Source organism: Pinus tabuliformis, chromosome 8, assembly GCF_031772625.1.
Source record: "Pinus tabuliformis cultivar Carrire ecotype Pingquan chromosome 8, CPIR1, whole genome shotgun sequence".
Taxonomy (NCBI): Eukaryota; Viridiplantae; Streptophyta; class Pinopsida; order Pinales; family Pinaceae; genus Pinus; species Pinus tabuliformis.
This window is the reverse complement of record NC_142294.1, coordinates 2,078,116,200-2,078,379,299: the sequence shown is the minus strand read 5'-3', so window position 1 is coordinate 2,078,379,299 and position 263,100 is coordinate 2,078,116,200. Positions and strand designations below refer to the sequence as shown.

General features: G+C 38.6%; 1 protein-coding gene across 1 annotated transcript; it reads right to left on the bottom strand.

Annotated features, from left to right (window-relative positions):
- Positions 1 to 104,737: 104,737 nt before the first annotated feature.
- On the bottom strand, positions 104,738 to 232,257 carry LOC149244822 (uncharacterized). The gene is made up of 3 exons (XM_089375028.1): positions 231,347 to 232,257; positions 106,229 to 106,534; positions 104,738 to 106,100 (listed from the first exon to the last, which is right to left on the bottom strand). The coding sequence occupies exons 1-3, from the start codon at positions 232,247 to 232,249 to the stop codon at positions 105,156 to 105,158; spliced, it is 2,154 nt and encodes a 717-aa protein (XP_089231154.1). The 5' UTR covers positions 232,250 to 232,257; the 3' UTR covers positions 104,738 to 105,155.
- Between the last annotated feature and the right edge of the window lie 30,843 nt (positions 232,258 to 263,100).

Here is a 263,100-nt window from a genome sequence, read left to right as displayed (position 1 = left end):
CCGCAATACTCTTATATTTTATCATTAATTGAAGTGCATTGTTTCTAACACAAGTCAAAGATCGCAGATAAGTTATATGCCTTGTTGGGAACGAGCGGCCGTTGCTGAAACAGCTGACTCCGTTGCTGAAACAGCTGACTCCGTTGCTGAAACAGCTGACTCAGTTGCTGAAACAGCCGTCAAGCACGCAAATCCCGTTATGCGTAATTTGCGATTTTGGAGGAACTTTCTGTGGAATAGTAGCAGCAGCACGAAGATACGGTTACCTGGATTATCCTGAAGATAGCACTTTTGTTGTCTCGGTTGTAACAGCATCTCTTTTTGAAAGAACAGAACAGTCCTGTTTTGGAAAAGAAAACAGAATCGAGATGATGAAGATTCGCTCTCATGTAAATTGTAAAAGATGTCTCCTCTTTAAAAAGAGGAGACATCATCATTAGAGGGGGGTTGAATTGTAAGTTACGGGAGAGTATTGTGTGAGAACTGGAGCTAGTCTCCTTCTGTAATGTATCAGTTACTTTGACAGATGAATAAAATCTTCTTTTGAGCGTTTCAATTTAATTCTTTCTCCTGGGGAATCTTGTGAGAAGGAAAGGGCCCGCCTTCCTCACAAGATTCACCCTTTTGGTTCCTGTAGTTTGTTTATTTCTTTATGTGTTTGCACTTCCCTTAATTCTGTTGTTGAAACACTAGTTACACAGTTTTGTAATACTCTGTTTCTTAGCGCTACATGTATCGAATGCACGAATGAATGATGTTGAGAGCATGTGCTGAAGATTCCTGCATAAAGGAATAGGGTCTTGCTCCCATTGATTGCTTTCCTTTGCCTGCAGTGTGATTAGAAACAAGAGGACAAGTGCTGAAGGTTCCTGTTCCTGGGAATAAGGTCTTGATCTCTTGAAGTTACTTTTCTTACAGTGTGATTAAGTGCCAGGCAGCAGGTGCTGAAGTTCCTCACCAAGGAATAGGGTCCTGTTCCTGATATGATTGAATGATTTCTTTCTTTGTAGATTGATTTTCCTTTGCTGTAACAGAGAAATCGTTTCTACTATAATTTAATTAACTTCAGCTTTGATTAAGTAGAGTGTGAATTAGTAGATTGCTGAATTTAACAGGTGTGTATCTTTCTTTTACTACAACATCGATTCCGCTTTTGAAATTGAGCATATCCAGTGCGTTATTATCTTTGAAATAAAAAGACCTCCTCGGGTTGACAATTTATGTGGAGCTCGAATTGTGAAAACAATTAGAGCGACCAACATTTTGGCGCCGTTGCCGGGGAAGGTAATTATAGATTTCAAAAGCATTCATCTTTTCTTTTTAATGTGCAGATTGTATGAGAGGACGAGGAAACCAGAAGAAAAATAACCGCACAGGTGGCAAGGGCTGGGGAGGACGAAAAACTTTTATTGACGAGATTGTATCGAAGGCTGAATCATCACAAAGATTAAGTTCTCGGAAATCAAAATTCCAGCGTTCCCCTCAGTCAGATTACAGAACAGAGGAAGTTGTGGGTCCTGAAAATACAGAAGAACCAGCAGTCAGTGCTGAAGAGTCAGAGGAAAGTATTAGCAGATCAGTAGAACACATTGAGGAAATAGTAGAAAGCGTTGGACGACCGGTAGAGAATATTGAAGAACCAATAGAGGATTCTGACGATCGAGAAAGTGCAGTAGGAGGGCCAACAATGGAAGATAACAATGATGCCTTCCTCTTTGGAGGAGGACGTGCAGGTCCTGAAGAAGAAAGAAAGGATGAAAATTCCCTCTCTACCTTGGGATTTCCCATCAGTGATCTCCCTGCAGGAACAATGAAAAATATTCCATTGTCTGCTCTACCTAACTTTCATGGTTTATCCACTGAAGATCCTGACGAATTTCTTTTTGAATTTGATATATTATGCAGAAGTTATGATTATGTTACTAATGCTCAAAAGTTGAAGCTGTTTCCAGCCACCTTAAAAGGGAATGCTTTAAGATGGTTCATGAGCCTTGGAAGTCAGGTAATCACAACATGGGAGCAGATGAAACAAAAATTTCTGCTTAAATATCAAGACTACTGCCGGACGAGAGAGAAGAAGGATGAACTGTTCAATATGGCACAAAAGTCGGATGAAAGTCTGGAGGACTACATAGAAAGACTGCAGTACAACATACAGAGGTCTGATCATCCGAATATAAGTAAGGAAATTCGTAAAACAATATTACTTAGAGGTTTAAGGGATGATTGTCTAAATATGTTAAATATGCTTGCTAAGGGAGATATATCTAAAGAATCATATGATGAGATTTGTGAACTTGCTAAAAGGTGCTCTAGGGGAGCTGCAAGAAACAGAATAAGAGATTCCACCTATTCAAGGGTGCAGAAATCAGCCAATGGAGGAGCAACAAGAGCAGAGATAGGTAATTTACTTGAAGAATTTAAAACCGAAATGTTAAGTTCTTTTGCTTCGCAGATTGACACTTTGCAGGTTAAGAAGAAGCAGGCCGAAGCAGAAGCAACTCTGGCTGTCTTTTGCCCGAAATGTAGAGACAAACATCCACTAAGGGAATGCCCAAGAGATAAAGTACCAATTTGCACCCTTTGTGAGAAAGATCATGAGACAGAACAGTGTCCATCTCTACCAGGAATAAAAGCAGCGTTGCAGCCAATGGAAGAAGAAGCTGAAGCGGTTTACCTGCTAACTCAAAGAAGACAATGGCAACCAAAAGGGCAAGGTACGAACTCTGGTATGCCATTTAATCGTTGGAACAATTATTCTGCTTTTGGCCAAACAAGTTACCCCCCCTTCAACCAAATGCAATACCCACTTTTCAATCAAATGAATTTCCCACCCATGCAAATGCAAAACCCTCCCTTTGTTGACCCTTCAATGTGGACTCCTTGGCCTCCACAGCAGCCACCTCCTTTTAATCCTTGGAACCCAAATTGGAATAGTCAATCACTCCCGTACCCAAATCAATTGCCTCAATTCCAACAATCACTCCCTCTGCCATCAAATGCTCCGCCAAACAACCAAATGAGACCCCAACTACCTGTGCAACCAAATCCTAACCCCAACAATAAAGTTGTGCAAGTCATTGATATTCAGAATCAGTCTATATTTCCTACTATGCAATGTAATGATATTCATTTGAGATCTGGAAGAATAGTAGAGCCTATTATTGATGACATAACTGATTCAGATAAAAATGAAACCGAGAAAGAAAAAGAAGCTCAACCACCTCTTAACAAAAATGTTGAAATAACAGAACCACCATTCCCCAAGCGTTTGGTTTTAACCAAAACAACTGAAACACCTGCTTTTAATTTTATGGGGGAATTGCAAAATTTGTATATTAAAATTCCACTTTTACAAGCATTAAGAGATGTACCAATTTATGCCAGAACATTAAGGGATATTTGTGTTAAGAAACCTGGTAGGAAAACCAAGGATCCCCTTATAGTGCATGTGATGGGAGACTTGTCTGCATTAATGACCGGAAAAACCCCTCCTGTAAAATATGGTGATCCTAGCCATCCTACTGTCACAGTTCAGATTGGTAAAACAATGATTCCCCGAGTTCTGGTAGACTTAGGTGCAGCAATTAATATAATGACTCTGGAAACTTCACAATTGTTACAGCTGAATAACAAAATCAGAGATACACCCACCATCTTAGAGTTAGCTGACCGTTCCACAATTAAACCAGAAGGAATTGTTGAAGACCTACTCATTTCAGTCGAATCCTGGAAATATCCAGCTGATTTTGTAGTATTGCAGACTAAAACAAAGTTGGGGGGACATCCCTTAATTCTAGGAAGGCCATGGTTGGCCACAGCTGATGCATTTATTAGTTGCAGATATGGTTCAATGACAATTTCTAATGGTTATGAAACAAAACAATTAACTCTTTATCCTCACGCTACGCCAGTAGTCAATAATGAAGATTCTATATGGATGGATTATGATGATAATGCTGTTCAGCCTATTCTAACCATAGGACAAGCTTTAACTCTTAAAGACAATACAGAGGATGAGATAATCAATAATTTTATTTGTGAACCTTCTTCTGTCATTGCTGAAACACACAATCAATTAACTGCAATTTTTGAAACTGATGCACAAGAAAAGATTGAACCTGAAGATTCATCCCAAACTTTAACCACGATCTCATCTAAAAGCATAACAGTTGAAATTGAACCCGGCAAGACATTAAACATAAATCCTGATCTAACAGATGCTGAAACACAGCAACTAATGAAGTTATTGCACGAATATAAGGAGGCATTTGCCTGGGATTACACGGACATGAAAGGTATTTCTTCTGAATTATGTACTCACCGAATTTACATTAAAGAGGGATGCCGACCTGTGTGTCAACCCCAAAGACGAATGAATCCTAATTTACGAGAAATTGTTAAAGAAGAACTTCAAAAATTTCTTAACGCAGGATTTATATACCCCATATCTGACAGTGAATGGGTTTCCCCGTTAGTAATTGTTCCTAAAAAAAACGGGAAATGGAGGGTATGCGTCGACTATAGAGCTTTAAACAAAGCTACTCAAAAGGATCACTTTCCCTTACCTTTCATTGATCAGGTGTTGGACAGCCTTGCAGGGAAGAAATTCTTTTCTTTTCTAGATGGATTCAGTGGGTATAATCAGATAAGAATTGCACCCCAAGACCAAGACAAGACCACTTTTACCAGCCCCTGGGGAACTTTCGCCTATAGAGTTCTTCCATTTGGGTTGTGCAATGCACCAGCAACTTTTCAAAGAGCTGTTATAGGAATTTTTTCCGATATGCTGAATGATTGTATGGAAATATTTATGGATGATTTCACCCCTTATGGTGTGTCTTTCGAAGAGGCATTACAAAACCTTGAGAAAGTACTTAAAAGATGTATACAAGCTCACCTCTCCTTAAGTACCGAAAAGTGCCATATGATGATGAGTGAGGGAATAGTGCTTGAACATTTTATTTCATCTCAAGGTATTCAGGTAGATCCATCTAAAATATTGGTCATTCAGAATCTTTCTGTTCCTAAAACTCAAACTGATGTGAGAAGTTTTCTGGGACATGCTGGTTATTACAGGAGATTCATTAAAGATTTCTCTAAAATAGCTTCTCCATTATTTGTATTGCTTATGAAAAATGCTGAATTCAAGTGGACTAATTCTTGTCAGAAAGCTTTTGAAGAGCTGAAGCATCAGTTGTCTACTGCTCCTATTTTGAGGGGGCCTGACTGGAATCTTCCGTTTCACATATCTTCTGATGCTTCAGACATTGCTATTGGAGCGGTTTTGGGACAAGAGGAAAATCATCTTCCTTATGCTATATACTTTATCAGTAAGAATATGACCCCTGCTGAGCTTAACTATACAGTTACCGAGAAAGAGTTCCTTGCAGTAATCTATGCCATTAATAAATTCCGACACTATATCACTGGTTATCCTACTTTTGTGCACACTGATCATTCAGCTATTAAATACTTAATGAACAAATCTGTCACAAATGCTAGAGTTACCAGATGGCTATTATTATTGCAGGAATTTGATATTACAATTGTAGATCGGCCTGGTAAAGAAAATGTGGTGGCTGATTTTCTTTCACAGTTAAAAACTGACAATGATATTCCAGTAGATGATAGTTTTCCTGACGAATATTTGTTTGCAGTTTCTGCTCACTCTCCATGGTATGCAGATATTGCTAATTATTTGGTTGCAGGAAAACTACCAGCACACCTGTCATATAGAGAAAAGAGAAGAATTGTTCAACAAAGTGCCAGGTACAGTTGGATAAGCGGGTGTCTCTTCTATACTGGGCTTGATCAGGAGATCCGAAGATGTATTAGAGAAGATGAAGTGTATGACATATTGAAAGCTTGTCATGATGGCCCTTGTGGAGGCCATTTTGCTGATAAAAGAACAGCACATAAAATTCTGAGGATGGGTTACTATTGGCCCTCATTATTCAAGGATGCAAAGAAGTATGTAAGGGCTTGTGACAGCTGCCAGAGAATGGGTCAACCCAATCATAGAGACCAAATGCCATTAAACCCCCAGGTAGTTTCCGAACCATTTGAAAGATGGGCCTTGGACTTCATAGGACCCATTAACCCTCCATCCAATCAAAGAACCTATATATTAGTCTGCACAGACTATATGACTAAGTGGGTGGAGGCCAAAGCACTTATTAGAGCCAATGAAGAGGCTGTTCTAGCCTTCTTATTTGAAGAGATTTTCACTAGATTTGGAACTCCTAGAGAGCTAGTTACTGATGGAGGACCTCCATTCAATTCTCATGGTTTTAAATCTACCCTTCACAAATATCATATTCAACATAGAATGACTACACCATACCACCCCCAGGCAAATGGACAGGTGGAAAGCACAAACAAAGTTTTGGAGGCCATTCTAACTAAAACAGTGAAGGACAACCGAAAGGATTGGTCCCAAAGGCTCCCTGAGGCATTATGGGCTTACAGGACTACTTGGAGAAACACTACAGGTTCTTCTCCCTATGAATTGGTTTATGGTAAAAATGCTGTTTTTCCTGTGGAATTTGAAATTAAAACTTTAAGGACTGCTTTAGCTGTTAATCTTGATTTGAATGATGTGCAGACAGCTAGATTGCAGCAGCTTTTGGAGTTGGATGAAAAGAGATTAGATACCATTCATCAAACAAACATGATACAGCAACAAAGGATGAAGTGGCATGACAAAATTATCAAACACAAGCAGTTCCAAAAAGGTAATTGGGCCTTGTTGTATGACTCTCGGTTTGAAAATTTTCAGGGAAAGCTACGTACACGTTGGCTTGGACCATATGAAGTAGATGATGTCTTTCCAAACGGAACGGTAAGACTTGTAACAATTGATGATGCTAAAACACCTCTACTAGTCAATGGTCATAGGCTCCGTCTATATAAGCGCCCTGTTTCTAAAGAGGATTTCAAGACTGCTTGCATGACTGATATTCATTATCTTTTTCTAGGGGAGTCTTCTGCTCCTCACAACACTTAATCTTCTGCACTATATTTTTAGTATTAGATTAAATTTAGCACTAATAATCCCTGTCAAGGATTGGCATATTACAATTGAATTTTGCAGATTCTGGAAAAAGCAATAAGGAGGACAGATTCATCATGAGAAGATCTGAGGCTTTAAATCAAGAATCTTCTTCCCATCATTTTACCCTTTTTCCTAAAGCAATATCCCTCCATACCCACATTATTTCTATTATTCCCACTCCCACCATCCCTGAAATATCCTCCTTTAGTCAGTATTTCCCACCCCTTACTGCTGAAATGATCCCTTATCAAATATTTTCTCCATTCACAGACCTAAGTCATTTATCCCATTTCTCTGATTTTTCCCGTTGCTGAAACACCTGTTTCAGCAACGTATTATTGATTTCTCCCGTTGCTGAAACACCTGTTTCAGCAACGTATCGTTCATTTTCCAGTTGCTCAAACACCAGTTTCAGCAACTTGTTATCATCAAAACAGTATCCCTCTTTGATGTTATATGAGCTTTCTGGTTCTCCACGATTATACTTCAGATCCTTTTGGTGGAAATTATTCAGCACGTACCAGATTCAATTACACTCCCGTTCAAAAAAAATCTACAGATTCTTCCATGTACATTAAAGCTATTTTGAAGCAACCGACACTTCGAATTATTAAATCAAAGGTAAAATGTAAGGTATAAGGTTTTAATGTAATTCGGTTAAATCATATTAAAGAGAGTATTTCATTTATAATGATTGCATATCTTTACACGTCCAATCATTATTACACCATACGTAAGGGGGGGAATTCCAAAAATAGAATAATCATTTCGCATGAACCAAGCTGCCGCCCGTTGTCATATCTATTTCTGCCGTCATTTAGACTATGCAGCCTCTATTGCAACAACTAGCGCGATCAGGGTCTGTGTTTACTGTGTCTGTGCCTCTGCGGAAAACTCAAAGCTACAGCCATGGGAGGGTCGGCCGTTAGACATGAGCCCGGCTCCATAAGTCTTCTTCAATTGTTTCCTGAAGTCTATCAGATCTTCCAACAAGCGGGATGGACAGTATATTTTGAAAGGTTGGGGGAATTTAACGAGGAACAAGTCTTAGAATTTGCACAAAACCTTGAAGACAATTTTTCAGTGGTCCAAGGGGTTCGCATTTCAGTGACAGAGGATGACATAGTTCAGGTATCAGGGTCGCCAGCTGAGGGTACTCGCTGGTTTAGCAGGAAGCAGGTCGTTCTTAACGCGCAGCAAGAATTTCTGCACCCGGATGAGCAAGTGGAACCCAGAGGCCGCGGGGTTAGTCTGCATTCACTTCCTCAACCATGGCCATCAGTGGCAGAGTTCATCAAACACTACTTAACATGTGAGGGGCGTTATCAGGTAGTGTACAATCATGATTTTGTTTTGATGAATCACTTGAGGAATGGACGACTGATTAATATCCCCTATTATCTGCTTGGTTGTATTAAAAACATGTCTTATTATTGTAAACGAGCTAAATCTCCAATGTCATCCCTTACCCATCACCGTTTATTTCAGTTGCTGATACAGAGGGGTTTTGCTCAGCAAAATCCCCCTCTGCACGCCCCACCTGAAATTCCCCAGCCGCCCGAAATCCCTCTGCACGCCCCACCTGAAATTCCCCAGCTGCCCGAAATTCCTCAACAAGCCCCAACATCCCAATCACCCGAAAATTCTCAGGATATTCCGGAAATTCCTCAGCAGGACCAAACAGCCCAACCATCTGAAAGTCCTCATGACATTCCAGAAATTCCTCATGAAGAACAACAGGAAGAAATTCCGCATTCTCCAGTTGGCCCAACCCCGAGCTCGCCTCATCTAGCAGAACCAACTGCCTCCACTATTTCGGTCCCTAGTGACGACTCTCTAACACCCCCTTCCTCACCCGTTAAGAAAAAGAAGAAAACCTCAACAGTCGCAAGCTCCAGACCACGGACAAGGTCCACATCTCAAATTCTTACCCCTCCGGAAAACCCTGTCCCCAGAAAGAAACCCTCCCTTTCAAAGAAAAGGAAAGGCAGTAATTTTGCTGCCTTCCTACCAAAAAGAAAAAGGAAAACGACTGTTGAGACAAAATCCACCTCCATTTTCCCTGACCTTGCCACTATTCTACTAAAATCTTTATCCCCATTCCAAACTTCCCAACCCGTCTCGTCCGAAGGCACTGCCACACAAGAACCAGCGCCCCGGGATAATATGACATTGTTTATGGGCCAAGAAGTGACTGCTCCACAAGAACCAGTCACTTGCCCAGTGACTGAAACACAAGAACCAGTCACTGAGGCACAAAAATACACCAAGCAGGACGATAGTGGGAAATCACCAGTGACTGAAACACAAGAACCAGCCACTGGAGCACAAGAATCCATTTCTCGCCCAGTGGATGAAACACAAGAACCACCCACTGTGGTACAAGAACCAGCTACGACTGTGCATCAACAAAATATTCCAACAGAGCCAATCAGCACACAGGGTTCACATACTATGACATCTCTACTGGAGGAAAATGAGTTCCTGAAGTCTGAATTAGAAGCTTACAAAACTGAACTAACCATGGCTCGAGAGGCTTTTGAAAGAGAACTGAATCTCCATACATTAGCACACGTAGCCTCAATGCAAAATAAGGAGCCATGTATGGAATATATGTGCAAGGAGTGTGGCAGCATTTACCAGGATGCAGGCTACAAATTAGTTAAAATTCAGCTCCCTAAAACATCTACGACAGGTGGAATAAAAGAGGAATGCCCTACTGCTCCACAAGAACCAGTAGGACCCTCTATAAAGCAAGAAGAAGAAATCAAACCACAGATATCCCATCCTTTGCAGGTGGATGCAGCCATCCAGACAGAGGAAACAATGCCCCAACACATTATTTCTGATGCAGCCATTCAGACAGAGGAAACAATGTCTCAACCCATTACTTCTGATGCAGCCATCCAGACAGAGGAAACAATGTCTCAACCTATTACTTCTGATGCAGCCATCCAGACAGAGGAAACAATGTCCCAACCCACTACTTCTGATGCCAAGACACAGACTCTGCCATGGAATCAATTGGAACAGATGAACAAATGGAAGAAGCAATATGTTGAAGAACAAGATATAATATTACGACAGCATAAGTTACAATGGCAGAACCATGTATATGCCCACTGGGACAGCTGGGACCAAATAATGCAAGAGCACAGGGAGTATAAAAAGGAAGCCAGAGAGTCTAAGGCAAAGATAGCCTTGATGTTTTCATTAGTGCGGAAATTGATGGTTACGCGCAAACCCTCTGTAAACTACTCTCTCTTTCTTTCTGAACGATTAGTTTATTTCCAATTAAAAGCAATAGCAAATGGCAGACCATGTGAATTAATGACTTCAGAGAAATTTGTTGAGACCTTTAAGGAGGCCCCTGAAAGTGACCAGCATCTCCTGTGCGAACTCTACCTTCATAATGAGGCCATTCCTGAAGATAGGAGAGTTAATCTTATTCCAATTGCAGGAGATATACAAATCAGAGCATTTGCCTCGTTTTTGTCTAACCAGCTCACGTGGCAGACTGCGTTCACTGCAAGCAATCATAATGAGGAGAATAAACTCCTGTGGATTAGACCAGAGCCTGTAGGCCCAGCCACGTTTATAGCACAATATTATGAATTCTTGCAGAAGCCAGGAATGAACGAGTACATGCAGCAATTACAGGCTTCAATACTTTTTAAGTGTCAACAGCACATTAGAATGAAGGGTACTGCTGCATTGAAGGCCAATGATATCTTTTGGCAGCAGTCATGTAAGGAAAGACAGGATTATCATCCTTTTAACCCTCTCAATCTTCAAGCTGCATTATCCAGGGTCCCTAAGTACATTGATTGCATTCAACATTATGGAGTAAACTGGATCGGGTATCATTTCCGTTTTCCAATTTTATGGCTGCCTTCAGACGAATATCAATGTCATTACCAGTTGACTGACAGAGAGGAAGCCTTGGCATGGCAACATTTGCAGACCAACAGCGGATTCCGAGCTCCTACAGATGCCACCTTCTCCAGCTACTGCTTGAGTAATTTGCATGCTCAGTCCCAGTACTCAGACTCTGATTCAGACTAGGGGTTGCCTGAGGACATGCAACATTTTTAGCTGGGGAGGATGTTAGGACTCCACTATGTATCATTTTTGCTATATATTTTGACACCACTCTACTCTTAAACCATGAACTTCATTGTCTTTTTCATCCACTTTATCCCAAGGTATATAGAAACCTCTTCTTTATTATATGATTAATCTGTCTTACATTTAATTCCGCAATACTCTTATATTTTATCATTAATTGAAGTGCATTGTTGCTAACACAAGTCAAAGATCGCAGATAAGTTATATGCCTTGTTGGGAACGAGCGGCCGTTGCTGAAACAGCTGACTCCGTTGCTGAAACAGCTGACTCCGTTGCTGAAACAGCTGACTCAGTTGCTGAAACAGCCGTCAAGCACGCAAATCCCGTTATGCGTAATTTGCGATTTTGGAGGAACTTTCTGTGGAATAGTAGCAGCAGCACGAAGATACGGTTACCTGGATTATCCTGAAGATAGCACTTTTGTTGTCTCGGTTGTAACAGCATCTCTTTTTGAAAGAACAGAACAGTCCTGTTTTGGAAAAGAAAACAGAATCGAGATGATGAAGATTCGCTCTCATGTAAATTGTAAAAGATGTCTCCTCTTTAAAAAGAGGAGACATCATCATTAGAGGGGGGTTGAATTGTAAGTTACGGGAGAGTATTGTGTGAGAACTGGAGCTAGTCTCCTTCTGTAATGTATCAGTTACTTTGACAGATGAATAAAATCTTCTTTTGAGCGTTTCAATTTAATTCTTTCTCCTGGGGAATCTTGTGAGAAGGAAAGGGCCCACCTTCCTCACAAGATTCACCCTTTTGGTTCCTGTAGTTTGTTTATTTCTTTATGTGTTTGCACTTCCCTTAATTATGTTGTTGAAACACTAGTTACACAGTTTTGTAATACTCTGTTTCTTAGCGCTACATGTATCGAATGCACAAATGAATGATGTTGAGAGCATGTGCTGAAGATTCCTGCATAAAGGAATAGGGTCTTGCTCCCATTGATTGCTTTCCTTTGCCTGCAGTGTGATTAGAAACAAGAGGACAAGTGCTGAAGGTTCCTGTTCCTGGGAATAGGGTCTTGATCTCTTGAAGTTACTTTTCTTACAGTGTGATTAAGTGCCAGGCAGCAGGTGCTGAAGTTCCTCACCAAGGAATAGGGTCATGTTCCTGATATGATTTAATGATTTCTTTCTTTGTAGATTGATTTTCCTTTGCTGTAACAGAGAAATCGTTTCTACTATAATTTAATTAACTTCAGCTTTGATTAAGTAGAGTGTGAATTAGTAGATTGCTGAATTTAACAGGTGTGTATCTTTCTTTTACTACAACATCGATTCCGCTTTTGAAATTGAGCATATCCAGTGCGTTATTATCTTTGAAATAAAAAGACCTCCTCGGGTTGACAATTTATGTGGAGCTCGAATTGTGAAAACAATTAGAGCGACCAACATCACCCACGTGGGTTGTCGGTGTCGTATTATGATCGGAGCGTATGATGGTACCAGGCCTGGAATTTGACGTCCCACAGGACGTATTTGGCGTTCCAGAACGTATTTGACTGCCAGCAGAAATTTTCTCCCGTCAAATTTGACGTGTGTTAGACATTGATAACCTGTCAAAATGACGGCCCATTTCAAATTGAACCTGTCAAAATCTATAATACCTGTCTTTACCTACAAGTGCCTCTAGTGTTTAATACACCTTAAGACAGTACCCTATCAGTACCAGGCTATCCTGACAGTATCCAGCCTATGCGTATGGTTATTCTTAAAACATGGTCATCCTGCCATCATATGTTCATAACTACTGGTGAGTCACTTGACCTTCCAATGCGTCTTACCCAAATTCGTTAACTCACAGTGATGGTATCGTGATTCCAAGGTAAGTTGCCTTTGTCGTGGACAATAGAATTTAACTGAAGTTGGTGAATTCAAAATTTGAAAATTCAAATGAGGAAAAGATATTCGCGCATAAATAATCTAAACTTTAAAGTGGCAAACATGGTCCTTCCGAAGTAGGAAGCATGATTGTAGGGTTAGTCCAACATTGTGCAGGAGTGGGTGGAACTATTTGAGCATCGCAATCCCAAACTCTCCCAGAATTCAAATTAATCGAGGAGCTTGCTGTTTCAGAGCAGGTATCGAGAGAATGGTTTAGTATCTAGATTGCGCGCTGCAAGTCCACGTACAAAAGGCAATTGAGATTCGTTATTGTTTTAACAAGGAACACAGACCGCACAAGCTTGCAAAGTATAACATCCTGGTGGTTTTTGATACCTCGCAGGACATGTCATGGATAGAGTGCGATTACAGCAATGGTTTCTCCTCTTACCAAGGGAATTCTTCTATTGGGCTACTGGCGTTTGGTAGAGGCTCCCTTTCATATCCTTCTTGGGCCAAAAGCAAAAGCTTCTCTTACTAACTAAGCAACTTCTTTGAACCCTTGAAACTGAGTCTCGACTCTTACTAACTACGCAACTTCTTTGAACCCCAAAGCTAAAGCAAAACTGAGTCTCGGCCAGAATGTGTCCATTCCCTCTAACTCCTAGTTCACCGCTTCAGTGTCGAATTGTAAAGCTACATCGCTTTGATATTTTGTTGGACATAAGGTTATTACCGTGGGAGACACCATCCTCAATATCTCCTCCAACGCTTTCCCGTTCACTTCAACTAGAGGAGGGACGATGTTGGACACCGGAACCGTTATCCGCCAACTAGTGAAACTGGCCTACGATGGTTTAAAAGTAGTTTTTGTGAGTCAATTCCATCAAGCTCTTCCTGTGCAGAAGTTAAAATTCCCCTTAGACACTTGTTTTAACTTTCAGGTATTCCGAAGACCTTTCGAAGCTAAAACCTCCATCTATAACATACAATTTTCAGGATGGCTTCGATTTGCCTATCTGTAAAGAGGCAATTTTAGCATCATAGGAAGTCTTCAGCAACAAGGTTACGCTGTTTCTGTCGAACTAAACAGCAAAAATATCGGTTTTGCTCCAGGTACTAGCTGCTTCTCTTAGCCTAACCTTCTGCGTATTACTTTATTTCTGCTCTCTTTGTTTATTGGCTCGAGAGGTAGACATTTTTGATATATAATTTTAATATACTCGAAACAAGTGAATTCACATGAGATAAAGATAAATATTATTTCGACATTGTTGTTAAATCTTGATTTGTGTTGTTTAAATTGGGTTTTGACTATTTATGTGGATTCAACACATCTAAATATTCTTAGGGCATTTCAATTGTGAAGAGTAAACTCGTCAAACTTGTGATTTCAATACAGGATTATAGACAAATTAGATAAGAAAATAAACAGGGAAAATTTTCAAAAATTGGAACTTAAAACTAGTGGTATATTCATCCAAGTATGAAAGATTATAAAAAAAAATTGAACTTCTATTAAAAAGTGTATGTTAAATAAATTCTTCATTAAAAAAATGTCAAAATAAAAATGATAAGAAAAAGTTGACACTCACAAATTTGAATAAAACGTAAAATGAAAGGCATGAAAAATACAAAAACGTCATCAAATTTTCATTTGACAGGTAGAAAAAATTTGAAATTCCAGGCCTGGATGGTACGATGCACTGCTGACCACTGTTCGTTTCCTTTGGGCTTAATCTTCCGGAATCAAGTGGGCATTTCCACCACACTCGTTCATTGCCTACCAACATCTTCATTGTGGAAATTCACATCTTACATCTGTCTTTCACCGATGGTGGCTCTTCCACGATGTGTGGACTTAGTGCACGAGGAAGGCTTATTCGCTACTACTGAACATTTTCTAGGTTTAATGGAACATGATTTTGTTCTATCACTATTTTCTAAGAAGTGAATCTCCAAAGCTTGGGTACGGATAAAGGTTATGACGGATGACCCAGAGTCACTAGCATGGTGTTAATTATGTTATTTAGGTATAGGTAGGAGTTTTTGATAAAATGTATAATGTAAATGTATATATTTACACAACATTATGTATAAGATATAGTTATTATAGTATTTAAAAGTGTATTTATTATAAACAATTTTATGGCTAAATAATTATTTATTAAGATGTGAGACTCATTCTATAGCATAGTATGATGTGTAATCCTCTCCGTGGGTCATGAAAGTTGAATTTTTGCTCATGTCAACCAAAATAAAAAAATAGAAAACATTTAAATAACATATGCTCATAAAAAAATTTACACATGAAATTGGATCCTTCTAGGCTCATGTTAGATATGTATTTAAAATTGATCTATGCTAGTGAGTATAACAAGGGTGGAGGAGATTGCTCTCAAGCCATCTTCTATCGTTGAAAGCATGGAAGAAATTTCACCAAACCCCGCAAAGAATGCCCTCCTAAGAAGTACAACTAACGGTGGCCAACATCTTCCATGGTTTCTACTCCAAAAATATTTTCTAAAAAGAAGTGTAGGTGTTTTATACTTGATGTTTCTTATCAAAGGCAATTGTTTAAAAGCCATTACACTGTCCTTGAATCATTTTTTTAGCACTTAGCAATTATATGTTTATATATTGTTAAACACTCTTTTAGTCTATATTTTTCATAAATTTGCATTCACATTTCCACAACCTAGTAATTGCACTCTTCCTATATCAAGTCGTTTTCACTTTCATGTGGGTTGTTGAATAAGTTTAATTCACTTTCCATCCTACACGACTTTGTCCCACTTGACACACACAAATATGCTCATACTTAGCTACTTCACTTGTATGCAAATTCACTATATCCTATAATACCTTATATTCCCCCATGAGTCTCTCTTGCATGCCTCTCCTGCATAACCCTACACTCAATCATTTTAACATATGTTTTCTTTTCATATCCAAATGAGGGAGTCATTGACTCATTTCTCAGCAATATCTTGTCTCGCCTCCTACAACCTACATTGAACATCTTTTATTCATTATTCCTTTTGTCCTTTCAAGTTGCATTAATCACTAAAGCCAACGCATCCCTCGCACAACTAAAATTCTATCTTGTATTAAATAAGGTGCATTTCTCATTGAAATTTTATTATCTTTTCGAGATAATGTAGTACTTGTTCTTTTTGAGCCACGTATTTCACACAAAACCACAAAACAAGAGTTAATAATACACTTAAATCTATCAAAGCTCTTAGTTTAGCTACTCATTGATTCATTCAATTTGTTTCATAGGTGTTCATAAGTAATAAATAAACATGTCAAATAGAGTACCACCCTTAACACACTTGAATGATAGGATCACAACTTTTAGTGGTCCATGTCGTACATATGGTATTCAATGGTTAACTTAGAAGAAAAGAACACTAACAAAGATTGGACTTCCTGTATTGTGCATGTTGGATGCATACCTAAAGTCTTTGAGTTTTTTGAATTAATCTTATAGTGCACAAATAAATTTAACACTAAGGAAGGGCATATGTAGTTTGTCGACTCTTCCAACACTCCCATTCCTTTGACCGCTAATGTGTTTAACAAAATTCTTTAGCTTTTAGAATCCAACTAAGTTTTTAGAGTAACTGAGGCCAACAATTTTCTGTTGAACTACAATGGAGGGAAGAATCATCTAAAGAAGTGATCCGAATTTATGAAGGGAATGAAATGAAATACAAATTTATAACCAAAACACAGACATACAATGACAATGGACTTGATTTAATAAATGGAAAATATTGAAAGTTTATACATGTAGTGTTAGGGTCCAACCCTAACCCCTTTATTTATGTAATAAACCAAATAGGGTTGAGTCACAATCATAGTTAGTTAAGGAGTCAATAAATTTCGTATTAATAATTGTAATTGGTTGACCTGCATTTAAGAAAGGGACCATAGTTAGTTGCAACGGGCCATAATTAATAAATAAAGTGGTTAACCCTTGTTATGCAAAGGACCACTAGTCATTAGGTTGTTGAAGGTCATTTAGCTATAAAACAGTCGTAGTTAGAAGGGAAAGATCATTGAGTCTTATTTTCTAATCGAGATTTTCTCTCCTGGAGGTTGCCCCCTCGAAGAGGCAAGTGAACATTGCTTTGATCTCTGAATAATAAAATACTTGTTGTTTTTCTTATTCTATTATGTGTTCTGGGTTGTATTTCTTCGCATATTTGGTATTCTGGAATTTCTTGCAGGTCAAAATCATTACAAGTGGTATCAGAGCACTTTCCGAGGTCGGTGGTACCTCCATTTTTGGTAGATTATTTTTTAGGCTAGAGACATGTTCTGACATCTTTAAACCACAGGATTTGTCGTTGAGCGCATAAACCTGCGGATTTGGGGAGGCATGCATGCAGGAAATACAAGAGGTGGTCACGCTTGTTGGACTCCCTTGTAACCCCTGTGGGTAACCCTTCGTTAAGTAGCGCATTAGACAGACCCGCGCACGAACTGCCTTCCACATACCCTCTGGGTATATTGGAAGCCCCCTAGGCTCACCTGAAACCTCACCTTAAATAAGTTGTCGGTCATCTTGCTGCTACAGTACACTGAGAAAGCACTCAAGGAGATTACTCGCGCATACGATAGGGTAGTCGAGTAATACGACTAAGGGTATGGTTGATCCTCCTTAGTTAGTGCCCTGAAAAATTGGGCCAAGTACTATTGTTAGACCCTTATGTATATTGCGATTTGTAATACCTGACACTCCTTTGTGACCATAGTCCCTCGAATCTCTGAAGATCACCCATTATCCTATTTACAAGATCAAATCCAGAAGTTGGGGTTCTACCGCCGCAGTATGATTCAGATCTAACAGTCGGGGTTCTGTTGCCGCCGCCACAATCAGATCCACCAGTTGGGGTTCTACCACCATAGTACCATTCATATTTAGCAGTTGGGCTTTTGTCACCACCACACCAATCCGATCCACCAGCTGTGGTTCTTCTGCCATAGGTAGATCTAGCCCTCTGCGCAGTATGGCTTGTGGCTGTTATAGCCTAGGCCTGATTTTCGCAGGACATTAGGCAGGATCAAGTTTTCTGGAAATTGGCCACTACATTATTGATCTGCGGGGAGTAAAACTCCATTCAGAGTTAAAATAAATAAATAAATAAATAAATAAATTTGAGGCCTTCTCGGGACTCTTACAAGAGACTTAGCCCATAAGATTCAGGACGATGAGTTGATCGCAGTGGTACCATTCACTTGTCAGCTTCAATTTTCGGGCAGTCCCAAATTTTTTCAAAGTGACGTCAAGTGACCGAGATCTGTGTATGGTAGAAACCAAAGCTCAAGTCATGGCCAACGAGAAGATCAAGCACCTTGAACAAAAGTTGGATTCTTTCCAGGAAGAGATGAAGAAATTCATGGCACAATTCAATATGAGCATGTCAGGGTTGCATCCGGAGGCACATGGTATTAATGAAGACCTTGAAAGAGAATCTAGTCATCATATTCACTTCCATGGAAATCACCAACATTCGCACCCTTGGCCACCCAAGTTGGACATGTATAAATTTGATGGCTCTGGAAGATCTGGGACTTCCTCTTTCATATGTGATGGGGGTTTTAGAGGGAGATCCTTCCCCTTTGACAGTGGGTGAATCTTCAATTATAATAGGCACTATTGAAGATGGCTGTGGTTTTCCTGTTTTTATCCTTGTGTTTTTCCGAGCCCTGAAGTACATTGATGTATGCCTCTTCCTCTTTTGCTTTGGTTTAATTGGAGTGCTGAGGGCAGTGAGGGCAGTTGCTGCCTCTCTTTCTAGGGTCTCAAGGGATACTTCTGTCTTTTCTACCCCTTTTTCCTCTCCTTTTGTCTTTTTCTCTGTCTCTGCTGGTTTTTTTTCCTTTTGTTCTATTTTGGTTTCTTTCTCCCCTGTCTTGGTGTCTTCCTTCTCTGTTTTGGTGTCTTCCTCCTTCCCTTCTTGTTCCTTAGTTTCCTCCCCTTCTCCCCCTTGCTGCTCTTCCTCCTCACTATCAGAAGGACTGAGATCATATGTGAGGGCCTTTATATCATCTTCTTCTGTCATGTTTCTAAAGATTTCCCATGCTATGGGGATTCTGAAGGTATGGAGGGCTTCTTCCACTAACATTTTAATTAACCCATGGTGAGCCAACTGATCTAGACCTCTTGCCTTCAACTTAATGCTGGAGTCTGTGAGGGACTACAGGAGAAAATAGGGGATGCTGAGTTTCTGGGGCGTTGGAGTGTCCATGCCATGTCTCAGCTCACGGGGAAGTCTAAAATGGTAGCCATAAACTATGTTATACCTCCCTTCATAGGAAATATATTTGATAATTTGGTAACTGACCTCATCCCAAGGGTAAGGTATGCTTGTCCTTCTAATGCCATTTTTGTCTTCTACAGGATGTTCATTGGGTTGGAAGAAGGTTTTCTTGGCAGATTGTCCAATTGGCTTTTCATCTTTGCTCCAAGGTATTCCAAGAGGAAGGGTGGTAACCCTACTGATAAATTCTGGGGTAATTTCCATGGAGAGACCTCTAAAAGTAACAGTGGCATGGGTCCTTGAGTGAGGGGCTAAAGAATGGGCAAACTCCTGAGCCACTTCTTCATCAAACCCTAAAAATTTTTCAAAAAATGGCATCCAATTTGCTCTGTGAAAATGGCTACTACTTCGGGATGTTCATGGATCCTGACTGAATTTGTGGGCTCCTTCCTCATCAATCCCCCTGTCATTGTGCTTATACCCCTTTGGAACACCCAAGGTAAAGATGAAGACAAGAATTTTGAAGAAACATGGAAACAGAGAAAAACTGTGTTTCTTTAAAGAAAACAGGAAAAAAAATTTTATGGAATTCCTCTTCTTCTACAAACTCAATTCCTCCTTAAAATTGTATCATTCCTTGCACATATTGATAATCAAGGTGGCTATGCACAAAACCTACCTCTTCAAGCCAGAATTCGAGCAAAAACCCCATGTTTCCTCCTTAAAAACTGCTTACTACCCCTCTTATAGAACTGGTTGTAGGTGCTCCTGTAGAACCTGTTACTGCTCCTGTAGAACGCCGATAGCAGGAGGATGGATGAAATCAATGGAGAACGATGGTTTCGAGGCTATGGTGGTGACAGAGAGCTTGCTGTAGTTAAGTGGACGAGGGTGAAATGAGAGAAAAGGTGGTGAAGGAGTTTCGAGGAGGAATACTTATTTCTTCTTTTAGATATTTCCGGTGATGGGGTGAGCTGGCAAAAATGTACATTGCCATATTTGGACCATTGTTTCCCACTACCTTGTCATCATGGCTCTTTCCCACAATCACTTCCCATCATTGCATCGGAGTTTGCATACCCTCCAGTACCTGTCCTTTAGATTTTCCTGTGAGTTGACTAGGCACACATGTGGTGGCATCTCCGGATGAGCGCAGTCAACTGGATGAGGATGGCTAGTTAACTGGCCACCTTTTCTCGTTCAACCCTAACCATTGCATTCTCTTATGCATATTTTTAAATTACACAGATGCAACAGAGGAGAGGTTTAGTCACTTACTTGAGAGTCGAATGTATGAGTTGTGAGGCATTTTGGTTCCTTTTGCTGCTGCATGCTTGTATTTCAATTGCTGCATGCCTATATTTCCTTTGATGCATGCTTTCTGTTGTCTGATGTGTGGCTTGTTTACTTTGTGCATGTATCCTCTGGCTAGATATGGCTTCAGACATCCCCTTAAACCCCATGGTTGAACTTCTTTTGCTGTTGTGGCTTGAGTTTAAGGGGATCAGCCGCTACTAGAAATCCTACAGGAGCTCCTGTAGCTGCTTCTCCCTTTAAAATTTTTAGTTGATTTTTGTGTTGGGCGTTGTGAGGATGACACCAGAGATGCTAATGGAGATGGATAGGTACTTGGTAAGCTTCAGGTGAGATTTGGAGGTGCTGCTCCCTTTATATTTTTTGTTTTTTTTCTAAAAACTGGTTTCTGTGTTTTTCGATAGGAGGGAAAAAAAATGATGATGATGAGGTGGTGCAGGTGTGGGATGGATGGACAGGAGGGTGGATAGTTGTAGGAGGGTCTACATGCTCTTCATGAAACTTCCCAGCCCCTCAAACTGCTTTTTGGAACCATTTCTGGCTCTCTGTGATTTCTACAGGAGCCTCCTGTAGAACACACAGGGCCTCCTGTAGAACACACAGTCTTCGGAATAAAAACACAGTGAGGTGGAAGAAAGGTCAGAAATGATGGAGAAGAGTGTGGAGGAGATGAAATAGGCTTTGTGGCATCTTCTCTTGCTCCTTGTGGTCCACCTGTAACCTGCAATGCACATTAAAAGTCAATTTTCTTTTCCTTCTTTTCTCTGTTTTTTCTTTTTTTTTGAAAGACAACTAGGGCGCCTCAAGGAGGTTTTCACCCTAATTGCCTGCCCTAGGTGCCTCCAAGGGAGGTTTTCACCCAGGGATATTATTCTATCTCTTTTTTGTTTTTGACATCACTAGTCCGCCTCAAAAGAGGTTTTCAACCCAATGATGCGACTCAAGCGCCTCATGGAGGTTTTCACTTGAGTCCTTATTATTTATTTATTTTCTCTGCTTCTTCAGTGAGTGGGTGAAGTGGAGGCTAAGACCTGCTCCACTACCAACACTGTCTTATTCAGATCTTCAATGAACTCTCGCTTGGAGAGGGGCTTCTTGTAAATTTTCAACCTATGTCCATTGACAAGCATGGGGATGGCTTCCTCATCAATGGTTCTGATCAGAACTGAACCATTGTCATTGCATTTTTCCATAGTGTAGGGTCCCAGCCATCTTGTCCTCGGCTTGCCTTTGAAGTCTTTATACCTTGAGTCATAGAGCAGTGCCCAATCTCCCTCTTGGAATTGCTTCTCCTTGATATTTTTGTCATGTCATATCTTCCTCTGAAGCTGAACTACCTCTGTGTGGAGAAGGGCCTGCAATCTTTGTTCATCCAATCCATTGAGCTAGAGTAGTCTTTCCCTCTATGCATGGTTGAGGTCTAGGTCTAGCTGAGCTGCCATCCTTAATGTATTGTATTCAAATTCTATTGACATCAAAGCCTAATTCTTCCCGTAGACCAGTTCATAGGGTGTGAACCCTGTGGTGGTCTTCCATGTTGTGTTGTAGGCCCAAGTGGCCTCAACTAGTCTATCTGCCCAATCTTTTCTATTGTTGCTCACTACCTTAGTCAAAATTCCTTCCAAAGCTCTGTTAGTGACTTCCACCTGCCCATTGGGCTACGGATGGTAAGGCGTGGAAGTCCTGTGCTTGATTTTATGATGCGTGAGCAGGTCTTCAATCAAATTGGAAGTGAACTCACTGCCTTGATCTGTGACCAGTTCTCTTGGATACCCGAACTTATAGAATGTGTTTTCTCTTAAAAACTCAGCTACTTTTTCCTTTGTTTCTACCTTGATTGCTTTTATCTCTGCCCATTTTTTCAGATAATCGATGCACGCAATGATGTATTGCTTCTATTTTGAAGGAGGGTTGATAGGACCCACAAAGTCCATGCCCCACTTCTCAAATGGCTCAAAGGTCACTTTAGGTTGCATGGGCATCTCATCCTTTGGAGTAGGTTTCCCCATCCTTTGGCACCGATCACATTGGTTGGTATATCTCTTCACATCTTGATGAAGAGTGGGCCAATAGTAGCTTGCCTGCAATATTTTGAAGGCAGTCCTCTTTGCTGCAAAATGGCCTCCACAAGGCCCGTCATGACAGGTCAGGAGAATGTCAAAAACTTCCTCGTCCCTGACACATCTTCTCTATATCTGATCCGAGCCAAGTTTGAAGAGATTGCCCCCAATCCAGGTGAAAGGGGCACTTTTCCTCACGATCTTGCTCTTCTCTTTTGAGGATAGGTGTGGTGGGAACTGTGTTGAGACCAAGTAATTTGCTATATCAGCAAACCACGGAGAGAGTACTGAGATAGAAAATAGGTGTTCATCTGGCATTTGATCATTCACCATTCATTCTTCACCTGCAGGCAAATTCACTCTAGACAAAAAGTCAGCAACAACATTTTCTTTACCAGGCTTATCAACAATGGTCAAATCAAACTGCTGTAGTAAAAGAAACCATCTAATAATGCGAGCATTTACATCTGGTTTGTTCATTAGATATCTAATTGTAGCATGATCAGTGTGTAGAAAGGTTTGATAGCCTGTGATGTTATGTCTGAATTTGTTTAAGGAATGCACTACAGTAGGAGTTCCTTCTCGGTTACCGTGTAGTTTAACTCTGCCTTTGACAAATTTTTACTTATAAAGTATATGGCATAAGGTAACTTTTCATCAATTTGTCCTAAGGCTGCTCCTATTGCTTTGTTCGAGGCATCTGTGTGAATGTGGAAAGGTAGGGCCCAGTTTGGGCCTCTCAAAATTGGGGCAGTCACAAGTTTGCTTTTCAAGGTATCTAGGGCTTCTTGACAGTTTTCAGTCCATATGAACTCGACATCTTTTCCTAAAAGACCAAACAATGGAGAGGCTAACTTACTGAAATCTTTAATGAATCTTCTGTAATATCCAGCTAAGCCTAGGAAACTTTGGACATCTCTCACCTTTTGAGGAGGTGGGACCCTTTGGATGATGGCAACTTTGTTGGGGTCCACCTGCAATCCTTGTTGAGATATTGCATGACCTAGCATGGTCCCTTTAGTCATAAAAAATTCACATTTTTCCGGACTGAGGGACAGGTTCATTTCAATACACTTGTCCAAAACTTTTCCCAAATTACATAAAGCTTCCTGAAAGTTAGAACCATAAGGAGTAAAATCATCCATATATATTTCCACTACATCATGAACCAGTTCAGAAAATATACTAAATACTGCTCTCTGGAAAGTGGTTGGAGCGTTGCACAAACCAAAAGGAAGGACCCGATATGCAAAGGTACCCCAAAGACAAGTGAAAGTGGTCTTATCTTGGTCTTCTATGCTGATTTGAATCTGATTGTACCCGCTAAACCAAACTAGGAAGGAGAAAAACTTTTTCCCCGCCAGACCATCTAACACTTGATCTATGAAAGGCAAAGGAAAATGGTCCTTTTTAGTGGCTTTGTTCAGTTCTCGATAATTGACACAGATTCTCCACTTACCATTTTTCTTTGGCACTAGCACCTAAGGAGAGACCCATTCGCTGTCAGAGATGGGGTAGATGAATCCTGCATCAAGTGATTTTTGCAATTCTTCCTTAACAATGTCTTTAAGGGTTGGATTCATCCTCCTTTGAGGCTGCCTGACTGGTTTGTAATCTTCCTTAATGTATATATGATGAGTACAAACTGAAGGGTGCACTCCATCTCCTTATAACTCCAGGCGAAGGAAACTAAATGTTTTCTCACTAAGTTGTACAGTTCCTTCTCCTAGGAAGTGGATAGGGATGAATTGACTTTCAAGGTTCTTTCTGGGCCGAACTCTATATTCTTAACACAGAGAGAGGTTGGGTCGGCCACACAGAGATTAGTCAAGGGATTGTCTTGGGTTTCTTTCACTAGATCTTCTAATGGCAAAATACTAGGGGGTGGATTTTGAATTAAATTTTCAAGGATATCATCCTCATTTTGTGGTTTCCCCCCTATGACAGTTTCTACTGCGCATAGTGGTGCAAAATAGACTTCATCCTCATCCTCCTCCAACTAGAGAGGTAGATCATGTTCTAGCAAGGTTTGAGCATGAGGGTATAGGATTAACTGCTTGGACATATGCCCGTTCTTGATGGTTATGTTCACAGCCTGAAAACTGATGTAGGCATCGGTAGTGGCCAACCAGGGTCTTCCCAGGATGAGAGGATACCGAGTGAGCTTTGCCTTCAGCTGGAGAACTAAGAAATAAATAGGGTACTCCCAAGAATCAATGGAGACCATCACATCCCCCACAATCCCTTCAGGGGTAACGGTGGAGCGGTCTGCTAGCTACAGTACTGTCGTGGTCTTCCTCAAGGAGCCCTAGAGGTTGAGTTTGAGCATGGTGTCCTTTGTCATCACATTAATGGCAGCTCCCAAATCAATCAAGGTATGTGGGATCATGGTGCCATTGATGTGGATATCAACTACTAGGCTTCCAGGGTCTAGATATTTCAGACAGATTACCTGCCCCAACATTAGGTTAGACAGTTTTCCTATGACATTGATGGTTGGGGCATCTCTCTTGCACCTACCTAGATGCCTAAAGCACTTCTCCTTGATCATATTATTGTATATAGGCACATCATTTATGGCTTGGAGAAGTGGTATCTTTACACATAACTGTTTCAATTCTCCCAGAAGTTCAGTTTCTTCTAGGGTGGGTTGTGTTGTCCCGGATAGTTTCTCAAGAAAGGGTGGAATTGCTTTAGGTTAACTTTCCTCTTTATCTTCCTCAACCTCCTTAGGGGGAGGCTGGCTATCTGGGAGAACCTTCCCAGATCACAGGTTAATCTCCTAAATCTCCACAGCATAGGTTGGGCATGATGGTTCCCCACTATATACTTGTTGGGCTATCTGTTGTTCAGGTTTGGGATCGGTTGGGTAGGCATTTGGGGTTGCCTTGGTGGAGGAGGTAATGGTTGTGGTTGAGCAGGTGGTGGAGACAAAAGAGCGAGAGGAGAGTTGTACTGGGGCCTCCACCCCTGATGAGTTGCATTCCATTGAGGTTGTGGCTGAGGATAGGATTGAAATGAATGAGTGGCTGGTTTGGCATGATATTGAGATGGATAGGACCAAGGAGGAGGCGTGGACCAGGAAGGATGAGTAGGAGGGCCCCAAGAAGGTATGGAAGTGGCTTGGTTGGGGTTGTAGTATGCCTGGGATGTCCCTTGCATCCCCTGCTAGTATGGTCTAGGTCCATGCGGTCTCCTTTAGTTCATGAAATAGAGTGGTTTAGTGGCTCCTTCGACCCCCTGGTATACAACTTTAAGTCTGGGCAAGGAAGGGCACTTATCTATAGAATGATCTTCTTCACAGACTAAACAAACCTCTATAGATTTCAATGGACACTCATTCCTAGGATGCCTCCTGGTGCACCTAGGACAAAAAATGGCCAAAGCCCTCTCTGCTTCCTCTTGTTTCCTTTTGATATGCAAGGTATCCATTTGCATGGCAAGAGTCTGCAGCATCTCACTCTTAAAGTCTTCCAGCATGTTTCCAAGTTCATCTTTGAGGGATGAACTAGATGAGGAGGTACTGGCTATGGGTTGACTCCCCCTACCTCTCTTTCTAGCTGCCCTATAATGGTTTCTAAAAACAGACTTTATGTCTTCATAAGGTATTTGGTAGATGTCTCCCCCGGCCAATAGATGGAGGGTGTCTAGAAGGTCTTCCGGAATTCCTCTGAGCAGGACCAACTTCAGAGATTCGGGGTCAAGTGTGCACCTGGCCCTTTTATAACTGAGCTGGAACCTCTCTTCATAATCTTCCAAGGATTCATCACTTCCCATGGTCATTCAGAAGATTTCTTCCTTGGTGTCTTTTGACCTACAGTAGTCTTGATATTTGTTATTAAAGGCCTGCTGCATCTGAGCCCAAGTTGTGATGCTATTGTCAGGTAACCCCGTGAACCAGCGCAATGCTGCATCCTTAAGAGTAGAAGGAAATAGTTTCAACTTTTGCTCATCTGCTACAAAGTCATAGGTTCGACAGATAATAGAAAACTCAAACAAAAAGGTGTCAGGATCTTGTGTAGTCAAACCATGGAAGTGAGGTATGGCTGAAGGGCTTATGTTCTTCATTTTGGTGTCCCCATTGGTCTCTCGGATGGGAAAGGTACCCTCTACTCTTTCTCCATTCCCCCTAGCATTCCTGTTTTCAGCCATTTTCTTAGGAAGGATGTTTTCTTCCTCTTCTTCCCCTATAGGTTCTTCAAATATCTCTCATTGTCACCTAAAAGTTCTTCTTGATCACTGCCACCGAAGAAGAGAGAAGGGTGGCTATGTGATGTGGTGGGGGCGTTGGGCAAGAATTTTCCTAAATTATCTCTGTTCCTACGAGGCATGAAAAGAAATCTTTGGTTGGTTTTTTTTTCTTCTTCTTGTACCTGCAAAACTGAAATTGATTGAACAAAAAAATTTCATCTAACTGAAATGAACTTGCTGAAATGAAATTGCAGAACTGAAAAGGAAAGCAAATGAAATGCAGGACTGAAAGCAAGGAAATGACTAATCTACTTTTGCTGAAATGGAAATTGCATAATTGAAAGGAAAGCAAGGAAATGACTAATCTACTTTTGCTGAAATGGAAATTGCAGAATTGAAAGGAAAGCAAGGAAATGACTAATCTACTTTTGCTGAAATGGAAATTGCAGAGTTGAAGAGGAAACGCAGAAACTGAAAGAAACAACTGCTCTACTTTTGTTGAAATAAACTACTAAGCATAATGTTGTGATAGAAAATAGAAGAAAGCAATAATCACAAAATACTCTAACGCTTCCCCGGAAACGGCGCTAAAAAGTGGCAAGCACCAGTACTGCAGCAATAATGCTGCAACTCCTGGGCTACCTACTTTACTCTTATCAACCCGGTAGTTCGTAACAAAATTGGAAGCGACGGTGTTGTATGCACAAGTACTAGTTCTTACTGCAAGCTATCACTTGGTCAGTTGGCGCAAGATTACTAGGAGCTCAAGCCAACTTCTATGGATTCCAGAAGAAGCTCTATATGTGATGGAAGAAAGGAAATCTTACTCTACAAAAGCTACTCTACTTGCAGAAAGGAAAAGGATTGAAATGTAAAGTAAACCTAGCAAACCCTACTTAACCAACTAATCCTACTTTTGCAGAAAGAGAGATGAAAAACCATGAAATGAATGCCATTACCTACTCAGGAAGTAAACAACATCTACTCAAGCTATTTCTAGAAGCAAACGAGAAAAAAACATCTTTTTGGATTTTTATGTTTTTTTAGGTGAAATTGTCTTGCATGTAATTTATTTGTTTGTGTGTGTGGCAGTGATTAGGTGGCGATGGAGGATGACTTTGGAATTTGCAGTGGTGTAGGAAGGTTTGGATGGGTCCTAGGAGGTCTCAGCTGACCTTCTGGAGGTTTTTCCTGCAATCAGACTTCAAAAAGACACCTACAGGAAAATCTACAGGAGGCTGCACGGGATCTACAAGAGGTCTACAGGAGGTCTACGGGAGGATGCCAAGAGCAGTTTTGGAGGTTTTGAAGGTGGAAAAGTAGGTGGAAAGGGTAGTTGAAGGCTAGGATGATGTGTTAAGGTGTCTAGGGTTCATCAAGAAGGATTCGGAAAGAGAAACATGGTTGGACTTGTTCAAGGAGAGAGAGGAAAGTTTATGAGAAACGTGCAAAAAACTAAGGTAGATTTGTGAGGGACTTTGGGTGACCTGTGGAACATAGATCAAAGAGAGATGGTGATGGCTGATTGGCTGACTTATTGTGAGAAGAGAATTGCTGCAAGAGAACTGAAAATCAAACAATGAGATTAAGCAAGCAAGGAAACTAGATACATAAAAAAAAACAAAACTTTGCATCAAGCTAATCTAAACTTTGATATAGGAAAGTAAATGTTGAAAAATGCTACATGGAAAGAAAGCATGAAGGATATTTATTGCAAAGACGGAAATGAACATGGTGAAAGAGATCTACAGCAAAGCATTAACCTTCTAACAAACTGCAACACTAGAAATCCTATGGAAAAGGCAAATCTGTGTTTTGTGGCAGCAAGACGGACTTGGCCTTAGTTCATGGTCCCAAAGGGAGGAAAGGAGGCCAAGGCTCTATTGATGGCATTTTTGTATCTTTTTCCTATCACTGTTAAACCTGCTACAGAAAACTGAAATGGAAACAACCTTCTAAATCACCAAAAGCAACCTATTCTTAACCAAGAAATAAATTTATCTAACAACAACTAATTCATAAACTGAAACAAAATATATAAATACAAAACAAGAGGTGCTTAGCTGCTTGGATTGGGACCTAAACCAAGAGCTTCAACCCTCTGAGGTAACTCAGTGTTAGCTCAAAAAAGATCTCATCTTCATTATCAAAATAACAATAGGATTACATGAAACTGTCAACAAAAGTAAGCTCGAAGTTGAGCAGAGCAAAGCTGCAACAAAAGTTCAAAAATTTGACTAACTTCCTAATGAGGCCCTAGGCCTCTCTACTTATACAACTGAAGCTTCCAACAGCTTCCTTAAAATCAGGGAGGCTTGGCTCCCAAAACTTGAGATAAACAGAAGTTATCCTCCACTTGCTCGGCTGCCTCCTAGTGCATTGATTTGGTTGTTTGTGCTCCGAGCTTCATGAAGGAGAATTCGAAGTGGGGAGTCATAAATGAGGGGGACACCCTCCTATAAATCCTCTCCCTTGTCTTCTTCGAATATTTGCTGCCAATTGTCCATTAAATCTTTGACTTTGTCTCCAAAATTCAACAAAAATCTGCATTAAACACACATTAGACTCCATGGCATAATAACCAACCCAACTCACTCTAGAAGCATAAATATAATTAAAAAACATGCAATAAGCTAAGAGAATGGTGGATTAAGCTAAGTTAGGAGGAAAAATGAGCCCATATAATTACCCATTTATGGGGTTTGTTAGCTCTGCTACGTACTTCAGCATTTGGAGGACCACATACTAGCTTGGCCATGTGTTTATGCAAAAAGGGAGCTCGCAGCAGTCTGTTTCCTTCTTCTCCTTCATTTTCCTTATACTCCCACAGCCTCGCTATCTCTGTTTTCTTCCTAAAACCTCTCCATTCCCTAAATAAAACCTTTGAAATCTGACAAAGCCCCTTTTTAGCCCCAGTCCTAAGTGCAAAGTTCAAACCTTCCATAAGACCTGACCATATAACTTGGCGCTTTCATATCTCATCGCAATCGCAATTGCAGCGTTCAGGAGGTCTTTTATAAGTCATGTCTATAACATCGTCGATCACCGATTACCGATTGCCCCTATTGGATGCGATATGATTATAAATTGTTGTTGATGACTCCGTCGGGTCCATAGCTCCATCGCAATCGGCGGATTTAACATGTCATCCCTTTCTGAGCTTTTGCCATTCAATCAGATGCGATGACAGGTTAAGTCATATTGTAATGAAGCGGCGGGTCTGCATACGTTCATCGCACATCGCCCTACGTAACATCCTCCCTTCATCAGTCTTAAATATGGTTAATTCCTTTATCAGGTCCGGGATCTAATCGCTATCGCAAATCGCATGTGTATAAAGGCTACGTCCCTTGACTTCAGCCGATGCGATATTGCGATGCGATCTAATTGCTATCGCAAATCGCCCTGCGTAAAGGCCCAAAATTATCAAAGGAAAAAGCCGATCTGATCACTCCTCCGCCATCCGATCAGTCCCGACAAGACCTAATGGCCCATGCCCATTTCGCTCTCATATCTCCCCGCAAACCAATCTCCACTGTCCGATCGTTCCCACCGCGATCGGATGGCATTCGCTCCTCCCGCTCTCACAAACTAACCAAATGATAGCGCGCGATCAAAGCGGTTTCTGTCCTATCCCATCCGCCACGTTTCGCGCGGTGATTGTGATCGCTTGCCTATGTACGATTACCGCCCGACCTCCGAAAGCGGTGCGATACATACCGCTTACCGCCCATTTTACCGTCCCCACGCGTTATCTCCCGTGCTACTCTTCCGCCCGATGGCCGTCGGATCTATCCGCCCGCGATCTGACGGCTCACATTTGTTTGCCCCCACTTCCACCCGATTCTGCTCCTGCTTCCACTCGATTCTTCTCGCCAATAGATCTTTGCCCTCCATTCGCTTGATCCAATGGCTGATATTTGTTCTGCCATGCAGTCAGCTCGTCCATAGCCTGCCCTGTGCATCTGAAGGAAGAAGGTGGCCAGTATTCAGCACTCTGCGCAGTTAATATTCAACCACCACATTTAACAAACAAGATGGCCGAGAAGGGAAAGGATCAGCCTCGAGCAGATCACAACATTTATCAGTTATGGAGTTTCTTTCATACAACACTCCACCTGCCCGAGAAGGACAACAGAGCACCAGAGAACGTCAAGTTCATTCGCAGACACAGTCAGATTGCAGCAGAGACTCTTTCAGCCAATTAAAGTGGTTGGTGGTCAATTATGACCCCTCCACGCCTAGTAGTAGACCATTTTTGTAAACAAACTCTATATATACCTAGAAAACAGATGTAATCAAGGTGGATGGTTGTTTTTTTGATGTAAGGTTCAAATTCTGGAGACTGTAACTGCTTTGATACCTGCAGCGTCTCGTCTTCATTTTCAGCTAATACAAGCTTCTTTTGTTGTTAATTGCTCACTTTCCACTTCTATTCTGTTCTAGGCTATGCTTGTTATGCAGTTTCATGTGCTCTTGATCTTTAGCATTAGAGGAGCTGTCATCCTACCTCTGTGTTAAAGTCTAGTATGTATCATTGAATGTGTTATTCAGGTTTCTGTTTACTTAATGCCAGAGAGCTGTCATCCTGTATATGTATTAGTGTCAGGCCAGGGTAACTCCAGAATGGGCAAAAGAAAACTGATTGATTATTTCATTAGATAACTATCATTTATATACATAAATGGGACGGATCAGTTCATCTTCTTGATGACTGTTCACGTTCCAGTTTACCCAACCGTTGAAGATTAGGTGTGAACATTCCCCCCCTTAATCTGAAGGGATGTTGGTGAGTCCAATCATCGTTCTGAATCTTTCAAGCTTTTCTCTTCCAAGCGCTTTGGTGAAGATGTCTACAATTTGCTCATTTGTGGAACAATGACGGAGATGGATTGTTTTGGCCTCAACATGATGTCGGATCAGATGATATTTAGTATTGGTGTGCTTAGTACGATCATGGAACTTTGGGTTCTTGGCCAACTTTATTGCAGAGGTGTTATCAATCATGAGTGGAGTTGATTGTACTTGTTTTACCTGCAAATCTTCAAGAATTTTCCTGAACCACACAATTTCTTTCGTTGCTTCAGCTGCTGCCACGTATTCTGCTTCTGTTGTGGAATCTGCTGGAACTGATTGTTTGCGTGATCTCCAGGAGACAGCTCCTGATCCAAGACTCATAGCATATCCTGAAGTAGATACTTTGTGTTCATGTCCTTTCACAGCAAATCCTTCAGGCTGGGACATAAAAACATTCTCTTTTAGATCTCCATTCAAGAATGCAGTTTTTACATCCATTTGATGGACTTTCCAACCGTTCTGAGCAGCTAGTGCAAAGAGTGTCCGGATGGTGACCCATTTTGATGTGGGGGCAAAAGTTTCCTCATAATCGACCCCTTCATTTTGTGCAAAACCTTTTGCCACAAGCTTAGCTTTGTGCTTGTCAAGTGATCCATCAGCTTTGTACTTGTTCTTGTAGACCCACTTGCAGCCAATTGGTTTGGTTCCAAATGGAGGATCAACCAACTTCCAAGTGCCATTCTTTATGAGGGCATCATACTCCTTCTGCATCGATTCTTTCCATTCATCATGAGAAGAAGCTTCTTTGAAGGAAGTTGGTTCAAAATCTGTAGACAAGTTCAATTCACAGTCATAAGTAACATCCATATCAACAGGTTGAATTAGAGTTATCTACATCACCTCCATCTTGTCGGTTTTTATTTCTGGTTCCTGTTTTTCCAATTTCATCAGGATGAACACTTTCAAGTGTCTTTGTCAGCCACTTTGGGGGACCTTTCTGAGATGGTCCAGGTTGCTCTGTTGATTGATTTGGGATTGAATCAAGATTAAGTCTCCCAATTCTATCAATTACATCACTTAAAGGACCATCCGGTGTTGGAGTTTCATGCAAGGGAGATTGTTCTTCAGAAGAAGATTCCACATGTTGATCTAGTATAGGAATCCCCCCTTCAAGATGTGGAATCTGATTATCAAACTCTTGAAATGATTTCGTTTTTGTGAATCTATCCAAGAGATCAAGTTGCCGCTCAACAACACTGTAAGATTTGGATGATTCAAGAAAAATGACATCTCTAGATACAACAAACTTTTTATTTACTTCATCATAGAGATGGTATGCTTTAGAGGTGTTTGAATACCCCAGGAAGATACACTTACGACTTCTAGCACCAAGTTTGTTTCTATGTACCTTTGGTATTAAAGCATAATAGGTGGAACCAAAAATCCTGAGATGTTTTACCGAAGGAACATGTCCATACCACAATTCATAAGGAGTCTTGTTTCTTATAGCACTAGATGGACATCTATTCTTTATATATGCAGCACATAGAACAGCATCAGCCCAAAACATTATCTTTACATTTTTGAAGAAAAGCATGGATCGTACCATATTCAAGATTGTTCTATTCATTCTTTCTGCTACACCATTCTGTTGGGGATTATAAGGTACAATTGTTTGATGTTTGATCCCATGTTGGCGAAGATAGTTTTCAAATTCATTTGACGTATATTCTTTTCCATTATCAGTGCGAATAGACCCAATATGAGATTGTGCATCATTTTCAATCCACTTATGAAAATTCTCGAATGTTTGAAAAGCATCAAATTTGTTCTTCAATAAATAAACCCAACACATTCTGGTGTAATCATCAATAAATGTCATGATATATTTATTTCCATTTGCAGAAGCAACAGGCATTGGACCACATAAATCTGAATGAATGAGTTCAAGCTTCCTATGTGCTCTTGAATGTGAATCATGAAAAGACTGTTTTCTATGCTTTCCTAGAATGCAATCATCACATTGCTTATGTTTTATAGGAATTGTAGGCAAACCAGCAACACCATTTTTCTTTAATAAGCGAAGACTTTCATAGTTTAAATGTCCAAATCTAGCATGCCGTAATAAACTTGATGGAAGTGTACCTTCTTCATGATGAGAAATATATGAGAAATGTTGTGCATGAGCAGAGGTTCCTTGCAGTTTAAGAAGTATTTCTTCTTCTATTCCCCTCATGACAAGTGAGTGGTCAGATGCCTTTCTTACCTCAAGCTTTCCATCAAACATATGAATGGAGTGACCTTGTTGGCGGATGTGGACCAAGGACGCAAGTTTCTCTTGAGTTGTGGGAGATATAGAACATGATCCAGAAGAAAGTCTGGAAGACCAGGCAGTTTAAGCCTGATTGTGCCAAGCCCTGATGGCTTGATTTTTGACTGATCTGCAAAGTATACTGCTCCATCAACATTGTTAGTTAAATCTTCAAAAAAATCTTTCCTATGAGTCATATGACAGGTTGCTCCTGAATCAAGCAACCAATCATTTTTCGAAGAAGCAAGTGAAGCATTAAACAAATCTTCATTTACTCCAATGTTACATTGTGCCTCAATATAGTGAGCGGATTCAGGTGCTTTACCTTTGTCAGTGTCATCAGTTTTACCTTTCTGCTGGTTTCTTCTCTGCTCAATTTTGTCCCATGGTAGCTTGCATGTAGAAGCATCATGTGATTCATTTCGTTTGCAGCGATTGCAATGCAGATCTGCTTTTTCTCCTTGAGAATGTCTGCCCCCCCTGCCTCTGAAGTATCTTCCTCTTCCTCTTCGTCCACCTCTTCCTCTTGTAGAATCTTGAGTAGGATGCTTTTCTTTATGAGCAAGGAAAACAGTCTCTTCAGAAGATTCAGGGACTGTCTTCTTTCCAAAGGCTTTCTCTCTTTCAGCAAACTTTTTCACAAGAGAGTCAAAGGTTATATCTTTAAGATTTCCATTTGCTTGTAATGACTCAAGATAATTGGAGTAGGTAGGATAGAGAGCTTTGAGAAAGGCAATAAGAGGGATATCCAGCTCAACCTTAGTGGATTTAATATCATGCATTATAGACTTTACTTCAGATGCAAGAGCAAGAGGATCATTATTTTTCAGTTCAAGAGTGAAGAGTTTAATCATGAGCTGAACAACTTCAAGTGCAGAATGTGAGTCATAGAGTTCTTTCAGCTTTTGTAAAGCTTCAAAGGCAGTGGAATAAGATGAAATATGATGACTTACTTCTTCATTTACAGATGCTGCGATCAATGCATAGGCTTTGCTGTTCTTGTTTTCCCAAATGTCAAGTTCTTTATCTGATGTAGGCTGCACAGGGTCTTTGTCTTCTTCTCCGACACACACTCCTTTCCATAACTCATTGTAGATGAGAGTGTGTTTTACCATCCGAGACCATTCAGAATAGTTCTCCTTGCCAGTGAGAACTATTCCTACCATAGAGACGATTGAATGCATTCTGTAAAAAATTACTTCTGCTAAAAAATCCTTACGTTACAGCCTTCAAATCCCTCTAATATTTGCTAAAAGCATCAGCATTTCATTGTACATATTACTGCAATACTACTATGTTTTGAAAAAATGCACAAGGGATCACTTCAAAATATTACTTCATTGTATTAATATATCACTTCAATATATCAATATATCATGAAATGCTACAAATGCTTTGGTATATAAAACATTCTGGAAACACCGCAATATTTTGAATGATATACAAACGCTTTGAATTATTTAAACTGTGTAATATCATGAATTCAACAAACTGCTCAACGCTATACCAAAACTGCTATCATAAATATACACTGAAGAACTGCTCAACACTATACCAAAACTGCTATACACTGAAGTTAAAATCATCTGCGCAACACTATACCAGAACCGCCATACTGAAGTTAAAAACATCTCTCTTGTCATATATCGGCATTCTCAAACTTAAGGGACACGTTATACCTCCTCGCAGAAGACAAATGCAAAGCCTTTTCATGTGGAGTCTCTGCCTTGTCGAGTGCTAAAGTCCAGGCGAAATTGGTATGGCATCGGTCTCACATCTCAGTCTTGGGATACCACAGTTCAGCAACGCACCACAGTCTCACATCTCAGTCGTATGCGGAGTCGCCAGCGTTCTTGGGATACCACGAGTTTAGTTTCAAAGTCTCAAAAACTATACTCAGTTCACAAATCCGAGTGTAAATTCACCTTAACTCCAGAAAATCTATCAAAAAATTTTGCAATTAAAGGTAAGAGCCGATACCAATGTCATTGCTCAGAGAGGATCGCTTGAAAAGGATTATGGATGTCGTCGAGCTCGCAGTCGAATACAACGTCAATACTTACGCATCTCTCTTGCAGCTCTGTGCAGATAGAAAAACATTAACGCAAATCCATGCCCATATATTTATTCAGGGGTTGGATCGAAACATTTTCTTAGCAACCAAACTGGTGACCAAGTATGCAATGTGCTGCCGTTTGGAGGTGGAGGCGGAGAGGACAACAAAGCCCTCAGTTGCCGGCGCTTCTTCGCCCTTTGTAGACAAAACTCCAAAGAAACAACAGCTAGCGAACCGTCTACCTCCTCGGACGAAGACTGGTAGGCTATGGCGGAAGACTATTGTGCCTCAATGAGCATTGGGTCCAACGCATCTCTGGGCAGCGACAGAGGTAGTGCAGTGCACCATCATTTCTGGGCAGGCAAACGTTCAGGCAGAGGCGCCAGGCAAACGTTCAGGCAGAGGCGCCAGGCAAACGTTCAGGCAGAGGCGTTATGGCCAGAGGAGTTACAAGGAATCTGGGACCTGCGCTCTGATACCATGTCAGGCCAGGGTAACTCCAGAATGGGCAGAAGAAAACTGATTGATTATTTCATTAGATAACTATCATGTATATACATAAATGGGGCGGATCAGTTCATCTTCTTGATGACTGTTCACGTTCCAGTTTACCCAACCGTTGAATATTAGGTGTGCACAATTAGGAAATAGATTTGCAGACCTTTTTACTGGTTGCAGCTAGCCATCACATGGTCTTGTGCATCTGCTGGTGTGGTCAGTATTCTCCATATTCACTTAATCCTTAAACTATGAGTAATTGGTGGTCTAAAGCCTTGTAGTCTGGGGGTGTTCATGCATGTCTGGGGTTAAGCATAGTAGAAGTGGTTATCTGGCTTGAACAAGCATCATTCCTTCCATTCATCCATTTACAACATTTTGTTGAGTTTGTAATGTTCCCGAGCATCTCTGAGATACAACCTAGGAGAGTTTCTTGGGGTGATAACAGGGCTCATCACAAGACATGCTGCTAAGGATGGTTGGTAGGGAGGCTCCAAAACGAAGCTAAGGAAAATTTTTGGAGGGTGGTTGTAGCCGCTACAACAAGTTTGTATCTTGTACTAGTGGATGTATGAGGGCCATTATCACTAGTATGGGAGCCCTATTCAATTTTATTATATTAATTGGATTAATATAACGAAGTTAGGTTAAAAATTGTAAAAAGTTGTTTATATTTTGTGCATGTGTGATTTACTACTATTTATATTCGATTGTGCAAAGCAGTTCTGGTTGAGATTCTTGGTTTGATAGCATTAGAGATTTTAAGATTTTAACCTAGACCCAAGAATGTGGAAATTCAACAAAGCCCACGCTTGCTAACCAGGATTACTTTTCTGTCTTAACCAATGCTAAGAAGTGTTGGAAATAATACTGAGAGGGGGGGTGAATCAGTATTATCAAGTTCTTTTAATAAATCTCCCTTATTTATTCTTTGAATTATTTTTGCATGTCAGGACCATAAAATAATGAGCATGAACAAAGAAAACAGATAGTCACACCAAAGAACACAAGATGTAAGGTGGAAACCCAATGTGGGTGAAAACCACCTGCTGTAATATGTCTCTATCTTCTTTCAAATTAGAAACTCCTTTTACAATGGTTTTGTACTGGTGCAGTCCTTTACCAGTACGCAGGCTGCAACATGCAGAGAGCTACAACTCTCTCTCGTTTTCCAGTCTCTCCTGGAAGGGAGCTACAACCCCCTACTTCTTTTCTTTCAAGGACCACTTTTCATAAATTTTCAAACTGCGCCTTCTGTGGCGCTGTGACCACCGCACCTGCGTATTCTGTGGCACCTCCGCACTGCGCCTTCTGTGGTGCCTCCGCACTGCGCCTTCTGTGGCGCCTCTGTGGCGTCTCCGCACTGCACCTTCTGTGGCGCCTCCGCACTACGCCTTCTGTGGCGCCTCCGCACTGCGCCTTCTGTGGCGCCTCTGTGGCGTCTCCGCACTGCGCCTTCTGTGGCGCCTCCGCACTGCGCCTTCTATGACGCCTCTGTGGCGTCTCCGCACTACGCCTTCTATGACGCCTCTGTGGCGTCTCCGCACTGCGCCTTCTGTGGCGCCTCTGTACTGCGCCTTCTGTGGTGCCTCCGCACTGCGCCTTCTGTGGCGCCTCCGCACTGCGCCTTCTGTGACGCCTCTGTGGCGTCTCCGCACTGCGCCTTCTGTGACGCCTCTGTGGCGTCTCCGCACTGCGCCTTCTGTGACGCCTCTGTGGCGTCTCCGCACTGCGCCTTCTGTGGCGCCTCTGTACTGCGCCTTCTGTGGCGCCTCCGCACTGCGCCTTCTGTGGCGCCTCTGTACTGCGCCTTCTGTGGCGCCTCCGCACTTCCGCAGCTGCAGCGCTCGAGAGATCACCCTTCACAGATTCGCTTTCAACTTCCCTTTCATAGATCAAACTTTTAAAACAATAACCCAATATTTCAGATCTTAAGATATTCGATTTGCAAGAATGAATTAGCCAAGTGATCTCCTTTGCTTTATATAGGCTTAGGCCTTTCACAATACCACGGGCCAAAACCATAGGATCAAAAAAACTGTTGGACTAATACCATGAACCAACCATGAAAGTACGTGAGATCAACACTTTTGATGAAGTACCATGGTCCAAAACCATAGGTTCAAATACCAAGGACTAACTACCATGGACCAAAGGTAAGTTCTCCAACATATACGCGCTTTTCCTCATAGGTTCAAATACCAAGGACTAACTACCATGGACCAAAGGTAAGTTCTCCAACATATACGCGCTTTTCCTTGCATGAAAGTGCGTGAACTTTTTCTCTACATGAAATAAACTTTTCTCTGTATAAAAGTGCGTGAAATTTTCTCTACATGAAATAAAATTTTCTCTGCATAAAAGTGCGTGAATGTTTCTCTACATGAAATAAACTTTTCTCTGCATATAATTGCGTGAACTTTTCTCTACACTATAATTTATTATCTGAGATGAGTGGGTTTCCATCAAGTACAACATATGTATCATAATGCCAACAATCTCCCCCTTTGGACTTGATGGCAACAACAACCAATCACTCTCCCCCTTTGACATCAAGGGCAAAGGGTTATGCTCCCCCTAAGAACATGCTCCCCCTGACTATAAACCAGATCTACAAAGAAGAACCATAATCCATGACCATGAAAGAGATAGAGACGTATTGCAGCAATATTCAGACCAGCATCCATGATCTCATTCTGTACTTCCTCCATAATGCCAACAATGCATGATATGCTCCCCCTGAACCTGTGCCATTCGATCTTTGACCAATCCGCAACCCAGCACATGTACGCATATACTTCAGATGAACCTTGCGTACAACCAACAATCAGAAGAGATTCAATAACAAGATGATGCATCAACAACCCCCAGCTTTTGCCTGAGGTATTCAAAGGTCTCCCTAGGCAATGGTTTGGTGAGTATATCAGCAACCTGTTCCTTAGAAGGAACATACTACAACTTGACCTTTTGTTCAAGCACTTGTTCTCAGAGAAAGTGATACTTAATTGGTATGTGCTTGGTTTTTGAATGCATGACTGGGTTCTTTGAAATGCTGATTGCACTTGTATTATCACATAAGATGGAGATGGGTGGTGTACAAGTGATTTGAAAATCCTGCAAGGTCTGCATCATCCAAAGGAGTTGAGTGCAGCAAGATGCAGCAGCAACATATTCTGCTCCAGCTATAGACAAGGCAATCGAACTCTGTTTCTTGTTGAACCAAGATACTAATCTGGAACCCATAAAGAATGCACCACCACTTGTGCTTTTCCTGTCATCCACGCTTCCGGCCCAATCTGCATCTGTATAAGCATGAAGTGTGAGATCTGTATCTCTAGGATACCATAAGCCATAGTTTTGAGTCCCTTGAAGATATTTGAAGATTCTCTTTACTGCCTGAAGATGAGTTTCCTTTGGATTTGCCTGAAATCTTCCAACTATTCCGACTGCATGCATGATATCCGGTCGGGTACCTGTCAAATAAAGTAAACTTCCAATCATAGATCTATAGGTTGGTTGATGCACTGCTACAGATTCATCATTTTCACTGAGGCTACATCCTGTGACCATAGGTGTACATACTGGTTTTGCATCTTCCATGCCATATTTCTTCAAAATCTGTTTGAGATACTTGGTTTGAGACAAAAAGATCCCTCCTTCCTTTTGTTGGATTTGCAAACCAAGAAAATATGTCAATTCTCCCAGCAAGGACATTTCGAATTCTTTCTGCATCACCAAGGCAAAGCTTTGACTCATAGCTTCTTCATTGCTGCCAAAGATAATGTCATCTACATACATAACAAGTATTAGCAATTTGTTATTTTCAACTTTTATATAAATATTGCTATCTGCTGATCCTTTTAAAAAGCCTTGTTGATGAAGATATTTGTCCAAACGATAGTACCAAGCCCTTGGAGCTTGTTTGAGACCATAGAGAGCCTTTTTCAATTTGCATACAAGATTTTGATCATTTCCAAGAATGAACCCATCTGGCTGCTCGATGTATACTTCTTCTTCCAAGTCTCCATTCAGAAAGGCTGATTTCACGTCCATTTGAAATACTTTGAAGTTTTGAAAGCTTGAGAGAGCAAGGAACATTCGGATGGCCTCAATTCTTACAACCGGAGCAAAGGTTTCTTCAAAGTCTATTCCTTCTTGCTGCGCATACCCTTTACAAACAAGTCTAGCCTTGTTTCTAATTACTTCTCCATTTTCATTCAATTTATTTTTGAAGACCCATTTTTTTCCGATAACATTCTTATCCTTTGGTCTAGGAACCAGCTCCCAAGTGTTGTTCTTTTCGATCTGCTCAAGTTCTTCATCCATTGCTTTCACCCAACATTCATCTTTGCATGCCTCTTTCACATTTTGTGGTTCAGTGGAGGAGAGTAATGCCAAATAGCTTGAAGCTTCTGCAACTATTCTTCTTGTTTGTACACCTGCTTCTTTCTGTCCCACAATCTGAGATTCTGGATGATTCTTCTGAACATATCTGGATGGAGTCCTTTCTTCTATTCTTGTCTGCTCCTCTGGTTCTTCTTGAGGTTCTTCTTCTTCATCATTCTGTCTTTGAGGGTAGCCTTCATCTTCTTCGATGTCTTCATGATGTACTTGCCTAGGAATGTATCCCTTCTCATCAACCACTACATCAATGCTGTCAACAATTCTGCCAAGTATTTTATTGTAGCACTTGTATGCTTTGCTATGTGGAGAGTAACCAAGAAGAATGCCTTCATCTGCTCTAGGTTCAAGTTTGCCAAGTTGCTCATCAGTGTTCTTAATATAACCTTTGCTCCCAAAGATTTTGAAGTGCTTTACCGAAGGAGTCTCACCACACCAGAGTTCATGAGGGGTTTGAGTGTTGTTCACCCGGACATTTGTTTTGTTGAGAATAACAACCGCAGCATGTGCAGCTTCACCCCAAAAAGTTGCGGGAGTTCCCGACTCATCAAGCATAGCACGAGCCATTTGTTGGAATGTTTTGTTCATTCTTTCCACAACTCCATTTTGCTGAGGAGTTCTAGCTGTAGAGAATTCTCTTCTTATCCCATGTTCTTCACAGAAATCGAAAAATTCATTTGAGGTAAACTCCCCACCTCTGTCGGATTTGAGGCACTTAATTTTGTATCGTGATTCATTTTCAACCAAGGCTTTGAAGGATTTGAATTTTTCGAATGCTTCATCTTTGTGCTTCATAAGTCCTAACCAGACAAACCTGGAGAAATCATCAATGAATAATATCAAGTATTATTATCCTCGAGGTGTCCTTTTCCTGAATGGACCACATGTATCTGTATGTACTAGCTCAAGAGGCATGCTAGCTGATCCTTCCTTCTCTGGAAAGTTAGTTCTGGTTTGCTTTCCAAACTGACATGATTTGCATATGGTGTTGTCTGGAATTTTGATATCTGGAAGATCGCGAACTTCTTGATATTTGCATGCTTTCCTTATTTGTGAAAAGCTTAGATGCCCCAACCTCCGATGCCATAACCAGTGTTCATCATCCTTGCTTAGATAGCATTGTTGTTGTCCTTCTTCAAATATGTATAGATTATTTGGAGTTCTTCTACCTTTGATCACTGTTTCACCTGTATCAAGATCACGAACACGACATCCGTTTGATCTAAATATCACCTCGGTTCCTTGATCACACATCTGGCTGACACTTAGAAGATTATGTTTCAATCCATCAACATACAAAACATTTCTAGCCTTGACCTTTTCTTTTAACTGAGCAATGCATTTTCCTTTTATAGTTGCAGGAGTATCATTTCCAAAAGAAACTTTCTTTCCTTTTTCAAGAGCAGAAAATGACTCAAGTTTTTCTTTATCACCTATCATATGCTTCAAACATCCACTGTCAATGTACCATAGATTTTCCTGTCCCTCTGCATAAAATGCTATCCCACATCTTTCTGTTTGTGGTTCCTTTATTCTCCATGTTTTGGCGCTTGATGCTTGTTCCTTTGTCTGCTGAAACCTGCTCCTGCATTCAGAATCTTCATGACCAAAATTATTGCAAATAGAACATTCAACTTCATTTTCAAGAACCGAAAAGTTGTTATAGGTCCTTTTTGTAATCCCGGTCATACTTCTTTGTTTTTGAGCTTCTCTAGTCATGATTGTTTTATATGCAACACATTGAGCTGCCTTGTGACCAAAGTTATGGCAAGAAAAGCATTGTCCATTGAAGAAACTTCTGCGGTTATCAAATCTTCTGGCCAAATGATTGTAATTTCTATTGTCATCCATTCTTGAACCAAATTGAGAAGATTTTACTAGTGGCTAGTTGTAGCTTTTGTTCATCCTTAAGATGGATTGCCCCTGATAGTCTCTGTTTGCAATTCGTCCCTGCTTTACCTGTTGGTCTTCATTGTGCTTTTGCTCATTCCTTCTTACTGCATCAAGATAAATTTTTGAGGTGGATGCTTGAGAAGTTCCTTCATTATAGCCCAGACCTGTCTTGTTTAGTGGAGAACGCTGTGCATCGATAATCTCATCCAAAGTTTCAGATCCTTTGAAAAACTTAAGATTAATAGCTTTTTTTTTCTTAATTTCTTTTCTAAGACCAACAATTTCACCTTCTAATTTTTCAAGATGTTTTTCCTTTTCATCAATTTGAAATTGTAGAGTATCAATGATCATATTCTTTTCTTCTACACATCTCTTGAGTCTAGTAATTTCTTCATAAAGGCTATCCACATCTATAGCATCCATATAATCATCATCTTCAAATGCCATTAACAGTTTAGAGTCATTACCTCGTTCATCTTCATCACTATTTGATAGACCATCACTATCTTCATGAGTGTAGTAACTTTTCTTATTTGCCCTTTGTTTCTTGTTCCATCTAGCAGGTTCCTTTCCTTTATCCTTATAAGGACATTTTGCAGCATAATGACCTACTCTTCCACAAGCAAAGCATTTAAAAGGTAACTTACCTCTGAATCTTCCAGAACCCCTTTGAAGATTTCTGACAAAATTTGATTCTTCTTCTTCTTCTTCTGGCACGTGACTTGCTTCATAATAATCTTCTTTGCCTCACGCCTTGAAAGCAACTTCTCTTCTGTCTGATGGACCCCCCTTCAAATAATTGAAGTTTTTCCCATCAAAAATTGGTGGCCTGATTGATGCTTCCCTCTCGTAGTTGCTCATGATGAATGATCTTCCTTCAAGCGATCAAGCTTCTCTGAAGGACCTGCTCTGATACCAATTGTTGGAAATAATACTGAGAAGGGGGGTGAATCAGTATTATCAAGTTCTTTTAATAAATCTCCCTTATTTATTCTTTGAATTATTTTTGCATGTCAGTACCATAAAACAATGAGCATGAACAAAGAAAACAGATAGTCACACCAAAGAACACAAGATGTAAGGTGGAAACCCAATGTGGGTGAAAACCACCTGCTGCAATATGTCTCTATCTTCTTTCAAATTAGAAACTCCTTTTACAATGGTTTTGTACTGGTGCAGTCCTTTACCAGTACGCAGGCTGCAACCTGCAAAGAGCTACAACTCTCTCTCGTTTTCCAGTCTCTCCTGGAAGGGAGCTACAACCCCCTACTTCTTTTCTTTCAAGGACCACTTTTCATAAATTTTCAAACTGCGCCTTTTGTGGCGCCGCGACCACCGCACCTGCGTCTTCTGTGGCGCCTCCGCACTGCGCCTTCTGTGGCGCCTCCACACTGCGCCTTATGTGACGCCTCCACACTGCGCCTTCTATGGCGCCTCCGCACTGCGCCTTCTGTGGCGCCTCTGTGGCGTCTCCGCACTGCGCCTTCTGTGGCGCCTCCGCACTATGCCTTCTGTGGCGCCTCCGCATTGCGCCTTCTGTGGCGCTTCTGTGGCGTCTCCGCACTGCGCCTTTTGTGGCGCCTCCGCACTGCGCCTTCTGTGACGCCTCTGTGGCGTCTCCGCACTGCACCTTCTGTGACGCCTCTGTGGCGTCTCCGCACTGCGCCTTCTGTGGCGCCTCTATACTGCGCCTTCTGTGGTGCCTCCGCACTGCGCCTTCTATGGCGCCTCCGCACTGCGCCTTCTGTGGCGCCTCCGCACTGCGCCTTCTGTGACGCCTTTGTAGCGTCTCCGCACTGCGCCTTCTGTGATGCCTCTGTGGCGTCTCCGTACTGCGCCTTTTGTGACGCCTCTGTGGCATCTCCGCACTGCGCCTTCTGTGGCGCCTCTGTACTGCGCCTTCTGTGGCGCCTCCGTACTGCGCTTTCTATGGCGCCTCTGCACTGCACCTTCTGTGGCGCCTCCGCACTTCCGCAGCTGCAGCACTCGAGAGATCACCCTTCACAGATTCGCTTTCAACTTCCCTTTCATAGATCAAACTTTTAAACCAATAACCCAATATTTCAGATCTTAAGATATTCGATTTGCAAGAATGAATTAGCCAAGTGATCTCCTTTGCTTTATATAGGCTTAGGCCTTTCACAATACCACGGGCCAAAACCATAGGATCAAAAACACTGTTGGACTAATATCATGAACCAACCATGAAAGTACGTGAGATCAACACTTTTGACTATGTACCGTGGTCCAAAACCATAGGTTCAAATACCAAGAACAAACTACCATGGACCAAAGGTAAGTTCTCCAACATATACACGCTTTTCCTCATAGGTTCAAATACCAAGGACTAACTACCATGGACCAAAGGTAAGTTCTCCAACATATACGCGCTTTTCCTCATAGGTTCAAATACCAAGGACTAACTACCATGGACCAAAGGTAAGTTCTCCAACATATACGCGCTTTTCCTCATAGGTTCAAATACCAAGGACTAACTACCATGGACCAAAGGTAAGTTCTCCAACATATACGCGTTTTTCCTTGCATGAAAGTGCGTGAACTTTTTCTCTACATGAAATAAACTTTTCTCTGCATAAAAGTGCGTGAACTTTTCTCTACATGAAATAAACTTTTCTCTGCATAAAAGTGCGTGAACTTTTCTCTACATGAAATAAAATTTTCTCTGCATATAAGTGCGTGAACTTTTCTCTACACTATAATTTATTATCTGAGATGAGTGGGTTGCCATCAAGTACAACATATGTATCATAATGCCAACAAGAAGAGAATGAATATTGCAAGGATTAGAACTAATTCTCATGATCTTTGGAGTGAAACCAAGCATTGGTCTATTTCTAAGAAACCTTGTGACTACAGAATATGCCTCCTTTGCGATACTAAGAGAGTCGAAGATGAAAAGCACCTTCTCTTGGATTGTTGGGCCCTTACACACATTTGCTTTCATTTCCAAAACATTTTCCCCATGACCAACCTCCGCGACTTGTTCAGTCAGCAAAACTACAATGACCTTAGAACACTTCTTTCCCTCCTTTTGGATCACATAAATAAAATTTTAAATAATCTCAATTAACTGTTTTTTTCTTAAGGTTTCGTCGCAGCCATCGTCGTCGTCACCGCTGCCACCGTCGTCATCGTCGTCGTCATCATCATCATCATTGATTGTTATATATAAAAATATTATTAAACTTCTATAATTTACATATATATATATAATTTATATAAAATATTAAACAACTTCACAAACACCAAAAAAATATATAGTAAAATTAAAAGATGAACAAACCTACATCATAATTGAGCATTGAAAATGCAAAATTTAGGATCATCATCATCATCATCATCAATTGTTATATATAAAAATATTATTAAACTTCTATAATTTACTTATATATATAATTTATATAAAATATTAAACAACTTCACAAATACCAAAAAAAAATATAGTGAAATTAAAAGATAAACAAACCTACATCATAATTGAGCATTGAAAATGCAAAATTTAAAATCATCATCATCATTTATATATAAAAATATTATTAAGCTTCTATAATTTATTTATAGATATAATTTATATAAAATATGAAACAACTTCACAAACACCAAAACAATATATACAGTAAAATTAAAAGATGAACAAACCTACATCATAATTTTGCATTTCAATGCAAAATTTAAGAAAATTCACAACCCTAAAAAAGAGTAGATAAATGAACATAGATCGACAATAATTGAGCTGTATTTTTTTATCAATTAGTTTAACCCTTATTAAAATGAAAAGATACCAAAGTCATATACTAAAGATAAATCAATACGTTAAACAAAAGGTTTTACGTAATGTTTCATTTGACATGAATAATTTAATGTTTTATTATAAATTGATGACTAAGATTTAAATACTAATAAATAAATTAAATAAAATTATATATATATATAAAATAAATGAAATTGTTAAATAAATTATTTATATATTTTAAAATTATATATTTTTATAATTAATATTATAATTATTAAAATAATTTAGATATTATTTTTCCAACCTCAAAAATATGTTAATTATACATTGTAATTAAAAAAACAAAATAGCAAAGAGGAAAATAAAAAAATTCCTAAATATAAACCATAATAAAAAGACAACCCAGAAAAAAAAATAAAAAAAAAATTTGAAAGATACCAAAGTCATATACTAAAGTTAAAATCAAATATGTTAAACAAAAAGTTTTATTTCATTTGACATGAATAATTTAATGTTTTATTATAAATTGATGACTAAGATTTAGATACTAATACATAAATTAAATAAAATAAAATAGTTATATATATATATAATTGTTAAATAAATTATTTATATATTTTAAAATTATATATTTTTATAATTAATATTATAATTATTAAAATAATTTAGATACTATTTTGCCAACCTCAAAAATATGTTAGTTATAGACTGTAAATGGAGAAAAAAATAACAAAGAGGAAAATAAAAAAATTCATAAATATAAACCATAATAAAAAGACAACCCAGGAAAAAAAATGTGCAGTTAGTTTTTTAAATGCATCCTATCTATTAAAAAGTTAAAAACTAATTCTACCATTTTACTATTCAACCCGCTAACGATGTTGACTTAATAAGCACACATGAACGTGCAGGAAGCATGTGACATCTTCGTGTTTTGCGGAATTTGACTTAACCAAAACCACGAATTGGCTTTGACTTGCCTCAACCAAAACCGGGTTGTTGTTTTGTTAACTTGGTCTCCTTCAATTAATAAACACGTTGTATTCGCGACTCAAGCTTCCACTCAATTTTAGAAAGAGTACGCTCAAAGGAAGCACTGGTCACAGGTGATGCATCATTAGTGGGGCCTTCACCTCCGAGTTTTGTCAAATTTAATCTTTTTTTTGTTCAAATTGATGATGCGCTGACTCAATCTTTTAACAATTTTCCAATTTCAAGAAATTGATGTTAACATATTCCCATAACTTTCTCTGATATCTTTGAATGCATCACATTCCAAAATGAAATGTTTTTATGATTACACTGCCCCTAGATGTGCAAAATGTACACACCCGTTCTTCCCAAGCTTCTTTAGGTTTTTTTCACCGTCCTCTTTTACACCAAAGTTGATGCGAGTTGGTTCTTAATTGAGAAATAAGCACTCTTGCCCTCCACGGAATGCTAGCTCCAATAAACTCTTTTTGTTGTAGATGACATGTAGGGTTGAATTCCTCAATGTAGTACTTCTTCTTTCTACCCAAATCTTTTCCACATACCCGTTTAAGAAACTTCTCCATAACAAAATTATTTAGCTCCTCGCTATTTGGGGATAGGCATTGAGGTAGATATTCCATTTTTGCATCCATATGTAGTTTTGTTTCATCCATGTTTTCTTTCTTTCACTCATGGCTTCGTTGAAGATAAAATTAGGCCATCTACCTACTCCCATTTTCTCAATTCTTGTTAGATATCTTATGAGCCACATCATAACAATTGCTTTGATGGGAGTTGATCATGTTTCACTCAACATTATCTCATAAAATACTTATTTTGAACTTGCTCATGATCAAGGGTTCTTGGATTTTCTCAATTTGTAACAATTGCTTTGATGGGAGTTGATCATGTTTCACTCGACATTATCTCATAAGATACTTTTTTTGAACTTGCTCATGATCAAGGGTTCTTGGATTTTCCCAATTTGTTTCCATTTTGAGATGGGGTGCCTGCTAGCCCACAATTCACACCCATATAACATCAATGGACAAATTATGAGTCCAAAAAACATTTTAGTTGTTTTAGATAAACATACTATTTGTTGAGCTTGAGTTCTACAAAACCATATGAATTTTCGCAAGACATACAAATATTAAAAAAAATATATTAGAATGAATTTCAATAGCAATAGATGAAAAATATATCTTTTCACATGGATTATGTTTTAAATGCTTATTTATAACCATCTTGACTGTTTGTAGTCCGGACAGTTTGTAGCACCTTTCTGCGAATCTAGACCATACCTTAATTTTTATTTTTATTTTTTAATATATTTTTACTTTTAAAAAATTATTTGTAAATTTTATAAAAAATTTCATGTCAATTTTTTTTTCTAATCAAAAGACAGTAATAATATTTTTAGAAAATATACAATTTTCTGCTAATAAAATAACAATAATAATAATTTTAGAAAATATAAAAAATTGTCATGTTAATTTTTATAGCCAATAAAAAATTATTGTCTCAATAACATAAGAGACCATAGACTTTCTAAGATAGCTTTAAATTCCAAGCAAAACCACCTAAGGCTCAAACGAGGTTGATATAAAGACACCAAGGCTGGTTAAACCATTGGGAGATCGAGGAGAATGTTGCATTGCAAAACATTAATAACATTAAAAATATTGTTAATTCTAAGTTCAAAGAAAAAATGTGGTGTGAGAAAGGTTTAGCAGCTAAAAGAAAATTAAGATATTATAAGGAGGTCATCAACCCTACCCTAGAAGATCAAAAATATCTCTCTATTTTAACTAGCTCAAAGAAGAAAATTAATATAGCCAAGATTAGAACGAACTCTCTTGAGCTCCATAGTGAAACGGGTCGTTGGGCAGTTCCTAAAACACCATGGATGGAAAGGTTCTCTATTTTAACTAGCTCAAAAAAGAAAATTAATATAGCCAAGATTAGAACGAACTCTCATGAGCTCCATAGTGAAACGGGTTTACTAAAACACCATGGATGGAAAGATTCTACCATCTCTGTGAGAATACGAACATCGAGGATGAAAATCACTTCCTCTTAGAGTGCCTCGGGTACAACCACATTAGATCTCAGTTTCAAAATCTTTGTTGCAACACTGACCTTCCTAGCCTTTTACGTTGTCAAAATTACAGTGAGCTCGGGAGGCTTCTCTCCAAGATTTTTGAGCATAGGAATAAAATCTTAAATCAAACTAAATAATTTTTTTCTTTAGGTCGGATAGACCAAAGTTTGGTCTGTTAACCATCATCATCATTAGTAATAAAAATTTTAGAAAATAAAATATATTTCTTATGATTATTAAATATTTAATTTAATTATATAGATAGGCTTTCTTCTTTAATCATTTTACTAATTAATTATTTTGATTTAATGATCTAAATTAAAAGATGTCAATATATTTTATATACCTAGCCACTGCATTAACAAATGAAATTATAATTCATAACTTTTTTACATATCTAAATCAAATATTTAAACCTTGTTTAAAATAATGTTTTAAACAAAATATGATTAAAAAAACATTACCACTTATGAAAATTAAGAAAGAAAAAAAACACTGAAAATTTAGAAAAAAAATAGAATTAAAAATAAAATAAAAAATACTTGAAACGTAGTTGGTTGTTAATATATGTATTAACTTAGATTGAAATTATCACATTGAGGTATCATCATTGGAGCTGTTTGTGCGCCAAATGGCTTTTGTCACGCCACTACACCTGCGGTGATCTTCCAACCGCTTGTAGTGAGGTGCGGCACCACCGAGCGCTTTCTTTTTAACAATACTAACACCCATGGACTACGCCTACTTCAACATGAACATACTTAGCTTTATGTTTTTATGACCGAATAAAGCATTATCCTTTATACTTTAGTGAAGACCATTCTCAATTATTAACCATGTACAATAAACCGAGAACATCAACAATAATCAAGTACAAAGGGAGGGGCAACTCCCAGAAAGTCTGCCCGACAATTTTATTATATCAAGAATATCAGTTTACAACAGACTAGTGTGCCTTGCCAAACCAAGTCTACACTTAGTCAAATTTTACAAAAGACAGGCCACCTGCCTTTTACAACATCTTGTGCACCCTTGCACGAAGGGAGGTGCTCACCCGAGCCACCCAAGATCCCTTAGCCAAGTCCTACACAAAACTGCTCCTTAGAATTCACCCCGGACACGTTTGCCAACCTTCGACCTGTTCACTTTCCAAGTGTGCAACACCTTAAGAGATGAGCGCATGAGATATGCGCATCTCTCTTCTAATTCTGCGCACTTTTTAGAACTCCACGAAGTTGTGAGGAGTGAATGTGATGCTCCAAAATGACTCCATCGCATGCTTATATATACGCATGTCTTGTTGGTGATACGTGGGGTGTGCAGCCTTAAGGCCGACCCCCAAAAGTCATAACAATGCGCTCTCCAAACATCTTGCAAGTCGGCTTGCAAGCCTTCGTTCCAACGCATATAAGCTTCGGTTCATACTCCAAGTGTTGTCGCAAGTGTTTGTTCTTCGTCACATTTTCGTCGCACTTGTGCCAGCCGTTTCTGCGCACTTGTCGCACTAACGTACGCCCGCCGTGCCCGCGCACCGGTCGCCCAACCGTGCCAAGTTAGCGAAGGCCTTACAGCGTTGGCCATAGTTGTTGGCCATAGTTGTTGTAAGCAATATTATTAATAACTCCATGCCCTAATCAACCGTATTAATAAAAAAAGTTGAAACGTGTGCGTTACATTTCAAGAAGCATTTTTTTCAAAAATCCTAATCGCCCAAATATCAATTTGATTAATCATTCATTAACAGTTTGATTCATTGGCCTGCAGTCTCTCTTGAGGTTGAGCAAGTCAGTAGGTTACAAACATCATGGCCTTGAAAGCACCTAGCAGAAATGAATGCCAAGGCGCTGGACGGAAATCATAAATCAATGTGGTTTCGCCGACTTCCCTCTCAATGAATTGGAATAAAATAATTGTTTACATATCTGAATCTTTGTTGCGTGCTACTCCTCCAAGGTAATTCCATTACTGAAACTGTTTTTGAGGCCTTTATATTTTATGTACAAAAACTTGCTGATGGTACATTTTCCTAAATTGCTCTCTGTTTGTTGATGTGATCCAACTTGAGAGATACCAGTTATTTGAAGAAACTCGAATATATGGGAGCAAATGAAAACACAGAGATTAAGGTGTCAAGTGATGTACTGTTTATATTGGTTATAACACACACGAAAATGGAGCAGTGAAAAAATATTTAAATACGACATCATTAGATTCAGGGAAAATGGACGAGGAACAAATTAATTTAGGGCATTTCATTCCAAGGGAATTGGCATTGTTTAATATTTAATAAGTTGTCCCTGAGAATAAGTCCCTTACAATATTTATTTAATAGTTTTGGTTGAGGATACTTAATATGTTGTCGTAGAGGGTTTAGGATATCTATTTATTTATTTTTTTTTATTTTTTTTTTATGTTTATATAATATTGGTTTTTTTAAATTAAGTTAATTAAAGTTTATTTGATATTAATATTAAATAGAAAACTAAATTTTAGGTAGAAAGTTTTATATTTTGGAGGTAAATAATATATTTTTTATTTGTATAAAGTTGTGTTACAATTATTTCCATATGATGGATTGTAGTGGAGGTCTTCTACCAAAAGCAATGATTTTGCACCAAAAAGTCTTTTACCAATGAATTTTAGATCTACTAACAAGCTTAACAAGACTCTCTTCTATATATGAGCTGCAACATATGTACATATTCATCCATATTATTATGTTAGGTCTTTTTTTTTTCTCGGTGGAGATGAGAATACGAGGGATTTTAAGCTAGACATTCATAAAAATAATAACAATATTTAGCTAAGAAACCACTATTTTGAAAATGGTTTTAGAGTTTAAGTTTTTACAACGATCGTTTTAGATTTTTAGAAGAATTTTTTAAGGCGCTAGGTTTAGCTTTATGATTGAGAGTAGTATGTTTAAGATTTAGGTTAGGTTTAAGATTTTTAATATTGATATTAAATGGTTAATATATTATTAAAATTGAAATAATTGATATTAAATTGTTATTATAAGAATGCTCCACCATATTTATCATCTCAAAATTTTAAATTAAATATGCAGCTATGATCTTGAATGGATCAATTACTTATACACATTCTTTTCATTCTTATACAACTAAACTTAATCTTAATTATTATATAGTAATTTTTTTTGCTTCCTCAATCTTCCTTCAACATACCATTGATAGACTCTATATGGAATTAGCTAATAAAAATATAACGCATACAGTACCTTCTGCCAAAATTGCTAAATTAGTTATAGAAACGCTAAAACCATTTATACAAAACAATCTTCAAAATTGTTAAGTCTCCATGTAAACAATACAAATAATGAAACGATGAATAAAATGATCTTCCATAAATCTTTCTTTTCCAACCACTTATTTATTGTTCAAATATTTATTCGTTATTGAAGCGAACTATATCGATCTAATATAGTTTCCATATTTTTAAATTAGAAGATTCAGAAAATTAGATGCTTTATAAGAAGCCAATGAACATATAATGGATTAATAACTTGGACTTTTCTATAAATTTATTGTTGCTTTGATTTTATTTTAATTGAAAATGAATATGTAAACTTGAAGCGAACTATATCGATGTAATATAGTTTCCATATTTTTAAATTAGAAAATTTAGAAAATTAGATGCTTTATAAGCAGCCAATGAACATATAGTGAATTAATAACTTGGACCTTTTTATAAATTTATTGGTGTTTTGATTTCATTTTAATTGAAAATGAATATGTAAATTAATCTAAACCAAAAACAATGAAAATAATCGTTTTAAGTTTATACTAATATATTTTAATTTATTGATTTATGAAAATTTAGAAATATATAAACTTAATTGTAAAAGAGAGAAAACACACACACACACAACAAAAAAAAGTCTGCCACATGTTAAATACATTAAAATGATGAAAACTAATCATTATAAACTAATTTACAACTTTCAAATACAAAATTATGTTTAAAAACATACTGAAACAATCACAAAACTAAACCATTAATAAAAAAAATAAAAATATGTTAAAATGATTCCCATTTTCATGAAGTCGTGTTTGAATTTTTTGAAAGAAGATCCCTTTCAAATTCACAATTGCCCGTCGATCTTTGTTTTATTTATAGTAATCTGGTTAATAATATAAACAAGGGGGGATGCGCGACAGCTAGTCCCTGCCCTAAGCTATTTTTGGTTCAAGCTACACATGTTGAACCAGTAGCATATGCTAGATGTTGATACTATCCAACTGCAAGAAAACAAATCTAGACTCAAAATGTTTATTTCGGAAGAAAGCAGTGGACAAAGGAAACCTTTGAACCATCTAAAACTTAGGATTTCAAGGAGATGACATCAGAAGCTCTAGCAATCAATCAAGAGCATATACAATAGTTTGAAATCGCATTGCATGAACTTGAACAACTTGGAGACTATCGGCCTAAGCTGAAGCCATAAGAAAAAAACTCTTAAGTGGAAGCATCAGAGAAACAAACTTGTTTCAGTTGCAAGTAAAGGAGCATGTATCTCTAATCTTGAAGAGGAACTTTTACACTTAAAACAAGAAAATTCAGTCTGAGATTAACTTAAGGATTTCAAAGAGATGATTTGAAAGAGATGACATTAGAAGCTCTAGAAATCAATCAAGAGCATATACAACAGTTTGAAATCGCATTGCAGGAACTTGAACAGCTTGGAGACTATTAGCATAAGCTGAAGCCACAAGAACAGAACTTTTAAGTGGTAACATCAGAGAAACAAACTTGTTTCAGTTGCAAGTAAAGGAGCGTGTATCTCTAATCTTGAAGAGGAACTTTTACACTTAAAACAAGAAAATTCAGTCAGAGATTGGTGAGTTTGACGATGTCGGGAAGCTGCAAGAAGCACTTAGTAACTTGAAAACAGAAAACAAGAACTTGAAGGTAGAATCTAAAAATGTGGTCAAAGAATATCATTCCATGCAAAATGGAGTGAAAGACCATGAAGAGGAGAAAATAGCCTCAGAACAGAAACTGTAGTTATCAATTCCAAGGTTGAATCCTGAACGTGTCAAATTAAAAACCTGCAGTTATTGTTCTATGAATTGAACAAATGCAAAGAGAGCTGGATAAACTAGGTGGGATTGAAATAATGTGAGAGGACTGCAAGAAGCATATGGTAGCATAAAATCAAAGAATAAAAACTCAAGGCAGAGTGTCAACCTCTGATGGATGATTGCCTTTCTTGGCAGGAAAAACTGAAAGATATACAAGTGGAGAATTTGTTAGGATATTCCGACACATAGGAAATAGTTAAGTTCAACTTGGTCTAGTATAGAGTTAGGTATAGAGTTAGGTAAAGTGTGTTTCTTTACCGTTGTACATTTTGTAACTTACAATCCGACAGTCACGATATGTAGTGATCCGACGGTTCATTCTCTCCTCGGTATTAACGACACTTGATCCGTGGCTTGACACCCGATTGGTCCATGAGTTCTATTTAAAGCGCATGGAGGGTCATTGTTCGGGTAATCCGTGCATGAGAGAAGCTTATGTAAATTTTCATTCTTTGATTAATAAATTTCCTGTAGTACCCACGTTGGGACAGGCCGTGGACTGTTTCCCTCTTTGAGGGTTTTAACCACGTCAAAAATACTGGTGTATTGATCTGTGATCTGGTTGTGAGTGGTGTCCTTTTGGTATTCTTTCTAAGGAACTTACCCTGTAAATTCCTACATGGTATCAGAGCTATTTGAGGGTCGCGTCCGTTGGTGATCCAAATCTGAAGCCGGTAGAACTGCATGCGGCTGTCGTTTCCTAGATCTGATGTTTCTGACTGCTTTCGGGCCGAGAGGACTGCTCTGTTGCGTTCGGAGCATCTGTTCCAGTGAGGAACCCCTTTCATTTCACGCGAAAAGGTTTCCGATAGCCCTAGCTGCGTCATTTTTCAGATCGGGAGGTATACAGTGTTTTTTGCAGTTTACTGTTATTTTTCTCTCTGCTTATTTCGGTTTCGGTTTATTTAGCCCTTTTTTTTAACCGGATCTATACCTTTCATTTCTGCGTATGCTCTTTGCCCTGCGACTCTGTGCGATCTGGGCAAATCAGAAACAGAAAGGAAGGATTTTTCTCATGCGTATGCTCTTTTCCCTGCACCTTAGTGTGATCTCGGAAAATTAGAAACATTGAGAAAAATTTCTAGTTTTTTGGCTAAAGCTAACTTCGAGCCGCAAGGTTCGTTTTTCTTTGCATATTCGTGTTGGGTTTTGTGTTTTTTAGGGAAAAAAGAGCTTTCTCAAGGCAAGCACGCAAACCAAGGCCCCCCCTCTCTCTCTCTCTCTCTCTCTCTCTCTCTCTCTCTCTCAAATTTTTTGTATAGATCAATTGGTTCAAAGCTATTTTAAAGAGGTCTTGGGTTCAAGTCTCCATTTTGTTGGGGCGGATTTTTTTCATTCCCGCACATTCGCGCACTTTGCCGGCAACGTCAACAATTTTTTTTCAAAAAGCCATAACTTCTTCATCCGGAAGCCTTTTTCAGAGCCGTTTTTTTTTAAACCGCCTATTTTTTCGAGATCTATCCATTGGAACACTTACTTTCAGCATCTTCAGCTTCAGTTTTTTAAAAAATGGAAATTCCCTGCCAAGTCATTCTTGACAGCACTAACTACTTCCAATGGGTAGCCTACATGGAAGATTTACTTAGAAGTAAAGGTCTCTTCAGAATAGCCACAGACCAAGAGAAAAAACCAAAATATGAAGACAAGGCTGCAAAATGGGAAAATAGACAAGATCAAGCACGCGGTTTGATAGGGATGTCTATTTCTCTTGATCTTAGATTCCACATTGCAGAACTTGAGACTCCTCATGAAGCATTAGAAAAACTCGCTAAAGTTTTTGGGATTAAAAATTAAATTAGAGAGCATCAACTTAAAAATGAGTTGCTTACTTTGGATCCTAATATTTTTTCTTGCATTGAAGATTTCTTGTCCAAAGTCAAGACCCTTAGATATCTCTTGGAAGGTGTTAAAGTTAAGAAAGAAGATGGTAACCTTATTTATTCCATCCTTACTAAGTTGGGACCAGCCTACTCTGTATTTGTTTCCACTTTCCATTCTACAAGGGAAGCTTTCATTTGTCAAGGAAAAGACTACAAGGCCCCTTCCTTTGACTCCTTTTGTGATTCCTTAATAAGAGAACAAGAAAAACTCTTACACCTTGGTCTTCTTAATCTTGGAAACTCTTCCACGAAAGCGTTAGCCGCCCAGCAGCAACCAAATTCAAAGAATCCTAAGAAGTCATATCCTCAAAAGAATGGTCCTAAACCAACTCAGCCTCAAAATGAAAGATCATTTCAGCAAAATGATAAGACCAATAAAAACAAATGGAAGAAGACTGATAGACATTGTAACTTTTGTAATCGAGATGGCCACTTAGAATCTAAATGCCTTAAGAAGATGGAAGCCTTGGAAGCCGCAATGAAGAAACATAACATCCATGTGGAGCCTACTTCAACTTCAACTTCCGGAATGGCACTTTCTGCATGTCGTTGTCAATCATCTCAGTCTGGTTAGCATTAAATGTATCTTCTTCTTCTTCACATTCTCATGAGTGGCTCATTGATTCTGGAGCCTCTTATCACATGGCCAAAAACCAAGCCATGGTTTCTTCTTTAAATGATTGTAACACCAAAAATATATATGTTGTTGATGATAGATCTCTTAATGTTGTAGGGACTGGAACTGTTCATCTAGACAATGGTCAGTTTAATGATGTATTATGTGTTCCAACCTTATCCTGCAACCTTCTATCTATCTATCAGATAACTCATTCAGGTGAAGGTAAAATTGTTGAATTTTCACCTCATGATGTTGTAATCAAGGATCTAAAAGATCCTAAACAGATTCTAGCTACTAGTCTTGCTGATGATTCCACAAGGTTGTATAAGTTTCACAACTTTGGGTCATCAAATCTTCCCTCAGTATTTGTTTCTCATAATGATGAAGTGAGAAAACTTTGGCATGAGCGATTTGGTCACTTAAACTATCGCTCCCTTCAGCATCTATGTAAAGAAAATATGGTGACAGGTCTTCCTATGGTATCTTGCAGAGATGGTGTTTGTTCCGGATGTGTACTCGGAAAACATCATCAGGACAATTTTGACAAACGTGCCTCTTGGCACGCCTCAGCCCCTTTACAGCTTGTGCACAGTGATTTATGTGGTCCTCTTCCTGTTGCTTCATTCTCTGGCTGCAAGTACTTCTTAACTTTCATTGATGATTTCTCCAGACGCACTTGGGTATACTTCTTAAAACTCAAGAGCGAAGTATTTAACACATTTTTGGCCTTCAAAGCCTTTGTTGAAAAACAATCTGGACATCAAATTCTTAAGCTAAGAACTGATAATGGTGGAGAATATGTTAAAAACAAATTCATCAACTTTTGCACCGAAAATGGAATTCAAATGCAACATACTGTTCCATACACTCCACAACAAAATGGTGTAGCTGAAAGGAAAAATCGCACCTTAAAGGAAATGGCTAATTGTATGCTGCAATCTAAAGGACTCAGTCTTAGTTTTTGGGCCGAAGCAATTAATTGTGCAAATTATATAATCAATCGCACTCCTTCTAAGGTTCTAGAGAATATCACTCCAGAAGAAGCTTCGAGTTCCATTCAACCAGATGTAAGTCACTTTCGTGTGTTTGGAAGTGAAGCATGGGCCCATATTCCAGATGAAAATCATAAAGCTTTAGAACCTAAGAGTGAGAAATGTACTTTTGTTGGATATTCTGAAGATGTAAAAGGTTATAGACTTATTCCATTTAAGTCCAAAAATGTTATCATTAGAAGAGATGTAAAATTTGATGAAAATAAATCGGCCTGCGAGCCTAATCCGACGGATATGCCACCTCTTCCTATCTCTTCTACCTTTGAAAACATTTCTTCTTCAGATGATGAAAGCGAGGATGATAATCCTTCCCCACCTTCTCAGGATCCTCAACTTCCAAGATGGGTCCGTGCTACTCGGGATGCAGCAGGTGATCTTGCCGGTGATCCTACAGATCAGCGACGTACACGTTCTCAGTTTGAAAGAGCCTCTTCTTTACTGGCTCAAGCTCCAGTAAATCATGATCCTGACACTTTTGTAGAAGCTTCAGGCCATCCACATTGGGAAGTAGCTATGAATGAAGAATATCATTCATTGATGACAAATGATACATGGGATATTGTTCCTCTACCAAAGGGACGCAAACTTGTTAGATGTAAATGGGTTTACAGAACCAAGTATGGACTAGATGGGAAAGTTGATAAACATAAAGCTCGTCTTGTTGCTAAGGGCTCTTCACAGGTTGAAGGCATTGACTACACTGAAACCTTCTCCCCTGTTGCCAAAATGAACTCTATCTGCCTTGTTCTTTCCCTTGCTGCCTCTTTAAAATGGGAAGTCCATCAGATGGATGTTAAATCTGCCTTCTTGCATGGGGACTTGCAGGAAGAAATCTATATGGAACAACCCATTGGCTTCATACAAACAGACTCCAGCCTTGTTTGTCGAATTAAGAAATCCCTTTATGGCCTCAAGCAAGCTCCTCAGGCTTGGTATGCCAAAATGGATAGCTTTCTTTTAGAATCTGGCTTTTCTAGGTGTCATTTTGACAATACTGTCTACACCAAGAAAGTGGGCAACTCTCTTATCATCCTTGTTCTTTATGTTGATGATCTTATTCTTACTGGTGGTGATCCCAACCTTATAAACCATGTGAAGTCCAGCCTTAAAAGGAAATTTGAAATGACAGACTTAGGACACTTACACTATTTTCTCGCTCTTCAAGTCTTGCAATCAAAGGAGGGTATTTTCCTTTCCCAGTCCAAGTATGCTTGTGATATTCTTCATCATTTTCACATGGAAGACTGTAAGCCAGCCCCTTCTCCCTTTCAGTCTGGAGTCAAACTTTCAGTCTCTTGTACTTCTCCTGAAGTTGATGCTACCTTATACCATCAACTTGTAGGAAAACTCTTGTATTTAACCCATACTCGTCCTGATCTTTCCTTTGCTGTTGGCCTTGTTGCTCGTTTTATGAAAAACCCCCGTGAAAGTCATTGGAAAGCAGCTAAAAGAATACTTCGTTATGTTCGAGGTATAGTACAGTTTGGGATTCATTACAGTGCCAAAGCAGCTCCTCTGTTAGTTGGTTTCATTGATTCTGATTGGGCTGGTGACCCTGATGATCGGAAGTCTACTGCCGGTTATGTCTTCACTCTTGGTTCAGGACCTATTACATGGGCTTGTAAGAAACAGGCTGCCATTTCTCTTTCTTCAGCAGAAGCAGAGTATCGTGGTGCCGTGGAAGCTAGTAAGGAAGCCTTGTGGCTTCGTCAAATCCTATCAGAGTTTGGCTTTGAGCAGCAGCATCCAACCACACTTTGGTGTGATAATCAAAGTGCCATTCAGCTATGCAAAGATCCAGTCTAGCATCAGCGCAACAAACACATTGAACTACACATGCACTTCATCAGAAAGCTCATTCATGACCGTGTTCTTGAAGTGCAATATTGTTCAACAGATGATCAGGTTGCAGACATCTTCACAAAGGCTCTCACAGAGGCGAAGTTCACTAAACTTCGATATATGCTTGGAGTTCAGGAAGTTGTCACTAAGGGGGGATAAGCTCTAGTGCCTCCTTCCTTCTCCTATTGTGTCATATTTGTAAATCCTTCAATCCTATCCCAAGTTGTTCTTAAGGGGGGATGTTAGGATATTCCGACACATAGGAAATAGTTAAGTTCAACTTGGTCTAGTATAGAGTTAGGTATAGAGTTAGGTAAAGTGTGTTTCTTTACCGTTGTGCATTTTGTAACTTACAATCCGACGGTCACGATATGTAGTGATCCGACGGTTCATTCTCTCCTCGGTATTACCGACACTTGATCCGTGACTTGACACCCGATTGGTCCATGAGTTCTATTTAAAGCGCATGGAGGGTCATTGTTCGGGTAATCCGTGCATGAGAGAAGCTTATGTAAATTTTCATTCTTTGATTAATAAATTGCCTGTAGTACCCACGTTGGGACAGGCCGTGGACTGTTTCCCTCTTTGAGGGTTTTAACCACGTCAAAAATACTGGTGTATTGATCTGTGATCTGGTTGTGAGCGGTGTCCTTTTGGTATTCTTTCTGAGGAACTTACCCTGTAAATTCCTACAGAATTAAACACTTGAAGAGAATTTCCAACTACTTCTAGACGATTTTGGCAGCATTGAGGATAACTTGACCCTGCCTTAAGGGGTTGGAACAGGGGAACTAGAGATAATTGAGTTAATCTCCAAATCTCCAAAATGCGAGTTGTGGGTTGGTCTCATGAAAGAAATGTAATCATTATGTCTACTAAAATATCAAAACTTGTATTTCGTTAAGGAATTGAGGCTCTAGATCAAAACCTACATTTAAAGAATAGGAACAAAAGTTGCCAGGATCAAAAACTTACATAATAATGTAATGCCAACATACATAATAACGTAATTCCAGAGGTTTCCATAGTTCCACTTATTCACCAAGAAAATCCGCCTTTTATCCTAAAACTTTAAGGACAACTTGTCATTTTAAGTCATATGTTTGGTGTAAAAATATTGTCATAGATTCCATCCTAGTTAAATAGAATTATTATATGAAACTTAAAGGAAACGTAGTTAATGGCAGCCATTATCGTTAGAGCCATCATCATCACATGCCTCACATAATTTGAGAAAAGAAAAGAAAAACCAACACGAACCATCACAGTACACAAACAAGCCCCGAGTTACAGTTCAATTACTTGAAACGGAAATGCCTAAAAAGCCAGCAATATATTCATTAAAATCCAAAAAAAAACCTGTGAGAAACAAAAGAGATTAATCTTGTAACAGGCCAAGAGCAACACTTCTCGAGGGGCTTTAGTTCATTGTAGAAGACGAGGGTCAGGCAATAATTCGAGTCTCCCTCTATCCACAGTCAGACTCCCTCATTCATCTAAGAAAGCTTATCTAAGAAGGAAGGCTTAAGAAGGGAAGGTCAATTGCAAAAACCATGGCATTAGCACAGGAAATGGTAAGGGAGTTATACAGGGATGTGTGTGTTATAGACATTTTTGTGCCTTACAGCTCTAAGAATGAAATGTCCATAAACCAAGGGATCATAAGTCCCTAAAAGTGTTGTTCCAGCTCCTAAAGAAATAAGGTCAACAAATTACAGCTTCTCCCAGAAGTTCTCCACTAGAAACTGCTCAGAACTAGTCAAATCAGGATCATTTCAGCTGCTCCACTAGCTAGCTGCGTTGCAAAGCACCCAAATACACTAGCTAGGTGCATTGCAACGCACCTAAATGCACTACCAGGGTGCGTTGAGCGGGAAATGACAAGTGGCAGAGTCATTCCACGAGGTGGAGAGACAATGGAAGCTTCCAGAATCTTCCCCAATGACACTTGCCTCACTGAATTCGACCAGTGATGAGTAAGAGGCTCTCAGTGTCCAAGTGGAAGCAAGAACTGACAGAGAGAAGCCACTAATCAATTCATGAGCTGACTCATCCTCTTTGCATACATCTATATATGGATCCCTCACCAAGAGATCAGGGGGTTGGAATTTTGTACATTGCAGAGAATTGCTGTTGGTTTTGAGATAGATATCAGAGTATTGGGTGATTTATGCTTTGTTGGAGGTGAAGAGGGGATTCTATGATGGGAGGTTGATGCTGGATCAGGAATCATCGGTTGTAATTCCTCCTGGATCTTCTTATTTTATCAATAAAACTATTTGAGTTTCTCCTACATGCTTGTATATCATTGATGTTGTTTACATTTGTATGTTTAGCTTAAATCTGATCCTAAGCAATTTATGAATATAAATCCATGTCTTTGTGTAGTTTCCTTCTTCTGTGATCTTATAGGAACTTGGTGAAGCTGGGCAAGTAAGGGAGCAGGTAGTTGGAAGCTATCAAAGAGGAGAGAGATTGGATCAAAGGACTAGCGCAAGACACATGCTGGTTCATCCTATTCCTCTTCGTTTATAGTTCATAAAGGAGAATACTAAAGTAGTTTCCCTGTTTGTTTCTGAGGTCACTGTCACACCTCAGTGGGATAGGGTCGTTCTGAATAGACACTTTTCCCGTTAACAAAATGGCGACTCCGCTGGGGATCGTGTCTAGTTAGCTTGTTTGTGTTTCTCTTGTTGTTTGTTTCATAAACTTAGAAGTAGCGAATCGAACTGCATTTGCCATTAACAAATGCAAAGTAGACATCTGCTACTTCAATCCATTCACTGGATCTGTTTCTGATTTGAACAGCTGATTCACAAATGATTTGATTACCCTTTGTGATAGCTCTTAAACCTCTTTTAAATCTACCCTCTGATTGTGCATTACTGATTGCTTTTACTCGACCAAAAACCATAGATTAAACTGCAAACCGTGACCCAGTACTCAGATAGAATTCTCGTTTCTGCCCCAGCGCAGGTGCTGTGAAGAGTTCCTGCATTTCAGCGCAGTTCCCGAGAGGGCAACTTGCGTTGCAATCTAGTTTCTCTGTGTAGCATGTGCGTTGATCAGCCTAGCCTTGTGCAGCTGAGGTTCTTTGCTCAATTTTTTCAGTTTTGTCTCTAATTTTTGCAGCCTGTGATCAGTGTGTGTGTCTTTTTAAAAGCCCCTTTTCTTTGCCTTAATTCCGCCTCAGTTTTATAAAAGAAATTGTATGTGTTTTTTGTGTGTTTGTTGCGTCATTTACAGTTTCCCATTGCAAAAGTAGAATAGTCATACTGTCGTCCTTTGATTTAGATCTGTCGTAAGTGTCGATTTTGATCTTAGGAGAAACTTTATTTGCTGTTGACAGTTGATTATGCTTTTACTTTTGCCTTTGGCTTGAATTTGTGAATTTCTAGTGTCGAAACAAGTGTTTATTTCAAAATCATAAAGTGTCATAATCGTCTCTACCTTTTGATTTCGAAAAGAAGCTTGTTTGTGTTTTTCACTTGAAAACGAATTCAAATTTGTACAACAACTTTCTTTTTAGGCATCGATATTAAGAAAGTGAAAAACAAATACATGCACGTGTGCATTTGCATATTGACAGTCTGTTTGGCTTGATTTAGGAAAAGTGCATTTACAGTGTGCTCTTTGCTCTTTGAGAAAAGATTGTGTCTTTCTTTTCCCCTTATAGCTAAGATTTTCATTGCTAAAAAGAGATAAAAGCTTGTTTATCATCTTTAGATTGCATTTTAGGAATTACATCTACATCTCGTGGTGAACCCAAAAGGAAAACTTCATAAGAAATATCAACCTAAAATAAATTCAATGAACTTAACAACGCTTTGTAACTTAACGCACAACATTTAGAGGTCTAGGCTAGAGACGTATTTCAGCGTCGTAAAGCCTGGTAACTGTTGTCCTCACTGATGGTTGGGTGATTCCTCCACTTTGAGACGATAAGTGCCAGTACGGACTTGTGCTCCCACGTACCGTCGAGTATATATTGGGAGACCCCTATAGGCATAAAACCTTTATCCATAGGAAGCCGTGTCGGCCGCCCTACTGATCACAATGCACCGAACACAGCATTCGGGAAGATTGACTACCGTACCATAAAAAGCATTCTGCAGTTTTGCGATTGGTTTGGTACTCCCTCTACCTAGACCTCCAGAGCAGTGCCTTTCGTTCCTTTTCAGCCTCCTTAACGGAAAAGGTCCATCTAAGCACTTGTCACTTCAGGCTCATTAAAAATCGAAGGAGACTAGAGTCATATTTTGTTTTTTCTCGACTCTTAAAAACTAAAAAAACAAGTTGTGTCAAAGCATGTTAAAATTTATTTTAAACGGAATATTCATCCCCTTTTCCTACGTTGATCTTTGGATTGAGAAAAGGGAGCCTACCAACCAAGGAATTCCCCTTGGTGGAAATCCTAGTCCCTTCTCCTCTTGGGGAGATGTTGGTGTGCCCCATATGGCCACATTGTCGCTTCCAGGACTGAAAATTGGCTTGCCAGTATGGCTCTTCTCAACCAATGTCGTTCAGAACACCACTATTCCTGAACAATCGAATCAGCAATTAGACGAGTCCAGAGTTACCCACCAGCCTTCTACTTCCTCTAATTCTTCCTCTCCTCCTTCCTCTTCGCTTGAAGGGACTGGTAAAGCTAAAATCCAAGTTCCTAAGGAGAAGAAGGAAAAGAAGAAGAAAGAGAAAAAGAAGAAGGAGCCAAAGGTGAATGGGGGAAAACGAGTGTCGTCTAACGAAAATCCACACACAGCACCGACCAGGCCTAAATCGCCATGTGTCATTTGCAGAGGAGACCACTTTCAGAGAGATTGTCCTTGCATCCCCCGGATACTAAGGGACTGGTCTCCTCATTTGCACAATCCGGTGTCATCAACCTCTGGAGATCATGTTGAAAGCACACCGTCAACTAGTGAAAGTGAAGCCCCAGGATGAAAAGGGAAAGTTAGATTTCCTTGTAAACTGTGTGAAGGCAGCCATGCCCTCCACCATTGTCGCTTCTTAGATGAGACTAAAAGAGTTTTGGATGATCGTTCGGTTTCACCGTTACGGCTTCCTCCTAGATATAAAAAACTCTTGCCGAGTCCGTCACTAGTTGAGAACCCAGCTGGCCCGCTCAGGTGGTCGGCTGAAGCGCCTATCATTGAAGATAAACCAACTGAATCCATACCAGACGAAAGTCAAAAGGTCGAGGCGGCAGTTGACCCGGTCTTGCCTTCAGAAGTTTTATCTTCGGATGATACAGTCACTAAAGAGAACAAGGATGACACCGTCCAAATTCTCTTCATCAACACAGACTCCGATGAACATGGGGGCAATCCACCCATTCCTTTACTGTAGGAAGGAAGTTCGTCAGAGCCATACCCGGCCGTCTACTAGGTCCCACCTCCAAGCAACCTAGTTGTATCCTTTGACTGGAATCAACTAGGCAGACCTTGTTTGCCAGCAAGCATACCATTCCGAATTATCGTTCAAATATATAGAATGGCCATGGATGGTACCATCATAGATGAGGGGGCTTCTTTGAGTATCCTTTCCTCTATTGCTTGGAAATCGCTTGGTTCGCCATCGCTGTTGCCTAAAATGAGAAATCTGACAGGCTTTGATAAAGGAACCAGTCGACCTTTAGGGATCCTTCCCGATGTGCCCATAACATTGAGAGGGAAGACAGTTCACATGAACATCATCCTCGTTCAAGTACCCTTGGATTATAACCTACTCCTTGGACGAGACTATATTTATTGCATGGGAGCCATCGTCTCCTCACTCTTTAGAGTAATGTGTTTTCCGCACGAAGGAAGAGTGGTCAAGCTCGTGGACCAGCTTTCATTTCCCGGATCACGCATAGCAAATAGTCATATACCGTCCCTAAATGGTCTCTTCACGCAAGAAATGTCTCAATTCCCAGTCCGTCCTCCCGATGAGCGCGAGTAATTCGGAGGGATATGACTGAAACCCAGGGGGCATGCGTCCTGGTCTGCTTCGGCAAGAAAACTTCGGGTATAGGGTAGGTTTCCGCGGGAGAATATGACTAGTCTGTACCCCGTCCGTGATTGGAAGAGGGGTTATTCTAGAATAAGATTCTCTTGTCAAAGTTATGTGAGTTGGCGGGCATCGTCACTCACCTTTGTTTATTTCGAGCAACATCGCCGAAGAAGTGTTTTGTTTACACCGTAAATAGAACAATCTTTGGGTAACCTGTAAGAGGTAGGCCTCTCCTGATAGAACAAATGTTTTGTCTGCAAATTGAGGGGTAACCTTGAAACTCTGTTTTATACCTGGGGGCATGCAAACCTTTTGGAATGCAAGCGAAGAGCGACTATTTATTTTTTTAAATTTATAGGACCTCTAACCCTTTAAACTCGTAGGATTGGTCGTTTCCTAACTTGCATAAAGAAAGGATGTGGGGCAACACTCGAAAGATTGCCGTTTTTATATGAGACATTCTTATCATATGACTGGATTAATCGAGCAGTTTTAGCACATAGTTCAAGCTCATTAAAAAATAAACATAAGACCGAGCAAATGTTTCCACCCGCGTTTAAGCTCGTTAAAAAATGAACTATCCCCCCATAAATAACCACCGTGAATGAAGCATTTTCAGCCATTAAAGCCTTGGTCGTGTTTGCACCATCACCTCCACTTTTCCATTGGCCGATCATTCACCTCCATTTGATTGTTTACCCATTTTGAGGAACAGCTGCGAAGAGTGATTTCATTAGCCATCCTTGTGACACTGCCGTGATTGGAAAATTCCAAACCTTACCTGGAATCAGCTGCTACCCATTTTATCACTCGTTCCTCAAAAGACGAGTCTTCTTTAAGCTCTTTTCAATTGACTCATAAAATATGAAAAGATTGCCGAGTTTTGGCCTTCCATCTCGTTAAAGCGACAGGAAGTGCTATCCCTTCTTTAGATTTTAATATTTTTGGACCTAAGGGATTATTGCACAAAAATATCGAGCGCTTGTTTTGTTCGGCTCGTTAAAGCTAATCAAAAATTCATCCCTTCTGTATTGTTTTATACTTTTTCGGACTTAAGGGATTAGATGAAGAAAATGGAACTTCGGAGTTACCTTTACATACCTTTTCAGACTCTCTAAAAATGAAAAGGACCGAGTTATCTTTGTCGTTAGACTCGTTAAAAAGATTAATATCGACAAACTTGTCTTTAGGCGAGAACGAGTTTCACTATCGCTAGGCTCGTTAAAACATAGCGATGGGTTTGCCCGAAGGGAAAATTATAGAACAAGCATATGTTATCCTCCTCAAGCTTGACAAAAATAAAGAGGTACTGGTCAGCAATGACTGGGAAAAAATTGGGAAGAAAACTCAAAGAAACTTTATTGGTAGCAAGTCTCTCTTGAACATGACACTTCCACTCCATGCCTGAGTCGGGTTGGGTTGTTTCATTCACCGGTCACATCACCATGGTCATGCCATACCATTCACATTTGGGGTAAATGCTACCAATCCATCACATAAGTGTCGCCGACATGTTCAAGAGAAGTCATCCAGAGAAGTCACCCGTGTCCCATCCACTACCATACATTATACCTCATTCTTTCATGACCGCCACCCTGAACCATATATCATCAGATCGTTTTCACCTCCATCAAAATCATTTGCTCCGTTCCATGTCATTGATGTGGGATTCATTAAGGCCCTCCTTTGACGGATCGCTTCTTGTCAACATCAGCTCATTATCCAAGAAGTTGATCTAGGAACAACCCCTTCAGTACTTTGAAGCTTGCATGCCTCAATGGCAAGTTTCTCACTTCCGACGACAGGTATACATCAATGACCTTCGACCGAAATATTTTGTGTGGTGTTCGACGCCAAGTCCTTTATTCACACCACGTGAATTGTACTGCAGTACCTTGAGGGTCATTTTCATTATCGTTGATTCCTCTCGCCCTTGTTAACAATTTACATCATTGACTGGTAATCAAGCTATTTATTTCCATGTTCGACTTCAAAACATTTCTCACATGGATCGACTTGTACTTCGAGTGAAGATTGGACGAGATTGAAGACCCCGGATCTAGTTTCATCCATCCGGGCTGCGATATATATTCAAGAAAAATAAAGACTGAGCATGGGAATGCCCGCCTCAACTAGATCATGAAAACAGTATGAAGATAATGTATTGTATTGTATCTTATTACATGACTCCTCCCAGCATTGGAAGAACTTCGGATCCTCCTAATAAAGCATTTCACCCGATAAACGGCCTCATACTTTAGGGGCCAACTGTTATAGACATTTTTGTACCTTACAGCTCTAAGCATGAAATGTCCATAAACCAAGGGATCCTAAGTCCCTAAAAGTGTTGTTCCAGCTCCTAAAGAAACAAGGTCAACAAATTACAGCTTCTCCCAGAAGTTCTCCTCCAGAAACTGCTCAGAACTAATCAAATCAGGATCATTTCAGCTGCTCCACTAGCTAGCTGCGTTGCAAAGCACCCAAATACACTAGCTAGGTGCGTTGCAACGCACCTAAATGCACTACCAGGGTGCGTTGAGTGGGAAATGACAAGTGGCAGAGTCATTCCACGAGGTGGAGAGACAATGGAAGCTTCCAGAATCTTCCCCAATGACACTTGCCTCACTGAATTCAACCAGTGATGAGTAAGAGGCTCTCAGTCTCCAAGTGGAAGCAAGAACTGACATAGAGAAGCCACTAATCAATTCATGAGCTGACTCATCCTCTTTGCATACATCTATATATGGATCCCTCACCAAGAGATCAGGGGGCTGGAATTTTGTACATTGCAGAGAATTGTTATTGGTTTTGAGATAGATATCAGAGTATTGGGTGATTTATGCTTTGTTGGAGGTGAAGAGGGGATTCTATGCTCGGAGGTTGATGCTGGATCAGGAATCACCGGTTGTAATTCCTCCTGGATCTTCTTGTTTTATCAATAAAACTATTTGAGTTTCTCCTACATGCTTGTATATCATTGATGTTGTTTACATTTGTATGTTTAGCTTAAATCTGATCCTAAGCTATTTATGAATATAAATCCATGTCTTTGTGTAGTTTCCTTCTTCTGTGATCTTACAGGAACTTGGTGAAGCTGGTCAAGTAAGGCAGCAGGTAGCTGGAAGCTGTAAAAAAGAGGAGAGATATTGGATCAAAGGACTAGCACAAGACACAGGTTGGGTCATCCTATTCCTCTTCGTTTATAGTTCATAAAGGAGAATACGAAAGTAGTTTCCCTGTTTGTTTCTGAGGTCACTGTCACACCTCAGTGGGATAGGGTCGTTCTGAATAGACACTTTTCCTGTTAACAGTGTGGGGTAGCAATGTTTTGCTAAAGCTGGATATGGCTAAAGCCTATGATAGGCTGGAATGGCATTTTTTATTAAAATATTTCCAAGACAGAGCACTCACCATATGTTCAAAATGGATTACTATCCTAAAAAACAGAGAACAACATTCTACAATCATCGCTAGTGCGAAATCGTGCATGTGTTAATTATAAAAAGGACCTGTAATTCTTAGAATTGTTTACAACGAAACCCTAGTCTACGTCGGCATTTTATATGAATATTTAAGTAATGAATGTATCTTGATATCTCGAGGAACTCTTAGCATCTTGCGTCTTGTTGGTATCAGACCCAAACCTGGAATTGACATCAATTTTCCATAAGTTACTGGATCCTTAGTGCCTCCAAATGTAATTGAAGTTATTGGATCCTTAGTGCCTCCAAATGTAATTGCTACCGACTGCACCATCACATACTGCCATACTGTGCATAGTCCTGCATATGAGGGAAGGTATTTCGCAATATGGTATGTGGAACCATGAGGTTGTTATGAGCCAAATGCATCATTAACATATACATCAGCTAGGGCAAAGAGCTGAATTACAAATTTGTTAAGCTTCTCTCCTTTGTCTTCCTCCCCCTGTTTCATGGAAGAGCTAAAACTATTATCAAGAAAAGATGATTGGCTATAGAAGTTATAAAGGAAATGACTATATTCAATCATATTCAGTTGATCCTTTGTCTTCCTCTCATGTTTCATGGAAGAGCTAAAATTATTATCAGCAAGAGATATTTGGCTTCAGAAGTTATAAAGGAAATGGCTATATTCAATCATATTCAGTTGATCTTTGATACCAGACACATTGGTTTGCTTAATAGAGCTAGATGAAACATAGAGGTCCACTCAATATAAGTTTCAAGGCCCCCAAGTTCTTGTTCCTCCAAGGTACATCATATGCCCCAGATTTTTGAAGAATTTGTTTTCAGGAGACCAGCTATTAGTAAAACCCAGAATGCTAGTCATATGAGTAAACAGCGCATTGAATAAAAATAGTGGACTGGGCACATTGAAAATGGACACTAGAAGAAATCCAACTAAGACTAGGTCTAATGCTCCTGGACATTTGGAAGCTCAAGTATATGCACACACAGATACACATTAGCTATAGCATGAATCTGAAAGACAATTCTATAGAGCTTTACTCCTATCTTCATTACCATGTTTCATGTAAGGGAAAAGAATTTCCCATTCTTAATTCAATTTCAGGAAGATGTATTCAACTTGTAAATTATAAAGAGATGCCTATATTCAATCATTAAGTCTAGGTCGCTGGTCAATGCTACCAACCTCGTTATATTTGACTAACTTCCTAATGAGGCCCTAGGCCTCTCTACTTATACAACTGAAGTTTCCAACAGCTTCCTTAAAATCAGGGAGGCTTGGATCCAAAAACTTGAGATAAACAGAAGTTATCCTCCACTTGCTCGGTTGCCTCCTAGTGCATTGATTTCGCTGTTTGTGCTCCGAGCTTCATGAAGGAGAATTCGAAGTGGGGAGTCATAAATGAGGGGGACACCCTCCTATAAATCCTCTCCCTTGTCTTCTTCGAATATTTGTTGCAAATTGTTCATTAAATCTTTGACTTTGTCTCCAAAATTCAATAACAATCTGCATTAAACACACATTAGACTCCATGGCATAGTAACCAACCCAACTCACTCTAGAAGCATAAATATAATAAAAATACATGCAATAAGCTAAGAGAATGGTGGATTAAGCTAAGTTAGGAGGCAAAATGAGCCCATATAATTACCCATTTATGGGGCTCATCACAAGACATGCTACTAAGGATGGTTGGTAGGGAGGCTCCAAAACGAAGCTAAGGAAAATTTTTGGAGGGTGGTTGTAGCCGCTACAACAAGTTTGTATCTTGTACTAGTTGATGTATGAGGGCCATTATCCCTAGTACGGGAGCCCTATTCAATTTTATTATATTAATTGGATTAATATAATGAAGTTAGGTTAAAAATTGTAAAAAGTTGTTTATATTTTGTGCATGTGTGATTTACTACTATTTATATTCCATTGTGCAAAGTAGTTCTGGTTGAGATTCTTGGTTTGATAGCATTAGAGATTTTAAGATTTTAGCCTATACCCAAGAATGTGGAAATTCAACAAAGCCCACGCTTGCTAACCAGGATTACCTTTCTGTCTTAACCAATGCTAAGAAGAGAATGAATATTGCAAGGATTAGAACTAATTCTCATGATCTCTGGAGTGAAACCAAGCGTTGGTCTATTTCCAAGAAACCTTGTGACTAGAGAATATGCCTCCTTTGCTATACTAAGAGAGTCGAAGTTGAAAAGCACCTTCTCTTGGATTGTTGGGCCCTTACTCACATCCGCTTTCATTTCCAAAACATTTTCCCCATGACCAACCTTCGCGACTTGTTTAGAACACTTCTTCCCCTCCTTTTGGATCCTTCCCCTCCTTTTGGATCACATAAATAAAATTTTAAATAATCTCAATTAATTGTTTTTTTCTTAAGGTTCCGTTGCCACCACTGCCGTCGTCGTCATCGTCGTCGTCATCATCATCATCATCAATTGTTATATATAAAAATATTATTAAACTTCTATAATTTACTTATATATATATATATATAATTTATATAGAATATTAAACAACTTCACAAACACCAAAAAAATTATATAGCAAAATTAAAAGATGAACAAACCTACATCATAATTAAGCATTGAAAATGCAAAATTCATCATTAAAATTCATCATCATCATCATCATCATCATCATCATCATCATCATCATCATCATCATCATCATCATCATCATCATCATCATCATCATCATCATCATCATCATCATCATCATCATCATCATCATCATCAATTGTTATATATAAAAATATTTACTTCTATAATTTATTATCATCAATGATTATATATAAAAATATTATTAAACTTCTATTATTTACTCTTATATATATATAATATTAAACAACTTCACAAACACCAAAAAAATATATATAATACTAAACAACTTCATAAACACCCCAAAAAAAATACATATAGTAAAATTAAGAGATGAACAAACCTACATCATAATTTAGCATTGAAAATGCAAAATTTAGGAAAATTCACAACCCTAAAAACGAGTAGATAAATGAACATAGATCGACAATAATTGAGCTATATTTTTATCAATTAGTTTAACTCTTATTAAAATAAAAAGATAACAAAGTCATATACTAAAGTTAAATCAAATATGTTAAACAAAAGGTTTTATGTAATGTTTCATTTGACATAAATAATTTAATGTTTTATTATAAATTGATGACTAAGATTTACATATTAATAAATAAATAAAATAAAATAAAATAGTATTATATATATATATATATATATAATTGTTAAATAAATTATTTATATATTTTAAAGTTATATATTTTTATAATTAATATTATAATTATTAAAATAATTAAAATATTATTTTTCCAATCTCAAAAATATATTAATTATACACTTTAATTAAAAAAACAAAATAACAAAGAGAAAAATAAAATAAAAAATTCGTAAATATAAACCATAATAAAAAGGCAACCCAAAAAAATATTGAAAGATACCAAAGTCATATACTAAAGTTAAATCAAATACGTTAAACAAACCATAATAAAAAGGCAACCCAAAAAAAAAGATACCAAAGTCATATACTAAAGTTAAATCAAATACGTTAAACAAAAGGTTTTACATAATGTTAAAATAAAAAATTCATAAATATAAACCATAATAAAAAGGCAACCCAAAAAAATATTGAAAGATACCAAAGTCATATACTAAAGTTAAATCAAATACGTTAAACAAAAGGTTTTACTTAATGTTTCATTTGACATGAAAATTTATGTTTTATTATAAATGGATGACTAAGATTTAGATACTAATAAATAAATTAAATAAAATAAAATATATATATATATATATGTGTTAAATAAATTATTTATATATTTTAAAATTATATATTTTTATAATTAATATTATAATCCTCAAAAATAAGTTAATTATACATTGTAATTAAAAAAAACAAAATAACAAAGAAGAAAATAAAAAAAAATCATAAATATAAACCATACTAAAAAGACAACCCAAAAAAAATAAATGAAAAGATACCAAAGTCATATATCAAAGTTAAATCAAATATGTTAAACAAAAGGTTTTAAGTAATGTTTCATTTGACATGAATAATTTAATGTTTTATTATAAATTGATGAGTAAGATTTAAATACTAATACATAAATAAAATAGAATAGTTATATATATAAATAATTTTAAATAAAATTATTAAATAAATTATTTATATGTTTTAAAATTATATATTTTTATAATTAATATTGTAATTATTAAAATAACTTAGATACTATTTTGGCAACCTCAAAAATATGTTAATTATACACTGTAATTAAAAAAACAAAATAACGAAGAGGAAAATAAAAAAATTCATAAATATAAACCATAATAAAAAGACAACCAGAAGAAAAAATGTGCAGAAGTTAGTTTTTTAAATGCATCCTATCTATTAAAAAGTTAAAAACTAATTCTACCATTTTACTATTCAACCCGCTAATGATGTTGACTTAATAAGCACACATGAACGTGCAGGAAGCATGTGACATCTTCGTCTTTTGCGGAATTTGACTTAATCAAAACCACGCATTGGCGTTGACTTGCCTCAACCAAAACCGGGTTGTTGTTTTGTTAACTTGGTCTGCTTCAATTAATAAACACGTATGAGTCACTCAAGCTTCACTCGATTTTAGAAAGAGTGCGCCCAAAGGAAGGCACTGGTGGTCACAGGTGATGCATCATTAGTGGGCCCTTCACCTCCGAGTTTTGTGAAATTCTATACTCTCAAATCCGACGGCATGATAGCAACTTCTATGTACTATGGACAGTCTGTCTAGGATATGTTATTTCCCTTGCATGTTAGGATATGTTATTTGCCTTGTATGTTAGAAGCATTTAGAAGCATTTATGTTTCAATAGGGTCTGAAATAAGACTCGCTAGATACTACTCGCATTCAGGGTTGGAATTTTACTGGCAAATCCCACAGCGGTCCTCCCACGCTCTGGCAGGCTCCAACCCTGCGATGTTAGAAGCATTTATGTTTCAATAGGGTCTGAAATAAGACTCGCCAGATACTACTCGCATTCAGGGTTGGAATTTTACTGGCAAATCCCACAGCGGTCCTCCCACGCTCTGGCAGGCTCCAACCCTGCGATGTGATTAATGAGATCTACGAATTTACATTGAATTCCATTGGTCAGGAGTCCGTAGCGATCCAAGTCGGTCACTGTGTTGTGTTGTATTTAATGAATTAATTAGATAGGCCATCGTAACATTTGAGATATTGGATTTCAACAGAGTCAGACTATTTTTTGGGTTATTACATGTGGATTTATTACCAAATCTCAACTACTCAAACCATTATTGATTGGTCATTTAACAGAAAAATTAACCAATAAAATATGGAAATTTGGTAATAATAAAAACTAAATCAAAACGAGCGAATTAAATAAATCGAAAAGAGGAACTCGCAAAGATGGTTTGTGTTTAGGTTAGGAAATTTTATAAAGGGCAAATTATACCTTTATACAAACTTAACTTTTGGGTTGGGTTTACGTTAGGAAATTTTCTAAGGGGCGAATTATACCTTTATATAAATGTTTGTGTATTTTGGCCGGCAATATCTTGTGTCTTTTGGCCCGCAATATCTTGTGTATTTTTACTTTTGCTGTTGTGTATTTTTATTAGTTTTTTTGTGTTTTTGGCCCGAAATATTTTATTTTTTATTTTTTTGTGATGTGTATTTTTATTATAAATATTTTGTAAATTATTATTTATTTTATTATTAAAAATAAAAAATAAATTTTATAAGTTACATTTAATTGTAAAATGGTGTTTATTCATTATAGATTGACTAATTATTTCATTTTCTAATACTACAACGAAATCTATTTATTTATTTTTATTTTTTCATTCTTTTTCCTTAAATTATATTTTTAAAGGTTAAAATTTTTAACGTCTTTTTAATTGTGTTTACATGAAAAGAAAATATGATTTATTATAACATGTCTTGAGGTGTCAATTATGAAGTAAAGTACATTTTTTTTATTTGTGTTGAAATGAAGTGTGGTTTATTATAATGTTGTCCAGAAGTGCCAATTATGAGGAGATAATTAACTTAGTCTGATTTATTATAATGTTGTGATTAAATCCCAATTGAAGTGATAAGTTTCACTAGCCTTTGGTTTTTATTTTTATGTTAATTGTTTAATTTAGAATCTAGTAAACATTTCATAATAATCTTTGGAAAAAAATAAAAATAATTTTAGTTTTAATTAATATTGCTTTGCCAAGAAATTCTCAATTAAATTTAGTCTCAATTTGATATGAGTTGTAATTATGACTAAGAAAGAACTAAATGAAGAAAGGAGTTGAAAGTGTTATTCAAATGTAAGAGAAGCAAAAGGAGTGAAAATGTGTTTGAGGAATAGAGTATAAAGTGTATATTATGCATTTTATGAGATATAATTTTACATAAAAATAACTAGGAAAAAATAATTCCAACCTCCCAAATATGTTAAGAATTTACGATGTAAAATGAGATAAATTTACATAAGTTGCATTTTAGAGGAAGTATATCAATCTGTGCTCTAAAACTATGAGAATTCCAACATCCCAAATATGTTAAAAAATTACTATGTAAAATGAGATAAATTAATCAATTTTGCCTTAGACCAGCATTTTAGGGTTGATTTCACTAGACTAGTTTTTGCTACAAGTTAATGATGTATGAATCATTTGGAATTGCATATCCATGTTAATAGTTTCACTAGCTTCAGTTTGGAAAGTGGTATAATGACATAGAACTTATTTTCAAAAGGGTTGTGTAATAGGATAAAACTTTATTTTCAAAAGGCCTTGCTTTCTTTAGTTGGGTGGAGCTCTCATACTAGCCCTCATGAGGGTTGGGATTTGACAACTTAGGTAAATAATGATATGCAATTGAGTCTAATTGGAATTAATAATAACAATTGTGTACAAATAATAATATGGTTATGTACAAAAATAAAAATAATATGGTGGCCTATAAATTAAATAAAAAATAAATGGTTGTCTAAAAATGTCCAAAATATAAAAAATTCGCTCATGAAGAACTATATACTTTTGTGTATAAGACTTACTATGAAGTACTTTTATTTTAATTTTTAACAATTAATTTGATTTTCAATTTGGTTATTGAGAAGTTTTGATATGAAAAGATATTTTAAAATAGAAAATATGTTATCATTATTAATTATATGGAAATAATCATTCAATAACTCCTTTGTGTTATGATCATTTTGTATTTTTTATGATAAATATGTGAAATTTTTAACATAATTGTGTTATAGAAGGGTAATATTTTACTCAAAACCTTTTTGGTAAATGGTTAATTTATTATTAAAGCATTACTCGTGAAGGGTAACATTTTAAACATAATGTTCTTTGACAGATAGTATGAAGATCTAAAACGCCAAAAACAATTGTTTGGCGAATAAAGGGGAATCCAAATTCCAACCCTGGTCGCATTATACAATATTCCACTACACCGCAATAATACAAGTTGTACAGCAAGGTGGATAGTAGCGACATTGAATGTGGGTAGCCTTCTACATCATGCTCTACAACATTTAATGCCGTAGTTTATGATATAGAGGGTGTAGAATTTGAAATGGTTACCAACCCAAAAATATATGTATCAACTACCATAACATTAAGTAATTATATGGAGGTATAATCAACACTATCGTTATGTTGAATCATTTATTAAATTTTAGTTTTTAGATGTATTGATATGGAAAGTAGGGGTAAATTTTAGATTAATTAATATATTTATGAAAAAAAATGATGAGATAAAATTATTTATATTAATGATTTTATTTTGATAGTGAAATGAAATGATATTTTAACGTTCACGAGACTACAAACAGTGTATGGGGCTATTAGTTCTGTTTTTGAAATTCAATCTTTTTTTTGTTCAAATTGATGATGAGCTGACTCAACTTTCCAACAATTCAACTTTCCAACAATTCCCCAATTCCAAGAAACTGATGTTAACATATTCCCATAACTTTCTCTCATATCTTTTAATGCATCACATTCCAAAATGAAATGTTTGTTTGATTCTACTGCCACTAGACGTGCAAAATGTACACACCCGTTCTTCCCAAGCTTCTTTAGGCTTTTTTCACCGTCCTCTTTCACACCAAAGTTGATGCGAGTTGGTTCTTTACTGAGCGATAAGAACTTTTGCCCTCCACTGAATGCTAGCTCTAATGAACTCTTTTTGTTGTAGATCACATGTAGGGTTGAATTCCTCAATGCAGTACTTCTTCTTTCTACCCAACTCTTTTCCACATACCCGTTTAAGAAACTTCTCCATAACAAAATTATTTAGCTCCTTGCTATTTGTGGGATAGGCATTGAGGTAGATATTCCATTTTTGCATCCATATGTAGTTTTGTTTCATCCATATTTTCTTTCTTTCACTCATGGCTTAGTTGAAGATAACATTAGGCCATCTACCTACTCCCATTTGCTCAATTCTTGTTAGATATCTTATGAGTCGCATCATAACAATTGCATTGATGGGAGTTGATCATGTTTAACTCAACATTATCTCATAAGATACTCATTTTGAACTTGCTCATGATCAAGGGTTCTTGGATTTTCTCAATTTGTAACAATTGCTTTGATGGGAGTTGATCATGTTTCACTCAACATTATCTCATAAGATACTTTTTTTGAACTTGCTCATGATCAAGGGTTCTTGGATTTTCTCAATTTGTTTCTATTTTGAGATGGGCTGCCTGCTAGCCCACAATTCACACCCATATAACATCACTGGACAAATTAGGAGTCCAAAAAACATTTTAGTTGTTTTATATAAACATACTATTTGTTGAGCTTGACTTTTATGAAACCATGTGAATTTTCAGAAGACATACAAATATTAAAAAATATATATTAGAATGAATTTCAATAGCCATAGATGAAAAATATATCTTTTCACATGGATTATGTTTTAAATGCTTATTTATAACCATCTTGACGGTTTGTAGTCGGGACAGTTTGTAGCACCTTTGTGCGAATCTGGACCATACCTTAATTTTTTATTTTTATTTTTTAATATATTTTTACTTTTAAAAAGTTATTTGTAAATTCTATAAAAAATTTCATGTCATTTTTTTTTTTCTAATCAAAAGATAGTAATAATATTTTTAGAAAATATACATTTTTTTGCTAATAAAATAATAATAATAATATTTTTAGAAAATATAAAGAAATTGTCTTGTTAATTTTTTAGCCAATCAAAAATTATGGTCTCAATAACATAAGAGACCATAGACTTTCTAAGCTAGCTTTAAATTCCAACCAAAACCACCTAAGGCTCAAATGAGGTTGGTATAAAGACACCAAATCTGGTTAAACCATTGGGAGATTGAGGAGAATGTTGAACATTAAAAATATTGTTACTTCTAAGTTCAAAGAAAAAATGTGGTGTGAGAAAGATTTAGCAGCGAAAAGAAAATTAAGATATTATAAGGAGGTCATCAACCCCACCCTAGAAGATCAAAAATATCTCTCTATTTTAACTAGCTCAAAGAAGAAAATTAATATAGCCAAGATTATAACGAACTCTCTTGAGCTCCATAGTGAAACGGGTCGTTGGGCAGTTCCTAAAACACCATGGATGGAAAGGTTCTCTATTTTAACTAGCTCAAAAAAGAAAATTAATATAGCCAAGATTAGAACGAACTCTCATGAGCTCCATAGTGAAACGAGTTTACTAAAACACCATGGATGGAAAGGTTCTACCATCTCTATGAGAATACGAACATCGAGGATGAAAATTACTTCCTCTTAGAGTGCCCCGCGTACAACCACATTAGATCTTAGTTTCAAAATCTTTGTTGCAATACTGACCTTCCTAGCTTTTTATGTTGTCAAAATTACAGTGAGCTCATGAGGCTTCTCTTCAAGCTTTTTGAGGCAATACTGACCTTCCTAGCCTTTTATGTTGTCAAAATTACAGTAGCTCGTGAGGCTTCTCTTCAAGCTTTTTGAGCTTAGGAATAAAATCTTAAATCAAACTAAATAATTCTTTTCTTTAGGTCCGATAGACCAAAGTTTGGTCTGTAGTGATAAATTTTTTAGAAAATAAAAATATATTTTTTTATAATTATTAAATATTTAATTTAATTATATGGATAGTCTTTCCTCTTTAATCATTTTACTAATTAATTATTTTAATTTAATAATCTAAATTGAAAGATATCAATATATTTTATATATCTGGCCACAAAATTATAACTCATAACTTCTTCACATATCTAAATTAGATCACATTGAGGTATCATCATTGGAGCTGTTTGTGCCCCAAATGTCTTTGGCCATAGTTGTTGTAACCAAAATTATTAATAACTCCATGCCCTAATCAACCTTATTAATAAAAAAGTTGAAACGTGTGCGTTACATTTCAAGAAGCATTTTTTTCAAAAATCCTAATCGCCCAAATATCAATTTGATTAATCATTCATTACCAGTTTGATTCATTGGCCTGCAGTCTCTCTTGAGGTTGAGCAAGTCAGTAGGTTACAAACATCATGGCCTTGAAAGCACGTAGCAGAAATGAATGCCAAGGCGCTGGACGGAAATCATAAATGAATGTGGCTTCGCCGACTTCCCTCTCATTGAATTGGAATAAAATAATTGTTTACATATCTGAATCTTTGTTGCGTGCTACTCCTCCAAGGTAATTGCAACTTTAAAAGAATTCCATTATGAAACTGTTTTTGAAGCCTTTATATTTTATGTACAAAAACTTCTGATGGTACATTTTCCTAAATTGCTCTCTCTTTGTTGATGTGAGCCAACTTGAAAGATACCAATTATTTTCCAGGGGAATTGGCATTGTTTAATGTTTAATATGTTGTCTTTGAGAATAAGTCCCCTGCAATATTTAATAGTCTTGGTTGAGGATACTTAATATGGTTTAATATGTTGTAGTAAAGGTTTTTATATATATATATTTTATTGTTTTTTAAATTAAGTAAATTAAAATTTATTTGATATTAATATTAGATAGAAAACTAAATTTTAGGTGGAAAGTTTTATATTTTGGAGACAAATAATGTATTCTTTATTTGCATAAAGTTGTGTTACAATTATTTCCATATGATGGATTGCAGAGAAGGTCTTCCACCAAAAGCAGATGATTTTGGACCAAAAAGGCTTCACCAGTTAAGTCTAAACTTATTAACAAGTTTAACAAGACTCTTTTCTATAATATGAGCTGCAACATATGTACATGTTCATCCAAATTATTATGCAACCTTTTCTTTCTTTCTATGTGGAGATAAGAATAAGAGGGATTTTAAACTAGACATTCATAAAAGTAATAACAATATTTAGTTAAGAAGTTACTCTTTTGAAAAAGGTTTTAGATATTAAGTTTTTACAGCGATAGTGTTGGAAATACTAAGAGGGGGCCGAATCAGTATTTTTTTTTCCAACTATTGTTTTACCAGTTAAAATATTTATATTTAGAACACAAGATGAACAATAATAATAAATGTTTTTATTAATGTAATCTTTGCAGTAAAATAGATACAATATATAGATGGTTGCAATCAGTTGCCAAGCACCAACTTGGATTTTTGTGAGGCTCCAACCTCCAGAGCTCCAACTCTATTTCGCCAAGACACCAATCTTGGACTTAGGAGCACCAACTTCCAAGTGTTGTGTGTGGAGCATGATTGTTCAGAGGTCTTTGTTTCAGCCGGATGTATACCCTAGGAAGTTTGTATACCCCTCCACGCGGGGGGGTGCGTGGGGGACTTGTCCCCCCCGTGGGGGTCCGGGGGGGCCGATTGCCCCCGGCTAGGGGGTCTGGGGGCCAGCGGTCCCCTGGCGGGGGCTTGGGGGCAGCGCCCTCGAAGCCAAAAATAGATGTAAAATTGCCTTGTAAAAGTATAGTAATTTCTAGTCAATCTGGGCTGTTCATTAGGTGGATGATCTGACGGTAGAACTTATATTTAGTTTAGGGTTTTTTGCCCTAGAAGGCAACCCCTCTCTTTGTGTGAGAGCATTGTATTTGAGGCTGAGATATAGATGTGTATTCTCTGAGCGAGAAACAGAGAGGTGAGACTGTGAGAGAAAACAGAAGATATTATAGCGGATTTGCTGTAGGTTGTGTCTCTTCATTTTGCTAGATAATAGAAAGGAAGGACTGGCTGTTCGGAGTGGACGTAGCTCAAACTAGGTGAACCACGTATATCTGTGTCTCTCTTGTTTTATGCGTTCTCTGTGTTTATATTTCTGCAATATTTTATGTGTTCCATTGCTCCGTAATATATAATTTTCTAACAACTGGTATCAGAGCCAAAGGTCTATTTGGCTGATAAACTCGCAGGAAAGAAGGTTTCCTCGTTCAAGTGAGAGCAATGGCAGAAGATGGTAAGTTTAGGGTCGAGAAATTTAATGGCCAAAACTTCTCGCTATGGAAGATGCAGATGGAAGATTATCTGTATCAGAAAGATTTGTACCTACCATTGAGCGGAAAAACAAAGAAGCCAACGGCTATGACAGATGAAGAATGGAACCTTCTTGATAGAAAGGCACTCGGAACAATACGGTTGTGCCTCATTGCATCAGTCGCCTTCAACATTTCGAAGGAAACAACGACAGAGGGTTTCATTCAGGCGTTGTCGAAACTATATGAAAAACCCTTGGCCTCAAACAAGGTATTTTTTATGAAACGGTCATTTAATATGAAGATGTCGGAAGGTAGATCTGTTGCAGATCATTTAAATGATTTTAATACAGTTACAAGTCAGTTAAGTTCTGTAGGGGTAAACTTTGAAGATGAAGTTAGAGCTCTGTTATTCTTGTGCTCATTGCCAGAAAGTTGGAATGGTTTAGTAATGGCCATTAGTAACTCTGTCTCGGGATCTAGTACTTTAAAGTTTGATGATGTTGTCGGTGCTATCCTTAGTGAGGAAATGCGACGGAAAATCTCTGGTGAGACATCGGGTAATGCTTTGAGTGCAGAGTCTAGGGGAAGAAAAATGGAAAGAGGAAAGAGCTCAGGATATCGCAGTAAATCAAGGAAAGGCAGATCCAAGTCCATATTAGGGATAGTGTGCTGGAAATGCAGAAAGAAAGGACACCTAAAGAAAGACTGTAGATCTCGGAAGGGAAAAGAAGGAGATGCACAGCAAGAAAACAATCATTAAGAAAATGTGACAGGTGATGTGTTACAAGATGCTTTGATTCTTTCTTTCAAAAATATTACTGATTCCTGGGTGGTAGATTCAGGGGCCTCATTCCATGCCACACCTGATAACAAATACTTTCATCACTATGTTCAAGGAGATTTTGGACAAGTTCGTTTGGGTGATGATAAACCCTGTAAAATTGTTGGAATGGGTAAGGTTCTTGTAAAACAGCAGAATGGAAACCAATGGCTACTAAAGGAGGTAAGGCATGTTCCAGATCTGAAGAAAAATCTGATTTCAACAGGGTAGTTAGGCGGTGAAGGTTGTGTGACAACTTTCATAGATAAAGCTTGGAAGGTCACCAAAGGAGCCCTGCTAATAGCAAAAGGCGAAAAGGTTGGTAATTGTATTTATGCAATGGTATTTCTAACTTTGTTAATGCTTTAACTTCCAAAGGATCAGATGTAGCATTATGGCATCATAGGCTCGGACACATGAGTGGAAAGGGGATGAAGATTCTTCACTCAAGGAATTTGTTGCTGGGTTTGAAGAATGTTGATTTGGGCTTCTGTGAGAATTGCATTTATGGAAAACAGAAGAGAGTCAGATTTCTCAGAGTTGGGAAAGAAAAGAAGAGCGAAAAATTAGAGCTTGTGCATATAGATGTATGGGGACCTGCTCAGGTATCATCTCTCGGTGGCTCTCATTATTATGTTACTTTCATTGATGATGCAACTAGAAAAACTTGGATTTATTGTATTAAGAATAAATCTGATGTATTTGATACTTCCAAGAAATGGAAAGCTTTGGTTGAGATTGAGACAGGAAAGAAATTGAAGTGTCTTAGATCAGACAGTGGAGGTGAATATTGCAGCAAAGAGTTTGATAGGTACTGTTCAGAGCATGGAATTCGTAGAGAGAAGACAGTTCCAAGAACACCACAAGAAAATGGTGTGTCAGAAAGGATGAACAGAACAATCATGGAGCGTGCAAGGTGCATGAGATTGCATGCAGGATTGCCTTTACAGTTTTGGGCAGATGCTGTAGATACTGCTGTTTATCTAATAAACAGAGGGCCTTCAAGTTCCTTGGATGGTGGTGTTCCAGAAGAAGCATGGGCAGGTAAAAAAGTAAACTACTCCTTGTTAAAGCATTTTGGTTGTGAGGTGTTTGTCCATATTGATAAAGAAAATAGAACAAAGCTTGAAGCAAAGTCAAAGAAATGTACCTTTATTGGATATGGTGTTAATGATTTTGGTTATCGCTTATACAATTATGAAAATCACAAAATCATTAGAAGCAGAGATGTAATATTCAATGAAAAGGTCTTGTATAAGAATCAGTTGCAGGAAAAGAAGCAAGAAAAAGAAAACAAGGAATAGACAGTTCTTGACGAAATCACTGAAAAAGTAAAGGTGCCTGAAAATAATAATAATCAACAACCACAACAACAACAACCGCCACAACAACAATAGGCACCCCAAACACCTGAAAGTGGTGTTAGAAGATCTACCAGGATAAGTAGACCCCCTGAACAATACTCTCCTTCATTATATTATTTATTGTTGACTGATTCTGGTGAACCCGAATGTTATGAAGAAGCAATGCAAGTTGAAAGCAGGAAGATGTGGGAGGTAGCCATGGAAGAAGAGATGGACTCCTTGATGCATAACCAGACTTGGGACTTAATCAGGTTGCCTACAGGAAAAACTACATTGAAGAATAAATGGGTTTATAGGCTGAAGGAAGAAGATGGAGGAAAACAGAAGTACAAAGCTAAACTTGTGGTGAAGGGGTTTGCACAGAAGAAACGTATTGATTTTGATGAAATATTTTCTCCTGTTGTTAAAATGACTTCAATCAGAACTATTCTAAGTCTAGTAGTAGCTGAAGATTTGCACCTTGAGCAGTTAGATGTAAAGACAACCTTTCTCCATGGGGATTTGGAGGAAGAGATATATATGCAGCAGCCACAAGGATATGAGGTAAAAGGGAAGGAGAAACTAGTGTGCAGGTTGAAGAAGAGCTTGTATGGCTTAAAACAGGCTCCAAGGCAGTGGTATCTAAAATTTGACAAGTTTATGTCTGAACAAGGTTATACTAGATGTCACTCTGATCATTGTGCTTATCTGAAAAAGCAAAATGATGGCAGCTATATTATATTGTTATTGTATGTAGATGACATGCTTGTTGCAGGGTATAACATGCAGGAAATAAATGTGCTTAAAAGAAAATTGGCAAATTCATTTGCAATGAAGGATTTGGGAGCTGCAAAACAAATCCTTGGTATGAGAATAACTAGAGACAGGAAAAATCGCAAATTAACATTGTCTCAGAATGAGTACATACAAAAGGTGTTGAAAAGATTTAATATGCACAATGCAAAACCAGTTAGTACACCTTTTGCTAGCCATTTCAAACTTAGTAAGGAAATGTGCCCAAAGACCCAAGAAGACATGGATTATATGTCTAAAGTTCCATATGCATCAGCAGTTGGAAGCTTAATGTATGTAATGGTCTGCACAAGGCCTGATATTGCACATGCAGTGGGAGTTGTAAGCAGGTACATGAACAATCCAGGAAAGGAACATTGGATGGCAGTGAAATGGATTCTCAGATATTTGAAAGGTACCACAAATCAAGCATTATGCTTTGGTGGTTCAAACATTTCCCTACAGGGATATGTTGATGCAGATATGGCAGGGGATAGAGATAACAGGAGGAGCACTACAGGATATGTATTTACTGTTGGTGGAACAGCTGTCAGTTAGGTTTCAAAAATCCAAAGTGTTGTTGCACTTTCAACAACAGAAGCAGAGTATGTTGCTGCTACAGAGTCTAGGAAAGAAATGATTTGGTTACAAAGGTTTATGGGTGAATTGGGTAAGGAGCATGATATGGTCACATTATAAGCCAAAGTGCCATTCATCTTGCAAAGAACTCAGCATTTCATTCCAGGACTAAACACATACAACTCAAGTACCATTTCATACGATCAGTGTTGGAAGATGGAGAGTTGAAGCTGGAAAAGATACACACTAGCTAGAATCCTGCAGATATGCTAACAAAAGTTGTAACCATGGAGAAACTGAGAATATGCTCAATTTCAATTTGTCTTCAAGGATGACAATGAAGATGAGAAATAGCCAGGTCCAAAGAGGAGTCATTGTCCAGCAAATGAAGCAGCGGTGGAGTTGCTACAATCATTCTCCAAGTGGGAGATTGTTGTGTGTGGAGCATGATTGTTCAGAGGTCTTTGTTTCAGCCAGATGTATACCCCAAGAAGTTTGTACACCCCTCCACGCGGGGGGGACTTGTCCCCCCCGCGGGGGTTCGGGGGGGCCGATCTCCCCCGGTTAGAGGGTCCGGGGGCAGCGCCCCCGAAGCCAAAAATAGATGTAAAATTGCCTTGTAAAAGTATAGTAATTTCTAGTCAATCTGGGCTGTTCATTAGGCAAATGATCTGATGGTCGAACTTATGTTTAGTTTAGGGTTTTTTGCCCTAGAAGGAAACCCCTCACTTTGTATGAGGGTATTATATTTGAGGCTGAGATATACATGCGTATTCTCTGAGTGAGCAACAGAGAGGTGAGACTGTGAGAGAAAACAGAAGATATTACAGCGGATTTGTTGTAGGTTGTGTCTCTTCATTTTGCTGGATAATATAAAGGAAGGACTGGCTGTTCGGGGTGGACGTAGCCCAAACTGGGTGAACCACGTATATATGTGTCTCTCTTGTTTTATGCGTTCTCTATTTTATATTTCTGCAATATTTTATGTGTTCCATTACTCTGTAATATATAATTTTCTAACACCAAGGACTTCAATGCTTCCATTTCCTGAGACACCAGCCCCAAGGACACCTATCCGTCATACTTCTGAGGCATCAACCCCAAGGACTCCAATCCTTCTTACTTCTAAGGCACCAACGCCATGGACTCCTATCCTTCTTGCTTCTAAGGCACTAGCCCCAAGGACTCCAATCCTACTTACTTCTGAGGCACCAGCCTCAAGGGTTCTGACCCAATCTTGTCAAGGTTCATTTGATAGTAATGTTCTGCTCTCAGAACTCTTCTCTATTAAGTTCTATCTAATTATAGCTTCACTGTAGTCTCCAAGCTACAACATCAATGACAACCAGTATTCTTATGAAGAAGTCTTTACAACTCTGCACACTGCCCACACATAGTCTCCAATAGCCTTCATGCTCTCTGATAATGTCTTCACACAGCTTTAGTTAGTCTACTATTAGCTACACTAAGCTCTGCATAAAGAACAACTTCTTGTTCAAGCTTATGTTCTCTGTTGGCTACTTCTCCCCTTCAACTGTCTACTGTCCTGTTGGCCCTTCGACCCTCTTTCTGTTTTGTTGGATCCTCTCGCTACCTCTGTCTCCTCCAGCTTATTTTCCACAGCATTTTAACAGCCTTCAACAATGCTCCTGTTCTCTGTTTTACCTGTTTTATTCGTTCCCCATGCCTCTGTCTCCCGGTTTCCTCTCTTTGCTGGCCCTTTAGCTTCCTCAACATTCGCTGTCATTTCCTCTGTGCTCACTTGCTTCTTCAGCTTCCCGGCTTTCAGTTTCCTCTGTCTATTCATGCTCACAGGACACGTTGATTCAATGGCGAGAACCAAATCATACATAGAGAACACATATGCAAAAAATCGTAACAATGCTCTCCCTTTTTTAATGATGGCAGGAATGCACAGAGTCCGCATAGTTTAACGAATAACCACATCCCAATCACAATCGCAATCGGCTTGATTCAGCCTCCTGAACTATAGTTCAGGCCTCTTGAACTATCGGGAGCATTATTGTATGCATTTCTGCCTCAGAGAACTGTGCACAACAAATATTCATTTACAGAGGAAAATTGATCAAAAATAGGCGAAACTTGTTAAAGAGCGGACTTCAAATTTATTTTACCTGCATCTATTCGCGTATTGGGTTCGGTCTTTATCGCAATTGGGGCTCAAGACTTCTGGGAGTCCTTTATACATCGACTCCATGACATTATCGATCACTGACGAACGCGATAATACATTAAGCCACATTTCAATGTTGCATCGGGTCTAGTCTTGCAATCACAATCGGCAAACGAGGCTTTCGGGAGTCCTTTATACATAGACCCCATGACATCACCGATGGCCGACAGGCTGATCCTCCAGCAGATGCGATCTAGCATTAAGTTGTGTTACGGTTGGACCATCAAGTCTATGTTATAATTGCAATCGCAGGTTCGAGGGTGACAATTCTTTATTCATTGCGATTTCCGCGGATGCACCATAACAATAGGGTGTGATGTAATAGGACCATCGGGTCCACATACATTATCGCAATCAGATTTTTCGGGGGTGACACTTAATAGAACCCGCCAATATCATATACTGCTCTGCCTCCAATAGTGTATTTGTAATAACTATGCTTTGGCCTCCGTTTGCGCCTCCGATAGTGTTAAGCGCATATATGTATGGTTTTTGCTGCCATATGTATGTTTATTCCGCGGATAATGTTAAAGCATATACATATGGGTTTTTGGCCTCTGTTTGCATTAAATTCACATATATATGGTTTTCTCATCTGATAATGTATTCTGCACGTACAATATAAACTCTGCCTTTTCCACTCCATTAGTGTATTTGCATATTTGTCTAAGTCTTTCGCCTCCGATAGTGCATTTGCTAGCATATTATAACTCTGTTGTGGCCTATACAGCTCCCAATGGCTCCCGATAACTTTGTCTGCTTCCTCTGTGGCTCCGATAGCTCTGTTTGTTGCCTCCCATGGCTTTGTTTGCTCCCTCCCATGGCTGTTTGCATCCTCTGGTTGCTCTTGTAGCTCTGATAACTCTGTTTTGGCATATATATATATATATATATATATATATATATATATATATATATATATATATATATATATATATATATATATGGCTCCTCCTGTTGGTTCTTCGTGGGCATGTATTACATGCAGTGCTCTTTCAAAGACCTCCTTGCTCTGATATGCCTTCTTTGGTAACTCCTCTTGCTTATGGCTTCGCTATCCTGATGGCCTTGCTCCTATCTCTTCATGGATCTGCTTGGCTTCCCCTTGGCTTCATGTCATCCTCTAGTATCTAGAATATTTCCATATTGACATCAATGAAAACCTAGGTCAACAATCTCCCCCTTTGTTATTGATGGCAATATTCTTCTTCTCTCCCCCTTTGACATCAATGGCAAATGAGTGCTCTGGGACTCCCCCTATCAAACTGCTTCTGTTCTTCATGAATGGTAGATTTTCATGGATCTATGACTCCCCCTGTAATGGTGCTCTTCTTATTTTTATTCAAGATAGAAGGATTGATGCTTTATCATCAATTAGCACATTATTTCCTCTTCATGTCTCAGAACTACTTTATCATGGCTTCAACAATGCTTAAAGATGCTCTACTTCAATGCTTTCAATCAGATTGCAAATAGCCATACACCAAGTGTCCAAGTCCAGGCTTTGATGCTTCAATCCATATTTTTGTCTCCATAGGCAGAATTGAGAGACCTTCATAGTCTGAATCTAGAGAGACTACCACTGAGATTGTCTTTCTTGCTGTCTTTCTTCATATCTAAGTTCATTTGTGTCTCTGTGCTTCTTCTTGAGTCACTGTCATCCTTTCCTTGTGTTCTTGTACATATCTCAACTAGTTATTTCCTCTTAGCAGATTTAGATATCCAATCTGTGACTATCTTTTAAATACAATTGTTGATCTGCATCTTCATGCAGTGCTTTAGTTTTGATATAGGCTGCCAGCTGCTCTTAATTCAAACTCTATTCCAGATGTATCTGTTTGTTTGAAGACTGCCTCTATTAGTGTCCAGAATTTATCTGTTCTCACATTAAATTCTTAAGTTAAGACATAAACTTCTGTGATAACAACACCATGGTTGTTTGCCCTATTTCTTTAGCATTAGATGACTTTCTCTGTTGCTCCAAATACTACTTAGTGATTAAGTGGAAAGCATCTTTAACAACAGTCTAAAGACTGGTTACATGATCATATGCTTCAATGGAGTACCCCTGAGAAATGATCTTTATCAAAGAATGACTATTAATATTGTTCAGCAAGGATTTCATAAGGACCCTTTCACTAATAGCTTCAGCAATAATGATCAAGAATCACAGTCTTCCCTTAATTGTATGCATCATCTCTTTTAGCAAAATCTTCTCATAAAATTCTTAGATTGTCAAAATTCAGGCCAATGACATATGTTGTTGGCTAGAGAGCTCAAGGGACTTTCGGATTGTATTTCCTTCCTTCTCCATACTTGTGTAACTTTTTTCTTTTGCATGGAATTAGCTTGTGTAAGAGCCCAAGTTAAGTTACAGTCCCATGCCATATGACCAATGTTATGACACTTGAAGCATTCTACATTGTTCATGAATAAGAATTCATGTTTTCTTCCTACAAAATTGTTTCTTGGAGATTGTTGGGGACTACAATATCGATGGTTGGGGACCATAACATCTATCTTTATTATATGCTTTACAGTCTTTTGCCATGTGACCAAAGTTTGTACAAGAATAACAATAACCAAAAAATGAACTTTGGTAGCTAGGAGATGGAGGTTTCCTTGATGTACTTCTGAAGCCTTTCTGCCTTAAGATCCTTTGATGATAACCATTGCCTCTTGCATCTTTGACATCATCTACATTTCTTCTTGGAGCTGGATTTCTTTTTGGAGCAGGATTTCTTCTATTGTAGCCTTGATTTTTCTCCTTGCCTTTGCTGGAACTGGGAGCATCACCGTTTTCTTCTGGCTTCTACACATCTCTTTTATTTAGAGCATTTTCATTATTGTTTGAGGATTCACCTGCATATCCGAGACTTGATTTATCAGATGGACATCTGTGATAACTGAGCATGTCATCCAAGGCTTGAGAGCTCTTCAAGATTTTGTTCATCCCTTCAACCTTTGTTTTGAGGAAGACAATCTCTTCTTCCAATCTTTCACATTCATTATTCTTCTTAGCAAGTTGTTCCCCAGTTTCTTCCTTGATACGAGTAGCTTTACATGTTTCAACTTGTCCTTCTATGACTTCCAATGCTTCCTTTGCCTTCTCAACTCCTTGTACTTGTTTCCTAGCTTCTTGTAGTTGAGATTTGAGAGAGGACACCTCTACCTTGTACTGACCAATCTCTTCTTCAAGTTTGTTCAAGATCTTGTGCCTTTGTTCAAGTTGACTTGATACGGTATCTTCTTGCTTCTTTTCTTTATTCAATTGATTTGTCATGGATATGACTTCTTCATGATGCTTTCTTTTGCTTTGATGATATTCCTTCTTAAGCTTGGCAAGCTCTTCATCCCTTTCTTGTATTTGAAGCTTGATGAGGTCAACTTTCTTCCTCGTTTGATCTTAGTCACCATCTAGAGCTATCTTCTTAAGTTTCTCATTTTCCTTTTTCAAATTCTTAATCTCTTCCATGGCAGTCATAAGTTGAGCAAGGAGTTCTTCCACAAAATCCTTTTCATTCTATTCATCTTCTAGATCTATTTTAGCCTTGATGTCATCATTCTTATGTTCAGCTTCTATGATGGGTTCTGGATTGCCATCTAGATTTCCATCATCTTCTTGACTGGTGGTCATGGTCAATGCTCCTTTTGAGTGAAGATCATGAAGTTTGTCCCATATGCCCTTTGCTGATGAATCTTTTCCTAGATTGTTCTTTACAGAATCAGGTAGCCCATTCAAGATTGCCTTTACTGCTTTTTGCATTGTACTCGGATTCTCTATCCATCCTGCTATCATCAATCACTAATTTCCAGATTTCAATGCCTGAGTCTGTAAGAAATTCATCATTCTTGCTTCCCATATATTAAAGTTCCCATTGAACCTTGGAGCCTCCTCAAATTGATTGTCTTCTATTTTAGTAGTAGAGGGAGACACATCCTTAGGAGGATTGGATACTTTCTTTCTTGACTTCGCCATTTGTGTTTAAAAGGTCGACCTTCAAGCTGTTAAGCTTTGAATGAAGGAACCTGCTCTGATACCAATTGTTGGAAATATTGAAAGGGGGGGATGAATCAGTATTTCTTTTTCTGACTATTGTTTTACGAGTTAAAACATTTATATTTAGAACACAAGATGAACAACAATAATAAATGCTTTTATTAATATAATCTTGCAGTAAAATAAATACAATATATAGATGGTTGCAATCGGTTGCCAAGCACCAACTTGGACTTTTGTGAGGCTCCAACCTCCAGAGCTCCAAGTCTATTTTGCTAAGACACCAATCTTGGACTTAGGAGCACAAACTCCCAAGGACTTCAATCCTTCCATTTCTTGTGACACCAGTCCCAAGGACACCTATCCCTCCTACTTCTGAGGCATCAACCCCAAGGACTCCAATCCTTCTTACTTTTGAGGCATCAGCCCCATGGACTCCTATCCTTCTTGCTTCTAAGGCACCAACCCCAAGGACTCCAATCCTACTTTCTTCTGAGGCACCAGCCTCAAGGGTTTTGACCCAATCTTGTCAAGATTCATTTGATATATGCTTTGGCCTTCATTTGCGCCTCCGATAGTGTTAAGCGCATATATGTATAGTTTTTGCCGCCATATGTATGTTTATGTCGTGGATAGTGTTAAAGTCTCTATATATATATATATGGGCTTTTGGCCTCCGTTTGCGTTAAATGCATATATATATGGTTTTCTCCTCCGATAATGTATTTTGCGCATATAATATAAACTCTGCCTTTTCCGCTCCGTTAGTGTATTTGCATATGTGTCTAAGTCTTCTGCCTCTGATAGTGCATTTGCTAGCATATAACTCTTTTGTGGCCTATACGGCTCCTGATGGCTCCCAATAGCTTTGTCTGCTTCCTCTGTGGCTCCGATAGCTCTGTTTGCTGCCTCCCATGGCTCTATTTTCTCCCTTCCATGGCTCTGTTTGCTCCCTCCGATGGCTGTTTGCGTCCTCTGGTTGCTCTTGTAGCTCTGATAACTCTGTTTTGGCATATATATATATATATATATATATATATATATATATATCGCTGCTCCTGTTGGTTCTTCGTGGGCATGTATTACATGCAGTGCTCTTTCAAAGACCTCCTTGCTCTGCTATGCCTTCTTTGGTAACTCCTCTTGCTTATGGCTTGGCTATCCTGATGGCCTTGCTCCTGTCTCTTCATGGATCTTCTCGGCTTCCCCTTGGCTTCATGTCATCCTCTAGTATCTAGAATATTGCCATATTGACATCAATGACAACCTAGGTCAACAGATAGGCTTACATCTTTAGAAGAAGGTTTTAAGGCACTAGGTTTAGCTTTATGGTTGGGAGTAGTATGTTTTAGGTTTAAGGTTTTTAATATTGATATTAAATGGTTATTATATTATTAAAATTGAAATAATTGATATTAAATTGTTATTATAAGAATGCCCCATCATATTTATCATCGCAAAAATTTTAAATAAAATATGCGGCTATGATCTTGAATGGATAAATTACTTATACAAATTCTTTTCATTCTTATACCACTAAACTTAATCTTAATTATTATATAGTATTTTTTTTTTTTCTTCCTCAACCTTCCTTCAACATACCATTGACAGACTCTAAATGGTATCGGCTAATAAAAACATAACACATACAGTACCTTCTCCCAAAACTGCTAAATAAAAAATAGAAACGCTAAAACCTATAAAAAACAATCTTCAAAATTGTCAAGTCTCCGTGTAAACAATACAAACAATGAAATGATGAATAAAATGATCTCTCATAAATCTTTCTTTTCTAACCACTTATTTATTGTTCAAATATTTATGCATTATTAAAGCAAACTAATACAGTTTCCATATTTTTAAATTAGAAGATTCGGAAAATTAGATGCTTTATAAGTAGCCAATGAATATGTAGTGGATTAATAGCTTGTACTTTTCTATAAATTTATTTTTACTTTGATTTCATTTTGATTGAAAATGAATATTTCCATATTTTTAAATGAGAAGATTCAGAAAATTAGATGCTTTATAAGCAGCCAATGAACATTAGTGAATTAAAAACTCGGATCTTTCTATAAATTTATTGTTACTTTGATTTCATTTTAATTGAAAATGAATATGTAAATTGATCTAAACGACAAACAATGAAAATAATAGCTTTAAATTTATACTAATATGTTTTAATTTATTGATATAGGAAAATGTAAAAATATATAAACTTAATTCTTAAAAAAGAAAAATGACACACAACGAAAAAAAATCTGCCACATAATACATTAAAATGATGAAAATTAATCATTATAAACTAATTTACAATTTTTAAATACAAAATTATGTTTAAAAACATATTGAAACAATCACAAAACTAAACGGTTAATAGAAAAATTAAAAATTAATCTGCCCCCTAATACATCAAAATAATGAAAATTAATCATTATAAACTAATTTACAACTTTTAAATACAAAATTATGTTTAAAAACATATGGAAACAATCACAAAACTAAAAAATATGTTCAAATGATTTCCATTTTTATGAAATCACGTTTTAATTTGTTGAGAGAATATCCCTTTCAAATTCACAATTGCCCGTTGATGTTTGTTTTATTTATATTAACCTGATTAATAACACAAATAATTGACAGTATTACTAAATCCTAATAATATACGATCTTAAAGCAGGGAACGAAGATAACGTGGCGTGAAACGTAGGGTACAGAGAGAATCAAATTTGAGAGGAGCCACAAGACAACGAATAATTTTAAGTTTATACTATTAATATTTTTATTTAAGAAAATTATGTTTTAAAACATATAATCTTTTCTTTTAATTTACTAAATCTTAATAATATATAATCTTAGAGCAGGGAACGAAGATAATGTGGCGTCAAAGGTAGGCGACAGAGCGTATCAAATTTGAGAGGAGCAATGAGTAATTTTAGGTTTATATTATTAATATTTTTATTTTAAAAATTTGTTTTTAGAATATATAATTTTTTTGAGAAATGTTTGTTTTTTTTTGTGTTTTAGTGTGTGTTTTTTTTTTTTAAACATGTTAGATTTTAGATTTTTATGATTTATATCGATAAAAATATTGTTTTTTAGATTATTTATATTATTGAAATTTGGTTGATGTTTTTAACTAATTAATGAATCATATTAGTTGATTCAAAATGTAAACTAAATTTCAATAATGTAATTAATCTGAAAACAATCTTCTTTTCTCAATGAATATGTTATTTATTAATATTAAATTTAATCATATTAATAATAAACATGCTATTTATTAATATTAAATTTAATTATATTAATAATGATATTAATATAAATATTGATATTTAATAACTATGAATTTGTTTATGGGAAGCAAGTCTTACTTCCAATAGAGTTCTAGATCCAGACTTATAAAACAACAATTCGGTTAGATCTTGACTTATCAGAAGCACAAAAGCAAAGGATGAGACAACTTAATGAGCTTGATGAAATAAGACAAGAAGCCCTCAAGAAGATCATCATAGTTCAACAATAGAGATCCAGATGACATGATAAGTACATTAAAGAAAGCAAATTTCATTTAGGAGATTGGGCATTACTCTCTGATTCAAAGTTTAAGAATTTCCAAGGAAAATTCCAAACCCACTAGCTTGGGCCTTATGAAGTTGAAAATGTCTTTGACAATGGTGCAATTAGAATCAGAATTATTGATGAAGAGAAAATTCCCCTTTTAGTGAATGGAAATCAACTTAGACTTTATCAAAAGCCATTGACAAAAGAAGAATTTGTCAAAATTTTCCAAGATAATTAAGAATTGAAGATAGTTAAGAAGAATTCTTCTTCTTTTCCACCTTAGAAATTTTACTTTTCTATACATACATAAAAAATATACATATAAAAAAAAATGAACAAACATGAAAACCAACATGTTGTTGGCATGCTTATACAAAAAGTTTGAAGTGAAAACCAAATCCTTTTGGCACCTTAAATTTTCTCCATTCCAAAAAGAAATTCCTTTACCTAAAGTTTTTTTCTCAGCTACAGAATTAGTAACTTTCTACAGCTCGGACAAGTTTCTGCAGCTCAAACAAGTTTCTGCAACTCTAATAAAGATTTTGTAGCTAACTTGACAGGAACACTTGGTGATTCGAATTAAAGAATAATTGATAGTACAAAGTACGTGCAAAAGATATTAAAGGGAAAATAAGGTTAGCAAACTAGTTAAAGGTACGTGATACTTTAATTTTACAATGAGGATTAATATATTGCATATATTAACTAAGAGGACACAACACTGCCAAAAAAAAATGAAATCATTGCAAATTGTGGGCGATGGTCACTTATCAAAATCATCATAATCCACCACTTAAAATCCATCTTGTCCTCATTCCAAATCTATCAAAGTAATCGTTGAATCATTATCTTGAATGTGCTCTAATAGTTAGCTCATTCCCACAACCTTCATTATAATTCACCTGTTCTTCCATTTCTCTGAATTCACATAGCCTCTCCATCTCTCAGCCACTGAACAAAACCCTACCAACACCATTTTTCCTGTCAACTGAATAGTCCTTAAGACGAAGCATCTTCCATAATGGGTGTTATTGTCCAAACCGAACCAGCAAGAAAGAAGTTCTTAGAAGGATATCCTCAAACCAGGGAGCTATTACATAAAGTACAGTGGTTACAATTTATAAAGAAATTCAATGATTTTCACAAGGAGGTGACGAAGACTTTTGCACATTCTTTTGATGGAACGGAGGTTGAAATAGGAGACATCAAGTTCACCATAACAGTGTCTGATCGCAGAAGCTACTAAATTACCCAGAAATGGAGAAAAATGGTTCAAAAATAGAGGAATCAATGGGCCAGATTGGAAAGTCTTCCTAAAAAATCTGAACATGGACACCGCCATCTTAAAAAAAATAGTATTCCTAGTACAACCCTTAAGAGTAAATGGAGGAATTTGCTCCTTGTACTTCAGAAATTTATTACTTGTGAAGGTTGGTTTGGATACATGTATTTCTACCACATTAGGATAATGATGAATTTTCTTAAGGAACACCAAATGAATCTTCCTTACTTCCTCTTACATAGTCTTAAGAAAATGTCCATGAATGTTCAAAAGAAAATTCAATTCATAGACAATACCATGTACCATCATGGATTGATAAAGATCTTGATTGAGTTTCACCTTCAAAGTATAGGGGATAGCTAGGAAATTTTTTTGGTAAGGAATCATTTTGAAAAAAGAGCCCCTGAACAACCCAACAGTAGTACAATGGAAACAATAGAAGAACAAAAACCCCAATCTCAACAGGAATTATTAGAGGATGAACTACCCATAGTGGATATTTTGTAGAAAATGAAAAAATGAAATCTTAGAAGAAAGAAAGCTAGCAAAAGAACATAGGATTTACCACAAACCAAGGTCCTTCCTCACGAAGAGAAGCCAAAAGCTAAAAAGAGGAAAGCACAGGGATTACCAATCTCAGGACTAAGGAGAAGTACCAGATTGAACACGATGCAACAAGTAGTCTCAGGAGCTGCCGAATATATCGATCATGAGGAGGAGCTAACTGAAGACCTTGAAGGCTCTCCAAAAGGATCACCAAAACTTTCACCAAGGGTGTCATCACCCCCCTTCGGTTCACCTCCATGAAGTCCAATGCATAGTCCAGGGGTTGATCTTGTTCAATAGGAAATTTATGACTACAGAGAGTCATTAGCAAGGAAAGAAGCAACAACTAAAGAATCAATCCAAAGTCCAAGATAAGAAAGCAATCAGTGCAATGAGCCACAAGAACCTTCAGCATCTAATTTTTTAAAGCAAGACATATTTGAGCTGGAGACATTGAACAGATATCTCAAAAATGAATATCAAACATTGAAAGCACAAAATGGGATTCAAATTGTAAAGAGTAACAACCTTATTCTTCACTTGTGTTTATGGTACAAAAAGAAGAAGAAGTTGAAGAAAGAAAATAGGGCAATGCAAAGAGAAATCATTAACCTAAAATATAAAATTCTCATGAAGAAACCAAAAATGCCAGTGGTTGCCAGAAAGAAGAAGAAAGTGAATCTTGAATGTGATAAACAAAAGGAACAAGAGAATGAAATTGATGAATTGTATGAGGACATACAAAACCTCTAGTGTGGGGGAATGTAGAGTCCAAGGACTATCTTACCTTGGCACCCTTTTTTCCTATAATTCCTCCTTTTTCCTATACCTATCACTTAAATCAATGCAATAGACATACGGTTTTGTTAAGGTAAGCACTTACATGTCCTCTATTTCATATTTTGTCCATATACATTATTGTTTTATTAAAGTTTGCATTCAGCTGTGAAATTGGCCTGATTTTGCACCTAATCTGTATTTCCACAGCTACCTCCATTGTTGACAGGGTTCAAGTGCACCAACTCAACAAAAGAAGATATGGATGGATGAGGAATGATCCCCTTGTGGATTCTTTCCTATTCTCTTGAGCCAATTATTCAAGAAGATCACACTGTAATACAGTCAACCTCAAAGTCAACCGAAAGATTGTATGTCGGAAAAAAGTTTGAATTTCTCGAAATCTTATCGATTTGATTTTCCAAATAGAAAATCGATTATTCAGCGATATATTTTGGTTTAATAAGGATCGTAATAAGGATATGTATGATTAAAACTCTCATATTGTTATTTGGAGAAATATTATAAGAGTAATGGTCGCTCTGTGTTTTGGTGCGCGTTGCTATATGTAAATTTTGAAGAACATCATGTTGAACTTGTTTGTGAGTAATAGACTTGGTTCATATTTTCCATGCTGCATTGATTGAATATTTTCGACTATCTCATGGAGGGCCCCTACATCCAATAAAGGTCTTTGATCAATTGCAAATATATTTCTTTGATTTCTTAAAGTCAAATTATGGATGCTCTGCTTTGTGTTTTGAAATGCAGTATAATGGAATTCGCGATTAAACTATTGTCTGGATAAGAAATTTCCTTTTCTTTCTACCTAGCATAATTTTGTTATTTCATTTGCTTTTTCCCTGGTACAGTTTGATCATCTCATTTGATTTCTACCTAGTGTAATTCAACTGTCTCATTTCATAGCTTAGTTGTTTTCCAGTTTATCAGTTTTTAGTTCTTGTTTGAGTGAAGTTGCATTAGTTAAAGAGTGACAATCTTTTTCTTGGCAATTAAATTCAGGCATCATTCATTTTCAATTTGATAGAATAGATCTCTCTTGCACATAGTAATCTAGTTTGGTTGCAGCATAAAATTCAAGATAAAATCAAAAGAACAGTCTAACAGAGTAGAGTTTAGAATCATTCTCCAACCATGCACAAAACTTGATTCAATTTAGATTAATTTTTAGAATAACCAGCTAACAAACTTTAAGAACAATACTCTAATATAGTCAGTAATACCATCACCATATTAATTCTAAGTTTAGACCTTAACAATAACATAGATATCTTAACGACATAAAATAACTTCTAGCACATATAGCGCACTTGTGCTTCATCAGTACACCTGCCCTGGCCGATAATTTATGTTGACAATTTAAGAACATTAAATTGGCTAAACAAGAAGAAAGGGTGACTTATTAGACACTTGTGGTACAAACAATGTACAAATAAGTTGCAAATTATTTTCATGCTTTTGGAGGAACAAAAGCTCTTCAGTGGGTAGGATTGATCTAGGTGGCTCCAGGTACATACAAAAGCCCAAGAGGACTGAAAAATGGTCAAAATTCAATGTGGCCAGATTTCTCTCAAACCAGCACCAGATCTAAGTGCTCGTTGCCATGATTCCAATGGTGCGAATGACACTAAAATCTAAGCTCGTATGGAGGAGATAGAAAGTACACTTCTCAAGGTGAGTGACTCTATCATCCATCTATAATCCATAATGTAACATCAAACCATCAAGAAAGTTTAAAGCACTCAAGCAATGAGTCTCCAAGCCACACATGTGGATAAAATGAGACGTAATACATGTGTGTGTCGTGACTAACTTAATATAATGTTTTAATAAATCAGTAAACTTAATTATTTCACTCCATTACATAAATTGACCATAGTGTGACATAATTAAACCAAGAGTAGACATGAAACCCTTAGGAAACAAGAATTGCATAGATCATCAAGTAGGTGCTTAGATGATGATGTACAAATGCAAGGGGAAAGGGAACATCATGATTTAACCATCACAAACAGAAGATCAAGTGTGACTAGAAGTGTATACATTCATATGTTTTCCAGAGAGAGGGTGACTGCATGAGTTATCATTCACTGGGCCTTATCTTCACTTCTTTTCCTTTTTCTCATATCTAGGACTTGGGGAAAGAGGCTTTCATCAATTTGGTACAACTCATAGATATAATATTTACATGAATTCACACTTCAATCTTTGAGTTTAGACTTAGACACATCATTCTAGTGTACCTTCAATAATTTTGACTTTCACCATTTTCTTTTCTTTCATCACAAATGAAAAAAGGGGAAATCATTTGTCACAAATTTATGAATGCTTAATCATAAAGGTTCCACATGATGAAAATGAAAGAATATGCTATTTAATGACATTGGATAAAATTTGACTAATAGAAATAAGGAGTACAATAAGATCAATGTGTAACACATACTCAAGTCACTAATTATATACCCAAACCATCAAGATGACACACTTATTTAATTAAAATTCCGAAACACCATGAAACAACTCATCTTACCAGTTATAGCCAAAACATCAAGAGTTAGAATAGAGTGGTAAAGTGATCGCAATAAAAATAATACACATTGCAGATATCATATACATAGGGATCATACATATCAAGCTAAATGTGGTAGCTAAAGAAACATCTTCCTACAACTAGTGTCTTAGATGGCCAAGGTAAGGTGTCATCAAACCAATGATACATCCATGAATTAAATATAGATCCATATCTCAATTGGAAAATGGTTACTGTGAGAATAATTGTAGCGGTTGACAATATTCTCAATGATAGTGAAAATGATGATAATTGTGGGTTATATGTCCAAAGTCCCACACTTGAGGAAAACTCTAATAAGAATGTTATAGGAATTACGAACATGTTCATCGAAACTCCATCAAAATATGATTAAAACAAAGATGACAATAAAATTAACATACATGATGTTATAATTACATAATGTACTTGGAGTTGACAAGGAAAATTATCATGAGGACAACAAGCACATGATGAATTGATGATGGAAATGACCATGGTGTTAAGGGCTTAAGGATTATGGGTTAACATGTTTAGGTTTTAGGGGGTTTTAAGAATTAATGGGTTTAGGTAAGGGTTTTAGGAGTTTAGGTGTCAAGGATTAAGGGGTTAGGGCTTAGGGGGTTGAGGGATAGGAGGTTGAGATTTAGGGGGTTCAGGAGATGCAATAAAAGTGGAAGCAAAAATAGATGCAATAATCAATGCAAACTTAGATTCTAAATAGGATACAAGCGTGGATCTAAAAGTAGAAGAAAACATGGTTGCAATAGTAGGCCAAAAACTTGGAGCAAATTATGGTGAAACAAAAGTGGATGCAACAACGAACATAGAAAATGACACAAACTTGGATGAGCAATAAGATATAAAAAGGAATGTAAACATGGATAGAAGCATGGGTGTAACAGTGGACACAAAATTAGATGAAATGGTTGATGTAATGGAAGTAGATGAAAAAATAGATGTTAAATGAGATGAAATACTTAATACAAAACCTAACGTACAAGTGGATGCAAAAACATACACAATATTTGTTGCAAACTTGGACACAGAAGCAGATGTAAATTTGTATGAAATAGTGGAAGAAAATGTGGGTGTAATGGTAGGTAGAAAACATGGCAAAAATTGTGGCACAACAAAAGTGGATGCAATGGAGGACACAAAAAGAGGATGAAAAAAGGGATGCAAAAGTGGACGCAAACATGGGTGTGATAGTGGACACAAAATTGGATGCAACGAAAGCAGATGCTAAAGTAGATCCAAAACGAGACACAAATCCCAATGCATAAAAATGAGATGTAATATTTTATGCAAAAGAGGATGTAAACGTGGAAGAAAACGTGGGTATAGTAGCAGGTGCAAAACATGGTGTAATTTGTGGCGTATCAAAAGTGGATGTTGAAGTGAATGCAATGATAGATGCAAAAAAAATAAACAAACTTTGATGCAAAAGAAGATTCAAAAAGGGATGAAAACATGGGCGCAACATTGGATGCAAAATTCGATGCAACAGAAGTAAATGAAAAAGGAGACGAAAAACTCGATGCAAAACCTGACGCAAAAGTAGATACAAAAACAGATGCAAAAATATATGCAAAAGTTGATACAAACTTAGACATAAATGAGGATGCAATTGTGGATGAAATTAGAAGCAAAAGTGATGCAAAGGTAGGTGCAAATTGTGGCACAACAAAAGTGGATGCAATACTGGACACAATAATGGATACAAAAGAATTATGCAAATGTAGATGCAAAAGTAGTTGCAACAAAAGTAGATGCAAAACTAGACACAAAACTTGGCACAAAGGGGGATGCAAAAATGACGCAAAAATGGATGCAAAAGAGGTTGTAAAAGAGGATGCAAAAGCTAATGCAAGTGTATGTGCAAAAAGTGGATGCAATAGAGAATGCAAAAGTGGGTGAAACAAAATTAGGTGCCAAATTGGATGCAAAACCTAGTGCAAAGAATGGTGCAAAACTTGGCACAAAACCTGGTGCTAAACTTGGTGCAAAACATGATGCAAATATTGTATCAAGTTTTGCACCATATATGATAAATGGACACAAATAGCACAAAAATGGGCTCTAGATGCTAAAAAGGAAGCAAAAAAGGACGCTAATCATAGGGATTTGTTGTAGTGATTAGTTGACAAATGTCTTATGGTGGGGGACATCTACAGTTCAACCTAGCCTAATGGACTAACATAGATCTATGTTAACTTGAAACATATAAGTGCTAAAAGAGATCATATCCGTATGAGTGCAAACCTTTCTTCAAATTTTGTAATCTAAAAATTGCTTGCACCTCAAAAAATTTGATCCTTCTCTATGTTGATAAATGTAAAGGTTAACATGGATCTATACTAGTAGTTAATATTGTAACTTTCTTATTTGCATTCTTATTGATCCAAGAGGCTCATTCTACAACCCAGTATGATGTGTAAGGCTCTCCGTTCGTCATCAAATGTTAAGGTTCTCCGTTAAATAATATTGGTGCACGTGAAGATTAGGCTCATGTTAAATTTGTATTTAAGATGGATCTACCCTGGTATTATATTAAAATTTGAAAAAATATGTATATACCTTATAATATAATAGAATGTTAAAATAAAAAATGCTATGGGAGAAAAAGTGATGTGGGAGCATTTCATGGCGTATCTTCAAAATACAATTTTCTAAATCCAGGAAGTCTCTAGAATTTATAGATTATGTAAAATTTCTAGAAAAAAGATGTAATAGAAACTAATGGTATTTAGAAAGCAAGCTCCTAAGATGAATTTTAGGTTTTATAGATTTTAGAAAATACAAGAGTATGTAAAGTCTAAAAACAATTTGTTTGGACGAAAAAATTATGATAGGTTCCTAAAATCAAGAGGTTTTCTCTTAAATTCCTTTAAAAATTAATGAGAAAAATGATCTCCCAAGAAATTCTAAATTTTCCCTTCTCTAATTATTAATAACCAAAAAAAAAGAAATACCTTAATCTCATCAATAAATAAAATACTGAATAATTTAGAATTTTAAAATTGAATTGTGATTTTATATCTAGATATTGATTTGCACGACATTATATTTTTGTTCTTCGTATTTAAATTATTTGTTTCAGCTTTTTTAATTGTAGTTACATCATTTAATTTCGATTTCTATATAGCTTTCCTTGTGTCAATCTCCCATCAAAAAGGAAAATGATAATAAAATAATTGTTCTCTTAACTAATTATACCTCTTGATGAGGCAAGCAATAACTTTTTATAATATTATTAATAAATTCCATCATAAAAATAGCATGACGAAAACATAAACTTAGTACCTACTTTGTTGACCTTCGCAATAAGCGTAGCCACAACAATTTACAATTGTCGCACGAAATTTGCATACCACAAATATTTCACTCCTCACCTTACTCACCAAATAACCAATCCAAACCATCTTCCGCGGAATCCAAACCATATTCCACTTCCGCGGAAGGATTTATGATTTGATTCAACACATCTAAAACATGGTTTTCACTTGAAAACGTGAGTATCCATCCCCTCTCACCGCCCTGCACATCGAGCACACCCTCTTTGTAAATACTCACATTGTCGTAGAAATTATCTTCATCTGTAAATAATGTGGAGCGTTGTGTCCACATATACACATGTACCCATGCTCTCTCACTGTTGTAACCACTCCAGATATGAAAATTCTGTGTGTCAGGGAAGATTTCACGGCCGGTTAAAAACTCCTCTGATCGGGCACCACCATTGCATGCTTCGAATCTTACAACAAACTCATCATCGTATGTGATAAAGCACATCAATATTGCACTCTGTGAATGTACTTTCTCTAGCACCACCGGAGATGCAAGTGTGGCTTTAGACGGGACCTCCCGCAGTGTCACACCATGAAAACTGTTCAGGAATTTTTCAAACTCCTGCGCATACTTCACCGTAGATAATTTAATTTTAGATGTATGAGTATAAAAATATTTAAATTATTAATATTTAAAATATAAATATAAATATTTCAAAAATCGAAATTTGTCATTTTATCATTATTTGATCATCAATATGTTAATAAAATTTAAATATACTTAAAATAATTTTGAGAAATATTATTATGTATCTCCAAATTCCTTATATTGATGAATAATTCTCACAATGATTTTCCTAAAAACAAACAACAAACTTAATATATTTTACAATTTAATTTATTACTACTGCCATCCCAGCGGTTCCTTAAGATATTTTATAATTTAATTTATTACCTCTTCTATTCGCACTTTGGTTCCCAAGTGCTTCCACCTTCTCCACTGCACACAAAAACGTGTTTCTTCATCACAACGAAAATGGATATATGGTTTCTTTACAAATAAAACTTAAATAAAATTTTTGTAAAACTTAAATAAAATTAGGGAAATCTTTCTCAACATATTTCTTCGCGACAGAGAAAATATATACATCAATTTTGTATGAAATAAGTATTCGTTACAGGTACTCACGCAAAAGTTGTCCAACTCTTGTGAAAACGTGAAGAAATTTAGGCGTTCCAACTGACTCCATGCTGCTTCGATCGTGAAACGACACTCCTCCGCCGTAATCTCTTCCAATGACCCGCATTCTGCAACATTCTGGATTCTGACATAACCACACCTCTTTATGTTGAGAAATTTGAGACGTCCAAGTTTTGGAAGATTCATATGCTGCAAATTCTAGCAACCCTCCAGATTCAGTTTTACAATGGTTGATTGGGAGACTTCAACCTGCCTCAGACGAAGGTTATGTGAAACATCAACAATTTCCAGCCCAGGACAAGCACCGGCAGGAATGCTCAAGTCGGATATGCGTGTGTGGATCAAAGTCAAATCTGTTAAAGCATCCATGACATTATTATCCAAGGTAAAATTTTCTATTGGACTAGAGATTATAGTCAAAACTTTCAGATGTTTCAGCAGTGAGATTCCTCCTGTTATGCGCACTTTGGAGCCATATATTTCTAACTTTTCCAAACATGTGAGCCGTTCATTAGGCGTCATGATACTCTGCAATTCGGAGCATCCGACCAGAAACAACTCTTTTAACTTCCCTAAAATTGGCAACCCTGTAATAATTTGGCTCCCTATTTTTAGTTGTTCTAATTGGCACAGTAGTTCTAAGTTCGAGGGCAATTCTAGTAATCTAGTCTCTAGTAAATTCAAGTATCTTAAACGCCTCTGAGAGGCGATTCCCTGTGGCAAGAGTACCAATTGAACACAGCCTTTGAAATCGATATGCTCCAGTGTGGAAATCTCTCCCAAAATATCCACTGGGATGTCTAGGTTAGTGCAGTCTCGCAATGCCAAATGTTGAAGTTGCAATAATTGAGAGAAGGAATTGGGCAATGCGGTTAGATTAGAAGAGCCAGATAGATCTAAATGTCTTAGCATTTTAAGCTCCGAGAAGTCAAATGGGAGTGATCGTGCATCTATGACATGATTCAACACTATCTCAGTCAAGTTTTGCATCGAAGTGCCCATCGATCGAAGAAAACGGGAAATACTATTTCCATCAAATGATTTCTTGGAATGTTGAAGATCAACTGGCTGGGCGCTGCTCGAAGTACTTGAAGATGGATGCTCTGTGCAATCCATGTGGAGCACACGCAAATCCAAAGGTATCTGCAATGACGATAATTAATTTTCAGGAAGTGAGTGCATCAATCTAACTACAAAGGATGCACATAACTGAGTACATGATTAACGAGAGCGCGGGACAAATACTTGTAAAAGATTTTAGAGTTACTTACCTCATCAAAAGAACTGAAGAACTTTTCTATTGAAGTTCCAAAAAGGTCGCCTTGAAGATCTTGAAGTTCCAAAACTCTTAAATTTTTGACTGAAATGGTACGAGGAAGGCAAATGAAGGGAGAAACACGCCAACGAAGCCATACCAAATTCCCGGAGACGGAAGCAAGAAACGTCGAGAGGTCGTCTATGTAATGTTCAACAAGCAGAAGACGTACACCCGTAATGTTTATGTCCATTGGGAGTTGAGATGGACTCTGATCTTTACGGATGCAGATGCCTCGTACCGGACGGGAAACTGATCCGCTCTGAGAAGCACAATCAAGAACGAAATAAGTATGCTCTGCTCAACACCAAGTTAATGTATACGCATACCCAGCGCAAAATTCTTTGTTGAAATTCTACCAAACCGTTTTCTTTTTTGTCCAGAAGTAAAAAAAACAGAGCTTCTTCAATATATAAAAGAGAAGTTCTACCAAGCAGTTATTCACTTTTTATGTCTTTTTTTAACCTATCGAAGATTTTATCCAAAACTTTCAAACTTTCACGCCCTTATGGCTCATAGCAGTAACAGGTCAGTGGTCTAACTGATTCGGAAGAACATCGCAGTCACAAATTGTCAAACGGAATCTGAAGAACAACGTACAATTGAGAGAGTCAGTCAGTTCGTAGGGCTCTACGTTTTAACAGGCCGCATGATGGAAAATAAATAGGTGTTAGTAGTTCCGACACATTAACCCCTGGAAAATAAATAGGTGTTAGTAGTTCCTACACATTAGCCTCTTGAGGGCTCTTCTTTTGAATTCTTAAAAACCAGCCATCCCGTTACCATAAAACTAGCAATGCAAATGCCGAGACATTTTTTTACCCTTTTCTTTTTAAAAAGTCTTAGCTATTTTATATTAATATTTAATATCAATATAATAAAAAGATATTTTATATTAAAATTTAATATCAATTGAATTGTCTTGAAGACAAAATAGTTGAAGACAAAAATATTTTAATACAAAATTTTATATTTAAAACAAAAACAATGTAATACAAAATTATTTTAAAACAGAACTTTATATCTAAGATAAAAATAGATTTGAGACAAACATTTTAAAACAACTTTATATTTAAGACAATGGCCTAACAACTGCAAAATTGACTCTGATAGTGCACATTAAGTCCCCCAAGCTACTCGAGTGTACAAAGGATTTTATTTCACTTACCATTCACATTATCTTATATAAAGAAAACGATTTGTTGGGTTCTTCATTTTGTGGGTATAGCCTACTCTAAAAAACGCAACAACTTTTCTTGGCAAGATTTCCTAGACATCAATTCCACTTGTGTCCCTTTGATCTCTTTTGATGCAATTAGAGATAACTTGTCTATCATTGCATTCGGCCAGTGAGTCACTTTGGTGGTTACTATTGCAAAACAGTTGATAAACTAACTAAACAGTGGGCTCCTTCTCCTCGTTATGTGATTAAGCCTTGAGTTTGAATTTCCTTTAATATGCATCCCCTCATACTTTAGATCTAATTTAGGGTAATCAGTTGCAATAAAGATTGCAATGTGGCTCGCTTACGATTGGGTGGAGAATTGAAGTCCTTCCTTCATTTTTCAGTCATCATTGTCAGGCTAGGTAACTCCACATTGAACAAGAGAGAAAACTGAGTGATATTATTCATTAGGTAACTCATGTTTATATACAAAAATAAAAACGGATCAGTTCATCTTCTAGATGACTGTCCAGTTCACCCATCCGTTTCGGATTAGGTGTGCTTCTGTTGTGGAATCTGCTGGTACTGATTGTTTGCGTGATCTCCAGGAGACAGCTCCTGATCCAAGACTCATAGCATATCCTGAAGTAGATACCCCAGTTTCTTTGTCTCCATCGAAGTCTGAATCAGAGTATCCAATCAAGTTGAAGTCATCCACCTGTGTATACTTGATTCCAAGGTCTTGAGTTCCCTTCAAGTACCTTAGAACTCTTTTTGCAACAGACCAATGTCCCTCACAAGGCTTTTGCATAAACCTGGAGAGGATTCCAACAACAAATGAAATGTCTAGTCTGGTGGTAGTGAGGTAGATGAGACTTCCTACAAGTTGTCTATACTTTGTTGCATCCTCAAACTCCTTTCCTTCAATAGATGTGAGCTTCAAGTTTTGTTCCATTGGAGTAGAAAGGGGATTGCACTCTGTCATGTTAAATCTGTTTAACAAATCTCCAATGTATTTCTTTTGAGAAAGAAATATGGACTTTGGATGTTGGGTTACTTCAATGCCAAGATAGTAATGAACATAGCCCAAATCAGTCATTTCAAAAAAATTTCCTAATTCTTTCTTTATGGATGCAATATAGCTTTCATTGTTCCCTGTCATTAAAAGATCATCTACATATACCACAAGATATACAACTGTTTTGCCAATTTTCTTGACAAATAAAGTTGCATCATCAAGATCAAAATGTTTGAAGTTGAGTTTCAGAAGATGCTCAGTTAGTTTTTCATACCAGGCTCGTGGTGCTTGTTTGAGGCCGTACAAGGACTTCACAAGTTTGCATACTTTGTGTTCATGTCCTTTCACAGTAAATCCTTCAGGCTCGGACATAAAAACATTCTCTTTTAGGTCTCCATTGAAGAATGCAGTTTTTACATCCATTTGATGGACTTTCCAACCGTTCTGAGCAGCTAGTGCAAAGAGTGTCCGGATGGTGGCCCATTTTGCTGTGGGAGCAAAAGTTTCCTCATAATCGACCCCTTCCTTCTGTGCAAAACCTTTTGCCACAAGCCTAGCTTTGTGCTTGTCAAGTGAGCCATCAGCTTTGTACTTGTTCTTGTAGACCCACTTGCAGCCAATTGGTTTGGTTCCAAATGGAGGATCAACCAGCTTCCAAGTGCCATTCTTTATGAGGGCATCATACTCCTTCTGCATCGCTTCTTTCCATTCATCATGAGAAGCAGCTTCTTTGAAGGAAGTTGGTTCAAAATCTGTGGACAAGTTCAATTCACAATCATAAGTAACATCCATATCAACAGGTGAATTAGAGTTATCTACATCACCTCCATCTTGTCGGTTTGTATTTCTGGTTCCTGTTTTTCCAATTTCATCAGGATGAACACTTTCAAGTGTCTTTGTCAGCCACTTTGGGGGACCTTTCTGAGATGGTCCAGGCTGTTCTGTTGATTGAGTTGGGACTGAATCAAAATTAAGTCTCCCAATTCTATCAATTACATCACTTAAAGCATCATCTGTTGTTGGAGTGTCATGCAGGGGAGATTGTTCTTCAGAAGGAGATTCCACATGTTGATCTAGTATAGGAATCCCCCCTTCAAGATGTGGAATCTGATTATCAAACTCTTGGAATGATTTCGGTTTTGTGAATCTATCCAAGCGATCAAGTTGCCGCTCAACAACACTGTCAGATTTGGATGATTAAAGAAAAATGACATCTCTAGATAAAACAAACTTTTTATTTACTTCATCATAGAGGCGGTATGCTTTAGATGTGTTTGAATACCCCAGGGAGATACACTTACGACTTCTAGCACCAAGTTTGTTTCTATGTACCTTTGGTATTAAAGCATAACAGGTGGAACCAAAAATCCTGAGATGTTTTACCGAAGGAACATGTCCATACCACAATTCATAAGGAGTCTTGTTTCTTATAGCACTAGATGGACATCTATTCTTTATATATGCAGCACATAGAACAACATCAGCCCAAAACATTGTCTTTACATTTTTGAAGAAAAGCATGGATCGTACCATATTCAAAATTGTTCTGTTCATTCTTTCAGCTACACCATTCTGTTGAGGATTATAAGGCACAGTTGTTTGATGTTTAATCCCATGTTGGCGAAGATAGTGTTCAAATTCATTTGATGTATATTCTTTTCCATTATCAGTGCGAATAGACCCAATATGAGATTGTGCATCATTTTCAATCCATTTATGAAAATTCTTGAATGTTTGAAAAGCATCAGATTTGTTCTTCAAAAAATAAACCCAACACATTCTGGTGTAATCATCAATAAATGTCATGATATATTTATTTCCATTTGCAGAAGGAACAGGAATTGGACCACATAAATCTGAATGAATAAGTTCAAGCTTCCTATGTGCTCTTGAATGTGAATCATGAAAAGACTGTTTGCTATGCTTTCCTAGAATGCAAGCATCACATTGTTTATGTTTTCTAGGAATTGTAGGCAAACCAGCAACACCATTTTTCTTCAACAAGCGGAGACTATCATAGTTTAAATGTCCAAATCTAACATGCCATAATAAACTTGATGGAAGTGCACCTTCTTCATGATGAGAAATATATGAGAAATGTTGTGCATGAGCAGAGGTTCCTTGCAGTTTAAGAAGTCTTTCTTCTTCTATACCCCTCATGACAAGTGAGTGGTCAGATGCCTTTCTTACCTCAAGCTTGCCATCAAACATGTGAATGGAGTGACCTTGCTGGCGGATGTGGACCAGGGACAGCAAGTTTCTCTTGAGTTGTGGGAGATATAGAACATGATCCAGAAGAAAGTCTGGAAGACCAGGCAGTTTAACCCTGATTGTGCCAAGCCCTGATGGCTTGATTTTTGACTGATCTGCAAAGTATACTGCTCCATCAACATTGTCAGTGAAATCTTCAAAGAAATCTTTCCTATGAGTCATATGACAGGTTGCTCCTGAATTAAGCAACCAGTCATTTTTCGAAGAAGCAAGTGAAGCATTAAACAAATCTTCATTTACTCCAATGTTACATTGTGCCTCAATATAGTGAGCGGATTCAGGTGCTTTACCTTTGTCTGTGTCATCAGTTTTACCTTTCTGCCGATTTCTTCTCTGCTCAACTTTGTCCCATGGTAGCTTGCATGTAGAAGCATCATGTGATCCATTTCGTTTGCAGCGAATGCAATGCAGATCTGCTTTTTCTGCTTGAGAATGTCTGCCCCCCCCCTGCCTCTGAAGTATCTTCCTCTTCCTCTTCGTCCACCTCTTCCTCTTGTAGAATCTTGAGCAGGATGCTTTTCTTTGTGAGCAAGGCAAACAGTCTCTTCAGAAGATTCAGGGACTGTTTTCTTTCCAAAGGCTTTCTCTCTTTCAGCAAACTTTTTCACAAGAGAGTCAAAGGTTATATCTTTAAGATTTCCATTTGCTTGTAAAGACTCAAGATAATTGGAGTAGGTAGGATAGAGTGCTTTGAGAAACGCAATAAGAGAGATATCCAGCTCAACCTTAGTGGATTTAATATCATGCATTATAGACTTTATTTCATATGCAAGAGCAAGAGGATCATTATTTTTCAGTTCAAGAGTGAAGAGTTTAATCATGAGCTGAACAACTTCAAGTGCAGAATGTGTATCATAGAGTTCTTTCAGCTTTTGTAAAGCTTCAAAGGCAGTGGAATAGGATGAAATATGACGACTTACTTCCTCATTTAAAGATGCTGCGATCAATGCATAGGCTTTGCTGTTCTTGTTTTCCCAAATGGCGAGTTCTTTGTCTGATGTAGGCTGCACTGGGTCTTTGTCTTCTTCTCCGACACACACTCCTTTCCACAACTCATTGTAGATGAGGGTGTGTTTTACCATCCGAGACCATTCAGAATAGTTCTCCTTGCCAGTGAGAACTATTCCGACCATAGAGATGATTGAATGCATTCTGTAAAAATACTTCTGCTGATAAAAAATCCTTACGTTACAGCCTTCAAATCCCTCTAATATTTGCTAAAAAAAAATATCAGCATTTCATCACTGCAATACTACTGTTTTGAAAAAAATGCGCAAGGCATCACTTCAATGTATTAATATATCACTTCAATATATCAATATATATCATGTAATACTACAGATGCTTTAGACCCAAAACTGCTCAACCAAAAACTGCTATCATCGCATAAAACTGCTCAATCAAAAAGAGGCTGTGTAATATTTAAAGGCTCGTGCTGCCAAATCAACAACTCATAAAAAACACAACGCTTACATATGCTGATGACAATACTCTGCTCATATACCAACCAAACAGACATTATGTATAAACATTTGTATATACTGATGACAATACTCTGCTCATATACCAACCAAACAGACATTATGTATAAACATTTGTATATACTGATGACAATACTCTGCTCATATACCAACCATGTTACAGCAATTCCATGTCACGAAAGAGGTCATATTGTTATGAAGAAGATACAGAATTTTCGACTTCCAAGAAATTCCGCCCTTCTAATTCGACACTCCATGTTTCTCCCATTAAGAGTCCCGCTCATCCAGATCCAAGAGCAATCCATCCATGGGTGCGTATAAGTACATAGAGGAGTTATGGAAGAAGAAGCAATCGGATGTGATGAGATTTCCGCAGAGGGTCAGGTGTTGAGAGTACAGGCAGCTCCCCGGCAGCGACGCCAGCGGCTAATCCAGTTAATGGTTGTCAATGGGTCGAGTTTCTTTTGCGAGAGATGCAGAGTTCACCAAATATGGATAATGCAAAATCACGTGTTTCAAAAATTAATGGAGGGACTTGAAAAGGCCATAGTTGATGGCACAGGAAGAGATTTCATTCATGCTGAAAACTTGCAAAAAGAAAATGTGGTGCTGAAGCAGCAAGTCGAAAGTCTTTCACGTGATAATACTATTCTCAAACGAGCAGTAATCATACAACATCAACGTCACAGTGAGCACGAGGAACGTGAATGGACTCACTAAATTCTCAGATCTAGGCACAAACACTTCTGCGTGAGGAGTCCGCAGAGTGAAAAAGATACAAAGAATTGATCAAAAATTCAATGCCAATACTTACGCATCTCTCTTGCAGCTCTGTGCAGATAGAGAAACGCAAATCCATGCAATGTGCTGCCGTTTGGAGGTGGAGGCGGAGAGGACAACAAAGCCCTCAGTTGTCGGCGCTTCTTCGTCCTTCCAGAGAGCAGATTTGTCAGGAGAGCAGAGAGCAATGCAGCGCTGGTGCGCCAGGGAGCAGAGGAGCAGAGGTGTGTCACGCAAACATTTATACAAAAAAAAAAATGCGCAGTCTCTCAGGACAGAGGTTTCATGAGGCAGCAGAAACCTGGCAGAGGCAGGAGTTACAGCTATTTCTGGGACCTGTGCTCTGATACCATGTCAGGCCAGGGTAACTCCACATTGAACAAGAGAGAAAAATGAGTGATATTATTCATTAGGTAAGTCATGTTTATATACAAAAATAAAAACGGATCAGTTCATCTTCTAGATGATTGTCCAGTTCACCCATCCGTTTCGGATTAGGTGTCAACAATCATTAAACACACAGATAAGTGTACATTGCTTATGTATATTGCTTTATAGAGTGTGATGAATCTTGTTACATTGTGAATGGTGCAAGATCTTGCGTGTTTGTAAATGTAAATGAATGTCTAAGTTTTGATGCTCAATGTATCTTCATGATTAGAAAGGTGTCATGTATGCACGTGAATTTTAAAGTGTGCCTAGAATATGCTATTCATTATTATGTGCATGGTGAATGCGAAATTATGTGTTCATATTCAGTCAGTTGATTTCCAAATTTATGGGTGTACTTAGTTTAATCAATCCCTACGCTAGTTATTCTATCAAAACTGAGAATTTAGGTATCAGGAATTGGGCCATGAGTCTCCTTGAAACTACAGGACGGTGGGCACACAACAATTGTAGTTTTTCTTTATGAACCTAGCCCAAGTTTCTTTTTAGTCCATATATGCTATGTTTTTGAGGTCGAGAGGAAGTGGGAGAACATGACTTTGTTGACATGCTAGCAGGTCCAATACCTAGTGGGTGTTGGTGAAACCACACCCTAGTGGAACCATGTGATGTGTATAGACACAAACCATAATCCATCGACACCATTGATCAAATCTGAGTTAAGGGAAGGGTCTATACACCTGACCAAATGTTGTTTTATTTTGTGTGAGAAGCCTAAAGGCTAAGAGTGTTTTCCAAGCAGAACTAGGAGTGTTGGGAACATTTTCAGCCACCCATCCTTGAGATATTTGTACCATACAACACCCTAAGAGTGTAGAAACTAATATAAATTATCTACTATTAATGTATTCGAACTAAAAACAAGAGATTATAAATTTCCTCTACTATTCCACGAAATGGAAATCACAATTTAAAAACACATGCAATGACATGCAACCATCAAAACAACACAAGAACACAATTATTATAGGGAAACTCAACAGGGAAAAACCCTTTCACTACTTTTCATTAATCACATGAGAATGAGAAACTATTACAATGTCTTGCTTCAATTCTAAAGCACACTCTGCACTGTAAACTTGTTCTCCTACTGATTATCCTGCTCTGGAAAACACTTAGTCAATTCAAGGCCGCATCTTTCTTCTATTTCCTTACAGAATTTTTGAGGAAATTAACTCCTAAATAATAGGGGAATTCACTATTTCCTTGTGCAAATCCCAAGTAATTGATCGTCTGCCTCAATGCCCAGTGTGTACACTCAACTAATATACAATTAATAATTACAATGTTCCTTTTCCTCCACTTCAGTCCGACAATTCAAATTCCATGCATGTTTGGGCTATTTTTAGCTGATTGACCAATTTAACTGAGAGATCATTCAGTTAACAATTTTTCTACTACTCAATTGACCTTCAACTGACTCGACTAGTTGCTTGAGCTCTGTTAACTAATTCAAACTGAAAATAACTAAATTAGATTGCTAAATTTTAGCAACACTACATCCACAACTGTACTTCTATGCTATAACTCGAATTTACTTAGTAAACTAGTAGAGAAGGCCATGCCACACAATTTCACTGCCATCCAAGTCATCTTGCTGATTTGGAATATCAAATTACTAAATTTGACAAAGGAACAAGTCAAATTTAGCCTTTCTTGCTACAATTTCTAACACTCCCTCTTAGCAAGAAAGGGATTTTGCACCACCGATATCTTGCTCCTATGGAATTTGATTTTTCCTCTTGACAATGCCTTTTTCAATATATCTGCATCTTGCTTCTCAGTTAGAATGTACTGTAGCATCATAGTTCTCATATGCACACAATTACGTAAGTGATGGTACCTGATATCAATGTGCTTGGACCTGTCATGAAATACTGGATTCTCAGAGACTTTGATACAACTCTGATTATCACAATAAATCATTGTCAAATCCATCTGCTGACTGAAAATACCCACAAGTATCTTCCTCATCAATATGGCCTCACATGCTTCTTGACTTGTAGTCATGTATTCATCCTCTGCTGAGTTGAGTGCCACATACCTATGTTTCCTACTATACTAGGAAATAGCTACAAACCCAACACTGAAGATAGAACCCGAAGTAATTTTCTTTTCTGATGGACTCCTTTCTAATTTTGTACCAGTGAAGCCTTGGATCTTCACTCTCTTTGTCCTCATGTACCATACCCCATACTCAGTTTTTCCTCTCAGGTACCTCAACACATGCTTTGTTGCCTTCCAATAAAGCTTGGTAGGCTTCACCATGGCTTGAATCAACTGATCAGTTGCATAATGTATGTTGGGCCTTGTGTTCACCAGATACATCAAGGATCCCACAAGCTGTCTATAGATGGTAGCATCTACTACCTCTCCTAAAGAAGCACTCTCCTTCCTCTAGTTTGTAGCTAGAGGTGTGTCCATAGACTTGCAGTTCTCCATGTAAAATCTCTGAAGTATTCAGAGGCATACTTCCCTAACTCACAAACATCTCATCATCACCCTTCCATACTTCTAGCCTACGGAAGTAATGTATCAATCCATCGGTTCAACAACTCATACCCTCTAAGTATCAAGTCATCAACATACAATACCAAGATAAGCAACTTTCCATATACCACAATGTGATAGAGGTTGTCATCTGCTTCACTTTTGGTGAATCCCAATCAACTCAGATATGTATAAATTAGAGTGTAGCATGCTCAGGGTGCATGTTTGATACCATACAGGGCTCTTTTGAGTCTACACACGTCTCCCAATCATATGCCTCAAATCCCTTTGGCTTCTATTTGTAAATTTATTCCTCAACAACACTAATGAGAAAGGTTGTCTTCACATCCATCTAGTGGATCTTCCACCCCATCTATGTAGCTAATTCCAGAATGGTTATGATTGAGGAATATATTTCCACTGTTGAAAATTTTTCCTCATAGTCCACTCCCTCTACGTGAGAGAAGCCTTTGGCTACAAATCTAGGCTTGCACATCTCAATGCTCCTAACAAATGCACAATTCACTTTTTAGATCTATCTGGAACCAACTATTGACTTGTTCTTTGGCCTTGATACCCCCTCCCATACATTTTTATTCATGATGGAGTGATACTCCTCCACCATGGCATCAACCCACACTCATTGAGAAACCGCTTCCTCAAATGAAGAAGACTCTAACTCAATGAGCTCTGTAATGAGAGACATATACCCAATGTACCTTTCTGGTGACCTCCTCTTCCCATGTTAAGATGAAGGAGGTACCACATCCTCCCGTGCATCCTGTACCAATCTGTCAGCTTCTTTGGTTCTATTTCTCCCATCTACGGAAGATTTTGGTTGAGTGGGTGCCTCCACTTGGCCTCTTTTCTACTCCTCTACATGTGGTTTCTCCAAAACCTCCTAAAGCTCTACATGAGGCTCCTTCTTAGGAACTATAAGCTCCTCCTATGGTGGGATACTCAACTCTCACTCTAGAGAGTATCTCATAGCCTTCTCTTCATCAAATTTGACATCTCTCCTCATTATTGTCATCCTAGGTGATGAAAAATACACCCTATAGTTACGCTATGTCTCTATGTATCCTAGAAATACTCCCATCTTAGTTGTAGGCTCAATTTCGTCCTACTATCCTTGGAGACATGACAATACACAATAGCTCCAAAATTTTTGAAATGAGATATAGGTGGCTTCCTCCTATAGAAATCTTAAGGTGTTATCATGACAAGTATCAACGAGGACTCTGATTCTACAAATAAACTATGTTTTTGCATGCTTATGCCCATAGGTGTAATGGAAACCCCTAATCATAAAACATGGATCTTTCTAGTCCCACTATTCTTAATTTCTTCCTTTCAACCCCCCCATTTTGTTGGGTGTTACTAGTTCTCTTCTAATACCCTCTTTGGCACAAAAATCCTTAAAGGTGCTAGATACATATTCTCCTGCATTATCACTTCTCAGGGCTTTCAATTTTTTACCAGTATCCTTTTAAACCAATGCTTTGAATTCAATAAATTTTGAGAAAACTTCATCCTTCTTCTGCATGAAGAAGATCCAACATTTTCTTGAAAAGTCATCAACAAAAATAACATAATACTTGTGGTGTGTTGTGGAGGCTGTAGAAAATGGTCCACATACATAATAATGGACTCACTTCAAGATTACTCCAACTCTGTTATGTCATCCTTGGAAGGTGGATTTGACCTATTTCCCCATTGTGCGTCCCTTGCAGACATCATGTTGGTCAAGGGTGCATCTCGGGAGACCGATGGTAATATGTTGCATGATTTTTAAGGCCCCGTGGTGTAAGTGTCCCATGTCTTTGTGCCATAGTTCTCCGGCATCCCAACTATGCACTTCTCCTACCATGCTACTTAGAGCAGCACAAGATTCCACCTCAAGTTTGTATAGGTTCTTCACAAAAACTCGAAGCTATTTCACTTGCCCGGTAATTACATGTCTTAGAAAGGATCTCCCCTTAATAAAAACAACATCATAGCCATGGCCCTCCAATACAACTATAGAGATCAAGTTCTTCTTCATCCCAAATAAATACATGACATCTTTCAGATGAAGATGGGATCATGATTCGCTCTTAAAGGTTACAGTACCAATTACTTTGGTACTATACCACACATCATCCCTAAGTTCTATGTGCATCTCGAGATCCTTCTCCTCTAGGATACTAAATAATTATTTACATCATGTCATATGGAACGAGGCACCTGAATATAGATACCACACACTCCACATTAAAGTGTTGACCATACATGTAATTAGGGTGAAGTCTAATTCGAATTGTGAGAGAAGTGCTTCACCTATTGCTCCTCTTGAAGGCTTATTGTTAGACTTCTTGTGCGAACACTTTGTTGCATAGTGCCCAAATTCATGGCAACGAAAACATTTTATCTTCCTCAATGTTGGGTTGTGTTATATTCTTTCCACGTAGTTAATAGGGGGTTTGAAGGGCACCCGTAACCCCACTTTATGGGGTCCGGGGCAGCGCTCCGGAAAATTTTGGTTTTGGACCATATGTTAGGTTGGGCGGACCCACCTATGGTTTTGTGCATGATTTTCGTACATGTTTTTTGGACGCGAAGGTTTTCGGTCCATGGTATTGGACGCGATGGTTTTCGGTCCATGGTATTGGATGCTTCGGCATGTATAAATATGTATTGTAACATTGAAAAGAACATAATGAAAAATCAAGTTGGTAGCCCCGGTTTTGGGATCCAGGGAAAAATCTCTGTGCATATGTGTTTTATGGGTTATGCTCTCGCATTGTTTATTTTCTTTGTTTAAGAATTCGTATGCAGGTAATTTCTGTACAGGGTTAAAACCTACATTTGGTATCAGAGCCAGGTTTTGGCTTCAAGGGGATGCCTTTTTTGCTGAGGGGTTTCGCTCGGGCCTGTGGTAGACCCTGTTCAGTGGGAGATCTGCGAGATCGATTCTGGTGGTGAAAGAAGATGGCGAGCAGTGGAAAGATAGAGATTGAGAAGTTCAATGGTCAGAATTTTGAGTTGTGGAAACTCAAGATGGAGGATCTGTTAGTGGATAAAGATCAGTGGATCGCGGTAGATCCGGGTACTAAACCATCGGGAGTGACCGATGAAGAATGGAAGAAGTTGGATCGGAAGGCAAAGAGCACAATATGATTGTGTGTCTTGGATTCAATATTGTTGAATGTATCAGGGGAAGCTACGGCAAAGGCTTTGTGGGTCAAGTTAGGGACTTTGTACCAATCTAAGTCTCTGGTGAATAAACTGTTCCTGCGGAAAAAGCTGTATAACCTGAGGATGAAAGATGGAGACTCGATGACAGAGCATCTGAATGTGTTTAATACTGTGGTAAGTCAGTTATTATCTGTTGATATTAAAATTTCAGATGAAGATAAGTGCATCAATCTGTTGTGTTCTTTACCAGATTCATGGGATAGTCTGGTTATTACAATAGGTAGCAATGCAACTGCTTTGCAGTTTGATGAAATAGTCTCAGCCTTGCTGACGGAGGAGATGAGACGAAAAAATATGGACAACCAGAATGGTGATGCCTTGTCTGTACGAGGACGGTCCCAGAACAGAAACAAAAATAAGTCATCGAGTGGGAGATCTAAATCTAGAGGGAGATCTAAATATCCAGGAAAACCTACAAAGGTGGTGTGCTGGAAATGCGGAAAGGAAGGGCACTTCAGAAGGGATTGTAAATCTAAAGTTCCTGATAAAGGAAAGGGATCTGATGATGCTCCTTCTGCAGAGGAGAAAACCACCTCAGATGAAGGTGGGGATGTGTACTTGGCTTCTTCAAGTACACATGTAGATCATGAGGCATGGTTGATTGACTCAGGTGCATCCTTTCACTTCACTCCCCATAGAGAGTGGTTCTGCAAGTATGAGAAATACGATGGTGGTGATGTCTTCTTAGGAGATGATAGGAAGGCTAGAATCATTGGTCGGGGAAAAGTAAAGTTGAAGTTGCAAGGTGGAAGGGTTAGAACACTTCCGGGTGTTCTACATATTCCTGCATTGGCCAGAAATCTGATTTCTTTAAGCAAGTTGGATGATGCAGGTGTAAAGACGGTGTTCGAGAAAGATACCTGCAAGATGGTTCGAGGAGAACTGATATTAATGCGGGGAGTTCGGATTGGAACTCTATACAAGCTGCAAGGTAGCACTGTTGTTGATGGGTGCAATAGTTCTATGGTTCCTGAAAATGGAGTAGAGAATCTAGTGGTCTCTGGAGAGAAGACCATGTTGTGGCATCAAAGGCTTGGACATATTGGAGAGAAGGGCCTTCAAATACTTCATGGTAAAGGTATGGTAGAAGGTATGAATAATAGCTCTCTGGATTTTTATTTCTGTGAAAATTGTGTATATGGGAAGCAGAATTGGGTGAGTTTCCCCTCTGGTGGTAAGAGGACGAAAGTTGAAACAGATATTAGAGCTTGTGCACAGTGATGTGTTTGGACCTGTGAAGGTTCCATCACTGGGTAAATCTGTGTACTATGTATCATTCATAGATGACTTCTCAAGGAATACATGGATATATTTTCTTAAGAAGAAATCTGAAGTCTTTGACAGGTTTAAAGAATTTAAGGCTCTGGTGGAAAATCAGACATAGAAGAAGATAAAGGTGCTGAGGACAGATAATGGTGGAGAATTTTGCAGCAAGGAATTTGAAGAATTTTGTAAGAAGTGTGGTATAGCACGGCAGAAGACTACTCCATATACACCTCAGAAAAATGGAGTCGCAGAAAGAATGAACAAGACGTTGATGGAAAGGGCAAGAAGCATGCTCAGTGGTGTCGGGTTAGGACAGGAATTCTGGGCAGAGGCGGTGGATACTGCATGTTACCTGATCAACATATCACCTTCATCAGCGTTGGAGGATAAGACTCCACAAGAAGTATGGACTGGTAAGAAACCCTCTCTTTCACATCTAAGGGTATTTGGATGTGATGCATATGTACATGTTCCAAAGGAGAAACGAACCAAGTTGGATAGTAAATCTGAAAAGTGCATCTTTATCGGGTATAAGGATGGTTTAAAGGGTTATAAGCTTTGGAACCCAGTCACACGAAAGGTTGTGTACAGCCGAGATGTGTTGTTCAGAGAGGTAAAAGATGTTATTCAACATGAAGTCCAACTAAAGCAACCTGAGAAGATAGAGTTTGAGCCAAAGGAGGAAGAATCAGACTCTGCAGCAGAGGAGGAATCAGAAGATGAAGAGCCACAAACTCCGGCTGTGAGAAGATCAGTTCGAGAAAGAAGGCAGCTAGAAAGGTATAGTCCATCTGCTTTCAGTTCAAATTTTGCTTTGTCTGTTACTGATAATGATCCCAGAACTGTGAAGGAAGCAGTGGATTCAGAGGATGGAAAACTCTGGAAAGAGGCCATGGTCGATGAAATGGCATCTTTGCACAAAAATGAGGCTTGGGATCTGGTGGAGTTGTCGGCTGGAAGGAAACCCATTGGCAGCAAATGGGTGTTCAAGAAGAAGACAAATGCAGAAGGAAAGGTGGAGAAATACAAAGCTCGGTCGGTAGCAAAAGGTTATTCCCAGGTGCCGGGAATTGATTTTGGTGATATTTTTTCTCCTGTTGCCAAGGTGACTTCTATTAGATTACTTTTATCTGTTGCTGCTGCTTTTGATTTTGAGGTAGAACAGATGTATGTGAAGACAACATTTCTTCACGGGGATTTGGAAGAGGAAATCTACATGAAGCAACCTGAAGGCTTTGCGGTGAAGGGTAAGAAAGAACTGGTATGCAAGTTAAAGAAGTCTCTGTATGGGTTAAAATAGTCACCAAGGATGTGGTATCAGAAATTTGATACATTTATACGGGGACTTGGCTTCACCAGAAGCAAAGCAGATCATTGTGTGTATTTTAAATTAATTAATGACCATATTATTTATTTGGTCTTGTATGTGGATGATATGTTGCTGGTTCGAAATGACAAAGAAATTATCTAGGATTTGAAGACCCAATTGTCCTCCAAATTCGACATGAAAGATCTTGGTGCTGCAAACTATATTTTGGGCATGGAAATTAAAAGAGATCGGTCAAAGAGGAAGCTCTGGTTAAACCAGAGGAAGTATGTCGAGACAATACTCCAGAGGTTTAATATGCAGGATAGTAAACCGGTGAAGGTTCCTATTCCTGTAGGTGTGAGGTTATCTGCTGAACAGTGTCCCAAGACACAAGAAGAGGAAGAGGACATGTCCCGTGTTCCATATGCAAGTGCAGTGGGTAGCCTGATGTATGCAATGGTCTGTACTAGACCAGACATTGCACATGCAGTGGGAGTATTGAGCAGGTTTATGTCAAAACCTGGGAAGGAGCACTGGATAGCAGTGAAGCGGGTTTTCAGGTATTTGCGTGGCACTAGTGATTATGGTTTGTGCTACCAAGGAAGACCAGGATTGGACAGAGTGTTGGATATTCATGGCTTTGTTGATGCAGACTGGGCTGGAGATCTGGATCAGAGAAGATCTACAAGTGGGTATGTGTTTAACCTATTTGGAGGTGCAGTCAGTTGGATGAGTAAGAAACAATCTGTAGTGGCACTATCAACTACAGAGGCAGAATACATGGCAGCCACTCATGCAAGCAAGGAAGCAGTTTGGTTGCAGAGATTGTGTTCAAGTATGGGGTTAGTACAGGGAGCTATAAGAATAGACTGTGACAGCCAAAGTGCAATTTTCTTGGCAAAGAACCCTGCTTATCATTCAAAGACAAAGCACATTGATGTTCAGTATCACTTTGTGAGGGATATGATAGAAGACAGAAAGGTGTTGCTGGTATAGGTGGACACTTTGAAGAATACTGCAGATGCATTGACAAAATCTGTGAGCTCTGAGAAGTTCTCTTGGTGTAGAGAAGCAATGGGAATCTCAGGGCTAAAAAAATGACTAAGCTCTCCTGTGGCCCCCTGTGGAAAGAAAACAACAAGTGGGAGATTGTTGGGTTGTGTTATATTCTTTCCACGTAGTTAATAGGGGGTTTGAAGGGCACCCGTAACCCCACTTTATGGGGTCCAGGGCAGCGCCCCAGAAAATTTTGGTTTTGGACCATATGTTAGGTTGGGTGGACCTACCTATGGTTTTGTGCATGATTTTTGCACATGTTTTTTGGACGCGATGGTTTTCGGTCCATGGTATTGGATGCTTCTGCATGTATAAATATGTATTGTAACATTGAAAGGAACATAATGAAAAATCAAGCTGGTAGTCCCGGTTTTGGGATCCAGGGAAAAATCTCTGTGCATATGTGTTTTATGGGTTATGCTCTCGCATTGTTTATTTTCTTTGTTTAAGAATTCGTATGCAGGTAATTTCTGTACAGGGTTAAAACCTACACTCAAGTCCTTCTTCTTGCCATTGTTCTGGCTAGTCTCTAGTTTTCTTTGGGCCTTATTTCCCTTTCCAACCAAGGGAAAATTCTCTTCCTCCTTGGATTTGGATGTTACTCCATCTCTAATGTTCCGTTGAATTTCTTCCTGCATCAAGTCAGATAGAAATGTCTCCAAATTTGGTAATTTTTTCCTTCCATTTACAGAGTCCCAATAGTTGTGCCGTGATTTTACAAGATCTAGGAGGTCTAAGATCACGAGTTCTAGAGAGGGAATACTTTCTCCAATTCCTCCAAGCTCATCTCAACACTGAGTGAACCCAGAGAGTAATGTGGAATGGTTTCTCTTTTATGCAATTAGGTATTCCTGAGCTTGTCCCTTAATGCCAATCCTATTGGTGTGTTAGGATTCAAAGTAACTTTTCCTTCCCCTAATATTATTTTTTAACTTGAGGAGGTGGAGGATTTTGATGATGGCATATTATGCTCTTCTAAGAAATGTGAGTAGGCCTTTTACTTAGATGTTCTAGGTAAAGAAATTTGTTCATATGTTGCTAGATACGATCCAAGAGGAAAGTCTGTAAAGTATAAATAATTGTGGTTGGATTAATATATTATTTTTTAGCCATATTTTAGAGTGGAATATTTACAAGAATCAACTTTATGTGTCATTTTTACTACTTCTCTCACCTTGAAACTTTCCACAGAAAAGCTTTAGGATCCATCTTGAGGCCTTAAATGACCACAATTTTTGGTCTCGACCTTATTATGGACCCCAATTCTATAATTCATATACATGTTGATAGCGAAAAATTTCCCAACAATAGTTTGTGACTCTCTCTAGTATGAGGTCCCAACTAGACCTCACAAAATTTGGTATGAGAGGACCATTCAAATTTTGGCTCAGCTCCTATGCTTAGTTGTGTGTGATCACTACAATTATGGGTGTACCTATGGGGCTAATAGCTATATTGAATGTAAGAATGCAAGAATTCTAACCTATTTAAACGGGGAAATTGATGAGAAAAACTGAGGTGATGAGTAGAAAATTACATATATCCACATTTAAGGATTGTTTATTATAAACCTAGAAGGCATTGCACACTTAGCTTATCAAAACAAGACATAGAATAGTCATTGACCAAACCAATAAGTACCCAATATAGAAGGCAATTAAACTGAAACCAAGTACAAGGGATGATACTTCCCAAGGATCAAATGTGCAATTCTTCTTCTCCAACAAGTCCTTATTAAGTACCTTTTGAATATGAAATCCATTCCAAGTGGTTTTCAAATTCGTCCACTAGTAATTGAGGAGAACATTAAGAGTATCTAGCCTATCCATTGGTTCTCATAGTTTATTCTTTTCCTCTTTAAATGTGACAATTTCCTACTCAAGTATAAAGGATAGCTCATATGTATTTTGTTTCTTATTCTTCTATTATGACTGCTCTACCTATTCTCTCATTTGGACATTTTCAAAAACAAGTTGATAAACTAGTTGTTGCATTGAGTCCAATCGATCCTCACTTTTGCTTAGGCAAGCTAGTTGTAGTTTATCCATAACTAAATTTATGCAGTTAGTCTAGACAACTTCCTTTTCTTTCTTTTTTCATACCATGATAATCTCCTTCCTCATTCTCTTCCACATCATAGAAGTTTCTCTACAGACAACATGAAATAGTGTAAATACCTAAATATCCAATACATCTTTTGGATCATATGCTAGTTGAGTCGGTTTAAGTTATTGTGTTGAGGTAAAATGCCCCTTCATTTTCATTGATTTATAATTGTGTATTTTATTATGTGTTCCTATGTTATCTTTTTAAAGTATACATATTTCAAATTTTGTTCAATTTATAAGTTAAAAAAATAACAAGTACATATCATCGTACAATAAAAAAAACATGGGAAGTATACTTTTTACTCAATTTGCATAGGATACAATGTATTGCCTTTGGGTAACAAATATCATATTTGGGAAAATATGCTTTGGATGTAGAACTTTATACAAGGAATAAACACTCACCTTTGAAGGATATTGGTCATTGCATTAATTTAAATACATGATTTTTCAATATACTTTAAACAAAAAATGATTTCTCAAAAATGTTTCTTAGATCTATAAGACATAGATTAAGTTCAAATAGCAAATGAAGTCATAAATGAAGGAAAATGGGTAGTAATTAGAAATGGAAAGCTATTATTAGGGATAGAGACCATAACGATACTAATGACTTGGAATTTAGGACATTATCAACCCATTTTTTAGAACTGTAATGGATTTACGTGGCATAAAAAAAATTTGCTAAGTTTTCTCTTTATGGAGCAAACATTTTATGTTTCATGAAAACATGAAGTACCTATTATGACCTAGTGATATAAGCTTATATGTCATTCGGAAAGGTCAATCTAACCTGGAATGTCAACCTTTTTAAAAGATAAGAGGACATATTTCCTCTTGTTGATATAAAAACCAAAACCTAAAAACTGGGCTATGTAGGCCAATGACAAACTAAGAATTACAAACAAAGATGATGAAGGAATAAGATAAAAAGAGATTTGTAAGGGAAATTTTTATTTTTAATATATGGTACAACATTATTATTTGAGGGGATAGTCTTCAAAGGGATTCCATGAGGATGAGATTTGCAAATATTATGATACACTTACATGATTATCTAATTTCTCTGTAATTTTATTTCCAGGCCCTGACCCAGGTTCGGAAGAGTTATTAGCCAAACAAATCCTGTAGCTACCGACCCTTTCGGCAACAGCCCGTGGAGCACGGATTGAGGTCTCACCCTAGGTAGTAGGGGAGGGTGCTAGAACCAGGTTTCTGCGCCCTTGGGATGTCTTGATGTGGTCTGGAGGGGTCGCGATCCATATGCGGCCTCGCACCACTTTGTACTACTCTTCGGGCATTCGTGTAGATTCGCGCAGATGCACTTTCTTATTAATCAAATTATTATAAATCTTAGTTTTTTATTACAGTCTTTAAGCAAACATTTAAACTTAAAACCCTGTGCACGCAATTATAACAGATAATGCATAAATTCAGAACACAAGCAATACACAAATCTACAAGCAAACACACAATGATTCAAAAATTCTTATCTTTATTGATCTTCTCTTTAGTACAACCAGATCCACTCTGCGCACTCAGCTGCAGGGGTCCACGCACACAGTTGCGGACTCTACCAGGCCTCTGCGCACACAGCTGCAGAGCCTCTATCTATCTACCAACACCCTTGACTCTCACTTACAGATGCTCCAAGACTTCTTTCTTCATAAACCCATTACATTCGTGATCCAAAATTACATACCAAAAAACTTCTCTCTAACCATAGAGCCTTGCTCTATTTATACATTTCCATGGTCCATGGACCATGGGCAGGCTGACTCATTTTACATTATTTTTGGGCGGACAACCCTTTGACTTGACTCATTATACTTCACGCTCCACACATCTCGCGAAGTCTTTACCATACCTTTACCCAAAATTGCAGGCTTTGAGCCCAAAAACCGTTATGCAAGGCCTTCGCTACCCAACAGGCCCCCAACACAATCATCGTGACTCGTCCCGAGTCACTCGGCTAGTGTGAAAATCTTCGCGCGGAGGTTGGTCAACAACTTTTGTGCTTCGCTTGTACTTGCAGCAAACTCTTTCGCCATCCGCTATACCTGTTTGACGTGGGCCGTCGACACATCAGTCTTTGTTTTAGCTGCTTCGTCGGGTGCATATTCTGCCTGCATGTGTGCCACCTTACGCTCAATGGTGGTGGAAACCACGAATGCCTCATCAAGCCATGGTTGGAGACATTCTTTAATCACTGCTTCCTTCTGTCGAGCAACATCAGCTTGTATCTTCAGGGCCTGGGCCTCCCTCATCTTGGCCAAGCGCTGCGTAATAGCAACCGTCTATGTGGTCCCTCTGACATTATCATAGGCTTGTTGGAGCTCCCTTGCCTCCATTTCTAGTCACTGTAAGGTTGGATCTTCCTAGAGTGAAGTGAGCGTAATAAGCGACTGATCCAACAAGTCAGCGCACTCCTTCATGGCACATGTGATCGTTTCCCGCCCAGATTGAATGATGCCTCTGCGCTGCTCGGTGACCTCTAGTGGTGTCGAAGGTGGTACTTGCAGTTTCAGCTCTACAATCTGCAAGCTGAGAGCCAACTAAATCCTCGCAGCCTCCTCCTTTGTTTCGCAGACCCACTAGCCAGCTTGTGGATTCATATGCCAACAAGCAAGTCGGCCACAATCTCTAGCTCAGGGGCGCGTGAACATGTTTCCCCTACCAATTGCTCCAACTGCTGACTCTGTTCTACCGCTTCATCCCATTGGAGGCTCAATTGTTCTATATTAATTCTCTGTTCCACGCGTCCTTCCCTAGCGCGGAGCTCCATCGTTGCGTTGTCCTGGAGCTGGTACAAGCTTTCGCGCGGGAGGGCAGCCAAATTTAACCCAAGCCCTGTAAGTCGGCCCACCGCAGCTCTGTCCACCGTATTTTTTGTTATCAATGCTCCTGTTGGGATCGTGATAGTATTAGCCATTTGGGCCTTTAGCAGCTGCTCAGTGGTTGACATACCCATAACTCCATGAGTAGCTATGGTTCCCAGCTGCGAGGCCCGTGTCCTAAGTTCCTGTATTTGCTCGCGGAGCGCCCCTAACACAATCTGTTGCTCCGACATGGCCTCGTTGATTGCTTCCCAGGCGACTTTACGAACTGTGTCCCCTATGTCACCTAGGTCATCTTCGATCAATGTGGTCAGTTCTCCATCCCATTTAGATGCCTTGGCCTTCTTCCGCGGCATTGTCCATTCTATCGGCTGCAACCGTTTTAAGGGCGCCCCGTGGTGGTTGGTGGAATTCCTTTCGTCCCTGTATCTGTGGCCGTCTCTGTGGGCACCTTCCGACCGCTTTCATCCTTTGTTGTCGCATCCCCTCCTATTGGTGCCTTGCTGTGCGAAGTCTGTGCTGGCTCCCGGGTCGCCTGTACTTCTGCAACGTGTTGTTCATTCCTCTTTTGCTGTGCTGCGCACTTAGCTTCAGCCTTCTGTTTTTGGATAGCGGCCTCATCGCGCCCCACTGCATCTGGTCTGTGCCATTCCAGTGGCCAGGTATCCAATACTGCATAGATAGCTTCGTCAATGGCAATGAAAGGAAGTGTGGTCCACGTCTGGTCAGGGTCCTTGCACGCCTGGATGTAGACAAAGTGCATGTCTACTTTAAACTCGGCGATGTTCTTCACACTATCATATATCTCGTCGGACAGATGAGGTTGCTGGGTGATCCATTGTCGGACGTTTGCGTCCATCAGTATCCAGAAAATCTTGATGCCCTGGATTCTTGCAGCGTCCCTCGTCGCCCAGAGCGATGCGTATTTGGCGGCTTCTAGCCAATCCTGGTCCAAGGAAGGGAACTGGTTGTCTTTGGGTAGTTCACTTGTAACCAGCATGATGGATAACAGCAACCATGCATAGTGGAAGGTTTTACCCTCCTCTTGGACCTCCCAACAGTTGGTCAAGAATTTGTCACAGAGGAACTGCGCCCAATTGAACCATTCCCCTTCTTCGCACTGCTCTGCTAGCGTGATGACTATTGCTAGGACCTCGTTGGCACGACATTTCCACATCACTTTTCCTGCTAGCAGCTGGGTAGCAATGCGAACCCCTTTGTTCGGAATATTGTCAATAGCATACCCTCACTACTTCTTCTCCAAATTGTATTTCTTTTTCAAGGTTTCCGTCATCGTCACATCACCACTCATAGCAACTATTTCCATGGGGTCCCTGCCTTCACAGGGAAGCTACGTGATCTTGTGAATAAGTTTGGCCGTGATGGGAACGGGTTTGTTTATCCATAAGTATCCATCGTGTACCAAGCAGAGCAATTGTCGGATGACCAATATTGTGATGGGGGGTCGTTGAAAATGTGGGATGGACAGGAGACAGAGTAACCCAGCTTCCTCCACCTTTCGCAGCCACTTCCTCGGCTGGAGTGTCATAATAGTTCCTGTTACACAGTAATTTATCACCGCCTTCACTATCGGTCCTTTCGTTGTGTCATGTGTCCAAATCAAACATGCTTATGACAGACAAATGCTCTCCTATGCTGCCAATTGACCCATTTTTCCTAAGTTGTCTGCCTCATCGCAACTATTGGCTTAATAAATGCGCTGAAAGGCGCTTATGAAGAGTCCGTTCGCGCTGCCAGCGTGGAAGTACACCTGATTCCTACGATGGCCTGATTTTAAGCACCAGCGCGGGGCTATGTGTTTCCTTCGGCGATGATTTGACTAGCTGCACTGATCACTTGCGATGTCAGCGTTGAAGGTCAGTCTTGTGCCCGCGATGATCCAGATTGGGCGAATTTGTTCCAACAGTCGGCCTTCCAGATGACTCCAGACCTGGTTGTTGGCCTAGTTTATGTCACCCTTCCTTCCCTGGTGTGGCAGTTCCGTCAATTGTGCTACCTTCCTTGATGATAAGCTCTCTCTTCCACCTTTCATGGAGACTCCTTCTCCTATTTAAACTCTCACCATTGCTATGCATTGCTAGTTCCTGATAGTTGGCTAGTTGAGCAGTGCTGTTAGTGTTTTGTGAGTTTGCTAGATAGTTGGTGTGAGTGTGGCAAGTGTGGGATTGTTGATAGCTTGTGGAAGGTTGTGAAGTGCCCTTAATCTTGTGTAAAACTTATGAGTGAGAGAGCTCTTGTATGTTGGGAGATCCATCTTCAAAGAGTGAATGCTTGAAGAACATGCTGGCTGGACCCTTCTGAGAAGGCTTGTGACGTCAAGACTTTAGTTGTAAGCTGACTCTTATTTCATTATCAATGTAATCAATGATGTTTTCCTATGTCTTGTATGTAATGTACTTGATATCTCATGACTTTTTGACTTTGTGAGTAAATGGTTTATTGTTGTTGCCGGATTACGTGCTTTTTTGTATTTCCTTTGCTTTATTTCAGTTTGATTACTCATTGAGGAGAAGGAAGCTGAAGCTGGAGCAGTGCAACGGAACTCCATCGACCACCGGTTGAGGTAGGCCTCCAACTTTAACTGTTTAAGGAAAGCTATTGTTGATCTGTCCTTGTTTGTGACTAGACCCACTCTAGGGCTAGAGGGGTTGCCTCTGTCCGCAGAGGGAACACTTTCCTGCATCACAAATTGGCGACTCCACTGGGGAGGAGTTTCGGCCTTTGTTTTTCTTGTTTGCTCTTGTCTTGATTTTTTTTTGATTTGGTCTCTTTTGAAGTTTTGGGGATTAGTTATCAGTCCTCTGAGTTTCCTGGGTTGATCTGGGAAATACCCCTATTTGATTGAAAGATTGACTGTTTTTGATTTGGGAGTTTTGGTTCGCCTGTCATTGTTTTGAACATCATCGCAGATTTAATTTTAACAGTCGCGTTGTCATCGCACTTACCCTTTTGTAATATCCTGTGCATCACGTAATTACGCCTCACAGTCGCGACGGTTCTGAAAATCGGACCATCGCGGGAAAGTCGTGTACTTCCGCGCTAACATCGCTTTGTTGCTGCGGCTAGTGCTTTATCAGTGCTTGTTGCTTGTGTATTACCCGCGCTGATTGCTGTAGAATTGATTTTCTCAATTCTGCCTCCTGAGTCCATCAGTCCTACTGGTCCCTTGCTTTTCTCACTTGCTTGATGATTTGTTTTTCACTGTTCATGGTTAAGGCACTCTCTTGTGAGCTTTGTTGAATGAATCTTGTCTTTTTGCTTATGTGACCTAGATCATTATTTCAAGTTCCTTGAATCTATTGGCTTGGTTGCTTGTTTGCTCAAGGTTCGTTTGCGGCTTCTTGTTGGTTTGATTGAGCCTTCCCCTTTGCCTGTTTTTGGTTGATTGTTTAGTGAATGTTATTGAACCAATCTTTGGCATTGATTCGATTTCTTTTCGCTACCGAACATAGATTACAATTATTTGGATCAACTGAGTTTTTCCACACTTGCTTGTTGCTTATTTGTTTCTTCTAGATTTAAAGACATCAAAATCAAAAAGATTGCATTCATTTAGTGTACGAAAGTGAAAGTGAATTTGCATTTCAATTTTGCATATTGGAAAGTGAATGATAAGATCTCTCATTAGTAGTATCCGTGCACTTTAGGAGTTGATGTCTGTATGCATTGAGTGACTACCTTTGTTGTCTTGGTTTTCTTGGTTTGGAAATGATCTCTCTACCCTCCCATAGGTAGGTGTTCATTGAAGAAAAAGGATTTTTTATTCATTCTAGCTGCATCCTAGAATTTATTATATACATACGGTAAGGCCTGAAAACTGAAACATAATCCAAGATCAACTCTAAAATGAACTGAATAAATCTAACAACGCATTGGAACATAACGCACACTATTTAGAGGTCTAGGCTAGAGATGTGCTCCGACGTCATTAAACCTAGTCACTTTTGTTTCCACTCAAGGTTGGGTGATTCCTCCTTCCGTGACTCAATAATGGTCTAGTACGGAATTGTGCTCCCATGTACCATCGACTATATGCTGGGAGACCCCACTAGGTTTATCATCCTTTATCCTAGGAAGCCATGTCTGCCGCCTTACAAGCTGTAACGCACCGAACACAACATTCGGGAAGATTGACTGTTGTACGAAAAGTCCTTGGTTTTCATATAACTGCCAAGGTGTATATGCAGTTTTACGAATTGTCTGGTAAACCTTTTGCCTAGTTCTCCAGAGTAGTCACTTTCGCTCCTTTTCAGACTACCTAAAAGAAAAGGTTCATCTGAGCACTTGTTACTTCAGGCTCATTAAACATTCGAAGGTGACTAGAGTCATATTTTGGTCCTTTTATCGACTCTTTAAAGATGAAAAGGTCAATTTGTGTTCTTGTGTCTTAAAATTTATTCGGCCACATTCACATTTACCCTGTTAGATCTTGTTTGCGTTAGCTTGAGTAGGGTTCTTTCTCGTTAGTTTTCCTAGGGTTTTTGAATCGAATCATCCTGGCGGAATCATCGATCCCGTCTCCCATTCCAAGTGACCAAGGGTCTCCCTCTTCTGTTGCTCCTGAGATACCGGTTGGTAGTGATACTCTCCCTGTTATTCCGAGTATCCAACCTATTAACTCTCGTGCTCCAGAAGACGAGGCTTACGATATCCATTGGAACCCCATTTAGGAGCCTTTCGAAGACGATATTCCTGGTACTCCTCCTTGTGTTTCGGTCCCAATGTCTTCTTCTGACATGGATGACACATCCCCCATCACGAGTGAAGGATCCGTTGTGATGAGTAGTGAAATTCCTATCCCAGCGGAAACTCCACCCTTCAGTGTCACCCCTCTCGGTGTCACGCTACCCTTACGCTATAGGGCTTTTAGGGATGTTATAGGTTCTAGGACCTCCCTTACGAGTTCTATGTGGTCTCATACCATCACTCCGACTTCGGAGTCTTTTATTCCTCAAATTCACAATGAGTCTGTCACTTCAGTCCCAAATATTCCAACTGTCTATGTGGCTTCTTCAACCCCTGTTGTTGGTGCCATCACTGCATCTTCAGTTGTGACCACTGTTGCTGGACCATCCCCCGGATCGGCAAATAGTGGCCCATCGGTATCTACATCAGGAGTTGTTGATCCTACGCTTAGTGCCCTGCCTTCTTCTGGTTCCATTCCAGCAGGGGGGCATACGATCAATATTTGCATGCTCTTCAGAATTCGGGCACGCAAGTTCCGTTTCATTATTACGATTCTCAAGGAGCTCACCTTTATCACCATGGCCCTTTGCCATCTCAACCTGCGGTTGAGGTCATAGTCCCGTTAGCTGTTGCTTGGGGTACCACTGGTTATGGTGGTGGCCAAGTAACCCCTGCGAATTTTCAAGGACCACCTTATCAAGGTCAGTCGTCTTACACGCAGCCCTCCTATGGGCAACAGTATTACGGACAACCTTATCCAGGGCAACCTGGAGGCCCACAAGGACAACCCTTCCAGGGACAACCTTCAGTTTCTTGTGGTTCATCTTTTACTTATCTTCGGCAACCCTCTGGTAATCCAGGACAACCTTACATGCAACAAGGTCAACCTGGTGTCCAGCAGGGCTACCCTTTTGGGTAGGTCGATCAGCCTTATGTACAGCGAGGCCAACCCACTGTCCAGTCTGGTCAACCACCTGGACAAGTTGGTCAACCTCAAATCCAATCAGGTCAACCAACTGTCCAGTCTGCTCAACCATCCGGTCCATGGGGACAGCCCTCAGTTGTGCAAGGACAACCCAATACCCAGCAGACTCAACCTTCTGGGCAAATGGGCCAATCTCAATCTCAACTAGGCCAGCCTTCTGGCCAGGTGGCTCAGCCTCAATTCTCTCAAGGACATCCATCTGGGCCTGCTCAACCGGGCACCCAAATGATTGTTGCTTCTCAAACTCCACCCAGTTTTCAGCCCCAGTCTGGGCTCCAGACCCAATCCGGTCTTCAAATGCAGGTTGGATCTCAATCTCAACTTACTTATCAAACGCAGCCTGGCCCCCAGGCTCAGTTTAGAGCCCAGCCGTCTTATGGTTTCCAGCAATCCCAAGGGCAAACTCAATTTGCCCCGTATCAAAATTATCAACAACTGCAGGTGAGTCCTTATTAGAATTACAAGCAACAATATGTTGCTCCTGCAGGCCAAGTTGGTAATCAATGGAATGCTGGTGGGCAAATCCAGGGTCAGCCATCCAATTATAGCTATAACCCCTATGGAAAAAATCCCTACGGATAGAACACTCCTGGGCCAAATCCGTCCAGACAAAATCAATGGGGGCAACTAGCAGCTGTCTGAAACTCTGGTGCTACCTCCTACCCGTGGCCTCAGATGTCCTTTAATCCTCAGTTACCCTTTTTAGCAACGTTGGAGTTACCGGATGTGTCCAAACTGACCAATGATCCTATCCTTCATAATCCGTATTGGCCGCCGGTTCCAACTAAGATTCCCGGTGATTGTCCCAAATTCGATGGTAAAGCTGGAGAAGACCCCCAAGCCCACGTTATGACTTATCATCTATGGTGTTCGTCAAATTCGTGGCTTGATGATTCAATCCGACTCCGCCTTTTTCAAAGGACCCTCACTGGCTCTGCTGCTAAGTGGTATATTGAGTTAGCTCGCGGATCTTTTTAGGATTTTAACTCGTTGGCTATGGCATTTTTAACTCATTTTCAGTTGCCGATTCGATATGAAATGGGCACACATCTCTTGACATCCCTTAAACAAACAACGACTATGCACATCTCCGATCATATCCATGAATGGAGACGGTGTCGCCATTTGATTAAGTTTTGGATTCTCGATCAGCTCCTGACCGACTGGTTCACGACCTCATTCGTCGGTCCGATAGCATGGGACATTGCTATGGGGGCATGTGTAACTGAAGAGCAGGCTATTGCGCGTGCTCAGTACCTTGACTTGGTTTACTCCCAGTCCGATACACTATATGATTATTTGCCTGATGCCCCAAGGCCCAAAACTTCCAAAGTCCTACCAACACCATCTGTTGACGGTATCATTGGTTCTGTCAATCCGCCTTCTAAGAAATCTTCCGCGAACCCTGGGAAGCAAAAGTCGAATGCTTCGAATGAAAATACTTCTCAGGCTATATCCAATTCTAGTAATACTTCCAAGGTTAACGCCGTCCAGTCCACCACGGCGTATAAAGCCTCAAAAGGAAAAAAGAAGGGAAAAGGAAAGAATAAATTTGATCAACCGAAGCAGGATTCCGCTAAACCTCCACCCGAGGAGGGAACCAAACGCAAGCCCAAGTATCCTTGCCTTATCTGTGACAAGGATCACTATACCAAAGACTGCCTGAGGCGGTCTGAAGTTAGTCGTTTGTTGAAAGGTGCTCCTGGGACTCATGTGGTGCTAAAAGAACCTTTTCCCTCGCAGTAAACGCAAATGGTGGCTGATCCATCCCAATCCTCTTCTCCCTTTGGTTCTCAAGTGTTTATGGCTGGGACGATTCCCGTCCACATTAGTACTCGAGCAAAAGAATATCCATTGCCTACCGGGAAAGAGCCTGAGGTCCCCTCTAGCGCTCCTCCGTCCAGTTCTGGTCTGCTCCATATTGAGAGACCTAGCACTGAGACGCCCATCTGACCCCCTCCTAAAGGTGTACTCTAGAAATCTTCTTACAACCCTAATGCTCGTGCTGCTCAGCACTATAGCATCATTGAGGACTTAGCCCAGGCTCCGTCAGCTATGTCTGCTCTAGAAGTTCTCCAGAGCTGCCCCTCTCAGAGGAAGTCCTTGCTATCGACTATCGGTGGCATCGACCCGGCTGAATCGGATTTGATTTCTTTTGATCTCGACAGCCATATACCAAGACTGCCTCACCAAATTGTGTTCCTTATCCAGATCATCATCAACTCTAAAACGATTCATCGCACCGTCATTGATGAAGGCGCTTCAACTTGCATCATGTCTGTTGCTTGTTGGAAGGCTATTGGTTCTCCGACTCTGAGTTAGTCTCCTACGACCTTGGAAGCCTTTGATGGGAGAGAGTCTCGCCCTTATGGTATACTCCAACATTTGCCTATTACTTTGGAAGGGAAGATGGTCGAAGTGGAATTTGGAGTCGTTGATGCCAATCTAACTTACAACCTCCTTTTGGGCCGCAGCTGGACATATGCCATGCAAACCGTGGCTTCATCTCTATTTCGTGTCATTCGTTTCCCTCATCAAGGGAAGATTGTCACAGTAAACCAGCTGTCTTTCTTCGCCTCCTCTTCCGAAGGCAATGTGCCTTTTGTGGATCATACCTCCATTCCCTTGGAGGGTGTGGGAGCTAGACTCTTTAAAGATCCTACCCTTATGGGTGTTTTTCACTCCCACCTCCGAACGTCGCTCCTATTAATCTCATTTTTGTTCGCTCTGATCCGTGGGTTCTTCCCCCCACTGATCAGATAGCATCTTGGGGCGATGAGATGCCGTTGAGTCCTGTCGAGCTCAACTACGTCGAGATTGTTTCTGCATCGGCTCCCCCTCCTAAATCAGCTCCTCTGAGCAGCGCTCTCGACTCGTACGATCATTCCCCTTGGCTTGGAGACCACACTTCTTCAGCTCCTTTAAAGGAAATATTTCCTTCTGATGAAGCCATTATCGAGACCATGTCTCTCGAGGAACCCCCTTGGTCCGATCACCACCATCGTTCCTCGTTTCTCCCTGCCCACTGAGACGTGCTTCCCTGTCTTGAGCGCTTTTCTTTTGGTTCCCCATTGCACCCTGTTGTTACCATCGACCCTTTTGCTAAACGGGGCATTGATTATATGGCCTGTAACCCTCGCTCGGCCGGGGGGCATGGGTATATCATTGGTGCCATTGATTATTTTACAAAATGGGCCGAGACGATGCCTACATTATCTGGGATGGTCACACAACGGTGCAACGGGATAAACCTTGAAATGGGCTTTACTTGAAAAAATATTATGCGCGAATTCCATGCACTCTGATTTGTACATACATGTGTTTTTAGTACGTTTGTTGTTGTGTGTGTGTGTTTTCATTTTTTGTCTTGGTGTGATGGCATGATTTCCGCTTATTATGTCTTTTTTCTTCTTGTGCAGATGTCTGGTGCACCTTACGTTGGTTTCGTTGATGGGGCCTGCTGCAGTACCCGCAATTTGTCTTCTGCGGCATGGGTGATCTACAATCCTCATGGTGAGCTAGTAGACCTTCAAGGTGTTTGTCTAGGTTGTACCACAAACAATGTCGCTGAGTATAGTGCTGTTATTGAGTTACTGGCCAAGGCGATCAATCTCGGTATTCGTACATTAGTTGTGAACCTAGATTCTCAAATTGTCGTCCACCAGCTCAATGGGCGATATTCCGTCAGAGACCATCGGATTTTAAGGTTGTATTTACGTGCTAAATTGTTAGAAAGGAATTTTGATTTCATCACATATCAACACATTCCATGAAGGTTAAATACGTTAATTGATGCATTGGCAAACCATGTATTAGACAGACATTTACATAACATGTAATCAAAACAGCATATAAGAAGCATGTAAAACACAATAAAGTACCATAGGAATATGTATATATATATATATATATATATATCTCGTGTGGCACACCGAGGCGCTCAAAAAATAAGTGTATGTGTCCAAATAAGGTCTGTGTTCTCCATACATCCAAGACACACGTCTCTCAAAAAATCATCAGCAAGAAATAAACCTAGGTGCCTACTGTGGCAGGTTATGCTCCCTATAGCACACCGCCGCTCGTGCCACCCACCTCAACAGGCGGTGCACCCTGGGTTTCACTCCTACTGTGTGGATCTGCAATGCTACGGGGACCTCCTCGACCCCCATGTAATCAGGGATCCCCGCCATCAGACCCTCAAGGTTTCGGGCCACTATCTCCATCTCGTCATCCTCCGGGGGAGCCAAGGCCAGTGCTCTGATGCCCTGTGCATCCCTCCGTGCCTCTGGAGCCAACCCAACGGGTCTCACTGGTCCCACATCTGCAATTCCATAGCATTCATTATTAGGACATATACATGAAAAAATCTAAAAACATCATAAAAAATAAAATGCAAAAAATAATGTGATCAAGTGTCTTACCACCATCATCCCACTGCTCTCCAGTGGGCAGCTGCATGTCAGGATCTCCGCGGAAGTCCATGCCAGCGTATGGCCAATCCTCGATGAAGATCACTTGGCACTCCAGCCACTCTCGAAACAGTGTCCCCCACGACACTGGTCGTCTGCCACCTCCTCGTGGCATGACGTGTGCCCACCATGTAGCTCTGGTCTCACGTGGTCTGGGAAAATCCAAATCCATGTCCTACAACTGCAATGTCGGCACCCGCTCCAGCATGAGCGGGACTAAGATGGACCCATAACCGAACTGCTTCGTCTCTCCTCATCGGCAACGGGTAAGTTGCCTCTTTATATTCGCCGTCAATGTGTCTACCCAGTTAAACATGGTTGGATTGAGACATTCGAGAGCCAGCCGGAGATGGGTCTTCGAAGCCTCATGCTGGGCTTGGGAGCCCGCTGCCCATGTCACCATGAATAACATAGGACTAAGGACTACGTCCTCCACTGTCGGGATTGCCACCTTCCCACTCTTATTTTTACGTGCCCTTGGGCACACTTGAGCCATCAACGTCTCTTAAGAATCACCCCCCCGGGTCGCTGCCCCTCTAGAATGGGTCTCTCGCCACGACGGGACAGCCCAGTCAAAAATATATGTCTGTGGCATCAAACTCGATATCCCGGCCTTGGATGATAAATTTCCCATCTGTGGGATTCCAGGCCCGGATCAGTAGCTCCAGTAAATCAAGTTGTGACCGGAGGTGCGGAGTGAGGAAGAATTTGAGCAATCTGCATGCTCGTAATGCATTTCGGCACCCCACATCGGCAAAAGCTTGAATATCATTGTCATCATGCATTCGTTGTTGCCAGACAAACGCCATTATACCCTGCATGACGAAAAAAAACGAATTAGCACTTCTTTGCAAAATTCAACGCGTAATTTGCATAAAAATATAAATTCACGTTGTCATCGCGTCTGTTTTTAAAACAGACGTGATGATGCAAGGTTGTTAGTTCTATTTTTTCGCGGTCATCGCGGAAGTACATCACTTTTCCGCAATGATCGGGGTGCGTTATGTGTGAATTTTGTCGGTCATCGCGGACCCGATAGGGTATACCCGTGATGACCGAGCGGCGGAACCCGCTCCAAAAAATCCGCCTAAACTAACACATGTAATGGTCAAAATGCATGAAAAAGGTATTGAATTGAAGCACAGGACAAAGTTTATCTACCTGGACGGAGTTTCGGGGTGAACGATCGATGAATGGGGTCGAAATTAGCTCACCAACCTTGGTGCTCCAAAACGATCCACAATGGAACGAACAGTAACAATGGTAAAAATGGATGGATTAACCCCTTTTATAGTGATTTTTGGAAATTAAAAAATTATATTTTATAAATATGGGTTTTTCCTCATTTTTTATCACATGGTTAAGTTAAAATTTGGTTTTTAACTATGTTTTTAAGTATATTGTTCATTTTATATCGAATGGGTTTACGTGCGACGTGTTTTGTGCAGAGCTACAGGTAGTGGAGTTTCGTGTACACTTGATCCATGAAGTCATCTTTAAGCTCTTTTCTAACTTGAAAATGAAAAGATAGCCGAGTTGTCCCTCTTGACTCGTTAAAAGTAAATAAGAGGTGGTCGCCTTTAAGCTCTTTTCTGACCGTATAAAAACGAAAAGATTGTCGGGCCTTTGTCATTTCAAGCTCGTTATTGGTTACGAAACGACGTGATTTTGGTCACTTTTCTACTTTTTCAGGTCTAAGTCACTAACCATGAAATGTACTCCTCGATCGTAATGGTCGGGCGGTTCTTTCGAGTATCATTTTATACTTTTTCGGGCTCGAGAGACACAAATCTACGAAAAAGGACCCCCTGGAGCTTTCTTTTCCATGTCTTTTTCAAACTCCCTAAACATGAAAAAGACTCCAAGTTTTGCCTATGTCGGATTCGTTAAACCCTGACGACATTGGACTCGTCACATGATGAGACTCGAGCTTCTCCTCCCTAGGGCTCGTTAAACTATTACGAGGTTTGATTCAACAACAGGTTTATCATTGATCGTCCATGGCAGCGAGTCACTCTTGAACATCGACACTTCTGCTTCTTGTCGGGTTGGGACATCCATACACCATCATTTGGCCTTCCGCGGGTTTGGGTTGTCATTTAGCCTCATTCCATTTGATCCATGTTGTTTCCATCAAGCCTCTGATCCTTTGGTACTTGAATGCTACCACCCTCCAGAGTCGTGTCGCCAACATGTTCAAGAGTATAATCCTTCTGCAGTTTACACCTCTGTCTCCTTCTCTGATACTCGGTTTCACCATCTACCACTTGTTCCTTGTCTCGTATTGTTGATGGGGGAAACATTATGGCCCTCCTGCGATGGGTCATCTCCTGGTCTGCGAAACCAGAGATTCTGGGTTAGGTCCCCAGTGGAGTCGCCAATTTGTGATGCAGGAAAGTGTTCCCTCTGCGGACAGAGGCAACCCCTCTAGCCCTAGAGTGGGTCTAGTCACAAACAAGGACAGATCAACAATAGCTTTCTTTAAACAGTTAAAGTTGGAGGCCTACCTCAACCGATGGTTGATGGAGTTCCGTTGCGCTGCTCCAGCTTCTGCTTCCTTCTCCTCAACGAGTAATCAACGTGAAACAAAGCAAAGGAAATACAACAAAGCACGTAATCCGGCAAAAAAAATAAACTATTTACTCACAAAGTCAATAAGTCATGAGCTATCAAGTACATTACATACAAGACATAGGAAAGCATCATTGATTGCATTGATAATGAAATGAGAGTCAGCTTACAACCAACGTCTTGACATCACAAGCCTTCTCAGAAGGGTCCAACCAGCATGTTATTCAAGCATTCACTCTTTGAAGATGGATCTCCCAACATACAAGAGCTCTCTCACTCATAAGTTTTATACAAGATTAAGGGCACTTCACAACCTTCCACAAGCTATCAACAATCCCACACTTGCCACTCTCACACAAGCTATCTAGCAAACTCACAAAACACTAACAGCCCAGTCAAAAATATATGTTCATGGCGTCAAACTAGATATCCTAGCCTCGGATGATAAATTTCCCATCTGTGGGATTCCAGGCCCAGATCAGTAGCTCCAGTAAATCAGGGTGTGACTGGAGGTGCAGAGTGAGGAAGAATTTGAGCAAACTGCATGCTCGTAATGCATTTCGGCACCCCACATTGGCAAAAGCTTGAATATCATTGTCATCATGCATTCGTTCTTGCCAGACAAACTCCATTATAGCCTGCATGACGGAAAAAAAAAAAAAAAAAAAAAAAAAAAAAAAAAAAAAAAAAAAAAAAAAAAAAAAAAATACGAATTAGCACTTCTTTGCAAAATTCAACGCGTAATTTGCATGAAAAATATAAATTCACGTCGTCATCGCGTCTGGTTTTAAAACAGACGCGATGACGCAAGGTTGTTAGTTCTATTTTTTCGCGGTCATCGCGGAAGTACATCACTTTTCCGCGATGATTGGGGCGCGTTATGTGTGAATTTTTTCGGTCATCGCGGACCTGATAGGGTATACCTGCGATGACCAAGCGATGGAACCCGGTCCAAAAAATTCGCCTAAACTAACACATTTAACAGTCAAAATGCATGAAAAAGGTATTGAATTGAAGCGCAGGATGAAATTTATCTACCTGGATGGAGTTTCGGGGTGAACGATGGATGAACGGGGTCGAAATTAGCTTGCCAACCTTGGTGCTCCAAAACGATCCACAGTGGAATGAATAGTAACAATGGTAAAAATGGATGGATTAACCCCCCTTTTATAGTGATTTTTGGAAATTAAAAAATTATATATTATAAATATGGGTTTTTCCTCATTTTTTATCACATGGTTAAGTTAAAATTTGGTTTTTAACTATGTTTTTAAGTATATTGTTCATTTTATATCGAATGGGTTTACGTGTGATGTGTTTTGTGCAGAGCTACAGGTAGTGGAGTTTCGTGTACACTTGATCCATGAAGTCATCTTTAACATCTTTTCCGACTTGAAAATGAAAAGATAGCCTAGTTGTCCCTCTTGACTCGTTAAAAGTAAATAAGAGGCGGTCGCCTTTAAGCTCTTTTCCGACCGTATAAAAATGAAAAGATTGTCGGGCCTTTGTCATTTCAAGCTCGTTATTGGTTACGAAACGACGTGATTTCGGTCGCTTTTCTACTTTTTCAGGTCAAAGTCACTAACCATGAAAAGTACTCCTCGATCGTAATGGTCGGGCGGTTCTTTCGAGTATCGTTTTATACTTTTTCGGGCTCGAGAGACACAAATCTACAAAAAAGGACCCCCATGGAGCTTTCTTTTCCATGTCTTTTTCAAACTCCCTAAACATGAAAAAGACTCCAAGTTTTGCCTATGTCAAACTCGTTAAACCCTGATGACATTGGACTCGTCACCATGACGAGACTCGAGCTTCTCCTCCCTAGGGCTCGTTAAACTATTACTAGGTTGGATTCAACAGCAGGTTTATCATTGATCGTCCATGGCAGCGAGTCACTCTTGAACATCGACACTTCTGCTTCTTGTCGGGTTGGGACATCCATACACCATCATTTGGCCTTCTGCGGGTTTGGGTTGTCATTTAGCCTCATTCCATTTGATCCATGTTGTTTCCATCAAGCCTCTGATCCTTTGGTACCTAAATGCTGCCACCCTCCGGAGTCATGTCGCCGACATGTTCAAGAGTATAATCCTTATGTATTTTACACCTCTGTCTCCTTCTTTGATACTCTGTTTCACCATCTACCACTTGTTCCTTGTCTCGTGTCGTTGATGGGGGAAACATTATGGCCCTCCTATGACGAGTCGTCCCCTATCGACATCAGCTCATTATCCAGGAGATTGATCTAGAGATCCCCTTTGGTACCTTAGAGCTTGCATGCCTCAATGGCAAGTTCTTCGCACCTGACGGTCGACTTTCATCATTGGTCGTCGATTGGGTGATTCCACGAGTGTTCGACTTCAGCTCCTTTTTCACACTCCGTGGATTGTGCTAGCTAGTACCTTGAGAACCATTGGCATTATTGGTGGTTTCTCTCACGCTTGTCAATGGTTTACATCATCGACCGGTAATCAAGCGATTTTCTCTCATGCTCGACTTCCACACCTCTATTCGCATGTTAGAATTTGTACTATGGTCGCTTGGGTTCAAGACCCCAAACTCAGATCACACATGTTCGGGCTGCGTGGATTGGTTCGTGATTACATGACTCATTGATGGATGGCTGCGACCATACCGAGTCTTTATGGATGGCTGTGACCATACCTTTATCATTATCATGGTCTCATTAGCTGGATGGCTGTGTCCATACCACAGACCTATTTCGTTTGTCTTTTGGATGGCTGTGCCCATGCCTAGACCACATGTACTTCAGAGATATCAGTTCGACTTGCGTACAGGTCCTTCCAGATGGTGTTCCAGCTTAGTCATTTTGTAAAGCATTTCACCCCTCCCACTCTCTCAGGCTTCATACTTTAGGGGGCATCTGTTACACAGTAATTTATCACCGCCTTCACTCCCGGTCCTTTCGTTGTGTCATGTGTCCAAATCAAACATGCTTATGACAGAAAAATGCTCTCCTATGCTGCCAATTGACCTATTTTTCCTAAGTTGTCTGCCTCATTGCAGCTAGTTTCTTAATAAACGCGCTGAAAGGCGCTTATGAACAGTCCATTCGCGCTGCCAGTGTGGAAGTACACTTGATTCCCGCGATGGCCTGATTTTAAGCACCAGCGAGGGGCTATGTGTTTCCTTCGGCGATGATTTGACTATGATCATGAGATAGAGGATTTTCCTATGCGGATAAATAGGATACGCGACAAAGGAGCGCTACCACCTTCCCCGACACAAAACCTGCAGATGATGAGATCTGAGCCACGCGAGGAAGACCCGAATGTAAACATTGTGCTTCGAAGTGGAATCGCGACGGGAGATGACAAAGGCAAACATCTAGAAGAGAGTACTTAGGTTCGCAAAGCTTCGATGAAAGAAGCTGAGTTTGATTTGGAGAGCGCTCAGGAAACTTCATGGAAGCTAAGAAGAGCTTCACTGATGCCTCCACTTCAGGAAGCAAAGATAAATTGGAGCTGGAAATGGACCCATCTATGCTCACAATGTTCCTGGAAACTTGTATGAAGTTACTACCCGACAGTAAGGCCTTGAAAGGGTTACAGGAACTCATCAATAGATGCGTTGGGACTGTGCCAAGAGAATCACGCGTAGTCCACAAGATTGGAAAGCATAAGACAAGGACGGGACGAGAAATGAGACTAACTGTGCAGATTGGAGAATATGAAATGGATCAAGTCATCCTGGATTTGGGATCAGATGTGAATGTTCTGCCGAAACAGACATGGGAACGAATGGGGAGACCGTGCTACAATGGTCTCCAATTCAGCTAAGGATGGAAAACTAGCAGAAAATAATACCCATGGGGCGATTACAGGGAATAATTGTGGATATCGAGGGAGCGAGCACGCTGGCAGATTTTGAAGTGATAGAGATTGTTGATGACAGCAATCCCTACCCTGCACTCTTGGAAATTTGCTGGGCCACTGACATGAATAGGGTAATTAATCTGAAGAAGCGCAATATGATTTTTGAGAAGAAATCACTGCACGTAATTATACCCCTAGACCCTGCTAAAGGATCGCGCTATACGGAACTAGTTCGCGACTATGAGAGTTATGATGACTGCATCTATAAGATAACAGTGCAAGACCAATACTGGGTAAATCCCACCCTAGATGAGTGGATTACATGGGAGCGTGAGGGCTCCTGTACTTCGGGTTCTAATGAAGAAATAGAGTGATGGCAGAATAGTTTACATGAGGTAAATACGCTGAATTGCAATATGATGACTAAGTCGATGCACTGCATGTCGACAGAAGTAAGATATCTGCCTAATTATGATGGTCTAAATGAGGTAGATACCTTCTTGGATTCATTTGAAAGGGAGGTGCTGGAAAAGAAACGTTTCCAGGCCTTGTACTGGGTACTTCGCGCTACGCTCGTGAGATGGTAGGGTACGCACAAAGGAAGCTTTGATGATTGGCGCGAATGTAGGAGGATGATAAGAGTACAATTTGGGAAGCCTAAGGTACAACTGACAGATAAGTAGAATGGAAAGGATGATCAGCACGCGCATCTGGTCAAGTGGACACAGGTCTATGGGAAACAACCCTAACCTACGCAGATGCACATGTACTCCGCACTAAAATACGTGGTCAAGAAGCAAGTGTTGGAGGGGCGACCTTGCAAATGGCTCTTAATGTTGGGAAGATAGTATGCAGGAAGAGAAATCATGCAGAAGATTCTACATGCAAGAAGATGACAGGACAGACACCTTTTAGGCTTGTCTATGGAGTGGAAGTTGTAATGCTTATGGAGTACATCGTGGCTAGTCTGCACATAGTAGCACTCATAGGTATGACGGATCATGGAGCCCTGGAGGAGAGGCTCGCGTAGTTGGATGAGTTGGAAGAAGAAATATTTTTGGTTGGATTTCACCAACAGGTCCAAACGCGGCGCGAAAAGGCCTGGCATGATCGGAATATTAAGTTGCGCACCTTTAAGGTGAATGATTTGGTGATGTTGTATGATAGTAAGTTCGATAAATTCCCAGGGAAGCTCAGAATGCATTGGCTGGGGCCGTATGTTATTAAGGAGATTACAGATGGTGACGAGGTGCAGTTGGTAAAGTTAAATGGAGAACCTTTCCTAGTAAAAGTGAATGGCAGTCGTTTGAATCCATACACAAGTGGCTCGACCATCTGACTAATCGACGAAAGCACAGTCTTAGTGCTCCAGGCAGCTGAAAGGAGGCACAGGACTATAAACTACTCTGCCTAAGAACTACGTGATGATAGGACTATTGGTTGTAGCGAAGTGTCACAGGGTCCGCGACAGCGTGAGGGTAGCTGCGCTGCAACACAGGTTGGCCAGAAAGTGACCGTTAAAGTCACTATTCATGATGTGATGCTTGGTTTGAGGCCAAATGAAGCACGCAGCAGGCATTTAAGGCGAACTTTATTGGTTAGATTCTTGAAAATCATCCACCAATCTAGCATTAATGGAACGAAGGTGGGGGGAACGGTCAAATTCAAATTCAAAAGGCGTTATGAATTACAAATGAATGTCCAGCAAACAACACTTGGAAATTTGAGAACTGAGTTGTTGAGCGCTTAGATATTTATGAACCAAGACTTTTTCAATAATCTGAAGGTGAATTCGTTACTTGAGCAATTACTAAAGACACTGAGAGAACTGTGGAATCGCACTATGGCAGCACCTGAAGAAGTCATGGATACCGGGGCAATGACCGCTGAGGAAGCCATGCAGGAAATTACAGAAGTAAAAGCCCCAGAGAGCGCCGGAATAGTTGCTGACATCCAAAAATCACCGTGCATGCCAAGGCCCAAGAAAGACAAGCAGGCCATAGTACCAGTGCGCGTCTCACTTAGAAATCCACTGAGGACTAAGCTCACCATGGAGGAAAAGGGGAAGGCCATCAATTTGGAGGACGATGAAGAGGAAGAGCTTAAAGAAATCCTAGCGGAGGAGGATGATGTAGAGATGGAAGTCGAAATGAAGGGTGCGGACCCTCTCACCAGGGTTCCTGCATATGTTCCTCTGCAAAAGGGTAAAGAAAAGGTGCCCAAGGATATAGATGAGAGCAAGAGCTCTCTACAAACTCCACTACTCCCTAACGACATTATTTTTGAAGGAGCACACTTGGGATGGGTTCCCGTATTAAAATTTGAAGATTGGGACCTCACAAACCACAAGAAGTTCCCACATTTAGCAACCGCGCAGCTAATGCGCCAGAAGAAAGATGCGCCGGCTGGATAATAGAGTTGGAGCCGTGCAAATGGCTCCGAGGTGTTGAGAAAGCAAGGTTGCTAAACCTACTCTGGGTGTCGCATTACCACCGCACCCCAGTGACCATTTTTGTCATCAGGCAGCTGCTATGCTTGGTGCATGATGGGTGCTTGTGGCTGGAGGAGCCCATCCCCATCACAGATCATCTGATTCATAGGATTACACGGCTCCCTTACGTAGGGGAGGACCCAGCAAACATTTCAGAAGGAAAGAGTGATGATTTGGCCATCGCGGAGGCCATGAAAAAGAAGTTTAAACTGGAGAAGAAGAAGCGAGGGTACGTCATATCCAGCATCAACAACCCTGCAGTTAAGGTCACGACACAAATATTGGCAGGGAAGGTGATGAAAAAGTGTCGCACAGATGAGGTGCCTGTGCTAGTGGTTGCACTAGCAACGCAATGCGCAGAAGGGGTCCAGTTCAACTGGGCAAACTATATATGCGGTGAGTTCCTTGAGAACTTCTACAAGGCACAAGGGCAAGGAAAAACATTTCATTATGCATGGCTTCTGTTGTCAATAGTACTGGTGGCATGGGAATTGCCTGAAGATAGCCAGTTCCCGATGATCGTGCAGGACCTTCTAGAGGCAGCGAAGTACGCTTCGTTGTGGGCAACCAGGGATGCATAAAGGATAAGGGAGAGCAAGATCTTTTAGGTGCTCATGGAGATGTACAACAAAATGGGGATTAATTGCAAGCTGTGGTTAACACCCATGGTCTACAACAGTCTATAGAGCTTCACGGTGTTCAAAGAAAACTTCCACCATTTCTTCACAAGGACGCGAAATGACCCCACAAAGACGTGGCATGAGCTACCATATTTGGCGACTGACGATGTGATATTCGCAGTCCTTGAGTCTTAGCCGTCGGAGTGCTGCACTATAGCTAGCTCCGCGATGGAATCAGAGAAGTCCATCGCACAACGGAAGAAGGAAGAGATGAAACTACGGAGGGCACAGCTGGCGGAAAAGTGCAGGAAGGAAGAATCAGCGACTAAGGCCCAAGCGACGCACGACGCTACAAAGTTGGCCGAGGAGCAGCAGAAGACAGCAGAAGAAAAGCGAGAAGGACAAAAGTCACCTTCGCCTGAGCCAGAGACAAGCACAGAACAAGGTGGTGCGGACCTGCAGACAGCATCCATCCAGCTGAAATGTCCACACCCAAGAGAGAAAGTAGGGTCACAAAAGAAGACAAATTCCTCAAAGACTATGTTCGACCCAATCACCCTCACTGAGGGGGATCTACATGACATTGGCGAAATGGTGAGGGATGTCACTGCAGAGGCCCTCCAGCAGTTTGAGGAGCAAAACCAGTTGGTATTGGGGGCTCTCCGGGCACAAATATAGGAGTTACAGGTGTGCACTCCACAGGCTAGCACAGTGTCCACCAGCCTCGCAGTCATCACTTCAGCAGCCGAGGAAATGCTGTGCGCCAGGATGACCAACACAATAGTGATGCCAGATGGAGCACTCGTTACAGAAAATGAGGCCGACAGGCCTATGGTCAGTGGGTTGAAAGGGATCAGGTTAAACATGGTTACGCTCCCTCGGGAGACACTCTATATTTACAGGATGGAGTCACTGCAGAACTACGCGCTAGGGAGAGTCGTGCGCTACAAGTAATGAGCGAGCAGTGCATCAACATTGAGTTGTTGAGCCTACAACGCAATGAGGTAGTGGCGCAAAACAAACAGATAGTGCAGGTGGTGGAGGAAGCCTTCCATATTGTCTCGGAATTGGCCATCCAAGCAGAGGAACCAGTGGAGGCGCGCATCCAAAGTTAGCAACAGGGGTGCATGACGCCAGAGCTGAAATGGCCAGGGTTCAGCTAATGCTGAACCTTCAGATAGCATAACTAAAGTTGAAGGCATAGCCTTCAACTCCGTTGGAGGTTAAGGAACAATGCACCACCGCGATCACAACAGCAATGGCGGAGGTTAACAATGTAGTGACAGACTGCATGAAGCTGTTCGAGCAGTCGTTCGAGGTCCTCACCACCCTGCAGGAGGACCTGAACATAGAGCACCTAGAGACATAGGTGCGCGAGCTACAGTAGAGATACGACAAGGTAAAAGGGACCACGCAGACGGTCGCCCTTATGTAGAGGCTTTCTAGGATGCAGCAGGAAAAGGCGCTCAAGGAGCAGGTGGATGTTGCTCGGCATAAGGAAGCAGTTTTGAAGGCGTGCCTACGGTCGTGGATCGATGAGGCTTATACCATAATAGCCTCCATTGAAGCAAAGCACGCGCAACTGCAAGCAACACAGGAGAGGATTCAGGGCATCATTTCAGCCAGAATGGTCACTAAACAATGCGTAGAGGAAGTCAAGCAAGTAGCCACTTAGTGTGCTGTCGAACTCGCAACGATCCAATCAGAATTGGGAGGTCTTCACGTAAATATCTCTGCACCGAAAAGGTGACTCAAGGGCGAGTCACGATGTTTGTGTGGGGACCTGTTGGTTGGGTGCGGTATCCCCCAAGGGAAGTTTTGGGGCTTACAGCCTATATTTTGGTCAATTTTGTAATTCGAATGTAAAGACTCTGCATTTTGTGGGCGCAGAGCACGTAGTTTGTAAAAGAGTCATATGGTTGTCTACCCTTATTTTCTTATTGTAATGTTGATTATAGAAGATCCACCCATGGTCTACGGACCATGGGATTGTATAAATAAAGTGAGGCTCTAAGTTGTTAAGACATCACGATATGGAAGAATCAATGATGTATGTGAGATAGATATGAAGTAAAAACTCTAGTTTTGGGTCGTAGAGTAGGAAGAGGCTCTACAGCTGAGTACGCAGAGCCCTAGTAGTCCGCAGCTGAGTATGCAGAGCCCTAGTAGTCCACAACTGAGTGCGCAAGGTGAGTCAGAGTCTGTCATCATTTAGAAGCAATAATAAAGATAAGTTTCTACCATTTCTGTGTATCTATTTCCTGTTTTATGCATCTGTTACATTGGGTATGAATTTCACTTTTAATGCTTATATGATGTGCGAATGTGTATAATTGTATTGGTTAAGTGAATGCAAGTAGGAAGATCTGTTTACGCAAAGATAACTAAGATCAGATAATAAGATAAGTAAGATACTCGGTCTAGTTCGGGAAATAGTGCAGCGCGAAAGCATCTCAGACCCTAGTTAGGGCTGCATGAAAGCCGATCGTAATAGATTGCGGAGGTAATGAAGGTTAGAACAAAGCGTGAAGTGACCTACGTGAAGGTAGGTCTAGTTGGACTAAATCGACATCACAAACATCTCAAGGGTGCGGAAACTTGGTTCTAACATCCCCCCATACTGCTTCAGGTGAGACTTCAGTCCGCGCCAAGCGGGCTGATGCCGAAAGGGCCAGTAGTGTAGGGATTTGTTTGGCTAAATAACTCTGAATCTAGGTCAGGCCCCCATAAGCCAACACTTACTAAATGAGCTATTGTTCATTTCATATTTTTTTAAATGTTTTCCCTCACTCACCAATGTATTAAAATTGATAAGGGATATTGGTGGTGCATTGTCAATCCTCGTGGATTTACCCCCTTTATTGGTCTTCAAATGGAGTAAAATAGTAACTGGAAACAAAAATACCAACTAGTAACCCTAAGGGAATTAATAACATTTTGTATCGAGAGCTCTATGAACTCTTTTGCAAGAGAATTTTCCAATTGAACTAATCCTTATTGCTACTAGCTCTTAACTAAACCTTTGATACTTTATTGTTAAAAACATTGAAATAAAGAACATGTATAATTAGTGGTTGATATATTTCAATTTATCAAATAACTTAACAATCATAATATCAATTAGTTAATAAGGGAAAATTTTATCAATGGCATGAGGAAAAATATTATTGAAGTAGCTTATTTCTATGGTGTGCATGGAAATTGTTTTATACCTCAATACATTTTCTTTTTCCATTTAGTCCAATAGGTTCCTTTCTTGAGAAACATATCAAGCACTAACATTTATTAATGACTTCTAAATATATAAATCTCCATAGTGGAATGATATTTGTTCATATTGGAATTGCAATCCACTAGTGTAGAGATAAATCAATGAAATTTGCAAGTAGAAAGTTTTGGCAATGTTAGAGTGGGTGATATTTTCCATTTCATAGATACGGTGGAAACTTTGTTAAATTTATAGGGTTGAAACTTCGAAGATATGAATGGAACTATGCCAATGATTATTCCATAGGATGGATCAATCAACCTTAAAACAATGGAGGCAACCTAGCCAAAGGAGTCTTGGTAGATGTTTTTGAGATGATAGGTTCAAGATTCCCTAGAGATTGATAGAGGTGAAAGGAGATCAATTTTCGTTTCTGCTGAGAAGAGTAGAGTAGATTCTTGTCTTGTGTAATAACATAAGTTTCTGAATCTACAGAAAAATCTACAATGGAGTGGCCTACAACAATGACTCTATTGTGAATAATTAACATGTTTTTTCAAATATTGGAGTGGTCTGCGGAAATGACTCTATTGTGAATAATTAACATGTATTTCGTATAGTGTAGTGGTCTCTAGCCTACATGCAAGACACTCAACCAGCACAACTATCAGCCTAGACAAAGGACTTCGCTAGCTTGACTGGCACAACTATCAACTAGCTCAACCACAAGGACCTCATGGCAGACAGATATCGGTCGACCATTCCTCCAATGAAATAGCCACTTGTTCATTTACGGTGCAATAACTAGCCATCTAGCAAATTGAAATTTGTTTTATGGAGCGCGAGACACAGCGGTGCCAGCTGAAAATTGTTTTAGGGAGAGCGGAACACAAGAGCATGCCAAATTTTCAGTGTCTATATGTGCAGGTTGCTTCCCATTGTTAATTTTGCAATTATGGCTTATACTAGGTTTGATCATAGCAAGCTAGATAGGGGAATCATTTGAGCTAGTAGCAAGGAACACATCAAAGGCACGAGAATCATCTGAGATAGACATAGAAAGGAACACAACCAAGGTTCTTTTTTCCTCTTCATTATATTTCTCATGCTTCGACACAAAGTTGTTTTACGTTTTCAAGTTTCAGAAGCTGTTATAGATAAAACCTTTTGGTCCTCTTTAAAACAAAGAAAAATAATCATCTTAGAGGCCTATGATAAAACTCATATGTGGTTATAGATCTAGAGGTTTTTCATTATCAAGGAATCTTATGCCATCATAACTTACCATGCTTCCATTCCCCGACAAGATAATTGGAAAATAATATGATGTCAAAATATGTGGTTGAATATTTCTGTGTACCTATGGTTTTTCTTGCATAGGAAGACTTTAACTCACGATAGGATAAGGAAAAAAGGTTTTGAAATCTCTTTTATTAACTTAGGATGAGATAAGGAAAAGAAGTTTTGAAATATCTTTTATATGTTTCTTATGCAAAGATAGTAAGGAAGATGTTGAGCACCTCTTCAACTCTTAGCCTTTTCCAAAACCATTATGGGAGAAATATTTATCTCTTTTCAATCAGTTAGACAGAACACTAAGCAACATTACGTCCATAGTTTATTCTTAGAGGAATACGATTTTTAAGAACCTAGTTATAAATAGAGCTTGATGTATGCTACCAAGTTTTCTCCTCTGGCATACATGGAAGGAATGAAACAAGTGCATATTTGATCCGAACTTAAACAGGAACGCAACAAATCACATATATAACCATAAATACAGGCATGCAGTAGAAATAAAATTGTGTTTCATTAATATCAAATACTGAAATATGCTTACAAACAGAATGGAAATAAACTAGCTCAAGCGATGATAGCTTATCTCTGAAAAGAGATGTGGCGGCTACATGCCTCTGAACTGTGTTACAGTGTGGTTCAAGGGCCTATTTATTATTGAACAACAGGGGAAAACCATAAAAAACCAAAACCCTAACCCCAGGAGATGGAACACCAAGAGTTTGTGGGTTCCGCTGGGGTTAGTTGGGAAGCCAACTTCTCGAGGTCGTAACTTGGTCATATTATCTTCGTTTGGCGCTTATGATAACTTGTTGGAAATATCTCTCTTAGTACTACATGATTTGTGACAAGCCCTTCCTAAGGCCATGAGCCTATTGCAGACCTCAAAAAAACGTAGTTTAGGGTGTCAAAACTGTTGCAGAAGTTCAGGACCCGAAAAAATGCTAAAAATAGCAAATGATGCAATAAAGAAGGATACAGATGAAATCGACTAGTTTTCTAGGTGAAATAGGTGGATGGCCACCAATATCTAACTAGATCAGTCCTCCCTCCTTAGGAAGCATTGGTCCCCATTGCGTGTAGAGCCTCCATGAGATGAGGAAATTTCTGTTGAAATTGGTCCCTGGTGAGCCACGTGCCTTGGTGAAGGAGTTTTCCTGCTTTGACAACTCAATATAGTTGGATCCTCTATTGGTGATTATTCTTGATCTTTGTGTCCATGATTTGATCAATTGTGGATTTTTCAATGTAGTCTTGGTTTAACTTTGTTGGCTTGAGTTGTTCTGCAATGTTGGATGTGTCCAACAGTGGTGGAAAGTATGGCTTAAGGCAGTCTTAATTGAACATTGGGTGCAGACCAAGGAGCAGTGGAATGTTGATCTCAAAGGAATTGTCCCCTAGAGCCTTGGTTATGGTGTATGTACCATATCATATTGGGTGAAGCTTGCAGTGGGTCCAGCAAGACACTCCTTTTGCAAATGTAGCCAAACTTATTCACCCACCTGGAACTTGTGTGACACCCGATGTTAATCATGGCGTTGCTTGTACTTAGCATTGGATCTATCCAATATATCATGGAACTACTGGCGGATGTGTTGAATGCACTCAATGAAGTTGTTAGCCCTTTTAGCTTTGGACTAGACGTGAGCCGAATCTTCCTGAGTAGCTGCAAATGGTATGGCCACATTAATGGGACATAATGGTTGAAATCCCAGCCTTACCTTAAAAATGTTGGGGCTTGCTGAGCTGTGGAGAGATCTATTGTAGCTATGCTAGACATGGGAGGATTTCATCCCATGTGCATGGATGTTTCGAGTTGTACATGCATAAAATGTGTACAATCATCCTATTGACGACCTCTATTTGGCCATCAGTTTGGGAGTGGAAAGTCGTGGAATTAGTAAGTTTGGTATCCAACATCAACTAGAGACTTGACCAAAATGCACTTAGGAATCTATTTTCCTAATCTAGGACAATGGACTGTGGAATCCAAAACTGTACCCACACTCGCTCAAAGAAGAGCTTAGCAATGACCTCTGTTGTGATACTCTTCTTGCAAGCCGCCATAATGGCCATCTTAGAGAATCTGTCGATGACCACAAAAACATAGTCATTGTCCTTCTTAGTAGAAGGAAGGCCCGACATGTAATCCATGGAGATGGATTCCCAAAGTCGACTAGGATTAGGCAGAGGAGTATATAGGGCTTACTTCTTGATGCTTGGTTTGGAAATGGCACAGGCAGTGTAGGATTTAATGTACCTCCCAACATCCTGACAAAGGTTCGGCCAATAAAAATTCTTCTGCAGTACTGACATTTTTTTCTCTACTCTGAAATGTCCAGCGACTCAACTGTAGTGCACCTCCCAAATAATATTGGCACACTCGCTTGAAGGAACACAGACATGTCCCAAGTGGCATAACTGTGCATCCCGGAGGTGAAAAATTGGAACTTGCTTACCTTCAATGAGTGTTTAGTATATGTTGCCAAATTCTAGATCGCTCTTGTAAAGTTGAGGCCATCCTAAAGTATCATGCCCATAGGAGTTGAGCATAGTAATCAGTGCCATGACTTGTGGTTGGCTGAGGTAGTCTACAACATTATTTGTGTTGCCCTTCTTCTACATAATGTTCAAATGGAATTTTTATAGGTATGTATACCATTTCTGATGGTAATCATTCTGCAACTTCCCTTGTGTTTATATGAACTTCAGGGTTGGTGATATGTGTGGATGGTCATTTCCTTCTCCAGAATGTAATGCTTCCATTGATGACATGCCTACACAATGGAATACATTTCTTTGTCATAGGTGGGATACTTTCAAACTGTGTCTAATAGTGTCTCACTATGGTGAGCCACTAGATGCCCTTGATGAGTAAGAACTACTCCAACAGCATAGTCAAAGGCATCCGTATCAATCTCAAATGGTTGTTGCAGGTCTGGTAATGTGAGCACTGGTGCAGAGTAGAGGCACTGCTTCAACTCGACAAATGCCTTTTGTTGGGTTTCAGACCAAAAGAAATTTTCTTTCGCTCCACCCTTGGTGACTTGACTTAATAGCCAAGTGATATGAGAGAACCCCAACAAGAACCCACAGTAGAAATTGGCAAGGCCTAGAAAGCTACAGAGCTCTATTAGAGTGGTTGGGGTTGGCTAATCCTGAATAGCTTGTATCTTGGCTAGGTCCACATGCATCCCATGTTCATCAATGATTTACCCTAGATATTGAACTTGGGTCATGCCAAAAGTGCATTTCTCCAGATTGGCACATAGCTTGTGTTTTCGTAGGGTTTGGAGGACCTGTCGAATATGGTGGAGGTGCTCTTCGTAAATCTGGTTTAAGATCAAGATGTCATCTAAATACATCACCATGAATGCATTGGTGAAGGGCCATAATATGTCGTCCATCAATCTCACGATGGTTGTGGGGGAATTCTTTAACCCAAAAGGCATGGCTAACCATTGGAAAAGGCCCTCCTTGCATTTGAAGGCAGACTTCCACACATCAAATGGTTTGATATGCACATGGTGATAACCGAACTTTAATTCAATCTTGTTGAAATATTTTCTCCCGTTGAGCTGGTCTAGAAGGTCATCAATCTGTGGGATTAGGTACCTATTCCGAATAGTGATCTTGCTAAGTTCCTGATAGTCAATAAAGAGTCTCCAAGTCCCATCCTTCTTCTGTACCAATACAATTAGGATCCCACAGGATGATGAGCTTAGTCTAATGTGCCCTTTTTTCAATAGATCCTGAATCTGCCTCTTGATCTCATCGTTCTCCATAAAAGATCGTTGATAAATGGGTCCATTGGGTAGCAGGGTCAAATCAATGGAGTGCTTGACCTGGCAGTGCAAAGGTATCCCCATAGGTGAGGAAAAAATGTCCTTATTGTTATCACTCAAAATTTCCTTTGAAGTTATTGGAAGAAGGCATAACCCGAGGTAACCACAAACAAATATTTTAATTATGGGTTCTAGCCAACCTATACTCAGATAGGGCTCTCTCTTTATAATTTAGCTTTGTTTTTATGTAATTTTAGGCTAGTTATTAAAGTTTTGTGAGGTTTTGGTTTTGAAATTGAGGTTGGTTAGTGGAATTCTTGGAGCAAATGGATAGAGCAAGGTCATCAATCCATTGGGATATGGAGTCAAATAAAGGATAGCAGAACTGGACCAAATCATTAAAGGGAATGTCTACAGGGAAAGTTAGCAAAGAAAAAGGCAAATCTTTAGACCAAATGGGTGAAGAGGTTCTAACCAGGGTAAAAGGGAACTTAAGAATCCTTCGACGGGATCAAAATGAGGAACAAGGGATAATCATGAACAAAGGGAAATGAAGAATCCTTTGTTATAGATCACAGAAGGTTACCTAAACTAAGGAGCAATGAAGAATTCCTTAACTTAAGTATGTGAAGAAAACATTGATAAAGTATAACAGTCAAGACAGAGTGCATTAAAGCAATTTCTGAAATATCATTCCATGTTATAACTTTTAGAATTTAGAGACACATAAAAGATTTATGGAAAACATAAGAAAACACAACTTTAAACAAGAGATGATACTTATTTGTTTCTCGCTTTACACAGGGATCTTGCAAAATATCTGATCTTTATTCCTTGGTCCAGCAAGCCAATCCAGTCATTGATACAATAGAATTTTGAGTTGAGAGAAAAAGTCTATAAAAATGTCTTTGAATCCACCCTACATACTTCACAATGTGAAGTATTTATACAAAAATAATTACAAAATATCTCATAACAGTCTGAGATTTAATCTAGGGAATAAAAATATCTTCCAACATGAAGATAGAGACAGATGGAAAACTGCATCATGTTGTCCCTTTTATTGTGGTGTTGCTAGCTGTTTCTGTTGAGTTGTGAGCCTTTTAGGTTGGCTGGTAGTAGTGGTGTTTTTACGCTGGAACCTTCTTTTCTTTGATCTTTTACTGATACTCTTTGATTCTGTTACTCTTTGACCCTGTTGATCTGCCTTTTACCTGTTTCATCTGGCTGTCTTCAGATTTACTGTGGTAAACTTATGATGTGAAACTTTTTATAGTAAATCTGTCATTTTCTCCCACCATTCTACCTCAAGTAATCTTACTTTTAACATTCTCCTGTAAATTTCATCTGCTTCTGTGTACTTTGCAAAATTGGGCTTGGTAAGAAACAGATGTTTCACCTCATGTTCTAAGAAAAACAGGTTCTCCAATGTATCATACAATACTTTACCTATTGGCAAGGCTTTAATAGCTGATGTGCTTGCCTGTTCCTTTTCCAACCTTCTTAAACTGTCACCATAGTCTAACTGGGTCATAAGTTTATCGTTGATGACCATCGGACTAGGAAGGCCTCTCTCCCTCAAAATTTGAAACTTAGCCATGAACTTGTCAATGGCTATCTGCATGGTGTGGCACTTCTCTTCCAGGTTGAGCATGAGGTTTCTTTTAGAGAGAACCTTCTTAATTTCCAGAATGACTTCAGTTCTATCCTCTATGTCAAGCTCATGGAGCTCATGCCTGTTCTTACTATTCAAAAAGTGGATGAGTCTATTTGCATCCTCTGGTTTGTCTCCCAGTTCTTCTTTTACCTTTGCAATAGCTTCAGTAGCTACTTTCACTAATTCTGTCTGCTCAAATATTACCTGTATTGATGGCCAAATATCATTGATAGAGTCAATGATATTGGCCCAGAGCATCTCCTTGATCTGTCCTAGTGGTTTCTGCAGTGTTAAGTCTTTTTCTAGGACTTTGATTTTATCATCCATACTTTTGGCCTTCTGTGTTTCTTCTCTTTGCTAAATTTGGGCAAGTTTGCAATCAATTTCTAAACTTGCCACTTTCTCCTTTAGCTTTTTGAGTTCTGTTGCCTGGATTGACATTTCCTCCATGGCTTTTACCAATTCTGTTGTCTTCTCAGTTGATGTTCCTGCTGCTATAGTAGACTCAGTTGTGATTGGCAGTGTTGTGGGTGGTGGAGCTGTGGGTGCCAATGATTTTGCCATTGTTGAAGGAACTATTGTTGACACTGTGGGAATGGCAGTTCTGGAAGTGGTTGCCAGGTCACTCTGTTTGGACTGAATCAAAATGTCCAATTCCTTCTCTGTTTCTTTGAGCTGGTCATTTAGCTTTAGGACTAGGTCCATAAGCTCCTCATGTCCTTTTTGGGCTTCCAGGACCTCCATGGTTTGTGGATGATGTAGCTGAGGAATTTTGAGTTGCTTCTTCAGTGTAGCTATATCATCATTCTTCTTCTTTATTAGCTTTTCTGTGGCCTTTACATATTTTGGATCATGTCCCAACTCTATGACTAAGTCCTCTAAGGACTTGATTCTGGTATCCTTGGCCTGTGAGGAGGCCTTCTCCAACTGGAACTGTGCTGATATATTATTCAGAGAGTTTTGTAGTTGGTGGGCAGCAATTGCTTTCCCTATCAAGGTGGAGTATATCATCTCCCCTGTCTGTTTGTGCAGCTCAATCTGGTCAATGGGATGAATATCCCTTTCCAATACTTCAAAGTCCACTGTCTTGAAATTTGTCGATGTCCTTTGCTGCTGAGTGGTTGGTTGGATGAATGACATTTGCATTTTTCCCTCTTTAACATCAAAGGCTGACATGAGCCTTGTTTGGTTTGTAGGAGTCATCTTTAAATACTGTGCATAATTTTGGGCTTTCAGCCTCTCATTCCTAACTTTTATTTCTTTGTATCTCTCTTTTATATCTTGATTTCTGTCTGCTGGCATTCTGAAAGAGGATACTTCCACACTTTGTTGTCTTTCTAGCATCTGGGTCTGTGATGTTGAAGGTTCTAGGATACCTCCAGATGGAGTGGCCATCCTGCTCCCATCTCTCTTTGTGCTTGCGACCTCAACTGTCTCTTCTGTATATTCCTGTTCTGAGACAGGATTCACTCCTTGTCTTTTAGCCTGGCTTGTTTCTGCATAGGCTTGTGAAGTAGTGGCCCCTTCCCTATTTCTTTTGAGGTTTCTCTCCTCATTTAGAGGAGTCTGTAGGACTGGGGGGTTGCTCATAGTGGCCTCTAGTCTATTTGACTATTCTGGTACCTCTGATTATTCAAGTACTTCTAATCCTTCTTGCACCTGTGACTCATCTTGTACGTAGGAATCTCGTGGCCACTGTGATTCTCCTGGCACCTGCAGGAAAGAAGCCTCATCAAGTTGTTTCTCTAAGTCAATAAGTGCATTTTCAATGTCAACTTTGGTGCTATCCTGATCTACCAAAGTCCCTTCTACCCATTCTGATTGATTTGCAAAGGCTTCAATTTCAGGAATGGGGTGATGGATGAAAGGTCCCAGCTTGACCTTTTGTCTTTTCTTAGTGATAAACTCCAAAGGGTCATACCTCTAGGTAAAACTCCTTTGGAACTTCATGCTTTGTAATATCATATCAGCTTCATGGCCTACTTCCCTTGAATTACAAATAAAGGGGCCTAATTGGTCTTTGATTTTGAAGTTGGCCTTCTTCTTGGCATAAACAAAATTGGTTTCATCTGCACTGATCATCTGCCTGTAATACTCTAAAGCAAATAACCTCATTGGGAGGTATTTGGGGAGCTTGTATGGTGGTAACATGCATCCATAGATCCTGATCTCAGTATGGTTTTGGTACAAGTACCAATCACCAACCTTGGACTGTTTTGACAATTGCAGGATTCTTTTTATGTCTGCACTTATTCTTGGAGGAGGGCTTCCTATCAACATTGTGACAACTGGATACACAAATAGGTCAATGAAGTCAGAATATGAGTATGGGGAGTGATATTTGTGTATCAATGGAGTCCAAAAGATTACTGATCTAGGTTGACCTTTTGTGTCAAGTTTTTGGAGAGTAAATGGGAACTTGTCTGCTTGAAAATATAGGAAAAGGTGGTATAAGACAGAGGAGTATTTGAAGACTCGCTCATTACTCATTCTCAGGAATTGGTCATGAATTTTGTTGGCTATAAACTTGGCATAATCATAGATGACGACAGGGGGATGTCCTGGAGTAAAAATAGACTTGAAATCTATGATGATTTCATCTATATACTCACTTGTGGTATAACCTAGGACTCTAGATATCATTGCTACAATGTCTTGACCAAAGGGGGAAAATATGGTAGCCACATATGGAGGGGGATCTCTTGGGATATGATTTTCCCTCTTGATGAAGGTTTGAAACATTTTAGCAAGTTTACCAGTGGTAAGTTTGGGGAATTGGTCTAGTAGATTACCAATTGACAGAGGGGTTAGGTTTTGTCCTGGCTGAAATTGCAGCATTTCATTGATAGATTCAGTAGTGATGGTGAAGAGTACAATCTGCTTTGGGGAAATCACTACTCTTTGGCTGGGGATATAGTTTACATGGTATAATGGACAATTTCAGGGAAATTATGCACTTATGGGAATTGGTACTTGAGCAAATTGGATTCCCAAAGCCCAATTTTGTTAGCATGATTTAGGAATAGGTATCTTTATCTGCAATATAGTTTTAGTGGGGATTCTAGGATAGAGGTGTCCTTAATTTGAAAATCCTTATCGGCCAGAGGGAGATGGTCTAAGTCTAAATGAGGAGTGGAAATTGGTCTAACGTCCATGGCAATTGGAGTGGCCATTCTTAGTTATTGTGGATTTGAGAACGGAGGAAGGGATTTTCATTTTTTTAGGGCAATGGAGTTTTAGTGTAGATTAGGCTTGGGTTGCTTTGAGTTTCCTTTAATTAATTATTTACCTTAATTAAGAAAATGAGTAACTGGTTTAGAATTTGACAAGATTTTCCATTGAATTTTGGCTTAAATACTTGGAATTTGAGGAAAAAGAGCTTTGAATAGGTTAACTGGCAACTGCGAATGGTCGAAGAGGTTGTGTGTAGACTGGAAGGCAAAATGAGGGCTCGGTGGCGTCTTTAAGGTGGCCATTAGACGTAAGTGGTAGCTTCGACATTCACAGGTGCGTGCATGGAAGTTTTCAGTTGAAAAATGATAAAAACAAATAATTTTGGGGCCTTTGGCTTTATGCGCGAAAGCCAACTTTTGGTGGGTAAGGTGAACAGTGGTTATTTTGGCGTTTAGCTGGGTGAATAGTGACAGTTTGTCGTGTAGCGGGCAGGCTGTAAGTGGTATCCATCGCACCGCTTTTAGGCGTTGGGTGGTATTGGGGGGAGGCCGCCCGATTCCATACATTGAGTGACACGTAGCATCGAGGGCCCAACGAAAAATAGCTTTATCGGGCGGGTAATGTTCGAACGTCGGGCCCACCTGATATGGATAATAGTCGTCAGATTTGATGGGAGGCTATCGCACGGTGATCGAGCGTGGGAGTTGCGTGGAGGCTAGTGGGGGTCCCCGACAGGTGATTAAGAGCGGCGGTTTTGATTAAATGACAGATTAAGGAGAGGTTAAGGCGTCGGGATCATTAGCGGAGGGATTTACTTAATGTAATCATGAATCGATTAATTAATGACTTTGTCGGGGTTTGGGAAAAAATATAGTTTATATTTAAACTAGGTCTAGGGATATTAAAGTAAGGGATTTAATAAATACATACGGGAAAAGGGTATTTATTGGGAATTAATATATATATATATATATATATATATATATATATATAGATATATATAAGTTAGAAATTAATATGGACATGGCGGAAATGAATTGTGCTAAGCATAATGTATTTTTGTGATTTATTTGTTTTTCACATATAAGCATTATAACTTAGGCTAAAGTGTTTTTGTTGGTTTTTTTGGGAAAAAGGGGTTTTATATGGGGGTGATTACTTTTCCTAGGAAAATAGTGTTTAAACCTTAGGAAAAGGGGTTTAGTAGGAAAATGAAGGGGGATGAATTTTTATGAAGGGATTTTAGTACTTATTGCCTATTAGTCATTGAGCCGAGGGTTCGGTCCTTCCAAAAGTTAGAGAAATGCTCTGAGCCTCTTTGACTTAAAGGTTTTGGTACTTTAAACTTTGTTTGTAGGAAATTAGTAAAATAAAGGGGTAAAGTGAATGGGGGAGGTTAATTAGTTGACTTTGTGAACTTTATGCATGCTCATTTGCTCACTCATATTTGAAACTTTCATGATGAGAATGATCAATATGCTTTTTGTCTAACCAATCATCATAACTTTCTACAACCTTTCTTCTACTTACCCATCTACTCATCCTACCATTTTTACTTCTCTTTATTAGGGTGCATTTAAGCTAGCAAACCCTTATAAACATTTTTCTTTTCTTTACAATAGAAATCTAGCTAAATCTAACCTTATTACATCCAAGGGCTCAGATTAAACAATTGAGCTCCTTTTATTAACTCTACCTATCTGATTATCTGCCAAGTTTACACTGTTTGGTCAGATTTTCATTCTCTATCTATAAACATGAAATTGAAAACATGAAATAGCCAAGTTTAAACATTTGGACTATCATGGATTGTGGCAAAGATTACAAGTTGCACACAATCATTTATTCTACATAAAAGTAAACTAGGAGTGGCATTTTGGCTTGCTCACTTTCATGGTCTTTTTTCTTTTCTTGGGGTTCATATTTTTCATCTTTTTTTACTTTTTTGTTGTTTTTTTCCTTTGATTATTCTTTTAGGACATACCCTCTTTACATTTTTTTAATTTTTTCAATATGGAAAACATTTGCACAAGAAAAGGTATGTACAATATTACAAGTTTCAATCTTAGTCATTCAAAATTATGACTCCTATTGGTATAGGAACCTAACAGTGGCTCCACTTGGGGATGGCATTTCCTGGTGAAATGTCAAGAACTTTGTAGATTAGTAGCCTTCTGAATTGCTATGATCTTTCCTGCAACATTTTCCTTTATGCTTTTGCATTATTACTATTTATGACAATAAAATCTCTAAAGCTTAGGGCCTTCTCTTCAGGCTTCAACTTCAAAAATTCACCATCCAATCAACTCTAGACATTTGAAAGTAAAGTATGTACAAGTGCTAAGTGGAATTAGTAACTAGGTTCAATATAGTGTTTAAGAATTCGACCATTTACTGGTCCACCTTCTACTTCTGTGCCATCCATTTCTCTTAGGAAGAAAGCATTGTTACCCCTGAAAGCATAAATGATATATGGGCCTTTCCATAGGAAGTCAAACTTCCCATATTTACCTTTATCTTCCCTCCTTGAGTCCCATTTCAACACTTTGTCCCCAAGGTAGAAATTCTCAGCCTTGGTTCTTCTGTCAAAAATCTTCTTGATCCTTTCTTGCACAACCTGAGATCTGATGTACACTTCTTCCCTGGTTCATTGTAAGTGAATTGTCTGGTTGATTCTTCTTTGGATGCCACTGGGTTCAACTTGCAATTCTTGAAGCAGTGTCATCACTGGTGTTCCCAAAGAGGAAGGAAAGATAGCTTCCATTCCATATACTAACTGGTAAGGATAGGTACCAATTGATTTCTTTGTGGTTAACCTATCTGCCCACAAGGCATTTACTAGCTTTTTATTCCATGTCTTCTTGTTATCCTCTAACAACATTTTGATGATATTAACCAGACTTTTGTTTGAGGATTCTGCTAGTCCATTTCCTTGAGGATAATAAGTTGTAGAATGGCCTAGGGTTATATGATACTTATTACAGAAATCAATCATTCTATTGGATTAGAAAGCTGCTGCATTATTAGTGATGATTTTGGTTGGGCATCCAAATCTAGATACGATATTGGCCTCAAGGAATGTTATGATAACTGTGTCAGTGGCTTGCCTTATTTAGGTGGTATATCAGTGACAACTATGTCCATAAGAATGGTCTTAGCAGGGTACTGAAATAGGGAAATACACAAGTCCTTTATAAGTCCTAAGCACTTAACTTGGCTTGAATCAAATGAAAATAGGTCTTTGTAAGGTCTAGTGATATCCAAGTTTAACTTCTCCATAAAATATTTAGGCATTAGATTGTGTGAAGTCCTAAAGTCTAGCATGGCATTGTGAAGGATTTTATTGTGAATGTTAAGAATAATGCAGAAGGGTGGTAGCCCTCCTTCCATTGGTTTTCCATTTACGTCAGGACCAAAAATGAGTTCAGGTTGATTATCAAATAAATTCACAGAATCTTCATTCTCAACGAAGTTTAAAGATTTGCTTATTTGAGATTTGTAAGTTTCATGTTTAATCAGTTCTGTTAAAGGAACTTATATTTTTAGTTTGGCCACCTCTGCTCCCAGATTGAAGGGAAAAGGGGATTTGTCTGTTGGAATGTTTGGAATTTTAACAGCAGGGTTTGGAGTAGTTTGTTCTTCTTTTTCAGTGTTTGGAGTCTCTTTTAGTGGATTTTTTAACACAATTTCTGTAGATTGTTCCCCTGTTTCTTTGGAGGGAACTGAAGTGGAAGGTTGCTCATCAGAAGGTTGGTCATTGGTTATATCTTCAATGGTGGGACTGGGAGGGTTTTGATTTGGTCTAGAGAGGATTTGGAGAGTTTTTGTGATGGGAGCTGCTTTAATCTTTTTAGGATGACTTGGTATTGCTTTCTTATTTTGGTGTGGAGCATCAGTGTTCTGTTTTCTCCTCAAATTGTATTGTTTATGTACTTCGAAGATAACAAAGTCATACCCTTGCTTGTAATCGAATGATTCCCTGGATTGGGTCTACAATTGCTGCTGCATATGTAGTTCTTGATCATCTTGAGTTAGGAAGACTATATCTTCTTCATCCAATCCCATCAGATTTATCTGAGTGTCTAGTTAAGGGTCATCTGAATGTGAAGTTTAAGCATAATTCTCTTGGAAAGGAGGCTTAATGTTTTGGTCAGGTCCATTCTTCCGAGTGTTCTGGTTTTGGTTTTTCCTAAAGTTTGGATTCCTTACTAGAGGAGCCTGTTGATTATCCCACTGAGGCTTTCTCTCCATACTGTCTATCCTATTCATAAGTTTCTCCATACTTTTGGTAAGAACATCTATTTTAAGGTCTGAAGATGAGGCTTCATCTTTAACTGGGATTCTCCTCTCATTTCTAATCCTAGCTCTCTTTGCTAGCAGGTTGGCCTCCACACTCACAGCAACACTCTGCATGTCTTCTAAAGTAGGGGGATTTTGTTCTCTAAGTTGAAAAGCCATGTCTGTATCAAATCCATCAGGGAATCTAATTAAAGCTAAACCAGGCGGGGGTCTAAGATCTACTGGTATGGCATTATATATGTTGTTAAATCTAGTACAGTAGTCCTGAACTGTTTCGTTTGGTCCCCTCTTGATGTTTTCATATTCAGAAAGGATTTGAAGAGGGTTGTTTTTCTTCTCCCACCTATTTAAAAATTGTTGGTAAAAAACTTCTAAACTATCTATACTATTGTTAGGCAGAGATCTAAACCATGTTCTCACATCTCCTGCTAGAGTTTGGGCAAAAATTCTCATTTGGACATATCCAATGTCAATTTCATGTAATTCGAAATGGTCTGTCATTTTTCTTGTATGTTGTTGTGCTGTGTAGGATCATGTGCCATTAAACAGGATAATTTTACTCTGATAATCTTGTGGCATAGCACCCAATGGGGCAAGTAGTACTAAAGGAGCATATCTATTCACCATGGCTCTAAGCTGAGTGGGGCTAGGTTGTGGGGTTGAGGTTCTTGGAGATAATACAATAGTGGATGGAGAACTGGGAGTTGAGGTATTAGGGGATGATACAGTAGTTGGTGGAGAACTGAGAATTATGGGTGTCTGATGGGTAATGATAGGTTGGTGAGGAAGTGATGGTATGAATGGAGGTTGGGAAACGATCTCGAAAATGGAAGGAAATGATGGTGAATTTAAAGGACTGGATATTGTTTCAGAAAGTTGAGGGATTTCAACGGTAACAGAGGATGACTGAGTTGAATTTAAAATATAATCACCAATTGGTTAGTTTTCCCTTTGTATTTCGAGATATGTAATGAATTCAGAGTCTAAAACAATCTTATCAAGAGCAGTTTCAGACTGGGTTTTAAACAAGGACAAATCAAAAGTAGCATCAAAAGGGAGTTCCTCTAAAAAAAAAAATTCATCCGGACATGACTCTGCTTTAACTGAAGGTGTAGGGCTGACTGGACTTTCTTCTCTTCTAGGTCTTCTCAAAATCAGGTTGGGATTATCACATACTGGGGTAGGGTTTGGGTCTGGGTTGGCCCTAGTATAGTGAGTTCTCCTTGAAGCCAGGATTTCAAGCTTTTTCAATTATCTTCTTTTTATAAAGTTTATGAATAACTTCAAACAAATCCTTTAAGAGGCATAAAATAATGATTTACAATTATCTCAAAGGTTTATTAAAACTGAGGATATGGTCTGCGAAACCAGAGATTCTGGGTTCGATCCCCAGTATGGTCACCACTATGTTATCACTCAGAATTTCCCTTGAAGTTATTCAAAGAAGGCATAATCTGAGGTAACCAAAAACCAATCTTTTAGACTTAGGATCTAGCCAACCTAAGTCCAGAGAGGGCTCTCTCTTTATAATTTAACTTTGTTTTTAGATAAGATTTTAGGCTAGTTCTTAGAGCTTATGGGATTTTGATTTTGAAACTGAAGTTGGATGGTGGAACTCTGGGAACAGATGGATAGAACTAACTTGTTGATTTTAGGTATGTTCTATGCTTAGAGCAATTTATTTCAATTTTAACAGTTAGCTCCATATCTTTTCCAGATTAGGAATCACATCAGCATTAAAGTAAACTGAGGATAGAACATAAAGATAAATCGAAGAAGACAAGATAAGATAAGAGAACACAAGATGTGGCGCTATTCAAGGACAAAACCCAATGTGGGGAAACCCTTGATCAATTCTTCTTATACGTTCTTCAATAGTTCAGCAGAGAGAGAGAGAGAGAGATAGTACGTTTACAACAGAAGTCAACACTTTGACTTATCTAGATAAGAGCATATATCATCTCTAAGAAGATGATACATGAGATCAGTTGAAGACATGCTGCTTCAACTAATTCTCCAAGGTGACTCCTTCATATTCGTTGTGCTGGATTTCGTCATCATGCCACACCTCACTGCGCTGCACCATGCTGCACCCATCATCCCTATGCTACATCTCATCACATTTCATTAATCATGACTATACCCATTGTTGTCGCACAGATTGTCGCGACAACGCTCAGACCGGGGGCTGTCACCTTGATCCCCGATCTCTCCGTTTAAGCCTGTCTCCCGCGGCTAAGGTGGGTAGACCCTATGGGACAATGGATGACCAACTGTGGACCAGTTTGGTTGGGAGACATGAGGGAAAACAAGCACTTATTTGATTTTATTAAGTTAATAGACCAGTGCCTTATGGAGTTAATGACTGAATGATTATTTATCAAATGCTTGCAAAAATATGAGCTCATTAACAATCATTTACTATCAAATAACTCAAACAAAGGTTAACTTTTGCCAAATGCGAGACAAACGATAAATGCTCAATGGCTTAACGATATTCCAGCAATTAAAATACGAAAGATTAAATGCTTTTAAATAACCACATAAATTTCAAATGGAAACCAGTTATCATTTTCATATAGCTAATCTTCAGATGATCATTTCAGCATGTTTAACCACATAAAAATGATAAACATTAATCCCACATCAAAAATTTATTAGCCTTAGCGAAATATACCAAAATTTGGAAACATGACAAAATATGCTAAGACTAAAAGCGACACAAAAAATAATTCAAAATTTTTATATTTTTTATATTTTTTAAATGAAACTGAAACTATCTAATTTAAAACTAAAACCTACGTTAAAAATTAAACTAATAAATCAAAAGCTAATGACAATATTAAACAAAAAAATTAAAGATTAAAACTTTTTAAATATATATATATATATATATATATATATATATATATATATATTTCAAATCCTTTTTTTTTAATTTTTATATATTTTTATGTTTTTTTTAATAAAACTATACTAAGCAAAAGTTAAAGTAAATGAAATCTAAAATTATTAACACTAAACTAGACTAAGACTAAAAACTAACTTTAGAAAATCAAATATTAGTCTAATATAGATCTAAAATTTAATTTAAAATAACTAAATAAAAGAAAACCTAAAAAAACTAAAAATTATTTATTTATTTATTTTTGGCTATAAAGTTATAAGTTTAAAATTAAAATATAATAAAACCAAAATTTAAATCTAATCTAAACCAAGACCTAACTTAATGACCTAACACATGAATATATACAAACTGAAAAGAAAACACAAAATTTATTATTTTTTTTTATTAATTTTTTTTTTTTTAATGAAAATAAGCCCAACTAATGATCAAAAGGAAAAATCGAATTTGTAAGTCGAAACTATGGGAAATTTAATCAAAAATTAAAATTTCAAAAGTCATGAGAAAATTAAAAAAAAAAAAAAAATCAAATAAAACCTAGCCTAAAACTAAACTAACGTGCATATGAAAGCCTCAACCCGTAAAAAAAAATCGTATTTTGTTTATGGCTCTGCAGGTTAGCATGAGAGCTCAATGACTGCAGCGTTCGAAGGGGAGAAGGTCGAGGAGGCGGGTGGAATGCACAAATGTGCAAGTCTGGAGCAGCAGAAAGCAAGTATGGATGGCGTGGCGTTGGCAGTGTAGGAATTTACAGGGTAAGTTCCTCAGAAAGAACACCAAAAGGACACCGCTCACAACCAGATCTCAAATCAATACAGCAGTATTTTTGACGTGGTTAAAACCCTCAAAGAGGGAAACAGTCCACGGCCTGAGCCAACGTGGCCACTTCAGGCAATTTATTAATCAAAGAATGAAAATTTACATAAGCTTTCTCTCATAGACGGATTACCCGAACAATGACCCTCCATGCGCTTTAAATAGAACTCATGGACCAATCGGGTGTCAAGCCACGGATAAAGTGTCGGTAATACCGAGGAGAGAGTGAACCGTCGGATCACTACATATCGTGACCGTCGGATTGTAAGTTACAAAATGTACAACAGTAAAGAAACACACTTTACCTAACTCTATACTAGACCAAGTTGAACTTAACTATTTCCTATGTGTCGGAATATCCTAACATCCCCCCTTAAGAACAACTTGGGATAGGATTGAAGGATTTACAAATATGACACAATAGGAGAAGGAAGGAGGCACTAGAGCCTATCCCCCCTTAGTGACAACTTCCTGAATTCCAAGCATATATCGAAGTTTAGTGAACTTCGCCTCTGTGAGAGCCTTTGTGAAGATGTCTGCAACCTGATCATCTGTTGAACAATATTGCACTTCAAGAACATGGTCATGAATGAGCTTTCTGATGAAGTGCATGTGTAGTTCAATGTGTTTGTTGCGCTGATGCTGGACTGGATCTTTGCATAGCTGAATGGCACTTTGATTATCACACCAAAGTGTAGTTGGATGCTGCTGCTCAAAGCCAAACTCTGATAGGATCTTACGAAGCCACAAGGCTTCCTTACTAGCTTCCACGGCACCACGATACCTTGCTTCTGCTGACGAAAGAGAAATGGCAGCCTGTTTCTTACAAGCCCATGTAATAGGTCTTGAACCAAGAGTGAAGACATAACCGACAGTAGACTTCCGATCATCAGGGTCACCAGCCCAATCAGAATCAGTGAAACCAACTAATAGAGGAGCTGCTTTGGCACTGTAATGAATCCCAAATTGTACTGTACCTCGAACATAACGAAGTATTCTTTTAGCTGCTTTCCAATGACTTTCACGGGGGTTTTGCATAAAACGAGCAACAAGGCCAATAGCAAAGGAAAGGTCAGGACGAGTATGGGTTAAATACAAGAGTTTTCCTACAAGTTGACGGTATAAGGTAGCATCAACTTCAGGAGAAGTACAAGAGACTGAAAGTTTGACTCCAGACTGAAAGGGAGAAGGGGCTGGCTTACAGTCTTCCATGTGAAAATGACGAAGAATATCACAAGCATACTTGGACTGGGAAAGGGAAATACCCTCCTTGGATTGCAAGACTTGAAGACCGAGAAAATAGTGTAAGTGTCCTAAGTCTGTCATTTCAAATTTCTTTTTAAGGCTGGACTTCACATGGTTTATAAGGTTGGGATCACTACCAGTAAGAATAAGATCATCAACATAAAGAACAAGGATGATAAGAGAGTTGCCCACTTTCTTGGTGTAGACAGTGTTGTCAGAATAACACCTAGAAAAGCCAGATTCTAAAAGAAAGCTATCCATTTTGGCATACCAAGCCCGAGGAGCTTGCTTGAGACCATAAAGAGATTTCTTAAGTCGACATACAAGGCTGGAGTCTGTTTGGATGAAGCCAATGGGTTGTTCCATATAGATTTCTTCATGCAAGTCCCCATGCAAGAAGGCAGATTTAACATCCATCTGATGGACTTCCCATTTTAAAGAGGCAGCAAGGGAAAGAACAAGGCGGATAGAGTTCATTTTGGCAACAGGGGAGAAGGTTTCAGTGTATTCAATGCCTTCAACCTGTGAAAAGCCCTTAGCAACAAGACGAGCTTTATGTTTATCAACTTTCCCATCTGGTCCATACTTGGTTCTGTAAACCCATTTACATCTAACAAGTTTGCGTCCCTTTGGTAGAGGAACAAGATCCCATGTATCATTTGCCAACAATGAATGACATTCTTCATTCATAGCTGCTTCCCAATGTGGATGGCCTGAAGCTTCTGCAAAAGTGTCAGGATCATGATTTACTGGAGCTTGAGCCAGTAAAGAAGAGGCTCTTTCAAACTGAGAACGTGTACGTCGCTGATCTGTAGGATCACCGACAAGATCACCTGCTGCATCCCGAGTAGCACGGACCCATCTTGGAAGTTGAGGATCCTGAGAAGGTGGGGGAGGATTGTCATCCTCACTTTCATCATCTGAAGAAGAAATGTTTTCAAAAGTAGAAGAGATAGGAAGAGGTGGCACATCCGCCGGACTAGGCTCGCAGGCCGATTTATTTTCATCAAATTTTACATCTCTTCTAATGATAACATTTTTGGACTTAAATGGAATAAGTCTATAACCTTTTACATCTTCAGAATATCCAACAAAAGTACATTTCTCACTCTTAGGTTCTAAAGCTTTATGTTTTTCATCTGGAATATGGGCCCATGCTTCACTTCCAAAAACACGAAAGTGACTTACATCTGGTTTAATGGAACTCCAAGCTTCTTCTGGAGTGATATTCTTTATAACCTTAGTAGGAGTGCGATTTATTATATAATTTGCACAATTAATTGCTTCGGCCCAAAAACTAAGACTGAGTCCTTTAGATTGCAGCATACAATTAGCCATTTCCTTTAAGGTGCGATTTTTCCTTTCAGCTACACCATTTTGTTGTGGAGTGTATGGAACAGTATGTTGCATTTGAATTCCATTTTCGGTGCAAAAGTTGATGAATGTGTTTTTAACATATTCTCCACCATTATCAGTTCTTAGCTTAAGAATTTGATGTCCAGATTGTTTTTCAACAAAGGCTTTGAAGGCCAAAAAAGTGTTAAATACTTCGCTCTTGAGTTTTAAGAAGTATACCCAAGTGCGTCTGGAGAAATCATCAATGAAAGTTAAGAAATACTTGCAGCCAGAGAATGAAGCAACAGGAAGTGGACCACATAAATCACTGTGCACAAGCTGTAAAGGGGCTGAGGCGTGCCAAGAGGCACGTTTTTCAAAACTGTCCCGATGATGTTTTCCGAGTACACATCCGGAACAAACACCATCTCTGCAAGATACCATAGGAAGACCTGTCACCATATTTTCTTTACATAGATGCTGAAGGGAGCGATAGTTTAAGTGACCAAATCGCTCATGCCAAAGTTTGCTCACTTCATCATTATGAGCAACAAATACTGAGGGAAGATTTGATGACCCAAAGTTGTGAAACTTATACAACCTTGTGGAATCATCAGCAATACCAGTAGCTAGAATCTGTTTAGGATCTCTTAGATCCTTGATTACAACATCATGAGGTGAAAATTCAACAATTTTACCTTCACCTGAATGAGTTATCTGATATACAGATAGAAGGTTGCAGGATAAGGTTGGAACACATAATACATCATTAAACTGACCATTGTCTAGATGAACAGTTCCAGTCCCTACAACATTAAGAGATCTATCATCACCAACATATATATTTTTTGTGTTACAACCATTTAAAGAAGAAAACATGGCTTTGTTTTTGGCCATGTGATAAGAGGCTCCAGAATCAATGAGCCACTCATGAGAATGAGAAGAAGAAGATACATTTAATGCATAACCAGACTGAGATGACTGACAACGACATGCAGAAAGTGCCATTCCTGAAGATGAAGTTGAAGTTGAAGTTGAAGAATGCTCCACATGGATGTTATGTTTCTTCATTGCGGCTTCCAAGGCTTCCATCTTCTTAAAGCATTTAGATTCTAAGTGGCCATCTCGATTACAAAAGTTACAATGTCTATCAGTCTTCTTCCATTTGTTTTTATTGGTCTTATCATTTTGTTGAAATGATCTTTCATTTTGAGGGTGAGTTTGCTTAGGACCCTTGTTTGGTTTAGGACCATTCTTTTTAGGATATGACTTCTTAGGATTCTTTAAATTTGGTTGCTGCTGGGTGGCTAACGCTTTCTTGGAAGAGTTTCCAAGATTAAGAAGACCAAGGTGTAAGAGTTTTTCTTGTTCTCTTATTAAAGAATCACAAAAAGAGTCAAAGGAAGGGGCCTTGTAGTCTTTTCCTTGACAAATGAAAGCTTCCCTTGTAGAATGGAAGGTGGAAACAAATACAGAGTAGGCTGGTCCCAACTTAGTAAGGATGGAATAAATAAGGTTACTATCTTCTTTCTTAACCTTAACACCTTCCAAGAGATATCTAAGGGTCTTGAATTTGGACAAGAAATCTTCAATGCAAGAAAAATTATTAGGATCCAATGTAAGCAACTCATTTTCAAGTTGATGGGCTCTAATTTCATTTTTAATCCCAAAAACTTTAGTGATTTGTTCCAATGCTTCATGAGGAGTATCAAGTTCTGCAATATGGAATCTAAGATCAGGAGAAATAGACATCCCTATCAAACCACGTGCTTGATCTTGTCTATTTTCCCATTTTGCAGCTTTGTCTTCATCTTTTGGTTTCTTCTCTTGGCCTGTGGCTATTCTGTAGAGACCTTTACTTCTAAGTAAATCTTCCATGTAGGATATCTATTGGAAGTAGTTAGTGCTGTCAAGAATGACTTGGCATGGACTTTCCATTTTAAAAAAAAAAAACTGAAGCTGAAGATGCTGAAAGTAAGTGTTCCAATGGATAGATCTCAAAAAATTAGGCTGTTTTAAAAAAAACGGCTCTGAAAAAGGCTTCCGAATGAAGAAGTTATGGCTTTTTGAAAAAACTTTGTTGAAGTTGCCGGCAAAGTGCGCGAATGTGCGGGAATGAAAAAAGACGCCCCCACAAAATGGAGATTTGAACCCAAGACCTCTACTCTCTTAAAATAGCTTTGAACCAATTGAGATATACAAAAAATTTGGGAGAGAGATAGAGAGAGAGAGGGGGGTGGGGGGGGCCTTGGGTTGCGTGCTTGCCTTGAGAAAGCTCTTTTTTCCTACAAAACAAAAACACAAAACCCAACACGAATATGCAAAGAAAAACGAACCTTACAGCTCGAAGTTAGCTTTAGCCGGAAACTAAATATTTTTCTCAATGTTTCTGATTTTCCAAGATCACACTAAGGTGCAGGGAAAAGAGCATACGCATGAGAAAAAAACTTCCTTTTTGTTTCTGATTTGCCCAGATCGCACAGAGTCGCAGGCAAAGAGCATACACAAAAATGAAAGGTATAGATCCGGTAATTAAAAAAAAGATAAATAAACAGAAACCGAAATAACCAAAGAGAGAAATAACAGTAAACTACAGATAAACACTGTATACCTCCAGATCTTAAAAATGACGCAGATAGGGCTACCGGAAACCTTTTCGCGTGAAACGAAAGGGGTTCCTCACTAGAACAGATGCTCCGAACACAACAGAGCAGTCCTCTCGGCTCGAAAGCAGTCAGAAACAGTAGATCTAGGAAACGACAGCCGCATGCAGTTCTACCGGCTTCAGATTTGGATCACCAATGGACGCGGCCCTCAAATAGCTCCGATACCATGTAGGAATTTACAGGGTAAGTTCCTCAGAAAGAACACCAAAAGGACACCGCTCACAACCAGATCTCAAATCAATACAGCAGTATTTTTGACGTGGTTAAAACCCTCAAAGAGGGAAACAGTCCACGGCCTGAGCCAACGTGGCCACTTCAGGCAATTTATTAATCAAAGAATGAAAATTTACATAAGCTTTCTCTCATAGACGGATTACCCGAACAATGACCCTCCATGCGCTTTAAATAGAACTCATGGACCAATCGGGTGTCAAGCCACGGATCAAGTGTCGGTAATACCGAGGAGAGAGTGAACCGTCAGATCACTACATATCGTGACCGTCGGATTGTAAGTTACAAAATGTACAACGGTAACGAAACACACTTTACCTAACTCTATACTAGACCAAGTTGAACTTAACTATTTCCTATGTGTCGGAATATCATAACAGGCAGCAGCTCAGTGAGAAAAAGGAAACGCGTGTGCAGGTGACGGCAAAGCAAGGAGTAGCGTGACAAAGGACTCAAGTTTCTACTTTTGCATGAAGAAAAGAGGGAGAGTTTTGTTGCGTGGGATGAGTTGAGGGTAACTGTTGGTAGTTTTGATGAAAGGATGGTTGAGGGTTTCTTGTTTTTTTTTTTTGTAGGTGCGTGGAGCATGGAAGGGCTCGACGTATTTGCAGCGAATATGGGCAGGTGTTTTAGGAGAGAACGTAGAACTGAGGGAGAAATGTGAGTTTAAGCGTAGATGGTAGGGGAACGTGACATGGCAGCGTTGATGGATGCGATGGGAGCTGTTAGCACGCAAATGGGTGGCGTAGAAGGATGAAATCATGTGAAGATTTAGAAAGATCTGTTCCACGAATCTTTTGCAAATTAGAAAGGCTGTGTGTATGAATCTGGAGCAGCACGTTGAAGAGCAGTGACAAATGATGGCGTACAGTGAGCAAATGCCACAAAAAAACTAGAAATTTTTCAGAAACCTTAGCTGCGGACAGACGAAAAAATTCTCCAGAAAACCTAATAAAAATTTTAAGTTTTTTTGCTTCAGTTTTGCCTAATGAAAACCCCAGGCAGCAGCAGATAGCCCGCAGTCCAGAAACCTGATCAAAATTTTAAATCTTTCCTGCTCCAAATTGCATGATGGAAACCCTGAAAAAAAAATTTAAGATCTGTACCTGCAACCTGCAACGTCAAAAACAAAACACCGAGAAGTAAAATGTGAAAGAAACAAAACTGAAAACCCTAAAACTAGCTAAAAATTTACAATATTTACAGATTTTCGACTCTTAAGCAGCTGGATTTGTCAATAATCACAGTAATATTATCAGAATTTAATTTTGATGTGAGATACTTCAGAAAACCCTACATGCATTCATAAAAAAAATCAGATGATAAGCCTGGGATTAAAAACTAGTTGGGCTCTTGCAGAAAACACAATCCGGGAGTTGGTTGGTTCAACTGAGAACTTCCCCTAACGCCCGGTAAACGAAGATTTTCTGCACAACTCAAAATCAATCATTAAAATAGAGGGAGAAAACAAAAGTGAAATCCAGATCAAATGGAGATACCTGCCATTATATTTCAAAATCTAAACTATCATTCAAACCCCAAAGATCAGACAAGATACCTGCGCCTAAATCAATCTTCATCAAGCTATAATCAATGGCTGAAAATAAAATTATGCAAAAAAATAAATCATCTTACAGCACTTCCAGAAGAGTAACACCAATAAGATTTTTAACCCCAATGTCTTTCTTTATTGCACAAAAAAAAATGACTACAAGAGAGTTTTCTTTAGCACCAGACTCTCAAATCAAATCTGATCTCAAATGACCCCTAGCACCCTATTTAAAGAAAAAATTCCTAACGGCTAGTTCGAGTGATCCATGTCAAACTAATCTCGACCGTTGATGAGGATCAAGATTTCTTTTAGTCTCATCCGTCGAATTTTTAAATGCATTTTAATATATTAAAAAATTAAAATTCTGCATTTATTTACTCAAAAATTTGACTTATTATTATTATTATTATTTTATTTTTTATTTTTTAAATTTTTTTTAATTTTTTAATTATTTTTTTAATTTTTAAATCTTATTATTATTTTATGATTTTTTTTTTTAATTTCTTTAATTTCTTTAATTTTTATTTTTTTTAGATCCTTAAACTTAGCATTTGGAAAAATTACCTAGGACCTAGGACTTATGAGGGGATTAAAACATTTTTTAACCCTCAAGACACTTTACATCATGACTTTTACAATTTTACATCTCAAGGGGGAAAACCCATTTGACATAGACCCTCATGGACCACCTAGTTCTGCGACCAAATATAATCTAGCAGATCAACACACTAGGATTCCCCTAAGATTCTAATGACAAAATTCATTCCGGCTTTGGGGTTAGGCTGAAGGAAAACTCTGCCAATCATGGATCGGTGAGACAAAAAACCTTCCGGAACGTAGATTATCACTAGAAAATTAGGTCCACCTAGGCAATTTACATACATGACTCAACTCTGCTAAGATTATTGACACTTTATACATGCAGGCTGGGTTTACAACATAACATGATCAGGTCGACAATGACTGTCGAATGGCACAAACACGTCGATCAAGCACTATCCATTTTGTGAAGAAAAGGGGGTGTACTGGTATGGGAAGTTGACACGTAGTGGTCAACACCCATCACTATATTGCATTATGTGCCATTGCTACACCATGTTGCCATCTTGACCTATGTGTTGGTTGCACCTTGCTTGCTTGTTGTTCCTTGCTTGCTTGTTGTCCCTAGCATGCTTATTGTCCTTGGCATGCTTGTTGTTGCATGCTAGTTGTCCCTTGCATGCTAGCTGTAACATTGCATGCTTGGTGTATTTGTTACTAAGTACCATACAACTGTCCCAATGTTAGTTAGTTGTCCCTTGCATGCTGCTCTTCTTCGGAGACAGATGCTCCCACTATTTCAGTAGTTCCCGACAGTTCTGGCAGTTTCGGCTGTTCCCGGCAGTTCCAGTTGTCCCCAACAGTTCCGACAGTCCCGACAGTTCCAGCTTTTCCGGCAGTTTCAGCTTTTCCCGCAGTTTTGGCTTTTTCGGCATTTTCGGCTTTTCTGGCTTTTCTGGCAATTCCAGCTTTTTCGAAATTTCCGTCTTTTCCAGCATTTCCGGATTTTTCGGCATTTCTGGCAGTTCTGACTTTTCTAGCAATTCCAACAGTTCCAGATTTTCTATCTTTTCTAGCTTTTCCAGATTTTCTGGTAGTTTCGGGTTTTCGGGCATTTCCTGTAGTTCCAGCTTTTCTGGCAGTTCCAGCTTTCAGGCAGTTCCGGCTTTTCTGAATTTTCCGGATTTTCCCGCTGATCTTTAGATCAATCCTACACCTATTGATGAGAGGGATCCAAGAAAAAGATCAGCTACCATAAATAAGATGACCCACATGGAGTTTGGCCCTAGTTGCCAATTTTAACACTACCTCTCAACTAGGGAGAACTCCATCCATTGATCCATATGTCTGACTGTACTATCTCTGCCATCAGTGCCTTGCACTGCTCTGATCTGCTGAGCTCTGCTCTGCTTTGATCTGTTGAGCTCTGCTCTGCTCTGCTTTTCTCTGCTCTGCTTTTCTCTGCTCTGCTGAGCCATGAAGAAGAAGAATTGATCGAGAATGTCTCATACCATTCTCTACTGACCCAAAGTTAGTTTCATCTAAAGAGAGTGTGTCACATTACTCTTACTGACCCGAAGTCGGTTTTATTGATCCCAGATCAATATCACAAGAGAGTGTCTCAAACCACTCATATTGATCCCAGATTAGTTTCATTGATCCCAGATCAATGTCACAAGAGAGTGTCTCAAACCACTCATACTAATCCTAGATCAGTTTCATTGATCCCAGATCAATGTCACAAGAGAGTGTCTCAAACCACTCATATTGATCCCAGATCAGTTTCATTGATCCCAAATCAATGGAGGTCATCCTAGCATAGGGAGTACGGTAGATACAGCAATGCATCCATCGATAGTACTACTATGGTCCCTATCCTCATTTCCCTGCTTATTGATCAGACGAGAGATGCTTCCCATGAGTCCCAGACTGCATGGGTAGGATGCCTCAATAGGAGAACTAATCATCCTGTCCACAAGAGAATGAATCATCCTGTTAGTGGATGCCACAGAGAACTAATCATCCTAGCCCACAGGAGAACTAATCATCCTGTTCCACAGTCGCCATGGAGAACAAATCATCCTGGCCCACAGGAGAACTAATCATCCTGTTCCATAGTCGCCACAGAGAACAAATCATCCGGGCCCATAGGAGAACTAATCATCACGTTCCATAGTTCCCATGGGAGAACTAATCATCCCGGCCCACAAGAGAACTAATAATCCTGTTCCAAAGTTTCCATGGGAGAACTAATCATCCCGGCCCACAGAAGAACTAATCATCCTATTCATATCATACCAGCAGGGGAGGGTGACTCGCCCTGTGGTCGTATGTTGCTCCAATAAGTACCCCAAGCCCCCCAGAGCTCCCAATGCTCAATGCATGCAACATGCAGGACCCTTATAAGAAGGTCTCTCAACGACTCCAAGTCGTTCGGGAAAGTCACAGATTTGACCTTTCGCTGGGGCTTTGACAAAATATATGTGACCTGTACATCAGTCTCAATGCGATGGAGCCTCCTCGCTCATCGACTTACCATATCGCAGATAAGGCAGTATCTGATGTCTATCTTCTGTAGTAATCATCGAATACGGGATTCTTCAATAATCGAATCCCTCCTCTGGTTGTCATAGAGAATCACAGTGGTATTCATCATGTGTACAAATAGCCCGCTTAAGAGCTTCTGCAACCATGCAACTTCACATGAGATCATACTTGTAGCTATGTATTAGGTCTCGATGGTGCTTATAGCAACCGATTTCTGCTTCCTGCTCATCCATGATATCGAAGTAGAATCCAAAGAGAACTAGCACTAAGAAGTGCTCTAGTGATCCTCCACACTGCCTGCCTAGTCAGCATTTGAATGATCATGCAGTTTCATATTTCCGGCAGTGTATCTCAATCCATGAGAGATTGTGCCCCGAAGATATCTCAGAAGATTCTTGGCACCAATCCAGTGAGGCTCAACCAAATATGAGCTCACCATGCTAACTGCAAAACATATGTCCGGATGGAAGTTCACCAAGAACATCAATGTGAATGAGTTTATGAAACTCAGAGGCATTTCCCAAATCTGGTCCGACATCACTACCATATAACTTCTGAAAGTTAAGATCCTCGAGGTAGTCACAGGCTTGTAGTTTATCATTCCATATCCGGAATCCAACTCCCTCTTACTTCTGCAAATGAGAGGGTCTGCACCTGTCAGAAATAGGTCATCCTCATAAGGTGCTAGTATGAGAGGTCTGTCATCCACAACCTTCGGGTAATGGTTTGGATTAGTTTCAATCCTAGTGAATCTCAGCTTCATCAGACAACTATCAATCCTCTCATACTACGCTCGGGGTGTTTTGCTTCAAGCCATAGAGGGATTTCTTCCACCTGTATACATGAGATTCCCGATCATGAATCTCAAACTCCTCGGGTTGTTCCAAACCTGTGGACCTGTTGCATGAGGGGAATGGTCCCCTTATAAGATTTTCCTTCGGTACATCTCAGACATGTACCTTCATGCTCTACTTGAATTCAGACATCCCTATCACCATTTGACTCACATCAGGTAGGGCCCCATAGGTAGACCTCCGGTGTTATAGATGCGATATGTCAATTGACATGATCCCCAATGGACCATCTTGCAACTTGATACAAATTTCCAACCCTGAACCCATGAGAAAAAGCATCTTTGAAAATTATATTATTTAACAGGTACCTTTCCATCGATGAATTCCACCCTGAAACCTTCGACTTCCATTTCTGAGATGCACACCAGGTTCTTCTTGTGATCAGGTACATAAAAAAGATTTTGTAAATGAATCGAGTTACCCTTATTCAATTGAGAGTTAACATTCCCTACACCCTTTCTAGGATAGGTGGCATTAGCTCCAAGTATAATCCCACAATTGTTTCCATCTCTACCAAATTAGAGAGTGCACCCATCTATCCGATGAAGTGCCTTGAAGCACTACAATCTATAAGCCAAATTCCCAAAGATTCTGAAGGAGAGGGCCAATACAAGATAACGTTTCTTTATCTTATCAAAAACAACATCTGATTCTTCATACCTAGGGTTCCTTGCTTTCTCTTAAGAGTCGGCCATTTCCTTGATGACCTGCATTACCTTTCATTCCTTTGATCATTGAAGATGTCCCTGGAATGATTGTTATCATCATCAAGTGATGTGTCCCTGCCATTCGGAAACTCCTTCGCATAATGGCCGAACTAGTTATCTGCCTTTCATTCCACCCTGAGATCCGGTCTTCCAATGAAGTGATCTTTAGGTAGGCCATATTCCGCTATGCCATTCTGATAATATTCTCTGCTTCGACTTCACCCTTGGTGAATTTGAAGAGGAATGAAGAATCCAGTGATCCTTTTGTCCTTTCCCAACTGTCTTCGGTGATTGCTCTTTCACTCTTGCTTGGGCATTGTCTTCACCTCAGCTCTGATCCCATCTTAATTTTAGGTATGTTCTATGCTTAGAGAAATTTATTTCAATTTTCATAGTTAGCTCCATATCTTTTCCAATTAGCAATCACATCAGCATTAAAGTAAACTACAGATAGAACATAAACATAAATCGCAGAACACAAGCCAAGACAAGAGGACACAAGATGTGGCGCTAGCTAGGGACAAACCCCAATGTGGGGAAACCCTTGATCAATTCTTATTATATGTTGTTTAATAGTTCAACAGAGAGAGAGAGAGATAGTACATTTACTACAGAAGTCAACACTTTGACTTATCTAGATAAGAGCATAGATCATCTCTAAGAAGATAATACATGAGATCAGTTGAAGACACGATGCTTCAACTAATTCTCTAAGGTGACTCCTTTATATTCATTGTGTTGTATTTCGTCATCATGCTACACCTCACCACGCTGCACCATGTTGCACCCATCATCATTATGCTGCATCTCATCACGCTTCATTAATCATGACTGTACCCATCACTGTACTGCATTATGTGCCATTGTTGCACCATGTTGCCATCCTGACCTATGTGTTCGCTGCACCTTGCTTGCATGTTGTCCCTAGCATGCTTGTTGTCCTTAGCATGCTTGTTGTTGCAAGCTAGTTGTCCCTTGCATGCTAGCTGTAAAATTGCATGCTTGGTGTATTTGCTGCTAAGTACCATACAATTGTCCCAATGTTAGTTCGTTGGACACCCTTGCATGTTTCTCTCCTTCAGAGACATATACCCCAGCTGTTTCGGCAATTCTGGCAGTTCCGGCAGTTCTGGTTGTTCCCAGTAGTTCCGACAGTCCTGATAGTTTCAGCAGTCCCGGCAGTTCCGGCTTTTCCTGCAGTTTCGACTTTTCTAGCTTTTCTGGCAGTTCCAGCATTTCCAGCTTTTCTGGAATTTCTGGCTTTTTGGCATTTTTGGCAGTTCCATCTTTTCTAGAAGTTCTGGCTTTTCTGACTTTTCCGGATTTTCTGGCATTTTCGACATTTCCGACTTTTCTGGCAGTTTTGGATTTTCCGACAGTTCCGGCTTTTCCAATAGTTCTGACTTTTGTAGCTTTTCCGGCTTTTCTGGCTGATATTTAGATCAATCCTACACCTCTCGATGAGAGGGATCCAAGAAAAATATCAGCTGCCATAAATAAGATGACCCACATGGAGTTTGGCCCTAGTTGCCAATTTTAACATAACTTCTTTAAACCATTGGGCTGGAGTCAAGAAAAGGATGGCACAACTGGATCAGGTTATCAGATGGAACTTCACAGGGTAGGCTAGCAAAACAAAAGGCAAATCTTCAAGAGCTGATAGATGGAATGATTCTAACCAAGGTGAAGAGCACTTAAGAATCCATGGACCTAGGTCAAAAGCAGGAATAGATAGTGATCATCAACAAAGGGCAATTAAGAATCCTTTGTTACATAGACCAGAAGGAAAACTACGGAAGATAAAGAGCAATTAAGAATTCTCTAGCGAAGATAGTTTAGCAGAAAACATTAAGAATGTAAACAGTTAAGACAGAGTGAAGTAAAGAAAATTCTGAAAATATTCCTTGTTTACCATTCAGATTTCATAGAAATACATATGATTATTAAGAAACATAAGGAAAAACAATAATACACATGAGAGAAAATACTTATTTGATTTCCATTTTGCACAAGAATCCTGTGAAATTTGAGCTTTATTCCATGATCCAACAAAGCCAGTCCAGCCTTAGATACAATAGCCTTTTAGATATGAGAAAATAGTCTATAGAAATGTTTTTGAATCCACACCTAATACTTCGAAATATGAAGTATTTATACAAAATATCCCATAACAGTTTGGGAATTATTTTAGGAAAATAAAAATATCTTCAACATGAAGATAGAGACAGATGGAAAAATGCTTCTTGTTGTCCCTTTTATTGTGATTGTGCTGGCTGTTTGTAGTTCGAATTTGACTCTTTCAGTTGACTGATATTTGTATGTTGGAATCACTTTTTTTCATCAACCTAATGATACACTTTACCTGCTACTCTATGACCCTATTTTACCTTTTCATCTGGCTGTTATTTTACTGTGGTAACTTTATAGTAAATCTGTCAATTTTACCCACCATTCATCTTCACGTAACTTTAGTTTAATCATCTTTCTGTAGACCTCATCTGCTTCAGTATATTTGGAGAAATTTGGCTTATTGGCATGTTAGTGTCAGTCTTTCCAGCCTTCCTCCAGTGATCGAATATGCTCTTACAAAGTGATTTTGAAGTGTCAAGGTCAAATTTTGTCATTTCAGTGAGTCTTCAAGCAAAATTTGGTCACTAGGCATTAGGTCTAGGGTTTGATTTCACTCCTTTCAAAATTGCCCAAATGCCAATCCATGTCATCATGCTGCTGAGTCTATCATCATTCATAGGGTTGTCATTATCATGTCAATGTCTAATGAGTCATTTTACATCTTGTTCATGCTTCAGTTGCGCCTAGGTAAGTTCATTTCCCTCTCCTAGGGTTTTGAAGGCAATCTCTCTTGAATGGTCAAATCATCGGCAAAACTTGTATCCTGATGTTCATACACCTTCCCCTATCCTTAAAGTACCTTATCAAATGCTTCCCATCACTGAGATCCCCCAAATTCCTCATTTTCACACAAACCCTAGTTTCTTGCTACAACTTGGCAATTTTCTAGGTTGGACCTGTGTTTTGCCCGTTTGGACCCCTTCCCCTCGCTCGATCTCTGAGATTCCACTTTTCCCTGCTTCCTAACCTCCCTCCCTACTTCCAAAAATTTCCCCAAGAATTTAGAAGCCCCTTATCCCCTTCATTTCGCTTCATTTCGACAAAATCCCTTGTTTCACACATCAGAATAGGTTTTACTCAAATGCTGTTTCTGAGCAATAAAAAATGAATTTGGGAAAACTGAGAGGGGTTTTTGTCCAAGACATGCCAAGGAAGAAAACCCTCCTTCAAGTTTTACACAGGTGTCATGGTTTTAGAGAAATGTCAAAAATACCGTTGCCTCAGGAGAATAGAATGCACCTCTGAAGTGACCTTGGGAAAATCAAGTTTTCTCCTAGCTTGGTTGGCCAAATGACTTTTTGAATGAGTCAAATGATAACTAAACACAAAGATATTTCAAATGAGCTATCATGAGCTCAATTTGGAGTTGAGGAGGGTATTCAAAAGTTGACTGCAACAGCACTCTGCCTTGAGGCAGCCTCATTTGGCACATTTTGACCAGTCTTGGGAGATTTGATTTTTGATAGCGAAACTGAACTCCAAATTGAAAAATTCTAGTTGTGTTGGAAAGTAGACTCAAATACCTTTCCAACAAGCTATCCTGCGCCCAATTTAGACACCAGGAAGGCCTCCAAAAAGCATCTGAAAGTCGCGCTACGCGTAGGGCTCAGGCGCACTATGCGTCAGGGTTTCGGTTCAACGCATAGCGCGCCGCGTGCTACCCTTAAGTTGGGGAGGTCCATTTCAAGAAAGGTTTGCATTTTTTATTTTTTAGGATGAAATACACCTGCTCAGCCACTACCAAGACATTTCATCAAGTTTTGGGCCCCCAAAAGGTCAAAAAACATGCAAAAAATGACCTCACTGCCCCTTTTTGGACACACAGGTAGCAATCTTGGGAGATTTGATTTTTGGAGGGGCAAATGGGCACCAAATTGAAAACTTCCACTTGGTTTGGGAAGTAGACATCTAGAACTTTCCAAAAAGCCCACCTGAGCTCAATTTGGATGCCGAGAAGTGCCCCAAAAGTGGGCTGAAAGGCGCGCTACGCGTAGAGATTTGGCGCGCTACGCATCAACATATTTTCCACATTTTGCACCTTCCAGCTCAGGAATTCGCCCAGCTTTGACCATTTTTTACTTGTGATGGGATTTTTCACCCTCATTGATGTAATTGATGTAATTTTATGTTGACTTGACACTTATCTACCTATTCTAGATGATTCATTCATAAAATAGCAAAAAATTAATGAATGAATTGGTTTCCTAGCTTATAGAGGCAAGTTGTTTTCACTGCCTAGATTATAGTGCTTTGTTTAGAATTGGTTGAAACAACTCCTAGGATGATGAGCTTGACCCCTAGAGGCTAGGGAATGGGTTGGCATGGTCTATATTATGTATTTTCTCAATCATTTTTAGGGGTTGGAGAGGTTGGACTCTTGAGGGATAAGCTTAGACTGTATTACTCTTTGTATCTCTACAATTTTGGCAAAGGAAAGACCAGGGTTTTGCAGCACTATTTGGGATTCCTGTGGTTATTTGTGTTGATGGTGTGCTTCTCTCATGTACTTGTATGTCTTTTATGTGTATCATTTTCCTACTTCTCTTTTTTGCACATTAAGTAAATGAAGTGTTAAGGTAGAATTCATGGTTTCTATGCTCTGCCTTTAAGTTTGCTTAATATCTATGTTTTCATCTGTCTAAAGAGAACTCTCGAAGGTTTCTTGCTCTCTTTAGCTCCTCACCGGTCATTTCTATCCATTCACTTAATTCAAAGGCATCAAGACAATCTCCTACCTTGCCCCAAAAAGACCTCTGCAAAAACTGTGTCTCATCCCCGCACCCAAAATTGCTGTGCTCAGTTTTCCAACAAAACCCTAGAAATTTAAAACCAAATTTTACCCATCAGTTTACTAGCCTAAAATCAGTGTGCTTTATTGGTCATCTCAGCCCTTTGAAGACCTTTTGCCGAGATAGACCCGGAGAGAGCCCTCTCCTGTCCCCGTAGGGCTAGCTACGAGGCTAAGTGGTTTGATGTTGCCTTGGATTTTGTCTTTTTCAGCCTGAGGCCAAATTCAAGCACTAACATAGTGGCGACCATACTGGGGAAGAACAAATGGTTTGCTGGTTGATGTCATTTGTTTTATAAGATACAGACGGAGCCTGAAGTTATGCCAGGTAGCCTTCGAAACGCTTTTGCTTTGCATTAGCGGAAGTAGATAAACGCTACTTCAGTCAATCTCCGGTCTAGCTTGTAAACGTGACATTTAACTTGTTAATTACCCCAGTACATGTATCAAGTACAGATCTGATTGTTGATGGTGGACAACGATCAGACACTTGAAAGGCTGAAATCATTCACCTGACGACTCTAAATCATTTTCGATATCAGATCCAAAGACTCCACTGGAGGAGGATCTCGACCAGCAAAAACATGAAAGGACAACATGGACAAATCAGGTACTCAAGTTGGAATTTCATCCAAGACATTTTGTTCTTTGTCATAAATTATTTCTTCTCTTTTCCCAAGAATGTCAAGACTGCGTTGCAAAGTATACTATGCTTGAGAAAAGATCCCAGGCCTGCATTTGATTCCTTCCCTTTGAAGATTGTAAATACCAAAGATTTGCATGCCTTTGAGCTTGATCAGGTTCCTTTTTCCGAATTTTGTGATGACCATCCTCAAATTGATGAACCTCAAAAGACCAAGACTGATTCTATACCTGCTGTACATATCCCTACACCTTGTAAAATTCCAGATCGGTATAAACCTCTTGTTTTACCCTATGTTCTCCATGATTTCCCCAAAAGCTATGATCTATACTTGCCGAGGTTTGATGGTGAAAGTAAGAATGTCAACGTTGAGCAACATGTGCAGAATTTTGAGAATTTTCTAGATCTTTTTGAAGTTGATGAAGAAGATGTTAGTATAAGGATTTTTGCTCTTTCTTTGCAAGCCAAAGTCAAGAGTTGGTTAAAAACCCTGCCTGATGCAAGCATCTCAGATTTCCGGCAGTTCATCAAAGTTTTTTTCGATAGGTGGATGATCGGGCAGAACCTTTTCCTTATTATAGAAGAGTATAATCAGCTGAAAAGACTACCAAGGGAGACAGTACAACAATTTTCTGCCAGATTTAACCAAGTTTATTATTCGATGCCAGTTGATATAAGACCTTCTCCTAGATCTGCTCTCTTGCACTATCCGGGTGCCTTTGATCCGGAGATGGAGTTTCAGCTGAGAGAAAGGGATATTGCAACACTTCACGAGATGCAAAACAGTGCAGTAAATGTAGAGGCTCATCTACTGATCCGAAGGGCAAGGTTGAAAGAAGAAGAAATGAAAAACATAGATCTGGCCAAATCAACATCTCTAGAGGTGAAGCTTGACATTTTGGTAAGTGAAGTGGAAAAGATGATGGACAAGATCACCACAAGGAATGATTATGATGTTCAAGGCTCGCTGATTGAAAAGGAACAAGTTGTTGATCCAAAACATCTTCTTTCTTATCCCAGTTGTCATAGATCTGATAATGATTGTCTTATAGATCATCTTGGAGAAGAGAGATCTATTGATATGACATGTATGATTGATGATGTGTTTTATAGTGATGATTTGCCTCATTTTGATCAGTATGATGATGATTATGTTCTCCAAACAAAAGCTAATCTTGCAGACAAATCGGCAGCTAGTTTGTGGGAGGAGGAAGTTCATTTTCAGCAGCTCGAATACAATGTTCAGCCATCACATATCAGCTATGACAGTGATGAGGAAAGTGCAGCAAATTTTGAAGTAAGTGAAGGATCTTTACCTTTTTGTTTTGATTCATGTCAGTTCATCAGAGACAACTTCCATGCAATCAGAAATCAGCTATCGACTAGTCTTGATTTGGATCCTCTTGAGCGCGATGAAAATTTTGTTCAAGACTTCTCATATTCAGATTTGCAACCCCCGAAAGCCATTGATTGTCAAGTTGCAGCTGAAGACTTGGAAGTGGACACACATGGTTTAATGATTCAAGGTGACTCTGTACCATTCTGTTTTGAAACATTTCAGTTTTTGAAGGGTAGATTGCATAGTAAATCTTCAAATGAACAGCCTATAACAAATCAGCAATCTCTCAGTGTTAATGTTGAGGATGAGACAGATAACAAAATTCTTGAGCAGCCTATAGCATCAGATTTGCAGCCACCAAATGAAATTGAAGGGCAGATTACAGATGAAGCTGTGGAAGACGAAATACATGATTTGATGATGCAAGAAGATTCTATACCCTTTTGTTTCGAAGCATTTCAGTTTATGAGGCAGAATCTTCGTAAAATCTCTCAAGAAAAAGATGAACAGCTAGAAGGATGTCATACATTTTCAATGGATACATTGCAGCAGTCTTTTCAAGTTTTTCATGATCCAATAGCTGATGGTTTGGATGAGGTTTGCAGTCAAAGTCTTTCTCCATTGACTACATGTGAGCTTGAAACATGTGTTGACATGAACTTGATCCGGCAGCCGGTTTCTTTGTCATCTTTAGCAGAGGTCTCATCACAAGGCTCAGATCAAAGTTTGCATTCATGGTATGAGGAAAAGAGAAGTAATCCATTGGATGAGCTAAGTCCCAGTGTGCATGAACTTCAAGATCCTTATGCAGTGTTTTTGGAGGCGGATAGAGAATTCATATCATTCAACGGATCTGTTTCCAAGTTGTCATGGGAGTTGCCTTTCAGTAGTTCTCTCTTGTTGTTCATAAGCGAGCATTTGCGGAGAATTCAAATAGCAGACGGGATACTTACTTGGTTGCACTGGCTGTTTCATTTCACTTGATCAGGTGATGAATGAAACTGTTAGAGTAGGTTGTGATGAATAAGCTCCCCTTTGAGCATTATTTCTAGTTTGTCGGTTGTGTTTAAGTATTGAGTCAATTTTTAGTTGAGTGAGAGTCAATTTGTCTCATCCGAGTCATTAGTTTTCAGTCATGCATTTTAGTTTGATTTTTTGACTCCATTGCCCAATGGATGAAGGCACTGTCTAGCTCTTCCAGAGATCTGTCGTTCTTGGCACCTCCAAGGAGCTACCATTCCCATTGGAGCCAATGTTAGTGTTAGTCTTTCCCGCCTTCCTCCAGTGATCAAATATGCTCTTACAAAGTGATTTTGAAGTGTCAAGGTCAAATTTTGTCATTTCAGTAAGTCTTCAAGCAAAATTTGGTCACTGGGCATTAGGTCTAGGGTTTGCTTTCACTCCTTTCAAAATTGCCTAAATGCCAATCCATGTCATCATCCTGTTGAGTCTATCATCATTCATAGGGTTGTCATTATCATGTCAATGTCTAATGAGTCATTTTACATCTTGTTCATGCTTCAGTTGCGCCTAAGTAAGTTCATTTCCCTCTCCTAGGGTTTTGAAGGCAATCTCTCTTGAATGGTCAAATCATCAGCAAAACTTGTATCCTGATGTTCATACACCTTCCCCTATCCTTAAAGTACCTTATCAAATGCTTCCCATCACTGAGATCCCCCAAATTCCTCATTTTCACACAAACCCTAGTTTCTTGCTACAACTTGGCAATTTTCTAGGTTGGACCTGTGCTTTTCCCGTTTGGACCCCTTCCCCTCGCTCGATCTCTAGGATTCAACTTTCCCCTGCTTCCTAACCTCCCTCCCTACTTCCAAAAATTTCCCCAAGAATTTAGAAGCCCCTTATACCCTTCATTTCGCTTCATTTCGACAAAATCCCTTGTTTCACACATCGGGATGGGTTTTACTCAAATGATGATTCTGAGCAATAAAAAATGAATTTGGGAAACCTGAGAGAGGTTTTTGTCCCCAACATGCCAAGGAAGAAAAAACTCCTTCACTTTTTACACAGGTATCATGGTTTTAGCGAAATGTCAAAAATATAGTTGCCTCAGGAGAATCGAATGCACCTCTGAAGTGACCTTGGAAAAATCAAGTTTTCTCCTAGCATGGTTGGCCAAATGACTTTCTTGATGAGTAAAATGATAACTAGACACAAAGATATTTCCAATGAGCTATCCTGAGCTCAATTTGGAGTTGAGTAAGGCATACAAAAGTTGACTGCAACAGCACTCTGCCTTGAGGCAGCCTCATTTGGCACATTTTTACCAGTCTTGGGAGATTTGATTTTTGGTAGAGAAAATGAATTTCAAATTGACAAATTCCAGTTGTGTTCGAAAGTATACTCAAATACCTTTCCAACGAGCTATCCTACACCCAATTTAGACACCGAGAAATCCTCCAAAAAGCATCTGAAAGTCGCGCTACGCGTAGGGCTCAGGCGCGCTACGCGTCAAGGTTTTGGCTCAACGCGTAGCGCGCCGCGCGCTACCCCTAAGTTGGGGAGGTCCATTTCAAGAAAGGTTTGCATTTTTGGATTTTTCATGATGAAATACACCTGCTCAGCCACTTCCAAGACATTTCATCAAGTTTTGGGCCCCCAAAAGATTAAAAAACATGCAAAAAATGACCTCACTGCCCCTTTTTGGACACACAGGTAGCAGTCTTGGGAGATTTGATTTTTGGAGGGGAAAATGGGCACAAAATTGAAAAATTAGACTTGGGTTGGGAAGTAGACATCCAGACCTTTCCAACAAGCCCACCTGAGCTCAATTTGGATGCCAGGAAGTGCCCCAAAAGTGGGCTGAAAGGCGCGCTACGCGTAGAGATTTGGCGCGCTACGCATCAGGATATTTTCCACATTTTGCACCTTCCAGCTCAGGAATTCGCCCAGCTTTGACCAGTTTTGACTTGTGATGGGATTTTTCACCCTCATTGATGTAATTGATGTAATTTTATGTTGACTTGACACTTATTTACCTATTCTAGATGATTCATTCATAAAATAGCAAAAAATTAATGAATGAATTGGTTTCCTAGCTTATAGAGGCAAGTTGTTTTCACTGCCTAGATTATAGTGCTTTGTTTAGAATTGGTTGAAACAGCTCCTAGGATGATGAGCTCGACCCCGAGAGGCTAGGGAATGGGTTGGCATGGTCTATATTATTTATTTTCTCAATCATTTTCAGGGGTTGGAGAGGTTGGACTCTTGAGTGATAAGCTTAGACTGTATTACTCTTTGTATCTCTACAATTTTGGCAAAGGAAAGACCAGGGTTTTGCAGCACTATTTGGGATTCCTGTGGTTATTTGTGTTGATGGTGTGCTTCTCTCATGTACTTGTATGTTTTTTATGTGTATCATTTTCCTACTTCTCTTTTCTGCACATTAAGTAAATGAAGTGTTAAGGTAGAATTCATGGTTTTCTATGCTCTGCCAAGTTTGCTTAATATCTATGTTTTCCTCTGTCTAAAGAGAACTCTCGAAGGTTTCTTGCTCTCTTTAGCTCCTCACCAGTCATTTCTATCCGTTCACTTAATTCAAAGGCATCAAGACAATCTCCTACCTTGCCCCAAAAAGACCTCTGCAAAAACTGTGTCTCATCCCCACACCCAAAATTGCTGTGCTCAGTTTTCCAACAAAACCCTAGAAATTTAAAACCAAATTTTCCCCATCAGTTTACTAGCCTAAAATCAGTGTGCTTTATTGGTCATCTCAGCCCTTTGAAGACCTTTTGCCGAGATAGACCTGGAGAGAGCCCTCTCCTGTCCCCGTAGGGCTAGCTACGAGGCTAAGTGGTTTGATGTTGCCTTGGATTTTGTCTTTTTCAGCCTGAGGTGAAATTCGAGCGCTAACATATTGGCGACCATACTGGGGAAAAACAAATGGTTTGCTGGTTGATGTCATTTGTTTTATAAGCTACAGACGGAGCCTGAAGTTATGTCAGGTAGCCTTCGAAACGCTTTTGCTTTGCATTAGCGGAAATAGATAAACGCTACTTCAGTCAATCTCCGGTCTAGCTTGTAAACGTGACATTTAACTTGTTAATTACCCCAGTACATGTATCAAGTGCAGATCTGATTGTTGATGGTGGACAACGATCAGACACTTGAAAGGCTGAAATCATTCACCTGGCGACTCTAAATCATTTTCGATATCAGATCCAAAGACTCCACTGGAGGAGGATCCTGACCAGCAAAAACATGAAAGGACAACATGGACAAATCAAGTACTCAAGTTGGAATTTCATCCAAGACATTTTGTTCTTTGTCATAAATTATTTCTTCTCTTTTCCCAAGAATGTCAAGACTGCGTTGCAAAGTATACTATGCTTGAGAAAAGGTCTCAGGCCTGCATTTGATTCCTTCCCTTTGAAGATTGTAAATACCAAAGATTTGCATGCCTTTGAGCTTGATCAGGTTCCTTTTTCCGAATTTTGTGATGACCATCCTCAAATTGATGAACCTCAAAAGACCAAGACTGATTCTATACCTGTTGTACATACCCCTACACCTTGTAAAATTCCAGATCGGTATAAACCTCTTGTTTTACCCTCTGTTCTCCATGATTTCCCCAAAAGCTATGATCTATACTTGCCGAGGTTTGATGGTGAAAGTAAGAATGTCAACGCTGAGCAACATGTGCAGAATTTTGAGAATTTTCTAGATCTTTTTGAAGTTGATGAAGAAGATGTTAGTATAAGGATTTTTGCTCTTTCTTTGCAAGCCAAAGTCAAGAGTTGGTTCAAAACCCTGCCTGATGCAAGTATCTCAGATTTCCAGCAGTTCATCAAAGTTTTTTTCGATAGGTGGATGATCGGGCAGAACCTTTCCCTTATTATAGAAGAGTATAATCAGCTGAGAAGACTACCAAGGGAGACAGTACAACAATTTTCTGCCAGATTTAACCAAGTTTATTATTCGATGCCAGTTGATATAAGACCTTCTCCTAGATCTGCTCTCTTGCACTATCCGGGTGCCTTTGATCCGGAGATGGAGTTTCAGCTGAGAGAAAGGGATATTGCAACACTTCACGAGATGCAAAACAGTGCAGTAAATGTAGAGGCTCATCTACTGATCCGAAGGGCAAGGTTGAAAGAAGAAGAGATGAAAAACATAGATCCGGCCGAATCAACATCTCTAGAGGTGAAGCTTGACATTTTGGTAAGTGCAGTGGAAAAGATGATGGACAAGATCACCACAAGGAATGATTATGATGTTCAAGGCTCGCTGATTGAAAAGGAACAAGTTGCTGATCCAAAACATCTTCTTTCTTATCCCAGTTGTCATAGATCTGATAATGATTGTCTTATAGATCATCTTGGAGAAGAGAGATCTATTGATATGACATGTATGATTGATGATGTGTTTTATAGTGATGATTTGCCTCATTTTGATCAGTATGATGATGATTATGTTCTCCAAACAAAAGCTAATCTTGCAGACAAATTGGCAGCTAGTTTGTGGGAGGAGGAAGTTCATTTTCAGCAGCTCGAATACAATGTTCAGCCATCACATATCAGCTATGACAGTGATGAGGAAAGTGCAGCAAATTTTGAAGTAAGTGAAGGATCTTTACCTTTTTGTTTTGATTCATGTCAGTTCATCAGAGACAACTTCCATGCAATCAGAAATCAGCTATCGACTAGTCTTGATTTGGATCCTCTTGAGCGCGATGAAAATTTTGTTCAAGACTTCTCATATTCAGATTTGCAACCCCCGAAAGCCATTGATTGTCAAGTTGCAGCTGAAGACTTGGAAGTGGACACACATGGTTTAATGATTCAAGGTGACTCTGTACCATTCTGTTTTGAAACATTTCAGTTTTTGAAGGGTAGATTGCATAGTAAATCTTCAAATGAACAGCCTATAACAAATCAGCAATCTCTCAGTGTTAATGTTGAGGATGAGACAGATAACAAAATTCTTGAGCAGCCTATAGCATCAGATTTGCAGCCACCAAATGAAATTGAAGGGCAGATTACAGATGAAGCTGTGGAAGACGAAATACATGATTTGATGATGCAGGAAGATTCTATACCCTTTTGTTTCGAAGCATTTCAGTTTATAAGGCAGAATCTTCGTAAAATCTCTCAAGAAAAAGATGAACAGCTAGAAGGATGTCATACATTTTCAATGGATACATTGCAGCAGTCTTTTCAAGTTTTTCACGATCCAATAGCTGATGGTTTGGATGAGGTTTGCAGTCAAAGTCTTTCTCCATTGACTACATGTGAGCTTGAAACATGTGCTGACATGAACTTGATCCGGCAGCCGGTTTCTTTGTCATCTTTAGCAGAGGTCTCATCACAAGGCTCAGATCAAAGTTTGCATTCATGGTATGAGGAAAAGAGAAGTAATCCATTGGATGAGCTAAGTCCCAGTGTGCATGAACTTCAAGATCCTTATGCAGTGTTTTTGGAGGCGGATAGAGAATTCATATCATTCAACGGATCTGTTTCCAAGTTGTCATGGGAGTTGCCTTTCAGTAGTTCCCTCTTGTTGTTCATAAGCGAGCATTTGCGGAGAATTCAAACAGCAGACGGGATACTTACTTGGTTGCACTGGTTGTTTCATTTCACTTGATCAGGTGATGAATGAAACTATTAGAGTAGGTTGTGATGAATAAGCTCCCCTTTGAGCATTATTTCTAGTTTGTCGGTTGTGTTTAAGTATTGAGTCAGTTTTTAGTTGAGTGAGAGTCAATTTGTCTCATCCGAGTCATTAGTTTTCAGTCATGCATTTTAGCTTGAGTTTTTGACTCCATTGCCCAATGGATGAAGGCACTGTCTAGCTCTTCCAGAGATCTGTCGTTCTTGGCACCTCCAAGGAGCTGTTGTGGTAAAAACACAACCCCCCATTTTTGACTTCTTCACTTCAAATAATGGGGACCCTTTCTATAAAAATTTTGGCTAAGCACCTTTTTGGATTTTTATTTTAGTTAATTGCCCTACGCTTTCGTTAATTTTTAGTTTTCTTTGGATTCTTGTTTTGATTGCTTTGTTAGAATCGATTTTCTATAAGCTTCACATTGACGCTTGTTTGGTCTCATTTGGTCAACTGGTTTGAAAATGGCACTCCTTTGAAAGTCTGATTATTTATGTAGCCTGGGTTAAAATTGCGTAAAATGTACAATATTGCATTTTGTAAATAAATTAGTTCAATAACTCATTCATTTTAAATATTAACCCGTAGCGAGTTTTTACTAACATTTTTCATTTTTAGTTATGCAGCCAAATCATTAATTATCGAGATTTTAAGAAATTCACTCCAATTTCCAAATCAAATCTTAAATCTCGAAAACCAAAACATTCAAGTGGCTGTAGTTTATTTTTATTTTATTTTTCAAGTGGCTGTAGTTTAAACAATTTCACAGCTTAACTAAATTTCATTTTAATAAAATCAAAATAAAAAATAATATTAAATCTTAATTTAATTAAATTAATATATAATTAATTAAATTAAATTAAAATTTAATATAAAAAATATATATATAAAACTTATTTCGCAATCGGGAGATCGCGTCGGAAGTTTTATTGAACATATTTAAAAAAAAAAAATCCCGGCACCACACTCTCCCCGATCGCCGATACTCCATACCCCCGATCACCGATTAAACAAAAATCTTTTATATCGCATCGCAAATAAATTGGTTATCGCATCGGGGGCTAACTTGGTTATCGCATCGGGGGCTTTTAAACAAGCACATCTCTTACGACCCCCCGATATCCCTCTTCCTCCCGATGCGATATCGCATCGGGGAATTTCGCTTGACCATTTTCAAAACCTCATTACCCATCCTCCCGATGCGATATGCCGATTCGATTGCGAAAGTTAAAAGGCATAGGGGCATTAAGGCATTAACGGTTTGGATTTAGTAAAGTTTAATAAATGCACTCATACGTATGAGTGTTATGGACTAAGTAAGATGGAACATACATAAAACATGAACTTTAACATAAAACCCATGTAATACCAATAGTTTCCTTTTAAAAAGGTTTAAGACATCACTCATACGTATGAGTGAATCAGGTAAGTAAAGTAGTGTAAGTTAGTTTATATTTTTAATATTAATTTGTATATTAATATGTAATATGTAATATATTATATTATTTAAAATAATATGTAATATATTATATTATTTAAATTAATATGTAGTATTTAATTAATAAATTTTAAATTAATCATATTAATTAATTTATGATATTTAATTAATTTGATTAATTTAGATTTAAATATCATTTAGAATTAGTTTTTAATTAGATTTAATTTGTTTATAAATAGTTAATTAGATATTAGTTAGTTAGATTAATGATTAACAATTAAATTAGAAACTAATTTAGGATTAGATTTTTAATTCAAATTCTGATTTTTAGCCCAGCAACAGAATTTCCAGATTCATGCCAGATTTGACCCATCAACTTTGGAAGCTCATAAATTGAGTTATACTTGGCCAAATGAGGCCCAGGACGGCTCATTGGAAAGAGAAAATCAAGGAGAACATTTTGGAGGAGGTTTCACCAACAGATTTACTCATTTATTGGGTCAAAAATCAGGCAGAAGATCAGGCTCCGAATTTTGAAAAACAAAATCAATTTTCTGAGTTATTTTCTTCAATTTCATTTATCCAAAGCCTCTTCTAATTGCAAATCCATTGGTCAATAATATCCTTTGCCAATCAAATCATTCCAAGCATCAATACAATACAGAGCTTATATTTTATTTTCAATTATTTATTTAAAATAGAATTTGATTGGGTTTGATTTAATTGCCATAAATGATATTTTGATTGCATTTTAATTTATTTTGATTCTTTTGCAGGAAAACAGTGGAAAAGATATGGAGAAAAGGATTTCAAGCAATGAGAATGTTCCAGCAATTGAAGATCAGAATTAGGAGCAAGTAAAATTATATTTGGCAGATTTCTCTTCAACAAACTCTCCTCTCCAAAATTCCTTCACAAATATTATAAATAACAGATTGCAGAATGTAAAAAGGGCTGCTCTCCTCTGCAATGCTAGACTTCTAAAAGCACTATTGTAATAGGAATTTAGAGTTGTAGGAGAGAGGAGAGAAAATCTCAGATCTGGGGATTATTGAGGATTTTTCCTTTGTATCTTGAATTATGTATGAGGGGCGGAGTTTTCACTATTGTGGCTTTAGCTTTGAAGGCAGAAGTTCAAGCAATGTAAAGGACTGTTGGAGACCAAGATCAGAGAAATGGATGCAATACATTGGTATTTTTAATACTACTGTTTTAAATATCAGTTTCATTTTTATGGTAACAGGAATGTGTCATTTTATTCATGTTTGTGAATTATTGTCAATATGGGTAGTCTGTCTCAATGTTGTTATCATGTATCTCTGTTCTTATGGATTAATTTCTGATTTCTGAGTAACTATTTACTCAGAAATCTGCCTTGCTAAAACTGATTTATTGAATGGTAATATGTTGTGAACTATTTCCACATATTATTGTTTAGTTATTGGATTTGCTGATTTGATAATCAATATAATTTATGTGAACTACTTCTTGAGTGTTGTTGGTTTATTATTTCAGTTAAGAGGTCTCAATAGGATGTGTTTTGATATCCATAATATCAGTCAATTGAATTACTTCATTAACTTGGTATTCATTATAAACAAGACATATCTAAATCCCAATACTTTAATTATCTTGCTCTTAGTTGGGTTAGATCTATATCTGCCTAATTAAGATAGGATTTAGATTAGTTTCTTTTGCTTGCATCATAGAATAAGCTTGCATTTAGAGTAAATTCTACATTCTTTTAAGTCCTCTCCTCAAAGAGGCAAAACTTTAGTTGTGGCTTGGCTGAACCCAAATCAGCTTAAGGGTCATTCTCTTGCCTGATCAGCAAGAAGAAGTGATCTGATGTCCCTGTTTATTGGTAGTTAAAAATACATTATAAACCAATAGCAATAGGGAGAAGGTAACTGGACCTAGTTGAACAGTCGGAGCCACCACACCAAACGGAAAAGGAGCTGCTTTAAGGTCCGGACCGGGTGGTTATCCCCCAATGTTGTTGCAGCGATTTTCGAGGCATCAACAGGAGATACCATCCCCATTGGAGCCAATGTTAGTGTCAGTCTTTCCTGCCTTCCTCCAGTGATCAAATATACTCTTACAAAGTGATTTTGAAGTGTCAAGGTCAAATTTTGTCATTTCAGTAAGTCTTCAAGCAAAATTTTGTCACTAGGCATTAGGTCTAGGGTTTGCTTTCACTCCTTTCAAAATTGCCTAAATGCCTATCCATCTCATCATCCTGTTGAGTCTATCATCATTCATAGGGTTTTCATTATCATGTCAATGTCTAATGAGTCATTTTACATCTTGTTCATGCTTCAGTTGCGCCTAGGTAAGTTCATTTCCCTCTCCTAGGGTTTTGAAGGCAATCTCTCTTGAAAGGTCAAATAATCGGCAAAACTTGTATCCTGATGTTCATACACCTTCCCCTATCCTTAAAGTACCTTATCAAATGCTTGCCATCACTGAGATCCCCCAAATTCCTCATTTTCACACAAACCCTAGTTTCTTGCTACAACTTGGCAATTTTCTAGGTTGGACCTGTGTTTTGCCCGTTTGGACCCCTTCCCCTCGCTCGATCTCTAGGATTCCACTTTCCCCTGCTTCCTATCCTCCCTCCCTACTTCCAAAAATTTCCCCAAGAATTTAGAAGCCCCTTATCCCCTTCAGTTCGCTTCATTTCGACAAAATCTCTTGTTTCACACATCGGAATAGGTTTTACTCAAATGAGTTGAGTAAGGCATTCAAAAGTTGACTGCAACAGCACTCTGCCTTGAGGCAGCCTCATTTGGCATATTTTGACTAGTCTTGGGAGATTTGATTTTGGACAGAGCAAATGAACTCCAAATCGAAAAATTCTAGTTGTGTTGGAAAGTAGACTCAAATACCTTTCCAACGAGCTATCCTGTGCCCAATTTAGACACCGGGAAAGCCTCCAAAAAGCATCTGAAATTCGCGCTACGCGTAGGGCTCAGGTGCGCTACGCGTTAGGGTTTTGGCTCAACGCATAGCGCGCCGCGCGCTACCCTTAAGTTGGGGAGGTCCATTTCAAGAAAGGTTTTCATTTTTGGATTTTTCATGATGAAATACACCTGCTCAGCCACTTCCAAGACATTTCATCAAGTTTTGGGCCCCCAAAAGGTCAAAAAACATGCAAACAATGACCTCACTGCCCCTTTTTGGACACACAGGTAGCAGTCTTGGGAGATTTGATTTTTGGAGGGGACAATGGGCTCCAAATTGAAAAATTCGACTTTGTTTGGGAAGTAGACATCCATATCTTTCTAACAAGCCCACCTGAGCTCAATTTGGATGCCGGGAAGTGCCCCAAAAGTGGGCTGAAAGGCGCGCTACGCATCAGGATATTTTCCACATTTTGCACCTTCCAGCTCAGGAATTCGCCCAGCTTTGACCAGTGCTGACTTGTGATGGGATTTTTCACCCTCATTGATGTAATTGATGTAATTTTATGTTGACTTGACACTTATTTACCTATTCTAGATGATTCATTCATAAAATAGCAAAAAATTAATGAATGAATTAGTTTCCTAGCTTATAGAGGCAAGTTGTTTTGACTGCCTAGATTATAGTGCTTTGTTTAGAATTGGTTGAAACAGCTCCTAGGATGATGAGCTCGACCCCTAGAGGTTAGGGAATGGGTTGGCATGGTCTATATTATGTATTTTCTCAATCATTTTCAGGGGTTGGAGAGGTTGGACTCTTGAGGGATAAGCTTAGACTGTATTACTCTTTGTATCTCTGCAATTTTGGAAAAGGAAAGACCAGGGTTTTGCAGCACTATTTGGGATTCCTGTGGTTATTTGTGTTGATGGTGTGCTTCTCTCATGTACTTGTATGTTTTTTATGTGTATCATTTTCCTACTTCTCTTTTCTGCACATTAAGTAAATGAAGTGTTAAGGTAGAATTCATGGTTTTCTATGCTCTGCCTTTAAGTTTGTTTAATATCTATGTTTTCATCTGTCTAAAGAGAACTCTCGAAGGTTTCTTGATCTCTTCAGCTCCTCACCGGTCATTTCTATCCATTCACTTAATTCAAAGGCATCAAGACAATCTCCTACCTTGCCCCAAAAAGACCTTTGCAAAAACTGTGTCTCATCCTCGCACCCAAAATTGTTGTGCTCAGTTTTCCAACAAAACCCTTGAAATTTAAAACCAAATTTTCCCCATCAGTTTACTAGCCTAAAATCAGTGTGCTTTATTGGTCATCTCAGCCCTTTGAAGACCTTTTGCCGAGATAGACCCGGAGAGAGCCCTCTCCTGTCCCCGTAGGGCTAGCTACGAGGCTAAGTGGTTTGATGTTGCCTTAGATTTTGTCTTTTTTAGCCTGAGGCCAAATTCAAGAGCTAACATGGCAAACAGGTGCTTTACCTCGTGCTCCAGGAAAAACAGATTTTCCAAATTATCATACAATACCTTTCTTGTGGGCAACGCTTTAACTCCTGAAGTGCTTGCTTAGTCTTTGGCCAACTTGTGTAATCTATCAACATAGTCCTGTTGGGTCATAAGCTTGTCATTGATGACCATAGGACTGGGAAGGCCTTTTTCCCTCAAAATTCCAAACTTCACCATGAATCTGTCAATATCTGCTTGCATGCTTTGGCATCTTTTTTCTAAATTGGTCATAAGGTTCATTTTAGTCAGAACCTTTTTTATTTCTATGATGGTTTCGGTTCTATCCTCTATGCCAATTTCATCTAGTTGATACCTACTCTTGTTGTTCAAGAAAGTGATAAGTTGGTTGGCCTCCTTAGGCTGGTCTCCCAGGTCTTCCTTTGTCTTTTGGATTGCTTCGGTGGCCACTTTCACCAGTTCTGTTTGCTCAAAAATTACTTGAATTGATGGCCAAACATCATTGACAGAGTCAATGATGTTGGCCCAGAGCATCTCCTTTATTTGTCCTAGTGGTTGTTGCAATGTCAAGTCCTTTTCAAGGAACTTTATCCTCTCACTCATCCTCAGGTTTTTCTGTGCTTCTTCTTTTTGTTGTATTTGTGCTAGCTTACAGTCAGTTTCTAAGCTAGACACTTTTTCCTTAAGTCTTTTAAGCTCTATAGCCTGGATGGTCATTTCCTCCATGGCTTTGACTAATTCTGTTATCTTGTCTGTAGATGTACCTACACTTGTGGATTCTGCTGTGATTGGCATGGCTGTAATAGATGGGGTTGTTGGTGCCAGTGTTGCTGCCAAGGTTGAAGGAACTACAGTGGAAACCGTAGGAATAATAGTCAGTGGAGTGGTGGTCAACTCACTCTGTTTAGACTAAATTAAATTGCCCAGCTCCTTCTCTGTTTCTTTCAATTGATCATTTAACTTAAGGACCAAGTGCATAAGCTCTTGTTCCTTCTCAATTTCTAATACTTCTGCTGTTTGTGGATGATGCAATGGTGGAATTTTGAGCTGCCTTTTCAAGGCAACCATGTCATCATTCTTTTTTTTTATTAGTCTCTCTGCAGCCTTTACATCTTTGGGATCATGTCCCAACTCAATGATTAAGTCCTCCAAGGACTTGATTCGTGTATCCTTGTCTTGTGAGGAGGCCTTCTCTAGTTGGAATTGTGCTGATATATTATTCAGCGAGTTTTGTAACTGATGGGATGCAATGGCTTTGTTGGTTAATGTGGAATACACCATTTCTCCTGTCTGTTTATGCAATTCAATCTGGTCAATAGGATGTATATCCTTTGCCAGCACTTCAAAATCTGTCTTTAAATAGTCAGCTATTGACCTTGGTTGCTGCACAGTAGACTTCATGTAAGTCATTTGCATTTTACCTTCCTTTACATCAAAGGCTAACATAAGCCTTTTTTGATTGGTGGGAGCCATTACGAGCTACTGTGCATAGCTTTGAGCCTTCAACCTTTCATTCCTGGCCTTTATCTCTTTGTACTTTTATCTGATATCTTGGTCTTGGCCAGCTGGAGCTCTGAATGAGGAGACTTCCATACTTTGTTGTCTTTCCAACACCTGAGTAGGTGTAATGGAAGGTTCTTGTGTTCCTCCAGAGGGAGTAGGTTGCCTGCTTTCTACCCTTTTTGTGCCTGTGTTTCCAACTGTTCTTCTGTGTATTCTTGCTCTGATTAAGGATTTAACCTTTGCCTCTTGACATGATTCTATGCAATTGGTCTGCCAGAAGGAGTGGCCTGCTCCCTGTCTCTTTTGAGGTTCTTCTCCTCATTTAGAGGAGTCTACACAATAGGAGGGGTACTCATGATGTGTTCTTGCTGTGTTTTTTGAGTTAGCTCTTCTGATAAGTCTGGTTGCTCTGACTCTTCTTGCTCCTGAAGTTCTTCTTCTACTTGTGTTTCACTGTGTTCCTGTGTTTCCCTTTGGGCGTGGGATTCTTCTGGTACCTGTATGAAAGAATCATCATCAAGTCTCCTATCTAGATCAATTAATACATTATTGACAGCAACTTCAGTGCTATCTCTGTCCACTAGAGTATTTTCCACCCATTCCAATTGATTTGCATATTGTTCTATCTGAGGAATTCTGTGGTGGATGTAAGGAGACAATTTGTTTTTCTGTCTTCTATTGTAGAAGAAGTCAAAGGGGTCATATCTCCATATGAAGCTTTGTTTCAGTTTGAGCCTTTGAAGGATTTGATCTGCTTCTCTTCCAACTTCTCTATTATTGCATACAAAGGGGCCTAGCTGGTCTTTTATTCTAAGTTGAGCCTTCTTCTTGGCCTTTACAAAATGTACCTCATCTGAGTTGATTATCTGCTTGTAGTACTCCAGAGAAAATAACCTCATTGGGATGTATCTGGGTAGTTTGTATGGTGCTAACTCACAGCCATAGATTTTGATTTCAGTGTGATTTTGGTACAAGTACCAATCTCCCACTTTGTGTTGTTTAGATAGTTGTAGGATCCTTCTGATATCTGAACTGATCCTTGGGGGAGGACTTCCTAATAACATGGTAGCTACTGGATGCACAAAAAGGTCTATGAAGTCTGTGTAAGTATATGGAGAGTCATATTGGTGGATCAAAGGGGTCCAGAAGACTATTGACCTGGAGTTGCCTCTGGTATCAAGCTTTTGCAGAGGGAATGAGAATTTATCAGCTTGATAGTAAAGGAAAATGTGATACAGAACAAAGGAGTACTTAAATACTCTTTCATTGTCCATCCTCATGAATTGATCATGCATTTTATTTTCTATGAATTTGGCATAATTAAACATGATGGCAGGGGGTTGTCCAGGAGTGAAAATTGACATGAAGGCAATAATGATTTCATCAACATATTCGCTGGTAGTATAGCCTAAGACACTAGATATCATTGACACAATGTCCTGGCCAAGTTTGGAAAATATGGTCCACATGTATGGGGGAGGATCATTTGGGATATGTTTCTCTTCCACAGTAAAATTTTGGAACATTTCAGCAAGTCTGGCAGTCGTAATCTTGGGGAATTTGTCTAGCAGGACTCCAATAGAAATGGGAATCAGATTTTGTCCTGGTTTCAACTGTAGCATTTCATTGATGGATTCAGCAGTGATGGTGAAAAGTACAATATGGTCAGGGGATGTCACTGCTCTTTGGCTAGGATTATAGTTTGCATGGCAATAATGAACGATTTCGGGAAAGATATGTACTCTAGGGAATTGGCACTTAGGAAAATTTGACTCTGTTGTGGCCAGCAACAACCCCCCTTCTTATTTAGTGTTATTCCTATACTAAATAAGTGGGGACCCTTAGTTAAAAAAATTAAAAATAAGATTAGTGCTTAATTTTTATTTTTTTCGAATAAAATTACCATCATGAAGCTTAGGAAACTCCCTTGGAAAAGCTAAAAATCCAAGTTTTATGGTAAGATAAGACAAAATCTTTCCTTAGGAATATCGAATTGCAAAAAAGATGACCGAAAACCACCTTACAAGCCGAAGTTCCAATGTTTACGAGATCGCGATATGCGATAATATCACATCGCATTCAGCATAGCTTACATTGAAAAATTTTAACCTACCAATATGCGATGACGCCGATCACAAATCGCAGAAAACAGGGTAACAAAGCTTATCATATATAACGTTCCTGCGATATGCGATATTGCGATATCGCGATACAACAACAATGCGATAATGTGATGTCACGAGCGATCAATTTTGCGATGTTGCGATCTGCGATATTGCGAAGCAAATCGCAAAATCGCAAAATCGCAAATCTTTCTGGCACGTGCTTCAAAAAAGTATTTTGCATAAACTGACACCTGTTATGCACTTTAATGCTAAGAAACGAGTTAGTGGCCAATTATTAATGGAATATGGTTTCGTGCTTATCGAAAGAAGCATCTCACCTAAGGTGGTATACTTGATGTGTCTGCGGCATTTAAAACTTTACCATCACCCTTCCTTATCATTCATTTTCACTTCATTTGTGAATTACAGGAACGGAGAACAGAAGCCAATACAAAGCAATACGCAAGATAAAATGGGAAAGAAAAGCAAAGCTCCGAGCTCCGAAGAAAAAGAAATGGCGCCCTTATATACAGACACGGCCTGTAACAGAGACGCGGGAATTGCTACGTGGGAAGGCATGTATAACCTGCTTAAAGAAGAAAATCCCAGAGTAATGGAAGTTACTGCTACAACGGACTCAAATGGTTCTTCTGAAGCATCCCTTACAGAGCTGGCTTGCTCATTCTTGCACCGGATAGAAGCAAGGCCCAAAATTCTCCCATACACGGACATGATCAGGCGGATACTGGACAACACCAATATCAGAAATAAACAGTTCAAAACTCAGGGGCAAGGACTCATCGGTTCATTCACTGCGCAGGATTTAAAGCTCATGTATCACCTACCGGAGCCACACGCAACTTATAACAAGCAGTTTATGGAGAAATTTGTAAAGGAAAATCAGGACCTCGCATAAACCACCAAAGACTAGTCTAGGAGGGACGAACCACTGAATAAAGATAAACACGGTATGTACAGTACTGGTTCTCTTACCTCCCCATATTGCTTTGCTGCTGCCATGCTCTGTAGAATATTTGGAATGCTAGATATCAACAAATTTTCATCCGAATGGCTACCGTTATTGGATGCCGCCACAAATGCCACTATTGTAGATTGGGCCAAAATCTTGTCTGATAACCTAGTCACGGCCATTGTAAGTTACCGGTCCAAAAGAACTGTGGCTCAGAGAATTTATCCTCCTTTTTACCTATCTGCATATGTAATGGATGCGATATGTTATGTGTCTAAATTTCCTGTTATGGGTTGGAAGTGGACAACTCAAGACCCCTTACCCATCCATGTCTATCATAAAGAATTGTGGGACTCTAAGTTCGCTCCATACTTTTACCAGATTTGTCATGGAATCATGCTGCCCTTGTACAGAATGTTGTATGATAAAGATGCTTCGAGATGCTCTCCTGAAGCAGAGGTAGACATACTCCCTGTCGCGAGATTGTTCGGGGAGGAATTGTTTACTTATGTCAGGGTATTTGGAAGTTCTGCTCCCCCTCATGTCCTACCCTTGTATGTTCCTGATAAACTAATGGCTCGAGAAATTGCTTATCAAACCTGTGGAGAAGGTGGTCTGACTAAAGATTTGAAAGACAAAAAGAAGGCTATATGGCCACAGTTTCCTGTAGCCTGTGGGGCCTTTTCGCTTTTTGATGTAGGCCACACATTCACAGAAATAAAAAACATAACATGTTTACAGTTATTCAAATTTTCAGGAAGACCATTTGACCCGTATGATATTGCTAAGAATTTCACTACCATAGTCAAGATTAAGGTGTTTTCTGGAGAAGATGATTGGTTTGATGACATATTCCAACAGAAAAGCACACTTGAAGAAATTCTGCATGTAGCCCAAATGCAATTCTCTCTAGAACAATTTCAAGAGTTCAAAATATACAGAGAAAGAAGGTTAGCCAGTATTCCTTTGGAGAAACTATGCCTGAAACCCGCAAGGGAACCGACTCCAAGTGTTAGTATTAGTCAAAGTTCAAGCACAAAGGGATCTAAATCCAAGTCTCGAAAAGAAACATCTGAACATTCTAAAAGATCTGGAAATGAACAGGATAAGAGCGAAGGGTCAGTAAAAGATACTGCCCAGTCAATGGAACTTCTACAGCAACAGGTTTTTACCTCTCCACAAAGAGATCCTCCCCCTCTCGTCATTCAGCCACCGCCAGTCACAACCAAACTAGATAAAGAATGGGAAACCTTCAATGACTTGATCAATCTTGAAGGAAAAACCATAAAAACACTTGTGAGAAATGCACAGGTAACAAAAGAAGTAGTCACAAGAACAGTCAGCAATGTCTCAGATATGGAGCATATTCCTATTGCCCCATCCTCTGAGCTTATGCTCAAAATAGAAGAAATTCCTCCTCTTGATATATTTTATAGCCCACAGCACAAAGCAGTAGTAAGAAGACAGAGGAAGAAAAGGAAATTGGAAAACATGCTCTCTCAAGACGCAGAACAATTAGACGTCCTGTGGCAAGATCCAACTAACAATCCCACTGAGAATCTCACCAAACTAGCTCAGATCGCAGGAGCATATGCCTCTGCAACTATTGATAAAGCATCTGAGGTACAACAGTTGCTAAAAGAAAAGGAAAATCAGATACAAGTTTTGCAACAAGCTAACGCTAACAATGAAGCACAAAAACAACTTGAAAGGTTACAGCGGGACTTCTAACAAATGCAGATAGGATATCAGAAAAGTTTGGATGAGAAAGGAAAGCAGTTACAGGATCTACAAGAGATGCATAGGGACGATCCTAAAATTACAGAGTTTATCACAGAATCCATTTCCTTGAATGAACAATTACTACAGCAGCAGAAAGTGTTGGGCCAAAAAATATCGCAGTGGAACTATTATTGTGAAATAAGTGATAAAACTACTAATCAAGTTGTAGATTTACGAAGTGACTATGATTCAATTGATAAATGGGTGACTGCATATTTGGCTTGGCAACAAACAGACGAGGGAAAAAGAGCAGGCGCACCAAGGATCAATGAAGACCACAAAGACATTCTCTTTAACAAATGGGACGAGCAAATCAGGGAGGCAGAACAAGCAGTAGAAAGAGCAGCCACAGCAGCAAGCTCTATTATTGATTGTGTAAATGAAAACTTGCACAGGGAAAATCTGATCGCAGAGACCACTCCAGGATATTTACCTAACACACAGAAAATACAAACAGATTGGAAGCAGAGAGCTCAAGAAAAGGCAAAAGCAATCCAAGGGTTAACCAAGTTGAACTGGGATTATTACTCGGCATACTTGGTAAAGCCACATAGCCAGTGGATGACTCTTAAGTGTATCATCAATTCGGTCGAGAAAATGGCGCCAGTTCTTGTTGATTCTGTTTTCTCAGCTCAGCTAAAATCGGAAGTCGTCCAGCCGACTCTTCTCAAACAGATGCTGCATACGTGTGATTTTAAGGACCAGATACAGAAGTAGTTTTAATTTTTCATTCAATTTTAATTTTAATTTTGTTTTATTTTCCTAAAATGAGGACGGTCATTTAAACCGTATCCTACATTTTTTGTAATAAGTTATTTTTAGATTTAGTTAAGTAGTATTTAAACCCTCCTCATGCATTTAGAGAAGGGTCCAGAAATTTTTCAAAAACTTGTCCTCAGAACATGCACTTTTGCACCCTCCGAGGAGGTTTTGATGAATGAATGGAATAGGATTTTTTGATGTTTACATTTAATATCTGCTACTAATGTTGCACTTCTGTACTCGTAGTGGATGTTAGATCAAGGAGAGATAAATCATTGTCGCTTGAAGCTCATGTGTAGGACTAGTTATAAATGGTAATTCTATCTCTTAACTATTTCTGCCTTATGTGTTAAAGTGATATTCAGTTTCAGTTATTTATATATTAATGCGTGAATGCCTGAGTTATCATTTGGTACTTTTGTACGGTGATAGCTATTTATTTATGCTTAATGTATGAGTAGCTTATTATGCGATATGTTTTTCACAACTGTTTCGTTTAACTTTTTATGCGAAGTGGTTCATCTATATTGAATTCTTTTCTTATAACAGTTGAATGATCTTTATTACCAGTTGTTATTTGAAATCATTTTAGATCGCATAACAGAAGGATTACACCCCGGGTTAGTATAGACTTAGATGTTTCTGTTTATTAGAATACAATAGCATGTCATTAGATTAGAATTAGAATTAGAGCATCTTAATTAGGAACCATTAGATCAGAAATATTAAATTCTACACACACACATACTCATAAATTGGGAAACTGATCCCATATCCCCAGTCGGACCCGCTATACCAAACAGAAAAGGAACTGCCAACCAAGGTCCGGACCGAGCGGATATCCCCCTTGTTGTAGACCCGATTTTTGGGGCTTCAACATATTTGGCGCTAGAAGGAGGGCCTGAAACATGTTGTCTGTTGGAGTCTTTTTAATTTTAACATTGTATTTAAATTACGATGGCTCCTCTTAAACTTCCAATTTGGAGTTGTATCCATGTACGTGCATCTTCCAACACTCCACCCGAAGTGGTAAGACTCTTGTCTCAGGTAAAATTCAATGGTAAAAGAAATTCTTCTCCTTTTAATCATGCCCTTCAATTCATTCAAAATGTTTCAAATTCTAATTTCCAAGGAATTGATGAAGGCATTTTATGCAGAATTTTTACTCTCACATTTGTAGCAGAAGCTAGAAACTGGTGTAGAATCCTTCCGGTTGCCTCGATTCACAACTGGGATCAATTTGTCACCATTTTTGTTTGTAAATTTGACCGCTATGATTATGATCAGGTATATGATGAGATTGAGTATCTACGAAAAGAAAATGAGTCTGTTAGAGATTTTAATATTCGATTTCATTTAAATTGTTTAAAATTTAATGTTGAAAATGAACTCATAAATGAAGAATCACTAGATTATGTTGATCATAATTATTCTCTGCCTCCTATTTCCGGTCCATATGAAATTAGTCCAAGCTTTGTTCAATTTCCCTCTAAGATAAATGAGAAATCCAATTCGGATGTGAAAATAAGTAGTGATGAAGAGGTTTCACAAAGCTTAGAAGATATTTCTGATCAAATACAAGAAGACAAAAGCAGCAATTTTGGAAGAAGGGTCGCCTTGGAATCTGAAAGCAACTTTGAGGCAAATTCAGAAAATAAGATCGCAAATCAACAAGTGCAAACAAGAATCAAGGTAAAAAATAGCATGCAAACAGTTGTACAAATTTCTGAATCTTTTCATGATGAGCAAATGCCAAGATCAGAGCAGCAAAGCAATCTTCTTCCAAAAAACATAAGTACAAAAAGGTATGATCCAAAACCTAAAATCTACGATGAACATAATGCACAAGAATTCTCAAACAGAGATATTTTTAAATGCATTATTTCAGAGTCACATTTTTCTCTTTAACCTGATATTTTTAATGATGGTAATTTTACCCCTCTCGGTATTAATGATATTTCATAAAATACAGAGGTTGACTTAAATGAATCACCATTAAGTTTTTTTCAAGATAGAGAAGCAATTATGGAGCATTCTTTTGCCATTAACGAACATGAAATACTTGTCCCTCCTTGTTTGGATATACTGGATGAAATTGAAGGGAAATCTAGAAAATCTTGTGAAGTCATTTATGATAATTACTTTGACATTGAAGATGTTGATTTATCTCGAGAAAATCATCAGAAACTTCAAGTAACATCTGAAAATGAGAGGTATTTTAATTTAAAAACCATTTCAACCAATCCTCATTCTAAAGCAGCAAATCATCTTCATGATTTCACTATCCAAAAAAGTATTCCAGTCTATGATTCATATCATGATCAAGCCTTCGTGCCTGTTCATAATCATAATTCTCTGCCTAATTCACAAATTGGAATTCGAAATTACTCAAATTCCATAGTTCTGGCCAATCCTTGTGAAGAGGAAATTATTTCAAAACGATCCCAATTGTGTTATAACACTAGTTGTACAGATAAAGATTTCATCCCATTTTTATTTTCTCACTTATTTGGTGTAAAATCAGATTTATTTTCACCCGGATGCGGGTGTTAGTACTTGGCATTAACTCCAATGCTTAAGCCACTGGGAGGCAGGACGGATCCTCATCCCCTGCGCGTGGAGAGCTTTGGTAATTGCTGTGAGTATTGTTGTCATCGCGGTGGTCATCGGACGGCAGAATTAACTCAGCAGCAGGGCCGACGGGACATGGCATTAAGGATGCTACCGGAACGGCGTCGGAGAGCATTCATTCCTGGAGGGGCAGCGCAAGGTTTCAAGCGAATGCAGAGGAGCCGACGGGACGCGGCCTTAAGGCCAACTCAGAGCAGGCGTGGGATGGCATTAACGTCTGGTTTGGTGGCACAGAGCTCCAAGGGTAGCAGGGGAGGTGCCAAGGGACTCCCACGCGCTGCAGTTATGACAATTTTATTATTTATAGGAACCTGCCATTGTATTCTGGCTCATCGCGGGCAAATTATGCACAGGCGTTTCGGAGGAAGCTATCCCGCTCATTCTCGCAGAGATTCTTGCAGTATAGGCGGTTCTGCTGCTTCTGGCAATATGCCAAGGGATAGAGGTATCCCCAGAAGAGGGGGAAGATCTGGGGTGAGGGTAAGCTCGGACAGGGGCAGTGTGCAGCCTGTTTCTCCAATCAACGAGGCGCCCCCTTCACCAGATACGGATGATTCTGAGCAGGAGTGCTTGCTTCCGCAGGGCACGTATCAATCCTTTCGCTTTCGCTTCCCAAGCCGCCTAGCGCATCCAGAAGTTGTGGTAAATTTCTCAGTTTTTATCACGGAAGAGGACCCTAGCTCCCCTCCCCGAGCTCATGACAATGATGTTTTTATTGCGGATATGACGGGTCTGGTTCACCAGACGAGACGCGATGTTGAGGTTCCAGCTCCCAGCGTTTTAGCGCAGCCAGCAGAACCACGGGAGGACTCAGGCAACGATCTCTCTATTCAGGAAATTCTGCAACTTCCAGACTTGAATGTTGCTGAAGACGTCCCAGGTGTCCCAGTTCCCCCTGATCCTGAAGAAGGGATGGTCATCTGGATTGACTCCCCCAGCTATGGTGACAGCGTTCCAGCGGACCCAGCCAGCCAGCTTACATATTCTACTCCGGTGATTTCTTCTGGTTTTGGTCTTAATGTCTTCGTTTCTTATGTCTTTCTCTAGCTTTTTCAACTCTCTAGCTTTCTACAGATACTGCTGCTGGTTCCAAGTCATAGCAGTAATCTTTTTTTGCTTTAAAGCTCACAATGTAATATGGCACTACTCTATTAGTGTCCACAGTATCTCTGTCAGCAGGACTATTAGTTTTTTGTCTTCAAGAAATCATAGGGCAGATAGTGATTCTGGGTTTCAAGTAAAGGCGGATAGACAGATTGTCAAGCCTTTTCAGCTCAAAGAATGGCCTCGGCCTCTTTTGTAAAATCTAAAAGCTCTGTAAATATTTTCCTTTTTTAATATAGAATTAGCACGCACTTAGAAAAAAAAAAAAATCAGATTTATTTTCAAAATTTAATTTTCAGATTTTTGATACATTACGCTGGCATATGGAGCACCTTACTATTAAACATTCAATTGATGTATTTCCCTGTTGGAAAGTTGAAGTTTTTCAAAAGCATCAAAAGCCAATTCTGATTCAATTTCAATCGACACCAATGTTTTATCAAAAGCTTCTATCTTCTCAGAGACAATGTCAACAAGAGGATGTATTTTTAGAAATCTGCCAGCAATCCAATTCAATTAATAATTTTCCATTTCATTTGAAAGATTTATGTCCATTCTACATTGATTCATTCAAAAAGCTATATTTGGAAACTTTTCTTTCATGGAAATCTATCAATAGCTTAACATTTACACGTAACACTAACAATATCTTCCAGGCCTTTGAATCTAAAAATTCATATCTTCAATCTGGCCTGTTATATCTTCCTTTGAACATCCCTCAATCCTTAATAGAAATTCATCCAGATTTCTATGATCCAATTGGTGTTCAATTGGAAAGAAAGTTTCATAAGAAGGAGATTTTAAATCAACTTCTAACAATAGTTGTACATTCTGATTTCAGATTTAATGTTCTTAGTTCAACAAGATTTTTATTTTTATTTCTAACATTTGAACTGTTTATATATGCAGGAATAAAAATGAGAGAATGGTTACACTGGAAATATGACTATACCTAGTCATTTTCATGTATAATGATAGAATAGGAGTAGAATGAATTTAGTTAGTTTGTTTATGTAGATGATTTATTTTTCTGTAGGTCAAAAAATAAAGGAAGCAATTAGCTCTTTTCATGTCATATACATGTTCAAGGAAATATTTACCTCTTATCAGAAAATTCCTAATTCTCCCTTAAATGTTTTCATAATAAACCAGTTGTGATTGGTTATATTAGGCATTTACGAATAAGACACCAATTCTCTTTCAGATTTTGATTATTTTTTTTTTCGCTTGTATAAATAGCAAATCTTTTGGAAAATTGATCTTTATTATTGAAAGATACAGTTAAAGACTCTAGCCTAGATATGATACTAGTTTCAACTTCATAAAATTTGATGAAAACAACCTTTAGTCAGAAATTGTTTTGTATCAGTACAATGAAAGGTATCAATAACAAAAAAAAGACTCTCTGTAGAAAAGCTCTTTTAAAAAAAATCTACTTTTGTCGTCCAGAGCTATCTTAAGGAAACAATGACTTCCTCCCCACCTAGGAAACTACAATATTCAGAGAATGATCCAAAGATACACTTCAACTTAAAGAGTAAGAGGTCTCATCACGAGCCGACTTATCATGATCATAGATATTATAGCTTGTTAACTTTGCCAATACTGTATACCACAACAGGGCAATGACTCAAGATTGTTGCAATCATAAGACAAGGGGTCTCATCACGAGCCAGCTTGTTCAACATAGTTATAAATCAGTGAATGGCTATGTCATGAATTGGCTACCAAACCAAGACATTGTTCTTTAAGGATAAAAAGAAAATGAAAGCAATAAGTGTGGAAATGGATTCCTTTTTGAAAATTGTATATTTCTCTAAGTAGGATACAGAATCATTGCTGGGTAAACAGGTAACCTTGTCGAGGCTATGAACGCTTGCTGGCAGCAGAGGCTCTACCAACAACAAATGAGCATATTCAAAACTGATTTACAGAGAAGACTTTGTTTTTATCTTTATAAACTAAGTAATGACTGATGTAGATACAAGGACTAGCTAGAGGAAGCAAATAATCAAAGTTGGAAATAGTCGAAACAAAATCTCATTAACAGGTTAAAGCATAATGTACTTTATCTTTCTATAGTAGAGTTTAACTTTCTAGAAAATTTTCTGTTTTGGAAGTTTAGAAAATTCAAAAGAAAGACAGAGATAACTGGTTCTTTCGAGTGAATCGCCAATTGTTGTGGCCAGCAACAACCCCCCTTCTTATTTAGTGTTATTCCTAATACTAAATAAGTGGGGACCCTTAGTTAAAAAAATTAAAAATCAGATTAGTGCTTAATTTATTTTTATTTCGAATAAAATTACCATCATGAAGCTTAGGAAACTCCCTTGGAAAAGCTAAAAATCTAAGTTTTATGGTAAGGTAAGGCAAAATATTTCCTTAGGAATATCGCATCGCAAAAAAGATGACCGAAAACCACCTTACAAGCCGAAGTTCCAACATTTACGAGATAGCGATATGCGATAATATCACATCGCATTCAGCATAGCTTACATTGAAAAACTTTAACCTACCGATATGCGATGCCGCCGATCGCAAATCACAGAAAATAGGGTAACAAAGCTTATCATATATAACGTTCATGCAATATGCGATATTGCGATATTGCGATATCGCGATACAACAACAATGCGATAATGCAATGTCACAAGTGATCAATTTTGCGATGTTGCGATCTGTGATATTGTGAAGCAAATCGCAAAATCGCTTCATCGCAGATCTTTCTGGCGCATGCTTCAAAAAAGTATTTTCCATAAACTGAAACCTAGTTATGCGCTTTAATGCTAATAAACGAGTTAGTGGCCAGTTATTAATGGAATATGGTTTCATGCTTATCGAAAGAAGCATCTCACGTAAGGTGGTATACTTGATGTGTCTACGGCATTTAAAACTTTCCCATCACCCTTCCTTGTCATTCATTTTCACTTCATTTTTGAATTGCAGGAACGGAGAACAGAAGCCAATACAAAGAAATACGTAGGATAAAATGGGAAATAAAAGCAAAGCTCCAAGCTCCGAAGAAAAAGAAATGACGCCCGTATATACAGACACGGCCTGTAACAGAGACGCATGAATTGCTACGTGGGAAGGCATGTATAACCTGCTTGAAGAAGAAAATACCAGAGTAATGGAAGTTACTGCTACCGCGGGCTCAAATGGTTCTTCTGAACCATCCCTTACAGAGCTAGCTTGCTCATTCTTGCACCGGATAGCAGCAAGGCCCAAAATTCTCCCATACACGGACATGATCAGGTAGATACTGGACAGCGCTGATATCAGAAATAGACAGTTCAAAACTCAGGGGTAAGGACTCATCGGTTCATTCGCTGCGCAGGATTTAAAGCTCATGTATCATCTACCGGAGCCACACGCAACTTATAACAGGCAGTTTATGGAGAAATTTGTAAAGGAAAATAAGGACCTGGCAGAAACCACCAAAGATTGGTCTAGGAGGGACGAACCGCTGAAGAAAGATAAACACGGTATGTACAATACTGGTTCCCTTACCTCCCCATATTGCTTTGCTGCTACCATGCTCTGTAGAATATTTGGAATGCCAAATATCAACAAATTTTCATCCGAATGGCTACCGTTATTGGATGCCGCCACAAATGCCACTATTGTAGATTGGGCCAAAATCTTGTCTGATAACCTAGTCATGGCCATTGTAAGTTACCGGTCCAAAAGAACTGCGGCTCAGAGAATTTATCCTCCTTTTTACCTATCTGCATATGTAATGGATGCGATATGTTATGTGTCTAAATTTCCCGTGATGGGTTGGAAGTGGACAACTCAAGACCCCTTACCCATCCATGTCTATCATAAAGAATTGTGGGACTCTAAGTTCGCTCCATACTTTTACCAGATTTGTCATGGAATCATGTTGTCCTTGTACAGAATGTTGTATGATAAAGATGCTCCGAGATTCTCTCCTGAAACAGAGGTAGACATACTCCCTGTCGTGAGATGGTTCGGGGAGGAATTGTTTACTTATGTCAGGGTATTTGGAAGTTCTGCTCCCCCTCATGTCCTACCCTTGTATGTTCCTGATAAACTAATGGCTCGAGAAATTGCTTATCAAACCTGTGGAGAAGGTGGTCTGACTAAAGATTTGAAAGACAAAAAGAAGGCTATATGGCCACAGTTTCCTGTAGCATGTGGGGTCTTTTCGCTTTTTGATGTAGGCCACGCATTCATAGAAGTAAAAAACATAACATGTTTACAGTTATTCAAATTTTCAGGAAGACCATTTGACCCATATGATATTGCTAAGAATTTCACTACCGCAGTCAAGATTAAGGTGTTTTCTGGAGAAGATGACCGGTTTGATGACATATTCCAACAGAAAAGCACACTTGAAGAAATTCTGCATGCAGCCCAAATGAAATTCTCTCTAGAACAATTTCAACAGTTCAAAATATACAAAGAAAGAAGGTTAGCGAGTATTCCTTTGGAGAAACTACGCCTGAAACCCGCAAGGGAACCGACTCCAAGTGTTAGTATTAGTCAAAGTTCAAGCACAAACGGATCTAAATCCAAGTCTGGAAAAGAAACATCTGAACATTCTAAAAGATCCGGAAATGAACAGGATAAGAGCGAAGGGTCAGTAAAAGATACTGCCCAGTCAATGGAACTTCTACAGCAACAGGTTTTTACCTCTCCACAAAGAGATCCTCCCCCTCTCGTCATTCAGCCACCGCCAGTCACAACCGAACTAGATAAAGAATGGGAAACCTTCAATGACTTGATCAATCTTGAAGGAAAAACCATAAAAACACCTGTGAGCAATGCACAGGTAACAAAAGAAGTAGTCACAAGAACAGTCAGCAATGTCTCAGATATGGAGCATATTCCTATTGCCCCATCCTCTGAGCTTATGCTCAAAATAGAAGAAATTCCTCCTCTTGATATATTTTATAGCCCACAACACAAAGCAATAGTAAGAAGACAGAGGAAGAAAAGGAAATTGGAAAACATGCTCTCTCAAGACGCAGAACAATTAGACGTCCTGTGGCAAGATCCAACTAACAATCCCACTGAGAATCTCACCAAACTATCTCAGATTGCAGGAGCATATGCCTCTGCAACTATTGATAAAGCATCTGAGGTACAACAGTTGCTAAAAGAAAAGGAAGATCAGATACAAGTTTTGCAACAACAGTTGCAACAAGCTAACGCTAACAATGAAGCACAAAAATAGCTTGAAAGGTTACAGCAGGACTTCCAACAAATGCAGATAGGATATCAGAAAAGTTTGGATGAGAAAGGAAAGCAGTTACAGGATCTACAAGAGATGCAAAGGGATGATCCTAAACTTACAGAGTTTATCACAGAATCCATTTCCTTGAATGAACAATTACTACAGCAACAGGAAGCGTTGGGCCAAAAAATATCGCAGTGGAACTATTATTGTGAAATAAGTGATAAAACTACTAATCAAGTTGTAGATTTACGAAGTGACTATGATTCAATTGATAAATGGGTGACTGCATATTTGGCTTGGCAACAAACAGACGAGGGAAAAAGAGCAGGCGCACCCAGGATCAATGAAGACCACAAAGACATGCTCTTTAACAAATGGGACGAGCAAATCAGGGAGGCAGAACAAGCAGCAGAAGGAGCAGCCACAACAGCAAGCTCTATTATTGATTGTGTAAATGAAAACTTGCACAGGGCAAATCTGATCGCAGAGACCACTCCAGGATATTTACCTAACGCACAGCAAATACAAACAGATTGGAAGCAGAGAGCTCAAGAAAAGGCAAAAGCAATCCAAGGGTTAACCAAGTTGAACTAGGATTATTACTCGGCATACTTGGTAAAGCCACATAGCCAGTGGATGACTCTTAAGTGTATCATCAATACGGCCGAGAAAATGGCGCCAGTTCTTGTTGATTCTGTTTTCTCAGCTCAGCTAAAATCGGAAGTCGTCCAGCCGACTCTTCTCAAACAGATGCCGCATACATGCGATTTTAAGGACTAGATACAGAAGTAGTTTTAATTTTTCATTCAATTTTAGTTTTAATTTTGTTTTATTTTCTTAAAATTAGGACGGTCATTTAAACCGTATCCTACATTTTTTGTAATAAGTTATTTTTAGATTTAGTTAAGTAGTATTTAAACCCTCCTCGTGCATTTAGAGAAGGGTCCAGAAATTTGTCAAAAACTTGTCCTCAGAACATGCACTTTTGCACCCTCCGAGGAGGTTTTGATGAATGAATGGAACATGATTTGTTGATGTTTGCATTTATTATCTGTTACTGATGTTGCACTTCTGTACTCTTAGTGGATGTTAGATCAAGGAGAGATAAATCATTGTCGCTTGAAGCTCATGAGTAGGACTAGTTATAAATGGTACTTCTATCTCTTAACTATTTCTGCCTTATGTGTTAAAGTGATATTCAGTTTCAATTATTTATATATTAATGTGTGAATGCCTGCGTTATCATTTGGCACTTTTTTACGGTGATAACTATTTGTTTATGCTTAATGTATGAGTAGCTTATTATGCGATATGTTTTTCACAACTGTTTCATTTAACTTTTTATGCGAAGTGGTTCATCTATATTGAATTCTTTTCATATAACAGCTGAATGATCTTTATTACCAGTTGTTATTTGAAATCATTTTAGATCGCATAACAGAAGGATTACACCCCGGGTTAGTATAGACTTAGATGTTTCTGTTTATTAGAATACAATAGCATGTCATTAGATTAGAATTAGAATTAGAGCATCTTAATTAGGAACCATTAGATCAGAAATATCAAATTCTACACACACACACACTCATAAATTGGGAAACTGGTCCCATATCCCCAGTCAGACCCGCTATACCAAACCGAAAAGGAGCTGCCAACCAAGGTCCGGACCGGGCGGGTATCCCCCTTGTTGTAGACCCGATTTTCGAGGCTTCAACAGACTCCCAAAGACCTATTTTTTCTGATGGTTTAAGTACTGGTCTTTGTACTGGCAGTATAATTTCAGTGGGGATTCTTGAACAATGGTGTCCTTGATTTGGAAGTCTTTGTCTACCAAAGGGAGATGGTCTAAATCCAGGTGGGGAGTGGAAAGTGGTCAGACATCAATGTCGATGGGAGTGGCCATTCTTAGTTCTTGTTGATTTAAGAATGGGGAAAAAGGGTTTTTAGTCAAATTGGAACAATTTGGTTCAATTCAGAGTAGTTTGGGGTTTCTGAGCAATTCTTTTATTTAATTACTTAATAACTTAAAGCAATTTAGTAACATGTTTGGGAATGAGACAAGGTTTCTTGGTGAATTTGAATAAATACCTAGTTTTGGCTCTGAATGGGCTACTGGACGACTGTGCACAGTTACAGGAGGTGTAGGTGACTGAAGAGTGGATTGGAAGTTTAGCGGCTTCTACAAGTTGGCGGTCGGACGTGGGTTGGCAGTTTTACGTAATCTGTAGCTTGCATGGAGGCCTGAGCGTCTTTTTCCACGATAAAACAAAAAATAATGAATTTTTTTTAGTTTTATTCGCAAAGTCAACTGTTTGGCAGGCTTATGGGAACAAGTACGTTTGGCTTTTAGCGAGACATGGGACATTTTTTCGTCTAGCGGGAGGCGGTAAGTGGGTTTGATCGCACATCGCTTGGGCTAGAGTGGTTTTGGGGGGACGCCGCCTGATGCCATTCATCAGGCGCCACGTAGCATCGGGACCCAACAAGAAAACGACCCATATCAGGCGGGTAAAGGTCAGACTTCGGAGGCTGCCCAATATGATCGTCCACTATTGGATCGAAGGGGGCCTGATCGTACGGTGATCGGGGCAGAGTTTTGTCATGAAGCTTAATGGAGGGGTCCAGTGAAGGTTTAAGAGTAGCGGGTTTTAATTAATCACAGATTATGGTGGGTTAAAGGCATCGGGGGTGATTTCATTGGCAGAGGTTGATTATTAATTAACCGCGGATCAATCAATTAATTCGTTTTATCGGGGTAGGGTTTTATTATAAAGTTTATGTTTCAAACTTTCAGGGTGGGGTATTAATATAAGGGTTTTATTTATAATGATATACGGGAAGGGTTATATTTCTTTTTTGGGATTTTAATATATAAAGTTAAAATTAATATGAATTGAAAGCGAAAAATAACTTAGCGCTAAGTTAAATGTGTATTCATAATTTATTTGCTTTTATAAACACATTATAACTTAGACTTAGTGTTGTTCTTGTGGGTTTCTTTGGAAAAAGTGGTTTTTTGATAGGGGGTGATCACTTTTTCTAGGATAACAAGGTGTTATCCTTAGAGAAAGGGGTTTATTAGGGGGGAATGACTTTTCATTAGGAAAATAATGTTTTTTCATAGGAAAAGGGGATTTTTGGGGAATATGAATGTTTTTAAAGGGGGTGAATGTTCATGAGGGGCCTTTTAGTACTTAGGACCTATAAGTCATTGGGCCGAGGGTCCGGTCCCTCCAGAAGTTAGAGAAATGCTCTGAGCCCCTTTGACTTAAGATTTTAGGTACTTAAGACTTTTCTTGGAAATTAGTTATGTGAAAGGTGTAATGAGTGAGGGAGGTTAATCAATTTGACTTTGTGGATTTGAGACATGCTCAATTTTATCCATACTTATAACTTTGATGATGAATATGATGAATATGCTTTTATCTAACAATCATCACAATTCTCCAACCATTCTTCTACTTACCCACCTACTCATCCTACCATTTTTCTTATGTTTATTAGGGTGCACTTAAGCTGGAAAACCCTTATCAAAACATTTTCTTTTCTTTTACAAAAGTAAGCTATCTAAGTCTAACCTTATTATATCCAAGGACTCAGATTAAACTATTGAGCTCCTTTTATTTACTCTACCTAATCTAATTATCTGCCAAGATTAAACAGTTTGGTCAGATTTTATTTTCTATCTATAACATGAAATTCAAATCATGGAGTAACCAAGATTAAACTATTTGATTACCATGGATTGTGGCATGAATAACTCACTGCACACAATCATTATTATGCTTCATAAAAAATAAATGGTAGTGGCATTTTTGGTTTGCACACTTTCATGGTCTTATTTTCTTTTATTGGGGTTCATATTTTTCATCTTTTTTAACCTTTATATTCTTTTTGTCCTTTCATTTTTCTTTTAGGACATACCCTCTTTACATTTTTTAATTTTTTCTTGAATATGGAAAACATTTGCACAAGAAAAGGTATGTACATATTACAGGTTTAATCTTAATCATTCAAAAATTATGACTCCTATTGGTATAGGAACCTAACAGACTGCAGAAGAAATTGTCAAGACAAAATACTGAGATTTCAGCATTAAGGAAGCAGCTAAAATTGCCAGCTTCAAAGGACCCAATGACTAAAGAGATTGAAGAAACTGAAACTCAAAAATCTGACATGATGAAGCTCATCATGGAACAAAATCTGCAAATAAAACAGATGGAGGAGAAAATGGAGAAACTTGTCAAAGAGAAAGAGGAAACTGTAAAAAGGGCCAACATTCCAATGGATGTAGTTCCTCTTAAAGCAGTCTCTATAACTACAGCTTCTGCCTCAGGCACATCAGCAACTACAAGAACAACAGTAGGAGTTGTGCAGAATCTATCTATTCAGACAGAGGAAATGAAGAAATTACAGGATCAACTGAAGACATTACAACACATGAAAGCAATTACATACAGTTCACATGCAACTGAGTTGCAGAGGGAAAAAAGTCAAATTGAGGTATTGCATAAAGAAATCAAAGAATCTTACCTTGGAAATAAACTGGGTTTGGTAAAGGAAATGTTAGGGAAGAGAATACTGAATCAATCAAAGATATCTCGCCTTATATCAGGATAATCTTTGATCAAAAGGACTTGTTGGAAAAAGCTCAGGAAGCTATTGAAATCTCATTCTTCAGTTGGAGGATAAATGCAGCAGTGTTAATGTTATAGTTCAATGTTTTTTCAGTAAGTTGGAACCCTTGACCAGTAAGGGTTTTCCCTCTATGCTGGTGATAAATGATAAATTAATGCCCATTGAAGACTATGTTTGAAAACTTGCAGAGGTTAGTACCAATGTAGCTACAGTTTCAAACATAAGAGGTGAAGCAACACCAAGGGTTGTGTTGAATGCACTCAGAGATACCTTTTCCATCCTAAATGAAATTAGACATATATTTTTAGTGAAACCCACTTTTACTAAATATATAGAAATGGATGAGGTTTATCGAAGGGTGACTAAGTTATCTATCCCAGATAAGAAACGCTGGGAATAGTTAACTAATTTACTTGACTAAAAGGAGAATCAAACAACAATCAACATTTCTACGGATAGTCATCAACAACTCAACAGCATTCAAAAGTCACCAACAGTGCAACACCAAAATAATCTACTATCAGTTCATATTCTTGATTTTGTATTAATCTATTTTTGTAAATTTGTTTAAGATATTTTCTTATCTCTAAGATTGTATAAATAACTCTCTTTAACGAGTTATTAAGGGTGGCACCCTTGAAGAAACATTTGTAATCACTAAATGTACTCAGCTTTTTCTGAATCATTAATACCAAAGCAAAGGATTCTGAATTTTGATTCATACAATTTTGTATTCCTTGTAAGTTTTCCAATTTTCATTCACTTGTTTTCTTCGTATTCTTAAGTTTTACAAAGATAACCATATAGGAGTAGTTGAGTCTCAATTCACTCTTATAAGCTTTCTGAAAAGATCATCTTTAAAGAGAATGAATTATAAAAACTGTTTGTTTAAGTAATTCCCTCTAAATCATAAAATCATCGGTATTTTTGTAATCTTGGGCATATTTTGTCAAACTTTCTAAACATTGTTTGAAGGTTTTCTTACTTATGGTTATTTAATTTTCTATTTGAAAACTATAATAGTCATAACATTTTTTTGTTTCTACTCATCACCATATAAGCTAAATCACTGTGTGGATTTTAATAGCAGCCCTTTGGTTAATATTAGTATTATTCAACAACTTTAGTCATCACTGATTTAAATATGTTTCAGACATTGTTCCTCCAAAAATTAAAACAAAACCCCCCAAAACAAATATCTTAGATACCCTAGCCCTTTGGTTAATATTAGTATTATTCAACAACTTTAGTCATCACTGATTTAAAATTGTTTCAGACATTGGTCCTCCAAAAATTAAAACAAAACCCCCCAAAACAAATATCTTAGATACCCTAGCATGATAGCTAACCATTATCATCTCATGATATTTTGATATTTTCTAGATCAATTGATGAACATTTTAAGCATGTACATAAATTTAAACAAGTTTTCAAAAGTAGTGATTTCATTCTAAGCAAAAATAATATGGAAATCTTCGAGACCAAGGTTAAATTCCTTGGACACGTCATTGAAAATGGCAAGATCGCTCTTCAGCATGCAATGGCATTTGCAGAGAAATTTCCCAAATGAAATAAAAGACAAAACCCATCTTTGGTTGTCTAAACTATGACTGTAATTTTTATAAAGACCCTGCGTAGGATAGAAAGGTTCTAAATCAAAGACTAAAAAAAACCAGAACTATGGAGTATGGAGCACTTAAAAAGATAAAAGAGAAGGTAAAAATTCTTCCTATCCTCTATGTTTATGAAAGTTTGCCAAAGATTGTTGAAATGGATGCGAGTGATATAGGATGGGAAGTAATCCTCAAACAACTCAAAGAAGGCCAGGAGTAAATTATTCAGTGTGCCTCACTTGTGTGGAACCCTAGAGAAAAACTATTCGACCATTGAAAAAGAAGTGAAAACTACTTAGAATTGCATTGATAAGTTGGATATACACCTAATAAATAAAAGCTTTTTCTTATAACTGATGCTTCAGCTATGAAGAAGGTGTTAACCAAAAATATTAAAAAACCATGAGAGTCAAATTTTGTTGGATGAGAAGCTCTCTTCACAAACTTTGCTTTTGAAATTAAACAAGTCAAGGGAAGTAAAATTTACATTCCACATTTAATGTTTAGAGCAACTAAATGGAATCAAACTACTGAAAACCAACTCGGCAGTTGAGAAACACATGGAAATTTAGAGCATTTAACATACTGAAAATTTAGCAAAAAAATACCTTAAATCTTCACTTTAAAGATATAGATATAATTTGGAGAGAAGAAAATAATAGACTTAATAGTTTTCACCAATATTTTGTAATAAACAAAGCTACACATCCAAATTTCCATCAAAAACTCTTGTGGCCGCACCATTATCTAGAGCCTTTGGTATTTACAATTAATATAAGTCTGCATACTCTCGAAAAATAGAGAAGTCGGTTGTGGTTGCAACACACCCACCCACAACATACATCTCTACGTTAGTGTAATGTAAAGGATATAGAGAGACACGAAATTCTGATGCTTGAAGGATAGTCAATGCAAAGTCTGTAATGTTTGATATATTATTCGATAGTGAGAAATGACAATGAAATTTTGGATTTTTCTTCTCAGAAATCCAATGGACATTGTTTAAAATACAAATAACTTTATATGTAATGTTTTCTTGTACATTACCGACTGTGTGGATAATTTGTTCCCATTTAACATTTTCGTTACCTCGCAACGTTTAAATTGGAAAATCAGAAATTAGTTATGCAATGTTTTGAATCCCATACAAACTCATTTCCTCTTTCACATGGATTTTTTTAACCTAAGGTGAAGAATGTCCACGTTTGCAATTTGTTATGCTATTTCTACTGATGTTGTTTTACTGATGCTATTAATCCTAGACCATCCAAAAGTTGGAAATATTTAAGCGATAGACTTTGTGTTTAACATGCCATCCCAAAGTTAAAATTGTTGAAGTAATAGACTTTGGATTTTTCTTTTGGGAAGCGTCCGACATAGTTTAGAAGAACAAATAAACTGATACCTCAACGACAAGTCTTTCTGTAATGTCTTCTTGCCCAATACTATTTCTGTGATTGGATTATATAGTACATTGTCCTTTTAACCTTTTTTCACAACACACCAGTGAAAGAGAAAAACTAATAACGTTAAGAAATTTTATCGTGATAATAAAACTAATTATGTTTGGTTTCTATTGTAATCGGAATTTTCATTGCCTCTTTCTCTTTTTTTTTAAGGAATATTTTAATATTATCGAGAACTAATCTTCCGAGAGTATAAATTTGATGGACACTTTACCAAAGTATTTTTACTATGGTTTTTTTGGTCAAAATTGTTTTAATGGTTTTTTTGGCGTCAAAATTATTTTTGAATTGATGTTTTATGTTTATTTAGGTTTGTTATTTAAATGTTATTATTATATTTATTTTATTAGTTTTTGACCATAGTAAATTTTGTATTGAGGTAAGTTTTATTTTATTAATTTTAGGTTGGGCATAAACTAAATAAAGTTTAGTGAAATTATAGATATACACATTAAAGAATAACATATTGAATGGTGTTAGTAATTGTGAAACTGATCAATAATTTAGGAAAATTATGTATATTCATTGTTCATATAATTTCATAGCTTTTGTAAGTCATGTAGAATAATTCTCAATTAGCATGCTCAAACCCATTAGTTGTGTAATGTATTTTGAATAGGAGCAATTGATCTCAACATTCAACATGAGAAGTTGGATTGAAAAAAGATCTTATAAATAATAAAACAAATTTGATCCCATTTTTACTTTTAAATAGGGATTTGGAAGGATTCTAATATTTAAAACAATAATTATATACAGGGTATGTGTTATGAGGAAATCCATGATTGTGTAATAAGTAATGATAGACCATTTTAGTAGGCATTCCAAGATTTGAAAGAGAGGAATGTGATCATGTTCAGATTGGATTATAAATTTAAGGAACGTTTTGAGATTTCCATTTCCAACCGCTAAGTAGATCCATTTTTTAAAAAATGGGATGTATTATGAGCATGCTAAAACTGAACAAACTACACAAAAACTCTCAAATCAAACAAAAAATTGTTATGTCATTTTTATTATTTTTATTGAACAACTAAAATACCCTTTAATCTCATTACTCTATCACCATAGGTTTTTTTATATAGAATAAAGATGGACCATGAGCACAAGTTTAAACCCCCAAGCTTCAGAGTTTAAGGTTCAAGGTGCATGGTGTGGGATTGCATGATCTAAGTTAGGATAGAGACAAGCATTTTGTAGCATGCCCAAAAACCCATGGTTTGTGTAGTAACGAGCCTACTACTACACCATGGTTTATCTGAGAGTTTATAAGTACAATTTCTTACTATAAGTAAGTGTTCGTGACAAAACCGCGCCAACACTTTCTTGCGCTCAGAGATGATCAGTCATCTGAGACCTTCAGGGGTTGCTGCAGTCCACCTGATTCTACAAATCCATCTATATACTCTACCGCCACTACAGATCTGAAATCAATGATGCATCCTAAAAAAAGATAAGGCTATCCCTACTCTGTGCTCTGATACCAAGATAAAATCAGACTTTGAATTGAAAAGGAGGAGTTACAGCTCACAGGTGAGTACTACACCTGGAGACTGCACCCAAACAAGGAGAAATATCTCCATACACTCTACTATTCATCAATGAACAATTACATCATTAAATACATTTACTAGAAATCAGGAGGTTGCACCAAACTCCTAAACTCTAGGAACAAATCCTAAACTAAGGAGATACGTTACAACTTGTGTAACCATTTCTCCATTAATACAAAATAATATTAATTATTTTCAACTCCCCCCTTAATGGAGAAAGGATTATCCTGAACTCCTAGCATCCCTCTAAACAATTCAAACTTGACATGCCCAAGAGGCTTAGTAAAAATATCAGCCATGTTATCACAAGTTTTACAATATTCAACACAGATCTCTTTTGACTGTTGCTTCTCTCAAACAAAATGAACTTGAGTATCAATATTCTTGGTATTTTTATGAAAGACTAGATTGTTTGCAAGCTTGATGGTACTCTGGTTGTCGGTTTTGATAACATTTGATTCTTTCTGCTCCTCCTGCATCGTTGAGAAGTCTTCTCAACCAGATAGCTTCACATATGGCTGCCCACAATGCTTGGTACTCAGCTTCACATGAAGATAGAGCTACAGTGTGCTGCTTTTCGCTGCTCCATGCTATGAACCCGGATCCAATGTTGAATGCGTAACCTGTGATAGATCTTCGATCATCCAAGTTACCTACCCAATCGGAATCTGAAAAACCTGCTAGAATAACATCAGAAGTGTCAGTGTACAAAATGCCATAATTACTAGTACCACTAAGATACCTCAACACACTTTTTGCTACGACCCAGTGATTTTCAAGTGGTTTTGACATGAACTGGCTCAACACACTAACAGAATATGTCAAATCTGGTCCAGTTGTAGTCAGATATATCAAACTGCCAACTATCTGTCTGTACATGGTAGCATCCACCTGTTTAGTACCATCGTCACTGCTCAACTTTAAATTCTGCTGTCATGGTGTTGCTGTTGATCTACATTGCTCCATTCTGAACCTTTCCAACAAGCTTCTGGCATAGTTCCCTTGAGTAAGAAAAGTTTGTCCAGAGTCTCTCCATACCTCCAATCCCAAACAATAATGAAGGTTTCCGAGATCTTTCATCTCAAACACTTGTGACATTTGCTGTTTGATTTCTTTGATCGACTTGTTAGCATTCCCTGTTATGATCATACCATCTACATACAAAAAAATCAAAATAATTTGCCCTTGTTTATTAAACTTGGTATACAGATTTGGATCATTCAAGCTCCTATGAAAGGCATGTTGAACAAAAAATGAGTCAATTTTCTCATACCACGACCTGGGTGCCTGCTTTAAACCATAAAGTGCCTTTTTCAATTTACACACAAGATGTTCCTGTCCCTTTTTCATAAAACCTTCAGGCTGTACTAAATAAATTTCTTCCTTTAATTCACCATTTAGAAATGCAGACTTAACATCTAGCTGGTGTAGTTGCCAATTGTGTTTTGTTGCTAAGGAAATTAGCATTCTAATGGTGTTTAATTTGGCTACAGGAGCAAAGGTGTCATCGAAATCTATTTCCTCTTTCTGTGAGTAACCCTTTGCTACCAGTCTAGCTTTAAGTTTCTCTATACTCCCATCTGCATTTATTTTTGGTTTATAAAGCCATTTACATCCTATGGGGGTTTTACCTTCAGGCAATTCAACCAAATCCCAAGTATGGTTTCTGTTTATTGATTCTATTTCCTCATATATTGCAGCGTTCCATGCATCAGATTTACTTGCTTCCTCATAATTTGCAGGTTCTACAATGTTTAAAATCTTTGACATTAAAGCATAGCCTTTCAATTTAGATGATAATCGAGTCTTCTTATCTGATCTCCTTGGTAGGGGACTTACCTCAATTTCAGCCTTTTCTAAACTTGCATCTTCATTGATTACATCATCTGTTACTTCTTCTTCTTGTTTCTCCTCCAGCTCTTCATCTTCCTCACTGTTTTCTTCCAATAGCAATGGAATGTGCCAATCACTGTTAGGGTCACTCTTTCCTTCTTCAACCTATTCATGAAATATAACATCTCTGCTTGCAAAAACCTTGTGAGTCACTGGATTAAATAACTTATATGCCTTGAACTCAGTGCCATATCCAACAAATATACATTTCAGGGCTTTAGGATCTAACTTTTTCCTATCTGCCTTGGGTATATGAGCATAAGCTTTCAACCCAAATATTCTTAAATGACTCACTGCTAGTTTGAATCCAAACAATGCTTCAAAAGGGGTTTTGAAGCCTAAACATCTAGTAGGACTACTATTCTTTAAATATACATCAATGTTAATAGCTTCTGCCCAAAGACCATTTGATAGACCCTTACCTTGAAGCATGCTCCTTGCGCACTCCACAAGAGTTCTGTTCTTTCATTCTGCCACTCCATTCTGCTGTGGAGTGTGAGGCACTGTAAACTGTTGCACAATCCCATGATGCTTGCAGAAATCCATGAACTCTCCCAACCTGTATTCTCCCCCTTAATCTGAGCGGAGAATTTTTATCCTTTTTCTTGTTAGGTTTTCTACCATGGATTTAAACTCTTTAAAATACTGAAAAGCTTGACTCTTTTTACTCAGAAAGTATACCCATGAAAATCTAGTGCAATCATTTGTAAATAAGAGAAAGTAATATGCTCCTCCTAATGACCTGGTTTGCATGGGTCCACAGATGTCTGTATGCACCAGTTCTAAAATGTCTCTTTCCTTTCTATTAACATGCAAAGGGAACTCTTCTCTATGCATTTTCCCTAATGCACATCCATCACAATCCAGCTTAACATTATGGAAAACAGGGAGTCCATCAACCATACCTTTTCTCTGAAGTAGGATGAGGTCTTGCAGATTAAGATGGCCGAATCTCTGATGCCAGATATTTTTGGCTGTTGATCCAGCTGCAACCATTGCTTGTTGTGGCATACTCTTCACATCTAGTCTGTACAGGTTCCCCACGCGCACTCCTGTTGCAACTGTTTCCATCTGGCTATCCTTAATGACACAATTAGTCTTAAAGAATTGAACTTACATGTCCTGATCTGTAATCATTGAGACAGAGACCAAATTTTTCTTAATTCTTGGAACATACAATACATTTTTAAGGTGTTTAATGTCACCACTAGGTAATTTCACAGAATGTCACCATGTCCTTTGATCTCATGTCCACTATCATCTCTTAAATAGATTTTCGACCCACATGAAGTTTCTTCAAGAAAGTCAAACCAGTCCTTCTTACCAGTCATATGTGAGGATGCACCCGAGTCAACATACCATATGTCGTCCTCATCTCCCGTTGAAGCTGAAAGAGCATGATCGACTATAAATAGTATAAGTTCATGGCTATGATCCTCCTCTTCCTTGACAAAGTAACCCTTATGTTTCCTCTGTTTGTTTCTCCCTTCATCTGCCTGCCTCTTATAACAATCTCTAATCTCATGTCCAGGTTTTCCACAGAAAAAACATTTCTTGATGGGAAAATTATTAGCAGACATACCTTTAAACGGTCTCTTCTGAAATGTGTTGGCTCCTCTCTGCTACTGTTGCTGCGGTTTCTAATGCTGCTTCCCTTTAAACTATCTCCTTTTTGCCATCAGAGCAAGGTCATTGCTCTGTGATTTCAAGTTTTTTCGACGCTCTTCTTCCTGTATCAGAATCCCTGTCAGCTCTTCAAATGAAGGGGCTTTCTCCCTTACTGACAACCCTGTGATAAATGTCTGGTAATCATCAATCATTCCATTCAACGTGATCATGACCAGATCTGAATCGGAAACTTTCTCTCCGATATCTCCCAATCTGTCCTTCAGGTCTTTGACTCTCGCAATGAATCCAGCAGCGGATTCATTCTCCTCCATCTTCAATGCAAACAGCTTGCCTTTGATTGACAAGACACGATTTGAATTCTGCATCTGGTATAGGTTTTTAATAGTCGTCCAAATGTCAGCAGCCGATTTACAATCTCTAATATGTGGGATAACATTGTCCTTGACGGACATCTTCAATATGACCTTTGCTTTCGTCTCCCTTTTATCCCAATCTTGTTCTTGTGTGGCTGAACCTGATCTCAGCTCACTTCCTGTAACAATCGACCAATCATTCGCGCTTTCAAGCAAAGTCTGCATCTTGAATTTCCAGTTGTTGAAATTCGATCCATCGAGTTTGCCAGACTCGTGGAGGTACGAATCTAAACTGTTATTCATATTGAATTATACCAGATCCGAACCTCTGTGTTGGGGAAATTTCAACAAAACAATAAATTTAAAAAATAAAAATAAAAAAATTATACCTTTAATGTGCCTCCACCAGGCAAGTCCGATCTGCTGCCACCGAACAGATCCGGAACTCCACTACGCCACCACCGAGCCAGTCCGATCTGCTACCGCCGAACAGATCCGGAACTTCAATACGCCACCACCGAGCCAGTCCGATCTGCTACCACCGAGCAGATCAGGAACTCCAATACGCCACCACCGGGCTTTCCGCTCTGTTGCCACCGAACAGATCCGGAAATCCAAAGTGCCACCACCGGGCAACTCTGATCTGCAAAAATCGCAGATTTTTCAATGAGAAAGAGGTTGGCGCTCTTTGACAGCGAAATATCTGCGCCAGAAACAAAGGGAAGAAGGTCGGCGCTTCTTCAACAGTGAAACGTCCGCGCCCAAAACAAAATCGACGCGTCTCCCCAAATTGCCGCGATTCTTCCTTGATTTTCCGCGCTAATTGTACTTTCTGGCGCGTTGGCGTGCTTATCACCCTCAAACCCGCACTAAGTGGCGCGACTGTTTCTTAAAAATCCGCACTAGCTCTTCTTTCCACACAAAAAAAGCGCGACTGTTCCCGACAAAACTGCGCCAACACTTTCTTGCGCTCAGAGATGATCAGTCATCTGAGACCTGTCTTCAGGTGTTGCTGCAGTCCACCTGATTCTACAAATCCATATATATACTCTACCGCCACTACAGATCTGAAATCAATGATGCATCCCTACTCTGTGCTCTGATACCAAGATAAAAATCAGACTTTGAATTGAAAAGGAGGAGTTACAGCTCACAGGTGAGTACTGCACCTAGAGACTGCACTCAAACAAGGAGAAATCTCTCCGTACACTCTACTATTCATCAATGAACAATTACATCATTAAATACATTTATTAGAAATGAGGAAGTTGCACCAAACTCCTAAACTCTAGGAACAAATCCTAAACTAAGGAGATACGTTACAACTAGTGTAACCATTTCTCCATTAATACAAAATAATATTAATTATTTTCAACTATTGGGAGTTTGCTTATATCTAAAATATATTGTTATAAAAATAGATGCAAGAGATATCTCTCTATCATGCAAACATACATATAAAAATGAATATTTCTCACACACACATATATTAAATTTAACCATTGTTACCATCTTAACAAAACATCAAAAGGCATATTTTTTAACTAGTGTTTAATTACTAGAAATATCTAATTACAAAATATAATAAATTTAATATGGAGCGTTGCTGGTTAGTTCATGCCTTGTGCAAAAAATAATTGACAACCAAAGTTATTGGTGCCAGAATTTAATATTTAAACACTTTTTAAAATTTTATTAATTCCAAATCAAATGACCAAAATTATAGAAATACATAAAGTTTATAATTATTAACACTTTACTATGTGGGAGTTTCAACATATTTTGAAATTTCTTTGTAACTAGTAGACATATAGTGAAAATAAAGATAATTAGGAATTCTTTTACAATAAATTTCTATATAGATAGTGGCCACCATTTTTATGCAAATATTTACTTAAACTATGGTGGACAGTTATCACATGGCATTCTTGCATAAAAAAAATAGTAGATAGCTATCTACCTAACATTCTTTTGTGCAAAAATTGAATAGATTTTTTTTTAAATATTTTTATATCTTATTATTTAAATTAAAACCAAATAAAATTAACAATCAACTCATTACGAAAAACTATTTATATTAAAAAGATTAAAATTTATTTTTTAATTTACTACTTTTATATTGAAAAGATTAAAATTTATTTTGAAAATTATTAAAAAAAGATTAAAATTTATTTTGAAAATTATTAAAAAAATTAAAATTTATTTTTTTAGTTTACTACTTTTATATTGAAAAGATTAAAATTTATTTTGAAAATTATTAAAAATATTAAAATTTATTTTTTAATTTACTACTTTTATATTGAAAAGATTAAAATTTATTTTTTTATTTTCAAAATATTTAGCGTAATATTTTTTTTAAATCTTAATAAACCTAGAATCGGTTTAAAAAGCAATTTTTTTATTGAACAAAAGAAAAAACAATATAATCTCCGGTTATTAAAAAAACATAATTTTAAAAACATCAAATGGCATAATTTCAAACTAGCCATTATAGGAAACATCTAAAGTCAAAATGTCAAAAAGATTATAATTAGAAGCGGAGAAGTGCAAGGAAATCGAAACTTAGCATACCTGCTTTTCGAAATCCACTGCGCAGCGAAGGCGGAGTGGCTCGCTTTGATCTTCTCTAACAATACATCGAGCCATTTCCCGGACTTCATTATGCATTATAAGTTTTGAACTGCGCTTCGTTAAAGCCGCTGACAATGATTGCGATACCTCCTCCGTAAAATGTTGGAAATCTGGGATTGTTACCGATCCCGCCTCCTCAGAAGGTTCCCAATCTCTGAATCTTCGCAGAATCTGCCTTTGTCGAAGTTGCCCCCTTTTAGTTTCATCATGATGATAGTCCACGTCGTTCTTGAAACTTACGAGGTAAGTTTCACAGAGCCTTTTGAGGGAGTAGTGAACGTCCTGCATATAATCTAATCCCTCTAACACTTGAACAGCCAGTTCCTTGTCTTCTCCCACCAAGAAATAAGCCACGTCCAAAAGCATCCTTCGCTCTTCGCTGTCCATATCTTTGCAACTCCATTTTAATAATTTGTTCATTACATCCTTTGCTTCGGGCAGACTCGCTCCTTGAGAGTATAATTTCAACTGCCGCTTCCAGTGCGTTCTATCGGAATTGCTAGATAGCTGCTCCCCCAAAACTTGTAAGCAGAGAGGCAAACCCTCACAAATTTTCAAAAAATCCTCCACCAAATCTGCGCAGCCTTCAATTGAATTTGATTGACGGGTGGCATGATAGCAGAACAATTCTCGGGCATGCTTGTTCTTCAATGGCTCTACATCATACACGAATGAAATGTTTTTATAAGAGGCCCTCACAACATCTTTATCACGAGATGTTACGAAGATCAGACTACCCTCTTCCACAGCATGTACATCCAGTACGCTTTCTATTTCGTGCCTGTCATCCACATCATCGAAAACAATCAAAATTTTTAATCCTTTTAGACTGTTTCGTAACATAATCTTCCCCTCCCAGCTACGTACCATATTTTTGCCCAGCAAATCACGACAGAGCTGCCCCTGCAAATCATGATCATCTGTTTCTCTGACGTTAAACAAATAAGAAGCCCTTCTAAACTCCGAACGGCTCAATTCGTTGAAGATATGTCTCGCCAGAGTTGACTTCCCTATTCCGCCTAATCCGGCAATTACTACCACCTTTTTGGAGCTTTGTTTCTTAATTTGATCATGCAAATCCTTCCAGGCCTGGTCTAGTCCAACTGCGTGAGGAGGGATCTCTAACGGGTCCCGTTTGACGTGTTCCATTACAGTGTTTTCAATGTTCCTCACAAGCTTTCCATAGTCATCACTGTAAACAAAAAAAATTATTTGCAGTCTATCATAGTTAGGAAAATTGATGATTCAAGATTCACCAAGTTGATAGGTGATAAATAAGTGAAATATCTCTATTGTGATATGATAAATAAGTAAAGCATGTATTCACCTTTCCTTCCAATAGAACACCGTATCAGAATTGTCTGCGGCTTTTCCGAGTGCTTCCTTCCCTTTGAACACCTTACCAGAAATGTCTGCGGCTTTTCCGAGTGCTTCCTTCCATTCATCCACTACTTCCATGGATCCTCTTTCACGGTGTTTCTGAAAGGCTTCGGCATAACATCCCTTCTCAATGAAACGAAGTTCCCAAGGCTCAACGTCACAGAATATGGGAATAAACCTGGGCTCATGAGATGATGTCAACATCCAACAAAGCTCTTTTAAGCACCAGTGTGATTCAGCATAATTCTTCGAGAATATGGCAATGTGAACAGAGGAACTGCTAATGGCTCCTCGGATTTCAGTCTCGATGGTATCTCCCGGGCAAAGTACGTACTGATCCAAAAAGACTCGCAAACCATAGGGTTCGAGGGCATGGTAAATGAGGCTGGCAAGAGTCAGCTTGGTATCCTTTCCCCTGTGGTTGATGAAAACCTGGTATGGCTCCCATGATGGCGTTGCTACTGGCTCCATACTTGATACCTTCTAGTGATCGATCCGATCAGTTTGGAAGATGGAGGAAACCCTTGTCACGGCAATGAAGATGAAGATGAAAAACTAGAGAAATGGCCGGTCGAAAAGCTAATAGGGAGGTCGAAAAGTAAAATCACCGTCCTCACGAAGGTGGGAGGTCTTATCTAAAAATGTCGTAATATGATCGGCGCGCAGTGGGAATTGGAAAGCCATATTTCCTGACCAGCTTAGCTGTAAGTTTGATAGCTATATAATTTGGCAGCGCCTAACCAGCCATATATCGCGTATTAAATGCACCCGGAGATGCACGCGACATAGCCAGTTAACACTCAAATTGCTTTTTTTTATTTAGTGACGAGTTTTCAAATTCTTGTGTTAACGGATTATCTCGCTTGCATCTCCCGGTGCATTGAATAGGCGATATATGGCTGGTTAGGCGCTGCCATATAATTTTTGGTAGGGATAGAGTGCTCGGAAAGTCATAAGGCATTAAATGCCTGTTTAACTGCCAGTTGGATAGTCATATAAAACACGTGCGCTGTGACTTTCGGAGCATTCCATCCCACCTAAAATTATATAAATATCAAACTTACATATAAACAGACATTTAATGCCATATAACAGGATCGTTAACTCTTGCTTTCCTATACTATAGCGTATTGAATGCTTTGAGAGTGACCGTGATAGTGGAGGATTCAAGAATGTAAATACATGAGCATGGCTTACCATAAACGAAAGGTCATCCATCCGGCTGCCATGTACTATAGAAGAAGGACCGCCACAGGTAAGGACGATTTAAACGACACATTATTTTAAGGTAAGGACGATTTAAGTTTAAGAAGTGGGTAAACCAGTGAAACCTCTTCATCTGAACAGATAACGGACAGCTGCCACTTGCAGCACGCTTTCCAAGATTCCTGCCCACTTGCAACATTGTGGTTTGAATTGCGTGTCCAACTTGTGGAATGGAGCATACAATGTTGTTTCGTTTCAATGCACGAGATCGTGACGATGACACTTGACAATACCTGTAAGGTTGATTGTTCGCAGGCAATTCGTCAAAATCAGCATATCTCATTAATCTGATCTCCAAAAAAGCTCAATCTTAATGTTTTTGCACTCTTATTATTTAAAAATTTAATCATTGTTTGTATCATTATATATGTGGATTGTATTTAATTTATTTCGTTTTAGGAGCTGAAGAATAAATACAAATTAAATTAATAATTATGTAAACATTAAATATTATTTTAGAGATTATGAAAGTGCATTTTTATTTGATTTGCATTTGTAATTTTGATGGAGAAATTTTATGTTCTATATATTATATATTGAAGCAATATATGCAATATAACCTAAAGAGTACAGAATAGTTTGTGGTTTCCAAAAAATGGTGACCAAACTCTAGATAGTCAGATTTTTACAGATTTAACAAGGAAAATAAAAGAGAACCACATAAAAAATACTGGGTGTCCATATAGGATCATATGTTAACCACATAAAAAATATTGGGCGTCCATATAGGATCATATGTACTAAGCGTAACACAGATAACCCCGAAGCATGCTGACCATGGTCTGTTTTCCTATATACCAATGTGACAAGCATAGACAAAAACAGCAAAAAAAATGAGCCCGAAACCTGTATTCACTCATAACTTACCCTCCTTTGGATCGACTCATAGAGAGCGGATATGCTTAGCAACATAGACTTTAAAGGGAGTTTTGAATCTTCAAAAATCTTGTGATTTCTCCATTTCCAAACACACCATAACGCAATGGGAAGGATTGGACGCTTAGATTCCTCTTGTCTTCCCCACCACTCGAATGCTGCTGCATGGATAGAAATGAAACACACGTGAGGAAAATGAAAAGAAATAGCCAAGTCATACCAGATTTGTTGGGAGGCCGCGCATTTGAAGAACATGTGAAAGTTTGTCTCCTCCTCCGCTTCGCACAACACACATCTGCTTGGGCCGTGCCACCATCTCTTCCTCAAGTTTTCCCATGTTAAGTTTTTGTTGTAGAAAACTAACCATGAGAAAATAGTCACTTTGAGAGGACAACAATAATTATATTAATAGATATGTTGATTTGTTTTTATAATTTTAATTAAATTATTAATAATGTGGATGGTAGAAATTTATCTTCCATGAATATTTTAGAATATTATTAGATGCATACACAAATCAAAGATTAAGATTTATTTTAAAGTAGTCATGTATTTTTTGCTATTTTAATTAAATTGATTAATTAAAAAAAATTATATGAACAAGTGTTATATAGAGTTATTTGTTATTTTTCTGCATGTGATATTGATAAGTGATGGTATTGACCCATAATATTGTAACAAAACTTCTTTACAAATTAAAAATCTCCATAGTAAATCTAGAGTAGATCAAGATAGCTAAAAATATCTATAGTAAAATGAGAATAAATCTAGATGGATAAAAATATTATTACATTTTTTTTTACTTGTATATATGTTTAATATTTATATTAATTCTTGTTTTAATCAATATTAATGTAATTTAAAATAAAATTATAATTTACTTAGTTTTTATTTTATTTTTAAATTTTAGTAATATAAGATGTTTATAATATAAGTGTTTTAATATTTATGGATATTTACCAAATTATTTAATTTACATGATTAATTAGTAATAAGTAAAAAAAAAATCTCTATTTTTTTCAGAAATTAAAACTTCCAAAATTATGAATTATCTTCTAATAATAAAATTTTAAAAATTGTGTAATATGAAACATGTATTTTTAGATAATAATTTATAAATTTGAAATAAATATTTAAAGTTTTTCATAATTTATATGAAATAGTATAATATTTATATATGAGTTAAATAATAAATTTATATTTATATAATAATAAATAAAAGTAAAAATTTATTTTACACCTAATAAGTAAAACAAGTTATTAAAAAATATGCACAATCTTGTCACATGAATATAAGTTTTCAAAATTATGAATTATCTTCTACGGTATGGGCATCCATTTACAATAGGATGGTTGGACAAAAAATGTTGTAATATTTTGTAAATTTTATCAATAAATATATAAACAAGTATAATATGCAACATTGTTGTTTATTACATGCCTCTTATATAAAAAATAATTTATAGCATTAAAAAAAAATGAATGAACTAAGCTAAATAATTTCTATATACGTTTTCTTAACATGAATATTATTATTAAAAAAAAAAATTTAAACAATAAATTTTTATTATATAACATATTTTTATATTGATATAAATTAATTAATATTATATTTTAGTATTTTTTTTTTGTAAGCTTAGCAGTACTTTTCATTCATTCATTTATAAATAGGTAGGTTACAAATATATGAGTCGTTAGGTGGCCTCAACCTACCCAGAAACCAAATTTGTTGGCCACCGAATTACATTATAAGCCATCCAAAACATAAATAGTTTGAGCCTTTTTAGCCAAGCCTTATAAGGTCGATAGTCCAAAAACCAACTAATAAACATCAGACTGAAAACATAAATGTTACCCGACATAAACATCCAAAAAAATCTAAAATTAACATTCATAACTTCGATCCACTAATCATCCAACTATTCCACCTGACCAGGATCTTTAGCACTTGATCCTGGTAATTCAGTTTGTGGCAGACATGGGATATGTCGCTTGATGCAGCCCAGAGCGTTGTTCTAGTTCTGCGACTGATGTTGGATAAGCTGGAGCTCATTTTGAATGTCTTGTAGACCCGACTCGACGTCATTGTGCACCACTCCGTTGGTGGTCGCAGCCATTGCTTTGGCCACTATGCACTTCATTAACTAGTAAAGATGAATGGACTGTATGAACAAGGTGAGATGGTCACTTGTGTACCTAGGGTCCGTGATTAGTTCCCCCAGTCTTCGACTGGAAGTTCCAGCTTAGCTTGTGAATTCAACTCTGCCTCCCAGTTCGCAATCAATTGTTTCACCTGCGTCGGGGTCCTTTCGCAGTAAGCCTTGACCGTGGCCTGAAGATTCTCATAATTTTTTTCGACCCATCTTCCACGCAGTCCCATGCCACGCTATCCCCCGTCGCGCAGTCCCCTGTCATGCAGTCCCCTACCATGCAGTCATCTACCACGCAGTCACCTGTCGCGCAGTCTCCTGTCGTTCAGTTCTTTGTCGCACAGTCGTCTACCGCTCAGTCTGATCGGAAGATGGATCTACATCTTTTCCTTTATCTTCCTAGTGTCTTCTACCTCTTCCACCTTGACCCGAGGCTCCACTGCAAGGTTGAGACTTCACCATATCTACCAAGGTCGGGCCCCCTTTCTTCACCCTTCTCCCACTTTCCCACCCTCGTGACCCAAGCCATTATACAGAGGCTAAGAGTAAAGACAACATAGGCAAACTAGACTTTATACGCCAACCTCAAGCAGAGACATGTAGCAGCTGGGTACTCCTCTCATGTTCTCGTTGTCGCAAACCTGTAACCAACAAACTTAGGCTCCTTAAGAAACTGAGGACCTGGGTTTATACGCAGGATATATGGTCTTAACATCACCTTTGCTCCCATTAGCTATAGGTGCCAAGGATTACCAACCTTCACATCGTGGATCTGCCAAGATCTGCGACGCTTCATATTACCACAGTGAAAACGCATGTTAGGGCGTGAGGGATACTACCCACTATCCCAAAACAATAAAAGCTCTGTCATATCAATCAAGACCAAGCGGGCCTTCAGCTGTCTCACACCCCAATCAGGGGTTCTGATTAAGAGCCAGGTCCTCGTTCAAAATCAAAGTCAATTGTTCCATTCCTTCTTCCCCAATCTCCCTTATCCAAGGCTTATCTATATTCACTCTCGGCTGAAGATAGCCCTAGTTTACTAAGAAATATGTAGCTTTGTTTCCATTGCGAGAGACATGCGAGGGGATGATATATTCAAAATATTGAATAAGTTCACTGATATCCTGGATCAAGCAAACAGTCCTCCAACTTTTTCTAATATTTTCCCACTGGGACCCCTGGTTAAGATTTTTAATAGTATTAATGACCAGAGAAGAGTCGCCTTCCACCACCATTTTTCTCAACCCTTCCCTTTTGGCTATTATCAAACCATGTTTAACAACATCGAATTCATCTTCTTTGTTACTTGCCATGCCACAATCTGAAGCATATATTTGGACATCCTGGCCCCGCAAATCCCTGATGACCCCTCCAAAACCCGCATCCCTAGGGTTGCCCTTGGATGCCCCATCGAAGTTTAGCTTGAGAAAACCCTCGGGGGTCATGAGAAGCGAGAAGGAGATTGGTTGAGAGGCAAATTTAAGTTCCAATATGAAGGTGCAAGCATTTGTTGGGATAAGTTGAGAGTAGAAAATATGCGTGCTTCTTGGGGGTTGACCTTCCAATAATCAGAATGCCATTTCTCTACTAGTATAGATTCTCTTACATTTTGGAGTATTCCTTTCCAGATTTCCAAGTGTGACAGTTTCTAGTCCTTGAAAATCCTTATGTTCCTTTCCTTCCATACTGCCCATAAAAGAAAGCCAAGAGATAGACACCAGGCTCGATTTACCATCAGATTAGAAGAGATTTTTCTCCTCCAACTCCCAATGGTGGATTAGATACTGGTATTATCTTGGTCTAGATGACCAAAAGGAGTATTTATATTCTGCCAGAGTCGGGCTACAAAGGGGCATATATTTAGGAGATTCTCTATGGTTTCAGTCTGAGAGGCACACATATTGCAAAAAGAGGGCCCATGGATTTCTCTCTTCTGTAATTCGTCCCAGGTGAGAATCCTGCCACTGCACACTAGCCACAAGAAATACATTACTTTCGGCCATAATTGTCCCATCCATATTTTCCTCCAGAGTGGATTGTACTGATCCGGATGCTCCTCTGATGCCAGTTGGTAAGCTTCTTTTATGGTGAACATACCTTTAGTTTTATAGCCCCACCTAAGAATGTCATGTCCTTCTAACGATGCAATTCTTCTAGTGTGAAACTCAGAATCAAACACATCCCATTGATTTGAGTCAGGAGGGTTGTTCCAGTCTTGTTTCGTTTTCCACTGTCTCCATTGATTCCTGGGGGTCGGGTCCCAAAACTGATTAACCATCAAGTTGTGGGGTTTATTAGTGAAAAGTAAGATCTTCGCAAAATCTTGGCGACTCAATAGTTTTTCCCATTGTTGCCATGAATCTGGCCAGAATAGAGCACTCCTCCCATCTTTGACTTCCCAGAATGTATGGTTTCAAAATAACTCTTTATTATTAGAAGCTAAGCTCCAAATTGATGATCCTCTTGGAGTTCCCTGCATTCTCAGTCTTTCCTCTGTAGTTGAAGGCATGTTATATTTCTAGCCCCAGATGACCTTCCAGAGATCAGTTACACCTTGAATCTGTCGCCACCAAAGTTCCCCCATCCTCCCCCCCCATCACTTGGTTTAGTAGAAAGGGATCCTGAAGACCTAACTCCCTTTCCATTTTAGGTTTATTCAACTAATTGCATGAAAGGAGTGCCCATTTTTTAGCTTCCTGAGCCCCCTGCCATAGGAAGTTTTTGAAGATAGTTGTCATATCAGAGCAAGCAGTTTTAGGAGTAGCTAGACCCGAGAGTTGATATATTGGGATCGATTGTAGCACAACCTTTAGTAAAACCACCCTCCCAACAATGTTTAGGAATCAGAAATACTAGTTTTGAAGCCGAGATTGGATTCGCTCAAGGATGGTTTTCCAACAGGAAGTCTTAAGAAAGTTAGTCACTAAGGGAATTTCCAGGTATTTGGATAGAAGGGATCCAATGCGAACTCCCAGAATCCTGGCCATGAAAGATTGGGAAGGAATCAGGGTGTTGAAGAAAAAGATATTGGATTTCTCATTACTGATCTCAGTACCAGAATCTTGCATAAAGTATTGCAGTATGGCTTTTAGAGCCCTGGATTCCTGAAGGGTGACTTGACATAATAACATTATATCATCCACAAATTGTCGGTGGGATAAGGGAAGATCATTGCCCCATAGATGAATTCTTTTTAAATGGCCAACTTGAATAACTGATTTTATATATCTTCCCAGCCCTTCCGCAACCAGAATGAAGAGGAAGGGTGAAATAGGGTCACCTTAACGGAGGCCTCTGGATGCATTGAAGGTGTGGGAGGGAGAGCCATTAATGAGGATCGATAATACTGGGGAGGAAATGAGAGAAGAAATCCATTGGATCCATCGCTAGTCAAATTTAAAGGATTTCACTATGTTCATAAAAAAGGACCAACTCAGGTGATCATAGGCTTTGGATAAGTCTAATTTTATCATCATACCCTTTGATTTAAGGCTCTTGAGAGAGTGAATTGCCTCCTAGGTAGTGACAATGCCATCCATAATTTGGCAGCCTTGGACAAAACCAGTTTGCTCAGGAGAAATCAGGGCAGGAAGAAAGGGTTTAAGACGATTGACCATAATGGTGGAGATAATTTTATATATGATATTACATAGAGAAATAGGTATGAATCCTTGAGGGTCTTCAGAATGAGTTGTTTTTGGAATCAGGGCTATAAAAGTAGAGTTCAAAGAGGGATGTACCTTCTGAGATAGCCAAGATTCTTCAACCACTTCCAAGATATCCTTACCCAAAATAGGCCAGGCCACTCGAAAGAATTATGTATTGAAGCCATCAGGTCCCGGGGCTCAAATCTACATCACTTATCAATAAATTTTTCATCTTTAAATGTTAGTATTGAAGTGGTAAAGGCTCAAATATTTATCTATTTTTGCAGATTTTCTTATAAGGCATGTATAGTGTACTTTTCTTTTTCAAAAATTCAACTTTAGTTTTCTTTTTCATAAATTAAAAATTAAAATAAATCTAAATCCATATATATGCTCTCTTCATGTACATGATACATCTATTATTATAACTAAGCAAAGTTCCTTGGTAATGATATGTTTGTTCATGCATGCAACAATGAGTAAGATATAAATATAAAAGTAACTTAACTTGCAAACTTTATAACTTGCAAATGAAACAAATAAATCCATTCTAACTACATTCATCAAAACTAATGTAACATTGATAGGATATAACATCAAATCCACATCATGAATTTAAAAGTCAATGAAGACATTGTCATACACACAAGTTCAAATTCATGTATTTGTATTCCAAATTTGTCTAGCTATACATTTTTCTTTTCTACAAAATGGAACTTCATTCCCAACATAGATAATGGAATTTCATGCCCATGAATGAAATTATGGAAAAGTGGCCTCACGACTGATCTAGAAATTGGGTGTGTAAGTCACCATCGCCACTCTTGTCACTCCCACGTGCATTTCCAAATTGGTATTGCTGCAAAAATTCAATAACCAATTAGTTGTAAAATCCAAAATGCATATAACCAATTTCATTAATTAATGATAAGTTTTTGATCAACTACTCATTCTCCCCATGAAGATCTAAGGCAATGGAGAAGATTGCCCTTCCTAGGTAGATGGTGGAGCACTTGGTGATGGACATAGGCATGGTTTAGGGGTGAATGATAAAGGCATGGTGGAAGAAAAATAGGAAAAAGTTAGTGGGTTTGGGCGATGATACATCCCCATCAGTTGTACGATAGTGGGAATAACCCTAGGGCGAGGGATCACCCTAGGCGGGGAAATTTGAATGTTAAGGGTGGATGATTGGAACAATGAGAAGGGTGGATGGTTAAAGGGTAGGGATGGGAATTGGGAAGGTTTTGGGGAGGCGGTTATAGGCATGGGAGAATTTATGAAGGAAAAAGGTGGTGGGTGTGGCCAACAATACATCCCCATTGGTTGTACAATAGGGGGAAGCACCCTCGGGGAGGAGATTTGGATGGTATTGATTGGAGAAGTGTTCCCAATGATATAGTTTCTTTCACCGACATGCTCATTAAATAATTGGAGTCGACAAGTTGTCCCGCCAACTGTAACAACAAAAAAAGTTCATATAGTTATGCCTATGCATTGCAAATGATAGTATATCATATTTCACATGAAAAAATGCATAACATCATATTTCCATACCATTTTTGTGTATAATAGAATGTTGCACTAACTTAGGCATGTGGTCCACATTTCTTTGTTGTTGAGAATATAACTCCAGTTGTTCATTCATGCTCTTCTTTTGCACGAACTCGTCCAACCCTTTCAAATTGCAGTTTAGCTTTCCCTGCTTTTGACTTGCAACCACAATGTTTTTTCTTATTGATTGGGCTCAAGAAACTATGTTTTCTCTTGGTAGTGATCTTGGATGGAGTTATAGTATTGAAAAACATTCTGTTGTATTCTTGACATGCTTTGCTACCAAGTTGTTTAATGCATATGCCTGTTCCAAATTTGTAGGTATTATGGATCTCAATTTCTCATGAGTTGATGAGTTAACACATTTCATCTCATCATCTTCAAATAATGCACTATCTAGTTGTACATTGGTTGATTCAACATTATATGAGAAATTATCTAAATCATCAATGCTTGTTTCATTATGATAATTTAGATTGGGAGGAGAATCAAAGCATGGTAGAATCTTTGTTTGGATTTTTGGGCCCAATATAGGTGATTCATTCAAATCAAATAAAATTCTAGGAATTTTTGTAGTAGGATTAGTGACATTAGGCAATACATTTTCACCCAAACTAATGTTACTTGCTAGCATCTCAACTTTCAATACATGTTTACAGACATTTCCATTTAGGGCCCACTTGCAATTACAGAAGTGTAGATTGGAATCTTTATATATGACATTGTACCAAATATCACGAGTATTCTTATTTTGGCTACGAACCCAATAATTTTTGTTACTCTTTTCATCAGGCACACAATCTTCATTTGGGATTTGGTTAGCTCTACACTTGGATGAATTCAACTATTCCTCAATTTTTCTGGGTCGTATAAAACCAGCTTCTTTTAAACGTTGCATATGATTGTAATATAATAAAGTTAGTATTAACCGTCATAGCGATCTTAGAGAAATAGCAATGAAGAGTCTTAAGTTTCTTGTTTAGTTCCTAATGGCTTCTAGCAAGAAGAATGATATCATCGGCGTAGAGGAGAAGAGTGATGGTAATACTAGCAAGCTCAGTTCCTTTGCACCCCTCGATTTCCAAACACTCCTCTAACCTATCGATGTAAATAAAAAAAAGGGTAGGGAAAGGGGGCACCCTTGCTTAACCCCGATATTTCATTTAATATCTTTATACCACCCTTCGGTGATTTTAATATTGGCAACAACCGTCTCGTAGAGGCAAATCATAGCAATCTTCAACTTAGGAGGAATAATTATGATCTCATCAAGTCTTTTCCAAATCTTATATTGAGGAACAGTGTCGAAGGATTTTCTAAAGTCCACAAAGTAACAAAATATATCAGCTTTACTATTGCAACATTCCTCGGCAATGATCCTAAGTGATGAGGTGGTCTATAGTCGAGTGGTATCTGTTTGGTCAATTTAGAGTGTCCTAAATTGCTATGTTAATTGTCAATTCGGGAGTCATAAACTGCTGAAGTGAGGCGCACTATATATGCAAGATAACTGATTTCTTACTTTTTGTTGTTTTTTATTTTTAGTTTGTTTTGGGGTTTATCTTCGTTGATTCCCTAATGTGAGATGGCAATTCTAAAAGACAAGTATGGATATAAGTGTTCAAGGCAATGTTGTCCTTTAAAATGATTCCCAGAACTTCAAACTTTTCAAAAAGGTTTTAAAACATGCAATTATAAAATTAATTCCTAAAAGAGAATGAAAATGTGCCACTATTCTAATTAAACAAACAGTGAGCTATTGATCATGAAACCCGGTATCCTTGCTGCTGTCTAAATATGAAAGAAACTGAACTCAAAGAAATCCAAAAATTGCAAGCAAAATAAGCTAAAATCAAATTATATCAACTCATATTCTGACCCCTCACCATTCGTCTCGCTCTCGATTTCGGAGGTAATCATAAACAACTTGAGTAATCTGATATCTAATTTGCAGAAAATAAAACTAGTATCAAACTACACACTCATACTTCAATTCCTCACCATTAGTCTCGTTATGGCTTTCGGAGGTAACTGAAAATGACATGAGCAATTCAATAACTAACTTGTAGAAAAATAAACTAATATCAAACTACACACTCATACTTCAATCCCTCACCATTAGTCTCGCTATGGCTTTCAGAGGTAACTGAAAATGACATGAGCAATTCAATAAATAACTTGCAGAAAAATAAACTAATATCAAACTACACACTCATACTTCAATCCCTCACCATTAGTTTCGCTATGGCTTTCGGAGGTAACTGAAAATGACATGAGCAATTTAATATCTATCTTGCAGAAAAGTAAATGAGCAGAACTGATATAAATAAAACAGTGCTGGAACTAAGAACTAAGAAAAATAAATCAGAAAAAGGACAAGAATAATTCCATGTCATTAGTCATTGTAAAACTATGTGCAAATGCCCGGGCTACCTACTGTAATCTGAAACAAAGACATTGATCAGTTAACAGCATTATAAAGCATAAAAACTATGAACAACAATCAACGTTAATACCATAGGAAGTGCAATATATACAAATGAATGATTATGGCATAATGAACATAAAGAAATCAAGTAGGAAACTATACAACAATAAAAAAAACCTCGGTGTGTACAGGGGCCCTCTGCACAACCTCGGGCAATCAGCAATCAACCACGAATTGAGCTTATAAACAAAGTCTTCTCATGTATTCAAAGTGTAGTCATAACATAGAAATAAAGTCACGACACAGTGGGCTCGTTAACAGTCAAAATTACATTACAAAGCTAGCCACTATGCGTATGAGAATGCATTATTTATAACAGAGGATGACATAACTAATTTCCTAAAATTTGCACTGATAAAAGACACGTGAACAACCACGTCCAAGAATCTAGCATTATGGCTGCCGTGAAGATTAAATCTATGGAGGGTGGTTGTTGGATTCGGCTTATGGAGCAGTCCATAGGTGTTGATATGTCCCCTGAGATTTAGGAACGGCCACGCAAGTCTTCACGTGGTGAAAAACAGAGTTCTATCACCGTGGGACTCTTAGGTTGACCACCGCTTGACTACCTTTGACCACGACCTTCTTTGGTGGATTCGACTGAGCCAATAGGACTCGGTCCATATCCACGTCATTTCCAACTTGCCCATGTGGTTCGATTTGCCTGAAGACACCTACAACATAGACTTTAACAAAAAGGTTGCGGAAAGTTGAACTGGCTGCGCAAAGTGACAAGATTTCGCATCTCAATGAGCAAAAATCTAATTCAAACAGCAGACACAAAACATAGTTAGGAAACCACTTTATATGCTCTTTTAAACTAATATGCAATGATGTTGACAGCTTAGGAGGTCTAGGTAAGTGGAAAAAGTCTAGAAAGGTTTATAGGAAAGATGCAAGTTTGGGACTCAACATACCCCCACTGTGAAGGTGTTGCATGTCCCCATGCAACCAAAATTTTGATCATCCTCCCTTTAGTCCATGTGCTCTGAAGCTTCTGCTAGTACATCCAGTCCTCTTCTCCTCTTCCTTGGTACTACTACCATCCTGGGCTTCCTTATCAAACATCTAAATTTGAGACTGATCAATTCCCTACTCAACTTCCTGCACTTTTTCTTTAATTTCCTGTTCTTTTTCTGCCACAATCCTATATGTAACATAGTGTTGTCATGAATGATCTTGTCCAATCTGCTTTGCTCCTTTAATGCTTCATTTTCATTTTTAATATGTCTATTTAAAACCTCCAATTCAAAGACTTCTTGTTTTAAGGATTAGACTAGAGGTTCTTGTGCGGTGTGAGGCTGAGTGAATGAAGTGCTCGGACCTGCAGCTGTCTTCTCTAAGGGTTCTATATAATCGTACATCTCCTGTTGATTTGGGTCCAACTCGGGTGTAGCCTTCTTTGGGCTGACCCCAAAATCCTGTTGAGAGGGACTGATTTCAAACTCTGGCCGAGAAGGACTCATGTCAACATCTGGCTGTGAAATGGAAACATGGTGTGGGCTATGGTCAGGAGAGGTTGCTGGAGGCTTTTCTGGGGTTTCCTCCCCCAAATCAATAAAGTGGGGCCCTTTGGTTTTTACTGTTTTTAATTTCCCCTTAAGCCTAGAGCTTCTTCTCACATGCTGTGGACTAGTATCTTCCTTCATACCCATACCCTGTTTTTCCTTTCGTTTCTTCTTGGCTGAAGCTGCTTGTTCTTTAAGATAGGCTAACCTTTCGGACAGTGTTTGGTGATCTTCTTTTTGAGAAGGCTCTGCAGTTTGAGATACAACTTCTATGTCTTGTTTCCTTTTTGATTTTCTTTGGTTTCTATCCTTTGTTCTTTCTAGCCTCTCTTCTTGATCAACTTCTTTGGTTTTGCTAATAGGAGGGTCTTGAATTATTGCACTTTTCTCCTTTCTCCTACTCCTTCTTGGTGTACTGCTTTCAGGTGCCTCAAATGGCTCTTGAAAGTAGTTTCTCACCAAAAACCATTCCCAGGTATCCCTATTTTTCTTCAATTGGTCCTCAATTAGAATTCTCACAAGCCCATGATGATACAAATGAGGTTCTATGTCTTCTATATTCTTTTGGACTGTTGTGCACATCTTTTTCAAGCTCAGCAATAAAAAGTAGGGCAGATTGAGGGTTTGGTTCTCTAAAAATTTCATCAATAACCGAGTATGATACATGTACATTGCCCCAAAACGGCCTTCACAAGTAATGAACTTTTGAATGATTAACACTAAGCTGGCCCACTCCTCTTTTAAAGCATGGAGAGGGATTCCCTTTTTTAATATAGTTACGTCCATACCTGGGTTACGTAGCATGACTCTCCAAGCCTGCTCGTCGAAGCTCTTGTTCTTGAACCAGCGTTCACCTTCCTGGGGAAGTTCTGTAGTAGCTGTTATAGATGCCTCGGTGATTGTAAGATTAAGGTCCCCAATTTCCACCACCTGGTCGTTAAAAGACCTCGCAAAGCCCTTGGTAATCTCCTTGTTGTAGCCTTTGAACTTTTGAATAAACCGTAGCCATTTTGCCTTCTTCAGTATGTATTTTACTTGCGGGTATCCTTCTAAAAACTTGGGCCCTTTCAGTTCTGCCCTCAACAACCGACCCATTCTTCCTTCTGTTATTAAAATTCGTCTACTTGAGGAGGGTTTAGCGGAATTGAGATGACTGGTTATGGGAGTGAATAGAGTCTATGGAAAAAAAAACAGTGACTGTGAGCGGAAAAACAGAGGACAGGCAGCGGAAATGAATTCATGAAATGGGTGAAGGCTTATGTGAACAAGGTGGAAATGCAGCCGTGATGTCAATGACAGTAGGGGGAATAAAGTACATTCGGCAGAATTTTAAATTGGGTGGTCACAGAGTAGATATGAACACATTTATGAAACGGATGTGGATTTTATGCGGCTGAGAAGAGCGATTACAGGTGGAGTGTTAAGGTGCAGCCAACACAAATGAAATCCGAAGGCTAATCATAAGACCGTTTGGAAAATAAATGCATGGTTTGTGGAGGAATGTCGTGGAATGGTTATGGAGCTATCACGGCAATCATTGCATATAGTGGAGCTTATGGTTTAATAATTATGCAAAAATGTGTTTTGATTGCTATTTGAAATAAACTTTTACTCGTACCTTGGATTTTTTCTATTTGTTTGTCCATGATCAATTGCTTCTTATTGATGCCTTTAGGTGCTCCATGTCTTCATAATATATCCTCGGTCATACCTGCATTTTGATTTCATGATTATTGAACTAACATCTTCACTGTCAATTTGAAAAATAGAGTAGTGGCTGCGGAAACTTCTTCTAGCTGCGGAAACTGATTCCAGCTGCAGAAATTGACACAGCAACCACTTGACTGAATGAAGATGGATATATGATAACTAACTGAATTAAAATGGTCATGAAAGAGACTTTTATTGATGAAATGAAATGAAATGGATGAAATGGAGTGGGATGAAATGGAGTGGAGTGAAATGAAAATGAAATGGAGTGGAATGAAAATGAGGTGAAGTGAAATGAAAATGGGAGAGAAAGAGATTTTTTTTTTTTTTGGAAAATATAGGGTGTCAGGTGTTCCTGATTTTCACTCTATATTTTCTGTATAAGACTTCCAATCAGTGATTGGTTTTCAGGCTTATACAAATTTATTTTTTTATTTTTTATTTATTTTTTTATTTTTTTTATTTTTTTAACAGAAAGGAACAAAGGCTAGACTGGTGGAGAAGAAGGATTCTTCTTCACCAGCCTTATTGCAGAACTATCTCGAAAAATTTTGACAAATTCCTCTTTTGAGAGTGGCTTATGATAAATCTTCAATCTGTGGCCATTCACAATAAGAGGAGTTTGAAATTCATCAATGGTCTTGATTCTTACTGCTCCATTGCTAAAGACATTGTCAATCTCATATGGCCCAAGCCAATGAGTCTGAAATTTACTTTTGAAGTCTTTAAACTTGAAATCAAATAGTAATGCCCAATCTCCCTCTTGAAACTTTTTCTCTTTGATGTATTTGTCATGCCACTTAGCTCTTTGATACTGAACTAGATCAGTTCTTAGGATGGCTTCTTGTCTGATCTCATCCAGCTCATTCAACTGCTCCATTCTGTGCTTTTGGGCTTCTGATAGATCCATCCCCAACTAAACTACCATCTTGAAAGTTTTGACTTGAAACTCAATGGGGAGCAGGGCTTCTTTCCCATAAACAAGTTCATAGGGAGAATGTCCTGTTGTATTCCTCCATGTAGTTCTGTAGGCCCATAAGGCTTCAGGAAGCCTTTCTGCCTAATCTCTTCTGTGTAGATGAACATTTTTGATGATGATGCTTTCAATAACTTTGTTTGTAGACTCCACTTGGCCATTTGCTTGCGGATGGTAAGGAGTAGATTTTCTGTGCTTGATTTTGTATTCTTCCATCAGCTTCTCCACCATGTTGGATGTGAATTGACTTCCCTGATCTGTCACAATTTCTCTTGGGACACCAAAGCGAGTAAAAATATCCTCATAAAGAAAACTAACAACTGAATTTTTAGTAGCAGAAAGTAATGCTTTGGCTTCTACCCATTTAGTGACATAATCAGTACATACCAATATATACTTATTTTGTTTAGATGGTGGATTAATAGGTCCAATGAAATATAAAGCCCATTTTTCAAAGGATTCGATGAGTACCTGTGGTTGCAATGGAATTTCATTTGAAAGAGTCGGTTTCCCTACTCTTTGGAAGCTGTCACACCTTTTGACATATTCTTTTGTATCTTTGAAGAGGGAAGGCGAATGATATCCTAAAGAAAGGATTTTGTAGGCCGTCCTTTTGTCAGCAAAGTGTCCGCCGCATGGTTCATCATGACATGCCTTGAGGATGTCAGGAATTTCATCTTCCCTAACACATCTTCTGATCACAAGATCTGGCCCTGTTTTAAACAATTCGTTAGAAATCCATGAATATTTTGAACTCTCCTGAATAATCTTTCTTCTTTTACTAGGAAATAAATGTGGAGGTGGTTTCCCTGTAACCAAATAGTTAGCAATATCTGCATACCAAGGAGTTTTAGTAGTTAGTGCAAATAAATATTCATCTGGAAACTTATCCTCTACAGGAGAATCTTCTTTAGTATTTTGGATCCTAGACAAGAAATCAGCTATTGTATTTTGTTTCCTTGGTCTATTCAACACAGTAATATTGAATTCCTATAAAAGTAAGAGCCATCTTGTAAATCTGCCATTAGTAACAGGTTTGTTCATTAGATATCTAATTGCAGAATGATCAGTATGGAAAAAAGTTTCATAGCATGTTATATAATGTCTAAACTTATTGATTGCATGAACAACAGCTAAGAATTCTTTTTCAATCACAGTATATTTCAACTCAGTGGGAGTCAAATTTTACAGGTATATTAAATGGCATAAGGAACTAAATCCTTTTGACCCAACACAACTCCTAGAGCTGTATCTGAAGCATCTGTAGAAATATGGAAAGGAAGTTTCCAATTTGGCCCTCTCAAGATGGGTGCTTCAGATATTCTTGTTTTCAAAGTTTCAAATGCTGATTGACAATCAAGATCCCATTTGAATTCAAAGTCTTTTGTAAGAAATTTTAAGAGTGGAGATGCTATTTTGGTGAAGTTCTCTATACATCTTCTATAGTACCCAGTAAATCCCAGAAAACTTCTAACATCTTTTTGACAATTTGGAATAGGCAACTTGGAGATGACTTCAACTTTTGATCTATCAACTTTAATCCCATCCCCTGAAATGTGATGTCCCAAAACAATACCTTCAGTAAACATCATAAAGCATTTTTCATGACTCAATGAAAGGTTTATTTCTTTACATCTTATAAGGACGTTTTCCAAATTCTCTAATGCCTCTTCAAATGAATTACCATAAATTGTAAAATCATCCATATAAACCTCTACACAATCATGGATTAGATCAGAAAAGATTCCTAGTACTACTCTTTGGAATGTTGCAGGTGCATTACATAATCCAAAAGGAAGCACTCGGTAAGCAAAAGTTCCCCATAGACAGGTAAATGTGGTCTTATCTTGATCTTCAAGTGAGACCTGAATCTGATTATAGCCACTAAAACCATCCAAGAATGAGAAGTACTTTTTGCCTGCTAGAGTATCTAATACCTGATCGATAAAGGGCAAAGGAAAGTGATCCTTCAAAGTTGCTTTATTCAATTCCCTGTAATCAGTGCATACTTTCCATTTACCATTCTTTTTAGGTACTATAACCAAAGGAGAAACCCATCGGCTATGTGAAATTGGATAAATGAAGTTTACATTGAGTAGTTTTTGGAGCTCTTCTTTCACTATCTCCCTAAGGTTTGGATTCATCCTTCTCTGAGGTTGTCTGGTTGGTCTACTTTTTTCCTCAATGTAGATGTGATGAATGCAAGTCTTAGGGTCAATACCTTTCATATCAGTATACTCCCATGCAAATGCAGTAGAATGTTTTTGCAAGATTTTGGTTAGATCTTCCTGTTGTGATTTTTCCAAATTTTTATTGATATTCAATGTTTTACCTGGAAAAATCTCAATGGTAGAACTACCAAACTCTTCCATAGAGTAAAGAAACATTTGTCTAGATGATAGATACTCAATGTCAGAATCTAACTGAAATTGTGTGTGGTCATATTCTGAAGATGTTTCAAAATTTTCTAAGGTGTTCAGAATTTGACTATCTTCACTGATTTCGGAAATGGTAAAGACAGGTTTTATAGTATCCTCATCATCGACCCATTCATTATCTCCTACTTCTGTAATTGCTTTTGCTGGAGGATACAAATTGAATTTCTTTTTTGAATTACCATCATAAATGTACATATCCCCAGATCTACAACTAATGAAAACATCAGCTGTGGCTAGCCAAGGTCTTCCTAAGATGAGTGGGTGCCCTCCTAAATTACTCTTGGGATTCAAAATCATGAAATATACTTGATATTCCCAAGAATCAAAGGAGACCAAAATATCTTCTAATACATTATCTGGTTTGATAATTGATCGATCTGCAAGTTGCAGTAGAGTAGGTGTAAAAAGAAGATTAGGAAGTTTTAGCTGTTCCATAGTCTGTCTACTCATAATGTTGATAGCAACCCCTAAGTCAATCAAATTATTTGGAATTTCTACCCCATTGATATGTGTCTTGACAATTGGACTACCGAGATCTACATACTTCTGCATGGTAATTTTTCCCATCATGATATCTGCAATTTTTCCTACCAGGTGGATTCTTCTTGTATCTCTTGGTTTCCTTCCTGGTTTTTTGAGACTCAACTCCTTTATTGTTTCTGCTAGAATAGGAATCTCTCTAATGGCTTGTAGCAAGGGAATCTTGATACAGACATTATTTAATTCATCTAGGAAATCATAGTCAGCCAACAAGATTTGCTTTTCCACTCCTTTGTCAATTTGTAATCTTTCAGGGAAAGGAAGTGTGGATGAAGATGCAGGTTGCTCAACTATAGGAGATGTGGGGGTTGACTCTTTTTCTTTTTCTTTTTGAGTGTTTGGGTTTTGAAGAGATGCTTCAGTACCTTTATTAGATTCAAGAGAATCTTCCTCAGAAATACTTTGCTTTTGAGCATCTATAGAAGGCTTTTCTAAAACTCTACCAGATCTGAGTTGTACATCATTGAGAGGAACAATCATATAGGTAGGAAATTGTTGTCCTTCTATCATGTAAGCATTTTGAGGATTTTTATTATTGGGATTTGGCAATTGCTGGGAATTTAGTTGATTTGACTTTTGTTGGAATGGAAGCAAGAGTTGAGAATTTGGATTTTGTTGAGAAGGTTGTTGTTGTTGTTGTGGAAATGGCAATGAAAGTTGTGGATTTTGATTTGGAAGTTGTGGAGCTTATTGATTTTGAAAAGATGGAGGATATTGATAAAATTGAGCAAATCTCCCATAAGGATTTTGCATACCTTGTACCCATGATTGAAATGGATTTTGAGGTTGGGACCAAGGTTGTTGCCAAGGATTCCAATTTGGTGGGGGTTGAAAGTTCATGGGGTTGTTAAACCCTTGATTTTTCTGCCCCTGCCAAGGTCTCCTTGAAACAAAACAGAGAGACTCTATTGAATTTGGATCCTCTTGAAAGACAGCTTTGAGCCCAAGAATTAAGGGACAATCCTTGGTCTCATGGCTTTCTGAGCAAATCATACATGTTTCTACAACTTTTGCATCCAAATGGCATTCCCTTAGAGCATGTTTCTTCCTACATTTTGGACAAAAGATGGCCAAAGCTTCAACTTATGCTTTCTGCTTGTTTTGTATTTTAAGGATGTCTAGTTGCTCACTAAGGCTCCCTAAAATATCAATTTTGAACTCGTCAAGCATATTGCCAATCTCTGCCCTACTTACTGATCCAGTTGTAGATTTGTTTGCTCTAATGAGGGAAGGATCTCTAGGCCCTTTTCTAGTTTTAGATTTTCCCCTTGAGAGATGGACACATAGTTCGGCTATGTCATGAAGTGGAAGTTGAGAAATATCTCCTTTTCCCATCATGTTTAAAATATCTATCCATTCATCCCTAATGGCTTTTAATAGAAGGGCTTTCAAGGTCTCCTCATCTAAGTTACTCATTTTCGCTCTTTTCAGGTTGTATTGAAATCTTTCAAGTAAATCCTCCAAGTTTTCATCTTCTTTTTGCACCATTTTGAATACCTCATCCTTATGGTTGGTGGGCATGCAATAGTCTAGGTATCTATCCAAAAATGTTTGTTTCATATCATTCCAAGTCCTAATAGATTGAGTGACTAATCCCATGAACCATTTCAAAGCAGCTCCCTTCACTGTTGAAGGAAACAATTTGAGTTTTTGAGAGTCTTCCATATAGTCATAAGTTTGGCACACGACTTCAAACTCAAATAGAAATGTTTCAGGATCCTCACTTCGCAACCCATAGAAGTTTGGGAGGATGGATGGTGAGATGTTTTACATTGTTGTACGAGATTCCTCATCGACTATAGGAAATCCAAATGAGTTATCTCCATCCCTATTTCCCCCATTGTTACCTCTACCTCCTCCATTGTTTCCTCCTCCTCTACCTCTACCTCTACCTCCTTCTCCAAATCTGTTGACTACTTCCTCTGTCATGATAGTTTCCTCAGAGATTTCAGAGTCCTCTGGTTCTTCTACTAATGGCGAACGAGGAGGAATTTCTCCCTCTTCTTCTTCAGGTGATTCTACTTCCTTGATTACAATGTGTTCTCTTGTAGAAGTAAAGAAAGGTTCCTTTCCTAAGTCAGATTCGGTGGATAGTGTGGGAGAGTCTCCTAATTCAACTGCTGCCCCTTGAATTCCAGGAATCCTAAGGCTGGGAGTGTGAGTTGGAGATGATGGAGGTGTATCTTGTCTATGCCTTGAAGTAGATGGAATTGTAAAAATCGAACTCTTGGCCCTAGCTATAAACCTTCCCCTAGAATCTCTTGCTCTATGCATGTCATTTTTTATTTTTCTTCAAGTTGGGCTAATAATTCTCTTTCTAATCTTCCAGGTCACATTAGGTGCAAGAAGAGAGCATACTCAAGAAATTATTGAACCAATAACTCTCTTTTCTGATCCTCCAGATCAAACTAGGTGCAAGAGGAGAGCATACTTTGAGAAGTTATCAATTTTTTTACCTTCCTTGAATTTTTCCTTTTTTTTTTTAAGAAATTGGCTACCTAGTTTCACTTCCCCGGCAACGGCGCCAAAATGTTTGGTCAATTTAGAGTGTCCTAAATTGCTATATTAATTGTCAATCCAGGAGTCGTAAACTGCTGAAGTGAGGCGCACTATATATGCAAGATAACCGATTTCTTACTTTTTGTCGTTTTTGATTTTTAGTTTGTTTTTGGGTTTATCTTCGTTGATTCCCTAATGTGAGATGTCAATTCAAAAATACAAGTATGGATATAAGTGTTCAAGGCAATGTTGTCCTTTAAAATGATTCCCAGAACTTCAAACTTTTCAAAAAGGTTTTAAAAACATGCAATGATGAAATTAATTCCTAAAAGAGAATGAAAATGTGCCACTATTCTAATTAAACAAACAGTGAGCTATTGATCATGAACCCCAGTATCCTTGTTGCTGTCTAAATATGAAAGAAACTGAACTGAAAGAAATCCAAAAATTGCAAGCAAAGTAAGCTAAAATCAAATTACATCAACTCATATTCTGACCCCTCACCATTCGTCTCGTTCTGGCTTTCGGAGGTAATCATAAACAACTTGATAAATCTGATATCTAATTTATAGAAAATAAAACTAGTATCAAACTACACACTCATACTTCAATCCCTCACCATTAGTCTTGCTATGGCTTTCAGAGGTAACTGAAAATGACATGAGCAATTCAATAACTAAATTGCAGAAAAATAAACTAATATCAAACTACACACTCATACTTCAATCCCTCACCATTAGTCTCGCTATGGCTTTCGGAGGTAACTGAAAATGACATGAGAAATTCAGTAACTAACTTCCAGAAAAATAAACTAATATCAAACTACACACTCATACTTCAATCCCTCACCATTAGTCTCGCTATGGCTTTTGGAGGTAACTGAAAATGACATGAGCAATTTAATATCTATCTTGCAGAAAAGTAAATGAGCAAAACTGAAATAAATAAAACAGTGCTGAAACTAAGAACTAAGAAAAATAAATCAGCAGAAGGACAAGAATAATTCCATGTTATTAGTCATTGTAAAACTATGTGAAAATGCCCAGGCTGCCTACTGTAATCTGAAACAAAGACATTGATCAGTTAAACAACATTATAAAGCATAAAAACTATGAATATCAATCAACGTTAATACCATAGAAAGTGCAATATATACAAGTGAATGATTATGGCATAAGGAACGTAAAGAAATAAAGTAGGAAACTATACAGCAATAAACAAAACCTTGGTGTGTACAGGGGCCCTCTGCACAACCTCAGGCAATCAGCAATCAACCACGAATTGAGCTTATAAACAGAGTCTTCTCATGTATTCAAAGTGCAATCATATCACATAAATAAAGTCACGGCACAGTGGGCTCATTAACAGTCAAAATTACATTACAAAAGCTAGCCACTATGCGTATGAGAACACATTATTATAACAGAGGATGACATAACTACTTTCCTAAAATCTGCGCTGATAAAAGACATGTGAACAACCACGTCTAGTAATCTAGCATTATGGTTGTCGTGAAGATTAAATCTATGGAGGGTGGCTATTGGATTCGGCTTATGGAGCAGTCCACAGGTGTTGATATGTCCCCTGAGATTTAGGAATGGCCATGCAAGTCTTCACGTGGTGAAAAACAGAGTTCTATCATCGTGGGACTCTTAGGTTGACCACCGCTTGACTACCTTTGACCACGGACTTCTTTGGTGGATTCGACTGAGCCAATAGGATTCGGTCCATATCCACCTCATTTCCAACTTGCCCATGTGGCTCGATTTGCCTGAAGACACCTACAAAATAGACTTTAACAAAAAGGTTGCGGAAAGTTGAACTGGCTGCAGAAAGTGACAAGATTTCGCAGCTCAATGAGCAAAAATCTAATTCAAACAGCAGACACAAAACATAGTTAGGAAACCACTTTATATGCTCTTTTAAACTAATATGCAATCATGTTGACAACTTAGGAGGTCCAGGTAAGTGGAAAAAGTCTAGAAAGGTTTATAGGAATGATGCAAGTTTGGGACTCAACAGTATCTCCTAAACCCAGCTTTCCCTTTAGCTCTTTTACTATTCCTTTCAAGCCAATGACTAATTTTCTTTCCCAAAATGAGACCATAAATCTAAGCTAAGATGTGGCTAATCATAATGGTCATGTAATTAGCAAGAAAGGCTTTGTCCCCATTTTTAAAGATAGGCACAATAAGGCTTTATGTCCAAGGTTTAGGGAAGCCATTGTTTACAACCAAATTGAGAAGCTTGTGGAGATGAGGAATGAGGATAGATATTACGAACTTTAAGATCTCAGCTTGGTATCCTTAAATGTATTTAGCTTCCCCCTAGCGAGATTATTAATCCCAGACTCAACGTCCTCAAGAGAAAAGATGCCTTCCTTAATAGGAGTGATAACGATGTTTCCCATGGTTTCCGGGGAGACATACAACGTCTTAAGATAGATGTCCCACTTTTCTTGAGTCCTCAAGAGAAAAGATATCTTCCTTAATAGGAGGGCTAACGATGTTGCCCATGGTGTTCGGGGAGTCATACAATGTCTTAAGAAATATGTCCCACTTTTCTAAGGGAATCAAATGATTATCTATAGATTTACGAACAAGCACCATCCGCCAAATTTTTTTGGGTGCAACTTTAGAAAGGTGAATAAGATGCTCTTGTCTCTTATTAATATATGACTGCTTCTTCTCTTTAATTAGGGCTTTGTATATACTAATATTTCAAAGCTTTACAGTTTTTTTAGGAGCTTCGTGAACATGTGGCTCCCAATGAACTATCAAGAGGGCTAATCTAGCCCTAGCCGACCTGCTCTCCTTGACAAATTAACCCACAACCACATATAAAAATTCACAACTCCATTTTGATAAGTCCTTTTTAAGTGCTTGAAGTGGCCCCTAGCTCCTCTATGGCTTCCCCTTCACCTCTCTGTGTCAAACCATGGTTTCTATTGGTGGTTTCACACCCACAAGCTTGGGTATAAAGCCCACAGACTTGGGTTCTTTATCCACAAGTCACTTTTGTGTGCCAGTTCTTCCAAAGCCCACTATCCTAGGGTTTGGAGTACCTCTCAAGCTACAAATATCAACACTTCCTCTTCGCGAGGGAGGTACCTCCAACACTAGGAAGTCTCCATCAACTTCATCACCGACGACACTAGCCCATATGGCATCCATCACTGCAATATACTTTGTAGAATTAACCTTGTAATATCGATAGTTCCTTTGCATCATCTCATCTTAACCTGAAGAACTAAACACTTCCATAGGGCTACTCCCTCTAAAGCGAGACTCTCTCTGATTTTACATGGTCTCTAATGACTTAATCTACTACTGACCTCTTGTCCTACAAGGCCAGTCTAAGTTGCGGTGGAACATGTTCCATCATCAACCCAACTCAATCCTACTAGCACTCATCCTCCTGGATCAAACACCACCTATGCACACCCTCCACTCTCAAATATGCAACATCACGATCTAATGAAGAAACTAGTCTGCGAATCTCCATTCCATCACATGAAGTAATCTCGATCAAACCAATATCATCCATGTAAAATAAATCCTCGAGCTTTCCAAAAAATCCATGGAAAGTCAGGGGAAGTTCATGATCAACCACCTACCCTACAAAAAATTGTTTTTCACCAAGTTCTCCACTAATCCACCAAAACTCCTAGTCAATCTCACTTCCATGCTATTCAAGACCACATCTCCATGACTTCATTTGAACCCTTTGCTCCATGCTTTATATAATCTAGCTCCCTTTGAGCTGCTTCACAATCCACACTCTAATTCACTGGCCCTTCAAAGTCAATATGATACTATGTTGTTTTTACGTGATACTAGAGTCTAGGATAGAATATTAAATCATTGATGTTACCAATCCAAGTATCACAACAAGGCTACTTTGCATAGTATAATAATATACAATAGTAAATCAACACATGGACAAATATAGACAACTTTTTACAAATTTTTACAATCCAACTTTGTTATATTAACAAACTAATAATACAATAGTTTATGGTTCAATAGTCTATGGTTCATGTGGCAGTGATAATTGCCCTCATACATCCACTAATATAAGAAACAAAAACTAGGTCTTGGTGTCAGTCCTTTGACAACCAAACTACCCTTACAAAGTACTCTGACTGTCTAGCTGATGTACAACTCCTCACAACTCCCTTAGTCATACCTTGTACACATCTACTTAGTCCTTTAAATCCCAATCTGCAACAACTCTAATCTGCCTCTATCAATGAACCAACTCCATTAGGTCAATGAACTCAGCTCCAAATGCTCTCTACTTGATTTTTAATCCTTCAATGCATCAACACATTGATACTCCTCTCGAGTTGTTCACAACTCCATTTGTGAACAACTCTCAACTTCTCACTGTTGCTCCTAAGTTATTTTGGGAATTTCTTCCCACTAGTGCCTTTTTGTGTTGCCCGATGAAGACACACTTAGGGCTGGGGGACTTCCCTCTATCACTATCAAATGTCCTTCTCTAGAAATGAACTTAGGGCATGGAGAACTAACCAACTTTTGTTGTAGATGTCCTTCTCCACAAGACAAATCTAGGGCTACAAACTGCACCTAGCTGATCAAATTTGTGATCTCTTCTTTTGCCACCTCTAATAATATCTTAGTCCTTCAAGAGACTTGTTCACTAGGGATTGAAGCAACCCTATACAACCCTCCTGTTGTGGCCAGCAATAATCCCCCTTCTTATTTAGTTTTATCACTAAATACTTAATAAGTGGGGACCCTTATTCAAAAAAATTAGAAAATTAATTAGGGCTTGTATTTCCTTTTTGAATAAAACTTACTATCATAAACTTAGGAGAATACCCGAAAAGTCTAAAAAACATTTAAGTTTTATGATAAAGTTCGAATAAAACCACTCCTTCAATAAAGAGCGTCGCATCGAAAAAAGGTAATGGATGCCTTCCGACAAGCAGAATCCTAAGATTGCGAAACCACGATGTGAAATCATGCATCTAAAAGACACTCATCGCATCACATGCCTCGAATATCACTTAAGTTGAAATGAGTCAACCGCCGATAAGCGATGCAGCATCTCGCAAATCGCATTTCGCAGAAAACACATTGAATGGATGATTGCCACATGCAACGGATTAGCGATATTGCGATCTGCGATATTGCAATCTGCGATATTGCAAAGCAAATCACAAAATCGCCCCATCACAGATCTTCAGGGCTCGTTGTTCGAAAAAGTTCTTTCCGTAAACAGATGCCCAGTTATGTGCGTTAATGTTAATTAATGAGTTAGTTGGCAATAATTAATGAAATATGGTTTTGATCTGATCCAAGAGCCATTTCACATAAGGTGATATATTTTATATGTTTTCGGCATTTAAAGCTTTCTCGTCACCTTTTTCTTATCATTACTCTTGCCTCATGTGTAAACTGCAGGAGCGAAGAACAGAGAAGTATACATAGCAGTGTTCAGAACATTATGGGAAAGAAGAGTAAAGCTCCGAGTTCTGAAGATAAGGAAATGACGCCCTTGTACACAGACACCACCTGCAACAAATATACCGGTATTACTACTTGGGAAAGCATGTACAGCCTACTCGAGGAAGAAGTTCCCAGAGTAATGGAAGTTACAGCAACTACAGATTCACGCGGGTCATCTGAGGCATCTATTACAGAACTAGCATGTTTGTTCTTGCACCAGATAGCGGCAAGGCCCAAAATTCTTCCTTACATGAACATGGTCAAATGGTTACTAGATTGTCCTAACATAACGAATAGAGAATTTAAAACTCAGAACCAAGAACTCACGGAATCGTTATTTCCAAAAAATTTAAGGGTTATATCCTCTAACAAAAAGTGCACAAGAGGCGAAAATCGCACCAGGGAAGCCTGTATCGAGAAACGGAGGTAGTTTCTGATGCACGATTAGCGCTAATCGTGCATCGTTGGACAAAACCCCTCGAGAAGGAAAGCCTCTAATCGCTCAGTCACCTGTAAGCCCGGAAAATTGTAGGAAAAAGTGCTAAAGGCAAAAGGCAAAACTTGAACTCTAAAACCAGTGGTATTTATTAGGGATATCCTCAAGTGGTATGTAATATCTACCAAATGTATAGCATCTACAGACAAGTTGGAAACAGAAGAATCAAGAAAGAGCATAGTCCATCAAAAGGTTAACCAAGTTGAATTGGGATTCTTACTGGACATACTTGGTAAACCCACATAGCCAGTGCATGACTCTCAAATGCATCATTAATTCTACTAAGAAGATGGCGCTAACACTTGCCGATTCCATTTTCGCAGGACAGCTAAATTCGGAAATTGGCCAGCCAAATCTCCTCAAGCAAATGCTGAATGCTTGTGACTACAAGGAACAGATACATAGATAGTTAGTTGTCAGTTTTAGTTTTAATTTTGCTTTATTTTTGCCTGAAATGAGGACGGTCATTTAAACCGCATCCTACATTTTTGTAATAAATTATTTTTAGATTTAACTAGTAGTATTTAAACCCTTCTCATGCATTTAGAGAAGGGTCCTGAAATTTGTCAAAAACTTGTCCTCAGAACATGCACTTTTGCACCCTTCGTGGAGGTTTTGATGAATGAATGGCACAGGATTTATTGATATCTTCGTTTAATATCTACTACTGATGTTGCACTTTTGTACTCTTAGTAGATGTAGGATTAAGAAGAGATAAATCATTATTGTTGAACCTCATGAGTAGAACTAGTTATAAATGGTACTTTTATCTCTTAAATATTTATTCTTATGCGTTAAGGTGATATTCATGTTCAGTTATTTATATATGAATGCTTGAATGCTTGAGTTGTCATTTGGCACTTCTGTATGGTGATAGCTATTTATTTATGCTTAATATATGAGTAACATATTATGCGATATGTTTTTCACAATTATTTCATCTAACTTTTTATACGAAATGGTTTATCTTTATTGAATTCTTTTCTCATAGCAGTTGAATGATCTTTATTACCAATTGCCATTTGAAATTATTTTAGATCGCATAACTGAAAGATTAAATCCCAAGTTAGTTTTAGAATTAGATATTTCTGTTTATTAGAATACAATTGCATTAGATTTAGAATAAAATCATTTTACTTAGACATTATTAGGAAGGAAATATCAATTCTCAACACACACACACATAAATTGGGAAATTGGTCCCATATCCCCAGTCGAACCCACTATACCAAATGGAAAAGGAGTTGCTAACCAAGGTCCGGACCAGGTGAGTATCCCCCTTGTTGTAGACCCTATTTTCCGGGCTTCAATGTATTTGGCGCTAGAAGGAGGGCCCCGAACTGTGAATGGAAAATAAATCTAAATCTAAATACCATTATGAGAGTAAATCGCCCTCACCATCTCCCTCGACTTCTCCATCGCATTTAGAATCTTTAAATCTTGAACAAGAAGTCGATAAAACAACAAGAACTACCACAAACCCAAACATTTCAGAGAAATCTACTATTGAACCTCTTGAAGTTGAATCTTTGATCCATAGACTTCAGCGATTTTCTATATCACCCCAAAGATCTGAAAAATCTCAAGGTAGTGTGACTTCGCAATATAACCCTGCTCATCCTCTCACCAGATTAAAGAGTGAAAAGTTTGGTATTGAACCAACTGAGTTACCTTTACCTACAAGGATGAGAGCAAGGAAATCACCTAAAGGGTCTGATAGCGAGACTCTTTCGTCATCATCATCCATCTCAACCTCTCCACTGCGAAGTTAACCATCCACCCCTCCACTTTAGATTATTTTCCACCAGATCACTGGAACTTCCACATCTCCTTCTCAATCATCTGGAACTGTAATATCCTCATCTTCCCAACTGTAGGGATCATATTCTGCGCTTTCCTCTATTAGTAGTTCAATGATGGCCCAATCTCCATGGAATAACCCAGGGGCAGTCTTAATGCCCGCGCCCTTGAGTCAAATACTAGCTCATCTTGAAAAATGGCTGCCTAAGTTTAATCCTGAAGCAGGCATGCTAGCAGAAGAACATATAAACAACTTTATGTTATCTATAAATCTGAATGGAGTTACTAATGAAGACGTTGTTGTCCGAATTTTTCCTTACACTTTGCAAGGAGTAGCCGGATCATGGTATTTCTCATTACCATTCGGATCTATCACTAGTTGGGATATTTTCCAAGAACAATTCTTGACTAAGTTCGGTGATGATAGGTCTACTGCAACACTGATCAATGACCTGTCTAACCTTAGGGCTGAGTCAAAGGAACCTATCAAAGATTTTAACTCATGTTTCAATAAACTATTGAACAAGATTCCTACTGCTTCCAAGCCTAGCGAAGAAGTTTGAAGTGAATGGTACATATCTGCTTTACCATCGAACATAGAAATCTTCGTTGATAGGGCTAACAAAACAACTTTAGCTAACAATATGAAGGAAGCGATAGCGGTAGAGAAACATATAATAGCCTTAGAAAAGAAAAACGTTGTCGATGAACAAAAATCTAAGAAGGTTACTTTTAAAAAAGATCCAAAGAAAAAACAAATGAAAGACCCATTTGATTTAGAAGGATTGCAAAAAGTTTTGAAAACCATGTCTAACGAAATGGTTGACATTAAGAAGCAAGTAGTAGAGACTTCTTCTAAAAATCCGTACAAGCCTTATAGAAGAAA

Excerpts from the sequence above, each read along its gene's own strand:
- LOC149244822 (XM_089375028.1), bottom strand. The coding sequence starts at position 232,249 with ATGTTACGAAACAGTCTAAAAGGATTAAAAATTTTGATTGTTTTCGAT. Across the intron at positions 106,535-231,346 it reads CAGTGGATTTCGAAAAGCAG|AGCGGATCAGTTTCCCGTCC; the intron begins GTATGCTAAGTT and ends TGTGCTTCTCAG. Across the intron at positions 106,101-106,228 it reads TCTTCAGTTCTTTTGATGAG|ATACCTTTGGATTTGCGTGT; the intron begins GTAAGTAACTCT and ends TCGTCATTGCAG.